The 288,358-nt window shown below is 41.0% G+C and overlaps 4 protein-coding genes and 1 long non-coding RNA gene across 15 annotated transcripts in view; 2 read left to right on the top strand and 3 right to left on the bottom strand.

The window, feature by feature from the left end:
- The first annotated feature begins 46,216 nt into the window (after positions 1-46,216).
- AHNAK2 (AHNAK nucleoprotein 2) lies at positions 46,217-118,059 on the top strand. The gene is made up of 8 exons (XM_070751293.1): positions 46,217-46,488; positions 86,719-86,786; positions 88,390-88,485; positions 90,383-90,445; positions 93,231-93,372; positions 94,977-95,158; positions 97,510-111,346; positions 112,774-118,059. The coding sequence occupies exons 4-8, from the start codon at positions 90,431-90,433 to the stop codon at positions 116,394-116,396; spliced, it is 17,799 nt and encodes a 5,932-aa protein (XP_070607394.1). The 5' UTR covers positions 46,217-46,488; positions 86,719-86,786; positions 88,390-88,485; positions 90,383-90,430; the 3' UTR covers positions 116,397-118,059.
- Positions 118,060-122,216: 4,157 nt separating this feature from the next.
- LOC139160802 (tigger transposable element-derived protein 1-like) lies at positions 122,217-127,168 on the bottom strand. The gene is made up of 3 exons (XM_070739153.1): positions 126,876-127,168; positions 125,569-126,689; positions 122,217-122,300 (listed from the first exon to the last, which is right to left on the bottom strand). The coding sequence occupies exons 1-3, from the start codon at positions 127,078-127,080 to the stop codon at positions 122,217-122,219; spliced, it is 1,410 nt and encodes a 469-aa protein (XP_070595254.1). The 5' UTR covers positions 127,081-127,168.
- A 1,204-nt stretch (positions 127,169-128,372) lies between these two features.
- CEP170B (centrosomal protein 170B) lies at positions 128,373-229,270 on the bottom strand. 10 transcript variants are annotated; one of them, XM_070751428.1, is made up of 20 exons: positions 228,901-229,249; positions 220,564-220,704; positions 213,407-213,496; positions 205,591-205,669; positions 198,294-198,352; positions 194,121-194,259; positions 181,696-181,812; positions 177,139-177,615; positions 171,998-172,761; positions 167,028-167,213; positions 162,655-162,787; positions 159,672-161,441; positions 154,285-154,426; positions 151,830-151,989; positions 149,263-149,301; positions 147,133-147,276; positions 146,862-146,950; positions 143,632-143,725; positions 135,858-135,909; positions 128,373-134,134 (listed from the first exon to the last, which is right to left on the bottom strand). In XM_070751428.1, exons 2-20 carry the CDS (start codon positions 220,681-220,683, stop codon positions 133,899-133,901), a joined length of 4,890 nt encoding a protein of 1,629 aa, XP_070607529.1. In that variant the 5' UTR covers positions 220,684-220,704; positions 228,901-229,249; the 3' UTR covers positions 128,373-133,898. The 10 variants fall into 10 exon arrangements, with proteins under 10 accessions (XP_070607529.1, XP_070607492.1, XP_070607475.1 ...); XM_070751391.1 differs by having other exon boundaries at positions 154,285-154,531; positions 220,564-220,700; positions 228,888-229,248; XM_070751374.1 differs by having other exon boundaries at positions 154,285-154,531; positions 228,901-229,248.
- An 18,392-nt stretch (positions 229,271-247,662) lies between these two features.
- On the top strand, positions 247,663-269,969 carry LOC139167040 (uncharacterized). Its single transcript, XR_011559073.1, has 4 exons — positions 247,663-247,806; positions 247,930-248,124; positions 252,152-252,299; positions 269,850-269,969. It is a non-coding gene; the product is annotated as an uncharacterized lncRNA (long non-coding RNA).
- A 15,508-nt stretch (positions 269,970-285,477) lies between these two features.
- The window catches only part of ZBTB42 (zinc finger and BTB domain containing 42), an 8,352-nt gene continuing 5,471 nt past the window's right edge, over positions 285,478-288,358 (bottom strand). For both annotated transcript variants that reach the window (XM_070751269.1, XM_070751279.1), the window contains exon 2: positions 285,478-288,358. This exon is cut by the window's right edge. The gene's annotated coding sequence lies outside the window, so the exon portion shown is untranslated.

The following is a 288,358-nucleotide window of genomic DNA, read 5'->3' as shown; positions in this document are numbered from 1 at the left end:
GTATGGAGAGGGTAAGTGACCTCTCCATACTTTTCCAGGGAAACGATAACTTCTCCAACTATTTCTTTAAGGTGGGACTCTGGCTTAGAAAGGGGCAGGAACATTGCTATGGAAAAAGCCCAGTGGACAGAATTTCTCTTTTATGCCTTTCTCTGGAAATCAGTTCAAGTAGAAGATGTCAAGGGGTTGCAATCTGCTGCAGAAAAACAGCCTGCACCAATTTATTAACTAAATTAACTAACTTATTGATAACCCTCAATCTGTCAAAGACCTTGGAGTATTCATATCCAATGACCTAAGTCCTAGAGCCCACTGCAACAACATTGCCTAATCCTTCGCAGCTTCTTCTCTGGTACTGTAATTTTGAACTGCTAACAAGAGCTCACAAAATATTTGTCAGACCAATCCTAGAATACAGCTCGCCTGTATGGAACCCACATTGCATATTTGACATCAACACAATTGAGAGAGTCCAGAAATATTTCACAAGAAGAGTCCTTCATTCCTCTTCTCACAACAAAATACCTTACTCCACCAGACTTGAAATTCTTGGTTTAGACAATTTACAACTCCGTTGTCTCCGTTCCGACTTAATTATAGTTCATAAAATCATATACCAAAATGTCCTACCTGTTAACCACTACTTCGCCTTCAACCGCAACAACACACGAGCACGAAATCGATTTAAACTAAATGTCAACCGCTCCAAACTTGACTGCAAAAAATACGACTTCAGCAACAGAATAATCAACGCCTGGAATGCACTACATGATTCTGTGGTTTCTACTCCTAACTCCAAAACCTTTAACCTTAGACTATCTACAATTGATCTCTCCTCCTTTCTAAGAGGTCTGTAAGGGGCGTGCATAAGCGCACCTCTGTGCCTACCGTCCCTGTCCTATTGTCTACTTTTTATCATTACTTATCTAATGTTTTATATGTACAAATTATCACCTTATAATTATTTGACAAATAAATTAAATAAATGAATGAATGAATGAATGAATGAATGAATTAATGAATTAATGAATTAATGAATTAATGAATTAATGAATTAATGAATTAATGAAGGATCATTACATTTCACCAATGAGAATCTCTCTCCTCCATTGGAGGAACAAAAATAGGCAATAAATCAAAATTCCTATTCATCAAGTCAAATAAAAAGCACTGCTCCAAGCTGCACCATTTTATTGCAGATGTTCTTACAGCACCTACAGCTGTTTCTTGTAGCTATATATTAAAACAAGCTAATGAAAACATGTACAGAAAAAGTCAGGTTTCCGTGCCAGGTTTAATATTAGATGACATAATCTTTGGGCTGTCTGCCCACGAGGAATTTCTTTTCCATCCACCTGGTATCTGCATTTGAGAAATATAAAAACATTCCATATGTGCAATATAGGTAGGACTGAGGAAAGAAATGACTAATCAAGAGGAAATTCATTTCTCTTTATGTTTTTTTTTTTAATCTCTTTTTCCCACCCCTTCCCTAAGGCAGCCTCTCGGTGCAAAGCAAGTCTGAGCAGTCTAGAGAATATTTCCCTGTGATGCCAGAATCCCCCTCCAGAGAATGGCAGTTGGAGGAGAGGAATGCCTTAAAAATGATTAAAGGTCTGTGCATTCTGGCAATATTAACATCCATCATTGCCTGAGCCAGATTTAGATTATGATCTCCTGGGGGCAATTGCAGTACTTTTCTGGTGCAGCACGTAGGAGTACAACTTTGGCATGAAATGGATTCATAATTCATTGGATGCAGGCATGCTAGTGGCTATTAACGGTTTCCAGCACTGAAACACACATTTGCAGTGATATGCCATCCCAGTCCTTCTGAAGTGGTGCTTAGATGACCAAAGATAAAGGAGAAACCTCCTTGGATCAAAGCAGTGTTCTCCAAGGGCAGGTTTTATCCATTCTCCCTCTGCCGGGTTTTAAATCAAAATGTTCCCCTGACACCACCGAAGGCTTCTTTTTAATAGACTTGTTTTACCACAGAAAAGAAAGTTAGCAATGCATAGAACAGTGTTTCCCAACCATGGCAACTTGAAGATATTTGGACTTCAACTCCCAGAATTCCCCAGCCAGTGAATGCTGGCTCGGGAATTCTGGGAGTTGAAGTCCAAATATCTTCAAGTTGCCAAGTTTGGGAAACACTGGCATAGAAAACCAGACAAACCCCACCTCTGCAATAGAGAATGTTGGAATGGGCCAAAACAGCCTTGCAGTTTTTCAGGAAATGTTTCCTCCTGTCAAAGATACTTTTATTTATTTTCTAGCTTGTTTTCTGAATGCTTGAGGAATCTTAGATTTCTCTTGGTGGTATTTTTGTATTAAGTAACGATGACCTGATTTTATTATAGTGTCTGGAGGCACGGTTATGTTAATAGTGTTGGTTCGTTTGTTATCTCTGCAACTGTCTTATTATTTTGATGTGTTGTTTTTATCTTGTTTTTTATTTATTGTTTTCCAGAGTAATATATTTGAGATGGGCTGTCATACAGACTAAAGAAGTCTTAGGGCTAAAATGGCAAAACCTTCCTGTTACACATCTTTCCATTACACTTGAAGCCTTCCAAATTGTTCACACTTCAAAATGTTAAAAAAAGTTCAATGGAAGGAATTCTTTACTTAAGAACTAATGAAAATGTAAGAAATCATGATTAAAGTCTAAACATTCACACATTGCCTCTCTCCTATCATATCCACCCAACTCACTGCTGCGATGGGGAAGCAGTGTATGATATGGATCCCATCAATCAGAGATGTACAATATATCTAGCGGGACCAGAAAAATGGCCTTTTTGGTGGTAGCTCCTTCTCTGTGGAACATCACTCTCCCTGAAGTACAGTTGGCCCAAACTGTGTTGCCTTTCTAAAAACATGATTTTGTCAGTGGGCCTGGGGAATATGAATGGAGATGGAGCTGATAGTTGATTTCATTGCATTGTTGCTGCTGACAGGAAAAAGGGGAATTGGGGGGATTAAGAGTTTTTAGATGATGGATTTTTAAATATTATAAATGGCTTGAGTCATCTATGTGTGAATTTATTGGCTTTATAAATTTGATTAATAAATATAAATAAATAAACATTGCTTACCCGCTGAGAAACAAATAAATGCAGGGAAAATATGAAAATTCTCCCCCAAAAATTCCAGTTCAGAAGATATTTCAAAAATAAGCTCTCTTTCATCATATTAAGTGAGAACTAGTAACAAGGAAATCAAAAAGAGGATCTTTCAGCTTGGCACTAGAAAGAATGAAGCTTTTTTTCCTTGTACCCTGGCATAAATAATTGTTTTTATATTAGTGCCATTGAGGTCATTTTGAAAAATATCACTTAAAATGATTGTAGCTAAATAACAGAGAAAAGGAAATACTAACCAATTAGTTTGCTTGGACCTGAAACTGAAGGGAGCTTGAATGTTTATGGAACAGCAAAGTCTACCAAGAACAGGTTTTATAGATATTAAATAGGAAAATACAGTAGTCACAATCTCAATCTGGGAAATAGCCACAATCTGTTTAGGTGGGATAGAAAAGCCTTAAGGATGGGATTCAGCTGGTTCAGAGAGGTTTGAGCAAACTGGATGTTAATTTTACATCTGGTTCACTGAACCAGTAGTTTCAAGGACTGGCTGATCCTGCCCATCCCTCCCCTCCCAGGAGTCTCCGTGCAGCCTGTTTTGTATGCCAGGTAAATGCAGGGACTGTGCAAAGGCTCTGGGAGGGCAAAAAATGAGCCTAATGGAAGTACCAGAAATCTGGAAATGGGCCTGTTTCTGCAGCCCGATGAGGCCATTTTTGCCATCCTGGAAGCTCAAGGAAAGCCTCCTTAACCTGGGGAGAGCAAAAATGCCCCCACATACTCTGTGGTACAGGTGGCCAAGTTGGCCAGGCCCCATGGCTACACCCACCTACCCAACCAGTAACTGTGCAGATGACCAGTTGCTAAAAAAAATTGAATCCCACCATATGGCAGATAAAAATGACATTTTTAATATGATAAATGGGTTTGATGGTGAAATACAAATTTATTTTATACTAGTGGTTTTGACCACTTCTATTAGATTGCAGTCCCCACAATATTGGATACTTCTGCCTGTATCAGTGTATTAAAAGACTGCATGTTATGGGGAGACCGTGTAATAATTCCCCATTCCCTTCAGAAAAGAGCTTTGAAGTTACTGCACAATGGCCACCCTGGCATGGTAAAAATGAAAAGCCTGGCCAGAAGTCACTTATGGTGGCCAGGTTTAGATAAAGATATCGAGTTTTGGGTAGCCTCTTGCTCCCCGTGCCAGCTGACAAGACCAGATCTGCCTAGAACCAAGCCATCTGAGTGGCCAACACCGAGAGGACCATGGTCGTGCATCCACATTGACTTTGGGGGTCCGATAAGAGGCCAATCTTTCCTAATAGTCGTGGATGTATACTCCAAATGGCTGGAAGTCACCCTAATGACTTCCACAACAACCAGCGCAACAATAAAGATTTTGAGATGATTATTCGCCACACATGGCATCGTGGACACCCTGGTGTCAGACAATGGCCCACAACTGACAGCCCGCCAAATGGAGCTATTCCTTGCAAACCTAGGCATCAAATATACACTCATTGCACCGCATTTTCCGCAAGAGAATGGTCAAGTGGAACGAATGGTGAGAGTCATGAAAGAAGCCTTAAATAAATCGGCACCAGGAGACTGGCAGGAACAAATAGATGAATTCCTCATAATGCAACATATAACACTGTCAACCTCAACCCATAAAAGCCCAGCAGAACTTCTTATGGGGAGAAATCTAGGCAGATTTCAGGCAACTAGACAGACTTCATCCCAGCTACCAAAACGAAAGAGACGAACCAATCACTGAACCAGATAGAAGTTTCAAAATCGGAGGTCCAGTTTTCGTAAAAGATTATGATTCGGACATCAAATGGGGAGAAGAAATAGTAAAAGAAAAACCCGGGCTTAAAACTTATACCATTTTACTAAATGATGGTAGAATATGGCACCGACACATAGATCAGTTAAGAAAGCGTATAAATACAAAACATACTAACATCGACACTTTACCCTTTTCAGAAAATCAAGCAGAATACTCACCAGTGCCTGTTTAAGATTCCAGTGATGGCTACCTTCGTCCCCTGGAGGCCGACGAGGGTATGGCTGCATCAACGCAAGCAGGCCAGTGGAATTCTGACCAGAGCGGAGCCACACAAGAGCCAGCCGTCCAGGGAGATAGCTCTCCCGAAAATGAACTGCGCAGGTCACAGCAAACCACCAAACCTCCAATCAGATTGCAAGACTACGTCACTTGGATAAATAGCTAGATACCCTATCATTGAATTATAAGGGGAGGGGTATTATGTCTGACTGAGAGAAAGTAAGAAAGTCGCTGATTGGCTCAGATGTGACTAGCCTGAAACTAAACGGCTGTCTAAAGTGTTCCCGCGTTTAAAAAGAGTATAAATAGGGCAACAGACTAGACGTTGCCATTGTTGGGATTTCAGAGTCATCGAGAGGTTATTGATTGATACACTCCTTACTATGAATAAATCGTTCGACAACTAAAGCTGTTTCCAGTGCACTGATTTTACAAGAACCATAGCATCTTCTAACCAATTTTGGGAGACTGCAGGCAAACGTCTACAACTGGAGCATGCTTATTTCCCAAATGGCTGCCATTGTGAATATAGTCAGTCAGCAAACACAAACAAACCAGAATACAAATTGATGAGGAAATTCACACACACAGTATTTTAACTTTACATGTTTTTTTCTTCCTACTGGTAACTGCACATTTCCAAAGCAAACATTGGATTGGAGTGCATCATGGGATTTGCCAGCAGGAATATGTACTTTCAATCAGTAGATCACCTATCCTTGGGCAATGAGATTGCAACTAAAGAGCATCTGAAGCAACCTCTTCATTATTTTGTTACCTCCCAACAATCTGGTACATAGCTCAATATTATTATTCCAACTTAAAAAGGGAGTTTGAATGCTATCATTGTCCTTCTTGTTTGTGTGGCATTTGGAAGTTTGCCTCCTGCACACAAAATCCCTGTGGTGGGTCATGTCCCAGCATCACATGATATGTAAGCCGAGTTGAATTTTTGGAAAGAGTAATAGCTGGCAGACTTCTCCCAGGAGATTGGGTACAATTCAGTCGGTAGGGAGACAGTCAAGCAATGCCCCTCCCCAAACTTCAGAATTAAAATATTTCCTCTCTTTCATTGCTGCAATGTTCATTGTTGCTGTTTACAAAAAAAAAAAATCACTGGATCATCTGTGGTGCTGAGAGAGCACTGGCTAAGATTGTTTAAGCCTCCCTGTCTTATCTTTTAAATCCTTTTACATTCCCTGTAAACCAGGGAGATTTGTGCCAAGTGATTTTTATTGGGAACGAGAATGTTTGCAGTTTAAATATATATATAAAATGTTACTTTGAGTGTCACTGTATATCCAATGGCCCCCTTTTTGCAAATTAGATTTTCTATTTAGATTTCCTATTCCTATATTTCCTATACAGTATATTATATATCTGTTCATAAATGCATGATACATAATGATAATAATCAATTATGTATAGTCCAGTATTTTATTTTTACATGCTTGTCAGCAAAGTAGAAATATTTTCCCAAAGATCAGCAAAAAATTTCCTCTATCTTTTTCCAGCTCTTCCTCAATTTCTACTTTGGGAAAAGCTCTTTGACTATTTGAGATCAAATAACATTTTCCCCACTCATGCTTTAATGCAGCCCTTTGTTATATTATCTTCTGCATGTAGATCTTAGTCCTTATTATATGGGATGAATTTGAACCTGTGACTCCTTAGGAAGTAGACAAGGCTGTGGGAGCGATGACTTCCTCTATATTGTTTGTTGGACCTGTGCCCCTCCTGGCTGGTTTAACCAAGACAAGACTGAGTGGCTGTGGGTACTGTCTCCTAAAGACTGTATTAACTGTCCATCCTTGGCTCTGGGGGGGAGAAACTGTCCCCCTCAGAATGGGTCCACAATTTGGGTGTCCTTCTAGATCCACAGCTAAGATTAGACCAACATCTAACAGGTGTGGCTAGGGGGACCTTTGCATTGGTTCATCCAGTGCACTAATTGTGGCTCTACTTGGATCAGGAGGCTCTCGTCATAGTCACTCATGCCCTTATCACCTCACAGCTGGATTATTGCAACACACTCTACATGGGGCTACCCCTGAAGAGTGTTCGGAAACTACAATTGGTCCAGAATGCAGCCACGCGAGTGTTGTGGGTGCACCTAAGTACACTCGCATTACACCAATCCTCCACGAGCTGCACTGGTTCCCTATCTTTAACTCTTTCTCAACCCTAAGAAGGGGGCACCAGCAAACCAATTAAAAATATATCTTGTCAAGAAATATGTGTGGACCTATCCTGACAATTGCTAGGATTCAACAGTGACTTGAAGGCACAAAAATGTGGCATGTATTGAGACCAATATTTTGAAAAGCCACTGTTAACCACTTCTGGTAAATCAAATCTTGCTGTTAAAAGTAAAAGTTGTTTTGGTCAGTTGGCAATATTTATTACACATGCCAGAAGAAACAGTGATAGACAATAGAGCTGAATTCACTCCCACAGTGACATTTCTGTATTAACACATTCAGGATGCCAGCGGGCGGCATACAAATCTAATAAATAATAGTAATAATAATATTCTAGTTCCTGGTGGCTGTCCTGTGACATCCTAATTAATTTCTGCATTCAGTGCCCTAACTTTGAAATTACAGATGTGACACAACCACAATAAATACATTAGATAGTTTGCTTTTCTGGTTGCTCTGTCATTGTGCTGCCACAAAGAGGGAAGAATAAATAACAATGAATAGAATAGAATTTTATTGGCCAAGTGTGATTGGACACACAAGGAATTTGTCTTGGTGCACATGCTCTCAGTGTACATAAAAGAAAACTACTTTTGCCTCTTTTCAGGCAACAAGGCATTATTTGGGAATCTACACATCTTTCAGGGAACTGCCAGCCAATCAGCATTTGCATGCCGCCAGGAACTGGAAGCTTGGTCCTGTTCACCCAAACACCCTTTTCCCCAATTAAAAAAAAGAAAAGAAAATTTATTTTTAAATTCCTAAGTATTAATAATAGGTGTCCTAATATTGGTGCAGCAACTATATATGCCAGCATCCCAAGAGCGAAGAGAGTGAGCCAAGAATGCCTTCAAGTACAAGATGGTGATGTATTGGTTTTGAAGTGGCATTCCTGGCCTTAAAATGACTTTTTCCTATTGTGGAATCCAACAGTATTCACACTGAAAAGATTAAAATTCCAAGTCTCTGTTAATATAACCAAAAGGGCTTCTTTCTTATAAGTCTGCATTTCATTTGCAAAATCTGTACATTTTTCTTGCACTTGAATCACTCCATGTAATTCTTGATTGTGTTTTCCAGCTAGTATGGGTAGAATATTAGAATAAAAATATTAGAATGGATTTAGCCTAGGTCAGGACGCAGCTATAGTTCTCTCAAAATATGTATCCAGCTTCTTCTATTGAAGCTCTTCCGGTGAAGGAATACTCATCCCTTCCCTACCCCCAGAGGGAGGGGGAGACAGACAGATTTTGTTCCCCTCCCTTAGTTTTTTATTGTTTAGATGTTGAGCCAAATTTTTCTCTGGCGTTTCCACTGATTGGATTAAATTCTGCCTTTCTGCACATTAAATGGGGTTGGGGAGAAGTTTCTTTCTTTCCAAAAGAAGACCTTTTAGATATTCTAAAGCCACCATCGTCCACTCCGCAAACTTGGGGTGTTTGCCGACCTCTTTGTTTTTATTTTGAGGACTATAGATCTAAAAATCTATTTTTCCTCCGAAAGAACTTGTGCAGTCTGTTTCATCTGCTTTTCATTTCAAATAGCATTCTTCTAAAACCTACAGGAATCCAAATAGCCGAGAAACACTTTAAACGCTAACAAATATATACTGCTCAAAAAAATAAAGGGAACACTCAAATACCGCATCCTAGATCTGAATGAATGAAATATTCTCATTGAATATTTCATTTGCACAACTATTCCATTTGCACAACAGCATGTGAAATTGATTGCCAATCAGTGTTGCTTCCTAAGTGGACAGTTTGATTTTACAGAAGTTTGATTTACTTGAAGTTATATTCTGTTTTTTTAAGTGTTCCCTTTCTTTTTTTTCAGAAGTGTATTATCACATGAGCGCACGAGATTAACGAATCAACACTCCTGAAAATATAAACAATGATTATATTTCTCTCTCCCTCTCTCTCTCTCTTTCTGTTCTTCTCCCGCTCCCCCTTCCTCTTCCCCCTCCCTGCCTTGAAGATTGGGGATCATCCGAATAAACCCTTGAAGATGGGAGATCATCCGAATAAACTGATAGGTAGGAACAGAAATTGTCCACCCAACCGGCCACTTTAACCAGCGAGCGCCAGCCAATCGAATGAAGGCACCAGCTGGGAATCTTCCATCAGTTTGGTTGGTCCCTGCAAGGAGGGGTTGCATCCGCCGCACCCACTCCCTTTCTCTGCAATGACCTAGAGCAGCAGCCCTGCAAGGCTATGAACAAACAAGTAAGCAATGCAGAGCCGACCTGAACCACTTGGGGCTCGTCCAAAGGAAGCGTCTTTTTTTCCCCTTCCTTTTTCTGCCGACTGGCGACTGTGTCAGCAGTTGACTCCGACCAAGCTGCACTTTTAGTGCGTTCCCGCAAAAACACACACACACTCGACGCTTCTGCCTTCTGCCCTGGGAGTGATTCTTCAAGGCGGCCTTTCTCAAAGGAACCAGAGAAACTGCCTCTTCTCTCTTTTTTTCTTTTCTTTCTCTCTTGTTATTGCTGTGCCAACCTAATCCACCAAGATGTGTGACTGCTTTCATCTCGTACTTCCTAACTGGCAAGGATCTCCAGCCAGTGGTGGGCTTACTTTTTCTAATACTTTCTTCTGCGCTACTGTTACTGCTGCTGCTGCTGCTATTGCCTGTGCTGTGTTAAATTGTGTTTTGTTAGCTGCAAAATCGGCCTTTGTGAAACCATCCCTGCAGCTTTTAGGGTGTGGCTAATCCCAGATACTGCATGAATCAGATAAGGAGTCCAGAGGATCCTGTAATGTTCAGTTGGGCGGGCTAAACTTTCCCTTCACCACTCTTCCTTGCATTGTGGACCCCTGTTTCAGAGTTCTGGCACATGTATAATAACTAAGTTAATGGCAGTTTTTTTGTGCATCAGAATATCTGCTTTTTCCTCAGACTGCATGCTTTCAATTTCACTGGCTTTTAAAATATTTATATATATAGCAATAAGTCTGTTGGTGCACCATGCATGGCATGATTTAAAAATAAAGTAAAATGTCTTTTTTTTTAACTGCAAATGAAAAATGTGTATGATTTATAGTGTTTCTAGTAGGTGGTGTCAAAAGTCTTAAGCAACAGCAGATAAAGTTAGCATTCTGGTATATGTGAGAGTACTAGTATAATCATTATGTTGGACAGCAATAAGGGTACACTTCCATAAATTTTACAAGTTTGGAAAATAATGTCACTTTGTTCTCAGAATCCTCTTGGGAAAAGAGGGAAAGGAGATGAGGTTTCTGGATTTCAACTCTACAAAAGTCCTGCGCCTTAATATTAAAGATGTTAGAAAAGGGGGGGGGGGGAGAGCAGGTGTCAGTGATTGGAAAAATCATATTTTGTGCATCCCCAGGGTTTCTCTTAATTTCTTTATGTGTTTTTGAAAAAGCTGGAATGGCTTGAATAATGGAAGTATATTAACTGGTAGAGTTGAAAATATAAACATCCACAGAATCTGCCCAATTATATGATATCATTATACAGTATATTAAATCCATTCTGTTGTAAATAGCTACATGTATCCCATGTATCATTTTACTACATTACCAGTAAAACATCCCACCTTAACTTTGTGGGTCTGCTGACTACAGATGATGGAGGCTATAATCCTCTCCATCTTGTGGGTTCTCATTAGAAGATCCCGCTATATAAATTTATCTTTCAGTTTGCCAAACTTATGAGCAATAATGCTGGAAGAGGTGTCCCCTATTATAAAGTAAAGGACATACCATTTTCACATGATAATCACAATCCAAACTGTGTGGGAAAAGATAATAAATGGCAACAGTATCTGACTAACTTATTCCAAAGGCAACTTTAAAAAGAGAAAGAAATATAGCGGCTTAACAAGTTGGTAGCCTGATATATGTTTGATATATTGCAAATGTAAAGGGGAAGGAGGGAGGGAGGAGGGGGGAAGAGAGAGAGATTTTCAATATTAAGCTGAACATCTGATCCTTTAGAATGATTTCTGTTTCGTCCAAGACCAAAGTTTACATAAAACATTTTCTGTAATTTGTATCCTTTCACCTAACTGATTTTTAAGCGATTTTTAAGAATACTGTAATACATTCTAAAAGGCCACAGTTTAAATCTTGAAAGGGAGCCTATTGAATGCATGATTTTTGAATGTCTGGTTGTTAGCTTTTTTAAAAAGTATTTTATAATCCTGTTTCTAATGCCTGGAATTTATAAGACTAACTTTATCAGTTCTTGTTTTGCAAAGAACTGCTACAAAGAAATAACTGTTTGAGCAGTCCTGTTGATTGTTACTACTTTTATGGGCTCTTTATGGAAAGAATGGTGTTTTTCCACTGGGAGGAGCAAAATATTAGCTGAACTCTCTCCAAGTCTCAAGATAATATTTTGATTAATTATCATGATCTTAATATCCAGGTTTTGCAACAAACATAACGACCAAAGGGTAATCTTAACTTGGAGAGGGGGAGTATTTGGCTCCAAATATCTTCCACCTACCCACCCCCAATAATCCATCTAAAATAAAAAATACTTTCCTCTATTTCACAGTAATGCAATAGCTGTGATGAAAGTCTCAATGCGGAACATAAAATCATGACTGCATTTACTGTGTCCTCTTGTTTTATGGCGGAATTGAGTACAGCCATTCGGATCTGACTATTGATGTATTAACCCATCTCCAGTTAATAACTTGATCCCAACAGGGAATTTATGCTCCTTATTTATGAAGCTCTGGTTGTTAGTTAACCACAAGATTATTCTAGGGAATCATTGTTTTTGAACTTGAAAAGACTAAGATTGCAGCCACAAAACTCAATTAAACTCAATTGTACTCAAAACCAAATATGTCCCAAAAATATAAGATTTGGAATCTCTGCTTTGGTATTTATTTTCTTAGTTTACATAAAATACATTTTTTATCTGAGAATGCACTATACCTGGTCTTTAAAATATACGAGATAATAAATAAATATTCTGTTCAGCATTGTATCTCAATGTTTCTGTCCCACTAAGCATTTGAACAGAACTTTGAACGAATCAAAAATGTTGACAATAACTGGTGAAATATCTCATTCACACATACCTTAGTAAACACCCCACTGCTCTCTAATAGCATTCATACATGATCCAGACAGACAGATATTAAAAGGTCATCAAACTAATATCCAGGTCCTTGCATTTTAATTACAATATACTGTAGATCAAGCTTTTGAACATCAGAGGCAGAATTTCCATCTTGCCTGAAATGTATCATGGTTTAAGGTGGGGCCAGCTTGCACTGGGAACCATCAAGAGATGACAGGCATGTTTGAATCAGCCAACCACTTTTGGAAAATCCATAGTGTGAGAGGAGAGAAAAGGCATATGGTTTTATTTGCAAATCTTTATTGCGAAAGTTTTTCCAGTAACAACAAATAGCTCAATAAGATTAGACAACTGTATTTTAGAAGAATTTTTCTTTGCTTCCTGATAAGTCAATACATTGTTCTGCAAGAGAATTTAACTACAGTATATTAACTTCCTTTGAGATATTCTTCTAGCACCATAGTTTTGACTTTCGGAGCCTTGAAATTACTCTGTCTCACTATTTGGTATAATAGTCTCGAAGACAGAAGGAAAAAGGGGAACATGATCGAAACATTTAAATATGTCAAAGGGTTAAATAAGGTTTAGGAGGGAAGTGTTTTTAATAGGAAAGTGAACACAAGAACAAGGGGACACAATCTGAAGTTAGTTGGGAGAAAGATCAAAAGCAACATGAGAAAATATTATTTTACTGGAAGAGTAGTAGATGCTTGGAACAAACTTCCAGTAGACGTGGTAGATAAATCCACAGTAACTGAATTTAAACATGCCTGGGATAAACATCCACCCTAAGATAAAATACAAAAAATAGTACTGTATAAGGGCAGACTAGATGGATCGTGAGGTCTTTTTCTGCCGTCAGTCTTCTATGTTTCTATTGTGGTTCTTTGTGCTGCAGTAGATGTGGTGCATGGCAAATAGTCTGCTTACCTCAATATTACAGAAAATTGTAACAAGTTGTTGTTGCTCACTTACTGGGTAAAAACATTTTATATATATATATAACTGAGTAAAATAACAAGAATCAGTTTTGTTGCTGAACAATGCAGGGAAACAATGACTGTGACTTTGCAGTGACTGTAAAACTGCAAGAAAAAAATTGTTTTCCTTTCAGAACCCATTTCATATAAAGGCCATACTTAACTATTCATTGTGTCAACGTTTTACATAAAAATGGATATTGCCAAACTCAATCTTTTAAAAAGATTTTAAGGAATTGTGAGATAGCAGCTTCATTTTTAAAAAATCTATAATTATAGGCATAGCCCTTACTCAAGAGAAAGCTCAGTGACATTTGTAAGGACCATTAAAAAGCCAATGCTTAGTAGCAAAAACTGAGTAAGCAGCAAATCACATACACTTTCTGAAATTATAACATTGATGTACTGATGCTGTTACCTAGTTTGGGTAATGAAACATCTGCAAGAAAGCAATCAAACTCAGGGAGCACCACAGATCAGTGATTTCAACCCAGAGCTACAAATATTCTTCTCTATCAGAAATAATTACAGAAATGAGGATGAAGAAGAAAACATAGAAATTCTTTTTTTAAAAAAAATACAAAAGAAATATACATTAATTCTCATCAACCCTCCAAACTGTAGAGGCAAGTGTTCCAGAGAGCTGGCACCACTACTGAAAACATACATTTGTGTAATACCCACAATAGAAGCTTTTTTTAATTGTGATTTTTATTTATTTATTTTGCCAAGTGTATGTATGAGTGATGGTAAACCTTTTTTGGTTTGCATGCCAAAAAGAGGAGTGCAGGGGGGGTCACGTGCATGCGTGCCCACACCTATAATTCCATATGGGATCTCCCAGTATGCACACATGACCCCACCTCCTGCTCCTGGGAAGTGATGACATGTCCGTTTTTCGCTCTCCCCACGCTTCAGAGCCTTTCTAGGAGCCTGGGAAGGATGAAAATGGCCTTCCCCACCCTCACGGAAGCCCTCTGGAGGCAGAAAATGGCCTATTTGCCAACTTTCAGGTGAACTGGAAAGCCTGTTTTTTTGCTTTCCCCAGGCTTCAGAGCCTTTCTAGAGGCTTGGGAAGGGTGAAAATGCCCTTCCCCACCCCTTCCTGGAGGTCCTCTGGCGACCAGAAATGGCTCATTTCAAGTTGGAAAATAGGAAATTTCTGGCCTATGGATGGTCTCCAGAGGGGGTTGGAAGGCTATTTTTGCCCTCCCCAGGCTCCTAGAAAGGCCCTAGAGATTGGGAGAGCAAAAAACAGCCCTTCCCCACCGCTCTCCAAAGGCTGAAAACAGGCTGTTTCCTGACTCCCAGTGGGCCCGGAAGGCCCAAAAATCTGCTGGCCGGTGCATACAGGCGGGCCAGACCTGAGCTTGCATGCCCAGTGATATGGCTCTGTGTGCCACTTGTAGCACGTGTGTCATTGGTTCAGCATCACAGGTTACAGAAAAATTATAAACATGATTGTGAATACATAAAATGTCTAAACTTGGTAATGAGTACATGAGATGATTACGAATACATGGGGACATTAGGACAAGGACAGTAGGTACGGTGGTGCGCTTATGCATGCCCCTTACAATTATTATTATTATTATTATTATTATTATTATTATTAATAATAATAATAATAATAATAATTTATTAGTTTTGTATGTCGCCCCTCTCCGAAGACTCAGGGCGGCTCACAACAAAAGTGAACAATGTAAACAAATCCAATACTTAAAAACTGTCTAAAAACCCTTATCATTAAAATAACCACACAACTCTGGGTGATCATCCAAATCATCCAAATGTATAGCAGGAGAGCAGAATTCCTAGCTAGCCTATTTTCCGTATTGTTTACAGGCTTATATGCCATTAATAAAGCCTTCAACTGGTAAATGAAGGTGCATGCAAATTGTTTCAAGCCCAGTGCAGCCCAGTCACCTATTACGACTGGCCTGCAAATATCTGGATGACCACAAGATAGAGCACAGCATATGACTATTCTGCATATTACATTACAGCACATGAATAAGAATTGTTAGCAGTGCTGGGAATATGGTGAAGATGCAGAAAAATTCAGCAGGGGGGGGGGGAATAAAACATTGGAGGAGAATATATGGTATTCCAGAAAAGAGGAGGAGGAAGAAGGATTGTCTGCTGCAAAGTCAAAAGCAACACAATGGAAGCAGGATAGGGAAACAGGTTACAGAATCCATGCTAAACTCACACTGACCAGGTGAACCATCAGATGGTAGCAGAAGGTACAGGAAACGTTATGCTCCTATCTAATCAAAGTGGCTCAGGGAAACTTTTGCAGCCTTGATCTGGTAGCCCTGGTGCTGATGTTGCCTGCCATATCACTCCACCCATGAGAGTCCAGAGCTATGATACTGTTATTTCTCTCCCCAACAGGCTTAAGAACAAATTGCAGATATCAATTTCAACCATATGCACTTACTCTATAACTTTAAACTATTGTTGAGATGGAAGAAGGAGCATTTTGAGAGGCTGGTTTTAGGATTCAGAGATATCTAGTGGCAGCTAAGCTATCTTTGACCAGAAAAGGATATACTGTATATGATGAGCCATAGTGCAGCGGTTAGAAAGCAGTATTGCAGAATAATTAACTGCCAGGAATTTGATTCTCATCAGCTCAAGGTTGATTCAGCCTTCCATCCTCCCAAGGTCAGTAAAATGAGGACCCAGATTGCTGGGGGCAATATGCTGACTCGATAAACCAATTAAAGACTGCTTTTGTTTTGTCCCCCTCCCCCTATTCCCTCCTTCCTTTTTACTATATTTATAAATAAAGTATATTTTATTAAAAAAATAAAAAATAAAATAAAAAAAATAAATAAATAAAAAGACTGCTTTTAAAACACTATGATGCATCATCTAAGTCTTTGTGATGTTGCTTTTGCTCTTGTAGCAGAGGTGATAAAAAGTATTCCTGACCTCAGATGTAAATTGAGCCTCAAGAATGGCCACTTTCTGAAATCCATCTGAAATTAATTCAGGAGAATAATATGGAATTATGAAAAGTCACTTCCCCAGAAGCTTATCTTTGCTTAGAGAAGGTCATCCATTAGAGCAATGTTTCTCAACCAGTGTGCCGTGGCACACTGGTGTGCCATGAGACATGGTCAAGTGTGCCATGGGGAAATTAAACATGGGTCCCCAAACTACGACCCGCGTGCCGGATACGGCCCAGGGAGGCCATTTATCTGGCCTGCTGCCAGCCGTCCCCATCCAAACATAAACATTCCCCTCACAATCCCTCCAGCTATCAGCGACAGGAAGAGTAGAGGCACAGGGAACGCTCACTGACCAATCACTTTCTAGGATTCATCCAGACCATTTGCGATGAACCAATAGCAGGCCACCTCACATCCACACCCAGGAAGGTCCCCACTCAGGCTGCCGCACACTTGTCACTGTGTGGCCGTGGTGAGTAGTTGAAGCTGCTACTCCTCCCCATGGTCCCGATTTCTAATCCTAGTCATGACCAGAGGTAAATGTTGCCACCACTAGATGAAGTCTCAGCCTCAGCTGGTTATGTCTATCCAAATATAGATATTTGACCTTTTTCTTTTTATAAGAGGCCCCCCACAGAGGGTGATATACAATGCATCACAATGTGTTAGAGTGTCATTTTGTGTCATTTTGGTTGGTGGTGTGCCTCAGGATTTTGTAAATGTAAAAAATGTGCCACGGCTCAAAAAAGGTTGAAAATCACTGCATTAGAGCATATAAGACCGTTTCACTTCCCAAAGCAGGCTTGAATCTAGATTGCAATGAATCAAAATAATCAAGAATAGCTATTTCATTAATTAATTAGTTCGACTGCTGTGCCACCCAATGCAGCTTACAACAATATAAAATACAAAAACAATTTAAAAGAAGTCAAATATATAATCTAACTGTAAAACCCAGATTAAAACCCATAATAACTAAGCAATCAGCATACATATGTACCATTCATACAATTTGGCCATGATAGTTGTTAATTCAGGGCCCGCCATCTCCAGTACCTTATTCAGATATGTTAATGATTCCATTGTATTTGTCATAAACCGCTTGTCTTCAAAGTCTACTGTTGACCTCACCTCATTCCTAAGAGGTCTGTAAGGGGCATTCATAAGCGCACCAACATGCCTACCATCCCTGTCCTAATGTTCCCATGTACCCATAACCATCTCATGTACACATGTTTATACTTTTACTTTGATCTTATATATGCTTGACAAAAATGAATAAATAAAAAATAAAAATAAATTAAATAAATGCTTGTCTTCAAAGTTAAGTTTTCAGGAGTGGGTAAGCCTATGGCTGGCAGGAGCTCTCTACCATGCAAATATATATTCAAGACTTCTTGGCTCCATCCAGGTATCACTTCTCAGTTCGTTCAAACAAACCTCATTGTAAGAGTCAAGAAAACACATTGTACAGGTGAAACTCAAAAAATTAGACTATTGTGCAAAAGTTCATTTATTTCAGGAATGCAACTTAAAAGGTGCTATGTAATATACGAGAGAGACTCATTACATGCAAGGCAAGATACTTCAAGTTGTGATTTGTCATAATTATGATGATTATGGGGTACAGCTCATGAAAACACCAAATCCACCAGAAAATTAGATTACTATAGGCAATCAATAAAACAAGGATTGTACATCAGACCTCTGAGAAGTATAAGCATGCATATGTCCTCGATACTTGATTTGAGTCCCTTTTGCAGCAATTACTGCCTCAATGTGGTGTGGTATGGAAGCTATCAGCCTGTGCCACTGCTGAGGTGTTATGGAAGACCAGGATGTTTCAATAGCGGCCTTCAGCTCTTCTGTATTGTCTCTCATCTTTCTCTTGGCAATGCCCCATAGATTCTCCATGGGGTCAGGTCAGGCAAATTTGCTGGCCAATCAAGCACAATAATCCCGTGGTCATTGAACCAGGTTTTGGTGCTTTGGGCAGTGTGGGCAGACACGCTGGGAAATGAAGTCCACATCCCTATGAAGCTCATCTGTGGAAGGAAGCATGAAGTGCTCCAAAATCTCCTGGTAGACGGTTGTATTGACCCTTGACTTAATGAAGCACAGTGGACCAACACCAGCAGGTGACATGGCTCCCCAAAACAACACAGACTCTGAAAACTTTTGCATCTCATTTGGAAACCAAGGACCCAGAGCATAGTTCCCTCTAAGCTGAGCAGTGAGCAATCGCTCACTTAAAAATCATCACCAACTCAGAGTTTTCCAAACCTGCCCAGAAGCCGAGAGGGAAAGAGTGAGAGGGAAGGAGAGAGAGAGGAAGAGAGGAAGAGAGAGAAACAGATGGAAAAAAGAGAGGAAGGAAAAGAGAAAGAAAAAGAATGGGAGTAAGGAAGAGAGAAAGAAAATCAAAATCTAGTTTGAAACTAGCTCAACCATTTAAGTGGCATTTTGATATTGATAGAGTTGCCCTATTATGAGCTCACTGTTATAGACACACAGTACAGTACAGTATTTTATTTTGAAATTCTCTGAGGCAAAACGGTGAGTTTTTTGTTTGTTTGTTTGTTATTTCTGTGCCGCCCAGTCCCGAAGGGACTGCCGCTCAGAAACTATACTTTTCCGCCCACCCCCCCAAAAAAAATTAGAGGGAATGTATGGAGGAAGAGTGGAGAGTCAATGCAGCCAACTATCAGCAGATTTTGGAGCACTTCATGCTTCCTTCCGCAGATAAGCTTTATGGGGCTGCTGACTTCATTTTCCAGCAGCGCCTGTCACCTGCCCATGCTGCCAAAAGCACCATTGAACCTAGTTCAATGACTGTGGGACTACTGTGCTTGATTGGCCAGCAAACTCTCCTGATCTGAACCCCATAGAGAAGAAGCTGAGAGACATAAGACCGAACAATGCAGACGAGCTGAAGGTCGCTATTGAAGCATCCTGGTCTTCCATAATACCTCAGCAGTGCCACAGGCTGATATCTTCCACATCAGACCACAGTAATTGCTGCAGAAGGGACCCAAATCAAGTATCGAGTACGTATGAAGGCTTATACTTTTCAGAGGTCTGAGTACATATGCATGCTTATACTTTTCAGAGGTTTCATTTGGACATTGGCCAGATATGCTTAAACCAGGGTGAAAACACTCCAAAGTGTTGATAGACATACAGTTTTCCTACTAGAAACTCTTTTTTAGTTCAAAACAGCAACTGAGGATACTGGAGAAATAGTTGCTCTCTCTTGTGGAAACTAGTTTTATGAGTTTCTTCCTAAGGAAATCAATCTTGTTTACCCATGTACTGTATTTTCTTTTAGATGGTATGCTAGCTTATTTCCCACAGCTTTCTCTATGTTTTTATGTTTTCTCTATTATTTCCTTATGCTAAGAAAATGCTGGTGAATATATACATGTTTAAAATGTTGAAAAGTGAGATAGAAAATCTGGAAGAGTTAGATATGTAGTTATTTACAGTTCAGTTCTGTGTCCAAGTTAGAACCATTTCAACAAACCCCTTAGCTCTGCTTGAAACAGTTCAGAAGGCAGGTTTATTTATTTATATCTTTGTGGAATAAACAAAAATATTTCCCATTGCTTGCAATAAAATGGGGAGGGATGGCTCGTTTTAAGTAGCCAGGCTTAAAAGAAACAAAGTGTCATCTGTATGTTAAATTTAAAGGAATATGGTAAAAGAAAATTGGCACAAACAATAAAATCTTCTGCTACAGCACAACTGTTCAAGGAAAATAAGGAAGTGGTTGTAGCTGAAATGGAATGCAGTGAGCCTGAAATGTTCTTTTAAGAGCTTCATGGCTGAACTTGGGAAAAAAAACCCTCTTATCTTGCCCAATGCTGCATTTTCCTCAAGTAAAAAGAGAAACAAACTAAGCACTCATTAACATTTCACCTAGTCAAATTTATTTATTTAATTCAAATATTTTGCTCTACTTTTTATTGCAAGGCATTCAAACAAATCCAAATTATTAACAGTTGACACAGAGAAACTTATGTGAAACAATTCAAAAATAATACCGTATTTCCCCAAAAATAAGATCCTGTCTTATATTTTTTTTGAAGCCTGAAATAAGCACTTGGCCTTGTTGTCATGCATTCAAAAGCCTGATTGGACTTATTATCAGGAGATATCTTATTTTGAGGGAAACAGGGTAGCTATTTTGAAGTAAGATATAGGTATAATTTTTTTCCTTTAGAATTAGTTCAAGAGATCTAGTTTTTAGCAAGCAATGGAAAAAACAAAACTTTTCCATAATAATTCATCTACCCAGAAAGATGTCACTTCTCATTATCAATAAGAGCTGATGATAAAACTACCAAGATCAAGGTTTTGCCTGCCAATCCTACAGAGGACAAAAGGTTTTAACTGTAAGCTCTAGCTGATTTTGTTAAAAAAATAATGATGGAGCTTAAATCTAAAGAATCTTACTGAAAACACTCCAAGACAGAAAAAAGAGCATGGAATTTTCAAACCAATGAGATGCAGAAGCAGTAATGGCTTATTTTGCCACTGAATTCTGGCATGCAATTCATCAACATTTTATTCAACTTTCAACATAGCTGCAGCTCTCAAAACACTAAATATATACCTCCCCTACAAGCAAAACGATGGCATGTCCACATTTACAGAAGATATTAACAAAATTCAACAAAGAAGAATTTGTTCAGGAATTTTGGTGTGCCCTAACCAAACAAACAGCAGTTGTGATTATTATAATGATGATGCAACGAAGGTGGTGGTGTCATTCCACTAAATAACTGGAAGATAAAAAGCTTCTGAAAAGTCAAGGTGACGTTTTCATTCTAGGAAATTAAATTTCTTGAGAAAATATATTGTTGGAAGAAATGTCCACCTGGGTTCAGTTCCAAGTGGGAAGAAAGATGCTGGAAACATGGAGAATGCTTGAAAAGATGGTTTAATGGTGGACAGGACCACATGGCTTGAGGTTCGATCTCTGGTAGGATGTCTTCATCCTGCTCACCCATCTCCCAGGCCTTGCTGCAACCAAGGCAAGGAGAGTCTGTTTTCCTGACACCTCGAATGGTGTTTTATTTGTTTTGTCAAGTACCTATTGGTAGTATACAAAGATATAACAATGTTTATAGACATGATACTAGTAAGAGAGAAACATTAGGATGGGGACGGAAGGTACGTTGGAGCACTTATGTACCAGCGTGGGTACACATATAACATTTATCTTGTTATCTCTTTTATTCCTTAGTTGAAAGTGTATTTAGCCATTAAGAAAACATTTCTCAACACTGTCCCTTCTTTAACCTTGCTGTTGTGTTCCCATTGGCTATACACTTGTACTCTTTCAGGTGTAACGAAATGTAACAATCAGTGTGTAGCAAAAAGAAAACAAAATGAAAAAAACCCACACTCATAGTAAGAACCTCTCAAATGAGGAAAAATCAATTAATCACAAGTTTGAGATCGGCATGACAAATAATCTACAGATCTCAAATTTCATTTCAGGTCATATTGACCTGAGCAGAACAGCAAGGTTAAACAAGTCCATCTTTCTTAGGCTTCCTCATTTCATTGATATTTCTTTAGATGTGTGAGTGCCACAGTGCACCCCATTGCACAGCAATTGCCTAACTGGGTCACCAACATTGAAGAGCTACCAAACATTTTATTACCACACTGTGGGCATGGCTTATGCAGGACACACTGCATTTTCTTTCAACATTTTTCAGTGCAAATTGGGTGCCAAGGGGTGGAGTTCCCTTTTTGCTACCCTACTGCATTTCCAACCCACCCTTCCAATCCGGGCAGCAGCCCACCCCTGGTCACCACTCCATTGCCCAGGCCATGTCTTTTACACATTGTCCTGCCATTGTCCTGCCATAGGGGGAGGGGAGTGTATTAGAAATTTAAAAGTAGCAAGCCAAACCTTCCCCTTCCCATCTATTTGATATCTGCATGCCTGGTAAGGGAAAGGAAGCACTTAATTTCCTTTCCCTTACAGCAACTCATTTTGTAGGAATCCACCTGCAATATTAATCTAGGTTTTGGGGTGTGGGAGGGGCTCAAAATCTGGCCTTGCATTGGATCCCCTCATTTCTAGAACCAGACCTTCCCAGTCAGTTAAAAAAATAATCTATTTGGAGCTGCTTTTTCTCCTCAAAGCAAGCCTGTAAAAAGTAAGATGACTATGAACTGACTATGAAGAATCAATGGATCCACTAAAATCCATCTGTATAGTGTGGATAGGATAGGATAGGATAGGATAGGATAGAATTTTTATTGGCCAAGTGTGATTGGACACACAAGGAATTTTCCGCGGAGAGGGGCGGCATACAAATCTAAATAATAAATAATAAATAAATACATACATAAAGAAAATATACATTCATCAAGAATCATAAGTTAAAACACTTAAGAATAGTCTGGGTACAAATAAGCAACCAAATCACATTAGGAATATAAAACTGCCTGCAACCTTAAATATCTGCCCCATGCTGGGACTGGAAAAAATAATCCATAGAGGTCATTTTGGTAATTTAAATAAGAAATAATGGTGACTGGATCAGGAAAAAAAATCTGAAGTCATCTAAATTTGTTTATTAAAATAAAAATAAGCAGTTATTAGCAGAAGGATGTGAAGAGCATTGCTGGTAGACTTTGAATGAAGATTAAGCAAGTGGATAGGTAGGAAACTGAATCTGATAGAGGTAAGGGTCATTTTCTTTATACTGTTGTTGTTGTTTTAAATCTCACGTTTGATCAAAAAATGAATTCAAGCAGTGGAAATCAGACTCATTTGAGCCACATCTACAGCAAACAATTTATCCTCAACTTGATCCATTCAATTAACGAATCAAGGAAGCTTGACTACATCACACCCTTGCTTTTTACTCCCAAATTTCTCAGTGCATGATTTAGGAATCTGCAAGATGTATTATTTCACTATGCACTTATCTTAATCCTAGAATCCATAGTCATCCCAGGAAACTGGAAGAAGCAGCAGTTTTATAGAGCAACCATTCATTTACTAATTTACTCGTTGGCATGTATTTCTCAAAAGGAGATTTGAGAAATTTATATTAGAAGAGAAAGATAAGACTCTCAATCTAATAAAAACAACTGAACAGAATCATTTGGCTTGGAGACCGAATCAGTACTGATTCTTAAATTCTGAGAAGCAACTTTAAAAAAGAAGAGTTGTCATTGTCAAATTCTATTCATCCATTTTCCCCCCTGTATCAGGATTAGTTTTAATGGGGAAAAAGAAGGTTCTGAAATTATTTCAAGAAGAAGAGAATTTTGGAGAAATATTTGGAAGATTCCTGTTCTTTTGTCAATGGACAATGGACAATGCTATTGTTCATTATATGGTACCCGTTATTGATTTCTTGGAAAAGATGTACATCTCTACAGCAATTCCTATCTCTCTGGCTTCCAAAGGAAAAACATCAGAAGGCTTTCCCCCTTTAGCAGTGTTACTATCACCACTAAGTAAATCAAAGAAAACTTCCTTCCAATTTCTCTGCCCACAAATCTGACATTTAAAAAATCAGGGACCCATTTTTTAAAAAAGGATTGTTCAACTTCCACCCAAAGAGTTGCAGTCTAGCCAATCAGTACTTTCTGTTACTATTTCAAGCCTGCTGCTGGTCTTAGGTTTTAAAAAATATGATGCTTTTTGAATGAGAATATGTGAAGAACATGGAACATATTAAATATTTTAATACTTGGCACATCATATTATTAAGACATATATAAAGGAGTTAAGATAACTCAGCAGTATACTATGGTGAAATAGAGTTTCTGCCCAGATGTTCATTATCAAAAGTCTTCAATGGAAAGAGTGAATCATAGACATGATCTAAAGAACTCAGAGTGAGCAATGAAATATATATCTCCAAAAAAAAAAAAAAGGTTAAGGAGCAGTAATGAAAAAAATACTATGAACACAAGAGAGAAAAGGACCGTTGAACTTACCTGAACGGTCTTCTCGCTGTACTGTGAGGAGAGTCCAATGTGGGTTGTTCTTCAGCCTCATTGGCAGGGACTGAGTTAAAAATTAACATATTTATTATGTCCCGCCCACCTCTGCCTCCCCAGGTTCAGTCAATAAAAACGAAGGAATAGTGGAAAAACCCAACTTTATTAACTAAGAAGATAACTGTCAACGGACTGAACCCCTGGGCCAAGAAGCCGGGAGGGTTTGGACTCTCCTCACAGTGCAGCGAGAAGACCGTTCAGGTAAGTTCAACGGTCCTTCTCCCCTGCACTGCTCGGAGAGTCCAATGTGGGATACAGTGATCCCCCGAGTTTCGCGATCTCGATCTTTGCGAAACGCTATATCGCGATTTTTCCACCCGATGACGTCACTCCCTTCCTTTCTCATCTTTCTTTCTCTCTTTCTCTATCTTGCTTCTTCCTCTCTCACACTCTCTTCCTCCCTCTCTCATCTCTTTCTTTCCTTCTCTCTCTTTCTCTATCTCTCCCCCTCTTGCTCTCGAGCGGCAAGCGAGCAGCTGGGCGGGCGGGTGAACGGGCAAGCGGAGCGGCCGGGCGGCTGGGCGAACGGGCAAGCGGAGCGGGCGGGTGGGCGAACGGGCAAGCGGAGCGGCCGGGCGGGCGGGTGAACGGGCAAGCGGCAAGCGATCTTGGGGTTTCCCCTTTGCCTGGGCGGCGGGAAGACCCAGGGAAGGTTCCTTCGGCCGCCCAACAGCTGATCTGCTCTGCAGCGCGGCAGCAGCGAGGAGCCGAAGATGGGGTTTCCCCATTGCCTGGGGAATCTTCGGCTCCTCGCTGCTGCCGCGCTGCGGAGCAGATCAGCTGTTGGGCGGCCGAAGGAACCTTCCCTGGGTCTTCCCCGCCGCCCACACGCAAACTCCACCATCTGCGCATGTGCGGCCATGAAAAAAAGGGCGCGCATGCGCAGATGGTGTTTTTACTTCCGCACCGCTATATCGCGAAAAATCGAGTTTCACGAGGGGTCTTGGAACGGAACCCTCGCGAAACCCGAGGGATCACTGTATACCCAAGCAACCAAACTAGGGCGGGATAGGCTGGACCAGGGTGCCTGAACACAAACCCGTTGCAGCACTCTTCGACCGAAGGCTGCTTCCGATGAAGCGAAAGTGTCTTTACGGTAATGTCTGATGAAAGTCGTGGGGGCCGCCCAGCTTGCGGCCCGACAGATGTCCTCAATCGACGCCTGTGTGGTCCAGGCTGCTGTGGTGGCTGCACTTCTGGTAGAGTGAGCCGTGATTGTCCTTGGTAAAGGTGTACCTCGTATCCTGTATGCTTCCATGATGCAGGACCGGATCCATCGACTGATAGTTTTAGAGGACACCTTGTTGCCCATGGATCCTGGGAAGAAGGAAACAAATAATGCTTCTGATTTCCTGAAAGAGTTGGTCCATCGAATGTAAATCTTTAGCGCTCTACGGACGTCTACTTTGTGCCAGCGTAAAACTGATGGGTGTGAGCCATGGGTACAAAAGTCCGGTAGTATTATGTCCTGGGACCTATGAAATCTCGTGTTGATCTTTGGCAGGAAACTGGGATCTAACCGAAGAGTAACCCGATCCGGGTGGAACACGCAAAGGTCCGGCTGAACTGACAGCGCTGCAAGCTCCGACACCCTGCGAGCAGATGTGATGGCCACTAAGAACGCCACTTTGATTGATAAAAGGCGAAGCGCGATCTCTCTCAGTGGTTCAAATGGTGGTCCTGTAAGGGCCTGTAAGACCAAAGTCAAGTCCCAGGATGGGAAATGATGGATAACCGGAGGAGAGAGGTTCAAGGCCCCCCGGAGAAAGTCTTTAACCCATGGATGATGGGAGATCGGGCGAAGGGGGTCTGGTCTTAAGACTGTGGCTATAGCTGCCACCTGCCTGCAAAGGGTGTTTGGGGTCAGCCCTTCATCTAGCCCCTTCTGTAGGAAGTCCAATAGATGCAAAACGGAGGATGAGCGAGGTGGGATCTCTCGAGCTCTGCAGAATCTACAAAACGCTGCCCATGTCGCCTGATAAATGCGAGTTGTTGATGGGCGTCGAGCCGATTGGATGGTATGAATGACCCTTTCCGATAGAGATTCCCCTCTCAAGCGGTCCCCCTCAATTTCCACACAGCCAGTCTCCACCACTGGGGGTCTGGGTGCACTAACGACCCCTGCGTGAGGGAGAGTCTGTGGTATGGGATCCTCCACGGAGGGGAGGTTGAGAGGTCCATCAAGTCCGCGAACCATGGTCGCCTGGGCCAAAATGGAACGACAAGGATCACCTCCGTCCACTCTGAGAGTATCTTGGAGACTACCCTGGGTAGAAGGCAAGTCGGAGGGAAGGCATAGAGCAGTCCCCTTGGCCATGGGGAGAGGAGCGCATTGATACGGTCGGCTCCCGGGCACGGGAACCGGGAATAGAACCGGGGCACTTGGTTGTTGAGGTGCGTGGCAAACAAGTCCACTACCGGTTCCCCGTAACGATGTATAATGTCCTGAAAAACCTCTGGGTTCAATGACCATTCCCCCGGGTCGATTGTTGTGCGGCTCAACCAATCCGCCTGGGTGTTGTCCGATCCTGAGATGTGTTCTGCTTGGATCGAGACCAGGTGCGTTTCCGCCCAAGACATCAGGGAATGAGCTTCCTCCATCAAACGGCCCGACCTCATACCTCCCTGATGATTTATATGGGCCCTTGTCGCCACGTTGTCCGTCATGACAAGGACGTGCTGTCCCTCTATCCTGTCTGCAAAGGAGTGGAGTGCCTTGAAGACTGCCCTTAGCTCCAGCAGATTGATATTGGGGTCCCTCAGGTCGTCTGCTGTCCAGAGACCCTGGGCCACTTGGGATCCGCAATGTGCTCCCCAGCCGGAGAGGCTCGCGTCTGTGGTAATCGTCACCTCCCGATGGTGCAGGAAGGGAGAGCCTCTGGTTAGCGCTGGAGACGTCCACCAGGGCAGAGAGCGACGGACCGGCAAAGTGAGATGCACCAGGTGTTTGGAGTGGCTCATGCGTGCTCTTTGGAAGGGGAGGAGGAGCCATTGAAGTGGGCAGGCGTGCAGCCGAGCCCATGAGACGATGCTGATGCAGGAAATGAAGACTCCCAGCAGCTGGGATAGAAGGGCCAAGGGGGCCCTGGTGCAGTGCTGAATGGAAGCTATCAGCGTCCTCACCCTCTGCTGCCTCTCTGATGACAGGTAAACGATCCCGGCTGCAGAGTCTATCAGAGTACCAAGATGTAATAGCCGCCTGGTTGGTCGCAGGTGGCTTTTGACATAGTTGATCGTGAAGCCGCAGGCCTCTAGAGATTGTATTGTCCGCTGAAGGTCTAGCCTGGCCTGTTGAGGACTGCTGGACAAGATGATAACGTCATCCAGGTAGGCCATGAGACGTATGGATCTGGTTCTCAGGTCGGCTGTCAACACATCCAAGAGCTTGGTGAAAGCTCTGGGGGCCGATGAAAGGCCGAAAGGCATGGCCCTGTACTGAAAATGCTGGTCTTGTATACAAAAGCAGAGAAATCGTCGATGATGCGGATGCACCGGTACATGCAGATACGCCTCTTTGAGGTCGATGGAAGTCATCCAGTCCTGACACCTGATAGATGCCAGGATTGACTGCAGAGAATGCATCTTGAATCATTGGTAGCGAACGTAGATGTTCAGCTGCTTGAGGTTTAGAATCATTCGACAACCGCCGGATGCTTTGGGAACCACAAACACGATGGAGTAGAATCCCAGTCCCCGTTGCTGGATTGGCACCGGTTCTATTGCCCCGATGTCCAAAAGTTGTTGTACTTCCCGGGCAATCAGGGACCGTTTTTGCGGCTGAGATAGCGTCGGGCATTGCAAAAACCTGTCTGGAGGGGTCTGTAAAAAGTTGATTCGCAGTCCGTTCGTCACGGTATCCAGCGCCCAAGTGTCGGTGGAAATAGCCTCCCAGGATTCTGAGAAGGACTGCAGGCGTCCACCTATGGGCACTTCGATGGGTGAGTCATTTCTGTTTACGATACCCTCCTCTGTTCCCGCCCCGAAAAGGTCTGCGGGACTGCTGAAACTGTCGGTTTCTGTCTCCGAAACCGGTTCTGTTCGACCTGAAGGATGGCTGTGTGTAGGAGCTCTGTCCATAGGTCCTGGTGCTCGGAGCTGCGGGCGCGTCCGCGTCCGACCGAAAGGACTGCCTTCTGTAATATGGCGCCGCCCGCCTCTCTTGCCTCCTTGCCGACCTCGGGAGCACCTTCTTCTTGTCCTTGTCCTCAATTAGGACTGGATCCAATGATTCTCCGAAGAGTTTAGCCCCCTGATAGGGTGCGGTTGCTAGGCACCATTTCGATTTGGCGTCTGCTTGCCATGAGCGGAGCCATATGAGGCGTCGAGTGGGAAGGTTGGTAGCCATGTCCTGGGATGAAAACCTTGAAGCAGCCAAGGTGGCGTTGGCGGAAAACTCCGTGGAAGCGATCAGTATATTAATGTCCTGGCGGAGGCGAGCGTCCTCCGGGCCAAGCCTGGGGAGGATATCGCGAAGCCAAAGGATTGAGGCCCGGTTGAAGAAGGATGCCGCCATTGCTGCCCTCAAGGACCAGGCACAGAGTTGATGCATTTTTCGAATCAGGTTCTCAGCCTTCCTATCGTCAGGCCGCAAGCCATCCGCCAAGTCCGATGGAACCAGGGCATTGGATATTAATGAGGTAACTGGGGTATCCACCGACGGAAACTGGAGTAAATCCTCTATCTCTGGATCAAAGGAGTAAAACTTCTTGTCTAGTGCCGAGGGACCCAGAGCTGCTGCTGGTTGCTGCCAGGGCCTCTTTATATTTTCTGCAAATATAGGCACTGCAGGGATATTTTCTGATTCCCTTTGAGGCTCGTTAATGAGTCTAGCAGTGGGTAGGATACCCACATCCTGGCCAGCTATCTTTTGAGCACTTGTCAAAGTCAGTGTGGTCCTGGCCTTGTTCAGAAGAACCCTGTAAAGGGATGCTTTGAATAAGCCTGTCATTATTGGTTGCTCAGGTAAGGTGGCTTCATCCTCTGACAGCTCATTCTCTGGATCTGAGAGGGCTTCTCTCATCTCTTGCTCCTCCTGAAGGGAGTCATGAAGAGAAGGGGCAGATGTGGGAGCTGCCCAAAGATCCTGCCTGCTGGGGCGAGGTGGTAGTGGGGATTGGTGCTGCTGGGCGCCAATTGCTATGCCCTGAGCATATGCTGAGGCTATCATGTCCTGTAATGATGGTGACATGGTCTGCCAGTTATCTGCGGGCCCCCTGAGTCCTGCTGCCGTGGGGGTAAAAGTGGCTGCTGCAGGTTGAGGCTGGGAAGCAGGTCTGATCCAGTCTGCTCTCTGAAGCCCTTCAGTCGGTGGGGGGGGGCTTAATGGGCGATCTGGTGAGAGGTCCCCAACACCTGCGAAAGTAGGCCCCTCAAAGGTGGCTGCTGGGAAAGGTGGGCCCAGCGGACTGTGAGTAGGTGGCACAATTGTGGCCAAGGGGCTGGGCCCCTGCTTTGGCTTGGCTTTTTCTAGCTGGGCCTCCAGAGCCCTTATTTTCCTGTCAGCCTCCTTTAGAGCAGTTGAGGATTGAGAGCTTTTCCCCTTTGATTTGGAGCTGGGCCCCTTGTCCTTACTTTTTGCTTTGGAAGAGGAGGCGGCAGGGGCGCTGGGGCTGGTTTGTTGACACCGAACTCACAAGGTTGCTGCTCAAAAAGGCAAGTAAAATGGTGGACTAGGGAAACAACTGGTGTCCCCTAAATAACGCGTCATTAGTTCCTCACTCGTGATTGGCTGACTGCCGAGCAGAGCCCATGGTGGCTTCGTTGTCCTGGCAATGCCCTGAAACAACATGGCGGCCCCGAGATAGGCTGAAATGAGCCTAGTCATTCTCCTTTCTTTGCCTGGGCAAGATGGCGGCCGTGACGTCAGGCGGGAAAACCCCTGCCCTTCAAACGGCCGGAGGGGAACCCAGTGGCTATGACCCTGTGCCAAAATGGCAGGCACAACCTCGGGCGGCTTGGCGATCTCCTACTGCCGCCCCCCCCCTTATATTTCTCCGATCGCTGCTTTCCTCGAGCGATTCGGAGCTCCGTGGGGCGCCAGGCATAAGCGCCGCCGAACAGCTGATCTTTCTTTCTTCCATTGCCGATGCAATCAGCAGGAACGCTGTAAAAGCCGCTGAGATCGCCCACAGCTATTCTCCCTTCTGGGGAGATTCTGTAAGTCGAAAGCTCCACTAATCGGTAAGAACCAATACTCGGAGGCTCGTTGCGCTGGATGGATGGGGTTTTTTTGGGGGGGGGTCTGATCGCGGGCGTCAGGGACCCCAATCCAGCGATCCCTGTCTGCAAGGCAATACAGTACTCCGGAGAGCAGTGGCCTCTCAGGGATTGACGAGACAGAGAGCAATACCCCGGAGGGCAGTGGCTCTCGAAGATCCAGGTCTTCCTCCTATAAAGAAAAGGAGAGAAAAATTTGTTAGTAAGCAATGTTATAAATCTCACTTTCTGGAGAAGAAAACTCATAGTCCCTACACTATGACTGAGTTTTTAAGACTGAACCTGGGGAGGCAGAGGTGGGCAGGACATAATAAATATGTTAATTTTTAACTCAGTCCCTGCCAATGAGGCTGAAGAACAACCCACATTGGACTCTCCGAGCAGTGCAGGGGAGAATATTAGATAGAGAAAAAAATAAAATGTCCCAGTCATTCTCTAGACCAGGGGTCTCCAAACTTGGGAACTTTAAGACTTGTAGACTTCAACTCCCAGAATAGCTGGCTGGAGAATTCTAGAAATTGAAGTCCACAAGTCTTAAAGTTCCCAAGTTTGGAGACCTCTGCTCTAGACCATGGATCTCAATAATGGGCAACAAATTAATAGTTAATTAAATTATTTTAAGTGTAGTATATTTACTGCCAGACATAATGCAGGGATGCTTTTTGCCCCATTTATTTATCTTGATTTGGGTGATTATAAGGTGTAATTGGGACCAGGTGACTCAGTGGCTAAGACACTGAGCTTGTCGATCAGAAAGTCGGCAGTTCACCGGTTCAAATCCCTAGCGCCGCATAACAGGGTGAGATCCCATTACTTGTCCCAGCTTCTGCCAACCTGGCAGTTCGAAAGCATGTAAAAAATGCAAGTATAAAAATAGGGACTACTTTTGTGGGAAGGTAACAGTGCTCCATGCACCTTCGGCATTCAGTCATGACCATGGAGAAAATATTCACTAATACTTGTAGAGTAAAATAAGGATTAACAGAGAGCCCGTTTGCTGCAGTGGTTAAGACACCCGATAAAAACTGGGAGATCATAAGTTTGAGTTCCATCTTACCCATAAAGCCAACTGAATCACTGAGAAGGACTCTCTTTATCTCTCTCTCAGTCCTGGGAAGAGTTAGGTAATGGCAAACCACTTCTGAAATCTTTCTAAGAAAACTTCTGGGACTTGTCTATGCAGTCACTAGGAGTTAAAACTTCCTTGAAGAAGAAAAAGGGAGTGGAGGGGGGGTGTCCAAGAATTCTGCTGGAAGTAAATTAGATCCATGAGAGAGTAAATTCTAGCCAGAAGGAAATCCAGTCATTGTTTATGCTTCTGCCCTCTTTCCTCTCCACCCCTGATAACAGGAATAAACAAGGGTTTTACTTATTTCCTAAAATATGCAAGGTGGTACAAAGATAAAAACCCAATTAGAACAGTGCTTGGTCTTTTTGACATTCTATAAGCTTCTTTTACAGTGCTTTCGGGACCTCATGTTGTCATTTGTTGACTGATAGATTTAAAACATTTCTATAGCTTCTGATTGATGGCTCCCTATCAGTGATATGGATTCATTTATTATCCCAAAAGGTACTAAGAAAGAATATTCTAGTCCAGTGTTTCTCAACCTTTAACACTTTAAAATACGTGTGGAGTTCCACTCCCAGAATTCCGTAGATAGCCATGATCGCCAAGGAATTCTTGATGTTGAAGTCCACACATCTTAAAACTGCTGAGGTGTGTTGTTTCAGTACAAATTCACAATTCGCATGCAGTTTCTATTTCTCCATGTTCTCAAGCAAATATTGGTCCCCCAAAAATGAATCCCAAATTTAGCTCAATTAAAGATACATAGATATGTTTCATTTCATAAATACTCTGCTTAATACATGGTGTCATGAAATATGTTCCATTCTCCTCCAAGGAAATTATAATAAATTTGAACATCAGCCAAGTATGAGAGCTTAGACAAAATCTTGGTTAAAGTCACATAATTAGGAAAATTGGAGATTGCCATCTTACTAAATAAATAAAATGAGTCTAAGGAGAAGGGCGGCATAAAATCGAATAAATAAATAAATTGATTTGTCTAGCTATCTTTGCACCAATCTTTTAGCAGAAATTTTCCATAGCCTCATAATCTTCCTCTGTTGAATGGATTAGAATCAATGATCAAAAAGATTTCTCATTTTTATCTGATTTTTAGCTAGAGACTAGAGAGATTGTTTATACACAATATATAAGCACCGTGCGGTAGCCTCCTCTCCTAATTACGAAACCTGATTACACCACTATTACTACTGTCTCATGCTGTGGCAAAAATTTGAATAATTCTTGTGAATGTATGCATGTCTGTGCAAATAAACCTATTATTTGTTTTTTTCAAGAGTCAGTGACTTGCTGTCCGCATATCCATGAATTAGCCTTGTGACTCTTATGGCCTTTGTAATTAGATATCTTGCACATATGTAATGCTTCAACATTGTTCTTCAGCACAAATATTTTAAAGACTTTATTTGATCTTTAAAACACTGTCAGTTCTTCTTTGAAAGCTTCTGTCTTCTGTTCAAATGTTCACTTTTTTTTTCTTCCTTTTCTTCCATTCAAATGCTTATTTTTTATTCAAATACTAATTTGAATGTTTATTTGAATGCCTCCTGCTTCATATAAATATTCTAGAATCCGAGTCGGTCACTGGATCCAAACGTTTATTCACCCAAGCCAGTAGCGGGTTCTAAATCCCATCACTACTGGTCCGCATGCATACTCACATGCATGCATGACACTTCTGCACAGAAGCATCCTGGATGGATGGGTGGAGCCCCACCTGCTGCTACCTGTTCGCCGAACTGGATTGAACTGGGAGCAACCCACCGCTGATCCAAGCTTTCAGGCTCCTGCTAGAACCATCCACCAGAGAACTTCTCTGATCAGCTCCAGCATGAGCCCAAAAGCTTGGAAGAATAAACCCTGGTGAGCCCTGTTGACCAACTCAGATTGGATCCTACAACATGATCCTGGGGTAAGCATTATTTAGCTTCATTCATGATAAATACAGCATAACTTTCGAATATGGCTACTTATAGGAGAAATAATCAACCAAACTCAGAACACATATCTTAAAGTCAACATAGAAGTCAACACAGTTGTGAAAGGTATAGCTCCAAGTATCCCAACCCTATAGATTTAAATTTTAAATAAGGTTAAGATTTTGTGTAGATTTTAAATAAATAAATAAATGTTTTATTGTCATTGTATGTATATACACAGTATATACAATGAAATTCACGACATCCAAAGACTAGTCCCAACACACATAACAATCCCAAAAAACATGGCCCACCCACCACAAATTCCCCACCCTGAACTACCCAAACATCTATACAACAGACCAAGTAATACTGTCCTAAAGAGGGTGACTCTTTAGTTCATTGTTAAGTGCAAGTATAGCTCTGTGATAAAAACTATTCAGAAAACGTGCGGTCCGAGTTTTAATTGTTCTGTGTCTTCTGCCAGAAGGCAGCAGTCCAAAAAGATTGTAAGTAGGATGGGAAGAGTTTCTGAGAATGTTGTGCACCTTCTTGGAACAGCAAGATATGAAGATATCATCCAGGGCTTTTCAACAGGTTGCTGAAATATTTTGTTCTATCACAATTGTCCTGTCTGAATAATTTCACTTTAAATAAGGGAAGTGTCATTTGATGATTATGATAATAAGAACTATGAGTTTGCTTTTCCTGGCCGCCTGTTCTTAACAATAGAAGGGTAAGAACATTACCTGTTCTGCTAAGTAGGGGATTTATTAAAATATGTAGATAGGATGGGCATAAAGAGAGAATTTGCACTGTATACTGTAGATGTTTTCTATATTATGGAAGCATAAGGAAACTACAATGTATATATTAACTTCTATTTAGTCATAACAAAAAGGCTAAAAGCTACTTTCCAGTAGCTAAAATGTACTACAGTATTTCTTTGTCCTATTCCTTTGCTTCTCTGCACCAACCTGCAGTTATGTAAGATATCTAAAAATACTCATTTGTCTAGACACAAACCAAGCTTTTTTTTGTTGTATAAGGAGAGGTAATCCTGAATCAAGATTTTAATTATCAGCCTGAATACAAAGTAGATTCAGCTCCAGCACTGACTTTGTGTTGTATACTATTTTGATATACCAATGCATGCATTTTTTTTCCTTTGATAGAATATCCTTATGAGTAATGAAATTAATAAACCATGGGAGAGTTGTCATGGGACAATGTCTCATTTTAAAGATGGGTGTAGCAGCATATGTTTGTTTAGTTTCAGTTTTAGAGACAGGGTGATGAAGCAAAGGGTGAACACAGAATTTAATGACATGGCTAATCTCCAACTTCAGTTTACGTAACAAAGATAGTATCAACCAAATAAGACACCGACTGAGCCAGCTGCTAGAAAACAAATATGGAAACAATGATCACTGGGTTGCCCATTCAGTTGACACTCAAGACTTGCAACTTCAGGAAAGCTGTATTCTATATACCTACATATTCATATTCTAGATCCGTGATGGTGAACCTATGACACACGTGCCACAGGTGGCACATGGAGCCATATCTGAGGGGACATGGGGCATTGCCCTATGTCAGCTCCAGCACACATATGTGCCCTGGCCAGCTGATTTTTGGCCTTCCAGAACGCGGGGGGAGGTTGTTTTTGCCTTCCACAGGTTTCAGGAAGTCTCTGGAGCGTGTGGATGGCAAAAAGTGGACTCAACGGTTGGGCCGTTGGGTCTGTTTTTCACCATTCACAGGCTCCAGAAGCTGGAAACAGCAAAGGACTGGCCTGCAGTGCCTATGATATCAAAAATGAAGCAAGGGTTCCACGTGAGGTGGCGGGATGCACACAGTCTCCCATTCCTTGTTTTGGTCAGCACAATACTGCAGTCATCCATCCTGTCTGCTGTTCATCCTATCTTCCCCGGGAAAACACGACACATTGCACTAGGCATCCCTTCTCAACAAGAGTACATTTAGAAAAATCAAGAGAGATAAACCAAATGCTGCAGCAGTTAATAATCTGTGGTATGAAATAATATTTATTTTGTGGTATGAAATAATATCTTTCCTGTGATTATGTCCCACCATAGCCATGAAGACAACTTGGTGACTTTATGCCAGTCACTCTCTTCCAGTGTAGGGAGAAAACAATGGCAAACTGCTTCCAAAAAAATGTGGCACAGACTTTGGTTTAGTTCTTTGTTCAGTTTAGCTCACAAGTGATAAATAGATCACTTTGGTCCATTTTTTTCTGATTTGACAACCAGCAGAGACAAACGTTTTTGGGGGGGGGGGGGGGGTGTTTGTCCAAGAACTAGCAAGGGATCTGAACGCCACTGAATGAGATTTAAAGTGGGATTAATACTTCAAGGTAATTAATATTAATTATAATTAATATATTATCTTTTAAATAGCTATTTAGCAGATTTTCCCTTTTGCTGTATTAAATTACAATTTGATACAGTCAAGGTTTTTGGAGCTTTATTGTACTCTGGAAACACAGAAACTCAAATTATGCACTTCTGAGCAAACCCAAAGACTGTGCCATTTCCATATTTTGTACTGTGGATAATTCACTGCCACTGGTACATAAATCAGAAACTCCCTTAATTTCTTTCGCTCCAACACATTGACCTTGTCTTCCTCTGCTAGAGAATACATGATGCAGCTTTGCATTGGAATACACAACAGCCAATGGTAATTCTACAAACACCAAATCTATCTTTCCAAAATGCATGGGTGAATTTGCAGGTGGCCACTCCGTCTTCCACCCATTAATTGATTTCAGTAAGTAAATAAGATGTGTGCAATGAAGGTGTTGTAGGGCACTACCATTTCAGAGTGTGAGCTAATTATTGCCTGCCCTAATTCTTCTTCGTATTTAAGATAACTCTTTCAGCATATGAAAAACTAATATTGAAGTCATATAGATTAGCATAACTGACATTACTCATGTACTGAGGCTGGTTCTAATGAAACCAAACAGTGAACAATTCAGAAAAGGTCACAGATCCTAAATTTTATGTTAAAATGTTATTTTCACATTCTCCACTTAAATTGGGGGTGGGGAGGGTAAACTGAATGAGTAATTCCACTAAATTACTCAAGGATTTTCCACAGTGGTGACAATGCAGGGGTCAGCTACTGCCCGGATGGGGGGAACACAGTGGGGTAGCGAAAATGGAGCTCCACCCCAAAGCACCCAATTTGCACTGAAAGATGTTGAAAGAAAATGCAGGGCATCCTGCATAAGCCAAGCCCATAGTGTGCCTTAAAAATTTTGGTAGCCCTTCACTGTGACAATGGCACAATTACTGAAAGAGTCCCAATAGGGGATACTTTCCCTAGTATCTTAGGATTCACCAGGGAAGTGGCAGATGACTGAAATCATGACTTTATAAATTACAATGAAAGAGAGAACATATGCAGAAATTCTAGGCTACTGCATAATGAAGAGCAAGAACACCGTTTTTCTTTAAGAAATTTTCCAAAATGTTCTTATTCTTTGAAACAAGATTCCAAAGCAAATTTTATTCCCTTAAACTCAGTGATAAGTGATCAGAGATCTTTTGAGCTTAGCAGGCATTGACCGAACAAAGCAGATTTTATTATCCACGATTAATTCAATTTACATCCCACCTTTCCTCAGATTTCAAGATGGTGTACAGTAGTCCCTCACTATACCGCGCTTCACCTACTGTGGCTTCACTTCATCGCGGGTTTTCAAGAAATATTAATGAGAAAAATCATTCGCGGATCTTCGCTGGTTCGCGGGTTTCTGAGGAAGTCGATCGGCAGATTTAAACAGCCCACCGAACTCGATCGGCAGGTTTTTTAAAAAAAATATATCTAAAATTGTAAATACTGTATTTAAATACTATATCTAAAATAAATACTGTGTGGGAAGGGTTTATAAACACTTAAAACAATGAAAACTTACCAAACAATTACAATATAAATACTTAAATAAGTACTATCAGTCGATAAATTCCCCATCGCGGATTTCACCTATCACGGCCGGGTCTGGAACGTAACACCAGCGATAGGTGAGGGACTACTGTACATTAATACAGGTAGGCCTCAACCTATGAACAATGTAGCAACTATTTTAAGTTACAACAGACACGCACACCCCTTCAAAGTTACTTCTAACCTGGTTACTTCAATGGATGCACACATCCCAATAATCACATGACCAGTGAAAGATTACCAAAAATTTTACTACCACATTGTGGGCGCGGCTTATACAGGACAGCATAAGAACAGCAGGAAAGAATTAAGTGAAACCAGTATCTGTTCATTTCTTCAAATATGCTATTAAAAAAGAAGAATGGAACTGGCTGGTTTACTCTCACTTACACAATTCTACATGGAATCTCTCAATGGAATCTACCACATCTTCCAAAGCCCCAAAGTTCAATTTGGATGACCTTGTTTTTTTTAAAGCCATCTATTATGTCTGTAGGCACTTCCTATAAAACATTTTTGAAGTGTACACAGTACAGTACTTGGGGGGGGGGCACTCAGTGAAGGGCTACAAAACATTTTACTACCACACTGTGGCCGTGGCTTATGTAGGATGCCCTGCATTTTCTTTCAACATCTTTCAGTGCAAATTGGGTGCTCTGGGGTGGAGCTCCATTTTCACTACCCCAATGTGTCCCCCCCCCCCCCAGGAAGGCAGTAGCCCACCCCTGCACATGACCACACTTCAGACTGGCTCACCTTTGACTCACTTCAGGGTTCCACAGTCACATGGTTGCAATTTATGATGTTTTTCCAGTTTGGCCAGAAAAAAAAGGACCATATGGATTCAATGATAATGGCCATAGTGTTTGCTGCCATGTTCACTTAACAACTATGGGACTTTATTATTATTATTTTCATTATTTATTAGATTTGTATGCCGCCCCTCTCCGTAGACTCGGGGCGGCTCACAACAATAACAATAACAATGTAAGAACAAATCTAATCATTTAAAAAACGCTAAAAACCCCATTATTAAAAGCAAATATACACACAAACATACCATGTATAAACTGTATAGGTCCGGGGGGAGATGTGTCAGTTCTCCCATGCCTGACGGCAGAGATGGGTCTTAAGAACTTTACGAAAGGCAAAGAGGGTGGGGGCAGTTCTAATCTCCGGGGGGAGCTGGTTCCAGAGGGTCGGGGGCCGCCACAGAGAAGGCTCTTCTCCTGACTTGCTTAATGACTGCTGCAAAAAAGTCATAAAATTGGATTTGGCCATGTGGATGTCTTGACTTTACAACCATCATGACTTAGGATGGAAATTCCAGACTCCATTACAGTTGTAAGTCAAAGACAACTTCTATCCTCTCTTCCCAGTTTTCTCAACAATTGACTATGAATGTCCCAAAGGTGCTTTTTCAAGAGGCAATTTTACTTTCTGGTTTTTCTTTGAAGATGTTTCACTTCTTATCCAAGAAGCTGCTGCTGCTTCCTTTAAGACAACCATGACCTGAATGCTATGGATAATCTCCATAGGAATTCACTATGAGGTAGTTGGAGACAGACATGAGGATTTCCCTGAGAATATCAACTCCTATTTCAAATGCTATTTCATATTAGCATTTTTTTAAAAGTCTGAAATAAGATTTCTATTTTTATAAGCAGAACAATCGACAGGCTTCCCCAGCCCTGGCTGAGGCCCACCCTACAGCAAGACTCCTCTTGCCAACCCCTGACAGTACAATGTATTTGCCTAAATATCTCTGTACAAAAATCATTTTACACAAAAATAAGTCAAGGAAACTTCTCTTGTCCTTGGACTGAACTCATGGAAGAAGAATAAATGAAGTGGCAAGGAAAAGATGGACCTTGCCCAAGAGGCACTACAAAGGTCCTCTTGTCAGGAGGCCCTAAAATGCTGCAGTGAGCACAGTTGTGTTTAAAATTTTAGGAATATTAGAAGCTAGAGAGCCCAAGGGAAAACCCATATCTTTTGCATGCACAATTGATGCTTTACAATACTTTAGTACCAGAACAAATTACCTGCTCACATATGAATGTCAATTTGGGTTTCAAAATTATAGATTCAGTATGGTAAATTAGTAATCTAAACAAGGGAGTATTTTCCCTAATAACAAAGAAATGCATTTCACAAAAGAATAAGCACCATTTACTATTGCCATTTGTAATCTATCGTTCTATTGCAATGTTTCTCCAATTTGGCAATTTGCTAGCTGGGAGTTCTGGGATTTCACATCCTTAAAGTTGCCAAGTTTGAGAAGCACTGTGGTAAGAATTGGCAAGTGATAGCTAATGCTATGTTTCCACTTTGCATGGGCTCGTATTTTCTGTTTCCCATTGCATTTAGGGTGGGATAAAGGTTTCAGGACTGTAGTTGTTTCAAAATGATGTTCCTGAACCTGATTTGCTTCTGGCATTTTATCAAAGATACTAATCTGCCATTAGCCCTCCCCTTTCCTAAAGGGGAAATCACTAGAGGAAAGTTTGAAATAAACTTGAACAAACCAGTTCCTGCAAATGCTCAGCAACATTTCTCACTTATTTGTAAGCTTGGATGCATTGCCAACCCATTCTGACCTAAAGTCAGAATAATATTTAAAGCAAATGCAATAGCCTGATTCTGGGTCCCAGTGTCAACATGAGACAGATCTCAAATCCTTAAACTGTTGAGTTTAAAAGAATGCAAGAGGTCAAGAACTAAGCCATCAAACTGCTCTTAATTCATTAAAACTGTCAATCATTGGTTACTTATCCTGAGGGCTATATATGCTGATTCCAAGTCCTGAATAATTTTTTTTGAACTTGCAATTGGCAGGGAGCAAAAGAGGAGAGACCCATTGCCCTCATGTCTGGCTTGTTGATATTCATCATAAGTGGGGCTGACTTGAAAGTGGTTAGAATGCAGTATTGCAGGCTGAGAGTTGATTCCCCATAGTTTGGCAATTCAATTCTCACTAGTTCAAAGTTGATTCAGCCTTACATCCTTCCCAGGTCAATAAAGTGCTTAGAGAGGGCTGTAAAGCAGTGTTTCCCAACCTTTTTTGAGCCGCAGCACATTATTCATATTTTCAAAATCCTGGGGAACACTGAACGAGGGAGGGGGGGCGTCTAAAGAAAAGTTTGGACAAAAAAAAATCTCTTCCTCCATTTCGCTCTATTTCTTCCTCCCTCTTTCTCTCCCTTCCTTCCCTTCTTTCTCTCCATCCCTCTTTCTTTCTTTCTTCCTCTCTTTTTTGCTCTCTTTCTCTCTCCCTCCTTCCCTCCCTCTATGTCTTTCTCTCTCCCTTTCTCTCTCTGCCTCTATTGCTATCTCTCTTTCATTCTCTCTCTTTCTCTCTCTTTCTCTGTCTCTCTTGCTATCTCTTTCTCTCTCTCTCTCTCTGTCTCTCTTTCTCTGTCTCTCTTTCTCTCTTGCTATCTGTCTTTCTCTCTCTGTCTCTCTTGCTATGTCTCTCTTTTTCTCTCTCTCTCTGCCTCCCTTGCTATGTCTCTCTTTCTCTCTCTTGCTATGTCTCTCTCTCTCTCTGCCTCTCTTGCTATGTCTCTCTCTCTCTGCCTCTTGCTGTCTCTTTCTCTCTCGCTTTCTCTGTCTCTCTTGCTATGTCTCTCTCTCTCTGCCTCTTGCTGTCTCTTTCTCTCTCGCTTTCTCTGTCTCTCTTGCTATGTCTCTCTTTCTCTGTCTTTCTCTCTGTCTCTCTTGCTGTCTCTCTTTCTTTCTCTCTCTCTCTCTGCCTCTCTTGCTATGTCTCTCTCTTTCTCTCTCTCTCTTGCTGTTTCTCTTTCTCTCTCTCTCTCTCTCTTGCTATGTCTCTCTTTCTCTGTCTTTCTCTCTGTGTCTCTCTTGCTGTCTCTCTTTCTTTCTCTCTCTCTCTGCCTCTCTTGCTATGTCTCTCTCTCTCTTTCTCTGTCTGTCTTGCTGTTTCTCTTTTTCTCTTTTTCTCTCTCTGTCTCTCTTTCTCTCTCTCTGTCTCTCTTGCTATGTCTCTCTTTCTCTCTTTCTCTGTCTCTCTTTCTCTCTCTCTCTTTCTCTCTCTCTCTTGCTATGTCTCTTTCTCTCTCTCTCTGTCTCTCTTGCTATCTCTTTCTCTCTCTCTCTTGCTATGTCTCTTTCTCTCTCTCTTTTGCTATCTCTCTTTCTTTCTTTCTCTCTCTCTTGCTATCTCTTTCTTTCTTTCTTTCTCTCTCTCTTTCTCTCTCTCTCTATCTCTTTATTTCTCTCTCTGTCTCTCTCTCTGTCTCTCTTGCTATGTCCCTCTCTCTGTCTCTCTTGCTATCTCTCTTTCTTTCTTTCTCTCTCTTTCTACCACGCCGACAACAGCGGCATCAGGCAGTAGCCAAGGGTGGCGGCAGAGCAGCTGACTGCAAGCGGGAGTCCTGACGGCGGCAGCTGGACGTGCTTCTGGATGCCCTATATGCTGGCGCTGCGCTGGGCATGGGGCTGGCACCTCCGGCCCAGCCAGCGAGCCAGTGCCAGCCCCGCAGCGCCAGCATGTAGGTCTCCAGCAGCACGTCCAACCGCCACCGATTGTGCCTCCACCCTGGAGCTCCCTCTCGCCGCCGCCATCTCCCCGCGACTGCCTGGGGCTGCTGCAGCCGGCCCCCTCCCGCTCCCACTGCCGGGCCCCAAAGGATGCTTGCCGCTGATGTCAGGGAAGCTCCAGCTGGGCAGGACGCTGCCGGTGCCGGTGCCTCTGACCTGGAGCTCCCACTCACAGCTGTCCCCCGGCTACTGCCCGATGCCGCTGTTTTCGGCACTCTCCTGCTGGGCCCCAAAGAAGGAAGGCAGGAAAAAGGAGGCGCGAAGAATGAAGCTCTCCTTTTCCCCACCTTCCTTGTTTGGGGCCCAGCAGGAGAGCGCCGAAAACAGCGGCATCGGGCAGTAGCCGTGGGACAGCTGCGAGTGGGAGCTCCAGGTCGGAGGCACCGGCAGCGCCCCGCCCAGCAAGTTTCCCTAGGAACTTCGCAGCACATCTGACCTTGTCTCGCGGCACACTAGTGTGCCGCAGCACACCGGTTGGGAAACGCTGCTGTAAAGCACTGTGAAGTGGTATGTTTAAGTCTAAGTGCTGTTGCTATTCATAAAAGATGTCAGTGCAGTCGAAGCATCCCTCCTTGTACATTATATATGGATATTGAGAGGGAGGTGAGGAAGCAATTGACATCAGGTGCATCATTTGCACAAAGAATTCATCACATTGTTGAAATGATTTACAGATGGCTAGGGCACCAATTTGGTACCCCTTTTATGTTTATGAGAGTTAGCAGGGCCATCTATGCATATTTTGAAGACAAAGAAGAGTCTGGTATACAAACAAATTAGTAAATTTGCATGAACTTGTTTTTTAAAGCCACCTAGGCCATCAATTAGGGTTGCATCAGATGGAGTTGAATTCCGTTGTTGTTCTACTTACCTGGAAAATGGGTGGATTTATCAAGTCAAGATGGTCAAATCAAACCTCCAAATTCAAAGGCAATGCATCGTTGCTTGTATATTGATTGTTTCCTAGTATGATTTGATTGCTTATTTGTATTCTACGACTATCTTTAAGTGCTGTACCTTGTGATTCTTGATTAATGTGTCTTTTCTTTTTAATGGACGCTGGCAGCATGTGCACCAAAGACAAATTCCTTGTGTGCCCAATCACATTTGGCCAATAAAGAATTCTATTCTATTCTTCTATTCTATCTCTGAATTTTGTAGCTGGCAAACAAAAACATTATAGTTTCCGAACCTTAATTCCAAGTGAACTTATGGCCTCTAACTGATAGTAAAGCCAGATTTTTGTTATATTTTGCTAAAAGTGTCTGTTTTTTGGAGGCTTTTAACCCTTGTAGAAGCTGAATCAGTCTACGTTATCATATGAAGTGGTGGAAGGTACTAGATGTTGATGATATAAATTATTAAAGAAAACACTTGAGCTGCAATTTTTGGTGAACTTTTTACTGTTCCTAAAAACCTATGCTAGTTCAAAGTTACTGTATTTTTCAGAGTATAAGCTACACCAGAGTATAAGGCACACCTAGATTTTAGAGGTAGAAAACATGTAAAAAAGTATTCTGAACCAAATGGTGTAGTAATATATTATTTAATAAAATACCAGTGTAGCAGAATACTTTTTACAAACATGTATACTTTTTACAACCATGTACAATTTTTACAAACTTCAAACCTGAAGCTTTAAGACTAGTGGACTTCAACTCCCAGAATTCCTCCTCCAGTCATGTGATATGGGGTAATTAGAAGACAAAAATACCCGTTTCCATTTTTCTCTCATTTTTTTTCGCAAAAATGGGATGGGCAAAGGGTCTGGGAAGCCTGTGAGGAGCTTCTGAGTGCTGGGGGATGGCAAAAATGCCCCCATTTTTGCAAAAAATGGGCCATATTTTGGCCAGAAGGTTTTTTTTTCCACAAAAATGGGATGGGCAAACGGTTGGGAAGCCTACAGAGAACTCTGGGGTGCTAATGGATGGAAAAATGCCCCCATTTTTGTGGAAAATGGGCCATTTTCCCACCTGTGGAAAAACGGGGACCCAGATTGTTTGGGGCAATATGCTGATTTTGTAACTGCTGAGAGCAGTGTTTCCTAACCTTTTTTGAGCCGCGGCACATTATTCACATTTACAAAATCCTGAGGAACATTGGCGGGGAGGCTAAAAAAAGTTTGGACAAAAAAAATCTCTCCCTCCCTTTCACTCTATTTCTCTCTCTCTCTCTCTTTTGCTTTCTCTCTCTTTCTCTCTGCCCCCTCTCTCTCCCTCTCTCACTATCTCTTTCTCTCTCTTGCTATCTCTCTCTTTCTTTTCCTCTCTCTTTCTCGTACATCACGTCGCAGCAGCAGCATTGGGCAGTAGCCATGGGGTGACGGCAGGGTGGTCAGCTGTGAGGCAGAGCTCCGGAACGGAGGCACCGACAGCAGCGGCTGGACGTGTTGCTAGATGCCGTACATGCTGGCGTTGCGTTGCGCTGGGCATGGGCATGGGGCTGGAGCCTCCGTCCCGGCCCAGCCAGCAGGCAAGTGCCAGCCACGCAATGCCAGCATGTACGGTGTACAGCAACATGTCCAGCCGCTGCCATCGGTGCCTCTGTCCTGGAGTTCTGGCTCGCAGCAGACCACCCTGCCGCCGCCCAGCGGCTACTGCCCGGTGCCACTGCTGCCACCACCCTCCCACTGCCGCCGCCCTCCCACCAGGCCCCAAAGCTCACCTGCTGCCGCCGCCAGGGAAGCTCCAGCCGGGCGGGGCCCTGCAGCTGCTGGAAAACCTGGAAGGCACAAAGAAGGAAGCTTAGCTTCTGGTCTCACAACGTTTTGCTCTTCACACTCTCAGCAAAAAGTTGCGAGACCAGAAGTTGAGCTTCCTTCTTCACGGGACACCTGACCATGTCTCACGGCACACTAGTGTGCCGCAGCACACTGGTTGGGAAACACTGGCTTAGAGAGTCTGTAAAAGCACTATGAAGCAGGATCTAAGTCTAAATGCTATTGCCCATGAGAGGAATTTAAATTAGGGGCAACAAACTTGTCCAATGACTCGCATAGCTGGAGGGAGGGGGGCTGAGTTGAGATGGAGCTATCAAACCAGCTGTCAAGCCTTGTTCAAGAAATGCATTGCAGTTAATTCATAGGACATGGGTCACTTAAAGAGCAGGCTTACTAAAGACCCATTCCCTGCTGAGCATCCACACTCAATGCATTTTTAGGAGTAATGTGATTGGGACATGCATTCTCCTAGTGAAATTGGACCAAAGCCGGTAAAGGCTAGCCAGAGAGAGGCCGCCCCAGTAATGTACAAGGAGACAGCGAGCCTGTATTCCTGCAGTCAACCACTCCCCGTTTCTAAGAAGTCTATAAGGGGCGTGCATAAGCATACCACTGTCCCTACCATTCCTGTGCTATTGTCCACTTTCATAGTTACTTTTTACTTACTGTATGTTTATTCAAACTACTTATGTTTATTCAAACTACACTACTATCCTATACATGTTTGATAAATATAAATGAAATAATAGAATAGAATACAATAGAATAGAACAGAACAGAATTTTAGTGGCAGTGATTGGACACACAAGGAATTTGTCTTGGTTCATATGCTCTCAGTGTACATAAAAGAAAATATAGATTTGTCAAGAATCATGTGGTACAACACTTAATGATTGTAGATAGCTAGGTAGACCAGACAGAGAGAGAGAGAGAGAGAGAGAAATTTCAGAATGGCTGCTGCTGAAGTGACTTTTTAAAACAAATAAACCGCTTTATCTTTGGAAGGCTCCGGATTTTGTAAAAGTGTAAGCAGAAAGCTACTTAGAGTAGCTACTTGTAATAAGTGTCTGTGTGGATTTGCTGTATGCAAGTGTGTGTGTGTGTGTGTGTGTGTGTGTGTGTGTGTGTGAAAGAGAGAGAGAGAGAGATGTATTCATGACTCATTGGCCCTAGGCAAGCCTTGAAATGAAGAAAAAAAGACATTTGTTTTGTCCTCGCCTTCGCAGCCACGGGGATCCCTGCTTCTTTCTCTCTCTCTCTCCCTCCCGCTCTCTCCACCCCTGCATCCACATTGGTGCTTGCAAATGTAGGCTTTAAAGACAAGAGTCCGTCTCTGACAGCCATCGCCCCAGCCTCCTTTCCTCCATGGCTGAGGAGGGTGACTCACTCTCGGCACAAGACTTGTAAGTGGCTCCAAGTTTGAAGGAAGCAGTCCAGCTGCGGTCTTCCTGCAGCGGGGCTTGCAGTTTCCGTGGACTGCGAGAACTGCCACCGAGCGGACGAGAACTGCGCGGTTTGGACGGGAGAAGAAATTTTTTCCCCTCGCTCATCATCAGCACAACTAGGCGGTTAGCAACAAGGTTCGTTGGTTTCAACTCCTGACCGGCAGTTTTTGTTAAGGTCCGCTTTGGAGGGTGGGGGAAAGGAGGGGCTGCCTGTGGGATTAGCGCACCTCGATGTCTTGCAACTTCAGAGCAACTTTTCAGAACTTTGTTTCTACATTGAAGTCACTGAAGGGATCTCTCTCTCTCTCCACCTCTCTCTCCACCTCTCCCCCCCTTGCAAGCCAAGATGAGCATTTTAAATCTGTATTCTGTGCAGAACGCAGTACTAAAGAACATGGCACGTCCGATGGTAATGGGCTCCTCCGGAGTTTCCAACAGAGAACGGGAGGCACACCCACTCTTTAAGTTTTGTAGTGCTGGAGAAGGGAAAGAGCTAGAAAGATCGTAGCGGGATAATGCGCGTCCACACACCCTTACTAGCTGAGAAAACGAGATTCTTTGGGGGGGGGGGGGTTTCAAAAAAGGTTTAAAAGATCGAACGCTATTGAACGCTGAGTTTTACAGGGAGTTGCAGCCCGAAAACGGTGCAGTAAATTAGCGCCTGTCAAAATATATTTCTCTTGAATTTAGGAATTAAGAACTTGCTGCTTAGACTTCTTATTGAGCCTGATCCAGTTCGGGGAGGTGTGTGTGTGTGTGGCCAGGATGGGTACCACTATCCCTCCAAAATTTCTTTGCAGTTGAGTTTGCAGAAGAAAAACGAAACAATGTTCAGTCTAGAAATTGGCCTCTAGATTGTGTTGTGTGTAAATGAAGCTCATTCATCAAGTGTGGTCGTTTCTAGACCATCCCCTATTACTGAGCACAAAAGTCAGCTCTCGATCTCCAAAACTAGTGTGCTACTATATGGAAGCACATTGTGCACAGAACACTTAAAAAAAAATGAAGGACAAACTTGACTTTCAATTTGAATATCCTGCAAGCTGTGTCCTAAATCCCAACTGTAGCAGGGGTCCACATCACTGCACCCATTTCTTTCATAAAAATGAATAGCTAGTGTCTAGGTGTGTCTAGTTTAATGGAAAGAAGGATCAGGGGAGTCATGAGAGCAGTGTTGCAATATCTCAGGGATTGCCACAATGAAGAGGGAGTCAAGCTCTTCTCCAAAGCACCTGAGGGTAGAACAAGAAGCAATGGGTGGAAACTAAATAAGGAGAGAAGTAACTTGGAACTAAGTTACTGGCAGTTAGAACAATTAACCAGTGGAACAGCTTGCCTCCATAATTTGTGAATACTCCAACACTGGAAGTTTTTAAGAAGATTTGTCTGAAATAGTGTAGGGTTTCCTGCCTAAGCAGGGGGTTGGACTAGAAGACTTCCAAGGTCCCTTCCAACTGTTGTTGTTGTTGTTGTTGTTGTTGTTGTTGTTGTTGTTGTTTATAAAAAAAGTGGGACAGCTTGCTGAAGGCAGAGAACTTCTGAAATAGAGTAGCTGTGGAAGGTGTGGCTGCAATATACGGTAGTCATTTTGCCTTGGGAAGTTGTTTCTCAACTTTGAAAACGTTAAGATATTGATGGCTGCGAAATTCTGGGAATGGAAGTCCACACACCAGGACATTGCCAAGATTGAGAAACACTGATTTATGCAAACCCACAGGAGGGGGGGGAATCTTTTCCTAAGCCAGATCAATCCTCCCTCTAGCTCCGGTGTGTCCTATCTACAATTTTCTCTGAGATGTGTTAGATGACATGTGTTAGATCACAACTTGCATATTCCCTAACCATCGTGGCTTGGTTTATGCTCATCTGCAGTAGTTGTCCAGACACTCAAGCTGTGATCTGCTTGTATTTCTGGAATCCTGTATCTCCTGGACAAGCAAAGCAGAGTATGCAGAGACAGTTTGCATACTCACCTCCACAAAGAGAGTACTGCACCTGCATTAACCAAGTGACTTACATAACCTCCAGCTCATTCACACAGCAATCAGAACACTGATTTATTTTGTGGGGTTGTGAGCAGTGACACCCCAAATATTTCTAATGCAAGAATTGCCTGATTTATGTTCTTTATGCCTGCCATCTTAATTAATCATGGCCACCTTTCATTTTGATCTTTCCTAGTCCCATCTCTGCCGACAGTCACTCCCAGTTTTAAAAACAACTGTGTGCAATATTAAACATGTGATACCAATTTATGCAATAAATATTGGCCTGCTGGAAATGATCCAGAGCTAGGCATTTGCAAAGCCTGCTTTATTCAGATGTTAGCTCAGAAATGCCACTCAACTGAATGGGGTTCACTTTTTGGTCCATAGAATTATAACGGCTGAAATTCCACAATGCCTACTCAGAAATAGATCTGATGTGGGGCTTACTCACATATAATTGTGGGATGGACTATATAGCCTTAAACAGTAGGCTCATTCATGTCACTGGACAAACATGTAATGCAATGGCATCAGTGTTTATACAGAAGCAAGACCTGTGACTTTAATGGGGTTTATAACTAAGTAATTGAACGAGATTGCAGCCTTACACAACAAATCTCAGGCTTTATTGTGATTGCAGATGAAGATCTAGTAGAAGAAACATTGGTGGAATTTTTCAATAAAATACCGGACATTCACCGGGCACTGATGGTTCTGGTAATTCTGCTGTTAGTTGAATCCCAAATCTCAGCATTTCAAACTAGATCAAGCAATGAAGAACGTATGAACTTCCTGATTTGGTCTACATTCTGTCATCCCTGATTGTTGGCCATGGTGGCTAGAGCTGCTGGACTAGGAGACCACAAACACATGGAAGACCAAAAAAATTCCATCTTCTTCCCTAGCTCCTTATTATGATCTTATTATGGTAAAGGATCATAATTGGAACTGAATGAAAGCTGGTGGGGTCCCTCCTTTCATAGGCACCACTGCAATCAAAGTCCTCATTCAATCTCCTCCTTCCCATTTGAACAGCGCATCAAGTTTTGAAATAATTATTTAGTTAGACTTAGCATGTCTCAGCCTCTGTTTGCCATATCTACCTTTACTGGAGCTTGATTCCTGACTACATTTGTGCAGTTTATTTCTATTCACCATTTCTTTAGGTGCCCCTAAGGGTGGGCTGCTGCCTGGACTGGGTGAAACGCAGTGGGGTAGCAAAAATGGAGCTCCACCCCAGAGCACCCAATTTGCACTGAAAGAAAATGCAGGGCGTCCTGCATAAGCCACATCCACAGTGTGGTAGTAAAACGTTTTGTAGCCCTTCACTGGGTGCCACCCCCCCACCCCCAAGTACTGTACAGTACTGTGTACACTTCAAAAATGTTTTATAGGAAGTGCCTACAGACATAATAGATGGCTTTAAAAAAAACCAAGGTCATCCAAATTGAACTTTGGGGCTTTGGAGGATGTGGTAGATTCCATTGATGGTTTCCATGTAGAATTGTGTAAGTGAGAGTAAACCAGCCAGTTCCATTCTTCTTTTTTAATAGCATATTTGAAGAAATTAACAGATACTGGTTTTACTTAATTCTTTCCTCGTGTTCTTATGATCTTTAAAGAAAAGCAAAAAGGTGTCGACTGTAAATTTTTACTCTAATTGTATACTATGCAATTAAATGAATTGATATAACTAGAAATATTAGAGCAGGTTGCTGTACAAAATTTACTGGATTAGTTTTAACACTAAATGTGAATGTTTCATTAAGTATCACTATGTACAAAATATATGTATAGGGCTGCTCTCCTATCATTTACTTAGGAGTAAGACCTGTTATCAATAATATTGATATCCATGTCGCAAAGGTGCTTTTTCTGAAGGCAACTGGACGTTCTTGTTTTATCTTTGAAGACATTTCACCTCTTATCCAAGAAGCTTCTTCAGCTCTGGCAGGATAGTGGGGGAAATTATATCTATTTGTACTTAGCCTATTTATATATTAAAGGCGTTTGAGTACCGGACAGTAAATATGTTTAGGAGACTATAGCAGATCTTTATTCTAGTCTAAAACTAATCAAGATAAGGAAATATTTCATCAGTTGTAATTTAACCTATCATTTTCAGTTAACCCAGCCCACATAATTTATGTCCACTGTGTCTTACAAGTTCAGATCATTTGAGTAAACTATTCTTAAATCAACCATAGATAAATATATTGGGAGAACATGTTACTATCTGATTATTAGAATATTATTCATACCTAACTCTTCTCCCTTCTCTTCTACCTTCTCAAGGCTATAGAACTGGACATTCTGTGGCATTCTTCAGCTAGTTCATTTTGCAGAAATTTGACTTGACTTCTGCATGTTCTCAATTTGCATTTAGTAAAGTATTTTATAGTAATAATCAAACTGTTTGGTTATATAAATATTGTAGTTCTATTTCCTGTCTCATGTGACTTGTAACTATTTTGAGAAAGTTGGCAAGAACTCTCAATATATTTTTTTATTATAATACATATTAATGTGGATGGATACATCTGGTGAAAGCTCGAATTGACAGAGAACATTATGTTACAACTGTAATCTGTGATTGGGAACATCAACTGCTTCTCTGTTTTGCCCTATCGCAAGCAAAATATCAATGGAAAACCAGCCAACCAGAACTTAGCATCTATAAAAAGTAATTATCCCAATTTAATTATATGGAGAAGATATAAGTTCAGAGGCTGTGTAGAGACCTAGTTTTAAAGTACATTTAGTGCCTGTCAGGAGTACTCTAAAAAGAAATGTGTATTTTTTTTTCTTGGATTCACTTTCTACAACCAAGAAATTTGCCCTTCTATGCTGTACTGCTGTACAACCTTAATAGTTTCTATTAATTTAAAATATCAAGTACATGATTGTTTTTATCAGGGTGAGTTTTTTTCATAGGCTACTAGAATGCTCTCTGTTTTCTAAGTCACTACTTCTAGCAGAATTCAAGATCCTAGTAAAACATAGCATGGGTTCTTTTCAGCTGATCAACCAACTGGTTGAATCCTGCTGGTCCAGCTCTGCGTTTGCAGCCTGTCCATAAAGCAACCTTTTCCTTTCATTCTCCCTCATTGAACTTCTTAAACCAATGAGACAGACAGCAGACAGCCAACTGAGATAATCGTTCGACCTTTAGACGTCAAGGCACCTGATAAAGGAAAGAATAAGAAATAGCTATGGTAGTTTAATTGTGCCAGGGATATAGAGGATGTTCCTTTTAAAACAAGTCATAACAAATGGGTGTGTCAGATTGGATTCTTGGCCAAGTTTTCTCAGATCACAAGAGGCCCTTCACAATTCTTCAACCCTTCAGCTTGTAGGATCAGCAGGATTTTTCACATTTGTGGTTCACTCCATACAATAGGATTATTATTATCTGTGGGTAGTAACACTCGCCAAAGGTCTTCAAACTTGGCAACTTTAAGACTTGTGGACTTCAACTCCCAGAATTCTCCAGCCAGCTAAGCAGGGTGAGGAATTCTGGGAGTTGAAGTCCACAAGTCTTTAAATGGCCAAGTTTGGGGACCTGTGCTCCAAACCATCACATGTCAACAAAGAACATTCTCTTTGCTGGCCTCTAGTGGTCATCTGGACTTTTGGAGCAGAGATTTGGTAGCCAGGCCTTTGGAGCACTGACCTTAGAAAGGTCCCGCAGGTTCCATTTCATCAAGTGCTTTGACAAACTCATTTTAAAAAAAGGCTTAGATAAGTGTAATTAACTAATGGTGGCCAAATCCCATTTTAAAATTTGTTTTATTTTGATGATGTTGAAGCAGTTGTAGGGCAGAAATCATTGCTGGTGGAGATTTAATCTTATTGCTTGCAGATCCACCAATTAAAAAAGCTTTGTGTCTAAAACAGGACTAGAATTCACAGTCTCCTGGTTTCTAGCCTTGTGCCTTATCCACCCCACCAAACTGCCTCTCTTGCCAGTAACCCCACTGCTATTTCAAATGCTCTCCTTTGCAGCAATTCAGCATAGGGTCTGCAAATGAAATACCCCATTAGGAACTCCTTGATCTAATTAAAAATTGCTACTGAAGGGGTGCCAGACAAGTTTTATTATTCATTTGTTTGAAATATATGTACAGTATGTCACCTATTCATATGACTCCAAGGAGCTTACAATGTGTTTCCATTAAAACAACTTTAAGAATCTATCCAGAGTTACAACTACTGTACATTGGTTTGGTTAAATCTTCCTCCTCAAATGCTTTAGGAAAAATGACAGATTCTACTCTCTGTCTATCTGTCTGTCTGTCAGTCAGTCTATCCATCTATCCATCTATCCATCTATCTCTTCATCTCTCCATCTCTCCATCTCTCCATCCATCCCTCCATCTCTCCATCCATCCATCCATCCATCCATCTCTCCATCTCTCCATCTCTCCATCTATCTCTCCATCTCTCCATCTCTCCATCTCTCCATCTCTCCATCTCTCCATCTCTCCATCTCTCCATCTCTCCATCTCTCCATCTCTCCATCTATCCATCTATCCATCTATCCATCTATCCATCTATCCATCTATCCATCTATCTATCTATCTTACCTGTTGTGGTTGGATCTGGGCCAGCTCCTGCCCCAAGGAATGTGGGGGTGGATGTGGGTGAATCCTCCCAGTGTCAAAGGCCTGTTTTACTGCCGACTGCTTTGGACAGTGAAGCATCATCAGAAGCAGGGAGTGACTGTGAAATGGGACCCTCACGGGGGGGGGGGGGGGTCATGGCAGACAGCCCATTAGGAAGCAATTCATCATCATCCTTATCTTCGCTGGACTCTGATGAAGAAGCATTTACTTATGTACGCAGGCGAAGGGCCATAAAAAGAAAAGAGCAGCTACATAGGTATTACAAGAGATAAGAGAGTTCACCTGTGGTTGGCTGTGGTTCAACTAATTGGGGCTGCTGTTAAATGGGCAGCGTGTCAGCCTCTCAGTGTGGAAGATTATCTGTTAGTGATAGTGGATGTGCTTTTACTCTCTGGATTCTCCAAAGACTCTGTGCTTTGATATCAGGACTTAAACCATAGTCAAACATGTTAGTTGGAAAACATTTGAAGGAGAGTGGCTGTAACGACTTCACAGCTACTTTTTAATTGCTTTGAGTTTGTTTGTTTGTTTGTTTTTGTTCACTGCATTCAAGTCTGTTTGCTTTGAAGGTGAGCCCTTTGACTACCCAAAGGGTGTTTTGCTTCTATTTTTCTTTGGATAAAGACAGTATTCTTGACTTTTCACATGTGTGTGTCTGCTTTTTCTACCTTTGCATTTAATTAGGGGCTCGTGCCGAGAGCCCGGCAGAACATTACCTATATTTTTATTTATTTATTTTATGATCTCAGGGCGGCTCACAACACATAAGCAATACAGTAGACATTTTAGCTTCCTAAAGGATTCAAGGGACTGAGTTAGGCTCATAGATCAAGCTACTCTGTTTTGTTTACCACAAGGGACTGCCCTTGAAGGCTAACCAGAAACTTCAGTGGTAATCTAACGGCAGTAATGGGGTGGGGGGTAGGTTTGTTCATGGAACACCTTTGTGTAGGAGCTGCTCTGACTTCCAGTTTCTTTCTGGGTGCAATTCAAAGTGTTGGTCATCACCTTTAAAGCCGTAGATGGCACAGGGCCAGAACCTTTTCCTAAGAACATCTATCCATCCTACCAGTTCATATATAGAGCCGGGGTGGCGCAGCAGGTAGAGTGCTGTACTGCAGACCACTGAAGCTGACTGTAGATCTGCAGGTCAGCGGTTCAAATCTCATCACTAGCTCAAGGTTGACTCAGCCTTCCATCCTTCCGAGGTGGGTAAAATGAGGACCCAAATTGTGGGGGCAATATGCTGGCTCTGTTCAAAAGTGCTATTGCTAACATGTTGTAAGCCGCCCTGAGTCTAAGGACAAGGGTGGAATAAAAATTGAATAAAATAAATAAATATATATATATATTGCAATTTCATTGGAGTTAGGAAGCATGCCTTTTCTGTGGCAGCCCCTGCTCTGTGAAACACTTTCCACAAAGTCTGGCACTTCTCTACCTTCCCAACGTTCCTTAAAATTTTGGAGATCTGGCCTTTCCCCCCAAGTCACTAGGTGACTGCATATCAGAAGTATGACTTGGCACCAGGTTTGTGTTTTTAATGCATTGGTTTTACAATGTTAATAGAGCTCCTATGTTGTTTTAACTTTTGAATGGGTGCTGCCCAGAGTTTAGTTATAAGATTGGCATCTCTATAGGTATTTTAAACAAATAAATAAATATACCCAAATGAAGAAGCTGCTACTTACAGTCCCTTTCTCCAGGTGGTTTCTCTCCCCCCCCCCTTTTCCTTTGACATTGATAGACACTCATCAAATTCTTTCCCTGCTGTGCCTGTTAGACAGGCCTCTGAAGAAGATTGTAACAATCCACCTTCACCCTTCTTGCAAGCTATAATTTATTTTGGCATTAATTTTGGGGTGATGTAGTTGAGTAACTGATAACGCTGGCTTCTTTGATATCCAGAGCAGGGTGGGTTGCTAAATGTTTTTGGTATGGCACTTTCATAAAGAAAATTCAGTTCTCTGGTTGGAGGGCTAATTTAAAGTGCTCCCATCAAAGTGTGGTAAAGATTATCTCAGTCGTTCCTTAAAAGTAGTTCATCAAAGATGACAACATTCCAGTGTTCACAGAACAACATTTCTTGTGTAAAAATGAATTCAATTGGAAAGAAGATTGACAAATATTTCCTCTGGAACTGTTCTTCTAATTTTTATGACAGTGGAAAATAGTTTAAAATATATTATTCATCTTGTTAGTTCAGTTTTTTTTCCAAACAATGAGATCAACATTTTATTTCTATGCATCCAAATTTGGGATTCGAAGAATTGCAATAAAAGATTAAAATATATGCAGACAGGTGGGTTAGATTAGCTTGGAAAGCAGACCTGTATCATGAGACAGCAATTATTTAGTGACTGCCTCATACAGCAATGATATGGGTTACCCAAATTACAATTGTGATTTTAAAAAAGCAACCTCATGACCAATCCTCACATTTGCAGGTCTGGAAAATAAAGTAGAGCTAAAGTATAATCAGAAGCATCCTCACTGTTTCACTTAGCGGCCATTGTATTTTAACAACTGAGTTGTTGGTCTCAATAGCTTCCGCTAAATGAAGACAATGTGAATTAGTCCCTAGGACAGTGTTTCTCAAATAGTGGGGCATGGAGCGATGCTAGGGGGGTACGTGACTCTGGGGAATGTGCTTTTTTTGCCGCAGGGAGTAGGGATTTTTTGCACCGAGCAATAGCACACAGTACAGAGCAGGAGATACAAAGTGCATATAACAAACCCTTAAGAGACACCATGAAAAAATATTTAACAGGGATGAAAAGAAAGGAGGAGAGAGATGGAGATAATGAGACAAATGTAAGTCTCCCAACAGCTAAAATGAGGAAATGTGATGAAGCGTATGTAGCGCCTGGCTTCACTGTAACTACGGTGGGAGATGAGGTATGTTTACTGTGTCTAAAAATGCTGGCAGTGGACAGCATGAAGCCAAATAAGTTAAGGTGACACTTAATACATTGCATCCCAATCACGCTGATAAGCCGCTTGAGTCTTTTCAGCGAAAACATGCTGAATATTGCAAACAATCGTCCCGGTGGAGAGTTGGGGGTGCCCAAAATGTTTACTTCTTTCCTGAAAGGGGCGTAACAGGAAATAATTGAGAAACACTCCCCTAGGATGAATAAGGATCTTAGTTAGTTAGTTAGTTAGTTAGTTAGTTAGTTAGTTAGTTAGTTAGTTAGTTAGTTAGTCCAATTCACAATGAGGGTTTTAGTGGGTATATATCTATATACACATAGTAAAATACATGATGAAGGTTATAGAGGAGATACTCATAGTAAAATATATCTAAGAAATGATAGAAAAGAAGATATAGTAATAGAACATATCAATGAAAGAATAGAAGAAGAGATATAGGAATAGAAGAAAGGAATAGGAGATATAGGAGAGCAATAGGACAGGGGACGGAAGGCACTCTAGTGCATTTGTACTCGCCCCTTACTGACCTCTTAGGAATCTGGATAGGTCAGCCATAGATAATCTAAGGGTAAAGTGTTGGAGGTTTGGGGATGACACTGTGGAGTCCGGTAATGAGTTCCATGCTTTGACAACTCGGTTGCTGAAGTCATATTTTTTACAGTCAAGTTTGGAGCGGTTAATATTAAGTTTAAATCTGTTGTGAGCTCTTGTGTTGTTATAGTTGAAGCTGAAGTAGTCGCTGACAGGCAGGACATTGCAGCATATGATCTTGTGGGCAATACTTAGATCTTGTTTAAGGCGTCTTAGTTCTAAACTTTCTAGGCCCAGGATTGAAAGTCTAATCTCGTAGGGTATTCTATTTTGAGTGGAGGAGTGAAGGGCTCTTCTGGTGAAGTATCTTTGGACATTTTCAAGGGTGTTAATGTCTGAGATGCGAGCTATTAAATTGACAATTTATTGTTCTTTAACTTCTGAGGCTGTGTGTGACCTGGTACATCAAGAGGAGCACTCTTGTTTTTAAAATAAATGTTTCACAGAGAACACCAACACGTTCCCAAGTCTAACCTGGTATTACGATTGATGGACTGAGACTTTCATTCCCCAAATTCCGAGCATTATGACCGCAAACAAAAGGAGCGGTAGCTGCTGGGGTAACATTGCAAGGTAGCAAATACCAGGTTCAATACCATCACCACCCCAATCTGCAAATATTAAACTCTGCTGGATTTGTAGATATGGTTGAGTTCCTACATCTCCATTTAATTTTGGTGTGTTCATTCATATATTAACAATGCAGCCATTGTTCATATAAAGTCAACAAGTAAAAGACTCACATCCATATGACTTTCTGAAATGTCATTTGGCCTCTTCATTTGATTTGCCTGGAAGAAGCAACAGCTTCACCAAGATGAACTATTTCAGCTCCCGGGGAATAGTAAATTGGGGACCCAACAGATTAATGGCTGCAAATGTTTTATACTGTGTTCAGGGAGGGCTGTGTTGTCCACCATTGTGTCTCTTATGCATTGCACACTATTAAATTAGTTGCTACTAACACTTGTTGGTCATATTAGTCAATATTTTCCTAGTTGGAGAAGCTTTGAATTGAAAATCTGGTCTTGCCTGAAAACCACACTGGACTTTTAAATGATATGCCCCAAACTAATGGTTGACCACAAAGATTATTAGATTAAATTTCATTTCATTTCATTTGACATTTTAAATTTAGTTAATACAATCCCTCTTCAGACACAGATTTAATCATTTCTTCCTTTTAATTAAAAATCAAAGAGATCCAGGCTTGTGGAGAAGAAATAAATTTAGAAGCTTCTGAAACATAATTATAAGTAGCAGAATCCTGCTCCAATTTTGGGGTCTTGAGGGTTGCCTTGGGGAACAAAGGCAGTCTTCAACCTATGATAGATTGCTTGATGTTCATTTGGATTTATAACAGACCACCACAGGGCTACTTGCGACCCAGATTTGAAGTTCTAATCCCCTCCCCCTGCAGTCATGTGATCACATTTTGGTTGCGTGCCACAGTTCACATTTACAGCCATTTGCAACATTCTGTGGTCACATGCCTGCAATTCACAATGTTTTTGCGCCAGAGGCAGGCATTTATTTCTGGTTTTTGGCAAAAAAATTGCATTGAAGTCGATGGATAACACTGCAGCATTGGCTTAACAACCACGACCAAGAAACTCATAAAATTGGACACATTCACATGGTGACCGGATTTACAACAGGGTTCAATTACAGTCATATGTCGAGGGTTACCAGTTCAAAGCCCAGTTGATCAGTTCTCTCTATTTCAGACAGAAGACTGGATGGGTCTCAGTGGTCCAGCATTTTAATTTTTTAAGAAAGCCAATGAGGCTCTGTGCTTGACTGTGTTTTATTTTATCTTTATTTATTTGTTTTGTCACATATGTATTGGTGATATACAAAGGTATAATATTTATATACAGTACTGTACATGATATTAATAAAAGAGAAACATTAGGACAGGGGACAGAAGGCACTCTGATGCACTTATGCATGCCCCTTACTGACCTCTTAGGAATCGGGAGAGGTCAACAGTGGATATTCTTTTAAAGATCCTGGCAAGTTATGTTGCCCTAGGCTGCCAGAACTGGGCTGCAATTGCAGCCCACTGGGAAAAGGCACTAGAGAGTTCACTTATCCAGTATTGGAGTCTTCTGTATCTCTGCTGCCATCTAGTGGCTGTTTCTTATTAATGGCCACAGTCTGCCCACTGCAGTTGTCCAAGCTTCTGCCAGCTGCTTCAGGCATCTACCATCCTCCTGTGGGCAACTTCCTAGAAATTTCCATGGCTGTGGGCTATTCATGCAGCAGACTCTGACTTGCTTTGCTTTTTTAAGGCCATGCTGGAGCCTTTCTGTTTGAGAAAGGCTCCAGCATGGAGGCAAATATCACCCTGGCTTTGACTGGATGTCACTGGCAACAAGAGGCACCTACCTGTGAACCGTGGAAGGTGTCCCTATGGTCAAAAAAATCAAAACGGCAGCCACAATAGTGCTTCCTGTTTTTTTATGTGGCCAACATCTTAATTTTATTTACCACATACTGTAGACTCTTTTGAATAAGTTGCACCAAAAGATAAATATTTAACTCTCCACTCCTCAAATTTCAAGCACCAGCTAAGTTTCCAACAAATGCTGAAAATTACAGTGGACTGGATTGCCATAGAAATTGTAGTGGATCCATATTTAATGTGTATACCAGTAATATACCGGCTTGCTTTAAATAATGGGGGTTTTAGTGTTTTTTAAATTATTAGATTTGTTCTTACATTGTCTTTATTATTGTTGTGAGCTGCCCCGAGTCTATGGAGAGGGGCGGCATACAAATCTAATAAATAATAATAATAATAATAATAATAATAATAATAATAATAATAATCAACCCCAGTGGCTAAGCAGGTGTGAGCAATCTATGATTTTCATGCTGAATGTGTTGCCCTCTTGTATCCAGCTTAAACAACCCCAAACATCCCAAATACACATTGTCAGATTTCAGAAGTAAAATATTGGTGGTTTTTAAATTTTATTTTCAAAATTAACAGTGGGCATGAGAAGAAGAGTCTACTAGGAGACACCTCCAAATCCCAACTTTCAAGTCTTTTCCAAAAGCTCCCAAATGGTTTCAAACTCTATAATCTCTCTTTTGAGATTCTTTTTTCCCTCCAGGGCTTTAGGGATGGGATTTAGAACAGGAAACATCTGAGAGTCATCTCCTTTTTTAAAATCTCCTACCCCTCAAATGGTTTGATATCATTGTTTGTTGGATGTTGGACCAGGATTTGGAATTTTTGTTGGGAATGGGAGCACCTGAATTTCTCAGAGGATCCCTGCTCCAATCCTATCCTAAAGCCAATAACCAAACCTCTAAAACTAAATTGGAAAAAAGAGAGATTATTTTATCTAATCCAGCCATCACTGAATAATTTTCTATAAAGGTAAAGATATGTGGTCCCTGATCTCTAAATGTTTCCAATGCAATATGGAACTCTCTTATTCTAAAGTGCAGCAAACAAATCTAATAAATTCAATTCAATAAAATTGTTTCAGAAACACATGTGCACAATGTAGCACCAGGGATAGAAAGCCTTTTCAATAAATAATATTTTAAACTGCAATCCTGCAATGACTTCAGTTCTTGCAGAAGTCCTAGCATCATAGGGCTGGAAGAGTTCTTTGAGTGTTAACCCCCTGCCTAGTGCAGGAATCCTCATACAATCTCAGGTAAATGGCCCATCAAATCTGTTCTTGGAAATCTTCAGTGATGAAATACCTGCACCTGTAGGGAGACTGTGCCATTGCTTAATAGCTCTCTCACTCTCACACAGTTCTCCAAGAATTGGGAAAAGGTGATGCAATCCTGTAAAGCACAACAGTTGCAACACACAGCTTCACCCTCAGCTACTGGTTGTTCAGACTTCTGCAGAAGTATCTGTCATCTGCAATACAGACTGTGACTTGCACATTCCCAAAGCACTAGTAGCTTGAAACATCCTTAAGTCTCTTTATAATCTTGTACAGTGGTGCCTCTACTTCCGAACTTAATTCGTTCCGTGACCAGGTTCTTAAGTAGAAAAGTTTGTAGGAAGAAGCAATTTTTTCCATAGGAATCAATGTAAAAGCAAATAATGCGTGCGGTTGGGGAAACCACAGGGTGGGTGGAGGCCCTGTTTCCTCCCAGGAGATTCCTAGAGAGGCCCGTGAAGGCTTCTCCCTGCTTTTTCAGGCCCTGTTTCCTCCCAGGAGATTCCTAGAGAGGCCCGTGGAGGCTTCTCCCTGTCTTTTCCGGTTACAGTTTCAGAGGCTCAGGTTTGTAAGTGGAAAATAGTTCCTGAGAAGAACCAAAAAAATCTTGAACTCCCGGTTCTTATCTAGAAAAGTTTGTAAGTAGAGGCGTCTGTAGGTAGAGGTACCACTGGAGGTAGAGATACCATGGCTGGAGAACATGGAATAGAGGATTGTCTCCATAGATTATGGGCTTTTCTACAGGTTCAACAGTTTGATTCAGTGCCTTCTACCAGCAAAAGTCCAAAACAGGTTTAAATTGCTGTAATTTCTATTTAATTGTCCATATTTCCTGTTCCCAACAGCCCTGTATTTCCTGTTCCTAATATCAGCCTAGCACAGAAAGTCCTAAGGTACAAAAAATAAGTACAGTGAATGTTAGTACAGAATTTTGGGAAAAACATGGTCTGAAATTATGACGGGAAAAAGGTGGTTCATTTTTCAGTTAACAGAATTGTTTTCACTATGGTAAGAGATCTCATTCCAATCATTAAAGTACAGCATTTATGAGAATAAATTCTGGAGCTTTGAATGGAAACCTCAGCTTTTCATATTTTACTTCAGAGCAAATAATTGTGCCATCTCTCTGCACAATGCACTCTGCACTATACAATAGCACCAGCACAGTACGAGGCTTAATGTCATATCAACAGTTTTATCCTTCTACCTTGGTGTTGCTGACATAAGTTGGCAGCTACATTTCCAGGGATGTGTTTGCCAGTGGAGGAATACAAACGATTTACTTTCATCAATCAGGTGGTTAAATTTAACATGTCACTGGAAGTTGAGTGGTTTGAGTGATTACAGAAAATATAATTTGAAGCCAAGATTTGCTATAGTTTAGGAACTATTTTCCATAGAAGTTATTCTAGATCAGTGGGGATGAACCTTTTTTTCCTTTCCCATATGCTCAGCCTCCCTGCACATGCATGCACGATCCCCCTATGCTGCCTTACCCCTACATATGACCCTTCCTCTCCCTTTTCCATGTTTCCCGATTTCCAGAGTCTTTCTTTCTTGGAGGATGAAACTGCCTCACTCACTGCTCTGGAGGTCCTCCAGAGGCCAGAAACAGCCCTTTTCCTGAATTCTGTTGGGCCCGGTAGACCCATTTTTTGCCCTCCCCATCATTCCAGAGGCTTTCTTGGAGCCTTAGGAGGCCGAAAACGCCCTCCCAGAACTCTATGTGAGCCCAAAATCAGCTGGCCCATACATACATGTGCGCTGGAGCTGAGCTAGGGGAACGGCTCACGTGCCAGCAGATATGGCTCACCATACCACTTGTGGCACATGTGCCATAGGTTCGCCATCACAGTTCTAGATACATGCATATTGGCCAATGGGTCTTATTAGGCTGTGTGAATTCCACTAAGGTCTCAATGATATTTTAAAGAGGTCTTTAAATTGGAGAATTTAAGAAGCGATGCTAGGATTTTCAGCCTGAAATAGTCTATACTGCTTTATATCTCTATAATAGTTGGTTCTACCATAAAAATGTAAAATTGCCAATTTTGTTTCTCACTATCCTAATCTCAAACTAATATTTCTGTCCCTCTAAATGAGGCCAAATATTGGAGAAACTAAATAGCTAAATAAACTCAATTAAAAAAGAGATGTGGGAACAAGGACTTGCAGCTATTAAAAATCAAGAAAGCAATACCAATGTTTTAAAAAGTGACTGATAACAAATCTGAGTAATAAACTCAAGCAGTTCTGGTGAAGGATTAAAGTAAACACGTACAAGCCTGGCATGTATTTCCATCTACAATTTATTTGCATAGACCCGAGTACTGTATAAGCTTTCCGGAGGATTTTTTTTTCTTTATTCCCATTTGGACTATTCCTAGAGATTGATTATCTTTTAGTGCATTTTTTTTGTTTCACTTAAAGCACTAGAATAGATGTTTTCAACTTTCTTCATCATAATGCGTCATTATCTTATAGTCTTTGTGTAAAAATGTTTGTTGGAATGAATGAAATATCCTAACAGTATCATAGTCTGTTCTTGAAGAATTTCATTTCACTTTTCTGGGGTCATGTGATTGCCACTTGCAACCTCCCCAGTTAGTTTCCAACACGCAAAGTCAATGAGGGATTGTCAAACACTTGACAACCCCAGCCTAAAATATCATAAAACCAAGCCCCACTCACTTAATGATTGCATCACTTAGCCACATAAATTTCAATCCCATTGTAGTCATATATTGAGTACTAACTGTACTGTGCAGGTAAAGAGGAAGTTACAATGTGTGTTGCAGTTCTGCAGTTATAGAGGTTATTTGGTGGTAGAGAAATTGTAGTAACTGGAGACAGTCCATATTCCATCAAATATGAGAAAAGCCATTAGGAAAAGCTGTCAACTATAGACTCAGCAAATAAGCCTACGAAGATCAGTTTGTTGCCAATCCATCTTCAATTCAAATACATCATATTATATAAATGTATTTATTTTTTGTAAGTTGTCATGGAAGCGCTTTGCTCTGATAGGCACTACAGAAATACTTTAAGTAGATCGTTTAATTAATTTTGCTGAATTAAAGTTAATTTAATTGCTTGTCCGTGACTCGTTTTCCAAAAGGAAGAGCCTCCTTCAAGAATGGACTTGAATGCCATTGAATGTTTTCTTGAGCATTTATTGCCCACTTACAATTGCAAGTGCTCCTTTCAAGCCAGTTTTCTCTCCTTGATTCCATCCCTGGCTCATCACCTTTATACATTTTGGAGCCAGATTAGACATAATGGATCACTGTTTTCTTACAGGCCATCAAGTGCTTCAAGAAGCATCTTCTTTTATGAGTACAAGCAAGGCTTTTGCCCAGACTGAGTACAGTCATTGGTGGCCATTCAAGAAACACTTTTTTTCACAACATGACTCGGTCCATACAATCAAAGGCCATCATCATATCCATGCCCATAACTCTGTATTTCTCACTTGGCAACAAGGCTAGCTGGGGAATTTTAAGAATTGAAGTCTACCCGCTTTAAAGTTGCCAAGATTGAGAAACACTACCATAATCAATGAATAGAATAGGCTGAGGTCCAGGCATTCTAAGAAAGCAGAGGTAGTGAAACATTAGTTATTGTCAAGTGAAAATCCCATAGCTGTAGAGTAGACCGGACATTTGAAGGACCATCTTGGAAGATAAGAATAATAACATTTCCCTATAATGGTTTTTTAAAAATGACTATCTCGCTTCACTAGAAAGGATATTTTATCTTTATTTCAATCATCTTCATAGTTCTGCAAAAATAATTTCGGATGGGAGGGAAGAACATCCTGGGAGTTATAATGTGGAGCAAAGACTATTATTAGGAACCAGGAAGTTTCTGTGTGTATTAAGTGTAAGAGCACTATGCAATTTACAGTGTCCATATTTAAAGTGTCCACATGAAAACCAAACTCAAAATACATTGACTGTTGAGAATGGAATAGTTAATGCTTTGTGTTCTGCTACCTTGGTGCCTTTTACCTTTGTAATAATCCTTCTGCTGAGGCTGTTTATACAGTATCTGCTTATCTTCCTCTGTATTTAGCACATGCTCTTAATTGCAACTTTATAAGAAATACTTATCCCTCTTTCTATGGGTAAAAAAGTGCTGAGCTGTACAAGGTGCTAATATTAGATAGAATAGAATAGATTAGAATAGAATTTTATTGGCCAAGTGTGATTGGACACACAAGGAATTTGTCCTGGTGCATATGCTCTCAACGTACATAAAATAAAATATACATTTGTCAAGAATCATGTGGTACAACACTTAATGATTATCATAGGGGTCAAATAAGCAATGAAGAAGCAATGAAGATTCAGTTTTATGTGATGGAATGATTCACAATATAAACATAGATCTTAAATTGAGTGCACATCCAGCTTTAAAACACCTTGGGCAGACTACATGGTATCATTTGGTTGATTCATCAGAAAAAAAGAAAAAATGCAAAAAAGAAACCAGAAATAAATGAACTTCATTTGCAAGTGTGGAAATAATTGCTATAATTTAAATTAGGATACTACAGCTAAGAACTGGCTTGTTATATCTCTGGCAAGCATCTACTCTAGGCAAAAGGCTAGGCATACTTATCATATAAAGGAGAATATTTGGAGGGTTGAAATGAGGAGATTTGTCACAAATATAACTGAGAAACCCACAAATATCAAAAGAAACATTTTCATGTTTTGAGATAATCATAAAAGGCCCTTCTCTTTTTCCTTATTACACGAGTCTGCGGAGAGGGGCGGCATACAAATCCAATTAATAATAATAATATTAATAATAATAATAATAATAATAATAATAATAATAATAATAATAATAATAATAATAATAATGAATGACATATGAGAGTCCCCTGGCTATATAGTCCCATGGGATTGGGTGGCATATAAATTAATTGAATTGAATTAGACTTGCAACTTAGTTGTATTCTACTATCTGGCAAAGTAGATCCATAGTATCCACTTGAACCCATCTCTGGAGTCACATATAAAATTAAGTGAAATCACTATAATTTTGTCAGTTTTAACAGAAAAATACAGAAAACGGAAAAAGATTTTATGCGACCCAACCTTTAATATTGCATAGACACTTTAAAATTACTTTTTACAAATAGAATGCATAATTTTAATGGTGATTGATATAGTATTAACTTTCTGAAGACATTTAGATATTGTACTGTTACGTTTTAAATCTTTGCTAATGGTATTAAGTGCATTCCATCCTTACAATCTTTTGAAGGTGAAGCATCAGCAAATAGACAAGATACATTAAGACATTTCTCCATAATTTGAACTTTAGTTGGAGCTAATTTCCATATTCACCAATAACTCAATTTCCACTCATAACTGGTTGAGATGGTGTTTGATTTTATAGATTAAAAATGTATAAAAATTTATTCCTCTCCAAATTCATCTGGAAAGGTTAGCTTCAATTTGTACTGCTATGTAGTTGATAGGAAGTGAAAAGTGGCAATCACATGACCCCAGAAAAGTGATGGAAACTATGGAAGTGATCAGTGTTTTTCAACTTGGCCATTTGAAGATGTGTGAACTCCCAGAATTTCCCAACCAGCATAAAAAACACTGATCTAGATACCAGCCCCTTCAAGTAGTTTATTTCTATTCTACTGAAATTCTCATGTCTGTAACTTTAACAGTGAGGTCTGTTCATAGTTTTGAACCAAAAATTCAACAATTTGAATCTTCGGAAGTGCTAGTTTACAGAATCCAATAAGAGTTCCATGGGATTGAAATTTGGCAACTGTGTGGTAGTTTCAGTGCTGCCATGCTACTGCCCAGAGGTTCAGTAGACCAATGCCAAACCAAGCCCTCCAGAGGCCATGCAGATGGGTCCCTTGATTGGATGCATGGAACATCAGCCACAGTCAAACCAGAAGGAAATTAGAAGTTGCTTTTTTGTTCTGACAAAAACCTAGAATATCAACTGCTTTCTACAGATTCTGTGTTATAGTTTAGTTTTCATTTTTATTTTCCAAAACAAATATTAAAAAGGGAAACCCATATATTGACAGCTTAGAGTCCCTATGAAGTTGGGCGGCATAGAAATTGAAGAAATAAAGAATAATAATAATACTTTCCTTCTTTCTTTTCTCTGTCTCTGTCTCTCTTTCTCATCTTTAAATATTTCTCATTCTCTTGGTTTAAGATTTCAGTAGATTTTGTGCCTAAGTAGGCGTTTCCTTTTTCATCTCCTTGTATTGTTTCCTTAATTTCCATTTTTCAGACCTCAGAGACACAAAGTTGGTCATAAGCATGCCTTTCAACTGATGGATTTGTGGCTGATTCTATAGCAACAAACAAAAGCATGAGTCAGAAACTGGCAGGGAGCTTTAAACACATTTTTTTCCCCTGACATTGCCCAGAGTTTGCTTAATTTCTAAGAGGTGCTATTGCTACATAACAGTCAGTTAAGGGGGGGGGGGGTTACACTTTTAAATTATGGATCTGTTTCAAACAATAGTGCTGACCCTGGTAATATAGTTGCATCCACAGAAGCTTAGACAGCCATCCATTTATTAGTCCTAAAATACGTTGCAAAATGCTATGCTGCTTTTGCTTATAGATGAAGCCCTTATTGGAATGGGGCAGTGCCCTGGACTCAATTTCTAAAACAGGTCTAAAGAACATACGATCTGTATAAAGAACATCCAGAATACTTTTGGACAATCAGATCTGTTGCCCTGCCACGCCCTAAATACCCCTCTTGGAGTTGATTCCAACCTTTGGAATAATCTGAATCTGAGGCACTTTTTTTATCCTACAGTTATTAAAAACACGAGGCGAGAATCTAGATCAGGGGTGTCAAACTTGCAGCCCATGGGCCAAATGCGTCATGCACTGATCATTTATTTATTTTATTTATTTATTCATTTGTCCAATATACAAATACATAGGAAGAAAAATAGACATGTGATAATATAAAAGAGGGTGACAGTGAACTTAGAGGAGAGGATATATGAAAGGAAGAGAATATATAAGATAGGTGAAGGAAAGGAAAGATAATTGGACAGGGGATGAAAGGCACACCAGTGCACTTATGTACGCCCCTTACTGGCCTCTTAGGAACCTGGAGAGGTCAATCGTGGAGAGTCTAAGGGAGAAGTGTTGGGGGTTAGGGGTTGACACAATTGAGTCCGGTAATGAGTTCCACGCTTCGATAATTCGATTGTTGAAATCATATTTTTTACAGTGCGAGTTTGACGCCCCTGGTCTAGACCCTGTGAATTATTGTGTTAATACAATTCAGGATTTTGCACACAAACCTGGTTGCAAGTTTCTGGATTTGAGAGAACAGGGAAATAGGACTAGGCAATAGGCATGTACAGTACTACATTTGCAAACAAAATGTAAAAAAAAGACTTCAGGCTGATAAGAAACATTTTGATCAATCTTTGAGTATGCATGTCAGGGAATACAAGTGCCCTGGATTCAATCTCTACAAGGTCTCCGCTTGTTTAAAAAAAGAAGATTTAGTAGGTCACATTCTGGATGTAGCTGCTCCAGTTTTCTCTGCAGTAAAAACCTTATTACTGAAACTCTCTGTGCAAGGAAAGTTATATAGTTATTTGTCATTTAGGAAATTTGTTTAGGTCCTTTCATTAATATCACTGACTGCTTTTATCGCTGGCATTTGTGATATGAATTCTTGTTTGTTCTTGATTTCTGACTTTTTGTCAAGAAGAGTCTTCTTTCTATGTATACAGTTTAGGTATTTATTTGAATTTTTTTGCCAACTGGAGAATATTATTATGATATACTGTAGATGGGATTTATTGAGATAGACTTTTCAAATAATAATTTTAAAAATAAATATATCAATAATTTTAAAAATCTATAGTAACACCAACAACACTTGCACTCCCTTCTAATCAAAATGTCCTGGTAGATCATGTTGTATAAAAAACCAACCATTATTCCATCCCTATCTTTGAAGGTCAGAGGACTCTAAGGGGGTGTCAAACTTGTGGCATCACATCATCACATGATGTATCACTTTACCCTTTGCTAAACGGGGGGTGGGCATGGCCAACATGTGACGCATCTAGCCCGCAGGTTGCAAGTTTGACACCCATGGCTTGGTTGGTCTAAGTTGCAATTACTGAAACTAACCCTTGCTTACAGCTCCCACTCAGTAGCTCTCTCAGTGTTTCCATTCTTATGGTGCCATTCATTGCTGGTCCTATGCCCTTCTTCTTACCAAGTGCAACTCATTTACTTGATGGAGTTCCAGATGAATGTTTAATGATAGCTTTACTTGGTAGGAAGCTCTGAGTCAGTGCTGCCAGGTGATCACATTTTTTCCACCTCCACCCAACATAAACAAGTAACTTATCTGATCCATAGGACTAGATCAATGGCAACAGCAAGGACAAATTTCCCATGGCGTTAGGAACTGAAGCTTCTATTCTGGCGCCTTGTAACGTATTTTTACAATCCAACCAATCAGGCGTTTACAATGGGGGTGTCCCTCTGATCTTCCTGCCAATCAGTGTAAAGCTCTGTTGGGAGAACTGGTGATAGACTTATGATTGGGGGTCACCACAGCATGAGGAACTGTATTAAGGGGTCACGGCATTAGAAAGGTTGAGAACCACTGCAATAGAGCATGTCCAGAAATATTTTACTGTAAGTCTTCCACTCCTCTGCTCACAACAGAAAATCTTACGCCACCAGATTTGAAATTCTGGGCTGAGAAAATTTACAGCTATGATCGCTTTCGGCATGACCTAAGCGTAGCTAATAAAATTATCTGCCACAACATCCTACCTGTCAACGACTACTTCAGCTTCAACCACAACAATACACCAGCACACAACAGATACAAACTGAAAGTGAACCGCTCCAAACTTGACTGCAGAAAATATAACATCAGCAACAAAGTGGTTAATGCCTGGAACTCACAACCTGCCTCTAGTTTCCTCCCCAAATCCACAGAACTTTATTATTAGACTGTCTATTGTTGACCTCAAACCATTCCTAAAAGTCAGTAAGACGCATGCGTAAGTGCACCAGTTTGCCTACCATCCCTGTCCAAGTGTTCCCTTTTATTTGTACCCATCCTATGTATATAAATAATGTTATACTTATGTATATTACCAAATCTGTACTTTGGCCTATCCCAAACGTGCTGCAAAAATCTGGAGAACTACTGAATTGCTGCTGTTGCTTTTGCAACTCAGATATAGTCACACTACTAACTGTAGCACTATGGAAATATTCCACCTAGTAGTGACCAAAGCTCCTGGATTTTTTTTTTCTTAAATCAAAGCAAGTACTTTTGTGAACACCTCATACCAGCCTATGTTCGTTGGCAAGTGGCCTGTTTTAATTCTGTCAGGTGAGAAATTGTCTGGGCAGAGCCAAGTCAGAGATTTATTAGTTTTCACAACTTTGTTTTCTAGCTGGCATTAGTACTAAATTATTGCCTAAGTTAGAGCAAGTTCTTTGCTTAAAGAAGCCCCTGGCAAAGTGCCATCTGGTTTCTTTCCTCCTCTCCTTTCTCCCATCTTCACAGATGCGCAATTACTTGGAAGCAACCCTGCTAGTATGTAAGTAGAACAGCCACTACAGGAAATTAATGCTGATGGCTGGGGAATGGGCAAAACTATGTGCTGTATCCTGAGCCTGTTCATATTACATGTTCAGGTGCAACAAGGGATATTGCCCCATAACTGTTCCATAGCTACACTGAGCAGCTGATGTGCATAAAATAAAAGGAGGTATCCTGCTGTTCACCTTAATCACCAAAATATTTTGAAATATCCAAAGAAAGAAGCAGACAGTTAGGAAACCAACACAGTACTTTAAATTCCTTACAATGTCTTGTAGATGCCTTGTGGTCCCAGAGGAAAAATTAACTAGTGACGGCAAGCTGAACTACCTACCGTAGCACAAAAAGTCCAATAGAAGTGCCAGAATACTGTCAATTATTAACTCTCTCCAGAACAACCTCGCGCAGCTTCTGAGTTACCTTGTATGTATGGCAGCCAACCAGATGTTCTTGAGTATCTTCCCCCACACATTTTTGTAGTTTTAAACAAGAACTGGTTTGGGCTACACAATTCTGACAGACTGATTTTCAGATCACAGGCAGAGCAAACCTGCTATAGAAGGTCTCCACGTTTAATTAAACTTGTCTGAGGCACTTGATCTTTAGCAAGGCCATGCTTTCTCCACCTGCTTCTGACAATAGACACATGCACTGTCACCACTGCTCTGCCTTTAAGAGCAACTTTTAGGTGCAGACAATTCATAGTCTAAGACTTTTCTGACATGGAGCTTCAGTCTTCATGGCAAAAAAAAAGACCTATGACAAGGTCTGCTTTTCTTGCCAAACTCTTTGCAAGCCCTATCCTCTTTCCTTGGTGCATCCTAATGGGAGAAGCTGTTGGGGATGGCTTGGAACACTTCTGCCTGATTAAGGCTCTGCTTTTGGTTGATTAATTAGTTATTACTGTTTAACCTTCCCATTTCCCTCCTGGCTTTGCAAGCCAGACTGAAGCTGCCATGTAGAATTTGGAAAGGAATTCATAAGCCAGTTGCCCAACCATTTTTTTTCATTTTCATTATGAACCATTTTCATAAGCCAGTTGCCCAACCACTATAAGCATGAGCTATAGTGGGTGTATTGAGGCACACCCATATTATTCCAACTCTTCACAAGCTGCATTGGCTACCAGTCGGGACTCCGGATGCAATTCAAGGTGTTGCTTATCACCTTTAGAGTGCTACATGGCTAAGGATCAGACTATTTACAGGACCGCCTTTTGCCTCATACCTCTTCTGCAATACAATGCTGGCTGGCGGGGCCATGGGGAAGGGCCTTCTCTGTGGCAGCCCCGACCCTTTGAAATCAACTGCCTCTGGAGATCTGGATTATTTATTTTATTTATTCAACTTCTGTGCCGCCCAATCCCGAAGGACTCAGGGCAGCTTACAATAATAATATAAAAAGAAATAAAATAGATACAAAACAATAAAAAGAAGTTGAATATAATCAAAAACTATAAAGCCCCATACTAAAAGAAACCCATTAATTATAAAACATTATCCCCACCCTACCAGTCTTCCAGAAAGACGTTAAGACCTGGTTTTTCTGGCAGGCCTGGGATTATGAATGATTGAGAGTATGCATGGTTTTTAAGGGTCGTCAATATATTTTACACTGGTCTTGCTATTTTACTTTTATTACAGTTGTGAGCTGCTCAGGGCCCTATTGAAATTGGGCAGCATATACCGTAAATGTCACAGATAAATAAATAAATAAAATTTTAGATTACCGGTACATTTATTTCTACCTGCACCAGCCAGCTTGATATGAATATCAGAGTTAATATGGGGATTAATATTTTAGGTAATAAAAAGTGCTAGAAAATATAACGTAGGGAATCACTATTCATTTCTGTTGGTGCTTGAATTTATTTTCAGAAATTGAAAATGTGAAATTGGACAGGACAATGGTTTGGAGCAAAGCAGTCATTCTATTTTTCTCATTGATGAACTGTTTTAAATGATCTTAGATCAGTGTTTTTCAAACTTGGCAACATGCTGGCTCAGGAATTCTGGGAGTAGAAATTCACATACGTATTGTAAAATTGCCAATTTTGAAAAGCACCGATCTTAGATTCCTTAAACTGAAAAGAAAATAACACCTGCTTTAGAAGAAATATCCAGGTCCAGGTCCTAGCCGGGAGAAAGGCACTGGAGATAAAATGGAGGCTGGAGGCTGATTGGAAATTTATTTGTTTGTTTGTTTTGTCCAATACACAATGAGGGTTTTAGTGGGTATAGGTAGTTCCCTTTAGTGATGAAGCAGAACCACCAACCACATGTGATTTTGGGCAGCTGACAAAATGGAGTTTAGAGTGCGTGGGTTTTTATACCTTCTGGATTTCTATGGAGATCATGTAGAGGTTATATAGGGGTCACAGCTGGCTCTACAGGCAAAAGAGGAATTGCAAATCCTAAGTATTTGCCAAAGCTAATTTTGTCAACCTTTGGTTTGTTGCTTACCTGAGCTTCTGTCTTGTCCCAGTCTTTCTTAATGGATTACCAAATCTGCATTTCTAAAAGATGGCCACCAAAATTTCTGCTTGGGGCAGGGAAACTCAGGCTGGTTTCTGCCTCCCTTAAGATTTGTTTAGTTCTCCTTTAGGGGAAATGTTTTATCCTGCCTTTTTAATATTTTCCAAAATATTTCATTCTTCTAGGAAGGGTGGGCTTCCCACTGATGCATATAGAGAAAAGTTCTGACCACTTCATTAACTGAAAGAAATATAGCAAATGGCTGTTCTCACTTGCAACAGCTGGAATTCTTACCTTACAATCAGCTAGAAAGGCAATGGTCATATCAATCAGAGGGTTAGAAGTGTGAACTAGGCTATATTTTCCTTCCCTTATTTTTTCTTCATTTCCTAATCAGCAATGTTGCCAGTTTTCTGAAGTTATTACCTAACTTTAGTTTATTTGAATGGATATGTGTGTGGCTATCTTTAGTTTTACATTTTCCCGTGGTGATGTAATGGGAAATATGCAGATAATCTTTGTCCAACTGTTCACTAAAAGATTAAATCTGGTTTTGTTCTACTTGATAATGAGCACACGGGATAATGAGATAATTAACCTGAATTGTACCAGATTTTACCATCTGATAAGCATCTGGGGTTTTTTTTTGAAAAATTAATAAAAGCAAAATAATGCTTAATCATAAATTACCAAAACCAAATGCTATTTTGTCAGAGATATACTGATTTTACTATTTGGGTTTCCAGACTATATTTGTTCTAACAGGATGCACCCTATTTTAAGTTTTAAAAGGCCAGCGTCTTATATTATGAAAATAGCAAGAAACTTTCAGGCAGCTATTTCGATTAATTTTCATGCTCAAAAATATGCAACTATCCCATTTTATTACCGTATAGTTATTTGCAAGGCTGGAAGCTGGATTAAGATTTATCAATGATTGGTGTAACCCTTTACATCGCAGACTTGAGCTCCTTCTGCCAGTCTGCTGGGCTCTGAGAAACATTCCTGCCCTCAGCATTTGCCAGCCTTCTGGGCCTTCCAGCTGTATTGCCAGGCAGAACTGTTCATCTTTTTGTTTCTTGACTATTTTTGGACCTTCACTTTGCTTTCCTTCTGTTCCTTTTTCTGCTCTCCCTTCTCCACATGCCGTTCCTGCTGAAGACCAAATTACTTTTTAAGCTAGCTTGATTCATTTTTTAGAGTGTGGCCACTAAAATACAATATGGAATATGGGCTACTAGATGTCTTTCTTTCCAAGGCTGATGGGCATAGTTGCAATTTTGAGGGGATTTTATGTGCACACTCACAAAATTCACTGGGCAGTGAATCTATTTATCTATCTATCTATCTATCTATCTATCTATCTATCTATCTATCTATCTATCTATCTATCTAATGATTTATTTATTTATTAGATTTGTATGCCACCCCTCTCCATAGACTCAGGGCGGCTCACAGCAATAATAAACAATATATAACAAATCTAATAATTTAAGAGAAACACTAAAAAACCCATTATTAAAAGCAAACATACACACAAACATACCATACATAAACTGTATAGGCCCAGGGGAGATGTTTCAATTCCCCCATGCCTGACAGCAGAGGTGGGTTTTAAGGAGTTTATGAAAGGCAAGGAGGGTGGGGGCAGTTCTAATCTCTGGGGGGAGCTGGTTCCAGAGGGTCGGGGCCGCCACAGAGAAGGCTCTTTCCCTGGGTCCCGCCAAATGGCATTGTTTAGTTGATGGGACCTGGAGAAGGCCAACTCTGTGGGACCTAATCGGTCGCTGGCATTCGTGCAGCAGAAAGCGGTCCCACATTACTATCACATTGTGGGCATGGCTTATGCAGGACGCCCTGCATTGTCTTTCAACATCTTTCAATGTAAATTGGGTGCTCTTGGGTGGAGCTCCATTTTCCCTACTCCACTGCGTTCCCCCCCCGTCTGGGCAGCAGCCCACTCCTGCCAATCCCCAAGCACTGATTTACCAGAACCTCAAATCATTAAAAATTCCTTTCACTAACTTTTTATTCAGAAAGACAATGAAACATGCAGTTCTGAATAGGCACACATTCCTTTGCATTATCTGTGCGAATTGATTATTTATTTATTTATTTAATTTATTTATTCAATTTTTATGCCGCCCTTCTCCTTAGACTCAGGGCGGATTACAACATGTTAGCAATAGCACTTTTTAACAAAGCCAGCATATTGCCCCCACAATCTGGGTCCTCACTTTACCCACCTCGAAAGGATGGACGGCTGAGTCAACCTTGAGCCGGTGATGAGATTTGAACCGCTGACCTTCAGATCTACAGTCAGCTTCAGTGGCCTGCAGTACAGCACTCTACCTGCTGCGCCACCCCGGCTCTTTGTAACAGTGTTTAATCTTCTTTTCAATAACTTAATTTAAATTTAATTTAAATTTAATTCAAATCAAATTCAAATTTAACCTTTTCAAGCAGTAGGTTCTAAAAAAGAGCTACTGCTATAAAATTGTAGGATTATAAAACAAAAATGTATGTTTTCTTCCAGATGGACATGAATTTGGAAAGCTTCTTTTTCTGCAAACTAAGCACATTTGCACAATAATAAATACATATTCAATAATATATGCACAATATATACATTTATTTTAAGCAAAGCTTGGTTTTTGTTGCTATACATGTCAGATTTTTGAAAATGAATTGTTATTGTTGCTATTAATAGAAAGTCTACACCGTGGCCTGTTTAGAAACATTACTCTAACAATAAAATCATCAACTTCATACTGCCTCTTTAGCTGTCAATCTTTTAGGATTAGACTTAAAAACCTATTTCTTGAATCCTGCCAAGGTTTTTTTCAGTTTAGCTAGCAACATTTAGCAGGCAAATGTTTTGATAAAAAACACTTTTTAGGTTTAGGAAGAATAATTAGAAGTGGGTGTGAAATTAAAATTTCTGGATTGGGGTCAACTGTCTTTGGAGAAGAGTTTAACAGGAAAATAATATGACAGGCTAGATTAAGGAAAAGCTTCAAAAGAATGCTGAGGGAGAAAAAATCAGAATAGCTCAAGAAAAGAATCAGAAGTTCCTTTTGGGGAAAGATAATGGATGTGCAATCATTCCATCTTCGGCAAGACTGTACCGTCGGATGGAGTTTTTATCAACTTTATTAAATAGTCAGTGGCAGGAAAAGTATAGCATGGGCAAAAGAGTCCCATTTCAATACCTATTTCAGAAATGTGTATCCAAAGGTGGGCAGCACATAAATTAACAACCGGTTTCCCCAGCACTGAAAATGTGTGTGTGCATCTTCCGTGCATGTGTTTCACTCATCTGAGCACCTTGCGCGCAGCTTCAAAAACATGGCTAAATTAGGATAGCAAAGCACCAAGGCGGGTGGGCAAGGCCACTCACGGGTCACAACTCGGAGAGAGGCAGCATATAAATCCAATTAATAAATAAATAAACTACTGGTTCTCTGTATATCTGCACAAAAAAAAAATTCAGCAAACACCTAAATTTATTTATTTATTAGATTTGTATGCCGTCCCTCTCCGAAGACTCGGGGCGGCTCACAACACAATAAAACAGTTCATTACAAATCTAATAATTTACAATTTAAAATATTTTTAAAACCCCATTATTAAGCAGACATACATACATACAAACATACCATACATAAATTGTATAGGCCCAGGGGAGATATCTCAATTCCCCCATGCATGACGACAAAGGTGGGTTTTGAGGAGTTTACGAAAGGCAAGGAGGGTAGGGGCAGTTCTAATCTCTGGGGGGAGCTGGTTCCAGAGAGTCGGGGCCACCACAGAGAAGGCTCTTCCCCTGGGGCCCGCCAACCGACATTGTTTAGTTGACGGGACCCGGAGAAGGCCCACTCTGTGGGACCTAATCGGTCGCTGGGATTCGTGCAGCAGAAGGCGGTCTCGGAGATATTCTGGTCTGATGCCATGAAGGGCTTTATAGGTCATAACCAACACTTTGAATTGTGACCAGAAATTGATCGGCAACCAATGCAGACTGCGGAGTGTTGGTGTAACATGGGCATATCTTGGGAAGCCCATGACTGCTCTTGCAGCTGCATTCTGCACGATCTGAAGTTTCCAAACACTTTTCAAATGTAGAGAGCGTTACAGTAGTCGAACCTCAAGGTGATGAGGGCATGAGTGACTGTGAGCAGTGATTCCCGGTCCAAATAGGGCCGCAACTGGTGCACCAGGTGAACCTGGGCAAACGCCCCCCTCATGGAGTAACACAAATGTGTCTAGTGCAAAGTTTTCTGGGCGTCTAATGTGTCTACAGTATTTGATTTAAGCAGGTTAACGCGTCTCCCTTGTATGACAAAGCTTGTCAATATTCAGATGCTTCATGTGTTCAAGATATGCAAACATTTTAAATCGTGTATGAACAGGGAACTAAAGGGAAAAGATAGAAACTGAAATTTCATTAATGCAGTTGTCAAGTATTCGACTAGTATATGTACACTGTCTTATAAGCAACAAATAATATTTGAAAAAAGATACTATGTTTTATAGTATGTTTTTGGTTCTATCATAAGTGGGAATGTTTAAAGTCATTCCATGCTTAAGAGTGTATCACATAATGTCATATCCTCCTTTGTAATACAGGTAATCCTTAATTTACAACAGTTGTTTATTGACTGTTCAAAGTTACGACGATTACTGAAAAAAGTGATTTATTACTATTTTTCATACTTGTGACTATTGCAGCATTCCTAGGGTCACATGATCGGAAATCAGATGCTTGGCAACTGGCTCATATTTATGACATTTGCAGTGTCCCAGGATCATTTGATCACCTTTTGTGATTTCTGATTTCTGACAACAAACTTAATGGGAAAGCCAGATTCACTTAATAATGGTGTTGCTAATTTAACAATTACAGTGATTCACCTAACAAATGAGGCAAGAAAAGTTGTAAACAGGGCAAAACTCACTTAACAAACTTCTCATTTAGCAACCTAATTGTGGTTGTAAGTCAAGGGCTAACTGCAGAGGTGGGCTGCTAGGATGGAACAGTGACGTGTGCTCACCCCCATGGCTCTGAGTATAGCAGACTCCAGTGCAATTCTGCTACTGCAGCTGTGCAGGGGGCAGAATCGTGCGTGGAGCAGCAGGTGCACCCGTGTTTCAGTGCGTTTTTTTGCTTCCGCATGCATGTGAAAGCAAAAGAAAGTGCCAAAACACGAGGGCACATGCGGCTCCACACATGATGCTTCTACCTGCACAGCTACAGTAGCAGAATTGCACTGGAGTCCGCTACCACTCAGAGCTATGGGGGCGAGCACACATCACCCTTCCACCTTAGCAGCCCACCTCTGACTACCTGTATAAAGAATCGTAAAGTCCCCAAAACGTACTTGAGTCACCAGAATGCTGAAGAGAGACAAATTCAAGAAGAAACTTGGGAAATGACAGCTTTTATTTGTATAAAGAGCAAGCTGAGTTGATTTATTCCACGACATATAGACAACAACCATGCAAGGAAAAAGCTGAAAAGAGTGTAACTCCAGCATCTTATACCCACATGTAGCCAATCAGAGATAAAGGTTTGTTACCCAATATGGACATTTTTTTTTTTAATTAATAGAGTTGAAAGGGACCGTTAGGTCATCGAGTCCAACCCCCTGCCTAAGCAGGAAACCCTACAGCACCCCAGCCAAATGGAAGTCCAATCTCCTCTTGAAGGTGTCCAGAGTTGGGGAGTTCACCACCTCCCCTGGCAGGCAGTTCCATTGGTTGATCGCTCTGACCGTCAGGAAGTTCTTCCTTGTTTCCAGGTTGAATCTCTCCTTGGTCAGCTTCCAACCATTGTTCCTCGTCTGGCCCTCTGGTGCCCTGGGGAATAAAGAGACCCCCTCCTCACCATGGCAACCCCTCAAGTATCTGTAAACTGCTATCATGTCCCCTCTAGACCTTCTTTTTTCTAGGCTGTCCATGCCCAGTTCTCTCAATCTCTCTTCGTAAGTCTTGGTTTCGAGTCCCCTAATCATTTTGGTTGCTCTTCTTTGCACCTTCTCCAGTGTTTCGATGTCTTTTTTGTAGTGAGGTGACCAAAATTGGATGCAGTACTCCAGGTGGGGTCTGACCAGGGCATAGTAGAGTGGTATTAGTACTTCCCTGGTCTTGGAGCGTATTCCTCTGTTGATGCAGCTTAGGATTGAGTTGGCTTTTTTGGCTGCTGCTGCACATTGCTGACGCATGTTTAGTTGATTGTCCACCAAGACTCCAAGATCTCTTTCGCAGTCACTACTGCTGAGTGGGGTAATCTCCCAGGCTGTATGTATGTCTAGGGTTCTTTTTGCCGAGGTAGAGGACTCTGCATTTGTCGGTGTTGAACCTCATTTTGTTGGTATGGGCCCACTGTGATAGTCTGTCTAGGTCTTCTTGTACTCTGAGCCTGTCCTCAAGGGTGTTGGCTACCCCCGCCAGCTTGGTGTCATCTGCAAATTTTATTAGTTCCCCTTTTATTCCCTCGTCCAGGTCGTTGATGAAGATGTTAAAGAGTACAAGTCCCAGGACAGAGCCCTGTGGTACTCCACTGTCTACTTTTTTCCATGTGGATTTGGTGCCGTTGAGGACAACTCGTTGGGTGCGGTTGGTCAGCCAACTGTTTATCCATCTACATGTGTAGTAATCTACTCCATATTTTTCTAGTTTGTGGATTAGGAGATTGTGGTCAACTTTATCGAAAGCCTTACTGAAGTCCAAGTATATGAGGTCCACTGAGTTGCGTTGGTCAACTGACTTGGTTATGGTGTTGAAAAATGTCTTGCCCATGCCCCCCCTTATCCATGGAGAATTCTTTGTCCATACTCTGTCCATGCTTCTGTTATCTTACAGCACATCTCATAGCCTTGTGTGTTCGTGCTCCCTGCTCTGCTTCTATTATCTATGCCGCAGGATGTTCCTGAGTAACTATTTTGTTCTTTCTTATTTACTCACCAAGGTTGTGCTTAGCTTTGAATCGAATAACAGAAGCGAGAAAGCATATAGCAAAGGTTACAATTCTTACTAATTGTTACAGAATTAATTCTTAATAAATAATTCCTAACAGTAACAAAATAGCACAAGCAGTTCTTAACAGAATCAAATAGCAAAGATTAGATTGATTCCTGTCACTATGGACAAATGGACAAATGTCCATTAAAGGCTTGTAGCCTTGGGTGTTCGTGCAAACGAACAATGGACAATTGTCCATTAAAGGCTTCTTTGCTTTTGCTTTTAGCTCTGACCAATACAGGTAGTTCTCGACTTATGACTACAATTGAACCAAAGTTTATTTTGCTAAGTGTGACATTGAGTTTTTCCCTATTTTATGACTATTTTGCCTCAATTGTTAAGTGAATCACTGCAGTTGTTAATCGACCACTGTTCAAAACTGCGGCTTTTTTCCACCTAATAAAAATGTGGAAAGTTGCTTTGTGGATAGCAACTTCTACTTTTTAAAATCAAATTAACAAAAAAAATTTTTTTAACATATATATGAATTGCAGCTTGAATTGCATAACAGATAAAAATTACAAAAGTAATTACATAGATTAGCAAAGGAATAATATGACTGCATCTGAATATTCACCACCGAAATGGAGAGGGGGAATGAAAAAGCTATCATGAGTGGTTTTTGTCTGATTTTGTCTCACGGTTGTTAAGTGAATCTGGTTTCCCCATTGACTTTGCTTATCAGAAGATTGCAAAAGGGGATCACGTTATTCTGGGACACTGCAACCATCATAATTGTGAGGCAACTATCAAGCATCCAAATGACTATGGGAATGCTGCAATGGTCATAAGTGTGGAAAATGGTCATAAGTCACTTTTCTTTGTAACTTTGAACGGTCACTAAGAGAACTGTTGTAAATTGAGGACTACCTGTACTCTATAGAATATCCCAAGAAGAATGTACGGTAGTTTTGGAAAGTAAATCTTTGTGGGTATTGCTTTTGGTAACAGGAATTAAGAGATCATAAAATTGTACTTTGTTTTTTATTTTTATTTATTTATTTTGTCCAATGCACAATAATACACAATGAAGGTTATAGAGGATATACTCGAGTAAAATATATTAGAGAAAGAATAGAAGTGAAAATATAGGAATAGAATATATCAATAAGAGAATAGTAGTAGTAACAGAAGAATAGAAGATTAGTAGATACGATACAGTATATGAGATATAGGAGAGACAATAGGACAGGGAACGGGAAGCACGCTAGTGCACTTATGCACACCCCTTACTGACCTCTTAGGAATCTGTAGATGTCAACTGTAGACAGTCTAAGGGTAAAATGTTGGGGGTTAGAGGAATATACTACGGAGTCCGGTAATGAGTTCCACGCTTCAACAACTCGATTACTAAAGTCGTATTTTTTACAGTCCAATTTGGAGCAGTTAATATTAAGCTTGTATCTGTCGTGTGCTCTTGTGTTGTTGTGGTTGAAGCTGAAGTAGTCATTGACAGGCAGGATGTTGCACATATGATCTTGTGGGCAATACTTAGATCATGTTTAAGGCGTCGTAGTTGTAAGCTTTCTAGACCTAGTCTAGTTTTGTAGGGTATTCTGTTTCGGGTGGAGGAGTGAAGGGCTGTTCTGGTGAAGTATCTTTGGACATATTCAAGGATGTTAATGTTCGAGATGCGGTATGAGTTCCAAGCAGATGAGCTGCATTCTAGGATGGGTCTGGCGAAAGTGTTGTATGCTCTGGTAAGTAGTGTGAGATTGCCAGAGCAGAAGCTACGTAGTATTAGATTAACAACTCTTGAAGCCTTCTTGGCAATGTTGTTGCAGTGGGCTTTGGTGCTTATGTCTTTTGTTATTAGTACTCCGAGGTCTTTAACCGAATGGAGGTTATCTGTGATAATTTGTTTATTCAGTTTGTATTTGTAGTTCTGATTCTTTTTGCCGATCTACTATTTTACTACAGCATTAAGTAATCATTCCATTTGTAATTGGATCTGAAAAGTAAAAGTTCTGCTGAGAAAATGCAAGAAGTATTAAAGTAAACTGATGCTGATGACATCAAGTAAATAAAAAGTTTTAGTAATTTATACTACAAAAACAGCACATTTGGTAGATAGATTACCCAAAATTGCTCAAACCAAATGGTACAATTAGGGTTAATAAAGCAACTACATAAATCCATACGTCTATACATGGTATAGGGGAGGTTCTTTTGTCCTTGCATGCCAAAAGCGGGCATGCGCAGGACAGTGCAGCCCCTCTGCGCATGCACGTGCAACCTCCCCCTTCCCACATCCTGTCTTAGGCCTAGCAGGCCTCCCTGAAGCCTCCTGGGACAAAAAGAGGCATGGGGGGTGTTGCTGTAATCCCACACCACCACATGCCTACACTGTTACAAGTGTTATGTCGGCCTTGTATGCAGCTGTAGCATTCATTTCTGTTGTTCAGTGATGCATTTCCTGCCTCTCTAGGATTTACCTCTATCTGCTCCCGTGAAACATTTCCTGTTCCTGTTGGATATATTTATATACTTGATGACTCTGTAGAGTTTTAACTGCATTTTGATTAAACAACAATGCTGCAGAGACCCCAATTCAGCTGGCTGGTGGGAGACTCGTGGGAGCATGCACAGTGGAGCTAGCTGGGCGACGGCTGGTGTTCTAGCAGAAAGGCTTCTGTGTGCCACCTGTTCGCCATCATGGGTATAGGTCTCCTGCTTGAGCAGGGGGTTGAACTAGAAGAGCTCCCTAGGTCCCTTCCAACTTTGTTAGTCTGTTATTCATTGCTACTCTATTCTACAACGTAATATATCCAAATGAAAGGTAACATTAAAGATTGCACATGTAGGCTTTTCTAAGACATTTTTTTAAAAAATTAGCATATTTGTATTAATAAGAATATATGTCCATCCTGATTCTGAAAGGTGCTATACTAAGTTTGGAATTTGGCTTCTTCATGCCAACTTAGTGATGTTTTTATTGTTTTTTACTTATATTGTACAGTGGAACCCCGACATAAGAGCTGCTCTACTTACGAGCAACTCGAGATAAGAGCTGGGAGGGGAGAGATATTTTTGTTCTACTTACAAGCCCAAATTCGAGATACGAGCGCCAAGGAGCTGTCTCCTGAAGCCGAACGCTAACTTCCGCGTTCGGCTTCAGGAGACAGCTGCGAAGCGGCGCGTGTGTTTTAAAAGGTTGCAGCCAGCCTGGGGGGCTCGGGGGGTGCTTGCAGCCGGCCTGGGAGGCTTGCCAGCACCCCCCCCCCGAGCCCCCCAGGCCGGCTGCAACCTTTTAAAACACGCGTGCGGCTTCGCAGCTGTCTCCTGAAGCTGAACGCGGAAGTTAGCTCTTTTTCTTTCTCTCTTTTACCTTCCCTTCCTCTATTTCTTCTTTTCTTTCTCCTTCCCACCTTCTTCCCTCCCTCCCTCCCTTCACTCATTCCTCACTTACTCTCCCCTTTCATAAGTTTCCTTGCTTCCTTCCTCTGTTCCTGTCCCTTCCCTCTTTCCTTCCTTCCTTCCTTCCCACCCTCCGTCCATTCATTCACCCATTCCTCTCTTGATCGCTTAAAGCCGGTCCCTGGTGCAAAAAGGGTTGGGGACCTCTGTCCTACAGGATTGGGTGGCAGAGAAGTTGAACATATGTAAATTTAAAAGTTTAAGAAAGTTTACAAGTTAAGTGAAAGAAACTTCATTATTCATTTATATGTACATGTACATTTCTTCATTAAAAACTTGTCTTTCTGCATAATTTAGACTAACTTTGTGAGTTTTTTGAGGGCTGGAACCAATTAAAATTATTTACATTAATTCCTATGGGGAAAAGTCGTTCGAGATAAGAGCTGCTCGACTTAAGAGCCCAGGTCCGGAACGAATTAAACTCGTATCTCGAGGTACCACTGTATTTATAACTGTTGTTAGCCGCTCAGAGTCCATTTGGAGTGAGCGGCATATAAATGCGATAGATAGATAGATAGATAGATAGATAGATAGATAGATAGATAGATAGATAGATAGATAGATAGATAGATAGATAGATAGATAGATAGATAGATGAAGGGAGGGAGGGAGGGACTGAGTGAGAGGCAGGTATGTAGTCAGTTATGTATCGTTATGAGGATTGCAGTTTTTATCTGTGCCCCCATGCTTTCAGTGGGTGTACAATTGAGCCAAATGAAATAATTACTCGTTTTAAGGGAAAGACATGATTTTCCTTACTCTTATTTGGACTGCCTAGTCCTTAGGATTCTGAGGATTGTACTCCATTAGAGAAGAAGATATATCATTTCCTTGATCCTGGATGTTAGATATCTAGGTTCAGAAGTGAAGATTTTGACATTATTTTCACATCTTGTCACTACATCTGATTGTAAGAGCTGTTTACAAAGTTTGTAATAGATCTAGCAGTCAAGAAAATTTCAGGCAGCCAATGAATAATAGCAAACTTTATCTATAATTAAATAACCATGTTGATTACCTAAAACTTGAGTGAACAACTCCATTCCCCTGATAACTACAATATAATGCAACAGTACTTGTTCGTACTATAATTAGTCCAATTTCAATCTATATTTCATAATCTTAAAGAACTATAAAGAGAAAAGTTGTTATGATTTGATTAAGTTAACATTAGCTTCAACATGAATTAACTTGTAGGGGTTGGGATCCTCTGCGGTAGGTTGTGGAGAAATAAAAATCTGGGTCAGGACCAGTATAGTTGTAGATACAAGTGTCTGACAAATACTAAAATGGATTCCTACAACCTACAGCAAACAAGATCTGCAAATCTGTAAGATACTAAATATGATCCCGGCTGTTGAAATTCCCCTCAAAATGAGTAATTAAGCATTTATACATTTACTAACAGCTGGTTTTTGAATAACAAACTTTTGAAAATCAGAAGCAAAACAAATCCATTTTGAGTATTTTACTACTTAAATTAAGATTTGGACAAAAATTTCTAGGCTATTTTTTGTTATGCAAAGATTAGCAGTGTTTTCATTCTTTCATAAATCTTTCACAACTGGTATTTTGTTTCAGCTTCTTTTTTACAAGTATGATGGAATTAGTCATTGCAACTGTTCCCAGTGGTCACTGGCCTGCTTTCAAAAACAAAGGAATAATTTTGCAAGAAAAGTGTAGGAGTAAAGACAGATCAGAACATTTTAGATCATAAGACTACAAAGCATAGTTTCAAAGAGGGAAACTGGAGCTTTTTTTAAAGCTGAAACAAAGCCGATTGGTTCATTTTTATGGGGTACACATAAGCAACTCATGGGCTGTATATGTAGCCCCCACCAACATCTCTTTTGAAACCACTACATTAGCCCTCAGTAGATCAGGGCAATAATAAGTAAAGCTTGCTTTAGAAAGGTATGGCTTAAGGCATCCTTAAAAAAAACAGACATGTTTACCTTTTGACTGAGATAAATCAGTGTTATTTCCTCCTTTGGTTTAAGAAGAAGAGGTTTAAGAAGCCAAATGGTATCCTAAGTGTTAGACATTCAATTTTATCTCATTTTTATGATTGTTCATCTCTCAGAGATTTAAAACAAACCTCCACAATCTACAGAAAACATGCAGAGCACAGCTTCTTGAATTCTTTCCACCTGCCTCATCAATTATGGACATAGGAGGTGTTTGCATTTTATTTGGTATAATGTTATCCCTTCTGCCTGTATGTGTGTGTGTATAGATAGATTCATTTCTGCTCTTTCCTTGCATTGTGTCTATGGGTGCTTCTTTGTATATATGTGGTGAAGAAAACCTCTCCACCAGCAATCAGGACCCAGAGGAAAATAGATTTAACTCGAAGATTAACATGAGACTAACAATCAAGTAAACAATATTTCAACCAAAGAACTGACAAACAAGCTAACAGCAAAAAGCTCAAAGAATCTCTAAGACCACGCCCACCAATACTGACAGCACAAACCATTGAATATAAACTGAGAGCAAAGCTCACTCCTTATTAGCACTGATGATGTTACCTAGGTTGGGTAATAAAATGCCTGCAAGAAAACAAGCTCAGGGAGCACTAAGGACCCCTCATTTCAACCCTCAGCCACAAAAACTCTCCTTTGTTGGCAGGCCTAGACAACCTAGTCCAGTGATGGCAAATCTTTTTTCCCTCGGGTGCCAAAAGAGCATGCTTGCATGCTACCACACATGCATGAGTACCCACATCCATAATTCAATTCCTGAGGAAGGCGACAACAGTTTCACCTGAAGGCTGGAAACGGCCTGTTTCCCAACTTCTGGTGGGCCCAGTAGGCTCGTGTTTTGCCCTCCCCAGGCCCCAATGGCTTCCCTGGAGCCAGGAGAGGGTAAAAACGCCCTCCCCCATCCCCTTGGAGGCTCTCTGGAAGCCAAAAACGCCCTCACAGAGCCTGTGGGTGGGCCAAAAATCAGCTGGCCCGCACACACATGCATGTTGGAGCTGAGCTAGGGCAATGGCTCTCGTGCCAGCAGATATGGCTCTGCGCGCCACCTGTGGCACCCATGCCATAGGTTCGCAATCACTGACTTAGTCTCTTGATTTCTAATCTGGCATCTAAACCAAACTGGCTGTCTATTAATAAAGATGGAGCTTTGGTAACTTGCATGTTCCTCGTTGCTTCCTCTGAGTAGTGGAACTAGAATAAATTGTCCTAAATATAAAAATACAGCATAGTCTCGGTTATCCGTCCTTCGGATATCTAACACTCTGGATTATCTGACATCGTGGCTGCTTGGGGGCATGGCTGTAGGCATTTCTGCGCCCCCACCAGACACGCCGCCAAACATGACAACCACGACAGGAAGCAAGCTAGATGGGGGGAAGCGAGCGAGCGAGAGAAAACCTAGGAGGGAAGTGATCCAGAGAGAGAGAGTGAGAGAGACGGGGACAGAATCAGTACAGCAGAATCTGGATTACAGTATTTGACTATCAGCCCGCCCGTTTATGTCAGATAACTGAGACTTTACTGTATATACAAAAATATAATATTTAGTTGCTACACTTACATCCTGTCACAATCAAATATAGAGTCTCAGGTTACGGAATACAGAGTCTCAGGTTTTTAAATTATATGTACTAGACTTAACTATGATTGTTTCTTATGCAAAATAGAAAACATCAGGATAATTTTTTTTAAAATAAACTTGGCCAAATATTAAGTTTTTGGAAATAATCCTTACACATATCCTACTGAAAATGCAAGTCATCATTTATTGCCCAAGTTTTGAATAAGGAATTCAGTAATATGTATAGTCTAATCAAGCCAACCAAGAGAGATCTGTAAGATGAGTCTTTTCTATTTTGCTGCTTCATAATGCTTATTTATGTTTCATGAGTTATTGATTGAAGACATCTTTTAAATGAAAAATCATTAATGCACATCCATTAAATATCCATCGGAGGGCAGATGTCCTAACAGTTACTGCAAGATTAGCAATAATAATGCTTTTAAAAATATAATTCCAGCATCAGGTAGACAGCTGAGACCCGAAGATACAGAGGCAGATGGTGAGGCCGATGCAGAGGATGATTCTGTAAGTAACTCAGATTGCTCTATTAGTTTTAATTGGGAATTGCAAAGCTTCATTTCTTTTACAATAGAACCTCACAGCAAAAAATCAAGCTTCATCTAATCAAATAACAAGCCAAATTAAACAATTCTTCTTCCTGGATTTAATAAAAATCTACTGTTGAAAGCCTCTGCTCAACCTGGCCCAAAGTTATTTGCTTGAAACAAATGTTTAGTGCTGTTAAGTATTAAGTATACAGTTAAACATATTCAATTATACCATTATTATAACAGCTTTAATGGGTTTATTTATTAATTTATTAATTTATTAATTTATTAATTTATTAATTTATTAATTTATTAATTTATTAATTTATTATTTATTGATTGATTGATTGATTGATTGATTGATTGATTGGATTTGTATGCCACCCCTCTCCGTAGACTCGGGGCGGCTAACCACAGTAATAAAAAACAGTATGTAAATCCAATACTAAAACAGGTAAAAAACGTTATTGTAAAACTAAACATACATACAAACAAACAAACGTACCATGCATAAATTGTAAAGGCCTAGGGGGAAAGAATATCTCAGTTCCCACATGCCTGACGGCAGATTTACATTTTATTTTAACACAGTAATATTAATTGAAAGAAAGAGCCGGGGTGGCACAGCAGGTAGAGTGTTGTACTGCAGGCCACTGAAGCTGACTGTAGATCTGAAGGTCAAATCTCATCACTGGCTCAAGGTTGACTCAGCCTTCCATCCTTCCGAGGTGGGTAAAATGAGGACCCGGATTGTGGCAGCAATAGGCTGGCTCTGTTAAAAAGTGCTATTGCTAACATTTTGTAAGTCACCCTGAGTCTAAGGAGAAGGGCGGCATAAAAATCGAATAAATAAAAATAAAATAAAATAAATAAATAAATAAATTGAAACAATTCAAAAATCATTTCCAAGCTTTCATTAACGTGAGCCTGAACAACTTTAGTCACAAGATAAACTAAACTGGAGCCTTCTAAAACAAAAATACATGGCACACGTTAGTAGAGTATCTAAAGGAGATACAGGATACATTTAATGATCGCTTGTTCAGAAAGTGTCTGAACTTACAATGGTGCTGGACAGATAGTACTTATGTCCAGTTCTCATACATGTTGGTTGCAGTATGCAATCAGCTCCTAGCTCACAATTAAATTGACACAACATCCTAACATCATATGATCACTGTTTACAACCATTTGGCTAACTTCTTATAAGCAGGTTAATGGGAAAGCTGGCTGGAGGTCATAAATGAAAGCCATGCGATATTCTTGCTTAATGACCCACTTTATGACAATGGGAAGTACCAGAATTTCAGTAATTAAATGACATTATAGTTTATAGCTTAATACATCACTTAGCAATAGAAATTCTAGTTCCAATTATCATTTTTGTGAGGACTACTTGTATTATATCCGTTTGGCTAATTTAATAAGAATTTGGCATTATTCAGTATCCTGCTGGATCAAATTTTTAAAAAGTATAATCCACTCTTGTTTTTCTCACAATATTTTTTAAGCCCATGCAATTAATAGGAAACAATTTCAGGAAATAAGGGTAAGCTAATGGTATTTCTCCGTTTCTATAGATCACTGAAGTGACAACTGAAAGTATAAGACCAAGGCCACAAGGATCTTCTCCAGTGTATGAATATTGCATAGAAGATGAATATTTTAACAAAAAGGTAAGACTCAAAATGGAAGAGTTCATAGTGTTGGAAGAAATGTCCATATGAGTTCAGTTTCAAGTGGGGAGAAAAACACTGGAAACATGGAGACTATTTGGAAAGAGGGTTTAATAGTGGACAGGACCACATGCTTTGAGGTCCTGGGCAAAATGAGCACATGGGTGAAAGATTTATATACCCTCTTGGGCCCCACATTGGAGCTTCCTGTTCCTGTGTAAGAAATGTACTATGATTGTTTGTCAGACTCCCATTGGGCCATGTAGGGGTAACTCTTGAGTCCGACACTTGGTTGAATCTTGCTGAGTGATGTTATCTCCCCAGGTGCCATGTGATTGAATTATGTTGCTAGATGAGTAGAGGGCTAATCCTATCATGTCCTGAGGGCCATGTCTTAATTCCATCACCTTGAAGCTGAAGGGGATGACAGGCAGTGTAGGTAGCTGCTTTGTCTTTAAAACGTGTTTCTCCTTTATAACATTTCCTAAAATATTTCATTATTTTAGAAGAGGGGCATACGTTTCAGTTACAGCAACAAGCTATAAACCTTTGGAGTCATTGTCAGAGTTATTATGCCTTCCTTAGTCCCTTAAAGTTGGAGACAAAATTAATATTTATTGGCTCAAGGGGCACCCATTTTTTCCTGCCCTCTATACTCTTGTCGTCAGTATAAGTCAGGATTGATGCCAGAAAAGGAGGCTATGACAGATTCATGTAAACTGCAGAACTTTTGCCCCACATGTTGATTACAAGGCAGTTAAATGGGGGTGGGGTGGGGAGACAGTTAACTATGTCAAGTCCTAGAAACTATGCCTGTTCATATGTTACTTGTTTTTGTGCGGTAGATGCGGGTTGGGTTCTAACTTACTTTGCCGCCAGTTCGCTTCCTCCAGTGCCATGTGGATGTGCCTCATAGGATGCCAGGCATGCATGCACAGTGCCAATTTAGATTTAGATTAGATTAGATTTATTGGATTTATATGCCGCCCCTCTCCGCAGACTCGCGGCAGTTCACAACAATGGCAAAAACAGTACATACTGACAAATCCAATACCCACCAATCCAATTACAATTTTAGGTTAAGAAATTCATAAAAACAACCCCAATATATATAAAAAACAAGCACACAATCAATCAAACACCAAAACTACATGGGCAAGGGGGAGATGTTTCAATTCCCCCATGCCTGACAGCAGAGGTGGGTTTTAAGGAGTTTACGAAAGGCAAGGAGGGTGGGGGCAATCCTAATCTCAGGGGGGAGCTGGTTCCAGAGGGTCGAAGCCCCCACAGAGAAAGCTCTTCCCCTGGGTCCCCCCACACAAAAAATCCAAAAACAAGATTGCGACACCTGTGTAGTGCCAGAAACTTGGTTTCTGCACATGGGCAGAAGAAAAAAGAACCAGGGGAGAGGGGCTATAAATAAATAAATAAATAATTTTAAAAAAATTATTAAAAAGAGCCTGAACCGGTTCCGTGACATCATCATGGTATCACCAACAGTTTGCTACAGGTTTGGGCAAATTTGAAACAGGAGGAACCCACCTCTGGATGGAGGGTCTTCTGCCAAACTACCTCAGCCTGCTCAAGTTGGGCATCCATATTGGCAAATGATGATCGTGGAAAAGCTATTCTAGTATCTGAGGTAGTGCAGGGTATACTTCACAGTTTACTCCACCATTCTCCTTGGAGTCAGTTCTGCCATTTATGGCATATCATTCTCACCACTCCCTCTTGCTAGGCTATCCAGTGCTCTGCTGCCATTTTGTCCAAACACAATCAGTGGAACTATGCTGCCATCTAAGATATGTGGATTTCTGAGGCAACTTCCTTTGGTCCATACCTCCATCACAGTTCATGTCATACAACTAAGCATTAAATGCTGCATGTTTCTTTCCAGCTTCAGCAAGATATAGAGAACAGGCAAAGAAGAGACTCCACCTTCAAAATGAGTGATTCACAGGTGAGATTAAGTACCTGTTAAGCTTCAAGTGTGATTTTCAATGGTTTTCAATGTAGGAAAGCACTATGCCAGAATTCTTGAAAATCCTGGGTCTCATTAGATGACAATTGATTTTTAAACCTGCACTCGATAGCTACAGATGTTAAACAGATGTTAAACAACTGAACTTCTGAAATTGAAATATCAATACACTATTACATAGATAGATAGATAAGTAGATAGATAGATAGATAGATAGATAGATAGATAGATAGATAGATGGATGGATGGATGGATGGATGGATGGATGGATGGATGGATGGATGGATAGAGATAGATAGATGATAGCTAGATAGATAGATAGATAGATAGATAGATAGATAGATAGATAGATAGATAGATAGATAGATAGATAGATAGATACAAATAGATATTATAAAGGTAGATATTATTTTATTTATTTATTTATCTATCTATCTATCTATCTATTTATTTATTTATTTGTATGCCGCCTCTCTCCGAAGACTCGGGGCGGCTCACAGCAGCAGAACAATACAAATCCAATAGTTAAAAACAATTTAAAACCCTTAATATAAAAAAGAATAATACGTCTCATACAAACCATACGTAAAGCGGGAACGGCCCAGGGGAATCATAATATAATATAGATGTAGTTACAGTTAGAGATAGAGAGGATATAGATAGAAATAGAGATAGAGATATTTCTGTGCCAACTCAAAAAGCTCAAATTGCCCAAGGAGCTGCTGATACAGTTCTACATAGGCATTATTAAGTCTGTAATCTGCACCTCTATAACTGTCTGGTTCTGCAACCCAACAAGACAGACACAGACTTCAGAGGATAATTAGAACTGCAGGAAAAACAATTACTATACAATAAAGAATTCTATTCTATTCTATTATATTATATTCTATATAATAAAAATAACCCCCATAGCTTTAACCTTAAACTGTCTACCATGGACCTCACTTCATTCCTAAGAGGTCTGTAAGGGGGCATGCATAGGGCACCAGCATGCCTACCATCCCTGTCCTACTGTCCCCATTTATTTGTATTTATTTATTGTATTCATCTCCATGTTTATACTTATTCCTGTTATCTTGTACATGTTTGATGAATTAAATAAACTAAAATAAAAAATCATACTAATATTGTCACATAATTTTAAAATAAGCAATTTGTATGAATTCTGCACCCACTATCATATTCTGCATTTTATTAATGCTTCTGCACAGAGCCCTGAACACATTCAGCACTGATAGCATTACTGCAGCTGGAATTGGTCCTTTACATCAAATAAGTGATTGGAGCTATCTAAATTGGCAAGCAACTGCATTCCTGTTCCAAGATGGGAAATCATTCCTGATAAATTCCAATAATCCTGCTGGAAATTATGCATACTGTAGATTCCTTTTACTAATTCACTGCACTATTATTATTATATAGGTAGTCCTCGACTTACAACCATCCATTTAGCGATTATTCAAAGTAACAATGGCATTGAAAAAAGTGATTTATGACAATTTTTCATACTTAAGGCCATTGCAGCGTCTCCAGGGTCATGCCATCAAAATCTGGGTACTTAGCAACATGACTCATATTTATGATAGTTGCAGTGTGCCATGATCATGCCGTGATCACCTTTTTTGACCTTTTGACAAGCAATTCACTTTACAACCATGTTACTAACTTAACAATTACAGTGATTTCCTTAACAACAGTGGCAAGAAAGGTCGTAAAATGGTTCAAAACTCACTTACCAACTGCCTCACTTAACAACAGAAATTTTGGGCTCAATTGTGGTTATAAGTTGAGGACTACCTGTAGTTGTCGTATATCGAGAATCATTTCTGTTTCTGTTCTGTTTTAAAGGAGATAAATATAGAACGTAATTTCCCCCCAAATCTGTCTAGAGGCTAAGTGGTAGCATAAAAGCTCTTTAATTTAAGTTGGTAAACTAGCTAGCTCTTGAACAATTAAACAAGTCCTTTTAAATCCCTTTAAACCCTTTTGGGCTCTCCAATCATATTTTATATCTTAGAACATGTGACTTAAGTCCAGTAGGCTGCTTGTAGTTGACACTGATCTATTTGAAATAATGCAGTGCTGGGAATCAAAACTGAGGGGTAATGCAAATACCTAAAAGCTTATTACGGTACATGGAAGAAAAGGCGAATCAATACAGTTCTTTTCAAGAAATATATTTTATAATTTTATGAGTTGCTGGTGATTTATTGTCATAAGACCCAGAGGAATGAAGATCACGCGGGGTTGTTGTTTTTCAGGAACATGTGGCTTTTGAAAAATAATCATATGTATGATATTAAGTGTAGACATTTTAAATGGAAGATTTTATCCAGCTGGATAATTTATCATTGCTGACTGTTTAATTCTCATTTAAGATTATTTGTCTTCCATTCCATAAATACCAGAGAGATTTTTATATCTTCTAAAAAACTATCTGCCTGTCATGGATCATTAAGAAATATTAATATTTTCTTGTCAAATCCTACATTACAAGCTTGTGATGTAGGCTTATCCACATTCCTCATCCAGCAAGTCGATAATAAATCTAACCTGGTTATCTGTTTTATAATTTTGCTTGTCTTTTGGTGCTAGGAGATGTTTCTAATTCTTTAGTAAATTTAATATGTACTATTTCTGGCAATTTAGTACAATCAACGTTAGGATTATGTTAATGGTAGTGTGAGTGACATCATGATATAAATGAAGAATGAACTAATTTTGACATGAGATTTAATAGCATACCTTTTGGGATAACTAGGAATCTATGGAAGTGACATTACAAACCGAAGTGGAATCTGGCGCAAGTGGATTTAGTGTCGCTGGTGGGGGAGCCGAAGGCATATTTGTGAAGCAAGTGCTCAAGGAGTCTCCAGCATCAAACCTATTTAGTCTAAAAGAAGGTACAGTATTGTTCTTGTATTATATTTACATTTTCTCTTAAAACCATTAACTAAGAAAATCATCATATCCTTAAAGCATACATTAAAAAAGTAATAACCATACAGTATTTTTTTTTTAAGTATGCATACCTATTGAATGATGAAAATGCTGCGGGGCAGGGATAAAGTAGTACAGATAGTCCTCCACTTACAACTGGATCAGTTGTAATGGCCTCCCAAAAAGGTACTTATGGCTTGGATTTGAAAGTCTGATGGTTGCTCCCATCATGTGATTGCATTTTGAGCGCTCAGCAATTGGTCTGTATTTATGGCCATTTGCAACATCTTGCAGACACACGGATGCACTTCTTTGCCAACTGCAGTGTGCCCATTATGACTGCCATGTTCACTTAACAGACCACAACAGAAAAGACTGTAAAATTGAACATGGTCACATGATAGAATAGAATAACAGAGTTGGAAGGGACGTTGGAGGTCTTCTAGTCCAACCCCCTGCTTAGGCAGGAAACCCTACACCACTTCAGACAAATGTTTATCTAATCTCTTCTTTAAAAGTTCCAATGTTGGAGAATTTACAACTTCTGGATGCAAATTGTTCCACTGATTAATTGTTCTAACTGTCCGTAAATGTCTCCTTAGTTCTAAGTTGCTTCTCCCCTTGATTAGTTTTCACTCATTGCTTCTTATTCTACCCTCAAATGATTTGGAGAATAGTTTTAGGAGGACAATATTTTGCCCAGCCTGGAAATTACTTCCAAAGCAGAGAGGTTTTTTTCTTCTCCCCAGTGATCACCTTATTCCTCACTACTGGACTACTGGGCTGGGATTCGGGTGTGGGAGTTTTGCTCCATGGAGCAACTCCCAGCACACAACGGCTGAGAGATGCTCGCAATGGGTGCAAATTGGGGGTGGCGGGGGATGGGACAGGGTGGACCACGAAATGTGCATCTTACTGGAGACCATCAACTCTGGATCTTGTGGCTTTTTGGGGATTTTCTTTTTTAAAGAAAATGCCTCCCCAGATGAGCTTGAAAACGTCTGAGGTTGCTTAGGGAAGGAGCAATCGGGCAAGCGTTTCACCCCCTCCATGCTGAAAACTCAGCTTCTGCGCATGCACAGAAGCAAAACCAAGGAAAAACAGCAAAGAAAAGCCTAAAACAAGCTGGCAGCACAGGAAACTCAGCTTCTGTACATGTGCAAAAGAAAAAAACACCAAAAAAAATCCATTTTTTTTTTATTTCAAAGGAAAAAAAGATGGTTGCGCTCATGGATCGGCACCAACTGTTCTGGTTTGGTGACATCATTATGATGTCACCAGCAGGTCGCTATCTGTTCGGGTGAATCAGGCCGAAACAGGAGGAACCGACCCCTGATAACACTAGACATATCCAGTTCCAGCAACTGTTCTTTATAGGTTTTATCCTGATGACCTGCTTAATGACCAGTGTAACTTATAATCAGAATTCCAGGCTCAGTTACGATTGTAAGTTGAGGACAACCTGTATTTACTCTAAAAAGTGAATAAAAAGTATACACTTTGCGAATTCAGATAAGGAATTGAGGAATTTATCTGATAGTCTGAAAGCCTTGTTTCTGTTTTCCAGGTGATCAGCTTTTGAGTGCCACAATCTTTTTTGATAATATCAAATATGAAGATGCACTTAAAATACTACAGTATTCTGAACCATACAAAATACAGTTCAATCTTAAAAGAAAACTTGTTGGGAAAGATGAGCTAGAAGCAATACATTCTGCAACACAGTCCAAAAAGGAAAAATTAAGTCAGGTAATATATTGTCCTTGAATTATACAATAGATTAAGCTGTATATCATGACAATCTATCCATTAATGAAATAACACTGATACAGTTACAACATATAAAATCAATTGTCCATGAGTATTTTTTTAATTGACCTATCCATAATTCCTAATAAGAAAAACTCTGGTTTCATCTGAATGTTAATTTTTAAGATTCTTTGCATCACTATGAATTTTAATCTATTTTTTTCAATGTTTCACAAGTCCACCAGATATAGTAAAATGTGCCTACATGTTTTTCACATTTCCAAATTAGTTAGATAGTTTTCCTGGTAACATATACTTACAATACATTTTATTAAACTTTTCCTTTAAGTTATAGGATGTGAATTTCAATCCTTTTAACCACATTGTTTCCAATTAGGCAATATGTATGTTCAGTCAAATTTCTTAGCCCACTTTATTATGCGCACTTTAATTTAATTTGTTTATTTATTAGACTTGCATGCCGCCCCCCCTCACAACATATCAATAAAAATATATATAATAACATATCTGATCCCATTAACATATATAACTAATCTTTAAAAAATTCTAAAAAGGCTAAAACATTAAAAATCATTCTTCCAGATTTTCAGACCTACCACACATTCATTGGCCAGAGGCTAGGGTCTAGTGACCCCAAGCCTGGTGCATAAATAGGCTTTCAGATTCTTGCGGAATGCAAGGAGGGTGGGGGCAATACGAATCTCCGGGGAGAGCTGATTCCAGAGGGCCCGGGCCCCTACAGAGAAGGCTCTTCCCCTAGGCCTTGCCAAGCAACATTGCCTAGTTGACAAAACCTGGAGAAGGCCGACTCTGTGGGACCTAACTGGACACTGTAATGCATGCGGCAGAATGCGGTCCCGTAAGTAATCTGATCCAATGCCATGTAGGGCTTTATAGGTCATAACCAACACTTTGAATTGTGGCGGAAACCAATTGACAGCCAATGCAGCCCGTGGAGTGCTGAAGAAACATGGGCATACCTTGAGAGGCCCATGATTGCTCGTATGGCTGCATTCTGCACAATTTGTAGTTTCCAAATGCTCTTCAGAGGTAGCCCCATGTAGAGAGCATTGCAGTAGTTGAACCTTGAGGTGATAAAGGCATGAGTGACTGTGAGCAGAGACTTCCTGTCCGGATAGGTAACTGGTGCACTAGGTGAACCTGGGCAAATGCCCTCCTACCCACAGCCGAAAGATGATGGTCCAATGTCAGCTGTGGATCGAGGAGGTCGCCCAAATTGTGCACCCTCTCTGAGGGGTAATGGAAGGACAGATGGAGGTGTCCTTGGGAGACAGAACCCACAGCCATTCTGTCTTGTCAGAGTTGAGCTTGAACCTGTTAGCACCCATCCAGACCCTAACAGTCTTCAGATCTTAAGTTGGTTGATGATTGATTGATTTTTCAAATTTCTAAATTGTCCATCTCCCTCAGAAAGAAACTCTGATTGGCAGGACCTGGATGAGAGTGCCCAACAAGAACATCTAATTTTGTATCTTTTTGAATAGACACTATCACCTATGGATGTTACAGAAACATGCCCTTAGTCATTAGTCGGGGGATTTCTCTGGAATAGCATGTTTTCCCCAAGAAAGACCCTATATTTTTTTGAACCCTGAAACAGGCGCCTGGCCTTATTGCCAGGCACTTATTGCCATATATCTGATTGGGCTTATTATCGGGTGATGTCTTATTTTGGGGGAAATAGGGTAGTATTTTACAATGAGCCGGGGTGGCGCAGCAGGTAGAGTGCTGTACTGCAGGCCACTGAAGCTGACTTATAGATCTGAAGGTCAGCGGTTCAAATCTCATCACCGGCTTAAGGTTGACTCAGCCTTCCATCCTTCCAAGGTGGGTAAAATGAGGACCCGGATTGTGGGGGCAATAGCCTTGCTCTATTAAAAAAAGTGCTATTGCTAACATGTTGTAAGCCGCCCTGAGTCTAAGGAGAAGGGCGGCATAAAAATCGAATAAATAAATAAATAAATAAATACATACATACATACATACATACATACATACATACATACATACATACATACATACATACATACATACATTTGGATGGGCTTTTCCAGTACTACCAACCATGTCTTTCAGAAAGACAGTAGTTGGTAGTATTTTACCAAGCCTCAGATGAAAGATCTCTCTGGAAAAGCAAATTTTTAAATTGTTTGCACAAATGGTATTTATTTTAATTCAAATTGCATATTTGGAAAGTTGATTACGGCATACTAGAATCCTTGAAATTAAAAAAATAAAATGATATAAATAATATTCCATATACATTTTTTCCTAAACAAACATATTCATTTTAGAATTTTTCTCCCCAGGTAATGGATACAATGGAAATATCTGAGAAGACAATTTCAGAGGAAGATAAAACAAACTTAATTGTAAAACAAAGAGTGGGAAGACCAAAAAGAACCAAAAAGGACAGGCTCTCGTGGCCAAAATTCCAGTCCATTAAGGGAAAGAAGATTTTGGGGCACAGAAGATCACGAAGTACATCAGATGCATATGAACATGGAATTCCAGATGTGTCTCCTACAAGCACAGATACAGAATCACAATTCCAGCCAGAAGAAATTCATGGAAAAACTAAAAAACAAAGCCAAAAGAAACTAAAGTTCCCAACTATAGGATTTAAGATGCACAAAAGTAAACAAGCACCGTATGAAATAAATCCATTCAAAGAGTATGAGAATGATACTGCTGTGGAACTCTCAGAGACAATGACAAAAGAGTATACTTCATTAGATATATACAGAAAAACAAAAGATCCAAAAAGAGATGAATCAGATGCAGTATTTCCACTTCTGCAACATACAAGAAAATACCCTGATGTTGAACTAACCATTACAAAATCCAAAGAGAAGAAAATAAAATCCAACATAGAATTTAAAAAACAAGAACCTACAGTTGCTACAACACAGATGAAAACAGAGGTAATTCAAACAAAAGACATTACAGACTCTCAGGTCAAAGTTTCACAAACTATACCAAAAATGAGAGGGGGGAAGCAAAAAGATTCAAAAGTACAAGTTGAAAGCCAATATCAGAAACAGGAAAAAGGTAAAGAAACAAAAATTGCTACCAAGTATACATTGCCACAAACTGAAGCTCCCAAAGTTGAGGTGGATGTAAAGATACCTAAAATGGATTTCCCTCTTCCCAAAGCTGAACATAAGGCTACCAAACCTGAGCTTAAGATGGAAGAAATCATTGCTGATATAAACATCTCAGGATTTGACATAAAGTCAAGAGCAGGCGAGGAAAATTTGGAATTGAAAATAAAAGACCAAGAAACAAGTATTACATTAGATGAGATTCCTGCTGATGGCTCAGCCATTACACTGGAAGATGATGAAACTAGGGTCAAAATGTTAAAACTAAATATGCCCAGGTTTGGGATATCATCCCCCCCAAAAAAAGATATTCCAAAAAGAGAACTTTCTATATCGTGTATAGGAGCAGACTTACCCAAAACTGGACTGCAAACGGAACTCAAAACTACAAAGATAGGAGCGGACATTAAGATGAAAGATGAAGAGATAGTGGAGCCAACTTTAGATGTGGAAAAAGGTGATCAGGGCAAAATCAAAAAGCCTGAAGTGAAGATGCCTAGAGTCAAAGTTGCCAAACTCAAGGCGCCAGAAATAGGGATCTCCTTGCCAAAGTTTGAGGCTGATGTCACCCTTCCCAAAGGAAAAGCTGAAGTGTCTGATGGTGCAACGGATGTAAAATTACCAGTGGCCGAAGGAAGCATCGAAGGAGAAGGACTGAAGATACACATGCCAAAGTTCAAGGTGCCCAGCATGGGATTCTCCAAACCAGACATCAAGGGACCAAAAATCGATGTGGATGTCACTACACCTAAAGTAGATGTTTCTCTTCCCAAAGCAGAGCTCCAGGTTAAGAAGCCAGAGGTGAAGGGAGGAGATATTATCATATCAGCACCAGAGGTAAATATTCCAAAAGGCTCAGCTAGCCTAGACATCAAAGCTCCTGAAGTAGATGTAGAGGCTCCATCTGGAAGGATTTCTGTGCAGGGTCCCGATCTTGAACTGGGAAGCAGAGATAGGAAGTTCCAAATGCCCAAGTTCCATATGCCCAAGTTTGGAATGTCACTACCCAAAGGGAAAGGTATCCCAGAGGCAGAAATCACCATGCCTTCTGTGGAAGCAGAGCTGCCAAAGACAGACTTGAAAGCGGAAGTAACACTGCCTTCTGCTCAGCTTGAAACAGATCTTAAGCTTCCAAAAGTGGAGCTTGATGCCCCAAGGTTGGATGTGGAGATTGGAGATACTGGCAAAATCAAAATGCCCGAAGTAAAGATGCCTAGCATCAAAGGCGCCAAGCTCAAAGGGCCAGAAGTAGGGATCTCCTTACCAAAGGTTGAGACTGACGTCACCCTTCCCAAAGGAGAAGCTAAAGTATCTGATGGTGCAGCTGCCGTAAAATTGCCAGAGGCCGAAGGTGCCATTGACGGGGGAGGACTGAAGATACACATGCCAAAGTTCAAGATGCCCAGCATGGGATTCTCCAAACCAGACATCAAGGGCCCCAAAATCGATGTGGATGTAACTATGCCTAAAGTGGATGTTTCTCTCCCCAAAGCTGATGTCCACGCGGAGAAGCTGGAGGTGAAGGGTGGAGATATTAACATATCAACACCAGATTTAAAGATTCCAAGAGGCTCAGCCAGCCTGGAACTCAAATCTCCTGAAGTAGATGTAGAGGCTCTTTCTGGAAAGGTTTCTGTTCAGGGCCCTGTGCAGGATCTTGAGCTGGAAAGTGGGGATAGGAAGTTCCAAATACCCAAGTTGCAGATGCCCAAATTTGGAATTTCACTGCCTAAAGGGAAAGGTATTGCAGAGGGAGAAATCAGTGTGCCTTCTGTGGAAGCAGATCTGCCAAAGACAGAATTGAAAGCAGAAGTAACACTGCCTTCTGCTGAGCTTGAAACCGATCTTAAGCTTCCACAAGTGGAGTTTGATGCCCCTAGTTTGGATGTGGAGATTGGAAAGGGCAAGATCAAAATGCCCGAAGTGAAGATGCCTAGCATCAAAGGCCCCAAGCTCAAAGGGCCAGAAGTAGGGATCGCCTTGCCAAAGTTTGAGACTGATGTCACCCTTCCCAAAGGAAAAGCTGAAGTGTCTGATGGTGCAGCAGCCATAAAATTGCCAGAAGCTGAAGGCACCATTGACGGGGGTGGACTGAAGATACACATGCCAAAGTTCAAGATGCCCAGCATGGGATTCTCCAAACCAGACATCAAGGGCCCCAAAATCGGTGTGGATGTCACTATGCCTAAAGTAGATGTTTCTCTTCCCAAAGCAGAGCTCCATGTTGAAAAGCCGGAGGTGAAGGGAGGAGATATTACAATTGCAGCACCAGACATTAAAATTCCAACAGGTTCAACGAGCCTGGAACTCAAAGCTCCGGGAGCAGACATAGAGGCTCCCTCTGGAAAGGTTTCTGTGCAGGGCCCCGATATTGAGCTTGGAAGCAGGGATAGGAAGTTCCATATGCCCAAGTTCCATATGCCCAAATTTGGAATGTCACTACCCAAAGGGAAAGGTATCCCAGAGGCAGAAATCACAGTGCCTTCTGCGGAAGCAGAGCTGCCAAAGACAGACTTGAAAGCGGAAGTAGCCCTGCCTTCTGCTGAGCTTGAAATGGATTTTAAGCTTCCACAAGTGGAGTTTGATGCCCCTAGTTTGGATGTTGAGATTGGAAAAGGCAAGATCAAAATACCCGAAGTGAAGATGCCTAGTATCAAGGGACCCAAGCTCAAGGGGGCAGAAGTAGGGATCTCCTTACCAAAGGTTGAGGCTGACGTCACCCTTCCCAAAGGAAAAGCTAAAGTATCTGATGGTGCAGCTGCCGTAAAATTGCCAGAGGCCGAAGGTGCCATTGACGGGGGAGGGCTGAAGATACACATGCCAAAGTTCAAGATGCCCAGCATGGGATTCTCCAAACCAGACATCAAGGGCCCCAAAATCGATGTGGATGTCACTACGCCTAAAGTGGATGTTACTCTCCCAAAAGCTGATCTCCATGCGGAGAAGGTGGAGGTGAAGGGAGGAGATATTACCATATCAACACCAGATTTAAAGATTCCAAGAGGCTTAGCCAGCATGGAACTCAAATCTCCCGAAGTAGATGTAGAGGCTCCTTCTGGAAAGGTTTCTGTGCAGGGACCCGATCTAGAACTGGAAAGTGGGGATAGGAAGTTCCAAATGCCCAAGTTGCAGATGCCCAAATTTGGAATTTCACTATCTAAAGGGAAAGGTATTTCAGAGGGAGAAATTAGCATGCCTTCTGTAGAAGCAGACCTGCCAAAGACAGAATTGAAAGCAGAAGTAGCCCTGCCTTCCGCTGAGCTTGAAACCGATCTTAAGCTTCCACAAGTGGAGTTTGATGCCCCTAGTTTGGATGTGGAGATTGGAAAGGGCAAGATCAAAATGCCCGAAGTGAAGATGCCTAGCATCAAAGGCCCCAAGCTCAAAGGGCCAGAAGTAGGGATCTCCTTGCCAAAGTTTGAGACTGACGTTACCCTTCCCAAAGGAAAAGCTGAAGTTTCGGATGGTGCAGCAGCCATAAAATTGCCAGAAGCTGAAGGCACCATTGACGGGGGTGGACTGAAGATACACATGCCAAAGTTCAAGATGCCCAGCATGGGATTCTCCAAACCAGACATGAAGGGGCCCAAAATCGATGGGGATGTTACTATGGATAAAGTGGATGTTTCTCTTCCCAAAGTTAAGCTTCATGTTGAAAAGCCGGAGGTGAAGGGAGGAGATATTACCATTTCAGCACCAGACGTAAAAATTCCAACAGGTCCCATCAGCCTGGAACTCAAAGCTCCTGAAGTAGACATAGAGGCTCCCTCTGGAAAGGTTTCTGTCCAGGACCCCGATCTTGAGCTTGGGAGCAAGGATAGGAAGTTCCATATGCCCAAGTTCCATATGCCCAAATTTGGAATGTCACTACCCAAAGGGAAAGGTATCCCAGAGGCAGAAATCACAGTGCCTTCTGTGGAAGCAGAGCTGCCAAAGACAGACTTGAAAGCGGAAGTAACACTGCCTTCTGCTGAGATTGAAATGGATCTTAAGCTTCCACAAGTGGAGTTTGATGCCCCTAGTTTGGATGTGGAGATTGGAGATAAGGGCAAGATTAAAATGCCTGAAGTGAAGATGCCTAGCGTCAAGATCCCCAAGCTTAAAGGACCAGCAGTAGGAATCTTCTTGCCAAAAGTTGAGACTGACGTCACCCTTCCCAAAGGAAAAGCTGATCTATCTGATGGTGCAGTGGATGTAAAATTGCCAGAGGCCGAAGGTACCATTGACGGGGGAGGACTGAAGATACACATGCCAAAGTTTAAGATGCCCAGCATGGGATTCTCCAAACCAGACATCAAGGGCCCCAAATTAGATGTGGATGTCACTATGCCTAAAGTAGATGTTTCTCTTACCAAAGCTGAGCTCCATGTTGAGAAGCCAGAGGTGGAGGGAGGAGATATTACCATATCAGCACCAGACGTAAAGATTCCAACAGGTTCAGCCAGCCTGGAACTCAAATCTCCCAAAGTAGATGTAGAGGCTCTTTATGGAAAGGTTTCTGTGCAGGGCCCTGATCTTGAGCTAGAAAGTGGGGATAGGAAGTTCCAAATACCCAAGTTGCAGATGCCCAAATTTGGAATTTCACTGCCTAAAGGGAAAGGTATTTCAGAGGGAGAAATCACATTGCCTTCGGTGGAAGCAGACCTTCCAATAACAGAATTGAAAGCGGATGTAGCACTGCCTTCTGCTGAACTTGAAACCGATCTTAAGCTTCCACAAGTGGAATTTGATGCCCCTAGTTTGGATGTGGAGATTGGAAAGGGCAAGATCAAAATGCCCGAAGTGAAGATGCCTAGCATCAAAGGCCCCAAGCTCAAAGGGCCAGAAGTAGGGATCTCCTTGCCAAAGTTTGAGACTGATGTCACCCTTCCCAAAGGAAAAGCTGAACTGTCTGATAGTGCAGCAGCCATAAAATTGCCAGAAGCTGAAGGCACCATTGACGGGGGTGGACTGAAGATACACATGCCAAAGTTTAAGGTGCCCAGCATGGGATTCTCCAAACCAGACATCAAGGGCCCCAAAATCGGTGTGGATGTCACTACACCTAAAGTAGATGTTTCTCTTCCGAAAGCTGAGCTCCATGTTGAAAAGCTGGAGGTGAAGGGTGGAGATATTACCATTGCAGCACCAGACATAAAAATTCCAACAGGTTCAACGAGCCTGGAACTCAAAGCTCCTGATGTAGACATAGAGGCTCCCTCTGGAAAGGTTTCTGCGCAGGGCCCTGATATTGAGCTTGGAAGCAGGGATAGGAAGTTCCATATGCCCAAGTTCCATATGCCAAAATTTGGAATGTCACTACCTAAAGGGAAAGGTGTCCCAGAGGCAGAAATCACAGTGCCTTCTGCGGAAGCAGAGCTGCCAAAGACAGAATTGAAAGCGGAAGTAACACTGCCATCTCCTGAGTTTGAAACTGATCTTAAGCTTCCACAAGTTGAGGTTGATGCCCCTAGTTTGGATGTGGAGATTGGAGATAAGGGCAAGATTAAAATGCCTGAAGTGAAGATGCCTAGCGTTAAGATTTCCAAGCTTAAAGGACCAGAAGTAGGAATATCCTTCCCAAAAGTTGAGACTGACGTCACCCTTCCCAAAGGAAAAGCTGATTTATCTGATGGTGCAGTGGATGTAAAATTGCCAGAGGCCGAAGGTACCATGGACGGGGGAGGACTGAATATACACATGCCAAAGTTCAAGATGCCCAGCATGGGATTCTCCAAAGCAGACATCAAAGGCCCCAAATTAGATGTGGATGTCACTATGCCTAAAGTAGATGTTTCTCTTACCAAAGCTGAGCTCCATGTTGAGAAGCCGGAGGTGGAGGGAGGAGATATTACCATATCAGCACCAGACGTAAAGATTCCAACAGGTTCAGCCAGCCTGGAACTCAAATCTCCCAAAGTAGATGTAGAGGCTCTTTCTGGAAAGGTTTCTGTGCACGGCCCTGATCTTGAGCTGGAAAGTGGGGATAGGAAGTTCCAAATGCCCAAGTTGCAGATGCCCAAATTTGGAATTTCACTGCCTAAAGGGAAAAGTATTTCAGAGGCAGAAATCACCATGCCTTCTGTGGAAGCAGACCTGCCAAAGACAGAATTGAAAGCGGATGTAGCACTGCCTTCTGCTGAGCTTGAAACCGATCTTAAACTTCCAAAAGTGGAGCTTCATGCCCCTAGTTTGGATGTGGAGATTGGAGATACTGGCAAAATCAAAATGCCCAAAGTGGAGATGCCTTGTGTCAAGGTCCCCAAAATAAAAGGGCCTGAAATAGGGATCTCCTTGCCAACTGTTGAGACTGACGTCATCCTTCCCAAAGGAAAAGCTGATCTGTCTGATGGTGCAGCAGCCATAAAATTGCCAGAGGCTGAGGGCACCATTGACGGTGGAGGACTGAAGATACACATGCCAAAGTTCAAGATGCCCAGCATGGGATTCTCCAAACCAGACATCAAGGGCCCCAAAATCGATGTGGATGTCACCACGCCTAAAGTAGATGTTTCTCTTCCCAAAGCTGAGCTGCATGTTGAGACGCCGGAGGTGAAGGGAGGAGATATTACCATTGTAGCACCAGACATTAAGATTCCAACAGGTCCCACCAGCCTGGAACTCAAAGCTCCTGAAGTAGACATAGAGGCTCCCTCTGGAAAGTTTTCTGTGCAGGGCCCTGATCTTGAGCTTGGAAGCAGGGATAGGAAGTTCCATATGCCCAAGTTCCATATGCCCAAATTTGGAATGTCACTACCCAAAGGGAAAGATATGCCAGAGGCAGAAATCACCATGCCTTCAGTGGAAGCAGAGCTGCCAAAGACAGAATTGAAAGCGGAAGTAACACTGCCTTCTGCTGAGATTGAAACTGAGCTTAAGCTTCCACAAGTTGAGGTTGATGCCTCTAGTTTGGATGTGGAGATTGGAGATAAGGGCAAGTTCAAAATGCCTGAAGTGAAGATGCCTAGCTTCAAGATCCCCAAGCTCAAAGGACCAGAAGTAGGAATCTCCTTGCCAAACGTTGAGAGTGACGTCACCCTTCCCAAAGGAAAAGCTGAGGTGTCTGATGGGGCAGTGGATGTAAAATTGCCAGACGCCGAAGGTACCATTGACGGGAGAGGACTGAAGATACACATGCCAAAGTTCAAGATGCCCAGCATGGGATTCTCCAAACCAGACATCAAGGGACCCAAATTCAATGTTGATGTCACTATGCCTAAAGTAGATGTTTCTCTTCCGAAAGGTGAGCTGCAGGTTGAGAAGCCGGAGGTGAAGGGAGGAGATATTACCATATCAGCACCAGACGTAAAGATTCCAACAGGTTCAGCAAGCCTGGAACTCAAATCTCCCAAAGTAGATGCAGAGGCTCTTTCTGGAAAGGTTTCTGTGCAGGGCCCTGATCTTGAGCTGGAAAGTGGGGATAGGAAGTTCCAAATACCCAAGTTGCAGATGCCCAAATTTGGAATTTCACTGCCTAAAGGGAAAGGTATTGCAGAGGGAGAAATCAGTGTGCCTTCTGTGGAAGCAGACCTTCCAATAACAGAATTGAAAGCGGATGTAGCACTGCCTTCTGCTGAAATTGAAACCGATCTTAAGCTTCCACAAGTGGAGCTTGATGCCCCTAGTTTGGATGTGGAGATTGGAGATAAGGGCAAGATTAAAATGCCTGAAGTGAAGATGCCTAGCGTTAAGATTTCCAAGCTTAAAGGACCAGAAGTAGGAATATCCTTGCCAAAAGTTGAGACTGACGTCACCCTTCCCAAAGGAAAAGCTGAAGTGTCTGATGGTGCAGCAGCCATAAAATTGCCAGAAGCTGAAGGTACCATTGATGGTGGAGGACTGAAGATACACATGCCAAAGTTCAAGGTGCCCAGCATGGGATTCTCCAAACCAGACATCAAGGGCCCCAAAATCGGTGTGGATGTCACTACACCTAAAGTAGATGTTTCTCTTCCCAAAGCTGAGCTCCATTTTGAGAAGCCGGAGGTGAAGGGAGGAGATATTACCATATCAGCACCAGACGTAAAGATTCCAACAGGTCCCGCCAGCCTGGAACTCAAAGCTCCTGAAGTAGACATAGAGGCTCCCTCTGGAAAGGTTTCTGTCCAGGGCCCCGATCTTGAGCTTGGGAGCAAGGATAGGAAGTTCCATATGCCCAAGTTCCATATGCCCAAATTTGGAATGTCACTACCCAAAGGGAAAGGTATCCCAGAGGCAGAAATCACAGTGCCTTCTGTGGAAGCAGAGCTGCCAAAGACAGAATTGAAAGTGGAAGTAACACTGCCTTCTGCTGAGCTTGAAACTGATCTAAAGCTTCCACAAGTTGAGGTTGATGCCCCTAGTTTGGATGTGGAGATTGGAGATAAGGGCAAGATTAAAATGCCCGAAGTGAAGATGCCTAGCGTCAAGATCCCCAAGCTCAAAGGACCAGAAGTAGGGATATCCTTGCCAAAGTTTGAGACTGATGTCACCCTTCCCAAAGGAAAAGCTGAAGTGTCTGATGGTGCAGCAGCCATAAAGTTGCCAGAAGCTGAAGGCACCATTGATGGTGGTGGACTGAAGATACACATGCCAAAGTTCAAAATGCCCAGCATGGGATTCTCCAAAGCAGACATCAAGGGGACCAAAATCGATATGGATGTCACTACGCCTAAAGTAGATGTTTCTCTTCCCAAAGGTGAGCTCCATGTTGAGAAGCCGGAGGTGAAGGGAGGAGATATTACCATATCAGCACCAGACGTAAAGATTCCAACAGGTTCAGCCAGCCTGGAACTCAAACCTACCGAAGTACATGTAGAGGCTCCGTCTGGGACCGTTTTTGTGCAAGGCCCTGATCTTGAGCTGGAAAGTGGGGATAGGAAGTTCCAAATACCCAAGTTGCAGATGCCCAAATTTGGAATTTCACTGCCTAAAGGGAAAGGTATTTCAGAGGGAGAAATTAGCATGCCTTCTGTGGAAGCAGACCTGCCAAAGACAGAATTGAAAGCGGATGTAGCACTGCCTTCTGCTGAACTTGAAACTGATCTTAAGCTTCCACAAGTGGAACTTGATGCCCCTAGCTTGGATATGGAGATTGGAAAAGGAAAAATCAAAATACCCGAAGTGAAGATGCCTAGCATCAAAGGTCCCAAGCTCAAAGGGCCAGAAGTAGGGATCTCCTTGCCAAAGTTTGAGACTGATGTCACCCTTCCCAAAGGAAAAGCTGAAGTGTCTGATGGTGCAGCAGCCATAAAATTGCCAGAAGCTGAAGGCACCATTCATGGTGGAGGACTGAAGATACACATGCCAAAGTTCAAGGTGCCCAGCATGGGATTCTCCAAACCAGACATGAAGGGGCCCAAAATCGGTGTGGATGTCACTACACCTGAAGTAGTTGTTTCTCTTCCCAAACCTGAGCTCCATGTTGAGAAGCCGGAGGTGAAGGGAGGAGATATTACCTTTGCAGCACTAGATGTAAAAATTCCAACAGGTCCCACCAACCTGGAAATCAAAGCTCCTGAAGTAGACATAGAGGCTCCCTCTGGAAAGGTTTCTGTCCAGGGCCCCGATCTTGAGCTTGGGAGCAGGGATAGGAAGTTCCATATGCCCAAGTTCCATATGCCCAAATTTGGAATGTCACTACCCAAAGGGAAAGGTATCCCAGAGGCAGAAATCACCATGCCTTCTGTGGAAGCAGAGCTGCCAAAGACAGAATTGAAAGCGGAAGTAACACTGCCTTCTGCTGAGCTTGAAACTGATCTTAAGCTTCCACAAGTTGAGGTTGATGCCCCTAGTTTGGATGTGGAGATTGGAGATAAGGGCAAGATTAAAATGCCTGAAGTGAAGATGCCTAGCGTTAAGATTTCCAAGCTTAAAGGACCAGAAGTAGGAATATCCTTCCCAAAAGTTGAGACTGACGTCACCCTTCCCAAAGGAAAAGCTGATCTATCTGATGGTGCAGTGGATGTAAAATTGCCAGAGGCCGAAGGTACCATGGACGGGGGAGGACTGAAGATACACATGCCAAAGTTCAAGATGCCCAGCATGGGATTCTCCAAACCAGACATCAAAGGCCCCCAAATCGATGTGGATGTCACCACGCCTAAAGTAGATGTTTCTCTTCCCAAAGCTGAGCTCCATGTTGAAAAGCCGGAGGTGAAGGGAGGAGATATTACCATTTCAGCACCAGACGTAAAAATTCCAACAGGTCCCATCAGCCTGGAACTCAAAGCTCCTGAAGTAGACATAGAGGCTCCCTCTGGAAAGGTTTCTGTCCAGGGCCCCGATCTTGAGCTTGGGAGCAGGGATAGGAAGTTCCATATGCCCAAGTTCCATATGCCCAAATTTGGAATGTCACTACCCAAAGGGAAAGGTATCCCAGAGGCAGAAATCACCATGCCTTCTGTGGAAGCAGAGCTGCCAAAGACAGACTTGAAAGCGGAAGTAACACTGCCTTCTGCTGAGCTTGAAACCGATCTTAAACTTCCAAAAGTGGAGCTTCATGCCCCTAGTTTGGATGTGGAGATTGGAGATACTGGCAAAATCAAAATGCCCAAAGTGGAGATGCCTAGTGTCAAGGTCCCCAAGATAAAAGGGCCTGAAATAGGGATCTCCTTGCCAACTGTTGAGACTGACGTCATCCTTCCCAAAGGAAAAGCTGATCTGTCTGATGGTGCAGCAGCCATAAAATTGCCAGAGGCTGAGGGCACCATTGACGGTGGAGGACTGAAGATACACATGCCAAAGTTCAAGATGCCCAGCATGGGATTCTCCAAACCAGACATCAAGGGCCCCAAAATCGATGTGGATGTCACCACGCCTAAAGTAGATGTTTCTCTTCCCAAAGCTGAGCTCCATGTTGAAAAGCCGGAAGTGAAGGGAGGAGATATTACCATTGCAGCACCAGACATAAAAATTCCAACGGGTTCAGCCAGTCTGGAACTCAAAGCTCCTGAAGTAGACATAGAGGCTCCCTCTGGAAATGTTTCTGTGCAGGGCCCCGATCTTGAACTGGGAAGCAGAGATAAGAAGTTCCATATGCCCAAGTTCCATATGCCCAAATTTGGAATGTCACTACCCAAAGGGAAAGGTATCCCAGAGGCAGAAATCACCATGCCTTCTGTGGAAGCAGAGCTGCCAAAGACAGAATTGAAAGCGGAAGTAACACTGCCTTCTGCTCAGCTTGAAACCGATCTTAAGCTTCCACAAGTGGAGCTTGATGCCCCTAGTTTGGATGTGGAGATTGGTAAGGGCAAGGTCAAAATGCCCGAAGTGAAGATGCCTAGCGTCAAGATCCCCAAGCTCAAAGGGCCAGAAGTAGGGATCTCCTTGCCCAAGGTTGAGACAGACGTTACCCTTCCCAAAGGAAAAGCTGAAGTGTCTGATGGTACAGCTGCCGTTAAATTGCCAGAGGCTGAGGGCACCATTGACGGGGGAGGACTGAAGATACACATGCCAAAGTTCAAGATGCCCAGCATGGGATTCTCCAAACCAGACATCAAAGGCCCCCAAATCGATGTGGATGTCACCACGCCTAAAGTAGATGTTTCTCTTCCCAAAGCTGAGCTCCATGTTGAAAAGCCGGAAGTGAAGGGAGGAGATATTACCATTGCAGCACCAGACATAAAAATTCCAACGGGTTCAGCCAGTCTGGAACTCAAAGCTCCTGAAGTAGACCTAGAGGCTCCCTCTGGAAATGTTTCTGTGCAGGGCCCCGATCTTGAACTGGGAAGCAGAGATAAGAAGTTCCATATGCCCAAGTTCCATATGCCCAAATTTGGAATGTCACTACCCAAAGGGAAAGGTATCCCAGAGGCAGAAATCACCATGCCTTCTGTGGAAGCAGAGCTGCCAAAGACAGAATTGAAAGCGGAAGTAACACTGCCTTCTGCTCAGCTTGAAACCGATCTTAAGCTTCCACAAGTGGAGCTTGATGCCCCTAGTTTGGATGTGGAGATTGGTAAGGGCAAGGTCAAAATGCCCGAAGTGAAGATGCCTAGCGTCAAGATCCCCAAGCTCAAAGGGCCAGAAGTAGGGATCTCCTTGCCCAAGGTTGAGACAGACGTTACCCTTCCCAAAGGAAAAGCTGAAGTGTCTGATGGAGCAGCCTCCATAAAATTGCCAGAGGCCGAAGGTGCCATTGACGGGGGAGGATTGAAGATACACATGCCAAAGTTCAAAATGCCCAGCATTGGATTCTCCAAACCAGACATCAAGGGCCCCCAAATCGAGGTGGATGTCTCTACACCTAAAGTGGATGTTTCCCTTCCCAAAGCTGAGCTCCACGTTGAGAAGCCGGAGGTGAAGGGAGGAGATATTTCCATATCAGCACCAGACGTAAAGATTCCAACAGGCTCAGCCAGCCTGGAACTCAAAGCTCCCGAAGCAGATATAGAGGCTTCTTCTGGAAAGGTTTCTGTGCAGGGCCCCGATCTTGAGCTGAAAAGCGGGGATAAGAAGTTCCAAATGCCCAAGTTCCATATGCCCAAATTTGGAATTTCACTGTCTAAAGGAAAAGATATCCCAGAGGCAGAAATCAGCCTACCTTCTATGGAAGCAGAGCTGCCAAAGACAGAATTGAAAGCGGAAGTATCACTTCCTTCTGCTGAGCTTGAAAGCCATCTTAAGCTTCCACAAGTGGAGCTTGATGCCTCTAGTTTAGACATGGAGATTGGAGATAAGGGCAAAGTTCAGAAGTTAGGCATCTCACTTCCAACGGTTGAGTCAGACGTCTCCCTTCCCAAAGGCAAAGCTGAACTGCCTGATTCTGAGGCTCCCAGCAAAGTGGCAGAAGCCGAAAGTAGTCGTGAGAAAGGCAGGATGAAAATACACATGCCAAAGTTCAAGATGCCCAGTATGGGATTCTCCAAATCTGATCTCAAGGGCCCCAAAATAGATTCTGACGGCAGTATATCTGATGTACACACGTCTCTTCCAAAGGTTGAGCTCAGCTCTACAATACCCCAGCTTAAGACAGATGAATTTGAGGGCGACATCAGAATAGCAGCCCCTAAAGTGAAGATTCCATGGGTCCCAGTCACTGTGGAGCTGCAAACTCCAGACGTAGAAGTACAAGCATCTTCAGGTAAGATTATTGTGCAGGGGAGAGTTTTTGATCTTGGCGGTGGGTAGTGAGCTCAAAGGTTCAAATGCACTTGTTGGTAATTTTCTTTACCCAGGGAAAAAATTGTTGCACAGAGATGAGTCTTCCTACCTTTCATAGAAGCAGACCACCCCAAAGCATATGATCTGAAATCCTAGTTGATGAACCTAAAGTTGAAAAACTGCCATAAGTGGAAATTGAAGGGGCCAACTTGGATATGGAGATGGGGTGGGGGATGGGTGTGAAAACAAAATGTCTGGAATCAAGATTGTTGGCGTCAAAGTGCCCACGCTGAAATTTCCAGAAGATCTCTGTCATAATTTGAGGCAAATATCTTCCCTCCCAAAGGAAAATTGATTCCTCTCTCCCTGCCTCCAAAAATCAAAGCCAATATTAGTGGTGGAGGCTGAAAGAAAATTGAGGGAAGTGAGATGAAAATTCCCATATCCAGTTCAAGATATGCAGCTTGGAATTATCCAAACCAGAAAGGGGACCAAGTCAACCTGGGCATCAACCAGATCTTAGATGAAGATATTAGAATGAATGGGTGGCATTATTTTTCCGGCATCTGGTGTAGAAATTCCAGGTGACCATGGAACTGAAAACCCCTAATTTGAAAGTATAGTCTCCATTTGACAATGTGTTTTTTTGGTGGGGGGCAAATTTAAGATGGAAAGTGATGGGTGGGGGTTTTAAGTTCAAAATGCCAAAGTTGGAAATTTCTTTTCTAATGACTATGGAAATTCTCGGTCATCCAAGTCATGTTGTCCCAAGCACCTTTGGGAGGTTTCTCTTCTAATGGAAATATGGAAATAATGGAAAAAGTCTTGCCTTTAACAGAAACAGAAGTGTTCAAAGCAGCTGTTATTAATCTCATAGTATATATTAATCTTCATGTTGGATTCTAACACTGAAAATAGTTCTAGATTATTAGAGAAATCTTAAGGAATATAGTAAATTTTAGAGCCTACATATATTATTTTATTTTTTGCAACATTTCCTTTGCTACAAAACTGACATTCTCTCTGAAGGAAACATTAAGACCAGAATTGCAAGTTGTTCCTATCATGCAAAATCTCCTGTACATGGGAAGAAACTTAATGGTCAGAATTAACTTATTGTGGTTTGTAAAGGTCTGATATGGGAGTTCCTATATTGACATGGAATCTCACTATTATGTTGGTAGGATAAATACCAGTTTCTTTTAAGTTTTTATGTACCTAACTTGGTTTCTCAAAGATTTAAACAGCTCCTTTTAAATCTGACAAAACTGAAAACTTGCATACGAACAATATTATTCTGGCTCAGTTGGGCTGGATTTTTCGTTAAAATTTAAAACTAAAGTTGTATATAAGAAAATTAAAAGATAAAATTTCAAATGACTAACTCTAGGATCTCATTTTCTAAAGGAAAAGTTCCAGATATCACTGTTGGCCTATCCAAGGACGTTGATGTTCCCCAGCTGAAAGCAACAACGGATATTATTGATATTGCAGTTGAAGCTTCAACACTTGAAATGGAGTCTGGTGTACTTGGTGAAAAAAAGGATATTTTGGAGCAGAAATTAAAAATGCCCCAAATTGTTAGAGCTGACATGAAGACTGCAGCAGTAGGCATACCATCTGTTGATATTTCTGTCACACAATCAGAGGTAAGCACTCAGGATTTACCTGGTGCAGCTAAGGAGCCAGAAGCTAAGGGACAGATAACTAAGAGAGGAAGTTTAGATGGAGAAGAAAAAGGACATTTCAAAATGCCAAAATTCAAATTGCCCTCATTGAGCTGGTCTCCTAAAAAGGAAGCAAGCCTTAAAACAAATATAAAAGAAACTCTGGAAGAATCTCATGTTGACATAGTATCAGATGATGCAGGCACAGAACCAAAAGTGATTCTTTCAGAAGATCAAGGAGTTCATACTGATGGAAATGTAGACATAGCCACCAAAAAAGGTCAAGTCAAAAGACCTCATTTAAGTATGCCCAAAATCTCACTGTCTAAGACAAAGCTACCAAAAACAGAGGTAGATATAGAAGTGGAAGGTGATGGAGCTTTGGTGCAAATACCTGACATAGAAAACAGTTTTACTACAAGAAAAGTAGAGGAAACGGAGATAAGTGTAAAAATGCTGAAAGGTGAAATCGAAGAAATCAAAACACTCCAGACAGATACAGATATCAGCTTACCCAAAACTGATATTAAGGTGCCCATGATGAAAAGTTCATTTGAACAGAAATGTTTAGAAACAGAGTTCAAAGATGACATTTCTATGGACAGTGCAAGTATGAAATCTGATGGTACAGAGGGAGAGTTTAGCATGCCGAAACTAAAAATACTAAAGTTTGGCATTTCAGATCTGTCAGGAAGTGAAATTTCAGATCTGCCAGGCAGCGGAATCACTTTGTCAATCCCTGCATCTGATGCCTCTCAGTTTCAAATGACGACAGAATCTGATGAACTTGGTGGAAAAGCTCAGTCCTTACAAGTTAAAAGTGATGAAGGAATTTCTGAAGAAATTCAGACTGAGGAATCTCAGAGTTGGTTTAAAATGCCCAAATTCAAAATGCCTTCATTTGGCCGAACTTCAAAGGCAAAAAAAAGTGATGCTGGAACTGAAGATATCACTGGAGAAGCTCGTGTTACTGAATTACAAGTGGAAGTAAAATCTCCTGAAGTTGTAACCGTCTCAAGGGAACTTGACAGTGGGAAAAAAATCTCAGAACAAAAAGTCACGCTTCCTCAGGATGGTAGAGTAGAGAAAGAACAGCAGTCTACCACTGACCAATTAGTGGGTGAAGGCAGTTTTTTTAAATCCTCAGAAAAAATTGGCAGGAAACCTAGTGACCTGGAGTCTAAAACTTATGCTGATATAGTTAAAGATGGTGCAGAACGACAAAGTTCTCAAACTCAGTTCACTGGCACGATCCCAAAGATGGATATTGATAGCAACATCCCTAAAAGTGAGATGACTATTCAGCAACCCCAAGTCATACCAGACACTATGGCAGTGGCTGAGATGCCATCTACTGAAATTACTACGGAAAAGAAAATTGATGCTGCTATTACAGACCCAGAACCTTTGCAGAGCCTTGATACACTACCTGAAGAGATGGGGACCGAAAAGAAGTCACCTAAAAAGGATTTTCAAGGAAAAGAAAGTGTATTCAAAATGCCAACATTCAGTGTGCCTTTGTTTGGATGGTCTACCACAAAGAGCAGTGCCTTGGTTCCCGGTATTGAATCTGACCTAGAAGAGCCTGCTGTTACTCTTTCCAAAGTTAAAATGGATGTTTCAATCACTGATGAAGACTTCGAAATCATTGATTTCCCAGTTGAGGGCTTTGAAAAAGATTTGCCTAAAGAAGGTGAAGGGAAAGCAGAAGAGAAAGTGAAAACAAGTACAACAAAAGCATCTAAATTCAAGATACAAAAATTTGCCAACTTACGCAGTAAATCTCAGGGTGCAGAAATTCAGCCTGATTCACCAAAAGTACAGACTGAGGTGTCATTGGTTAGACCTGAGGGAGAAACATCAGGAATCCAAGGTCAGGATAAAAAACCTGGAGATGCAGAAGAAAGTTTCCAAATGCCCAAATTCAAAATGCTCAAGTTCACACATAGAATTTCTGAAGGAGAAAAACTGACATCAGAAGAGACGATGGATATAAAGGATACTGCTGATGATGATATTTCTCAATTGCAGTTCAAGACTATGTTCCCTGAAGAGAAAGGAGATGATATTCAGAAATCAAAAGTCAGAATTACAACATTGTCTGAACCTGCCATTCAGAGACCACAAGTTGGAAGTAAATTCCAATCTACAGACTTTTCTTTTGTGGATACAACGGTGTATGTGCATAAACAAGCGCCAAAGGAATTCAGCGCTGAATTTCTTAAAGAGAAAATAGAGACTATGGACGGTAACATTCAAAAGTCAATTGCTAAAATTACAACACTGAAGGAGGCAGACATTCAAAGAGCACCACGTGAAATTAAACTTCAGCCTGATGATCCATTTCGTTCAAGTGCAGTAGTGCAGGTTAAAGGATCAATCACTGAAACCAAAGAAATAAAGATGGAAAGTAAATCTACCTTTGGCAGTGGTGATGTTGCTGAAATACAGGAAACTTTCTCCACTCAGATAGTAAAAGAATCTGAGATTCCTCCATCAGAAGTTAAAACTGCTGCCTTTGGATTTTCGCCTCTCAAAGTGAAAATCCAGGAATCACACGTGAGTTTAGATGTACCAGTCAAGTTATCTTCTACAAAATGTGTGGGTGAAATATTTGAGGATACGGATCATCAACTTTCAGGTTCAGAAGAAGTAGCACAAAAGGCTGGTTTGAGTGAAGTGAAAGCATCTGATAAAGATAAGGATATAACTTATGAATATATTGAAAGAACATCTTCTGCTACAACAATGACAACATTTAAATCCTTTACAGTTGACGTACAGTCTTCTAGTGAATTTGAAGAGAGTCACTCTGAGACAATAGAGATATCTAAATCTGTTATAGAAACTGCAGAGGAAACGGCATTTACAAGTAGCACAGACAAGGTCACAGATGAAAAAGATAGTAAGAGATCTGGTAGATTTAAACTTTGGTTTCCAAGTGTTGGGTTTTCTCCCACTACGGATGACACAACATCAGATTCCAAACCTGAAGCTCAACCAAATGTTCACCCTGATGATTCATCGAAATTAGACAGCGATACTGCCAAAGAAACTGAAAAAACAGGATGGTTTAAATTTCCTAAGTTAGGTTTTTCATCTCCAGCAAAAAAGAGCAAGGAAGTGGGCAAAGAAAAGGAAACGGAATCTGATGAAGGAAAGGGTGAAGAAAGCCCAACAGACAAAAACGAAACTTTCTTTGATGCTCAGGAAACCTTATCACTCAAAGAGAAAGAAGAAAATGAAACCTCAGGTGATATACCATCAGAGCCCATTGTTTCATCTTCAGCAAGAACTGAATTGATCCTCTTAGAGAAAGGGAAAGCCGAACCCAAACACACTCCTGAAGACTCATCAAAATAAAATGGTTTCTTCCTCCATATAAATAAAAATACAGTATCATCTTGAAAAGTATTTTTTAAAAAATCAGAAAACAATATTGCCTTCATTTCAGCAAAATAAATAGAATGCTACTTTAAAATGATCTTTAAAATACTTTATATTGCAATAGTGTTTATAAGTTCAAGGAATCGTCTTTCGTGTCTTCACAGAAACAAATATTAAATGCTGTATGTACATGTGTAAGAAAATCTAGACAGATAATGGATCCTACCATTGATTAAAGATATACATAGTTCCAATAAAACCAATCAAGATACTGTCTGCTAATTTCTGTAAATATATTCTTTTGCTAGTTCTATTTTACAAAAACCAAAGCAAAGCAAGAGATTAAATATACTGTCCTGAAAAATTACAGAGATTTTGCGTGGGATTATTTGCAATAAGAAATTAGTGCTGAAATAAAAATATATTTCTCCATTTTTAGATTTTATTTTTTTAACTACATTTATGCTGCTGTCTTATTAAAAACATCATTTTCGACTACTCAGAGGTTATTGTAAAGTAGATAAATGGAAGTAAGAATGTAAATCTTATAAAAGTTACTCTTTTGAGACTTTTTTCACCCAATATAATTAATTGAATCAGTCAAAAAAATAACAGCTGGATTTGCACATCCTAAATTTGATTAGTTTTAAACTTAATTTTGTTTCTAATTGGCATGTGATGTGAATCCAATCTATTTCTACAAGCCAAGAAAATGGGTTAATTCAGTCGCATGCTTGGTAAATAAAGCATAAGGTAAAATATCTTATCCACAGTTCAGGTGAATTATTGGGAGCTTCAGCAATTGTGTATCTATTATATAAGTTATTGCCTGTGGTGACTTAGTGCCATATTTTCCATTATATTGTGCAGACAACGCTTCCAATTGATAGATATATCCTAAGCATTTACCAGAACAGCCTATCTAATTCAATTGCTTTTGAATTGTCTTTCAAATCAAGAATCTTAATGCTGATATATTAAGATCTTTGTTGGTGCTCCATCTCATGATCAACTGTGTGCCTAGAAGTCAACATCCACTCCTTTGTTGCCACAACTTGGGAGTTTTCCAATATGCTATGCTAAGCAAGAATTTAACGCTTTCCTGCTTCTCTGGATTCTTATCAGATACAATAAAAATAACATTCTTCATAACGATAATGCATTTTACAAGTTTACAACATGTTATTACTGCCAAAGTAATAAAGTGAATTTCCCTTATTTTAACACTTTTAATCACCAAAAGACAAGATTCATAAGATCAATCTACCTTAATAAAAAGAATATTTGAATCAATCAAGATGGAGGTGCTAAATAAAGGGGTCTGAGGGGGTTTAATGTCAAGTACTTCAGTGTGACATGATTATAAATTGGAATTCAAATAACCTGAGAAGACAGGAATTGTGTGTGGTGTCATCTTTGAGCTGCAAAGTATAAATAGAAGAGGACAAGTACACATGGTTTTAAAGGTTTCTTAGAGATGTATTGTTGTTATTGGATTCTGAATTATATGATTTTTTTTAAAAAATATATAGCTAATAAAGTACTATATACCTATTTAAAAATTATACTAATTTATGACAAGAATGTGGAATATATTCTGGTTATGCTGCAAATATGGAAATAAAAACAGTATTGTTTGCATTGTGATAATCACTCTGGTTACAAAGTAATACTGTACTATCCTAGCCACATGAATCTGTGGCTTATCTGACAATGGTGGAAGTCTCAAATAAACGTAAACATGAGTCATAGGGTCAGGAGTCCTAGTGTATTTGTAAAGAGAAGCAACATACCCTACAGCAGTGTTTTTCAACCAGTGTGCCACGGCACACTAGTGTGCCGTGAGACATGGTCAGGTGTGCCGTGGGGAAATTAAACATGGGTCCCCAAACTACGGCCCATGGAGGCCATTTATCCAGCCCACCGCCAGCCATCCCCATTCGAACATAAACATTCCCATCACAATCCCTCCAGCTATCAGCTACAGGAAGAGTGGAGGCACAGGGAACACTCACTGACCAATCACCTTCTAGGATTCATCCCGATCACTAGCAATGAACCAATAACAGGCCGCCTATCATCCACACCCAGGAAGGTCTCTGTTCGGGCTGCTGCGCACTTGTCATTAGGTGGCCATGGTAGTTGAAGCTGCTACTCCTCCCCGCTTTCCTGATTTCTAAGCTAAAGTTTGCTGAACTTCCTTTGGACAGTTTTTCATTATCCGTCACCAACAAAAATTGCTCCAGTTTTCAACCACATATCTATGTGAGCTGAGCTTCTCAAGCTTGACTGCGATAAAAACTAAAAAGAGAGAGAGACTGAGAACTGTTGAGGAAGAGTTTTGTGTGTGTGTGTTTCTACCATTCCTGCCCTTTTGTGTTCATTGAAACAGGCCCAGGTTTCACACTAAGTGAGTATAAATACATTTAGAAACTATATTATTAACTATATGTATAATATGTACTGTGTTAGGGTGTCATTTTGGTTAGTGGTGTGCCCCAGGATTTTGTAAATGTAAAAAATGTGCCGCGGCTCAAAAAAGGTTGAAAATCACTGCCCTAGAGCAGTGATGGCAAACCTTTTTTCCCTCGGGTGCCAAAAAAGTGTGTGTGTGCACTATCACGCATGAGTGCCCCCATCCATAATTCAATGCCTAGGGAGGGCCAAAACAACTTCCCCTGCCCCCTGGAGGCCTTCTGGAGGCTGGAAATGGCCTGTTTCCCATCTTCTGGTGGGCCCAGTAAATCACGTTTTGTTCTCCTCAGGCCTCCAAAGGCTTGCCTGGAGCCGGGGAGAGTAAAAATGCCCTCTCCTATCCAGAGGCTCTCCGGAAGCCAAAAATGTCCTCACCCAAAAATCAGCTGGCCTTCACGCATATGCACATTGGAGTTGAGCTAGGGCAATGGCTCTTGTGCCAGCAGATAAGGCTCTGCGTGTCACTTGTGGCACCTGTGCCATAGGTTCATCATCACTGCTCTGGAGAGATTTCATATGGAAACCACACTTTTTAAATTCCACAGTATCATCTCCACTGAGGGTATGAAAGCCCCCTGTGTTTTCAGAGGACTCTGAGAAGAGTCTACATTGGTAAGAGTTGCCTATTCAGATTTTCTTTCCAAGTTTTCCCCATTCCCATTTGAATCAGATGGGATCGACATTTTCTACTTTAGAATTGTATAACTTCATTGCTGGAAGTGGAACAATAAGCAGGTTAAATTTCAGCGATTTTTTTTTTTTTTAAATCACAAGGTTGAATAAAAAAAGGCCTGCAGCAGAGTGAATGGGATTGAATACACAATCTGCTCGTTTAATGCCTGCAATTCATTCCAGCAAAATAGTCACAAAGCAAACTACAAGACTAAGAGAGGGTGGATGTGGGTGAGAGAGAGAGAGAGAGATAGCAAAGATTTCTGATTGTTTCTGTCTCACTCAGATAAAGGTTTCTCATGCAGCAATGCCAGCCTTACTCTCAATCATGCGTTGTTGTCAAGGGCAGAAATGTGAACAAAAGTGTGGACATTTGTCAGAAAACCTTCTTCACTATCGTTTACTACCATAAATAATTGTACAGTGGTACCACTACCTAAGAACGCCTCTACTTAAGAACTTTTCTAGATAAGAAAAACCTGAGCCTCCGAAACTGTAACCGGAAAAGGCAGAGAGAAGCCTCCATGGGGCCTCTCTAGGAATCTCCTGGGAAGAAACAGGGCCTCCACCCTCCCTGTGGTTTCCCCAATCGCACACATTATTTGCTTTTACATTGATTCCTATGGGAAAAATTGCTTCTTCTTGCAAACCTTTCTACTTAAGAACCTGGTTACAGAACGAATTAAGTTCGTAAGTAGAAGTACCACTGTATTTGCAAATAGCTTTTAACTGGGGCCATTGCTAAATGAGGCCTGGCTACAGAGGTGAACCTGTACAACTTCTTAACTGTATCTGAAGCAAGCATCTATATCTGACAATTGGAAGATGCTATAATCTGGCAGAATTCTGATTTTAAAAACCAACAAGCAAAATATGCAAAGTGTTCATATACAAAACAGTTTCACATTTCAACCATTCTTGACCAGGCTTGAATTATGGAATATTCAGTGAGAATGAAATATTTAACTAGAAGAAATAATTACAAATGAATGGGTATGAATGTGGACTGAAAACAAAACTGACTAGTTTAAAGAATATTGAGATAATTTAGTCCTATAGAAGGAATAGATCAAATTATAGAACAACTAAGTGAAGGGAGAGTGAAGGGACCAAAATAAAGGGAAGTCCAAGAAAGTGGTGGTTGAGTGTGTTTGATAATATCCTCAAAAAGGTGAACAGTTTAAAGAAGTGAAGGGAAAACATGCAGTTTATTGGAAGTAAAGGTAGAAGGATACAGAGATATGCAATGAATGGAGTTAATATAAGCTAATTTTAGCTATGTTGCCTTTGTTGCTTATCTTCTACTTAGTTATGTTTGTTAGCTATTTTTATTTCTTTTTTTGTGCTATGCAAAGCATGTTCATACCAAAATGGAGTACTACGATGAGTTAATATACTCTGGTCAGAAGCTATATTTCATTAATTAAAGAAACATTCTTACATTAGCACAGAAGAATTTCTAATTCTAATCTTTTTAGTCAATCGAGACTTTAAATTCTTCTATAGTAATCCTGCCTTGGTGCTTTACTTAGTAGTTTTTCATTTAAAAAGCACTCAGGTGACTGAAGCAAGACATAACATTTCTCAAATGTTGCCATCTTGTGGTATTTGGCAAATAACACAGGGCTTAAACCTATTTAAATTTGCAATTATAAGATTTGTAAAGAATTCTTTAAGTTTAAAATTCTTATTTCATGTACATATTTGAAATCTGGATGTGATATAAACAAACATAAAATTCAGCTTTTGTGGGGTATGTTCCTTTGCAATTAAGTCACAGACTAAAAATACACTATAGAAAAGCATTTTACTGAGTGGTGGGTATCATGAACAAATATCCTAATCCATCTACCAATTCATACATGTTCCTTTAAACAAACTTCCAGTCAACCCTTGTACGAAATGTTAAATGCAGGTGCAAAAAGCAACTTGAAAGCATAATAAAACTTCTATGATGAAACTTACTTCCATGAAATAAAGCACTTTCTATCTGGTGTCAATTTAAATTCAACACACAGCAAAATTATGAGTACATTTTCATTAAAAATAATTTCATTTTACGATTTAAATTCCATCTTTCCAAGCACAGTCCTTCTGCCCAATATTTATGCAGTACTTTTATGCAATTACTCCAGTATTATTAGATTTTTCTTAGAAGAATCTATTGACTGTTTTCCAATAAGTCCCATGCCTGCACTGATGGCGAAGTATTCTTCAGACCAGACTTTGAAGTGCTTAGAAACCATATAAAATAAAAGAGTACAATATTGTACTATGCATTTACATAGCCCCCAAAGGGGCAAAATCCATAGTTTCATTATTTTAAAAATTGTCTTATTTATTACAGTCCTTCCACAACTAGGGGAGACATGATAGCATTGTTCCAATATCTCTGGGTTGTCACAAAGAAGGAGTCAAGCTATTCTCCAAAGTACCCAAGGGTAGGACTAGAAGCAATAATCAAGGAGAGAAGCAACTCAGAACTAAGGAGAAATTTCCTGACAGAACAATTAATCGGCGGAAGAAAATATTAGAAGAGTACCAGACAGAATAAATTCAGGGCAATTCTCTTTCACCCCAAAGTACAGAATATAAGCAACCTCTGAGGAAGTGTTCAAAAAGGTGAAGATGGCAATCACAACCATGTGATCAAAAACCTTTATAAAGGATAATGGAATAATTGTATTTAAGTTTTAGGCGGCCATATTTTAGTTGAGTACTGGGGAAAATGTCCTAACAGAAAAAACAATTTAATGATTTAAGAATGACTAAAACTCTGGTCCCAATGACCAACGCAAAATGGATCCTGCAATTTCAGATTAAAAGTTTACTCTTTTATGACCCACCCTAAAACCAAGTAGATGACCATATCTACTCCTTCTTGGCAGTTAAAAAAACAGAGAGAATTGGGCATGGTTAGAATTTGCACAGGAGACTACCAAGCTATCCCAGGGCTATGGATTGGGAAGTTGAGAAAACATTTTAGAAGGAGGTTGTGATCATGGCCATGGCAAAGCACTTCCTTTTTGCTGCCAAAATATGTACATCATAGATAATATAAAAAATGGTTACAAGATCAAAGGTGCAACCATTTGGACAAAATGAAGAAAGTAAAGCCTCAACCAGAGAACACATTTAATTACTATCACATATTTCAAGATACTCTCAGAGGGATCCTAACATTACCAACAAAAAGTATTTTCCTTTGGATTCCTCCACTCCTGCATAGGGGAAGAAACCATGAATGGGATAGATTAAACTTCCCCAAACCTATTCAAATTGCATCACCATTTATTTATTTTTCTCTTATTCTTGCAATAAAATTAAAATAAGATACTAATAAAAACAAGAAGTGTGGTGCTAGAAATTATAGTCTCCCTGCACCCTTTGCATCTTAGCAACCTATACAATTGCCAGTATGTAAGAAACTCAAACATCCCATTTCATGAGCTGTTGGACATCAACATTTTAAGTTTAAGGACTACAAAAAAAGAATTGACTGAATAGCATTGCTAGTGTTCAAGGAGCAGGATAGGACAAATTACCCTTTGTATGTCATCCAGAGTCATTAATGTGAAATAGATGGCTCTTTAAATCATTTAAAATAAATAGATTTCTGGGACTAGAGCAGAAAGTCTACAATCTCAAACGACCTGTTCAGTCTAGACAGATTGCATATTGATCTGAACTAATTCAATTGTGTTATATGACTGAACCTTATCCTTTTCATATCTTTATTTATTTATTTATTTATTTATTTATTAGATTTGTATGCCGCCCCTCTCCGTAGACTCGGGGCGGCTAACAACAGTAATAAACAGCATGTAACAAATCTAATGTTTTAAAATAATTAAAAAACCCTTATTAAAACCAAACATACACACAAACATACCATGCATAAATTGTATAGGCCTAGGGGAAAAAGGGTAGTTCAGTTCCCCCAAACCTGATGACAGAGGGGGCAATTCTGATCTCCGGGGGGAGCTGGTTCCAGAGGGTCTGGGCCGCCACAGAGGATATATATAGTGATTAAAATGAGTCATTAGTCCGTTCCAGATCAAAATCAAGACCAAGCCATTTTTATGTGTGCCGGGGCACTGCTGAAATGATTTTATTGACACACTCACAAAATGTCTGTCACAGAGGTGGCCTGCCTATTTTCAGTGATTGGCATGGCAAGTTTGGTCAATTGTAAAACACTCATTTATCCAAAAAAAAACCCGAGTAGCTGAAGTTCTTCCCAGTCACTTCTTCTTACCATGCCTTTATATTTTATTTTTTTTATTTTTTTATTTATTTATTGATTGATTGATTTATTGATTGATTGATTGGATTTATATGCCACCCCTCTCCGAAGACTCGGGGCAGCTTACAGCATATACAACAATATAATATAGTAGCCTAAATCCAATTAATTTAAAACTAAATATACTAATCTAAAATCCCCAATTTTATTAATCATTTTATCAATTTTACACTATTTTAAATTTTGGTAAACACACTGCAGAGTCTTCTAAACAAAAACTTGGGCTGCAGGCAAGTTTTTGTAACAATAACTGAGACCCATTTTAAAACATTGTTTGAGGCTAGCACTTTGCTTTCAAATACTAACTGCTTTCTTCTGCTATATCTTGATTTACCAACAGAGAGCCTTTCAAAAATACAAGTTTCTTTCTTAACATGTCCAAAACAAGATACATTCATAAATGTAGATATTGGGGGTAATGAGGCCTGCTGTTTCCTAATCCAGGCCACCTCAAGAGAAAACTCACCTTCATCAAGATTCTTAATACAGTGATCCCTCGATTTTCGCGGGGGTTACGTTCCAAGACCTCCCGCGAAAATCGATTATCTGCGATATAGTGGTGCGGAAGTAAAAACACCATCTGTGCATGCGCGGCCTTTTTCCATGGCCGCGCATGCGCAGATGGTGGAGCCGGGGAGCGACAAAAGTGCGGAGGCTGTCAATGGTTCTTTTTAATGTCAGCCACCCCCCCCCCAGCGCCTCCGGCCTCCTCGCCGCTACCCCCCGCCCGCCCGATTCGCCCCTCTCACCGGCTTTCTTGGGGCACGAGTCCTCCTGAAGCAGCGCTGGCGGCAACGGCTTCTCGGCTTTTAGAATGCCCGCCTCCTTCCTTCCCTCCTTCCCTCCTTCCTTCCCTCCCTCCTTCCCTCCTTCCCTCCCTCCTTCCTTCCCTCCTTCCCTCCCTCCTTCCTTCCCTCCTTCCCTCCCTCCTTCCCTCCTTCCTTCCTTCCCTCCTTCCTTCCTTCCTTCCCTCCCTCCTTCCTTCCCTCCTTCCCTCCCTCCTTCCCTTCCTTCCTTCCCTCCTTCCCTTCCTCCTTCCCTCCTTCCTTCCCTCTCTCCTTCCCTCCTTCCTTCCCTCCCTCCTTCCTTCCTTCCCTCCTTCCTTTCTTAAAAAGCACTTAAACAATGACAGAATAAAAAACCCCAGCCCTCACCTGGGTTTGAATTTCATTCACTCAGTCATCCATTCATTCATTCTTCTGTATGCCACTCAGTCCCAACACTTTTAACCCACAAATTACCATTTCCCATCCCCTTAATTACCATTTCCCCTTCCCATTACCTCTACCTGTACCTGTACTGTACACATTGAATAAGACACTTAGTCATCCTTATTATAAATGATAACAATATTTATTTACATATTTACATTTTTTGGGGGGGGGGTTAGCATAACTAGGATAAATCGGGATCTTCTTCTATCACCATTTCTACAATGGACACTGCAGGTGATGGTGTGACAGACCTCTTGGTTTTCGTGACAAACATAGTTATGGGCAGTTGTTGGCGCAGTTTCTTTTTCTGGGCTAACATGGCTCTGTATGGTGCAAAGGTGTTGTCAAGGGAGGCCTTAAACTGTATAGAGTGAGTCATGTTTGGATCCCAAAGTTCCACCATGCGTTGTACATTTGCAGCAGCTCTGTTCAGTTCTGCAATCCGCTCAAGCGTTAGGCCAACATCTTCTTCTTCCTCAGCTTGGTCAGCTTCCACTTCCTCCTCCTCTTCTTCACTCGCTGACCTGGTCAGCTCCTCCAGATCTTTGTCTGTCAGTGGTAGGCCATGCTCATCAAGCAAACCATTGACTTCCTCTGGTGTCATGTCAACGAAGCCTTCTCCACCCAGTGCCTGTGCCAGCTTCACAGAGTTCTGGACTGCAGCATCTTGAATTTCTTCGGGAGCAAATCCCTCGTAATCACGCACCACTTCTGGCCACAATTTCTTCCAGCAGGCATTCATTGTCTGTGACTTCATATCCATTAAGGCATTCTGAATGTTCTTCAGACAAGATGCAATCGTGTACTGACACCAGTAGGCCTTCAATGTGAAGTTTTCATCAGCATCCATTGCTTCCACGATGCTTCCAAGAGAATTGCGCGTGTACAGTGCCTTAAATGCGTGGATAACACCTTGATCCATCGGCTGGATAAGCGATGTGGTGTTTGGTGGCAAGAATTCGACTTGCACCCCAGCATGTTCATGTGCCAGGTCATCATGGCCTCCAGCATTGTCCATTAGGAGAAGCACTTTGAAATTGAGTCCTTTGGCAGCCAAATAAACCTGCACCTGTGGGATAAAGCACTGATGAAACCAGTCCCGCGTGAGGGGTTTTGTAATCCATGCTTTAGGATTATGCATCCAGTACACTGGCAATGCATTCTTATTTCTGTTCTTGAGTGCTCTTGGATTTCGTGACTTATAAATTAGCCCTGGCTTCATCAAAAAGCCTGCTGCATTCCCACACATGATCAAAGTCACCCGATCTTTCATGGCCTTAAAGCCAGGGGCTTTGGCTTCATCTTGCATCAAGAAAGTCCGTGAAGGCATCCTCTTCCAGAACAGGCCTGTTTCGTCCATGTTGAACACCTGTTCTGGAAGGTAGCCCCCTTCTGCAATTAGGTCTTTAAACGTGCCCTGGACGTAGTTTTCGGCTGCACCTGTATCTGCTGAGGCAGCTTCTCCATGCAATGACACACTCTTCAGGCCATAGCGCCGTTGAAATTTCTCAAACCACCCTTTGCTTGCTGTGAATGTGGCTGGGGCTGAAGAAGCAGAAGATGTTGATGGCTGGGGGTCTTCAGAGTCACCAGCACCTTCATCTACAGAGAATGACAGGAAAGGGAGAGAGAAGTGACTTGAATGAAAGCATACAGTACTGTAACTCCTTCCCTCCCTCCTTCCCTCCTTCCTTCCCTCCCTCCCTCCTTCCTTCCCTCCCTTCCTTCCCTCCTTCCTTTCTTAAAAAGCACTTAAATAATGACAGAATAAAAAAAACCAGCCCTCACCTGGGTTTCCCTCATCTGCATCGCCTCCTTCTGTGTTTCCAAGACGGTTGTACAGTTGCTGTGCCTTTGTCCTTATGGTGTTTGTATCCAAAGCAATGCTCTTTTTGCGGCAGTCTTGTACCCACACGGACAAAGCAGCTTCCATCTTCATAAGGCGTTTGTTTCTAGGCGTCACCATTCTTTTTGCAGCCTTGTTGAATGTCATCAGAGAAGTTTGCCTTATCTTCTTTTCGTCTTTGCGAATGTATCGCACAGTCGATTCGTTGATCCCATAATGCCGACCAACATCTGCATAAGAGCGTCCCTCTTTCAGCATGTCCAAAAGTTCAATTTTCTCCTTAATTGTCAGCATCTTCCTGCTCTTTTTAGCGTCGCCACCTCCGCTCCACGTGCAACGTTTAGGAGCCATCTTCCAACAAGTCTTAACAAGTTCCAAAAGCTCCAAACCACGCAGGGCAAACAACACTGATTGGCCGAGATTTCTGTCCATCAGCAGTCAGGCAAAATGTTTGCTTTTTTTTTGTGATGGCAAAGCTGATTGGCCGAGATTTCGGCCAATCAGCAATGGCAGACGTTAGTTTGGTGATGACGGATGACGTCATCGGGCGGGAAAAACCATGGTGTAGAAAAAAAACCACGGACTATTTTTAAATTATTATTTTTTGAAAAACCGCGGTATAGCGTTTAGCGAAAATCGAGGCCACGAAAATCGAGGGATCACTGTAGTCTTCATTGGCCCATTATCCTACAATAATTTTAAAAATGGCTACCATTTTGGAATTAGCCCCACCTCAGGCCTCTACATGGCCTATAGATCAAATCAGATCTCTTGGCAACTATCGGAAAGCTGATTTCACAAACATAAAACTACTGTATTTCCCACCCACATGGACCCTTGATTGGTTTTCCCCCTTTTACAATGAGGAAGTAATTGTTATTAGATAAAAATGAAAGCTGGAGATTAAGGCCATTCTGATACCTACCAGGCTTCTTCAGCAGAAAAGTTACATGCCTGCAGTCAAGCATATTTGTTTGTTTGTTTTCATTCAATATGCAATGTTGTGCCTCTATATATCATATAAAGCTTTCATGGGGATTTTGTCCCTCTTCTTTGTGGAGAAGCAGAGCAATCTTGCAGTTCCTTCTAGCATGTTTCTATTTTTCCTCCTCTACCATAAGGATGATGCTGTTTTGGCTCCTAAAATGTTTACTCCAGGCTCACTTGCAACAGGTGAGTGAATGGTGGAAGACAGAACAGCAGCAATTCTCTAATCCTCCTCTTATTTGCTATGCATTTATTTCTTCCTTCCTTCCCTTGGTCCTCAGCATTTTATACCCGGAAATACGCCTGAAACCTTTAAAAGAAAATCTGTTCCTATAAGATTCAAACAGGTGTATATTTTTTTACCTTTCCCAACCTGAAGCCTCCAAAGATATTAGCTCAGACCTCTAACTTTGTATGGTAAACCTGCTATGAGAATGATTTAGTATAGCAAATTTGTGATATTATATAAAATAACCATTTATTTTGGTTTGAAAGACATCCACATTATTCAGAAACAAAACGGTACAGATAAACTGCCTGTCAAGCAAAATAAATTAATGTTTTTTAAAAAATTCTAAGACAAAGAGGAAAAAAGCATCCCATTGAAGGTCTGCAGGAATCAGATGGATCTTATAATTATACACAGTGTTTCAAAGAGGACATCAAAACGAAGTAAAAGATGAGCCAAAAATGAAAGTCACTAGTTTTGAGTTACACAAAGCTAAATTTCAGTAACTCTCATTCAGCTCAGTTTGCTTCAGTGTGGCATGCAGATCTAATGATGGCTGTGATAAAATGTTTTTAACAGTGGAAAACAGTTTCAGCAGTTGTTTAGGCACCACTGAGCAATAGACTCAAAAGAAAGTGAACAAGTTGTTTTCTGGACTTTGACAATGTCAAGATCATGGATTCATTTGGGGAGGAAGGGAGGGAGGAAGGAAAGGAAGGAAAGGAAGGAAAGGAAGGAGGGAAGGAAGGAAGGAAGGAAGGAATCCATTTACAAAAGTGGAAAATCAGTAGCAACTTGCACTCTCACTTCTTTCAAAAGTAGGTATTTGTAAACATTCAGAGCAAACATTTCCTTTGATTCATGTAAGGATGACTTGGAGAAATACACATTAGATTTTTAAAATGTACCATATATTTAAGACACTAATTGTATAGATTAAACTGAAGTGTGCATTTAAGATCTAAAATATCATGTAGAGATTTATCATTTCCAATTGGTTCCACAGTTTGTATTTGTTTGCTTTCATGTGGTGTAGGAAAAACACTTACCCGATTCATTTCTCTCAGGTGAAATAAGAATAAGAATAAGTTATTCCTTCTGCTAATGTACAGTTGGTCATTCTTGGAAACTTGCCTCTGAAATTTTTCCGTATTTGAATTGGACCCAGCCATAGAGGTAGTCCTCACTTAACAACTGCCCTGTTTAACAATTATTTAGCAGCACTGAAAACATAACTTTACAGACAGGGTCTGAATTTATGATAGTGCTGCATCCCAGAGTCATTTGATTTCCATTTACATGATTCATAGCTAACTTCCAATAACCAGAGTCAATGAAAAAGCTGGCATGAAATCATAAGTTGTAATCATGTGATGTCTTGCTTTATTGTGTCATAGCAACTGTGGTAAAGCAAGGACTATTGGCAAAAGAGCAGAATCATATGTACACACCTCTGCTTGAAATCTATACAAAAATTCTGAGACGGGCAAAAATTGCCCCCATTAACTGCTTTCATTCAGTGTTTCTACAACTGTATTTATTTAATCCATTTATGTTACTGCACGCTCTCAGACTATAGGGTAGTTTTATTTCCACCAGTATGAAGATGGCAGCATTCGTTTCAAACAGATAATTATCTCAATGAGCCATATTCATTCAATATTGATCAGTCATCTTAAGGGGGATAAGCTGCCCCCTCCACCTACCCCACACCCTTTTAAACTACTTTGAAGAAATCAAACATTTGTCACTAAACACTGAATGGTCTGGGCTTTATAATCCTTTGAAACTGGCTAGGCAAAATATAAAAGTTTTAATTACATTTTTAAAATTGTGTATCAGCAAGTAGGTCCCATTTATTTGACTTTCTGCTAATCGTAAAATCAAATAAATGGGACCTACTGGGATTAAAATGTTTAACAAATTGTATGCATATTGCACTAGATGGATCCAATATGAGAATATCAAAGCCACATGGCTTCTTCATTGATTCAAGTGTATCAGAAGTAAGAGGCAATTTATTTGTAATGTATTAAATAATAACCTTAATTTGTTTCAATTTTTGATTTTATGTGTAGGGTAAGCCCAAGTCTTTTTTACTACTTGTGAGCAAACCAGACTTCTATGTCCATGCCTTCTGGAAGTTCATACATAAATGTAGCACTGGATGAGGATAAATGCCTCACCCTAAACTTGAAAATTTATGAAACGAATGCTCAGCTGCGAATGTCCTTCCACATGTATTAAGATTGCATTTTCTAGAATTCCCCAGATAAATATTGCCTGGGAACTTGGAGAATTCTAAATTTTATGAATTTGCAATTCATTCTGTTGGGGAAAGTTGACTGACAAGATGGCAATAAATACAAAACTGCTTTTCTGGGGGGGGGGGGGTTCCTATGCTTACACAAACTCAGACTCTCTGCAACAGTATATTTGGAAGGTAATCTAAGGTAGACCTGGTGCTGGCAAATATGGATTTAGTGTGACTTCAATAATGAAGATGAAGAATTTTGATGCATTTACAAGGTTTGGGTTCTTAAAGACAGTGGAAAAATTTGCTGAGTGGCAAGAATCGACATGTGACATCTCTATGACTTAGACACGTTTACAAGAGACCATTAGGTACAATTAAATGGAAGCTGTATAAATGAATCTGTAAGTGGACCCGTTTCTAATGGGAAAAGTACAGGCAACTTTTATTTGGTGCCTCAACATCAATAGCAGCATTTACATTATTTCAACTCGTGCACAATCAAGTAAAATCCAATTGGATAGCAAAGATTTCCTCTGAGCAACTAAACTGAATTTTTTTCATTCATTTTCTAAACCAATTTTACTTCTATTAGAATTTAACATTTTAAATATGTTCTCTATTAGCAGGGGTCCCTAACTTCTGGGCTGCAACCCACTACCGGTCTGTGACCTATTCAGAAGCGAACCACATGAGAAATGGGCCAGTGCCCATGTGTACACACTCAACTTGTGTGAGCAGTGGGGTAGCGCATATGCACCCATGCATGCAGCTCAACTTGCTCAAGCTGTGTATGCATGTCGTAGGTGTGCCAGCCCACTGCTCATTCAAATTGAGCTGTGGGCTGGCCTGCCACTTGCACAATCCAGTTCCCTCCCCCTTCCCGCCAGGCCACCAAAATTGGGGACGGTTGCTCTGTAAATATATCCACACTATCCATCATTTTCAGACCTGAATAAAATTAGTGCCAATACAGTACTTCTATACTGCATTCATTTCTCAGCTGTATCAATTTCTTAATTGAATTCACTTCTCAACTGTATTTAATCTGGTGGTCTTCAACAATTATTTAAAAATTGTCAACTGATATCAATAAGTATTTAAAATAGTTAACAGTTTTAATCCCATCCCATTTAAACCATTGCTGATTTGACAAATGGAGAATTCATTTTAATTAGAAAAATGGGCATTTAAAAATGTTTGCAGTTATTCTTGATATTATTTATAATGTTTAGAATGGGCAAACATAAGACAATTATAATACTGTACTACTCACTTGACACATCATCAGCCAAAGACGTTTAAGCATCAAGGTTCAAGAAAGGATGACACCAATATTAGAAATTGTTTTGTGGTTGATCAAGTATTAATTCATGCTTTTTGTTCTTAGATGCTCAAATTCCCAGCACAGGAATATTGGATAACACTGAAAACTGGAGCAAATTAGTTTACCTTACATTAAACTTAAACTGTATTGTGTAATTTCTAAGATATATCCCAGAATCTACATTCATTTTGAGCAATTTTAAGGCAACAGCTACAATATCACCATTATTTGTGGCAACTTTTTGATAGTCCCCATCTTATAATTTGGAGTGGAACAGGATATGTGATTCTGTATGGCCAGCTCCAGAGGTCAGTGAACCCTGCTCTTTGATGGAACCAAACGTTCAGCATAATGTCTACTGCAGTGTTTCTCAACTTTGGCAATTTGAAGATGTGTGAACTCCAGCTCAGAGAATTCTCCAATCAGCATATCTTCAAGCTTCAAACACATCTTCAAACAGTCAAGGTTGAGAAACACTGGTCTACTGATACAACAAGCTACTTTTCCTATGTTGCGTGAGATACCCATTAACAATGAACCGAGCAAGAGGGGGTCATTTCATGGAGGCTTGTTAAGCATGCCTTGTTGAAGGTCCATCCCAACCCTGAAATTAGAAGGATATGGAGAAAGTCTATTTTTACTGCTCAAAACTGTTTTCCTAGAGGTACAAAAAAGCCTATACCTTTATTAGTGCATGAATGTCAGCGAGATTCAGACCAAGTATACGCATGCTGAGTTGTGGTTAGCTTAGATCCATACTACACAACAAGCCAGGATGAGCAACTTTTTCTGCCTAGCAGCCAAACTATATTTTTCTTCTCTGCCCAAGTCCCAAAAGGAAGATGATATCTGCCATCACTAAAGTAGCCTGAGCCATGATTTGGAAATACATTGTGTTACTGTGCAATTTATAGGCAAAATTGGTACCTTAAGCTTTGCAGAGCCCACCCCCCTCCCCCCCAATCTACACACACACACAACCAGGGAATATTGGCTTAAAGTTTCAAGCTGTGCATGGTCCAGAATGGCTCATCCACATAAACAAAATGAGATCCACACAACTGGGTTAAGCACAAGTATCTACTCTTGGGCTTAAGCCTAAGCATCACGCCAAACCCAAATCAAACAAGCCACATGGTGGCTTAGCAAGTTGTGATCATATTACTACAGTAGTTTATAGATGAATCTTGTGTTAGTTCAGATATTCTGGCTTAATTAACAGGCCATGATTAAAAATACAATGTGTAAACCTTGCCACCAACGTGCTGGGGAGATATGGTGATTACTTGCCCAGTTATGGAACATTTATTCTTATGCCCCTCTTTAAATAGCATATTTTAAAAAATCAGAGCACATAACCCTTTGTTACATGGAGACTAACATGATACAGTAAGAATTTGGCAACATGGATATATAAAATCTTGATTTGGTCATTGAATTTTCTCCTACAGAACTACTTATTTGGACTTTTTCAAATGAATCACATAGAGAAAACAATGCAACCATATTCACAGCTCTCGTCTCCACTCTTTTAACCCATGGAACAGTGAAAGCTGTATGACTGGAAGCAAAATTATTCAATATCATCTTTGCTTCCTCCTCGAAGACATTTTTAGGGCAACTGTTCCTGAATTTGTAAAAGTAAGTTATGCTCCCTCACTTTACCTGACAGTATGAAAAATAAATCCTGACCAACCCATTTGAATATTCCGTATTTAAAATTAATTTTACAGCACCAGCTATCCACTGTCTCAAAAAGTATATTTTCAAAATGGATTCTATATACAACTCAACCGATTGTTATGAACAGGCTATATCTGAGAACATATCAGAGCTTCAGCAATAGAGAATGAAGAATATGCAAGGTCTGCTTTGTTATGGCACAATAGAAGAATGGCACACCGAATTGCTTTCTGTTTAAAAAAAAATTCTCCTTTGGGTGTGTTGTTCCACACCATTAGCCTTTCTTCCCCCAAAAAGGGCTTCACCCAAACTTCAACTGCCCACATAGCAGAGATTGTATCTTTCCCCCCATTTGTGCAATGTGCTAACAATCTAAACAACTGTTCAACGTGGACTTGCCCACAACCACTCACACATGACTCATATGCAATACTAAACGCCACAGTAAATGACATACTACAAGATAAGCAATAGAAAATATTCTGTCAGATCACATATTTCTCCGCATCTGGAACAAATGTTTTATCCTGTAGGCCAGTAGGCCCAAAGTTTGATTTCTGAGTGTAATTTATTTTCTTGACAGGCGACAAAGACTCCAACACAGATCCAGAAGTGTTGTTGGCAGTCCTGACTTTAGCTGCTTCAGGCTGTAGCACAGAACAGGTCTTGTTATTGGTGAGCAAATCCAAGTTCCCACTTGGGTCAACGATAGCGTTTATAACTGCCAGAAAGGGAAAAAGAAGTATGATGAGCCCTCTTACTAAATTCCAGCCTACTTTTTCACTTGGTATTTGATACCTGAGTAACAATTGAGCACATGGACAGTGAATGCCTTTCATTTCAAAAGCATGATTTATGACTCATTTATGCCACCAGGCCTGGGGCCATTAGATTCATTGCCCCCTGGCCAATTAATGTGTTGTGAGAATGTTGAGTGTATGGGATGATTGGGTTTTTTAATGCTTTTTTTGAGTTGAATCCAATTATTAATTAATTGGATTCAAGATATTGTATATTGTTTATTATATGTTGTGAGCCGCTCCGAGTCCTCGGAGAGGAGCAGCATAGGAATCCAATAAATAAGTAAAATAAATAAATAAATGATCTCCAGGCAGATAAAATAGTGCTATGAAAGTTCATTTTGTTAAGCTGCTTTGCAAAGGCTGAATTATATTGCTTTGATTTATGTATGTATGTATGTATGTATGTATGTATGTATGTATGTATTTATTTATTTATTTATTTATTTATTTATTTATTTTGTCCAATACACAATGAGGGTTTTAGTGGGTATATATATACACATAGTGAAATACATGATGAAGGTTCTAGAGGAGATACTCATAGTAAAATATATCTAAGAAAGAATAGAAAAGAAGATATAGTAATAGACATATCAATGAAAGAATAGAAAAAGAGATATAGGAATAGAAGAAAGGTATAGGAGATATAGGAGAGCAAAAGGACAGGGGACGGAAGGCACTCTAGTCTATTGCACTTGTACTCCCCCCTTACTGACCTCTTAGGAATCAGGATAGATTGATAGATTTATATTGCTACCCCTCTCATATAAGTGACTCGGGTGGCTTACAATAAAATACATAAAATATACAATATAAAAATAAAATACATAGTTAGCATCATCTAACTAATTAATGTATCCACATACCGTAGCTAGGAGATAGGCATATGCCTTGCGCCCCAGGCTTGGGTACAAAACCAAATCTCAAAGGCCTTATGAATAATCCTTAAGTGAGAGTACTTGGGGCATTGATTGGTTGATTGATTGATTGACTGACTGATTGATTGATTTGATTTGTATACCGCCCTTCTCTGAAGACTCAGGGCGGCATACCTCTCCTGCTAGACAGGTAAAGACAATTGGGAACAGATGGTTCAGTCCTAAGCCATGAAGGGTTTTTAAAGGTGAATTGAATTAAAATACCCTGAATTGTAGCTGAAAGCATACTGGCAGCCAGTGCAACTGATGAAGCAGTGATGGCAGATGCACCAAGCAACTGGTTGCATTCTACACTAGTGGAAATACTAATGCCCCTTGAATGCAGATATAGGTTCATCCTCGCTTGAATGGAAGGGATATAAATTCTTCCATTCCCCATTATCCTGTCAGAGCCGAAGAAGCTTCTTGGATCAGAAGCAAAACGTTTTCAAAAGAAAAACAAGAAAGTCCAGTTGCCTCTGGAAAAAGCACCTTTGGGACAGGCATGATGTGGATGAGACAGAATCTCTACAGACCCTCACTTGAAGTTGCTCAGCAGACATTTTGTTCTATCTGAAGACCAAAGTCAACCTTGTTTTACATTCCGACACATGGCAAGTTGCAACATCTCCAGCTTTCTGTTTTTCAAAACTTAATCATATTCTATTTAAGGTTAATCATGTACATCAAAAAAAAAAGAACTATGAAGACAAATATTACAAACCTTCAAGTTGTTTTTGGACTCGGCGAAGCTCCTTCAAAATAGAGCTGATTTCCTAAATTTAAAAATTAAACATTGATGAACTTTAGCAAAATAAGCCTGTTTGTTGTCTACATCTTAAAAAATTAAATTAAACCAATTAATATCTAGTTTCATACTTAAATAGTTTTTGTTTTAAACAGCAAATTTAATTTATTTTAATTTAATTGACTTATATGTTGCCCAATCCCATGGGAGTCAGAGTGGCATCAACATATTTTCAAACATATTTCCATATATTTTCTCTGTGGAGAGGGGCAGCATACAAATCTAAATAATAATAATAATAATAATAACAACAACAACAACAACAACAACAACATATACCAACATAACATATCTGCTGCACGAATCCCAGCGACCAGTTAGGTCCCACAGAGTGGATCTTCTCCGGGTCCCGTCAACTAAACAATGTCACTTGGCAGGACCCAGGGGAAGAGCCTTCTCTGTGGCGGCCCCGACCCTCTGGAACCAACTCCCCCCAAAGATTAGAATTGCCCCCACCCTCCTTGCCTTTCGTAAGCTACTTAAAACCCACCTCTGCCATCAGGCATGGGGGAATTGAGATCCTCTTTCCCCTAAGCCTTTACAATTCTATGCATGGTATGTATGTATGTTTGGTTTTTATATTAATGGGTTTTTAATCGTTTTTAACATCAGATTACTATTGTACATTGTTTTTATTGTTGCTGTTAGCCGCCCCGAGTCTCCGGAGAGGGGCGGCATACAAATCAAATCAAATCAAATCAAATCAAATCAAATAAATAAATAAATAAATAAATAAATAAATAAATAAATATTTTATTTAAATTTACTTTTAAAGATTTACAAATGGATTTCAATATTAAAATTCTTTTTAGTTTTCACTATATTATTTTAAAATTCAAGTGCTGAGTTCCATAGTGCGAATCTTACCAATAGAAGAACCGTTGAACTTACCTGAACGGTCTTCTCGCTGCACTGCAAGGAGAGTCCAACATGGGTTAATCTACAGCCTATTGGAAGGGACTGAATTAAAAATTAGCATAAATAACCGGTCCAACCCCCATGCTGCCCTCTCTGGGTCAGTCTTATAATAAAACGAAGTCATAGTGTCAGTAAACCAAGGAACTTTATTCAACTGATTCAACAGAATCCAAACTTAACTATGAACGACCCTGTGACCCTGGGCCAACTAGCCGGGTGGGTTTGGACTCTCCTTGCAGTGCAGCGAGAAGACCGTTCAGGTAAGTGCAACGGTTCTTCTCCACTTGCACTGCTTCGGAGAGTCCAACATGGGATATACCCAAGCTTTAACCAATTAGGGAGGGAGAAGGCTGGACCAGGGGCGCAGAATCGGTGCAAACCCTCTGCAATACTCTGCGTCCAAAGGCCGCTTCAGCCGAAGCGAAACTGTCCAAACGGTAATGCTTGATAAACGTGTTGGGGGCAGCCCAGGTTGCTGCCCGGCAAATATCCTCAATAGGGGCCTGTGTCGCCCAGGCCGCTGATGTGGCCGCACTTCTTGTAGAGTGGGCCGTGATACCACTAGGTATTGGTGTGGATCCTGATTTATAGGCAGTGACGATGCAGCAGCGTATCCAACAGCTAATAGTCTTAGATGATACTTTATTCCCCATGGATGCCGGGAAATATGAGACGAACAGGGCCTCTGTTTTCCTGAAGGTGCTTGTCCGTCTTATGTATATTTTGAGGGCACGACGAACGTCTATCTTGTGCCACCGTAGTTCCAGTGGGTGTGACCCCTGGGCGCAAAAGTCCGGAATGATAATATCTTGTGATCTGTGGAAGACAGTATTCATTTTTGGTAAAAAGGAAGGGTCAGGTCTTAAGACTAACTTGTTTGTATGGAACATGCATAAGTCCGGTCTGATTGACAAGGCTGCGAGTTCGGAAACTCTCCTAGCTGATGTGATTGCTGTTAAGAATATCGTTTTCAACTATAGGAGTCGGAGTGGAATGTCCCGTAAAGGCTCAAAGGGGGGTCCTGTCAGCGCCTGTAGGACCAGTGGTAAGTCCCATGTAGGGAATCTATGTACGGTAGGGGGTCTGATGTTCGATGCCCCTTTAATAAAGTCCCGAATCCATGGGTGCTGTGAAATTGGGCGAGAAAAGTTCATGTTCAGAATTGTGGCTATAGCTGACGCTTGTCTGCGGAGTGTGTTGGGTGACAATCCTTTGTCCAACCCAGCCTGTAAGAATTCGAGGATCTGGATTACGGATGGGGATTGCGGGTCCTGATTTTGATTTCTGCAAAATGTACAGTATGCCCTCCATGTGGCCTGATAAATACGGGTCGTGGAGGGCCTGCGAGCTGCCTGCATGGTGTTTATCACTCTGTCCGGTAGCTGCTCTTTTCTCAATCTCTCCCCCTCAAGTGCCACATGGCAAGACTCCACCACTGAGGGTCTGGGTGATAAATTGACCCCTGTGTCAGTACCACTTTGTGGTGTGGGATTCGCCAGGGGGAGGACATCGAGAGGCTGATCAAATCCGCGAACCAAGGACGCCTGGGCCAAAACGGGGCTACCAAGAGGATCTCTGCTTGCTCTTGTAACAGCTTGCTGACCACTCTTGGGATCAGGCAGGTTGGGGGAAAGGCATATAGCAGCCCTTCCGGCCACGGGCATGACAGTGCATTGGTTTGTTCTGCTCCCGGTGATGGGAACCGTGAAAAGAACCTGGGCAATTGATTGTTGTGATGAGTGGCAAACAGGTCCACTTCTGGTGTCCCGTATCTGTGTATGATCTCTAGGAACAGGTCCCTGCCCAGGCTCCACTCTGCCAGGTTTATGGTGGTCCGGCTGAGCCAATCTGCTTGAAGGTTTGAAATGCCGGATATGTGCTCCGCTCGTAGTGATACTAGATGTCGTTCTGCCCATTTGAACAGAGACTGGGATTCCCGCATCAGGCGGCCCGATCTTGTGCCCCCCTGATGGATGATGTGTGCTCTCGTTGCCACATTGTCTGTGAGGATCAGTACGTTCTGACCTCTTACCTGCGCTGTGAAATGTCTGAGAGTGAGGTGAACAGCTCTGAGCTCCAGGTAATTGATGTTTGGGCATGTGAGCTCCTCTGGGTTCCAAAGTCCCTGAGCCACTCCCATATCGGAGTGTGCTCTCCAGCCCGAGAGACTTGCGTCCGTTGTTATAGTTATCTCTTGTTGTGGTAGGAACGGTGATCCTTGTGAAAGGGCTGATGACGTCCACCAAGGGAGTGATCGCCACACCTCTTGTGAAATTGTTACTGTTGTGGAAGAGTGACTCATTGGGTTCCTCTGAAAGGGAATGAGGAACCATTGTAGAGGCCTGGCATGGAGCCTGGCCCAAGGTAGAATGTCTATACAAGATATGAGTACTCCCAACAGTTGAGAAAGGAATGCTAAGGTCGGTGAATGGTTGCGTTGTAACTGTGTGATCAAGGCTCTGACCTTGGTCTGGCGTTCTGCTGAGAGGAAAACTGTGCCGGTAGTGGTGTCTATGTTGGTACCCAGGTGAGGTAGGTACCTTGTTGGTGTAAGATGGCTCTTTTGATAATTGATGGAGAAACCGAGATGTTCCAATGTCCTCATGGTTTCCGTCAGGTCGTGACAAGCCCGTCCGGGACTGTTGGAGAGTATGATGATATCGTCCAAATACGCCATAAGGTGTAATGGATGTGACCTGAGATGTGCTGTGAGTATGTCCAGCAACTTCGTGAATGTCCTGGGTGCTGATGACAGACCGAAGGGCATGGCCTTGTACTGGAAATGTTGGTTTTCAAGGTAAAAGCGAAGATATTTCCTGTAATCCTGATGTACTGGGATATGTAGGTATGCCTCTTTGAGGTCTATTGACGTCAGCCAATCCCCTTGTCTTATTGCTGCTAATATTGTCTTTAATGAATGCATTTTGAAACGCCGGTATCTGATATATATGTTTAGTTGTTTCAAATTTAGTATGAGGCGGCAGCCCCCGGAGGCCTTGGGCACTATGAACACGATGGAGTAGTAGCCCTGTCCCTCTTGATGGACAGGGACCTTCTTGATGGCACGGATTTGGAATAGGTGGTCGATCTCTTGGTACAGGAGGTTGGGTTTGAGGTTGTTGAGAATTACTGGACATGGCAGGAATCTGCTGGGAGGTTTTTGGATGAAATCCAGGGTGAGACCGTGGGCTATTGTATTTAGAGCCCAAGAGTCTGTAGATATAGCTTCCCAGGAGGCGGTGAAGTGTTGTAGCCGTCCTCCTATAGGAAAGGTCTCGATGGAGTCATTTGTTTCTTCGATAGCCTCCCCTGTTGGAGCCTCTGTAGGTTTTCCTTGTTTGTTGGAATTGTCTATTCCGATCTCCGAAACCACCCCTGTCCGCTCTGTATGAGGGTTGAGAGTATGACCCCTGGGTGTACGACCTTCCAACCTGGGGTATATCGGAGGAGGCCTCTGCCCGAAAGGGTGGGCGTCTGAAGTACGGGGTGGCCCGTCTCTCCTGCCTTCTATAGGTTCTGGGTAAGACTTTCTTTTTGTCTTTATCCTCTATGAGGACCTTGTCAAGCGATTCGCCGAACAATTTTGTTCCATCAAATGGGGCTGAGCCCAGACGCCATTGGGGATTTGGCGTCCGCCTGCCATGTTCTGAGCCATAGTAGGCAGCGAGCTGACTGATTTGCTGCTAGGGCCCGTGAAGAAAAACGGGAAGCCGATAGAGTGGCGTCCGCAGAGATTTCCGCAGAGATGGTCTTGCCTCAAGCGACCATCCTCCGGTCCTAGCCTCGTGAGCATGTCCTGGAGCCATAGGACCGAAGCTCGGTTAAAAAATGATGCTGCTGAGGCTGCTTTAAGGGCCCATGCGGTCATCTGATGGGCTTTTTTGTTTATGCCCTCAGCTCTGCGGTCTTCAGGTTTTAGACCGTCCGCCACCTCTGATGGAACGAGCACATTGGAGACAAGAGCTGCTACAGGAGCATCGACAGATGGAAATTCCAGTAAATTTTCTAATTCTGGTTCAAAGGCGTAGAATTTTCGCTCAGAGGCTGTGGGGCCTAGAGCGCCTGCTGGGTATTGCCAAGGTCTTTTAACGTTATCCAAGAAGAGCTTGGGAGCCGGTATGCAGTCTGCATCTCTCTGGGTTTCAGTAATTACCCTTGAGGATGGATGAGTGGCCTCTGCTGAGTCAGTGGGCTTGTCAGGTGTGCCCAAGGCGATGGCTAGTTTAGCCTTGTTCAGAAGCACTCGAAAAATGGAGGGCCTAAAGAGGCCAGTATATGTTGGCGGTTCTGGAGGTGCTCCCTCATCCTCTGACAGACCATCATCTGGTTCAGAGCCATGCTCCCTAAAGCCCTGATCCTCCTGAAAGGATTCATGTGTAGGAGACAGGGGGGCTGGGGCTGCCCATATATTTCTCTGAAGAGAGGGAGGAGGGCGAGGAGAAGCAGGAGGGGCACTGGAAATCTGTTGTTGGGCACCAGCCACTATGCCATGGGAGTAGGCGGAGGCAATCATGTCCTGCAGGGCAGGTGGTAGGCGTTGCCAAGTGTCTGGGGAAGATCTGAGGCCAGCCGCTGTAGGGGTGAATGTGGCTGTTGGCATTGGTTGGGATGCCATGTGCCATGGAGAAGAGGAAGAAGAAGGCCTGGTGCATTCTGGCCTAGCTGGCTCTGGCACCTGGGCTGGTCCTCCAAACCTATCCAGTGACCAGTCCCTGTCAGTAGCTGACCCAATTCCCTCTGGGAGTCTCAGGGGGTAGTACCTGTTGTTGCTGGTACATTCTGACTTGGCACTGGTGGCAGGGCCGCTTGTCTTTGTGCCTCCAATTGCTCCTCTAGAGCTTTGATGCGCCTCTCAGCATCCCTCATTGCAGAGGAGGATTGGGAGCCTTTGGATTTGGCCTTGGTAGAGTGAGTCTTCTCCTTGGCCTTTATCATCGGGGCTTCTGTCGTCCCCTGTTGAGCTGGGTCAGCCATGCCAGCGTTTTTAGCTCTCCGAGGTATAAACCGGCAATTATTGTTGCGTTCGTGCAAATTATGCCTCGAAAATGGCCGCCGCTATTAAGCTCTGTCTCTTCCTGTGTCAGAGGTGACATCCGCCCTCCTTGGAGTGACTCGGCTGTCCGTCATGGTTTCAAAATGGTGGGCGGGACTGGCTCCCAAAATGGCGGCCCCCTGTGACCAGCGCCCTGATAGTAATGGCCGCGCCCATTGCTTTTGCCGTTACCAACGGCGCGCAATCTCCAGGGCTGCCCGGCCCGGCGCTTCTTTTTGGCAGGAGATTCGACTCTGGCCGTCTTCTCCTGTCTGTTCGGCTCTCGGCGGTCGCTCCGAACGGAGGTATGGCCGCGCAGGCCGGGGACCTCGTTCACTGGGCGACACCCGGTCCTTGGAGCTGTACCCTCGCAGGGAAAAGGCTCCGACCTGGGGGGAGAGAAGTGGGCATTACTCCACAGAGCAGGGGCCCAAACCATCGAAGTAGGTCACTCCTGAAAGACAAAAACAGAAAGAAAACTGTTAGTAGCATATAATAAAATGTACAAATAAGAAATAAATCAACAAAATTACATCTAATTATACAGTAAGACTACAAGAGTCATAGAAGGAAAACTCATGAGTCCCTCCACTATGACTGAGTTTTTTAGACTGACCCAGAGAGGGCAGCATGGGGGTTGGACCGGTTATTTATGCTAATTTTTAACTCAGTCCCTTCCAATAGGCTGTAGATTAACCCATGTTGGACTCTCCGAAGCAGTGCAAGTGGAGAATATATGTTTATTTACATGCTTACACAAAAGTAAAAATATGCAAAAGAAATAAATTAAAATCCAAATCCTGTGTTAATCCCACATTTTGATTTTTGACTTTCAGATTCATTCCAAGACTTTCAGTACTTTATATATACAGTGGAACCTCGACATACGAGCAGCTCTACTTACGAGCTACTCGAGATAAGAGCTGTGAGGGGAGCGACATTTTTGTTCGCCTCCCGAGCTCACATTCGGGATACGAGCGCCAAGGAGCTGTCTCCTGAAGCCGAACGCTAACTTCCGCGTTCGGCTTCAGGATACAGCTCCTTGGCGCTCGTATCCCGCGTGTTTTAAAAGGTTGCAGCCGGCCTGGGGGGCTCGCTGGGGTGCTGGCAAGCCCCCCAGGCCAGCTGCAACCTTTTAAAACACGCGTGCCGCTTCGCAGCTGTCTCCTGAAGCCGAACGCGGAAGTTAGCGTTTGGCTTCAGGAGACAGCTGCGAAGTGGCGCGCGTGTTTTAAAACGTCGCAGCCGGCCTGGGGGGCTCGGGGGGAAGCCCCCGAGCCCCCCAGGCCGGCTGCGACGTTTTAAAACACGCGCGCCACTTCGCAGCTGTCTCCTGAAGCCGAACGCGGAAGTTAGCGTTTGGCTTCAGGAGACAGCTGCGAAGTGGCGCGCGTGTTTTAAAACGTCGCAGCCGGCCTGGGGGGCTCAGGGGGAAGCCCCCGAGCCCCCCAGGCCGGCTGCGATGTTTTAAAACACCCGCGCCGCTTCGCAGCTGTCTCCTGAAGCCAAACGCTAACTTCCACGTTCGGCAGCAGCGGGTTTTTTTGTTGTTGCACGGATTAATTGACTTTACATTGTTTCCTATGGGAAACAATGTTTTGTCATACGAGCGTTCCGACTTACGAGCCTCCTTCCGGAACCAATTAGTCTCGTAAGTCGGGGTTCTACTGTAAATCCAACAAGTTCATCAATGCATATTTTTAATAGCAAAACACATAATTTAAGAAAATGATTCCCCACCTTGTTTGATGTCTTTAAAATTGGCACTTCATTTTCAGAATTAATTTTGGCTTCCATTTCTTCCCATGTCCTCTCAGTATTCTGGAACAGAATTCTGATACAAGTACATTAATGTTGTTACTTCAAAAGTATAAAACAAACCTTCATAAATAAGTGCTTTTAATTTATTGTAACTATAAAATAATACATCATCATATTCAGATGTGGACTACCGATAAATACAGTGATCCCTCGATTTTCGCGATCTCGATCTTCGCGAAACACTATACAGTGAACCCTCGATCATCGCGAGGGTTCCGTTCCAGGACCCCACGCGATGATCGATTTTTAGCGAAGTAGCGGTGCGGAAGTAAAAACACCATCTGCGCGTGCGCAGATGGTGTTTTTGCTTCCACTGCCGCCCGCCCAAAAGCGCGCGCTTTCCCCAGCAACGCGCGCGCTTTCCCCAGCAACGCGTGCGCGGTGGAGACTCCCTAGATCCGCTCCCCAGCTGGGGAGCGGATCTAGGGAGTCCCCACCGCGCGCGCGTTGCTGGGGAAAGCGCGCGCGTTTGGGGACTCCCTAGATCCGCTCCCCAGCTGGGGAGCGGATCTAGGGAGTCCCCACCGCGCGCGCGTTGCTGGGGAAAGCGCGCGCGTTTGGGGACTCCCTAGATCCGCTCCCCAGCTGGGGAGCGGATCTAGGGAGTCCCCACCGCGCGCGCGTTGCTGGGGAAAGCGCGCGCGTTGCTGGGGAAAGCGCGCGCGTTTGGGGACTCCCTAGATCCGCTCCCCAGCTGGGGAGCGGATCTAGGGAGTCCCCACCGCGCGCGCGTTGCTGGGGAAAGCGCGCGCGTTTGGGGACTCCCTAGATCCGCTCCCCAGCTGGGGAGCGGATCTAGGGAGTCCCCACCGCGCGCGCGTTGCTGGGGAAAGCGCGCGCGTTTGGGGACTCCCTAGATCCGCTCCCCAGCTGGGGAGCGGATCTAGGGAGTCCCCACCGCGCGCGCGTTGCTGGGGAAAGCGCGCGCGTTGCTGGGGAAAGCGCGCGCGTTTGGGGACTCCCTAGATCCGCTCCCCAGCTGGGGAGCGGATCTAGGGAGTCCCCACCGCGCGCGCGTTGCTGGGGAAAGCGCGCGCGTTTGGGGACTCCCTAGATCCGCTCCCCAGCTGGGGAGCGGATCTAGGGAGTCCCCAAACGCGCGCGCGTTGCTGGGGAAAGCGCGCGCGTTTGGGGACTCCCTAGATCCGCTCCCCAGCTGGGGAGCGGATCTAGGGAGTCCCCACCGCGCGCGCGTTGCTGGGGAAAGCGCGCGCGTTGCTGGGGAAAGCGCGCGCGTTTGGGGACTCCCTAGATCCGCTCCCCAGCTGGGGAGCGGATCTAGGGAGTCCCCACCGCGCGCGCGTTGCTGGGGAAAGCGCGCGCGTTTGGGGACTCCCTAGATCCGCTCCCCAGCTGGGGAGCGGATCTAGGGAGTCCCCACCGCGCGCGCGTTGCTGGGGAAAGCGCGCGCGTTTGGGGACTCCCTAGATCCGCTCCCCAGCTGGGGAGCGGATCTAGGGAGTCCCCACCGCGCGCGCGTTGCTGGGGAAAGCGCGCGCGTTGCTGGGGAAAGCGCGCGCGTTTGGGGACTCCCTAGATCCGCTCCCCAGCTGGGGAGCGGATCTAGGGAGTCCCCACCGCGCGCGCGTTGCTGGGGAAAGCGCGCGCGTTTGGGGACTCCCTAGATCCGCTCCCCAGCTGGGGAGCGGATCTAGGGAGTCCCCAAACGCGCGCGCGTTGCTGGGGAAAGCGCGCGCGTTTGGGGACTCCCTATATCCGCTCCCCAGCTGGGGAGCGGATCTAGGGAGTCCCCAAACGCGCGCGCTTTCCCCAGCTGGGGAGCGGAGCTGGGATGTCCCCAAGCGCGTGCCGCCCGCCCGCCCACGCCGTTGCTCGCGCCGCCGCTGGGGTCTTACGGGGGCAAGAGGGGGAAGACCCAGGGAAGCCTCTGCCCGGCGGGGAAACTCCACCATCTATGCATGCGTGGAAGGGCACGCATGCGCAGATGGTGGAGTTTACTTCCTGGTTGAAAACTCGCGAAATAGCCCTTTCGCGATACTTGAACACGCGAAACTCGAGGGTTCACTGTATCGCGATTTTTCAAAAAATATTAATTAAAAATATTTTCCCACCCGATGACGTCACTCTCTTCCTTTCTCATCTTTCTTTCTCTCTCTCTTTCTCTATCTTGCTTCTTCCTCTCTCACACTCTCTTCCTCCCTCTCTCATCTCTTTCTTTCCTTCTCTCTCTTTCTCTATCTCTCCCCCTCTTGCTCTCGAGCGGCACGTGGGCGGCGGGGAAGACTCAGGGAAGGTTCCTTTGGCCGCCCAGCAGCTGATCTGCTCGGCAGCGCCGCAGCAGCGAGGAGCCGAAGATCCGGGTTTCCCCTTTGCGTGGGCGGCGGGGAAACCCGGATCTTTGGCTCCTCGCTGCTGCGGCGCTGCCGAGCAGATCAGCTGCTGGGCGGCCGAAGGAACCTTCCCTGGGTCTTCCCAGGTGCGGAAGTAAAAACACCATCTGCGCATGCGCGGCCATGGAAAAAAAGGGTGCGCATGCGCAGATGGTGTTTTTACTTCCGCACCACTATATCGCGAAAAATCGATTATCGCGAGGGGTCTTGGAACGGAACCCTCGCGATAATCGAGGGATCGCTGTATTTCCTTAAAATAGCCACCACAACTAATACCTTCCCTGTTTTTTCTGGTAAGTCTCCCATCCAAGTTTGTCCCTGCTTAGCTTTTCTAAAGTTGCCCAGGTTTGGCTTGATATGGATATACACTTACAGAATTTTAAATCGCACTTATAAAAATCAAATGTTTTGTAGTAGTATCTCTGTACCCTATGTTTCACTACACCTGAATGCTACAAATTATCTATACCAAATTATGCTGATAAACTGGCCATTTGAAAGCATATTTGGTCAGTTAATTGATTTAAAAAGTAAGTTAATTATTAATATTTAAATCATATTGGATAAATTCCAGGCATAATTATTTGAAATAAGTTCCAAAAGTTCAAGGAGCCATGTTCAAGATTATGATATAAAACGTAATACTCTAATGAAGATACAAATGCCCATTTTAATTCTCTCCTAAATTGAGAGCCAGTATTAATTAGTGTCACTTTTAACTCTGGTATGAAATGCTCGTCTCCAGGATCCATAAGTGGTTACACAAGAGAGCCATGTAGATTGGCATCATACACTCACTTCATTTTCTCTGCCAAATTTTCTGTATTTTCCCGAATGGTATGAGATAACTGGGACACAGGGTTTAGCATCAAATTGTCAAAGATCACCTGGAATACAATTACCAAAACAAATTTCAAAGACAGCATTCTTAAAGTGAGTATTTTTGATAACCTTCACCCAGTTATTCATGGAACTGATGGTCTCATTTGGAAGTAGTTTCATACATCTCTATCTTAGACATGGGAGGGATGTAATTTCCTATACTTCCATGAAATGGAAATACACTTGCCTCTTCCCTGTTTCTTATCCGTGTTCTTTTTGTGATATCCTCCTCCCGGCTGTCATTCATATTTTGGTCAAAATCACGGAATCCCAATGAACCAGGAGGCACCTTTTGGAAGTTTAGACTTGCTTCTGGTATATGCTGTACCAGCTTAAGAATAAAAAATAAATGCTGAATTGAATTATCTAGTTGGCAATATAAGAAAGAAGTAACAAGCAACTACGGCGTGATCTTCTAATACCAGTTTTCTTCATCTAGGTGGGAGCAACACATTACGTGCAGAGAAGCTATTGAAAATGACACACGGTGTTGAGTTTATCTCTTTCATTTCTATAAAGCATTGCACAATTTACCCGGTGACTCAACATTAAGTAGTTTGTTTGAAATACTCCCTTGGGTAACATTTGTTGGGGGTCGAGGGAAAGGGAGGGTTTTGCCTTCTCTTTCTGCTCAAGATCCCCATGGACAATTGGTGGGCCACTGTGTGACACAGAATGCTGGACTCGATGGGCTTTGGCCTGATTCAGCAGGATTCTTCTTATGTTCTTATAGAAACATAGAAACATAGAAGACTGACAGCAGAAAAAGACCTCATGGTCCATCTAGTCTGCCCTTATACTATTTCCTGTATTTTATCTTACAATGGATATATGTTTATCCCAGGCATGTTTAAATTCAGTTACTGTGGATTTACCAACCACGTCTGCTGGAAGTTTGTTCCAAGGATCTACTACTCTTTCAGTGAAATAATGTTTACTTACTGTAGCTCTATGTCACTGCCTGCAAATGGTGGCAAAATTCACAATAGAAATGATACCACATCTTTAGTAAATATTGTACTATCCAACATAGGAGTGTCATTTTCACTAGCTTTCAATACAATAGATTTTGCTAGTACTATCCAATCATTCCAAAATATTAGAATCTCTTTTCAAATCACTCACTAGCATCAGATGACATGTTACATTAATAATTAATCAACTGTAGAAGACAGTCGACATTCAATGGACTTAAGTCATTTTATCAATTAAAACTTTCCTTTAGAGAGGGGTTTCAGCTTTGTTTAGTTTGCTGTTTAGGAAATATGAATGTGAAATGCACTTAAGATTTCATGTACATAATCCTAACAAGACACCATTTTCTACTCATGGAGCTTTTTAAAAACACATATTTGCAATTTTACTAAAGCCCCTACAATATATCCATTCCTAGTGGCTCTTCCTCGAACTTCAGTATCCTGGAAACCCATGAGAAATAAACGAGGAATACGAACAGGGGCAAGATTCACAATTGCAAGAATAATGCATGCAGTTGCAATTGTAGATGATAGGTCGCTCAGACAAGGCTTCTCTGAATGCATAAACATTTGAAGGGCAAAAGGTAGCAGCACACATGCCCTCCCTTCTGCGCATTCAACAAACACAACAAGTGTGTGACATCTAAACTTGCCCATACCGTGACATGGTTTTATCCAATGTATGTGGATCATGTGGAGGTAATGATAGGGAGAAGGAGAGAGAAATGATCATTCCCAACCGAGTACAGGTAGTCCTCGCTTAGTGACCTTGCAAACTTGCAATGAACACCTGGGTCCAACGTTGCGGCATCCAGGCCACACACACCTTTCTGGTCATGCAATCATGGTTAGGCGTTTAGCAATTGGGCAGCACTTATAGCTACCTGCAGCATCCTCGTTACTTCTAGTTTCCAGCAAAAACAATGGGTGAACAATGGGTTTATTTAGCGGCCGTTGTTCACTTAGCAACCATGGTGTTTGATTCATGACCATCTACTTAATGAGCACTACAAATGTCTAGAAATCAGGGCAACCTGCTTCACAACTGGCAGGACTCAGAACTCTAATTCTGGACTCAACTGCGGTCACAAGTCAAGGACTATCTGCAATTCCTTAGGCATCCATTTTTTAAGTTTAGTGTTCATTTGAACATAACTAGGTGAGAAAAAATAAAGAGATTCAGCTCTAAATCTTGGTGAAGGATTTTTTTAAGATTTAAAGGAGGATAAGAGAATGTAAGGAAGCTGAAAAGAATGAAATAAATGAAATAAAGAAAAAATAATATTTAGAGAACACTAAAAAGTTTTAAAGCATAACATTAAATGGGATGGAAAATGCACCTGATATGGAATTGCTGCCTGCAAAGCTGAATGAGCAATCTGTATTGAAAGAAAGGAAGAGGGGGGGGAGGGATAACAGAGCAGTCCATAAGATTAGAAGAATTAAATACGAAGTAGAGGATAGCACAATCAAAAAGGCCAAATCAAATAAATAAATCCAGATGATACCAGCCTGCCCTCCTGTGGCACATCTTGGGAAGCGCATGAGCGGAGCTGGTAAACTGGTAGCAAATTACTATTTTGCAATAGTATTGAGGCTAATGTAACAATGCCATACATTAATAGTAGTAGTAATAATAATAATACAAAGTGCAGCCTGGGTTTCAAGCATTCTTGTTTTTCCACACCTAGATCAGAGGTGGGTTGTTAAGGCGGAACGGTGACGTGTGCTCGCCCCGTGGCTCTGAGTGTTGTGGAGTCCAGCGCAATTCTTCTACTGCACCTGGGCAGGTAGCAAAATCGCGCGTGGACACGCAGCCCACCTTAGCAGCCCACCTCTGACCTAAATGTGTGGACAGTGCAGTACTGGGACTGAATTACAAGGTTGGAAGGGACCTTGGAAAGTCCTTCTTCATAGAAACATAGAAGACTGACAGCAGAAAAAGACCTTATGGTCTATCTAGTCTGCCCTTATACTATTTTTTGTATTTTATCTTAGGATGGATCTATGTTTATCCCAGGCATGTTTAAATTCAGTTACTGTGGATTTACCAACCACATCTGCTGGAAGTTTGTTCCAAGGATCTACTACTCTTTCAGTAAAATAATATTTTCTCACATTGCTTTTGATCTTTCCCCCAACTAACTTCAGATTGTGTCCCCTTGTTCTTGTGTTCACTTTCCTATTAAAAACACTTCGTATACAGGTTGAGTTCATTAAGTCTTTCCTGATACGTTTTATGCTTAAGACCTTCCACCATTCTTGTAGCCCGTCTTTGGACCCGTTCAATTTTGTCAATATCTTTTTGTAGGTGAGGTCTCCAGAACTGAACATTTAGGATTTCTATAATAAGGTACTTTGCACTTTGTGGCAAAAAAGGTTTCACCCTAAAACCCCTCAACTTGGAAGAGTTTTTTTAAAGCAATGATTGGATAAACCCAATTGTATTCTTCAATCCATAAGGCTGGAGTTGGGAGACCAGGGACAAAATTCTCCAGAATAGAAAGCAGAATCTGGCAATCCATTCCATTTAAATGCCTAAATGTTAATCTGGTCTCAACTGGGCTCATTTCTATAATTACAAGGGATAGTTTTAGATATTGATGGTGAACACAAATGTTAATTTAAATGCATACAATCGATCTTCTAGGTTTATTTTGATTTTGGGTTTGGATAAAGCCAATTAAATAATAGGCAATGGTTTAAATACATTTAAAAAAAAACAAGCTGAGACATTCAGTACACAGAAGGTCTCCCATCCTATGAGGAAAATTTAGAGGCACAATTCTACAAAATATTTGTAATCTCCTAGTCCAATTATCAATGGAGTATTAACTTTTCCAGAGTTTGTTTTAATGCTGTCCCTTCACCAGTGCTGGAAGTCACATTCTTTAAAAAATCCAATATTACAATGTTCATATAGATCAGGTATGACTGAATCCATGAGTCATATTTTTCTTGGCTGCACTTTTTATACAAGTTTAATACAATTGGGTTTATTTATTATTTATTTATTTATTGGATTTGTATGCCGCCCCTCTCCGCAGACTCGGGGCGGCTAACAACAATAGTAAAAGACAATATGTAACAATCCAATTTAATAAAACAACTAAAAGCCCTAATTATAAAAAACCAGACATACACACAAACATACCATGCATAACTTGTAATAGCCTAGGGGAAGAAATATCTTAACTCCCCCATGGCTGGCGACAAAGGTGGGTCTTGAGTAGTTTGCAAAAGACAAGGAGGGTGGGGGCTGTTCTAATCTCCAGGGGGAGTTGATTCCAGAGGGCCGGGGCCGCCACAGAGAAGGCTCTTCCCCTGGGCCTCGCCAAATGACATTGTTTGGTCGACGGGACCCGGAGAAGGCCAACTCTGTGGGACCTTATCGGCCGCTGGGATTCGTGCGGTAGAAGACTGTTCCGGATGTATTCTGGCCCAATGCCATGTAGGGCTTTAAAGGTCATTACCAACACTTTGAATTGTGACCGGAAACCAATCGGCAGCCAGTGTAGGCCGTGGAGTGTTGCAGAAATGTGGGCGAATCTAGGAAGCCCCACGATGGCTCTCCCGGCCACATTCTGCACGATCTGAAGTTTACGAATCATTGCTTTAAAAAAACTCTTCCAAGTTGAGGGGTTTTAGGGTGAAACTTTTTTGCCACAAAGTGCAAAGTACCTTATGACTGACAGAAATCCTAAAACCAACTATTTTATAGTCAGATTCTGCTACTTAGCAACATGGGTATGTCGCAAGAATTTTACCATTTCAGTACAGAATAACCATATATAGAGGTAAGCTTGCTTGTATATGAAAATAATTGGGTGCTTTATTATGAATCAGGCTGGACTTCTGGTCAATGAAGTTGCACCCACGTATTCACAACTATAAGCAGCTCTCATACCTCTTCTCTTGCCGAGATGGTTGAAGCAGGGGTGTTAGGCACAGAACTGTGAGCGGTACTTGGGCCTGTTCCAGATGAGCTCTGGGAATCGCCATCTCCAGCAACATCGTGAATCTCTCGAGCAAGGATTGCTACATCTTTTACCAAGGTCTGGCTTAATCTAGAAGAATGGTATGAACACTTTAAGCAGGGCTAATAAATTTTAATACAATGTATGATTCATAACGAGAAGGAGCTTTCTGTCTCCTTCTACATATATAATAAATAGGAGTTAAAGAGTTCAGAGAGAAGGATTCCTGACATGGGAACATATAAAATCTACTCTAGATACTAATTATATTCCATTAGAAAAACACACAGCCTCTAATTTTGCTATTTAAAAATTATAAAAATGATTGTTTCTCATGCAATGTTTTCTGCTTGATATTGAAGAATTGTATTTGAGCGATGTGATAGCCTAGTGGTGAAGATGTCCATCTCTCATTCAGAAGGTTGAGAGTTCAATCCTAAGTAGCAGCAGATGTTTCTCTCCTTGGGCTCAAAATGATAATATCTGCTGCAAACGCCGTGTAAGGCATCTGGACAGTAAAAGCCAGCTGGTTCAGTGCCTCAACTCTACCTCGAATTAAGGGATTACAGGGTCGTAAAAAGAGAGTTTTACTGAAGACGTGTATTTATGTCCTGAAGAAAATACTATAAAGGATAGGCAACAAGTGCCTTCCAGATGTTCATTCTCATCAATGTCAGCCAGAATGGCAGTGGGAAAGGCCCAAAATCTATGTTACAATGTGATCCAATGAGACAAATTGGGGTTGAATATGTAACCATGGCATAGGACATCAAAAATTACAAGGTATTTAGAAAACAGTTATATGTGGAACCTAAATTTGATCTAACTTAGTATTGTTGCTTTCAGGGTTTCAGATTTCAGGCACCAGTCTATCCTATAGTCCAGCAGAGACATGGGACTAACAGACCAAGGGACCCTGAGTTCACCATTGAGCTAGTAGGAGGCCATTTTCCCAATCAACTGCTGAAGTAAAAGCAATGGCTTTGAGGTTTTCCAACTATTCCCAGTAGTCGTATTACCTACCCTGCTGCCTCAATTGCTTGGGATAAACAAATCATTAAATATGTCAAGGCAGTAAAATGTATCTGAAGATAAAAATGTAATTGTGACAAATGCTGTGGGTCGTTATTTGAAATGTTCTGGTTTATGTTTTTAAACTTCTACAAAGTTAGGTTTGCCAGAATTGTAACCTGTCTTTTAATCATATATTCATTGTCACATAACCATTTCAACTTACTATTTTAAACTGCTAATTAGATACAGTACATTTGCATTTTTCTAAACTGAAACATATTGAAGGAGGTAAAAACTTAACAACTTTTGAGGCTGGCAAGAGCAATGGCTGCAGATAAAAAGTGGCAGGACTAAAGATTGGCTATTATAGAGTCTTTTTTACAGTTTTGGAAGTCCCACACCTGAAAACCAAAGTATCCACACTGCTGATCTTCAACCAATCCAATCTGTGGAAGCCCGAAGAGTTGCCCAAAACACGGTGCATTTATAACTTGGGTCGTAAATGCACAGGGGGCTGAAGCAGCAGCTGAGTGGAAAAGCACAATTTCTTTTTCCTGTTATTTTTTTATAGGCAGTATGTTGTGGATGATAGGAAACATGAGGCACCACTAAAACAAGTGCTAAAAAGTGCTGTAAAATCACTGTACAACATAGTCATTGCATTAGTTCATTTAATGCCAAACTACCATTTCCATAAAAATAAGACCTATCCTGAAAATAAGCCCTATGTTTTATGCATGCACCAAATATAAGCCCTGCTCCCAAAATAAGCCTTACTGCATAGCCGTCCGGCCACCCATTCCATCTAGTTGCTCATGGTGCCATGTCAACAAGGCAAGACAAGATGGTGGCGGCCACGTGCAGCAAGAGCTTACATGGCCACTGTCCCACTTCTGCTGGCTCATGGCTGCAACAGAGCAGTAGGCCGAGTGGCATGTTGGTGCCATGGTCAAGAGGCAAGGCAGGTGTCGGGGCATGTATGGCCTGGCTGAGGGGGCCCTGAGGCCATACATAGCCGCCCCGAGTCTTCGGAGAGGGGCGGTATACAAATCTAATAAATTATTATTATTAAATTATTATGATCACTCTGCCTTGCAGTGACAGCACCCGTGCATCACGTGGCCTTCTGCCCCACTGCAAGCAAGTAGTAGAAGTGGGCTTCCCATACCTGGGGGGGAAAATGAGACACCACCCCCACCCCCGAAAATAAACCCTAGTGCTTACTTTTGGGGCCCAAAAGAAAACAAGACCTGGTCTTATTTGGGAGGAAACAAAGGTAGCTTCTCTTTGGATTCAGTGTAATATTTTCTCACCTGTACCCACTTCACCTGTTTGATCCGTTGCTCAAAGTATTGCCAAACTGTGTCTCACCTGGCTATTTCTGCTATCTCTGCAGTCTGCACAATGAAACTGTAGGGATCCTGTTCACCATAATCTTCGTCTTCCATCTCTCGGCTGTTGCTATGCTTCTGTTTATTCAACCCGGAGCCGCGGGTCCTGGGAGTCTGGGTGGCTGTTGAGGTATGGGAGCGTTTGTGTTTAGGGGAACTGTGATTTGAGCCATACTCCTCCTCGGAAGTGGAAGTATAATCTGAGCCCTGATGCCGCCTCCTCGAAGCTTATATAAAATGAATTGGTTTTCAGACGGTGGTAAGGAAGAAAAAATTGAAGAAAAGTAAAGACAAGACTTCAAAAAAAGCCATAACACAAATGCAATCAGCCCAAGAAAAGAAGGGGTAAGGAAATTTTGGTGCATACCATGAGATGGAAGAGACTTTTAATAGGCAAAAATCAAATAGCTTGCACTTTAACTGGAATGGATGTAGATGACCCAATTACCACATACTTATCACACATCTGTCATACGCTTTATTTCTAATCATCTGGTGGCCACTTTGCTAATGTTTTTCTCATTGCTTGATAAAACATGCTCCCCAGTGAAGAGATATTATTCCATTTGGAAGCTAAGCTGATTACATGCTCAACTGAATCCCTTTCCCCACCCCCTCAATCAGGTAGGACAGTGTTTCCCAACCGTGGCAACTTGAAGACATTTGGACTTCAACACCCAGAATTCCCCAGCCAGCGAATGCTGGCTGGGGAATTCTGGGAGTTGAAGTCCAGATATCTCCAAGTTGCCAAGGTTGGGAAACACTGAGGTAGGATAAGGCCGCAATGACACAAGCATTGAAAAAATAAAACAATGCTCCAAACTGTACAAATCTTCAAATTTCATAGCGATTTCTAGTACAATTCCCATGTACCTCAAAAGATTTTAGATAAGAACACCAAACATCTTCCTCAAGTCTTGAAAAATATGGGGAAAAATACAAAATCCTCAGAAATTTAATGATTTTCTGAGATATCAGCTATCTTTTAGAGCATGTTTTTAATTTTGTGGTTCCATCAAATCTAATGTTGACAATTCCTATTGTTCAGGAACCTTTAGCTGATTTCCTTTCTGCAATTTTATCTAATGTGTAAAGATTATGTGTAGAGTTAGATGGGCACATGATGTTAGGGATGAGCTGTTTCACACTGACCCATGCTCTACATTTGTTAGTTGCCCATATAGCCAACACTAGAATAAAGCTACAGGCAGGCAACCAAGGAGAAACAATTTATCATATAGGATTAAGAATCAATTTATATCAACCTCTAAAGCAGTAGGAATTATTCATCAGATCAAGTACAAATGCGTGTTGAAATGTGTGGTAAAATGGTCATCCCCATCTGTCTGTTGTCATAAGTTACATTAATCACTATCAATGAACGAAAAATATTTTGCAAGACACATATAACTGTAAACTTTTGACACGGTAGGATTTTTCTACACGTGGCATGGGTTTTTCATCTCAATGTGCACAAAAGGCCAAAGAGAGACAATTAGGCGAGTTAATCTTCCATGTATTCACCTTAGGAATCATTAATGTCAGATGGCTCCATTTCCAAGTACAAGTAAGTAGCTCCAAGGCCAGCAGGAAAAGCAGAAATGGTTGGCTTGTTTACACAGTCAGGAATACTACAGGTTCCAATAAAGGAGAATATTTGTAGCTCAGGGTTGAAATGAGGGGTCCTTAGTGCTGAGATTGTTTGTTTTCTTGCAGATGTTTCATTACCCAATCTAGATAACACCTTCATTGCTACTAAGGAGCAAACCCCAGTCCTTACACTAGACCCCTCCTATTACCAGGTTTCTTAAATTGGTATTTAATTCAGCATTGCTATTTTTTATTCAGTGATTTCAAACTTTCCAAAGCTGCTTATAAGAGGTTTGGAGATAACCATTTTAATAAAACAATGGTTTGATCCTCTCATCAGAATGTTTACAGCTAAATTATTTATTATAGAAACTGCAAAAAAAGAAAAAATATATAAAGCAAAAATTCAAAACTTTGGACCTAAAAAATAAAAATACCTAAGTCTTTATAGTAGTTGTGACAGCATGACAGTAAAGAAAAATGAGAAGAAAGCCAGTAAGCAAAAGCCTTTATTTTAAATAAGATTTATATTATTTTTCCTTTGGCTATGGAATGGCCCATTTGATTCTGAATTGCCTTGTTTACATTTATTAAATTTACATGCCACTCATGTCACTAACAAGTGACTTGTGGCTTGCAACAACATATCATACGCTGAAGCCCAGAAAACTACCCAATAGCTAGCAAATCTAGCTTGTTTTAGACACTATCTACATTAACTTACTGCAATTTGCTAGAAAGGAATTTTAAGTGTTCATCTTCTGAGATGCCAGAAATGAAAATCAAGCCTTTCAAAAGAGCTTTTATTCCTGAATTATAGGCTTTACACTGATCTCCAATATCTGTTAAACAAAAAGCTCAAGCAGACACAAGCTGGTACTACATTTATTTATTTGCTTGCTTGCTTGTTTGTTTGTTTGTTTGTTTGTTCAGCTTGTATGCCGCCCAACTTCCGGAGGACTCTGGGCGGCTCACAACAAAGTTATTGAATATCAAAACCATCAATTAAAAACAATTAAGAACAATTAAGGCTGGGTCTTATAAGGATATAATGGTGAGATCAACGGCCCCAGGCTTGCCGGAAGAGCCAGTACTGCACTGCTTTGCGGGAGGCCAATAGGGTAGGGGTAGTCCAGTTCTCAGGGGGGACAATGAATTCCAGAGGGTCAGAGATAAACATGCCTATTTATTTCCAAGAAGAAAAGCAACCTGCAGAGGACTTCAACTTTCCAAGTCTTTTTGTTTGATTTTAATTTGTACCATCCAGCAATTAAAACTTGTTAACAAACAATGGGCAATTAATTACTTCAGCATTACTGAATGTGTAAACAAGCAGTGAGTGAAAAAGAAAACCTTGCAAGAAGGGTAACTTGGCAGTCTCACATGTTATATATAAGAGATTAAATCTGTGTGTATGGCCTTCACATTGTACGTAATGATGAAGAGTTGCTGCCGAATTAGATGTCCCTGGTTGCATTTACTGGTTGTATTTACTGATATTATTTTCTTTTGTAACAGCTCTCTTGAACCATGTACACATAGTCCTTGATGTATGACCACAATAGAGGTCCAAATTTCTGTTGCTAAGCAAGACAGTTGTTAAGTCACTTTTGTCCCATTTTAAGACATAGTTGCTAAGTAAATTACTGCAATTGTTAAGTTAGTAACACGGTTTTAAGTGAATACGGTTTCCCCTTTGCTTGCTTTGCCGCAAAAGTAATCACATGATACCAGGATGGGTGAGTTCCAACTTACCTTGCTGCTGATTCGCTCCCTCCCTACCACGCTGCAGGGGCATGTACAGTAATGAAAAATCCAGGGGGGAAAACCCTCAAAGCCAAAAAAAAGATGGTGACTGCATGCACAGTGCAGGAGCTCAGCTTCTGTGCAAGCTCAGAAGGAATTTTTTTTAAAAAAAATCAATTTTTTAAAAAATGATAGCAGTGCCCATGGACCAGCACCAACCAATCATGCTTGGTGACATCATTGTGATGTCACTAGTGGGTCACTACCTGTTCAGGCGAACCGGTTTGAACCAGGAGGAACCAACCCCTGAACCAGGACACTGCAATTGTCATAAAACATGATAATTGCCAAGCATCCAAATCCTGATCACTTGACCATGGGAATGCTGCAATGTGTGAAAAATGGTCACAGGTCACATTTTCAGCCCTGTTGCATCTTCAGTCACTAAACAAATGGTTATAAATCGAGGACTATCTGTAACTTCCAGAACTGTTGGGATTGCACTCCAATCTGTTTTTGGAAAGTAATGATTCAGAACTGCTATGTGAGGTTCTTTTATCTAAATTAATACTGAGTTTAAAGTTATCTATGTTTATTTGTGTCTCACCCACTCCAAAATGAATTCACGAGAGACAAAACCATGTTATGTAGGCTATTAGTCAAGGCTGAATTCTGAAACACTTGTAGAATTGCCCTTCTACAAACTAGAGTCAATGCAGATGAAGTAGAGAGTCCAGAACCTACAGGACGTTAGTTAGGATAGAAATATTAGTCAGGTGGCGATTGGTGTGGATTCCCAATCTTAACGTCTACACTGAAAATTGTTAGCCATTGCTGCAAAACACTAGGAGACAAAAAACCAATTCATTTGAAAGAAAGAGCGGGCAAAATTAAGACTGAGGTGAAAACTGAAATAAGCAACTTTGCCCCAGAATACATAATCTATAACTTTGGATCCTTACTTCCCATTATGCACACTATTATTTGTCTATTCATATGTGGTATCATTCAAAGGCTTTAATTCATTTGAATAGGACTTGCTTTAAATATTCACAAGAGATAAACTGAAATTGCTTATAAATAAATGGTTCTGCATATTCCAAACTCATTCCCTGGGGATACACCAAGTTATGATCATTTCTTACACTCTTGGCTTCTCCCAGTGCTAAATAAAAAAAACATAGGAGTTGGTTAGTAAAATAATGCAGTTTGGCAAAAAGTTTCTTTATATTCAAGATAGGGAATTTGGTGCCTTCAAAATTTTTGGATGTCAACCCAAAATGATGTCCCAGACATCATTGATACTGGCCAAAATTGTGGGAGACACAATCCAAAATATCTGGAGAGCACAGTGTCCTATACCTCATACTATTGATATGACATGTGCATATCTGATGAAAATGGAATACAATGACAAATTGTCTTTTCTGTGAATATAATCCTCTACAGGGAAGGACCATGTCAATTATAGTTGCCTTTCCATTTGAAGCTATACAGTTGTTGTTTTATGATTTTTTAAATTTATATGCTGCCTGTCTCACTACTAAGTGACTTATGTCACACCTATTTTGCTAATATAATCTAGAATTCTAATTTAGAAGACACTGGGGGGAGATTTATGATTCCCCATAAATTGCTTGATGTAAGAAATATGCAATTTTGCCACTTTCGGGATCTATAGAAAATTCAAAAAGAGGATATTTAGGAAATACAACCATTTTTCTAGCCACAAGTAGAAGCATTTTATCAGTGCCTTATCTAAGGAGCTATACAGAAGTACATGATGGAAATGATAAGAGGCTGGACATGCAGGATGGATATACAGTGACTTTGAACAGGATTGTTGCATTATAATAGCCTTTGAGGCTATAAATAAGGGATTCTGTTTTGATTATTCAAAATGAAAAAAAAATATGAAGGAGGATTATATTATGGAGTTAGTGTCTCCATTATCTTTTGCACAACTTAGGCGATTTGTGTTGGGAAATCATAATTATAAAGGACAAAAAGTGCAAAGACCCAATTACTCACTGGAGGTAGAGGCATATTTCACACTGCTGGAACGTGTCCTGCTGAAAGATTGCTTGGAAGCAGCTGCTACTGATGCCGTTTTCTTAACGGCATTTTTAGCTTCTGAAACGAGCGGTTTTCGAGTAGAATAGTACGACTCTGCACTGCGCCCAGAAAAGGTTGGCTTTGCTGGGGCACTTTCAGAGTCACTTGGCACTGTGAAAGATCCTGCCCGTTTCCTTGGCATGGCAAGAATGTCAAGCCTTGAGAGCTTCTTGGCCTCTACCGGTTGCTTGGAAGATGCTGTGGTTCCCTCGGGATGTGCTGCTGTTTTCTCCGTGTCGGCACTCTCGTTGTCTGATGTATCTCCCAGCCGGGCTCGGCGAAGTTTGGAGGCTCTCGTGGGCCTTGGAGTCGATAGACTATTTGACCTGGTAAGGACTTGTTGAATCTTTTGCACCGTTGTGGTTACCTTGCTGTGATCTTCTTTGGTTGACTGTGAGAAAAGCTTCTTCTTAGAAAGAGGCCTTGAGGGGGGTTGTTCCTGGTCAGAAGAGGCTATTTCACTTGGAGGCAAATATGGGAGGCTGCTACTTCTCTCATCATCTGTATAATCCTGAGAGGCGCTGGTTCCCACGCTGTGTTTCACTTGAAAACGTCTCGCGTTTTCACCTTTGCTCCCAGTCTCAGGTGGAATCGCTTTCCGTTTTTCTGAAAGCCTGTCACGTGCACTAGCTTGAATATTTTGCTCTTGGCCAGATGGCACGGACGATGGCCGTTCTTTCTGTACGGGTGTCACTGATTTTTGCTTTGGAGGGTGACTTGGCAGATTTTTACCACTTACCAAGCTGACCGTGCTGGCTGTGTCCACATCGGACTCTCCAGATAAAGAGTCTTCTAAGTGTCCAGGAGGATTTTCTGGTGCATCGAGCTGGTGAGTTTGACAAAGAATTTTGGCTTCCAAGGCTGCCAGAGCAGTTTCAGTGTCTTTGAGAAGGAGGTGGGTCTCAGGATTATAGTCCATACGATTTGCTCGTGTGACCTCAAGATCTTTAAGTAGAGGATGACTTGAGATATGTGGTAGCCTGTTCTGAGGAACATTGCTGCTTGACTTCTCTTTGGTAAAACTCTCTTGTCTAACAAAAGGTGAAATTTCTTTTGTGGCTAAAGCTTGTTCTGGTAGTCCCTGATGTAATGACATAACCATTTTTCCATTTGAGTAAAGACATGTATTGTTCATTCCTTTGGCAGCTGCCTTTCCATACTTGAAAGGAGGTTCTTCTTTGTCTATTTCAAGAGGAGGAGGAGGTATGCTTGAAGTAAGCTTTGAAGGAACCCCAATCTCTTCTGCCTCATCACCCATATAAAAAGATGTTGACAGTGGATCACTTAATGCTCTCAAGCCTGAAAGTCTTGGCATAGGACATTGAGAGCTTCTAGACTTTGCGTTTTCAGACCTTATTCGATTCTTTTCAGACATTTTAGTGCCATCCTGGCTTTTCCTACATTTTTCCAAGTTGATACCATCATCAGATTTGCTGGCATCACTAAGGCTATCTGGATCCAAATCTTCCTGAGTTAACAATCGATTGTCAGAATCCACATATATTTCTTCCCTAGAATCATTACTAAAGTTCATTTGGGAAACTTCAGGAAAGGTCTCATGACAAATTAAAATAGTTGGTGTTGGACTTTCCAATTTTTCACCTGGAGGGAGCTGAGGAAGAAGTCGTCTGGTCCGTGATGCCACTGAAATATCAGATTCTCCCATTCTGGGACTGGAATCCTTTTCTGAGAAAGATAGGAAGACAGTCATTAAACTCAAAAATTAGGATCTTTTGTATGCAAAGGTAGACAGCTTTGCATCATATTTGTCTTTCTTGTGTCCTTAGCTTTGTCCTTTTATCCCATTCATCACTCTCTATAGAGAAAAAAATACTACTTAAATATGCCTTTTCTTTCCATGGAGATTCTTATCAAGATTTTAGAACTGATTTTCTAAAATTCTAAAATCTTCAGGAAAGCTCCATAAATAAATTACATAGAAAGTACAAAGTACCATATTTTTTGAACTAAAAGACACACCAGTATATAAGATGCACCAAGATTTCAAAGAGGTAAATAGGAGCAGTCCCAAATCCTTTGCAAAAATGGGCCCATTTTTCGCACAAACTGGCATTTTTGCCGTCCCCCAGCCACCAGGAGGACTCAGCAGGCCTCCCCAACCCTCTGCACTCTCAGTTTTTGTGCACAGATGGTTTGGGAATCTTGCAGAGTGCTTCTGGGGGCTGGCAAAAACACATTTGTTTTTACAAAAATGGCTCATTTTTGTGAAAAACAGGTTGCGCAGAGGTTTTGGGAAGCCTGTAGAGTGCTCCTGGGGGCTTGGGAAAGGCAAAAGCACTGCTTTTGTAAAAAAATGACTATTTTCCCCTGTTTTTTCACAAAAAATGGGTGTGCCTTTGCCTTCCTTCAGCCGTTAGGAGCACTCTGCAGGCGTCCCAAACCCTCTACATCTAATACCATTGATTATGGACCTCTACGCACCCAATTTTTCAAAAAAATGGGCCCATTATGGGGATGGGGGGGGCCTTTGGGAGGCAAAACATGGCTGTTTTCGGTGTATAAGACGCACCAACAGTTCCATTCTCATTCTCGGGGGGGGGGGGTTAAGTGCATCTTATACTCTGAAAAATACAGTGGTTTACTTTGATCATGTCACTTCAATACTGAAAGATATGCATTACTATCCAATTTGGAATTCCAAAGCAGAAGCTACTCACATTTGGACATGGGAGAAGTTCTTCAAGTATCGCAAAGTTTGATATTGTCACCTATATAAAGGAATTCTTACCAGCAAAAATAACCAGTTTAGAAACACTGGAATCTAAGTTTGGAATATAAACCAAAATTTAAAACAGTGCAAAATGGGAACAGAATCAAGGTGATTTTATACAATTAAAATCTTTTGAAATGGGAGAATGGCATCAGTTGCTTTACCTACCTGTGCTAACCTGACAGAGAGAACCCTGTTCAGCATCCCCAGCTCCAGGAGCGGAACCAGAGCCTGGGTAACTATCTGCAAGGCTTGCCCACCTTGAGACCCATTTTTGGCTGCTTTGGGCTGAAGATGACATCTACAAAAGGCAAAAGATGTGACACGGTTAAGACAAGATTAACCAAACGTTAGTGTGGCATTTTAAAATCCCATCACAGCTAGATATGCAAAAGTAACTGCTTTGCCAAAGCACAGAGTTGGATTCAGATCTGAAGTTTTGAAGGAAAATGAAGGATCAATGGAAGCTTCAATGGAAAAGTTATTTTTCATTTTCAATCCCTTTACAGTTCCCAATTCTGTCCTTTCAGGTTTTTCTAGGTAGTCCAAAATTGCTCCACATTTCTTCATCTAGGGCAATGCATATAAGTAAGAATTAAATTGATTACTAAAAGCAATCAAAGTCTAAGACCAAATAGGAACTTGTATTACATGATATTTACAAAAGAATAAGAACTTTTTACAGTCAACATGAAATCTACAGTATTGTCTATTCATATCATATTCATTAAAACATTGAAACCATATATTTCAAACCTAGGCATGAAAACTCCAAATCAATACATTTATATTAACATATTATATCATAGTAATAAATTCTATATAACAAAAAAAAATCAGCCATAGATCAAAACCTTAGTTTTAAAATAATAGAAGACTAAAGTAATGTAAGGGGTTAGTTAATTAAGGTGGGGAGGGGTCTTCAAATTTCTCCTGTATCTATAATATTACAACTGGTTTGATTATAAAGTACAGGCATTTGTATTGATTTACATTGATGTGAAATTTCTGGGTATGCAGATGTCAAAGAATGCAGTTAAAAACATTAGTCTCTGTATATAAACTCTAAAGTAAGGCCTACTGAGTTACTCCAAAGTAAATGGATATGGACCTGAAGTCTTAAATATTTTAAGGCTATTTGAGCATTTCAAAAAAGTAGGAGCATAACCCACACATTATACCTACAGTTATTCACTTTCTCTAATAAATTGCACACTGCAGGTTATATTTCCAAATACCTTTTCTTACAATTTATAACTGCATTTAACAGTTATAAGAGTTATTTATGTATTTAAATTAGTTTTTTAAAAGAACAATGTGCAACGTATTGCAAAAAAGTAAAACCTCACTGCCCAAGGAGCTGCTGACACAGTTCTACAGAGGAATCATTGAGTCTGTCATCTGCACCTCTATAACTGTCTGGTTTGGTGCTGCAACCCAACAGGACCGACACAGACTTCAGAGGATAATCAGAACTGCAGAAAAAACAATTGCTGCCAACCTGCCTTCCATTGAGGACCTGTATACTGCACGAGTCAAAAAGAGGGCGGGGAAAATGTTTACTGACCCCTCACATCCTGGACACAAATTGTTTCAACTCCTACCCTCAAAACGTTGCTACAGAGCACTGCACACCAAGACAACTAGACACAAGAACAGTTTTTTTCCGAACGCCATCACTCTACTAAACAAATAATTCCCTCAACACTGTCAGACTTTCTACTAAATCTGCACTTCTATTCTACTAGTTTTTCTCATCATTCCTTTCACCCATTTCCTCCCATGTTGACTGTATCAGTGTTTCCCAACCTTTTTTGAGCCGCGGCACATTATTCATATTTTCAAAATCCTGGGGAACACTGAAAGGGGGGGGCGGGCTAAAGAAAAGTTTGGACAAAAAACCCCTCTCTCTTCCTCCCTTTCGCTCTATTTCTCCCTCTTTCTCTCTTTTCCTTCCTTCCCTTCTTTCTCTCTCTCCATCCCTCTTTCTTTCTTTCTTCCTCTCTTTTTTGCTCTCTTTCTCTCTCCCTCCTTCCCTTCCTCTATGTCTTTCTCTCTCCCTTGCTCGCTCTCTCTGTCTCTCTTGCTATCTCTTTCTTACTTTTTTCTCTCTCTCTTGCTCTCTCTCTCTTTCACTGTCTTGCTATATGTCTCTTTCTTTCTCTTTGCCTCTCTTGCTATCTCTCTTTCTTTCTCTCTCTTTCTCTCTCTCTGTCTCTCTTGCTATGTCTCTCTTTCTTTCTCTTTCTCTCTCTCTCTGTGTGTCTCTCTTGCTAAGTCTCTCTTTTTCTCTTGCTATGTCTCTTTCTTTTTCTCTCTCTCTGCCTCTCTTGCTATGTCTCTCTTTCTCTCTCTCTTTCTCTATCTCTCTTTCTCTGCCTCTCTTGCTGTCTCTCTTTCTTGCTCTGTCTCTCTTTCTCTGCCTCTCTTGCTATGTTTCTCTTTCTCTCTCTCTCTGCCTCTCTTATATGTCTCTCTTTCTTTCTCTCTCTCTCTCAGCTGACTGCAAGCGGGAGCCCTGACGGCGGCAGCTGGACGTGGTGCTGGACACCGTATATGCCAGGCACGCAGCGCCAGCATGTACGACGTCCAGCAGCACATCCAACCGCCACCGTCAGGGCTCCCGTTTGCAGTCAGCTGAGAGAGAGAGAGAGAGATCCCTCTCGCCGCCGCCATCTCCCCACGACTGCCTGCGGCCGCTGCGGCCACCCCCCCCTCCCATCGGACACTTGCCATCGACGCCAGAGAAGCTCCAGCTGGGCGGGGCGCTGACGGTACTTCCGTCCTGGGGCTCCCGCTCGCAGCTGTCCCCCGCCTCCTGCTCGATGCCGCGGTTTTCGGCGCTCTCCTGCTGGGCCCCAAAGAAGGAAGGCGGGAAAAAGGTGCGAAGAATGGAGCTCTCCTTCTTCCTTCCTGCCTTCCTTCTTTGGGGCCCAGCAGGAGAGCGCCGAAAACCGCGGCATCGAGCAGGAGGCGGGGAACAGCTGCGAGCGGGAGCCCCAGGACGGAAGTACCGGCAGCGCCCCACCCAGCTGAAGCTTGGCGGCACACCTGGCCATGTCTCGCGGCACACTAGTGTGCCGCGGCACACCGGTTGGGAAACGCTGGACTGTATGACTGTAACTTGTTGCTTATATCCTAAGATTTTTATTAATATTGCTTCTTCATTGCTTATTTGACCCCTATGACAATCATTAAGTGTTGTACCACATGATTCTTGACAAATGTATATTTTATTTTATGTACGCTGAGAGCATATGCACCAAGACAAATTCCTTGTGTGTCCAATCACACTTGGCCAATAAAAATTCTATTCTATTCTATTCTAAACACATTCCAATCTGCACATTAATCTAGGCCAGTGATGGCGAACCTTTTTTTCCTTGGGTGCCGAAAGAGTGTGCGCGTGCCCTATCCACATGTGTGAGTGCCCACACCCACAATTCTATACCTGGGGGAGGACGAAAACTGCTTTCCCTGCCTCCCTGGAGGGCCCTTTGGAGGGCAAAAATGGCCTGTTTCCCAACTTCTAGTGGGCCCAATAGGGTTGTGTTTCACCCTCCCCAGGCTCCAAAGGCTTCCCTGGAGCTGGGGAGGGTAAAAATGCCCTCTGCATCCCCCTGGAAGCCAAAAATGCCCTACGAGAACTTCTGTGTGAGCCAAAAATCAGCTGGCTGGCACACACATGCGCGTTGGAGCTGAGCTAGGCAACGACTCACATGCCAGCAGATATGGCTTCGAGTGCCACCTGTGGCACCCGTGCCACAGGTTCACCATCACTGATCTAGGTACTCACTTATATATTTGTTTCTTTTTTGTAACTGAACTTTTCAAGCATTTCTAACTACAAATCAATTTTGTGACCTTTTGAGGTAAAAATTTATTTTATTTATTTTATTTATTTATTGGATTTGTATGCTGCCCCTCTCCGGAGACTCGGGGCGGCTAACAACAGTAATAAAACAATGTACAATAATAATCCAATAAATACTAAAAATGATTAAAAAACCCATTAATATTTAAAAAAATCCAAACATACATACAGACATACCACACATGAAATTGTAAAGGCCCAGGGGGAAAGAGCATCTCAATTCCCACATGCCTGGCGGCAGAGGTGGGTTTTAAGGAGCTTACGAAAGGCAAGGAGGGTGGGGGCAATTCTAATCTCTGGGGGGAGTTGGTTCCAGAGGGCCGGGGCTGCCACAAAGAAGGCTCTTCCCCTGGGGCCCGCCAAGCAGCATTGTTTAGTTGCCGGGACCTAGAGAAGACCCACTCTGTGGGACCTAACCGGTCGCTGGGATTTGTGCAGCAGAAGGCGGTCCCTGAGATAATCTGGTCCGGTGCCATGAAGGGCTTTATAGGTCATAATACATTACCATATAATATCAATAAAACATCCTACTGTGATACATAAATCCAAACTTTTGATTACCATAAATTACATCAAATGGAAACATTCTTTAAAAATTGCATTAACATTAATTGCAGTCCTATTCACCAACAAGAAGTTAGATGCTTTTTATACCTATCTACTGTACCTGCGTATCTGCATGATGACCACTTGCCACTTTGGACGCAATGACCTGCATCATCGTCACCTTTGGAGTTGAGCCATTTTCTCCAAGCAAATGATTGTGCCCTAATTCTTCTTTTTCACCTTTTATAACTGGCCTGAAGGTTGAAGAAATTCTGGAAAATTCAGGAGACTCCAAAACGCCAAAAACCTGATAACGAGAAAGACAAAGAAAGCTTAAGCAAATCCCCCTTTAACATCTTCATACTGATTCGTCATCAATTCTGGATTTTGGGGGCAATATTTATTTATTTATTTATTTATTTATTTATTCATTCATTCATTCATTCATTCATTCATTTATTGGATTTGTATGCCGTCCCTCTCCGGAGACTCGGGGCAGCTAACAGCGACAATAAAACAGTGTACAATAGTAATTTGGTATTAGAAATGATTAAAAATCCATTAATATAAAAACCAAACATACATACATACATACCATGCATAGAATTGTAAAGGCCTAGGGGAAAAGAGGACCTCAATTCCCCCATGCCTGGCGGCAAAGGTGGGTTTTAAGTTATTTACGAAAGGCAAGGAGGGTGGGGGCAGTTCTAATCTCTGGGGGGAGTTGGTTCCAGAGGGCTGGGGCCGCCACAGAGAAGGCTCTTCCCCTGGGTCCCGCCAGGCAACATTGCTTAGTTGACGGGACCCGGAGAAGATCCACTCTGTGGGACCTAACTGGTCGCTGGGATTCGTGCAGCAGAAGGCGGTCCCTGAGGTAATCTGGTCCAGTGCCATGAAGGGCTTTATAACCAACACTTTGAATTGTGACCGGAAACTGATCGGCAACCAATGCAAACTGCGGAGTGTTGGTGTAACATGGGCATATTTGGGAAAGCCCATGATTGCTCTCGCAGCTGGCTCTATTAAAAAGTGCTATTGCTAACATGTTGTAAGCCGCCCTGAGTCTAAGGAGAAGGGTGGTATTAAAAAATCGAATAAATAAATAAATATGAGATGAATCAGGGAAATGGGACACCACAGAAAAACTGGGAAAGGCAAACTTTGCCTTCCTGATATTTTGAGTTTTTAAGTCCACCATTGTCAATCAGACTGAGGTGTTTGAGAATATGAAAGCAGCACTGTAATTTAACTTAATGGGGATCATTAGGATGCCTAATCTTTTCACATCTCTTTTTACCATGTTTTATCTATTTTTGCATAAGAAAGCATTAGTTTAGAATAAATAGGGAAATGCATTCCAAATTGATACAGCATTATCAATTAGTATGCATGTCTACCCAGCCGGTAATTATCAACCAGAATACAGCTGTCCAACTAGGTGTTCACAATCCCCCTATTCACCAAAGACAAATTCCTTGTGTGTCCAATCACACTTGGCCAATAAAGAATTCTGTTCTGTTCTGTTCCATTCCATTCCATTCTAGCAGTTCGTGCAAGGGCAGGTGTATTAAACCCCCTGCCCCAAAAAAGGCAAAACTGTTGTAATAGTTCACAGAGTTCCTTACATAAGAACATAAGAAGAGCCATGCTGAATCAGGCCAAAGCCCATCGAGTCCAGCATTCTGTGTCACACAGTGGCCCACCAATTGTACATGGGGAACTTGAGCAGAAAGAGAAGGCAAAACCCTCCCTTTCCCTTGACTCCCAACAAATGGTACTCAAGGGAATCCTGCCTGCCTCAACCAACATAGAGGCGGCACATGGACATCCATGGTATGTTTGTGTGTATGTTTGGTTTTATAATAGGGGTTTTTAGTTGTTTTTTATTATTGGATTGTACATGTTGTGTTTATTATTGTTGTTAGCTGCCCCGAGTCTGCGGAGAGGGGCGGCATACAAATCCAATAAATTATTATTATTATTATTATTATTATTATTATTATTATTATTATTATTATTATTATTATCCGTTTCAATAACCACCAATACACTTGGCATCCATGAATCTGTCTAATCCTGCCTTGAAGCTATTAAGGCTGACAGCTGTCACAAACTCTTCTGGAAGTGAATTCCATAAACCTATAACCCTCTGGGTGAAGAAATATTTCCCTTTATTTGTCCTCGCTTTCTTACCTGTTGAATCCTCTGTAAATAGTTGTAACCAGGGAAATTATGTAAATAAGAGGTCGCGCCTGATTGGTTGAGGCGCTGACAGCTCGGTTTAGGCAGGAACCAAAACTGTATAAAAGGAGCGCTTTCTCCCTGAAACAGCTGAGACGCGTTCCAGCTGATTGTCACTTCCGAAAGAGCTGAATAAAGAGAACCGTCTTGTTTACTCGCTGTCTCGAGTCAATTCTTTAAGGAGTGCCCCTTCGTCCTAGTACTGTGTGATTTTCTCTATCCACCTTTTCTATCCCATGCATGATTTTATACACTTCGATCAAGTCACCCCTTAAACGCCATCTTTCAAGGCTGAAGAGACCAAGGCGTTGCAATCTGGTTTCATAAGGGAGGTGCTCCATTTCCTTGATCATACTTGTTGCCCTTTTTTGCACCTTTTCCAGTTCCATTATATTCCTTGAACAAGCCATCAGAATCTACACACATATACATAGCAGAGAATGTGTGTAATTCAAAGATAGCATGTTGTATTCTTAGCTATATTTCATAGCTGCAAATGCCATTCCTAAACCAGATAACGTTATCATGCGGGAATGATGAGGGGAAATGAAGTCTCTTGCTTGGTAATGGTTTGTACATCAAGAAAATTAGACACTTCCCTGAGTGGGAGAGCAGCTGTTGTTATTACAACCTCCTGCCCTTATTTGATGCAGTTCAAGGCGGCATAGTTGATCCCACAACAACTTTTGGACTTGGAATAGGCTAAAAGTGTCACTGGCTGAAAGCCACTCAGCAGGTTTTCATGCCAAAGAGAGGCCTAATATAATCTCCCAGTTCCTACACAGTTTTAATTTGCTATAAGTACCATACTACTGGCAAAGCTGTTAATTGCATGGAAATGAAACAGGATCTAAGCCTATTTGTCTACTGATTGCAGTTTGATTGAGTACCCTGTTTCTAAGCACACATTCACGTTTTTTTAAACCTGGCTTGTTCTAAAATTTGCACTATTTCCTAACTAAAGTGAGATACAGTTCATCTGTACCCACTACACTGCATATTGGACAAAACATTAGAAAGTGTCCAGCGATAGTTTACTAGAAGAGCTCTCCACTCCTCTACTCGCAACAGAATACCTTAGGCAACCAGACTTGAAATCCTGGGCTTAGGAAGTTTAGAAATACGTCGCCTTCAGCACAGCCTAAGCATAGCTCATAAAATTATCTGCTACAACATTCTACCTGTCAATGACTACTTCAACTTCAACCACAACAATACATAGGCACATAATAGATACAAACTCAAAGTGAACCGCCCCAAACTTGACTGTAGAAAATACGATTTTAGCAAGAGAGTGATTAATGTCAGGAATTCACTACCTGACTCTCTAGTTTCATCACCAAACCCCCAAAACTTTAACCTTAAAATGTCCACTATTGACCTCACCCAATTCCTAAGAGGTCAATAAGTGGTGTGCATAAGCATACTAGTGTGCCTACCGTCCCTGTCCAATTGTTCCCTCTTATCAGTATCCATGTTAGGTATATAAACAATGTTATATCTATGTATATTAAAATGTGTACTTGACAAAATAAATAAGTACAGTGATACCTTGTCTTACAAACTTAATTGGTTCCGGGATGAGGTTCTTAAGGTGAAAAGTTTGTAAGATGAAACAATGTTTCCCATAGGAATCAATGGAAAAGCTATTAATGCGTGCAAGCCCAAAATTCACCCCTTTTGCCAGCCAAAGCGCCCGTTTTTGCGCTGCCTGGATTCCCCTGAGGTTCCCCTCCATAGGAAACCCCACCTCTGGACTTCTGTGTTTTTCCCAGCAGGGAACTCCCAGTATCACAAAAACAAGTGCTTCGCTGGCAATGGAAGTCTGGAGGTGGGGTTTCCCATGGAGAGGAGCCTCAGGGGAATCCCAGCAGCACAAAAACGGGTGCTTCGCTGGCAATGGAAGTCCGGAGGTGGGGCATCCCAGCAGCGGTGGTGGGTTTGTAAGGTGAAAATAGTTTGTAAGAAGAGGCAAAAAAATCTTAAACCCCGGGTTTGTATCTCGAAAAGTTTGTATGACGAGGCGTTTGTAAGATGAGGTATCACTGTAAATATATAAAGGATTAGTGACATAGAATTGTATCTTTTGACTACCATCAGAAAGCACCAGCAGGTAGCAGTCATGATGCTTGAACAGCCACATTTGACTGCAAGGTTGCAACCTGCATAATGCCTAGTTAAGAAAAATAGAAATCCAGCTCTTTTGAATATTGCATGTAAAGCAACACAGTCTACATGAAATGCTTTTTTAAAATTTTATTTAAAAGATACAATCAATCAATCTTATTTATTTATTTACTTACTTACTTGTTAAATGTATTTGCCACCCATTTCCCTGATAAAGCAAGCTTATCACCTCCCCTGCTGTACATGAGAATTAAGACGTAATTACCGCAACTTTTTGTTCCAGTGCCGACATGACATTTTTGGGCAGGATTATCAGATCAGGATCCAGCCACAGGGTTTATAGGAACCCAACTCCTTGCCTCCTACCTACACTAATCTTTTGGCCCTTCTCCATAAATGCCTTACTTAAGGGTGGCTTTTGCAATAGTTTTAATTGCACCTGGTTAATCCAGGTTTTCATCAAAGGGTTTGGTTGCTATCAAAGCAAACATGAGAAAAATAAAACTAGTTTAGAATTTGCCATATTTAATGCAGTGCAAGAGCAAGTAAACCCATAAGAAATGCAAGAGGAAAGGATATTAATCCTATTAATTTAGTTGGTCAGTAGCACTTTAGTGGCTGTATCAAGCCTCACTATTCTTACCCTAAAGTTTTGATTACCAAACTCCAAATGACAAAAATGCACTGGTTCCTTTTGTTTCTAAGAAAGAAATATGAGCTTACCTGATCAATCATTTTTCGAGCTTCTTCTACTTCCTTATCCTGTGATTCAGTTTCAATAGTGTAAGTGCCTGTTTCACTCAAACTGTCTTCCTCTTCCTGTTTCCTAGCTTTGGCCACTTTAGGGTCAGCAATTGGTGGTGGAATTGTTTCTGGTGCTGTTGGGACAGTTACTGCCCGTGGGTTTAGTAGTGTTTGCACAGGAGGGGGCTTTTCAATGTTGGGCTGAGTTGCTTGAACGCTTTCCCTTAAACATTCAGCAGCAAACTCTTGAGCTAATTTTGACTTCCTTCCAACGCTCCCATGACTTTTGACAGGTGTCCGTGATGTGGAGGTTGAGGAAGGGCTGGTCCGCTCATCTGCCTTCTCCCTCCTAAAGGAGCCAGCTCTTGGAGTGGTGAACGCATTGCTTGGCCCTTTGGTTCCTGTTGCAGGCGGAAGTTGGGTGGGCATAGAACTTACTGGTTTCTCAGCAGGCACTGTAATTTTGCGTTTTTCAACTTTCGTCTTCAGGGTAGGATCAACCTCATTTTGGGTAGATTGTCCACTGTGTGTGAAAGACTGCGATCTTTTCTTTCTGGGCATGTCATCAAAGAACTCAATGACAAAGGCCTGCTGGTTGTGGAGCATTTCCTGGGGATCACGTCGAATTTGGCGCTGGAGTTTGGCTTGCTCTGCCATATGCTCATTGCTAACTGTCTCTTTCTCTGGCTTGGGTGCCACTTGGTCCTCTGAATCACTTTGGGTTCCATCTTCATGTCTGTTGCCTAAAGAATTGGAACACAGATCAGATTGTTCTAGGACAAGGCATGCTTCCTTTTTCTGTCAATACATCAATACGGAAAAAAGCAACTAAAATGATAAAGGGACTGGAAACCAACACATACGAAGAGAGGTTGCTGGAATTGGGCATGGATAGTCTAGAGAAAAGGAGGTCAGTGGGGACATGACAGCAATATACAGATATTTGATAGGTTGCCACAGAGAGGAGGAGGTCACACTATTTTCCAGGGCAATAGAAGGCCAGACCAGGAGCAATGGATGGAAGCTGACCAAGGAGAGATTCAACCTTCTGTCCCCTGTCCTATTGCTCTCCTATATCTCCTATACCTTTCTTCTATTCCGATATCTCTTCTTCTATTCTTTCATTGATATGTTCTATTACTATACCTTCTTTTCTATTATTTCTTAGATATATTTTACTATGAGTATCTCCTCTATAACTTTCATCATGTATTTTACTATGTGTATATAGATATATACCCACTAAAACTTTCATTGTGTATTGGACAAAATAAATAAACAAACAAACAAACAAACCTGGAAATAAGGAAGAACTTTCTGACAGTGAGAGCGATCAACCAGTGGAACGGTCTGCCAGTGGAGGTTGTGAATGCCCCATCATTTGACACATTTAAATGGAAATTGGACTGCCATCTGGCTAGGGTGGTGTAGGGTTTCCTGCTTGAGCAGAGGGTTGGACTTGATGACCTGCAAGGTCCCTTTCAACTCTAATAATAAATAAATAAATAACGTCTCCTTGCCTCTTCCTTTAGATAGCATATTGTGGCCTACTACCAGCCCGTGTAGTTGATAGAGGATCCTGCTCAAGAGGAGATCAACATAGTAATGCACCAGCAGCCTGTGCAGCGAGCACCCAAGTTGGATAGTGGGGAGGATGGCAAGGACTCGGTGCCAGAGGCAGAGGTTCAGCCAGAGCTTTCGGAATGTTCAGCACCTCAGAGCAGCGACGAGGAAGAGGAGGCTTCTCCTCTTCTTGAGAGCCCACAGAGTGCCAAGAGACAAGAACAGTTTCTCCAAAGGAGGTCTCCTCGGGATTAAGACTGGGTGCAATCTGGCCACTCCCTGAGTCTACTTAAAGATATAAGAGGCAGCTGACAAGCTGTAGAGAACAATGCTTGTAAAAACTGTGTGATCATAGTTTGCTCTGTATCTGAAAGACTTCTGCTTTGTTTGCTCTGCTGCGTTGGGTTATCAAGAACTACCTCTAGGCATTTTGCCAAACTCTCTGAAGCTGTGTAAGATATCAAGACCTAATTGCTCTCCTTGGCTTTAAAACTCTTTGACCTGATACCTGCTATTAATGAAGATTAATTAGTAGCTGGTTGCATGCCAAAAAAGACTGGTTGTAGATTGATGTGTTCATATTCACTGCTAAGACCTTTATTAGTAGTGGTGTTTGAATTAAATAGGTGCGTACAAACTGGGTGTTGTTACATTCTTGGCAGGGGCAGAACATAGCATTAGACAACCCAAGACTTACTGGGTCCTCATTTCAGAGAAATTTCCTTACCTGAACAGATAAAAAGAATTATCATGGGCAGACAAAGAAATCAGTCAAAGTGAGAGCTACTTTCAACTGTCTTTAGGTTTCCCCACTGACTCTCCTTGTGAAAAGCACATGGGGATGTTAGAAATGATGACATGACCACAGGTGACTGTGGTGGCATGACAGTACTTTATCAAAGTTCAGTCCAATGGGATTTGAGATATATTATTTAAGGAAATCCATCTGAGGTACATTGATTCAAAAATTATTGCCCTGTGATACACCTTTCACCCAATTGAAAATTACAGACAGACAAAAGTAAGGAAGAACTTCCTGATGGTCAGAGCGATCAACCAGTGGAACAACCTGCCTGCGGAGGTTGTGAACTCCCCAACTCTGGACACTTTCAAGAGGAGATTGGACTGCCATTTGGCTGGGGTGCTTTAGGATTCCTGCTCAGGCAGGGGGTTGGACTTGATGACCTGCATGGTCCCTTTCAACTCTAACAATAAATAAATAAATAAATAAATAAATAAATGAATGAATGAATGAATGAATGAATGAATGAATGAATAAAACAGGAGAGTTTAGTAATGTATATATTTGTCTATTAAGGGTTACCAATTTACATTTACACAGCACTAGGAGTTTTAAGTCATAGGTTTTTATTTTAAAAAATTAGGTCTTTTTTATGTAACTATTTGAAATTGTGACCTGAAAAGCCACTTCCTTGCAACAAATATATTACTTTAAAGAGATAAGTCAACGGGTATACAGTGAACCCTCGATCATCGCGAGGGTTCCGTTCCAGGACCCCACGCGATGATCGATTTTTAGCGAAGTAGCGGTGCGGAAGTAAAAACACCATCTGCGCTTGCGCAGATGGTGTTTTTGCTTCTACTGCCGCCCGCCCTTCGCCTGCCCACCCCGTTGCTCGCGCAACGGCTTCCCTGGGTGCCCGCTCGCTTGGGAACATCCCAGCTTCGCTCCCAGCTGGGGAGCGGATTTAGGGAGTCCCCACCGCGCGCGCGTTGCTGGGGAAAGCGCGCGCGCTTGGGAACATCCCAGCTTCGCTCCCAGCTGGGGAGCGGATCTAGGGAGTCCCCACCGCGCGCGCGTTGCTGGGGAAAGCGCGCGCGCTTGGGAACATCCCAGCTTCGCTCCCCAGCCGCGCGCGCTTTCCCCAGCAACGCGCGCGCGGTGGGGACTCCCTAGATCCGCTCCCCAGCTGGGAGCGAAGCTGGGATGTTCCCAAGCGCGCGCGCTTTCCCCAGCAACGCGCGCGCGTTGGGGACTCCCTAGATCCGCTTCCCAGCTGGGGAGCGGAGCTAGGCTGCCCCAAGCTCGCGCGCGCCGCCCGCCCGCCCACGCTGTTGCCGGCTCCGCTTCCCAGCTGGGAAGCGGAGCTAGGGTGCCCCAAGCTCTCGCTCCAGCCCACCGCCGCTGGGGTCTTACGGGGCAAGAGGGGGAAGACCCAGGGAAGCCTCTGCCCGGCGGGGAAACTCCACCATCTACGCATGCGTGGAAGGGCACGCATGCGCAGATGGTGGAGTTTACTTCCGGGTTGCAAACTAGCGAAATAGCCCTTTCGCGATCCTTGAGGACGCGAAACTCGAGGGTTCACTGTATTAAACCCAAGAAACACTGTTGACCTTTTTTACTAGAAATTTTCTATAATGCAGAAATGCATAAAATGTGTAATTTCCTACACTTTCCCACTCAGATTATTTGTTAGGAGTCAAATGCCATGATTGTTTCTTCAAATCATGTTCCAAAACATGCTTGGAGACTTCATTTACAATGAAACAAATCCTGCAGAACTTTTCATGCTGGCTCAACCCCTCTCAAAAGGGAAACTATATCTGAATCTATTTTGTAACAGTCAGGATTGTGCTACATTGTGCTACAATCTACAATGTGCTCCTCAATATCTTTAATTCCAAAATTTCTCTGGCTCCAAATTTTATTGTTTTGTTTTTTTACATATAACAAACAAAGCATAGAGCAGTGATGGCAAACCTATGGCATGGGTGCCACAGGTGGCACGCGGAGCCATATCTGATGGCACGCGAGCCATTGCCCTAATTCAGCTCCAATGTGCATGTGTGTGCCAGACAGCTGATCTTTGCCTCACACAGAGGCTCTGGGAGGGTGTTTTTGGCTTCCAAAAAGCCTTCAGGGGATGGGGAAGGGTGTTTTTACCCTCCCCCAGCTCCTAGGGAAACCTTTGGAGACTGGGGACGGAGAAACACGAGCCTCCTGGGCCCACCAGAATTTGGGAGACTGGCCATTTTTGGCCACCAGAGGGCCTTTGGGGGTAGGGAAGCTGCTTTCGCCCTCCCCAGGCATTGAATTATGGATGTGGGCACTCATGCATGCGTGATAGCATGCGCACACGCTCAGTAATGGGCAGCCAAATTTTTACTGCCACGCTGTGGGTGTGGCTTATTTTGTGGGTGTGGCTTGATGGTCATGTGACTGGGTAGGAGTGGCTTGCCGGCCACGTGACCAGGTGGGACTTACAACCTCACTAGTGTCTCTCTCTGGGCTGACAATTTGCTTCGCGTTTCCCGCCCCCTGCCTCAGGCTGGGTAGCTAGGCGAATGGGTACCAATCAGCTGTTGAGAAAAGAGGGGGGAGGAAATGGGCCCTCTTCAACTCCTGCCAGTGCTGGTCTCCCTGCTGCTTTCCGAGGAAGAGGAAGAGGATGGGAAGGGGGGATAGTCAGCTGGAGCTGGGCACACAGCTTCATTTCCACCGGTGGAACTGTGTTCCACCCCGTCCTGCCTGCTGCCCACCCCTGCGCACGCTCTTTCGGCACCCGAGGGGAAAAAAGGTTCTCCATAGGTTTTACCTTTCAGAGTCTTCACATGAACAGGAAGGTCACTTTTTGTACTATAGACATCATCTCCAGGAGACTGCCTTCTCATGAGACTTGGATCGTTATGCACCAGCCAGTCAGCCACTTTATTCTCTGCGGAAATGATTTCCACATGGCCAGTGTCCTTGCTGAGGTTCCGTCTCTGCCTGAGGGAAAATTTAGTGACGTGGTCTTTTATCTTCATTTTACCTGGAGTGCAATCATCAAACTCAATGGTAAAAGAAGCGTGGCTCTGCACAACAGGTGACACCGCCACATCTACATCTTTGGTGGGGATCTCATGGACTTGCACCTCTGGAGTTTTTACTGGCTGATGGAATTCTTTTGTTGGGATTTCGAAGTAGCTGGGTTCCCTCCGGAATGCGTAGACGGACTCGCCTTGAGGGTCTCTGTAGCCAGTGATGTTACCGTTGATTTCTTCTTCGTGTTGGACTAAGTCTTTTGTTCTGTCTATATAATGAGGAAAACAGTTAAGTTTAACACTCTTAAAATGTCAGCAATTCCACAATTTAATATTTTATATACAGTGATACCTCATCTTACAAACGCCTCATCATACAAACTTTTCGAGATACAAACCCGGGGTTTAAGATTTTTTTGCCTCTTCTTACAAACTATTTTCACCTTACAAACCCACCGCCGCCGCTGGGATGTCCCACTTCCGGACTTCCATTGCCAGCAAAGCACCCGTTTTTGCGCTGCTGTGATTCCCCTGAGGCTCCCCTCCATGGGAAACCCCACCTTCGGACTTTCGTTGCCAGCGAAGCACTCGTTTTTGCGATGCTGGGATTCCCCTGCTGGGATTCCCCTGCAGCATCGCAAAAACACAGAAGTCCGGAGGTGGGGCTTCCCATGGAGGGGAACCTCAGGGGAATCCCAGCAGCGCAAAAATGGGCGCTTCGGCTGGCAAAAGGGTTGAATTTTGGGCTTGCACGCATTAATCGCTTTTCCATTGATTCCTATGGAAAACATTGTTTCGTCTTACAAACTTTTCACCTTAAGAACCTTGTCCCGGAGCCAATTAAGTTTGTAAGACAAGGTATCACTGTATTTATATATTTTATTGGATTTGTATTCCACCCCCTCCGAGGATTCTGGGCGGCTTACAACATGTAAAAACAATACAATTCTAAAATCCAGTAATAAGTAAAACAACCAATCTAAACCCCCAATTTAATTTAAAAACAGTCATTAGTAACAAGAAACACGAAAATAACTTCATAACATAACAAGCAATGCAAGTCAAACAACAAACCAATCCAAAGCAAATATTAAAATGAATTATGTCACGTCAAATTCCAAGCAGCAGATCTGGAAAACTACTTTAAAAAAAGAATTCCTTTGGGGCTCTTCTGAAAGTCTGTAAAGAAAGATCTCTGCATATACAGCTGATCTTGAGTTTCAGAAGCATGATAGGGACACAAGGCTTGTTCCTGATATTCTACTCTTTCTCACAGATTGACAGACAAGAGGGGGACCTCAGTGGATGAAAAGATGCATTGATATGGATTAAGGCAACCTATTTTGGTCCCTAAACACTTAAAGGTTGTGGAGATTCTTGGTTTATGTTTATGAAAATTCTCCGTCATTCCAGTCAAGATTACCCAAAGACGCTTTTCTAAGAGGCAATTGGATTTTCTTTGTTGTTCCTTGAAGATGTTTCACTTCTCATTCAAGAAGCTTTTCCAGTTCAGTTCTTCAGAACTGAAGAAGCTTCTTGGATGAGAAGCAAAATGTCTTCAAAGAAAAACAAAGAAAGTCCAGTTGCCTCCTGAAAAAGCACCTTTGGGATAAACAGCAACACTTTGAATTGGGATGGGAAATACACCGGCAAGAACTTTAGCTGATGAGTTATGTATACTAGGGGTCTCCAACCTTGGCAACTTTAAGACTTGTGGACTTCAACTCCCAGAGTTCCTCAGCCAGCAAAACTGGCTGAGGAACTCTGGGAGTTGAAGTCCACAAGTCTTAAAGTTGCCAAGGTTGGAGAACTTTGATGTATACCATGTGATCCGACTGCTCAGTATCTGTTACTACCAGGACAGCCATTTTCTTCTACCTTGGGAAGTTTTCAAGCACTCTTTAGAAGGCAAAATGTACCATAATTCATCTAGCCAGTTAGAACTACTAATATTTATCTTGTAGCAGTGGCTGCCTTTGTGCCTACTCTTGCTCCTTTCACATACTGTCTTTTCTTTGGAATACTCTTCCTTTCCATGCCTTTCTTCTCCCACACCACCTGCCTTTTTTGCTTTAAAGTCAAGGGTTTGGGGCGTGGATGGGTGTTTGTATTTTGCAGCATGCAAAAAGGCAGTGTTTTGCTGTTTCGTGGGAGTTGTGTATAACATTTATTGAGCATTAAGAGCAGCAGTGTGAGGAGACCCATCACTTATACAAGCAGAGGTCAGGGCACTCCATGAAACCGAAGTCTTGTGTTGTGTTGAAGGGATGGGCTTCTCTGCAATCCTGTAGATTCTATTGCAAAACTCCAGAATCTCCAATCCTAATCCTAATCTCCAGGAGATAGGCTTTGGTTGCCACGATGTAAAAAGGATATTGAGACTCTAGAAAGAGTGCAGAGAAGAGCAACAATGATGATTAGGAGACTGGAGGCTAAAATATATGAAGACCAGTTGCAGGAACTAGATAAGTCTAGCTTAATGAAAAGAAGGACTAGGGCAATGATGGCGAGCCTATGCCACAGGTGGCACACTGGGCCATATCTGCTGACACACAAGCTATTGCCCTAGCTCATCTCCAATCTGCATGTGCATGCCAACCAGTTGATTTTCAGCTCACACGGAGGCTCTGGGAGGGCTTACAGAGGGCCTCCAGAGGAATACAGGCTCCAGGAAAGCCTCTAGAACCTGGGGAGAGCGAAAAACAGGCCTCCAGGGCCCACCAGAAGTTGGGAAATGGGCCAATTCTGGCCTCCGGGAAGAGGGGGAGTCCATTTTCACCCTCTGCAGGCATTGGATTATGGGTGTGAGTACTCGCGCACATGCGATAGTGCGCACCGAGCACTTTCAGCACCCATGGGAAAAAAAGGTTTGCCATCACTGGACTACATGATAGCAGCATTCCAATATCTCAGGAATTGCCACAAAGAAGAGGGAATCATACTATTATCCAAAACCCCTGAGGGTAGAACAAGAAGCAATGGGTGGAAACTAATCAAGGAGAGAAGCAACTTAGAACTAATGAGAAATTTCCTGCCAGTTAGAACAATTAATCAATGGAACAATTTGCCTCCAGAAGTTATGAATGTTCCAATATTGGAAGTTTTTAAGAAGACGCTGGATAACCATTTGTCTGAAGTAGTGTAGGGTTTCCTGTCTAAGCAGGGGACTCCAAGGTCTTTTGTAACTCTGTTATTGTTATTATTTTATAGAAAGCAGTATCTTAAAAAATAAGGGCAAGATAGAGATACAGTGGTCCCCCGATTATTGCGAGGGTTCCGTTCCAGGACCCCTCGCAATGATCGGTTTTTCGCGAAGTAGCGGTGCGGAAGTAAAAACACCATCTGCGCATGCGCAGATGGTGTTTTTACTTCCGCCGCAGCAGCGAGGAGCCAAAGATTGGGGTTTCCCCGCTGCCCACGCAAACTCCTCGCTGCTGCCGCGCCCGCCGCTTGTCTTGTCCGCCCGCCGCTTGTCCGCCGCCTGCCTGCCCGCGCGTCCGCCGCTTGCCCGCCCTTCGCCCGCCCACGCCGTTCGCTCGCGCCGCTTCCCAGCTGAGTCCTGAAGCCAGAAGGCAAAGGCGAACTTCCGCGTTTGGCTTCGGGACTCAGCTGGGAAGCGGCGCTGGGGTCTCCCCACCGCCCACGCAAACTCCTCGCTGCCGCTCACCCGCCCTTCGCCCGCCCACGCCGTTCGCTCGCGCCGCTTCCCAGCTGAGTCCTGAAGCCAAACGCGGAAGTTTGCTTCAGGACTCAGCTGGGAAGCGGCGCGAGCAAACGGCGAAGGGCGGGCGAGCGGCAGCGAGGAGTTTGCGTGGGCGGTGGGGAAACCCCAGCGCCGCTTCCCAGCTGAGTCCCGAAGCCAAACGCAGAAGTTCGCCTTTGCCTTCTGGCTTCAGGACTCAGTTGGGAAGCTGCGTGAGCGAACGGCATGGGCGGGCGAAGGGCGGGCGAGCGGCGGGCGCGCGGGCAGGCAGGCGGCGGACAAGCGGCGGGCGGACAAGACAAGCGGCGGGCCCGGCAGCAGCGAGGAGTTTGCGTGGGTGGTGGGGAAACTCCTTGCTGATGCCCGCCGCTCGCCCTCCCGCCAGCAAGAGGGGGAAGACCCAGGGAAGCCGCCCAGCAGCTGATCTGCCCAGCGCCATCTACGCATGCGTGGCCATAGAAAAAAGGGCGCGCATGCGCAGATGGTATTTTTACTTCCGGGTTGAAAAATCGCCATATAGCCGTTCGCAATGATCGGGATCGCGATACCCGGGGGATCACTGTACTAAGAATGGACGGGATGGATCCTAAAGCTTATTTACAAAAGACATGACTTTGCTGCTAAATGGGAGCTAAGCTATACTGACCTGAATATTGTTCTTCTCGCCTTCTTTCACCTGTTGAATCCAGTTTATTGTTAGCATCATCCTCTCCCCACCATGATGGACGGCCATAGAGTGGTGTGCGATAAGTAGTTGTCCCCTCTAGGTACAAAAAATGTAAATAAGAAACAAACAGGGAAGTATGCATTTTTTTAAGTAAACTTTATTAAACAATTAAAATAAACAAAATTAACCAACATGTTTGTAACATTAGTTGAGGTTTTTAGGCTTACATTTCAGCAGTTTACTATTCTTTCTTCTTTATATATTTTATATCAATTACTTAATATATTGGTATATACTTAATATACTATATTAGTTACATAGTTGGCTTATCACTTAAGCCTAGACTCAATTTATGCATGGTAAAATGGAAAAAGAAAGAAAGGAGAAAAAGAAAAGGAAGGGGAAAAAAGAAAAAAGGGAGGAAGAGCAAAGAAAGAAAGAGGGAAGAAAGGGAAAAGAGTGCTGTTGGTCAACTATTTCAGTTGACCTACACATTAGAGCGAACTGTTCCTAAGCACATTTATGCAATTAGTAAGTTCTTTATTTGCAAATAGAGTATGCATTTTAACAAAGAACAAAATATCAACCATTCACTTGTTATCCAACTGAAAATAAATACTTCTGCATTGATATATTTTTTAAATAACTTCAAACTTTGGTTTCAAATCATAATTATTCAGACTACTGTATCTAGACAAAATTAGCCACAATTATATCCAGTGCAGATATACAGTTCTCAACTTACAATAGTTTACTGACTGTTCAAAGCTACAGTGGCACTGGAAAAAGAGACTTGTGATCATTTTTCACACTTACAACCAATGCAGCATCCTCAATGGCCATGTGATCAAAATTCAGATGATTGGAAATTGGTTCATATTTATGATAGTCCCAGGGTCATGTGATCAACTTTTGCAACCTTCTGACCAACAAAGGCAATGGGGAAGTAAATTGCATCTACTTCTGTAAAGCCTTCAACTCAGTGGTTCATGACAAACTACTTCTAAAACTCAAATCCTACGGCATCTTAGGATCCCTCCATAGTTGTATAACTGTGTTCCTATCAAACAGACCACAAGTTGTCAGTTGATGATTATTTGCTTGGAAGGGTTCATATGTATGGAGAACAAGGATAAAGTAATTGGGATGGCATAGATCATTCCAAAGACCTAGAGTTGTAATGGAGAACACACAAGCCCGTTTTCCTTCTGTTACCTGGATGCTTTAACCACAGTCAAGAGGGTGGTCTTTCTGTAAGAAATCCACAATGTGTTTTCAGAATTGAAATGTATTTGCCAACTCTTTACGTTCCTTCCATGACATAGACAGAGGTCTGTCTGTGTCTGTCGGTCTGTCGGTCTATCTATCTATTCTATACACATACACACATATCCATTCTCTGAATATTGAATCATTCAATTTTCACTCCAGCTTAAAAAAAGAGTAACTAACCTGCTCTGTCATTTTAACTGCTGTATATTAGAACTGGTTTCTTTGAATATACAGTAGCTCATTAGTTATTCCCCTCTCTCCACCACAGTTTTTATGCCAATCTATCCAGATGGCACTAATCCCTCAAGCACATTTCTTGCCTCATCAATTCGAGCAGACAGCTTAAAGAGTGCAGGATAGGGGGAAAAAATATAAAGACAGGATCAAGGTCAATCGGGCACTTGACTACTGAACTACAAGTAATCCTCACTTAACGTCCATTCATTTGGTTCAAATTGACAATTGCACTGATTGATTCTTGACACAGTATTGAGTGGCAGGGGAAGCTGGTGGCATTGTCAAATGGGTAGAGATGGTAGGATTTAGGCGGATGCTGAAATGGAGGCAATCCCACTTTCTTGCAACAATGGGTTGGATCTGGGGTAGAAATAAGTCCTGGTCTAATGACTGCATGGGGTCTTGCTGGAATTGCTATTACTAAACCAAATTGTCATCTGATATTTCACTTAATAACCACATTGCTCAGCGATGGAGGTTTGTCCCAATTAGGTTGTAAAGCAAGGACTACAAACATTTATCTCAGTGTGATAAAGTGATAGCAACCAGTAAGCATGCAATCTCTTTAAAGATTGACCCTTGCAGCTGTTGCCTATTAAAAACATTGGGGTGGTAGGATCAGCATGCAATTAAACAAATTAAAATCAACAAAAATGGAACAATAAGCATAGGTTCTTAGAGCAAGGTATTTAATCCACATTTCTCAGTCTGAAGTGCCAGCAATGTGCTAAATAAGTTATTAAATAGTGTGTATGCCATCCGAGCGGGGGGGAGGAGTTAGAGGGAGAGAGAAAATACACACAAATGTGTGTATATACACACCCAAAGAATTACTGAGTTGACTACTGTGGAAGACAAAAGTGAACCTTGGCTATCCTTATGTTTTTACACTAAATAACCACAAATGTCATTATTCAAGGTCAATCTTTATATAACCAAAGCACTGCTGACAATCAAATGAGGTTATCGGAAAGAGTGATAGAACCAAAATGATGTTATTCTTGAAAATGACGTGTCATGTCCTCAAATCAAACAAATAGTTCCATTTTTAAAATGTAACTGACGCTGAAGAGCAAAAGAATGCAAAGGTGTGAACTTTTTCCAAAAGAAAATAATGTTAGAAAACCTAGGATAAAGGCAGAAAGTCCTCAACTGAAACAGATGATCAGGGAGGCGGATTATTTTCTGATTCAGTGGTAGATTTTGCTTACAGAGAATTTAAAGGAAGAGAAGAAGATGGAGTCTTATGCTGAGACTGAATGATATTCTGAAAGAAAGCCTGCTTTGTCTCTCAGAGGTGGCGACAATAATTATCCAAAACTATTTTGTGCATGGCTATAGCCTAGAGCAGTGGTTCTCAACCTGGGGGTCGGGACCCTTTTTGTGGTCAAATGACTGTTTCACATGGGTCACCTAAGACCATGGGAAAAGACAAATTTCCCATGGTGTTAGGAACTAAAACTTCTATTCTGGTGCCTTGGAACATATTTTTACAATCTGACCAATCAGGCACTTGCAGCTTAAAGCTCTTTTGGGAGATTTGGCGCTAGACTTATGGTTGGGGGTCACCACAACATGAGGAACTGTATTTAGGGGTTGTGGCATGAGAAAGATTGAGAATCACTGGCCTAGAGGGAGGTAGATTCCCCTGGTACATTTCTAACTGTCTAACTATAATTGTCTCCGTTCGCAGGGCTGTGGTTTCAGTACACATTAATGAAAAAATATATGATGTCCCTTATGTTGAGTCACTGCATCAAATCCAGTACTATTTATTTGAGTTACTAGCAGCTCTTTAAGGCAGACACATTTCTTATCCCAGCTATCTGAGGTTACCATGAACTGAGTATTCAGTAGCAGGCTTCCTCTATTTTAGAAGGGCAATGTAAATCATGTCATAAAAAGTGAAACATGAAATAAATGTCCTTCCATTTTTTCAAGAAGCATATAGAATGCTGAGCATTTTAGCCAAACATGTTTTTTTTTAAAGGCATCAGAAGAAAGACACAACAATCTGTACAGCTGCTGGCAAAAAAGGAAGCCAACTTGCAGATATTTTTATTCTGCCTCTATTAAATCAACATTTCAGTCACTATGTTTCATGAAATGGCTTGACTCCAGATGTAGTCAATAAATTTCAACTAAAATACCTTGGATGTCAGAATGCGCAGAGTGTGATTACTATTTTGAGACAATCCAGGAGCAAAATACAGTACATAGAAGTTTGTCTTACAAACAGTGGTTTATATACAAGATTTCTCTCTCTCTCTCTCTCTCTCTCTCTCTCTCTCTCTCTATATATATATATATATATATATATATATATATATATATATATATATATATATACACACACATACATACATACATACATACATACATGTGGTAGGCACATACTGAGAAAACAACAATCTTCAACTCTATATCTAGAACTACAATGCTGATAGAACATGAGGAGGAGAGTGATACATGAGGAGAGACAGAGAGAGGGGGCTTTTCATGGCATCCCTTATATCAGGGGTCCCCAAACTTGGCAGCTTCTGATTTCTGACAGTCTCAAAATGGGTGAACAGTGCAGTCAGGCGGTAGGGAAAGCAAGTAGGATGCTTGGCTGCATAGCTAGAGGTATAACAAGCAGGAAGAGGGAGATTATGATCCCGCTATATAGAATGCTGGTGAGACCACATTTGGAATACTGTGTTCAGTTCTGGAGACCTCACCTACAAAAAGATATTGACAAAATTGAACGGGTCCAAAGACGGGCTGCAAGAATGGTGGAAGGTCTTAAGCATAAAACGTATCAGGAAAGATTTAATGAACTCAATCTGTATAGTCTGGAGGACAGAAGGAAAAGGGGGGACACATGATTGAAACATTTAAATATGTTAAAGGGTTAAATAAGGTCCAGGAGGGAAGTGTTTTTAATAGGAAAGTGAACACAAGAACAAGGGGACACAATCTGACGTTAGTTGGGGGAAAGATCAGAAGCAACGTGAGAAAATATTATTTTACTGAAAGAGTAGTAGATCCTTGGAACAAACTTCCAGCAGACGTGGTAGATAAATCCACAGTAACTGAATTTAAACATGCCTGGGATAAACATATATCCATCCTAAGATAAAATACAGAAAATAGTATAAGGGCAGACTAGATGGACCATGAGGTCTTTTTCTGCCTTCTATGTTTCTATGTAACTTTAAGACTTGTGGACTTCAATTCCCAGAATTCTCCAGCCAGCTATGAGAATTCTGGGGGTTGAAGTCCATTAGTCTTAAAGTTGCCAAGTTTGAAGACCTCTGCTTTACATAGACAGCTTCTTAAAGCAGCAATAACCCTGCTGACTCATCCTCATTGCATCAGCATTTCAGTTTACAGCCTTACATCAGCTGGTCTGCTATTAAATCATCATTACTATGACACTGGAGATATACAGTATATCAATTATAAATTGCTTCCTTTAAGAAGATTCTAAAAAACAGAGAGTTGCCTAGATTTACATCATCTGGTGACTCTGCACTTGGTTTTGCTGATGAAGTATGAAATCCGCAGTAAATGTGATAATGGCAGGGATCAAAAGAAAGAAGAAAGGGCAAAAACAATCTAGTAAACAATTGAAATTAAAGGAAGGAGAGTGGGAGGCATGTTAATTTAGGAAGGTTTAAGGACAGCAGCGCTCAACCATATCTACTAAAAAGTCAGTGACAAGGAACTGGAAGATTAGAAAGAGCACTCTGCCAACTCTCTCCAGAGAATGCAGTTGTGCTAAAAATACTATTCAATCAAATTTAAGTTTTTGGAGAGAGGCGGCACACAAATCTAATCTGATAAATAAAAGAAGAGCTATAATATTTTTTTTAAACCTCACAGATGCAGCTTTCAATTGATATCTCGTCCATATTTGTTTACTCCAACACAGTATATCAGTCTTGATATTACTGAATTAACAATCCAAATGCACGTTTTCAGTTTAATCCACCTAACGTAAGAGGAAAACTTTTATGTACAGCCATAGAGGGCCAGCATCTGGAGGTCCATTATAAGTTGAAACAAAACTTGTTTTTTTAAAAAAAATCTTTATTTGTATTTAACATAGCAGAGTAATTAATCCTACCATGCTTTATCAGTGCCAACACCTAGTTCCTTTTTTTCTGCATGCATAGTTTTGTATTAGAGAAATTTTGAATGCTCATCTTTTTTAATCCAGTATTCATATCATAAAACTAAAATCCTTTAAAACCTTTAGTTAGAAAACAGCCCATCATACACAAAAAGCATCCTTGCAATCTTAAGCAACTGCCGAAGAAAACATGTAAAATTAACTATATGGCAGAAATCAGACTTGCATTACAATTTCTTCCACCAAGCTGTTTCTTCCTTCAGGCTGAGAATATGAGCTTTAACCACCTTCTACTGCAGTGGTTCCTAAACTGAGGGTAATTCAGGCATATTCTGGGGGTAATGGAGCAATTTGTAATTGCTTGTTTGTGAGTTGGGGATCCACTGGGATTGCCACTGTCAAAACACTGGTGAAAAACAACTGTCTGGGTGATATTTGGGGGGGGTGGGGGTAGTAATTATATTATTTGAGACTGGATCAAACAGTTTTAAAATCACTGTTCTAATAAACAACGCAGCATGTTACCTGCTATAATTACTAGGTCCATCACAGATAGAGCATATACATATGGGGGAATTGTTTAATCAAAGCATAAAAATAGTAAGGATGCATATCTATGAATAATCGTGAATACACACATCAGTTTAAATGCAGAGAAGCAAAAATTCAAAAAAGAGGACAGATATCTGATTTTACATATTTTGACAGCAGCCAGAATGTTATAGATCAATATTGGAAGAAAGATACAATCCCAACCACCTTAAATTTTATAAATAAAGTACATGAGCATACAGAATTGACCAAGATGACCTATGAACTCTAAGACAAAGACAAAACAGACTTTTATAATGCATGGGAACAATGGCATAATTGGCTAAAACAATATAAATACATTAAAAAGTAAAAGAAATGAACAAATAATTTAAAATTCTATACAATTTACTCCCAAAAGAAAAATCATTATATTTCAGATAAGAGGAATAGTAAACCCCTCTGTAGATAACTATCTGACAGTTGCAAAATGTAAATATAGCAAAAACATGTAGTATTTAATTTGGAAATTTGCAAACTAGCAGTCAACAGTATAGTTGACAAATTTGTTGTTTATGTCTATGTGAAATGTTTTGTCAGTCTTTGCTTGTCCTGCTTCTTTTTTTCTTACAATATGTTGCTATTTTTTCTTTGTTGTTTTTAATGTATTTAATTAATAAAAACTATTTTTTTTAAAATGCAGAGGACAAAATATACTGTATGAGGTATTCATATATCTTCTATCAGTATCCAGACAAAGAGGACATATTTCCATGAGTTTTTTTCAGCATCTATGGTTTGCATGGCACCAGCAGTTTTTCTGGGTTTTCCTTTAAGTAACTTTATTGTCTCCAGTCATCAAATATGTTTTTAGAGCTTAAAAATTCTGGGACCACCAGTGAGAATCACCCTTTTAAACATCTCCATGTTTTTGTCTTCAAGAGCATGAGAGTTCACTTTTTTGGAAATTAAGACAAAGATTATGCTTTTCTTTCCCTTAAGAAATACTGCCCCAATTGACAAGAACAGAATTATCTCAAACACAATTAAAAGCCAGCTTTTTTTTTACATTGCCTTCCCATCCCCTCAATTTTAAAGACATTAATTTAGTTCCAAAGCACTTAATCCAAATTAAATATTTACTTACATGTTTTATTTAAATGAATCATGCCATAATAATAGCTCCTGGCACAAATTTGCTAGTCAAAATTTAACCAAAGTTTCAGAATAGTAAAGACTATGAATGAGTAGATCTCCTTCCCATTTTGGGACACTCGTAATTGCATTTCTCTCATGCCTCAGCGGCACATTCCTATGTGGCTGCAGCCCTCCAGGGTAGTTTTATCTATGCATTAGATACCAGGAAGGAGACTGGGTGCCTGTCTACTTCAGAAAGTGTGAGGATGCAGGGGGCTGGCTTGAAAACCATGCTCTCTGGCCTCTATTAGTAGTTATTGTTTTTCCTCCTTTGCAAGAAAGGGCTGGCAGTTTATCCTTTTTAGAAGGGTGAATTACTCCCCCCACAAATACTGGGCAATCCAGGCCCAGATCCGGAACGAAAGCAAGAATATCCAGAAGTCTGCAACAACAGCCGAATAAGTATTTTTATCTTAGTGAGCTGGTCTAGGCAAACGGCCAAGTTGTTGTTTTTAACTTTCTTTAAGTAAAGCCTTTTAACCTTATTTGTGGTTGAGTCTTTTCCTCCTTTGGGGCTATGCCCTGAGAGCCAGGAAGAAGCAAAGGAGATAGCTGAAGCTAGTTTGCTCTGGGGCAGAATGCCGTATTGTCAGCGTTCTAATAGTATCTGAGAAATAAAACAAGTCCCAGTCCATTTCTCTCAATCAGAGCTTGATTTATTAACAGAGCCATGTTAGCTACGCCATTGTCATTCCGATTCTGAGTACTTCCCAGAATCCCACCTAGGTTAAGGTTCATCTTACATCCCGCACACCCACAAGTTCATCACGAGAGCCAGTCTGTGTGCAGGAGCATATCAACTTCCTCATCTCTTCAGTTGAGGCAGAGCAAACAGTGGCCTTGGCTTGGAGAAAGGAATCTTTGGAATATTTCCCCTCTAAATACTCACTACCCCTCCCATCCCCCCTTGTGTTGTGTCAGGCTGAACTCTCTAAACTCCACATGAAGACTCAGGCCTGACACGTATATACTCGAGTATTAAGTCGAGTTTTTCAGCACAAAAAATGTGCTGAAAAATACGACCTTGGCTTATACTCGAGTCACTGACAGCACTCGGGCGCTACAATGGCCTGAGCGCCAGCAGGGACACTTCAGTTATACGCGACTCCTCAGGAAGTGCATACAGGTGAAGAGATACCACTGCGAAGCAGTGAGCGAGCACTCCCTGCTCCACAGTGGACTCCGGACAGCCGCAGACCTGCGGCTATCCAGAGTATCCTGCACAGGCAACGTGATGACAACACACGCTCTGTGCCAGCAAGAAGACAGAGCGGCAGGGAAGCGGAACAGCGGGGAATTGAGGATTGCAATTTTTTTGCCTATACCTCACTTTGGGGAACAATTACCTGCCTATAAATGCCTATACCTGCATATTGGGACAATTATTTTCTTTTAAACTGACAGAGCTACTGTAGTTTACAGGTTTTCTTTGAAATTAATATTCTAAAACATTTAATCTACTGATGACTCAATTAATGTAATTTTATTGGTTTCCATTTTTATAAGTTACCAGTAGCCACTGCATTTTCCATCCTAGGCTCGAGTCAATAAGTTTTCCCAGTTTTTGTGGCAAAAGTAGGTGCCGCGGCTTATAATCGGGTTGGCTTATACTCGAGTATATACGGTAATTTCCTTTTTACATTTTTCTTTTTTGCTTTGGGGCTGTTTGCATGAGATCATACTTCTACACAGCATAACAGTCTTGATATCCATTCATTATTGTTCATTTTCTAAATTTTGGGTTTCTGCATTGCTACTTGTGTAGTAATATATACTTAAATAGGCCACTTTTCAGCCACTGATCTATTCTTGGAAACAGTTAACTAAAAATTAAACTGCAAAACTGCTCTGCTTAACATCTTGTTTTAAAAATGCTATGTGAAGTTTGAAAATTTGAATATATTGCCAGTTACAATAGATCGTGGGGAGGGGGGAGATGTTGGATATTTTGTTTTGTTGTTTGAATTTTTAAAAGTATTGTGCTTTTATTGCTTCGTGCATTTTTAGCTGACAAACTAAATATTAAAATTTTATGAGATGGTTTATAATTGATAGTTCCAATGATAGACTGATGGTAAGACAATGAGGAAAATTAAAATAAAGTTGTTTTTATTGTTTCCCCAAAGTCGCAAGAGGTGATTCAATTTGATTGTAGTTTCCTATGGAAATATGCTCATCAGAAATTTTGCATTCTTTGCCCCATGAATCAACTAAACTAGTGTTTCTCAACCTTGTCAACTCCCAGAATGGTGAACTGAACGTTGTAAACTCCCAGAATTCCCCACCACAATTGGCTGAGGAATTCTGGTAGTTGAGATTCACCCATCTTAAAGTTGTCAAGTTTGAGAAACTATAATCTGAACAGTTCATACATGACTTACAAGAGAAAGTTTATCCAGCCTACAGATATTTTGGAACACTTTTCATTTGCCTACTAAAAAAAAAATCATAATAAGTATGTACAGTTTTCAAGCAGGAGGAAAAAAAACAGGAAGAAAAAAAATGGGAAAGAAAAAAATAGGGAACTTGCTTTAAACCCTAAAGATATAAAGTCTACGGAGAGGGGCGGCATACAAATCTAATTAATAATAATAATAATAATAATAATAATAATAATAATAATAATAATAATAGCAACAACAACAACAACAACACGAATCCCAGCGACCGATTAGGTCCCACAGAGTGGGCCTTCTCTGGGTCCCGTCAACTAAACAATGTCGGTTGGCGGGCCCCAGGGGAAGAGCCTTCTCTGTGGCGGCCCCGACTCTCTGGAACCAACTCCCCCCAGAGATTAGGCCTGTCCCTACTCTACCTGCCTTCCGTAAACTCCTTAAAACCCACCTTTGCCGTCAGGCATGGGGGAACTGAAACACCTCCCCCGGGCATGTTCAATTTATACATGGTATGTTTGTGTGTGTGTTTGTTAGTAAATGGGGTTCCTTTTAAATCTTTTTAAATATTTTAAATCTATTTGGATTTGTTATGATTCGCCGTATCTTGTTGTGAGCCGCCCCGAGTCTGCGGAGAGGGGCGGCATACAAATCTAAATAATAAATAAAATAAATAAATAAATAAATAATAATAATATGCTTCAAAACTATTAGATAAGATGGGTGGCACACAAATCTACTAAATTCATAATAAATTAATTAATAAACCAGTTTATAGGAGGGACTCTCTCATTTTAAATAAATCTCCAAAATCCTTCTGATTTAGATAGCTTTCAAGTTCAATAATAGTTAACATTTAAGTTTATCAACTTTACGTTTATAACCTTCTAATGTTCAACCGGGGTAATTTGAATGTGATTTTCAATTCAGTAAAGATGGGACTATCAGTCAAAGTATGTTGTGGTGAAAATATACAATGCAAACGACTGCAATATTAGGGGATCATTTATATTATCTAGGCAGCATGATGGCTCAGGGTTAAGATGCCGGGCATGTCAGCTGAAAAAAACAGCCTGGGTTTGAGATCAGAGTGTCGGTCGACTGGGTGAGCTCCCATCTTCGCCTAGTTTCTATCCACCTAGCAGTTCTAAAGCATAAAAATGTAAATAGATTAATAGATAGCAATTTAGTGGGGAGGAAAGCACCATTCTGTGATGTCATGCTGGCCACGTGACCACGGTAACTTCTTCATTGAGCACTGGCTCAATGGCTTGAAACAGAGATCTCCCTATAGTCAGTTATGACTAGTGGAGTAAAATCTGCAGGGATCTTTTTCCTTCTCCTTATATTATCTAGTACCTTGCTCAAGGAATGAAGTGAGAGTTTTGTTTCTAAATGTTTTTAAAATGATAAACGTAGCATCTCAATTCTCTTTTGATTAAATTATTGATCCCACTGTGGGAATCGATTTCTTATCAATATTTTATTTATTTTATTTATTTATTTATTTATTTTGTCCAATATAAATTGAAAGTTAAAGAGAATAAAAACGTGAAGTAGTAAATATCGGGGAAGGGATAGAAGAAGAGATATGAGAATAGAATACATCAATGAAGAGTAGAGGAAGGATATATGGATGGGAGAAAAGATATATAAAATATAGGACAGACAATTGTACAGGGGACAGAAGGCACACTAGTGCACATGCTCGCCCCTTACTGACCTCTAAGGAATCTGGAGAAGTCAATAGTGGAAAGTCTAAGGGAAAAATGTTGGGGGTTGGGGGTTGACACCACGGTGTCTAGTAATGAGTTCCACATGAATGTAGCATATACACTGGGAGCACACATAGTAAGGTTTTTTCCTAACAATCTATTAAAATGTATCATTTTAGCCTTTGGATCTCAGTTTCTCACTAGAAAATAATGAACAAGCTTCAATATTCTTCAATCACTAATTTCAACTTCAATAGTAAGAAACAAAGGAGGTAGAGGTCCTTACTTACACAAGCAGATGAGTTCTGTTGTTTAAATTATGTATTTCTCAATGGGTAGGCCATTTTATCATTGGCCCCTGACAGTTACACATGGTAATTTTTTCTGTGTTTTAATCCTTGTCAGCTGCCCAATCACTTATGTGAGATGGATGTCTATATAAATAAATGAAATCATCTTCATTGTCTAGCCTCGTGATGGCGAACCTATGGCAAGCATGTCAGAGATAGGACACAGCATGCAAGCTGTTGCCCAGCCAACTGGTCTTCGGGTCTCTGCCACGCATGCGTGAGAAGGCAGGCTACATGCAGGGGATCACACACGTATGCACGGGGTGGAGGGGTACACATACATTACATTTTGGGGGTTCAGGTGCATGTGCGTACATCTGGGCACTTGGTCTGGAAAAGGTTAGCCATCATTGGTCCAGCCACTATAGCAGTGTTTCTCAACCTTGGCAACTTGAAGAGATCTGGACTTCAACTCCCAGAATTCCCCAGCCAGCAGACGCTGGCTGGGGAATTCTGGGAGTTGAAGTCCAGATGCCAAGGTTGGGAAACACTGCACTATAGGATGTTTCCAACCTAAATAAATATAAATCAGAATTCTAGAGAAGAAAGTCCTTTCCCATATCTTAATTAACTGGTTTTTCTAAACAGGTACCTGTAGTTGCTTTCTTCTCTCCTTTCTCCAGCTTGGTTTGGGAGAATTCAATATTTCCATCATGTTCCATTGGCTGTTCTGCTCTTTTCAGTGCTGTGCCTTTAAAGCTCATCTGAAGTTGGCTGGTATATTTCTCATGCTGAAAAAGAAAGGTAAGAAACTTGGTGTGCAGACTCCAAAATAAGCAGGGACTCACCAAGAAAGGTTATTTGGTAAGGTAGAAGATGAAAACGAATTTATAACCAGGAAAATAACCTGAGAAATATTGTTTCACCTATTTTTCTAGCGTTTTGGTCTTAATCCTAATCTCTGTATCGCACAATTAGTGTTTTAGAAAAGTAAATTAGGAGGCTTCTGCAATTATCTTTTTGGTGGCTGAACAGTAATTTCTCAAATGCTAAAAAAGCAGAAGGAACAAGAAACACCAGTGGCTCCTGTTCTTCCAGACATGTCTAATTTTAAGCAAAATACAGTAATACCTCGTCTTACGAACCTAATTGGTTCCAGAAGGAGGTTCGTAAGGCGAAAAGTTCGTAACACGAAACAATGTTTCCCATTGGAAACAATGTAAAAGCGATTAATGCGTGCAAGGGGGCAAAAAAAATTCCCAAAATGGTGCTCCGCTGGGTGCCGCCGCCCGGCTGTCACCTTTTAAAACAGCCGGGGGGCTTCTCGGCGTTCTCCCGAACCAGAACCGAGAAGCGCCGCCGCCCGCCTGTCACCTTCTTAAACAGCAGGGGGGCTTCTCGGCCGAAACGTGGCCTCCAGGAAGGACGTCTTTGTGATGTCAAGGCTCCGCCCATGGAATTCCCTATTGGGATTCCCCACCTTCTTTCCAGCCTCCAGATCGGCCAAAAACGCCGCCGCCGATCACAAAAACAGCGCTCCGCCGAGCGCCGCCGCCCGGCTGTAACCTTTTGAAACAGCCAAGTGCTTCTCGGTGGCCTCCCAAACCCGAACCCAAAAAGTTCAGGTTTGGGTTCGGGTTCAGGAAAATGCCGAGAAGCCCCCCAGCTGTTTTAAAAGGTAACAGCCGGGCGGTGGCACCCGGCGGAGCGCCATTTTGCGATCTGCGGTGGGTTTGTAAGGCGAAAAAAGTTTGTAAGAAGAGGCAAAAATTTTCTGAACCCCGGGTTCGTATCTCGAAGTGTTCGTATCATGAGGGGTTCGTATCACGAAGTACCACTGTACTTCCATCCTCTCCCCAGCACACCTGATTCAGGAAGATGAAGAGCTTTTTTTTTTTAGGACCAAGAGTGGGTTCCTCCCATTTTGGACCAGATTACTTGGAACTGTTAGTGACCCGCTGGTGACATGACAATGGTGTCATGGATGTGGTTCAGTTGATGCCACTCTGTGGGCGCCGCCATCTTTTTTTTTTTTTATGGTGCATTTTTTAACTTTTTTGAAAGTTTTTCCTGTTCTATTGCTTGTAAAAGCGCCCTCCTGGCCTTTTAAACTGGGTTTAAACTGACCTTTATTCCTTCCCCCAAGCACAGCTGATCAGCTCCTCAGCTGTGTTTCAGGCCTATTCCAGCAACTGAGCATGTGCAGAAGCCAAACTGCGTGAGGGAACGCATGCACGCGAATGGAGCATGCACACACAGGCAAATGTCATGATGCGAATTGGTGGTGAGGATAAATGGAACACACCTCTGTTTAGAACTACCTTTTCATTGCCTTCAGCAGAAAAATCAGGTGTATGGATTAAAACTGACAATTCCTTTAAGCATTACTCAATGCATTTTTTTAAATGTTTATTTATTTGCATTCCACATTTATTATTTACAAATAGGCAGCAAGGCAGTAAACCCACCTTCCTCCTCCTATTTTCCCCACCACAACATTCCTGTGAGATGTGTTGGGCTAAGTCATCCAACTGGCTTTCATGAAGTTGAGCTTGGACTTGAACTCATGGTCTGCTCCTTTCTAACCTGGTGCCTAAAGCAAAACTAGACCAAATTGGCCCTAATAAGAACAAGCTATAAATATACAAAGATGAAACTAAATTATAAGTATTTTTGCTGCCAAACATGGAACAGGAGGCAAAACCTTTAGGCAACTACTTTCTTGCACGTAACATTAAATCTCAGTGTAAATTATATGCAAATCTACCCTAGGCAAATCCTGGCATACAGGAAAAACTTGACTCTGTTGCAGTGGATATACAAACAAACAAGAGGTAAGGTACACAGATGAGTTCATTTCAGTATTCTGGCAGCTGAATTCATTTATTATATTTTCAGAGACAAAATCAACCGGTAAAATTTTAGGAGTCTTTGGTTGTTTGGGTGAAAGTGTAGGCAAATTTAGAGAAAGGTAAAGAGCATTTACCGAAGATATAATCCGCTGCTGAAAGTAAGTCACTATGTCCATTTTAAGTGGCTGCTTTTTGCAAAAATACTGCCCTCAATTAGCTTTTCACTGAAATTTGTATAAGGTTATCAATCAGCACTGCTATAAAGCCCATGATTCATGTTTTCTGACCAGCAATGGCATGACTTCAATGAAAGATGGCATCTTTCCTGCAAAGTTTATTTTCTCAGAGTTGGATAATCAAAACACAGCTTATAGTTCTACTTCATGCAAGCCAAGATTTTTCAATGTGTTTAGTTGATTTGTTTTAATAAATCAAGTCTCTAGAACTCATGGCTTCCAGTAAAAACCTGAAAATGTGAAGGAATCCTGTCCTAAGGGGTAGGCGGAAGCATAAAATTATAAATCTGGTCTTGGCAATGCACAGAATTGCCTTGCGGTGGATTAGCTATGATCTAAGATTATTTCAGCATATTGTGTTGGTAATTTCTCATGGGAAAGCTTTGTGAAAATATATGGTAGAGATAGTACAAATCTGCTTCTCAGGTTTAGCAGATCTTTCACACCAAAGAAGCTTAAGCAAGAAAACATCTAAATTGATTGTGCTTGGTCCCATGCGGGGTTTTCTGAAAATTTCATTCCAATTATTATACATATAAACTCAAATATCAGTGATTTTCAAATCATTTGCTTTTGTAATTTACCTGAATATAATGCAATTTGGGAAAGATTTCTTGAACTATAAACTGCATTGCAAGGTTTGGAAAAGTACAGTAGCTAAGGCATCTAATAAATTACATGCATTTAGAAAGTCAGAATTGGGCATTTGAATAAACAAACATAATAAGTAGAAAGCAATTTAGCAAATTGACTACTTGGCTACCTAGACCAGTATTACAGGTTTTCTAAAAGTGACAGCCACTTTCTAGTATGTTCTCTAGTTTGATCCTTATTTTAACAAAAGTTCTTTAAGACTGAGTTAACATTTTTATACAGTGATACCTCGTCTTACAAACGCCTCGTCATACAAACTTTTCGAGATACAAACCCGGGGTTTAAGATTTTTTTGCCTCTTCTTACAAACTATTTTCACCTTACAAACCCGCCGCCACCACTGGGATGCCCCACCTCCGGACTTCCGTTGCCAGCGAAGCACCTGTTTTTGTCCGGAGGTGGGGTTTCCCAGGGAGGGGAGCATCAGTGAAATCGCAGCATCGCAAAAACACAGAGGTCCGGAGGTGGGGTTTCAAGGACTTCAGTGTTTTTGTGATGCTGTGATTTCACTGATGCTCCCTTCGCTGGGAAACCCCACCTCAAAGACTTCCGTTGCCAATGAAGTGCTCGTTTTTGCAATGCTGGGATTCCCCTGCAGCATCGCAAAAACACAGAAGTCCAGAGGTGGGGTTTCCCATGGAGGGGAGCCTCAGGGGAATCCCAGCAGCGCAAAAACGGGCGCTTCGGCTGGCAAAAGGGGTGAATTTTGGCCTTGCACGCATTAATCGTTTTTCCATTGATTCCCATGGGAAACATTGTTTCGTCTTACAAATTTTTCACCTTAAGTACCTCGTCCCGGAACCAATTAAGTTTGTAAGATGAGGTATCACTGTATATAAAATCTATACTGAGCTTTCACTCTATTTAGGACTACAGTCCTAAGAATTCTGGTCCTTCCTTCCTCTCTTACTTCCCCTCTTTTTTTAAGAACTTATGTAAAAGTTGGCAAAAATAAAATAAGTGTAGTAGCACTAATGCTGGTCAGTTAAATTCTCAGCAGAATTCACCACTAAGACATATACCTTAAGTATTTTATTTTTCTTTACTTTGCCACTTAAAAAAGAACATAAATACTGTACTTACTTTTAGCACTTCTTCTGGAAGCTTGTGCTGGATGTGTTCTAGGACATACATGTTTGCATGTAGAAAAAGTATTAAGGAAAAATGCAGCTTCAGCAGAACTCAGACATATGTTAACAGTAACTTTCAAGCAATCTATCATTCAAACAAACAAACAAAACCGATTTTGGATGCATTATTTTAAACAGAGGTAGGCAACATTTCACCACAAGCTTTCCAAACATTTTAGGACTACAATGTTGGGAGAAGGCTAGGGTATAAAGGTAAACTCAAAAGAACTGGAAAAACTATGCATCAGTGCCACCACACTTATTTTATTTTTGCCACCTTTTGCATAGGTTATTTAAAAAAAAGAGGGAAAGCAAGAGAGGAAGGAAGGACCAGAATAAAGCAGTTATTAAAGAGTTAACATATGGTGCATGCAGTAATGCTGATTCATTGATCAGCATCAGGAGTGAAATGCTCCCAGTTCTCTTGTGCCTGTCAGTTGTCAGAGAGCTGGTCACAAAGGTAGTGAGAGGCTCTGGCCATCCACCAGATGCCGCCATTTGGGTTCTTTTATCTTCTGCGCATGCACAAAGCATTCTGTGCATGTGCAGAGGGTAAAAGAACCCAAATGTTGACATCCAAGCAGGTGGGCAGAGCCTCGCATTGCCTTCGCAACTGGCTCTCCGGCGACCGACGGGCACAAGCGAACTGGGAGCATTTCACCTTTGATCAGCATTTGAGAAGGTAAAACAGATACCTGGGCATCATAAAAGAGAATTTAGCTCTCTGGCATTATTGCAAATCTTGTAAGACACATCTACTAATAAATCCAATAAATCTAATCTAATCTAATCTAATCTAATCTATTTAAAGGTCATTTTTGTTGTGCAATAAAGTGTTCCTTATAAGCACTTTCCTTTGCTTAGAATGAAAATATTAATTCTAATAATAATAGAGGAACAATCATGACTTTTCTAAACATTCACTGAATTTAAAATCTTCCCGATAGGGAAGCCCAAGCTATCAGATATTCCAACAGGAAAGAATGAGTGAATCATCACCAAATGAGATTGATGATACGGATACAGTATCACGCCTTTCCTTGTTTTCCCTACTTTTTCTTACAACTATTCATCATACTACATTACATATTAAGTGACCAAAGGAACTCAGGAATCCCTCAATGACTGTATCAGTTTGGGTATATATTTGCAATATGGTTCATTAATGGACTCTTATGGAGAATTGTTCATTATCAAGGGGTCATTTTTTACAATAGCAAAAAGGGACAACTTACACATCCCAGAAAGGTTGCAAACATACTAGCGTATGTCCCACTGACACAGAGGACAGTAACACGCCTATCAAATTCCAACAATGACTGATAGTAAGGTGGGCACATCAACAGGAGAACTCCAGCTGCAATATGCAGTCCCTGACCAACATCATCACCATCACATGGCAATTCCCAAACTTTTATGTATTGTGCCATAAATACTTGTCTAAATTAAAATTAACCCCCCCCCCCTGCCTTCATCACTCCACTCAAAGAATAATCATTTCTTTAGGCTGCTGTAAAGCAACACTTTCTTGGGAAAAGAGATGCCAATTAAAACTAAATTAAAACTGCCCTGAGTCAATCAGATATTGAGATGGGCAATTTTTAAATTTGATTAATAAACACAACCGCTTTTAGAAACTTTGCCTTGGCTTAGTTCACAGATGGAATGATTCCTGCTAAACAATGGAAATATTTCTCAGATTTGCCATGCCTATCACGGACATTTATCATTCCTTTCACAGGTTAAATCAGGTGCAGCTTTATTCTTTCCTTCATTGCTCACGATTTCCCAGCAGAAAAGAAATATTAATGCACCGAGGTGCCTGCCTGCTCTAACAAGCAGGGAGAGTGTTGGATGCTGCCCAAAATAGTGGCTTAATTCTTCAAAAGTGTCATGTTTTCTCTGCTGCACAGCTGGTGAGCAAATGCTGCTGCTAAGTTCGGTGTCTGCACTGCACAGAGAGCATCTCCTTATTCAATCTCTGCTCGATGACAGCTCCTGGCAAGAACTCTGTCCTGTGCTCTGCAGCGTTCAAGAACCAAAGTACAGTAGTACCTCTACTTAAGAACTTAGTTCCATGATCAGGTTCTTAAGTAGAAATGTTATTAAGTAGAAGCAATTTTCCCCATAGGAATCAATGTAAAAGCAAATAATGCATGCAAACCTGTTAGGAAAGAAATAAAAGCTCAGAATTTGGGTGGGAGTAGAAGGAGGAGAAGAAAGAAAAGGAGAATCGCTGCCGAAGGAAGAAGGTGAAGTGAGGGGAATCAAAAAAATCCAAAAGTTTAAGGCTTTAAAAAAAAAAGAGGGACTCTGAGGCGGCAAGAAGGAGCACGCGCCTCCAACACACCCGGCGTGAGGCTGCCTCCCATACACTGCCTCCCATACACTGGCTGCTGCTGCTACCTGCCCATGCTGAAGGGCTCCCCTCTCTTCTCGCTCACTCGCTTTGTAGCTAGCACCTTTCCTTCGCTGTGGTGACCCCTTGGCTGCCCAAAGCGAAGGGGGAGTTTCTTTTCTCTGGGCGCTGGCAGAGGTTTATTCCCTGTCCAAGCGCCTAGAAAGGAAAATGCTTTATTCGCTCTGGACTGACAAAGCCTCCTTAAGCATCACCAAAAGGCTTCTCTGGCAGCCCAGATGGCCAGGATTAAAGGGGGAATGGCAGGGAATTGGCCAGGCCTTCGTGCCGCTCTCAAATTTCCTGGGAATTTTTTCCCAGCTCGGATTCTTAAGCAGAAAATAATTCTTGAGAAGAGGCAAAAAAATCTTGAACACCTGGTTCTTATCTAGAAAACTTCTTAAGTAGAGGCATTCTTAAGTAGAGGTACCACTGTATTTCTTTCTAGGAGGGTGGATCTTCCCTATAAAAACCAGTCTTTGGTTATAAGGTTCTATCTCCATAGAGGCACTGCAGCATTTGAAGGAAAGGAGGCAGAGTTCGACAATTATTGGGCGTTTTCTGGAAGATCTCACAGAAACATCATAGATTGTGATTGTTGATGGAGATTATCATTTATCCAGGTCATAGTTGTCCCAAAAGTGCTTTTTTTTCAAGAGATAACTGAACTTTCTGGTTTTTCTTTGAAGCCATGTCACTTCTCATCCAAGAAGCTTCTTCACCTCCAACTTCCCCACCATCCAGTCAGAGCTGGAGAAGCTTCTTGGAAGAGAAGAGAAACGTCTTCAAAGAAAAACCAGAAAGCCCAGTTGCCTCTGGGAAAAAGTACCTTTGGGACATACACTGTGATGTCTCTCTGTGCCATATATGTGTAGGCATGTGTGTACATGCATAATAGTTCTCTTTTGAGATCTGAATGCAACGAAATTTCATTTTAATGTAGGCTGATTAGTGTACATTTAATGACAAATATTTAATTCTGTTCTGTTCTGATCTTCTATTCAAAACCTTGTAGCAATGCATTTGGAGACCTGGAAATCTCCTTCAAGCAACTAACAAAATCAGTTAGCTTACTTAACTGAAACTGTTATTCAAATAAAGCTGCTCCTTATGTATTCTTGAAGCTTGACTATTTAACTTACCTCTATAATTTTTGTAACTGAAGTAACTACCATAATTATGTTCAAGCAAAGGAATGCCACTATTGCATCTCTAATCTCCATCTATCTTAACATGATCATCCTCTTCCAGCAAACTTTGATCAGAATGTACATGGAGTGGTGGGAAAGGAAAGGATCATTCCACTTTATGTATGGTTTGCATGAGATGTATGATTATTGTTATGTTAAAGGTTTTAAACTGTTTTTTTAAATATTGGATTTGTACTGTTTTTTTCTTGTTGTGAGCCGCTCCGAGTCCTCGGAGAGGGGCGGCATACAAATCAAATCAAATCAATCAATCAATAAAAATAATAATGATAATAATAATCGTTGCTCAGCCAGCAGCATCACGCAAATGAAACTGCTAATCAAGATGCTCTGGGAATGTGTTGAAATTCAAAAATTTTGGAAGGAAGTACAGAATGAAATAAATAATATGCTAAACATTAATTGGATATTTACAAAAGAATTAACAATACTAGTTAAATATGGGGAATTACGAGAATTTAAAGAAATCGAAACAGCAGCTTTGGAAAGCGCTCAAGCAGTAGTGGTGGTATTAGGGTGGAAAGATAGCAATAAATGGACAATCCAGAATTGGTACTGGTACATGGTGGACCACATTCACTTCGAAATTATGGAAATAAGATTAAATAACTTTGATGAAAATAAATTGGAGAAGCTGATGGCATGATGGAATAAGGTGAAAAATTATATCTTAAGTAGAATTTATGACAACAATGTGAAAAATAAATTCCAATCACTTTTTGTATGTAAAGAAATGTAAACCGGAGCTAAGGAAGAAATTGAAACTCATTGTAAATAATATAACCCCCTAAATGGTGGTGGGTTTTTATTGGTGTTGGGCACGTTTTCTTTTAAGTATTTTTTGTTTGTTGTTAATTTAGTAAATAAACCAATAAAAAAATATTAAAAAAGAAAGAAACTGCTAATCAAGGGACAACAGATTGCCACAACTTGCTCATCCCCCAACAAAAATAGCAAACAGCCACAAGCAATACCTCATTTGGATCCATTTCCAATCTTGAAACCCTAGTATGAATTGCACACTACCCAAGCTTTTTATTCCTAACTACAAACATTCAACATGTGGGACATCCCCACAGGAAAAAAAAGTAATTGTAATGAAAAAAGACAAAAGTAAGATTTGCACTGGCTCATGTCACAGTTCCAGAACACAGTTGGCTTGCATTTTCTCAAAAGGGCGGGGAACAGGAGGAAATTAAGAGTGCCAGAAAAATCAAGACAAGATTGTTCATGTTACTTTAAAGAAAACAGTAACAAAACAAGGACAAGCCATATTTTGGCACAGTTGCAGAAATCTGCTTGATGGCTACATTGGACAGATGTGCGTATGGGGATTTTGTTGACTCAGGGACTGTAAAAATTGAGTAATCTATAAAGAGTCAAGAGAGAAGGGGGGTTTCTCTTTTTTGTTTCTTTATGCTGATAATTCAGTAGAAAAGGCAGGAATAAATTGAGCTGAATTGTGGAAGCATATCACTTTGTTTTCAGTGATGCTATTTCAGCAAAACTCTCCAGTTTTCTCTCCTCCCTTCTTTCTCTAACACACACACACAAATGTCAGACAATACTATGTCTGATGCCAAGAGCTATCAAAATGTAAACCATGCCTTAATCTAGCTTTGGGGGGGAAATGGATCCTTGACAGGAAAAGAATATAGGACAGCCATGCCTGGCCTTGCACACTAAAACACAATACTAAAAACTCAACAAAGCAAGAGGAGAAAAACTCAAAATTGAAAAATGGTATAGATCACAAGCATATTTCTGGAAGTTGTTGATTATTTATTTATTATTTATTTATTCGACTTCTATGCCGCCCAATCCCGAAGGTGGAGAAGAGGAATTTAAGCCCTGACTTGATTTTTGCATCCAGATTGCTCATTGAGAGAAGACTGATGGGCAAGCTGTGATGAGAATGAAACTGCAAGTGTCAAGCTATTTAACCTGGGAACAAGCTGTTCTGTAACTGAATAAGACACATTCTGCACACCCCAAATCTCTTCTCAATACCAACATAAAAAGAGATGGATTAATCTCCTATGGTCTGAGGCATCTTAAACTTGGAAGCAAAGAAATATATAAAGAGGGATAGAGGACAAATTTTATTTCAGAAAGTGGCGTGGGAAAGAGAAAATAATAAATATGCATAACGAAGAGTAATCACATAAAAATGTTTTCAAATATTCTTAAAATGCCAGTGGTGGAGTAAACTGGCCCAGTTATTGTTCTCCAGACCAACTTGCATCTTAAGAGTAGCAGCATTTGGCAATATTATTATTATTATTATTATTATTATTATTATTATTATTATTATTAAGTGGATTTGTATGCCGCCCCTCTCCGGAGACTCGGGGTGGCATACTCCACTTACAAACTAATGTGATCTCCCAATAACAGGTGGGAAAATGTATGTATTGCATTTTGAAGACACATTTTAGAAATAAACCGAAAAGTAGAAGGATAAAGTTTCCAACCTCATAAAGCTTGCACTCACAAACACACTGCATTCTTTATCCACATCAGACTATTTGTTCATCGGAACTAGCATTGACTATACTGATTTAATACCAAAGATACAGTTTGCAAATCTTTCCAAAAAGAATCAAGTGTGAGCACATCTTCATTTCATAACCAATGGCAAGTAAAATGTTATAGATTGCAATTCTTATTTAGAAGATATAAACATAGAAAAACATAATATTGTTACTGCCAAGAGAAGATCCATCAAAATCTTTCAACAGGAAAATTCTTACACTGGAGCTAATAAGAAGCAGCTGTTTCATCAAGATCAAAACTGAATCCATTTTCAGTTTTGCCAAAAAAAAAAAAGCCCAGAGCAAAGATAAGTTCCTCAAACTCCTTTGTTGAATGCTCAATGAAACAAGTATTAATAAGCTGCTTCTTTTTTGTTAAGAGTTCCATTTACATAATACAGGTGGATCTCATTAAAAACCACTTGTTCAGTGACCATTCAAATAAGTGGTACTTATGAATGGTCCTTGAAATTTCAGCCACTAAAGCATCCCTGCAACCACACTCATGATTTGCAAACTTCTCTGCTGGCTTCCCACAACAAAGTTAATAGGAAGTTAACAGGAAGTCTGAAGCCACAGTCATTTGAGGTCCTTGCTTAATAACCTTTGCAATCCTTGTTTGACTACAGCAATCAGTACATGACATCACACTTTACAATTGCATCACTTAGTGACATAAATGCTGATCCAATTACCATAGTTGTGAGGAATACCTATATGTTAACATCAAACAAATCATAGGTAACTTTGCATGAAGTATAAACGCTGCCATTGAATGAGACCATTCAAATCTGCCATAGGGAAATCCAGGGTCCCATCCTCTCAACAATTTTTATGTTGAGAAATAACCCAAGATAACCTACAGTTCATGGCTGAGTGGGACATAAGCCTGGATCTCCCCAGTTCTAATTTGATACCGGTCTAACTCTCAGAATGACAGCAACAAAAGAGCATAGATTTTCTTGAGCTCGTGCTGGTGATCTTCCAAGAAAATTGTAATTCATATAATCCAATTTATTAAAAAATAAGACAGTATTTTTCTTAAAATAATAAATCCTGAACCTTGACGATATGTGCACTTGTGCTTCTATGACACAGCCAAAAGGATATCATAGCCGAAACGAATCACATCATTCAGTTTTAGCGTGATGTACTTCTGATCAGGGATTCGTATGTCATTCACAAAGGTCTGTGGAAATTAAAACACAAAAAAATATCATTCAAGTGACATGTGAGGAAGAGGGCGTCAGTGTGAAGAAGTTTAGAGGAAACTGTCTTTAGGTTTACAAAATCTCTGTCTATCCTCTGCAGATCAACTGGTACTTCCTTCCTTCCCACATACAATACCCCATCATTTGGTGCTTGGTTGAACAGCCCCTTTCTTCTGTTACTGAAAACAGCTTCTGCAAAATACACTGATCAACTGCATTTTTAAAAAAACCAAACAAAAACAGGCAATTGCTTTTTGTTAACCATACAAACCAGTTTGACAGAGCAACTGAAGTAATACCACAATATTATTTTTACAAACCATAAAAAATCCCTTATTGCATTTTCTGGGCTAAACAGCAAGCCTTCTAAAACTTCAAAGGAACCAACTTCACAAACTTAACCTATATTTTTAAAAGCATTTAAAGGTCATAAAAGGTCTTTATAACAGATACAAATTTATAACAGGCTGGTTAGAAATATCCAGATAATGAAGACAGCAAAGAGAGTCCCAGAAAGGAACAGCTACTTGTCTTAATCCATTTGGACCAAGCATCTCTTCCTTAACCATTACTGAAATACTGAAAGTTCTTAAATTTATTCCAAAACAATTGCAAGAAGTAGATACTGCATGTCATGGTATATCTCAAAGCCAGAGAGACTTAAGTAAGATAAATGTGTTTGTCTGTCTGTCTGTCTGTCTGTCTGTCTGTCTGTCTGTCTGTCTGTCTGTCTGTCTGTCTGTTTTGTCATGTACGTATTGGTGATATACAAAGATATAATATTTATATACATAATACTAGTAAAAGAGAAACATTAGGACAGGGGATGGAAGGCACTCTGGTGCACTTATGCATGCCCCTTATTGACCTCTTAGGAATCGGTCAACAGTGGATAGTCTAAGGATAAAGTTTTGGGGGTTAAATGATGATACTACAGAGTCTGGTAGTGAGTTCCATGCATCAACAACTCGGTTACTAAAATCATATTTCCTGCAGTCAAGTTTAGAGCAGTTTACTTTAAGTTTGTATCTGTTGTGTGCTCGTGTGTTGTTGTGGTTGAAGCTGAAATAGTCGTTGATAGGAAGAACTGTCTTCATGCAGAATTGCATTTGACCAAAGATTTCTCCCATGAAGTAAGGTAACATGTTACTCCAGGCGACATGCGGTGTTTTTTTAATTGACTCCCTCTGTGTCCACAATTGCTAAAAACTGATGACACGGTTTCTTTCCACTTTTAGAGAGGAAACATATTAAAAACAAGTAATAAACATATTAAAAACAAGTAATAAACATTACTTTTTTAAAAAGTTTAATTTTATTCAGAAAATAAAAAGCTGCTCAGCTTTGGTTTGTGAGATGAGTGGCACAAAAACCTTATTTTTCGGACTATAATACACACCTATGTATAAAATGCACCAAGATTTCAAAGAGTTAATAAAGGGGGGGAAAGGTTTTGTCCTCCCGGCCCCAGTAGCACTCTGCAAACCTCCAAAGCCTTCTGTGCACCCCGTTTTTCACCCATTTTTTGCAAAAATGGGGTGGGCAGAGGGTTTGGGAGGCCTGCAGAAAGCTCCTGGGGCCTGGGGGACTACAAAAATGCTCTCATTTTTGCAAAAAAGGGCCCATTTTTCTCCCATTTTTTCACAAAAAGGGGATGTTTTTGCCTTCCCTCACCCCCAGGAGCACACTACAGACCTCCCCAACCCTCTGCCCATCCCATTTTTGTGAAAAACGGGCCCATCTTTTGCAAAAATGGGAATTTGAATTTATTTGACCTAATCCCATAGGACTCAGGAAGAGGGACAGGGCTTCAGGAGGCCAAAAATGGCTATATTCAGTGTATAAAATGCACTGATATTTATGCCTCTTTGAGGGGGGTGAGGTGTGTCTTATACTCAGAAAAATACAGTAGTTATAAATAAACGTGGACGTGGTGAAGGTGCTGAGGTGTCTCCCAGGGGCCACTGCCAGCAGGGACATGAGGAGGATTACAAACATTGTCAAGGCTGTGAGTAAAGGTAATAACATTGATGTGGTGGTGCATCTTGGCACAAATGATTTGTCCCAGAGAAATGTCAATGTAGTAAAAAGAGATTTTCAATGTCTAAGTGTGGAGCTGGGTAAAATAGCAGATTCAGTGACTTTCTCAGAGGTGTTACCGGTTTGTGGCCAAGAGGATAAAACAACGTGTATCATAGAGTTTAATGTGTGGTTAAAGCAGTGGTGTAAAGCTGAAGGTTTTGGCTATGTAAGTCATGATGTCAGTAGGTGGTCTAATAGGGAGTTGTTTAAGAGGGATGGTTTGCATCCATCATACAGAGGTACCCAGGTACTCGGTGAGGAATTCAGAACTTTTTTGGACAGGCATTTAAACTAGGTAAAGGGGACAGAGATGTAACTGATGTGGGTGATTTCTGTCCCCGACCAATGAGGATAAAGCAGTTTTTGGAAGCTTATGAAAAGGGAGCTGCAAATAAAATAGATGTAGTTGTTGATGATAAGGGGCAAACTAATAATGAAAATAATGTTCTTCGTGTAATGTGTACGAATGCTCGAAGCTTGAGCAACAAGCTCTGTGAATTAATGGCCATAATATCTAGAGATAATTTGGACCTGGTTGCCATAACTGAGACATGGTTTAAGGATTCTAATGAATGGGAAATATCCATACCAGGATATACACTGTATAGGAAGGATAGAATAGAGAGAAGGGGAGGTGGAGTAGCCATTTATGTTAAAGAAACTCTAAAAACAACACTTATTCAAAATACATGTCAAGATCTAGAGACCCTCTGGATTTGCATGCAAAATAAAGACGGTTCTGTCATTAGAATTGGGGTGATCTATAGGCCTCCAGGGCAATCTGAGGAATATGACAACAAGATGGTGGATGAAATTACCCAAATGGCAGTAAAGGGAGATATTGTGGTTATGGGTGATTTCAACATGCCTGATGTTGACTGGAATATCCCCAGTGCCCTTACATGCAAAAGTAAGAATATAGTAGAGGCCTTTACAGGAGCAGCTCTGGCACAGCTGGTTAAGACACCAACTAGAGGGGAGAATATTCTAGATTTAGTTTTTACAAATGGGAATTGGGTTTCAGATGTCAAGGTGGGAGAAAATTTAGGTTGCAGTGACCATCTATGTTTGTGGTTTGATGTAAAAACTCATTGTGAGCAATCCTATAATGCAACCAAAGTATTGGATTTCAGAAAAACAAATTTTAATGCAATGGGGGAATATTTAGATAATGAATTAAAGGGGAGGGATAAAATGGCAGGAGCGAGCACCCAGTGGACTGTATTTAAAAAGGCCATCTTAAAAGCCACTGGACTGTATGTAAGACAAATAACTAAAGGTAAAAGGAAGAAGAAACCGCTATGGTTTAGCAATGATGTAAGGACTATAGTCAATGAAAAAAAGGCTGCCTATAGGAGGTATAAAGAGTCTGGAAGTATAGCTGATAGGGAGGTGTATAAAATGAGACAGAAGGAGGCGAAACAGATAATATATGCTGCTAAAGCCTCAAAAGAGGAAGAAATTGCCAAATCTCTAAAGAAGGGAGATAAAACCTTCTTCAGATATATTAGTGATAAGAAGAAGAAAAACTGCGGCATCACGAAGCTTAGTACCGGGAAAAATACATGCATTAATGGGAATAAGGAGATCGCTGACCATTTCAATAGCTACTTCTGTTCAGTTTTCTCAAAAGACACCTTACAAAATAATACTATAGAGGGATATAGCATTGCTTCCAACTGTACGGATTCAGCTCCAGTGATCTTAGAAGCCGATGTCTTAGAAGAACTTGAACGATTAAAGATAAATAAGGCAATGGGTCCAGATGGCATCCACCCCAGAGTTCTTAAAGAACTCAGATCTGTCATTGCTACCCCCCTGACTGATTTGTTTAACCAATCCTTGTTAACAGGAGATGTTCCTGAGGATTGGAGAATGGCAAGTGTTGTGCCTATCCACAAGAAGGGCAGTAGAGAAGAAGCTGGTAACTACAGGCCAGTTAGCTTGACATCAGTTGTCGTTAAAATGATGGAGACTCTACTGAAAAAGAGGATAAATCAGCACCTAAAAAACAATAACTTATTGGACCCAAATCAGCATGGCTTTACTGAAGGCAAATCATGTCAGACTAATCTCATTGATTTCTTTGACTATGTCACAAAGGTGTTGGATGAAGGTGGTGCCGTGGATATTGCCTACCTGGACTTCAGCAAAGCCTTTGATACGGTTCCACATAAAGAGCTGATAGATAAATTAGTGAAGATTGGACTTAATCCCTGGATAGTTCAATGGATTTGCAGCTGGCTGAAGCATAGACACCAGAGGGTTGTTGTGAATGGCGAGTATTCTGAGCAGAGTCAGGTTACAAGCGGTGTGCCACAAGGGTCTGTTCTGGGTCCTATTCTTTTTAATATGTTTGTGAGTGACATAGGGGAAGGTCTGGTAGGGAAGGTTTGCCTATTTGCCGATGACTCTAAAGTGTGCAATAGGGTTGATATTCCTGGAGGCGTCGGCAATATGGTAAATGATTTAGCTTTACTAGATAAATGGTCAAAGCAATGGAAACAGTTTAATGTTTCCAAATGTAAAATAATGCACTTGGGGAAAAGGAATCCTCAATCTGACTATTGTATTGGCAGTTCTGTGTTAGCAAATACTTCAAAAGAAAAGGATTTAGGCGTAGTGATTTCTGACAGTCTCAAAATGGGTGAACAGTGCAGTCAGGCAGTAGGGAAAGCAAGTAGGATGCTTGGCTGCATAGCTAGAGGTATAACAAGCAGGAAGAGGGAGATTATGATCCCGCTATATAGAATGCTGGTGAGACCACATTTGGAATACTGTGTTCAGTTCTGGAGACCTCACCTACAAAAAGATATTGACAAAATTGAACGGGTCCAAAGACGGACTACAAGAATGGTGGAAGGTCTTAAGTATAAAACGTATCAGGAAAGACTTAATGAACTCAATCTGTATAGTCTGGAGGACAGAAGGAAAAGGGGGGACATGATCGAAACATTTAAATATGTTAAAGGGTTAAATAAGGTCCAGGAGGGAAGTGTTTTTAATAGGAAAGTGAACACAAGAACAAGGGGACACAATCTGAGGTTAGTTGGGGGAAAGATCAAAAGCAACATGAGAAAATATTATTTTACTGAAAGAGTAGTAGATCCTTGGAACAAACTTCCAGCAGACGTGGTAGATAAATCCACAGTAACTGAATTTAAACATGCCTGGGATAAACATATATCCATCCTAAGATAAAATACAGAAAATAGTATAAGGGCAGACTAGATGGACCATGGGGTCTTTTTCTGCCGTCAGACTTCTATGTTTCTATGTTTCTAAACAAGTCCTACCTGCAAGGATTTTTTTTTAAAAAAAATCTGTTAAAAGTCTTACCTTGAGTGCAACACATCTATGACCACTCTGTATCACTTCCCATCTACTGTACCCCTCATCATACCCCCATTTTAACTAAACTTTATTACTGTCAAAGTCAAGCATATAGTCCTGAGTTCTAAAATACTGCCCATCTCAGTTTTAACAGTTGAAACAGTTCAACAGCTTAAAACCTTGAGCCTACTGAGATTCAATCTGCCAAACTGCTGGCAGCTGGTGATCAGCAGAAGTAGCTTGCAGTACTGCACTCTAAGCAATGCACTACTGAAGCTCTTACTGACCTTAAAAAAGGTTAATGTAATCTAAGAAATCTTCTCCAAAGTGAAGGGGAGGAAAGGGGAGAAACCCCCCCTGAAAAGCTTAATGCAACCGTGTTTTCAACTCTGAGGCTCTTGCTCACTAAAGTTTTTCACACTGAACTTTGAAGCTCTTAATAGTCCTCCCCCATTATGGTATTATTCTTGACTGCTAGCTGCCTCATGCAAAAAGGGCATAATTCCAACGATAATCCTCTTGTACCTATCCACTAATGAACATGCAATAAAGGAGGCAGATAAATGATTGTTGAAATATCTAAATAATGATTTTATGTTACTAGTTTTATATAAAAATGAAGCTGTAAAAGTTAGTCTTTTTTAAAAAATCAAGTTTTAGTGTTGCTCTTATTGCCACTCTGAAGTTTATCCTAAACAGCAAAAAGCGCAAACAAGGACAAAGTTAATATTTAAACACATTTCATATGAGCCATTTATCTCATACCCTACTCTGAATTCAATACCTGTATTTCAAGTACACAAATTCACAAAATATCTCTTCCCTAACTCCAGATTCAGTACTCCAGACTGAACAGCCACATTCTTTAACAAGGAGTAATAAATTCATGTGAGCAATTCTGTGTCAGCTTCCTATTAATAGCAGTATCTCGTAGTGCTTGTGTTATCAGAACAATGTGTAGTTTTTCCTAAAACAGCACATTTCTCCTGGTAGATACCCACATTTAGTCAAACCTCAAATTTTCTAGTTTTTAATTTTTAGGTAAAATCACTCTTACTCATCATTGGAAATCATCCAATACATCAGTGATATTATTTATCTGCTATAACAAGCATTCCCAAGCTGTTACCTTCCAACTATGCTATAATTAAACTCTCCAAATTCTTGAATGGCTTGGTTTGTACGTAATGCTAAGCCATAATCAATGGACCTAATAATCATGCTAAGTTACAAACAAGCTAGGTGTACAAATGTGAGTTTGACTCAAAAAAGGAGATAAATGTCAAACTATTACAGGAAAATTCATCTGAGTCTTGAGAAACTAGAAAGTGTTAAAAAGAAATGCAAACAATTTTGATTTGATTGTGTAAGCTGGTATATTAAAGGAGAGAGGGCTTTCAGTTTCTGTAAAAATAGTCAAACTGCATTAAAGTGCATTTTAACATAATAATTCCTGTTTGCTGATCATGCCTACCTTGAAGGGTTAACACTGGGCAATGGCTTAACATTCTTAGGAACAAGCTATAACATCTCACATTGGTTTAAAAAACAATTGCAGCTCAGCCAGTTGGCAAAGGATAAAGATTGCCGAAAAAGAAACCTAAATTAGTCACAATAAGCTTTCCTATAAGTACAAATTTATATTAATCTACTGAAAGTACAGAAGATTGAGTTATTTGGATAGCACTGAATAACAATGTTTATTAAATACTTATTGCTTTCACACAACATAAAAATTCAAGCCAGTCATACTATATCTCAGAATAGTCTATGAACAGCTAATCTGAACTTGTGGCAAAACTAAGCATCAGCTCAATAAAGAAGCAGCTACATAAATCCTGAGATTTCACAAGATTTATCAAAATATTTAAAATATTTTCTTTTAGAGCCTATCCTATTAACTACAACTCCAGATGCTACTATTCTTCTTTTCATCTTTCCTGGCACCTATCTTTTCCCACTTATGACTATAACTATGTTGCTTGTATCTTTACAATTTGTATTGTTTTGTTTCCTAGTATGATTTGAATTGCTTATTAGTAACTATGACTATCATTAAGGGTTGTATCTTAAAATTCTTGATGAATGTATTTTATTTTTCTTTATGTACACTGAGAGCATATGCACCAAAGACAAATTCCTTGTGTGTCCAATAACACTAGGCCAATAAAGAATTCTATTCTATTCTGTTCCACTCCACTCCACTTCTGTAAACTGGAATTGAAAAGCCCACCCACAAAATTGAAGCCTGGATATGGTACATACATATATACCCTTTGGCACTCAGGTTTATCACTTACCCCATTTAAGCTTCCAAGATCCTTCACCCAATGCTCATCTTTTTCCTTGTCATAATTGATGACGGCATGCTGCTTATCCACACTGCGAGACTGGGAAGACCAACATTAAATTAGGAATTTATAAATCATAGATTGTTTCAATAGCTCCAATGATATCTCAAGAGAGATATTAACACAAAGGGAAATATATCTGTTTAACAGTACCTAACAGATTAGGACAATATTACTCAGTAGTACCCCCTCCATAAAAGTAAAATATCTTATAATACTTAATCTTGAGATTTACTTAATCAGATCTTACCCTTGGTGACCATATTTTCTTGGCTTGCCTACTAGCTATCTACTACCATGTAAAATGATGCTAATTGTCTGAATCATTTCACAAATCTGGAATGGAAAGAGAATTCCAAAGGCCATCACCCCCACCTTCCCCTTGTCCACAGAAAGCATTCAGTAATGTGAGTCTCCCTGCCACTAACACACCACCTACTAAGCAATACCATTCAGCACAAACATACCTCAGTTGAATCTGCATATGGTTAAATTAAAATGGATATTTATGTTGTGGCACTCAACATGACCCAGTCTACTTTTAAAGCCACACAGTAATGTGTTTCTATTTTCTTTGTGATTGGTGCTTAACGTAAATAGTGTTAGGATTTAGTAAGATATGAGAACATCACTAGTGATGTTCTCTATAAGGTAGACCAATACAACATTAAAAAGCAGAGTCCATCTTTTTGAGAAAAATTCAGGCTTCAGAATACATGCTTATATATACTGTATTTTCCTCTTTTCTAAATTGTGTATGCCTGCATTTATTGCTTCTAAATTTCAAAAAGTAAGCATTTATACCAGCTATTTCTTTACAACCAGTTCAAAATTCCAAATATTATGGAGAGAAAGAGAAAGAGAGTCCAAGTTCTAGAAATATGTGATACATTCCCTCTACAAGTAGAAGTAGTACTGCACTGCGCAACAATAAAAAAAGCAAAAGAACAGTAAAGGAATGAAAGAAATTTTGTTAATGACAAGTTTGATCTTGTTTTCCCAAGAAAACACGCAGGGAATTTTAAAAGTTTTATTCTTTTGTTCACTGTGTGGACTTATGTAATCTTCAATAATTCCCAGTGGCTTACAACAAGCTAAAACATCCACAGAAAATTATAAAGGAACATTAAATAACTTTCCCAGTAAAAATGCAACAGCATAATCACATACTGAAGCAAAAAGAGAAAACACTCCAATTAAAGAGAGAAAGATAGATTGTTTCCTAAACTAGGTTATTTTAAAGAACACAGCAAACAGCAATCCTGCATGACTTTTGCAGATTAATTCTGAATGGAGAAAACAGTCCTTCAGGAACCTAGCACCCTCCTATGGCTAAAATCAGAACACTGCACCACTAATATGTAGCAATCCCACCCTCAGATACCAAAGGCCACAGTCCCAGCTATCCTGTTTTTCAGCAAAGTGAAATTACCTTAGTCTAACAGGATTTATCCTGTTACCTCCGAAAGAAAAACGTTACAGGCCAATCCAGTTGCTTTTACGGATAGAAGCTGAAAAACTGGTTTCAAATTTGTCAATGGAGCATTTTTGTACCATTAGTTCTGCTCCCTGCATTAGGAAAAGGGAGTTTATACTATACCATTCAAGCAAGAGAAATCAGCATCTTAGAAGTTGCTGAGGTGCAAATTACTCAAGGAGGAAGTCCAGGAAAATAGCCAATGTCACTTCTCTTCAGGTATTTTCAGATTTCCTATTCAGCTACATTCCATCCTTCCTAACTTCGGTTCCTAATCTTTCACCAGAATGTCAGATGGGAAGAATTTTACTAAGAGGACAGCAATAAGGCTTTCAATTACTCTAACTTTTTGTTGCTTCATCACTAAAAGAGGATGAAAAGTAATGCTTTGTCAGCTGATTTAGCAGAAAAACAAAAGGCCGCAGAGGTTATTTTAATGTCTAAAAGGAGTGTGTTCCATAGTGAAGTACATACATATTTAAAATACAGTGGTACTTCTACTTAAGAACTTAATTCGTTCCATGACCAGGTTCTTAAGTAGAAAGGTTTGCAAGTAGAAGCAATTTTTCCCATGGGAATCAATGTAAAAGCAAATAATGGGTGCAAACCCATTAGGAAAGAAATAAAAGCTCGGAATTTGGGTAGGACAAGGAGGAAGAAGAAGAGGAAGTCCTCAGAGAGGGGCAGCATACAAATCTAATAAATTATTATTATTATTATTATTATTATTATTATTATTATTATTATGACTGTCACTGCCGAAGGAAGAAGGTGAGGGGAAGGGAATCAAAAATATCCAAAACTTTAAGGCTTAAAAAAAAAAGAGGGACTCTGAGGAGGCAATGAGGAGCACGCGCCTCCCATACACCCGGCGCGAGGCTGCCTCCCATACACTGCGCCAGAGAGAGAACCCCAGGGGGAATGGCAGGAAACTGGCCGGGCCTTCGTGCTGCTCTCAAATTTCCTGGGAAATTTTTCTGGGCTCGGGTTCTTAAGTAGAAAATGGTTCTTACGAAGAAGCAAAAAAATCTTGAACACCCAGTTCTTATCTAGAAAAGTTCTTAAGTAGAGGTACCAAAGTACCAGTAACTTGAAAATGAACACCATTCTCCTGAATAAATCAATCACTTTCTAATTAGATTTATTCAGGAAAATGGTGTTCTTCTTAAAAGAAATTGATTACCTCATCAGTATTACTGTGGGACGTGGAGCATTTTTCTGAATTAGAGGCAAAGATTACTCTTCTCAAAACAAGGCATTCACATATTAACATGGATGCAAAAAAGAAAAAAAGAAATGGAAGACTGGAGTGAGTCTCAGCACTTCTAAGAATCTGTGCAAAACCCCAAAACCATGCAGCTTCTATTCTAAGCTTTCCCTTCAAGAGACTAAATAAAACATGCCATGATTTATTGGCAAATTGTTCACATATAAAGCTTTCCTTTTCCTTTTTTCTGCCACAAAGGATATGTCCCATACCTAGATCTGATAACTACAAAATCAACCTTTTTCCTGAACTTCTTCCCTGTGTTTTGACAATTTTCTATATTTTGGATTTAACCATTCGCTGTTTGATAAATCACTGTCTCACAAGGAACTACTTTCCATAGTAACTTCAGCCCCCTGGGACTGTTCTGAATCACTATCTCTTTCGCCCTCGTCTCCTCTGTCATCTATTAACCTCTGTAACCCAGTATAAACTAAGGTCTCTATTTCTTTGTCTTCAGAATCTCACATTTCCTGAGGCTGACAAAGATCACTCACAACACTTACCGGCTTGCAAGTGCTTTCATGGTTACTCTCTGTGAAGAAGAATGTTTTCCAAGCCCTAAGTCAGGGGTCCCCAAACTTTTTACACAGGGGGCCAGTTTACTGTCCCTCAGACTGTTGGAGGGCCAGACTATTAAAAAAAAACTATGAACAAATCCCTATGCACACTGCACAAATCTTATTTAAAGTAAAAAAACAAAATGGGAACAAATACAATATTTAAAATAAAGAAGTAATTAAATAATTAAGTAATAAAGTAATTTATACTTCTTTATTAACAAGTAAATTTAAACTTAAATCAACAAACTCCCTCCATTTCTCCTTCCTTCCCTCCCTCCCTCCTTCCTCTCCATTTCTCTGTTCCCTCTCTCTTTTCTTCCTTCTCTCTCATTTGTTTCATTTTCCTCTCCCTCGTTTTCTCTCCATCATTTTCTCATTTTTCTCTTTTCTCTCTCTCTCACTCTTTCCATCTATCCCCCTTTCTCTCTTCCTCTCTATCTCTCCCTCTTTCTCTCTCTCTTTCTTTCTCTCACTCATTCTCTTTCTCTCTCCCTCTTTGTATCTCTCACTCTTTCTCTCTCCCTCTCTCTCTACCTCGCTCCTATCCTCCCCGCCCCTTGCCTCTGTACCGCCTCCTCGCTCAGCAGCAGACCGCGGTGAGTTGACATGAGATTTGGGAGCTTATTATATCTATTGATAAAATCTCGTGGGCTGCCGTGGGCCAGATAAATTGCCTCAGTTGGCCACATCCGGCCCCCGGGCCATGATTTGGGGACTGCTGCCCTAAGTCTTTGCAGGGCTTTTACCATTGCTCCACTTGCTCCAACTGTTTCTTTCCAGGTGGTAATGATGTTCCCAGCTCTTACTAGCTTGCAAGCTCTTTCATTGTTACTCTCTCTGAATAAAGTTTTTTTAAAGTAGTAACCAGGGAATAAAATAATGTGCTGAAGCTGACCAGACTAAGGACGCTAGCCAAATGAAAACCTGGTAAGCAGATTATTTTCCCAATTTTCCTCCCCTAAAACTAAGGTGCGTCTTATATTCCGGTGCATCTTATACTGTGAAAAATACAGTAATTGTTCATTCTACCTCTTAAAGTATTTGAGTATGTCCCATCACATATTTCTGCTAGTTTAACTAACAGAGGCCTACACTTTGCTACCCCGTGCACAAGAATTCAGATCAAAATTCCATGTCATTCAGTGGAACAAATATTTAAAACAGCAGCCAAGTATCCATTTGTGGAGTTGTTCTATTTCCTTCATAAACCTTTTCCTTCAGTGTTGGCTATTTAATGCAAGTTGGAATGCCTGAAGCACAGATCAAGCATGTGTCAACTCCACAAGTCCAGGAGCATTTCCAAATCTAAACACAGAATTCAGAGCAGACGTAGAAGTGAATTCCTGGCCAAAAAACTCCCAAAGCAACTGAGGTTTGTCCACAACTAGTTCAAACATAAAGCCATAACGAAGTTCCCATTTTTCAGTATATAATTATTTCATCCTTCTTAATCATAATGAGCAAGTTGAATATTTTCAAATTGTGAAATAGGGTCAGAAAGCTTATAGAAAGATTAGGAATAAATCACATTTAAAAGAACTTATTGTTCTATAAGTAAATATATACTGGCAAATAATTATTCGGTTCAGCTTACAATCTTTGTTTAAACCAACCTTTCCTAATCTTGGCAACTTTAGACGTATCGACTTCCAATTTCCAGAATTCCCAGTTGATACAAGTTAGCAGGATTGGGAAACACTAGTTTAAACCAAGTCAATTATTGCCCCATATTCTCAACAGTTCTTAAGAAGAAAGTGATGCCAAGTCTTAACATTTGGCCCAAGGACAAACCCTAGCAAGCTTCTAACACGCATATTCCCCTATTCATTAGGCACAGCCTTAAAGACAACTTGAGAAGCATTATGTTTGTTATTGCAACTAGGGAAACCAAAATTATTAGACAAAATGCAGTAAACCTTTTAAGATGAATTAAAATAAACTAATTTGAAGCTATCTGTTGTAATTTATATCTCACCTGTCCTCCTATAGAAATATGGTTAAGGTTGTTTCAATTGTTTTGGTTTACCATGGCAATAAACTATGGCTTGTTTTAAGCACTGTTCGTTGAAAAGCTAAAATGCTGGAATCACTATTACACTATCCAATAAACCATTTTTACAAGCAAGATATAATTCTTATTATTCAAAAAGTGAACTACTCATGCGGAAGAAGCCTAAAAGGCCATTAACTAGGTTTAAACAAGGTTCCAATTGCTCCCATTAAAAATGAAATTGTCCCGCTGTGGGGCATGGGCCCCACATTGGGAACCACTGGGTCAGACAATCGCTGGAACTGGGGAATTCTGGGAATGGAACCCCACAGCTTAAGGTCATAAAGTGGATTATCATATAACTGACTCAACATTACAACTTTTCCAGAGATCATTAAGTAAATCAGCAAAGTCAATAATTGAATTCAGTTATGGGGCATTTTTTCTGAAAACTGGAAGCAAATGCCGGTTTTCAGCAAAACCATAAATTGAAATCATGGGATACTGCAAACAGCCATAAATGCATAAACCATGAATTTTGGAACTAGATTATAAGTACCTTTTTGTGGGAAAGAGTGTTTCAAAACCGAATGATTGCTAAGCAACCAGTCATAAACTGAAGCCTGCCTGTATAGCAAAGGTGCCTATGGCTGGATCTAACCCTAACCCTAAGTCTAACCATTCCTGCTTCAAAACTGAATATGAATAATGGTGTGTTAAATAGGGTGAATGGAAGAGTCAGACAGAAGTGGCTCCAAAACAAGAGTTCTTTCTAAGGTAACTATTTACAACCAAGCAAAGGTTCTGTTTGACAGCCAGCCCTTTTATAGGGAGCTGGCAGACAGTCTAGCCCAGTGATGGCGAACCTATAGCACAGGTGCCACAGGTGGCACACAGAATCATATCTACTGGCACCCGAGCTATTGCATGCATGTTTGTGCTGGCCAGCTGATTTTTTTTGGCCTGCACAGAGGCTCTGGGAAGGCATTTTTAGCTTCCAAAGAGCCTCTGGGGGCATGGGGGGGGCGCTTTTACCCTCCCCTGGCTCCAGGGAAGCCTTTGGATCCTAGGGAGAGCGAAACACGAGTTTACTGGGCCCACCAGAAGTTGGGAAACAGGCTGTTTCCAGACTCCAGAAGTCTTCCAGGGGGCGGGGAAATATGTTTTTGCCCTCCACAGGCATTGAATTACGATAGCATGCACGCACACTCTTTCGGCACCCAAATTTAAAAAAAGGTTCACCATCACTGGTCTAGCCAATCAGCAGTCAGTATTTTTCCTCCAGAATGGAGGACCTGACTGAAACATATGTGCTTCAGTTTGAGAATACAGTGTTCCCTCGATTTTCATAGGTTCAAACTTCGCGAAAAGTCTATACCACGGTTTTTCAAAAATATTAATTAAAAAATACTTCGCAGTTTTTTCCCCTATACCACGGTTTTTCCTGCCTGATGACGTCATATGTCACTGCCAAACATTCGTCCGCCTTTAATAAATATATTTTTAAATAAACTTTAATAAATAAATATGGTGAGTAATAATCTAAGTGGTTGCTAAGGGAATGGGAAATCACAATTTAGGGGTTTAAAGTGTTAAGGGAAGGCTTGTGATACTGTTCATAGCCAAAAATAGTGTATTTATTTCCGCATCTCTACTTTGTGGAAATTCGACTTTCGCGGGCGGTCTCGTAACGCATCCCCCGCGAAAAGTGAGGGAACACTGTATAACGGTAAGTATTGTGGTTAGTTGAAATCCTGCTTTCATCATGAGAAGTAAAACTCTGCCCCGTTATGTAGAGAATGCACTTACATGGAGCATGAGTTCACAGTCTTCCCTGCCAACAAATATCATCTCTCGAGGTAGCCGATGGCGAATACCTGTCCCACTCACCAGGAACCATGATGTCGTGCTCATTTTGCTGTTTGGCATTTTAACTTTTCACCATCCTATCTGAGCAAAAGAGAAAATCTGGTTAGGTTTGTAATAATAATCTTTCTAGAAGTCCAATTAAAAATCCATCATGTTTATATTACAGAAGATAGACACTACGTGTGTCTATGTCCCATTACAATCACAATCAATGGTTGATATACGAGTGAAAGCTCACCAGAAGCCAAGCCTGGAAAAAAATGACCAATTGAGAAATTAATTTCTCAAACACATTACAGAGAGACAAGACAGTTTGTCTGTTGATTATTCTGATGTCTTAATAGAATATGTTTTTCAGTCCAATACAAAACAGTCAAGTATATCAGCAGAACAATGAATGAGGTTTTAAGAGAGAAGGAAAAGTTGTGCATCTCATACAAGATTCAGAGACAGAGCATAAAGAAGATATATACTATGCATTTAATTTTGAGGGGGGTTGGGCGCTGATGTTATACTTTAGGTAATGAAATATCTGCAAAAAAAGAATCATGCTCAGAGAGCACTAAAGACAACTCATTTCAACCCTGAGCTACAAATATTTTCCTTCAATGGTTCATTTATATTTTGTTAGCCATTTAAATTATCTGGCATTTACACAAACTGAAGGTTACACAACATGCTAAAGTACAAAACATATCTAGTATGCTGTGCAAATGTAACTGACATGGTTTAGCAAAGTGTATAAATTCAGCTTTGTAGTCAAGAGTGGTCCTTCAAAAACAATTGTGACTACTTAATCCCCATTTAAACTGATAATCCCGATTTATTCCTCTTTTAAAAGGCTATGGTTATAATTCAGGGTTTGCTTTTAACTCATTACTCTTGGAGGAGGAAAAATGTCTGTGTTTATTTATTTGATCAATCCTAATCAATTCATTAAATTTACATTTACTTCAGGAGTTCAAGGTGTTGGTTATCACCTATAAAGCCCTACAGAGGGCTTTACCAGAGTCTTCAGAGAGGGACGGCATAGAAATCCAATTTTTTAAAAATTATTTTTATTTTTATTTTTATTTTTATTTTTATTTTTATTATTATAGAAACATAGAAACATAGAAGACTGACGGCAGAAAAAGACCTCATGGTCCATCTAGTCTGCCCTTATACTATTTCCTGTATTTTATCTTACAATGGATATATGTTTATCCCAGGCATGTTTAAATTCGGTTACTGTGGATTTACCAACCACGTCTGCTGGAAGTTTGTTCCAAGGATCTACTACTCTTTCAGTAAAATAATATTTTCTCATGTTGCCTTTGATCTTTCCCCCAACTTCAGATTGTGTCCCCTTGTTCTTGTGTTCACTTTCCTATTAAAAACACTTCCCTCCTGAACCCTATTTAACCCTTTAACATATTTAAATGTTTCGATCATGTCCCCCCTTTTCCTTCTGTCTTCCAGACTATACAGATTGAGTTCATTAAGTCTTTCCTGATACGTTTTATACTTAAGACCTTCCACCATTCTTGTAGCCCATCTTTGGACCCGTTCAATTTTGTCAATATCTTTTTGTAGGTGAGGTCTCCAGAACTGAACACAGTACTCCAAATGTGGTCTCACCAGTGCTCTATATAAGGGGATCACAATCTCCCTCTTCCTGTTATACCTCTAGCTATGCAGCCAAGCATCCTACTTGCCTTTCCTACCGCCCGACCACACTGCTCACCCATTTTGAGACTGTCAGAAATCACTACCCCTAAATCCTTCTCTTCTGAAGTTTTTGCTAACACAGAACTGCCAATGCAATACTCAGATTGAGGATTCCTTTTCCCCAAGTGCATTATTTTACATTTGGAAACATTAAACTGCAGTTTCCATTGCTTTGACCATTTATCTAGTAACGCTAAATCATTTACCATATTACAGATCCCTCCAGGAATATCAACCCTATTGCACACTTTAGAGTCATCGGCAAATAGGCAAACCTTCCCTACCAAACCTTCCCCTATGTCACTCACAAACATATTAAAAAGAATAGGATTATTATTATTATTGTTATTATTATTATTATTATTATTATTATTATTATTATTATTATTATTATTGTGTCAATACAACACAGCAAACGAGATCCCTATGCCGGATTTCGTATTTCATCACCAGTCGGGTGCTTCCCAAGCACCTAGGACTGCGTGACGTAGCGGTGAATTATGTTTGCCGATCCCAGTAAAGCGGCCTTTTGCAATTGACAGATGGAGATTTTGTCAATTCCGATGGCTTTCAAATGTCCGCTGAGATCCTTTGGCACTGCGCCCAGCGTGCCAAATACCACTGGAACCACTTTCACTGGCTTATGCCAGAGTCATAATCATCATTATCATCATCATCATTATTATTATTATTTACGGGACCGTCTTCTGCCTAACACTTCTCAGAGGACGATTAGAGCCCACAGGATTGGCCTTCTCGGGGTCCGGTCGGCCAAACAGTGCCGACTGGTGGGACCGCAGGGGAGGGCCTACTCTGTGGCAGCACCCGCTCTCTGGGACCAACTATCCCCAGAGATCCGCACCACCCTCACCTTCCTGGCCTTCCGGAAAGCCTTAAAAACATGGCTCTGCCAGCAGGCCTGGGGCCGCTGAACTATAGCACTCTGCTCCAATCTAGATGAATGCTTTTTGTATTGAGGTCTTAAATTGTTATATATCATTTTAATGTTGTACACCGCCCAGAGTCCATCAGGAATTGGATGGCCTATAAATTCAATAAAATTAAACTTAAGGCAATGTACATAGCACACTTGCATCCAAATATTCTCTCAACAACTGTCCTATAACATAGGTTGATCGAAGAGCAGAAATTAGCCAATAGTCATTCAAAGTGTTTGAACAATTGAGATTAGACCTGCAATTAAATGTCACTAGATATAATTAATATTTAAACCACTCTCAAATATATACCACTCTCAAAATTTTATAATAGCCAGGCTTGTTATATCTGAATCCATCTACTGACCTGTAGTACAGTAGTGGAAAACTCACAACCTGCCAATCAAATGTAATAATAAAATGTATGAATACTTCAAGCTTTATTGAATTTATGCTGCTAAATTTAAGAAAGACACTCCCAAGAAAAACAATCCTAATTTTTACTCTGTTTCCAAAATAATAAAGAAGCATTAAAGTATTAGTCTTTCTTTAAAAATGTGTAATAATTAATTTGTTTGGCAGGACTAACGAGACCCAGGTTCAAATATAACCTCAGGCAGAAAAGTTCACACAGTGATTTTTTACTCTATCACACCAACCTGTGTCTCAAGATTGGATAGGTAAAAATCATGAGAATTAGTAATATATGCATCAAAACTGAGTTCCTGGAAGAAAGACAAAATATAAATACTGTATAAGGAATAACATCACACCAAATCTCCAAAGCCCAAACTTCACGATCATTTGTGTGATATCAGTTATTGCCATGTTCCAAAGCAGGCACACAAAAGACCAGACTTTCTGTTAAGCCTTGGCTTAATTTACTGATCTGCTGATCTACCGATCTGCTCTGACCAGATGATGGAGAAAGGCTACATAATTTACTCTGGGGCAAGTCATTCAAGGAAAAAGATTGAAAACAGGTTTTTTTAAAAAAGAACATTATAACTTGTAATTTCAAAAAATTAATTTCAGGGAATAATACACAAAATATAAATTAGTACAATTTACAGAAATAAAGGACAATAACCATAAAACATAGAAAACAGAACCATATTCAACCAGAAATAAATTTCTGCATATTGGTCTCCTTTGAAAGGAAAAGGTGACAACATTTTTATATTCTCTTTCTATAAATAATAGGCATTAAATTAACATATCCAGGAAGTAGCAGTGGCAGAAAATTAGCATATCAAATAGGAATACTGGCAGCAATAGCAGATCTTCTGTATGAACAATTTTACTTATAAATTCACTTCCAACACACCTTAAATAATTTAAAAACAACTTGTCTCCTAACTATCATGCAGCATTGAATTTGCTTAATAATACTTGTGTGTAGGCTAGGAATACTCACAATTAGGTGTATCTATTTTAAAAAGCATTTTATGCATTTTCAAATATTCTCATTATTTATTGAATGTATAGATGTTCAAAGACTATATAATGTTCGATCTTATTTCTCCTTATAACAATAGTATGAAGCCTAAAGCTAATGTGGTGGAGGATGGCCAAAGAAGACAACTTCCATAGAAGTAATGTTAAATATATTTATTTCATTGGCGTCAAACAATCTGGTAAGCAGATAGCCCAAATTTGGTAATGTGTTTAATAATCATATTTGAATAACACAGCATTTCCAAAATTAGATTGAAACTGAAAATAATGTCAACATCCAAATTAAGCACAATTCTTTTTTAAAATCTAAGCTTAGGAACCCAAGAAGAGCCAAATTTAAACCAGATTCACTTTGTTTAGTATCTTATTCCCAGGGATTGCATAGCAGCTCTGTCAAGCTTTCTCAAGTCATAAGGACAATAACACCTCTCCACATATTTCTTAGCAACTAATAATAGAGGCTTTTATGCTTTTCCCTCCATTACATTCACATTGATACTTTCTTTAAATCTTGGGACAGTTCCCAAAGATTCCTCTATTCTGCTGGACAAATGACCTTGCATTACAGGAAAGGAATATGAATGACTCTGGATGAGCTTTTCAAAATCATGTCTTTATCCTACCTCATCTCAAGTGACCTTTTTCTAAATGAAAAGAAAATACTGTATGTTGTAACGCTTCCATTCAATTCCAGGACCATTTTGTCTATCATTTTGACTGTGTTTTTAATCACCTTTGCCAACAATTATTTTTTTTCAAAATAACTGTGATCATTCCATAAGTTGATTTAAAAAACATTGGTGGCTAGAACACTAAAAAACAATTTATAGTGTTTCCATGGAAATAATTTGTTCTCTGTGCCACAAACTTAATGCAGCAAATTACTAAAAGCAAACCTATTAACCTATAACTCCAGTTCCTATGAAAAGATACATTTGAAGGAGTTGAATACAGAACACAATACATACAATTTTAGAATGTAAACATAGTATGAAGAGAGAGAAATCCTGGAAACATTGTAATCCTAAAAACATTTAAGCAGGTGTACAGTAAGTCTCACTAAAACTGAAGAGCCTTGCTCCCTATTAAATATATTTAGAATTGTATTCTATAAGATTCAGCTCTAGAACAAGTCAGATTCAAACCAGTTGCAAATTCATAAGGAGAAAGACTAGAATTATAACTCCCATAACTCACATCCCATAACACAAGCATTCTATGTTGCCAATTTCACAACAGCTTCTCATAGGAAAAATGTGCAAAACTCATAACATGGGTGTACTCTACCACACAAAACAGATGAGTATCAACTCATGTGGCTGCCATTAATGTATAAAATAATATTAACAAGGTACTATTCCAGAATTCCATATAGAAATTAAACAAATTGAACTTAATACCCTCCAATTGTGCAAATCAGACCGGTCATCTTCCCAAGCTGACACATATCCAATGGACATTGGTACTTACACAACACAGGCTGGAGTTATTAGAAGCGTCATTCAACACATCTGAAAAGCATCAAGGTAGAAAAGTCCGTTCACTCTCCCTTAGTCCTGCCACTATCTAACATATAAACATGACCTATTCCTGAAAGAATTATGAAAATACTGGATGTGTTACTGTAAATGCTCACAAGATGCTTCCTCAAAATCCAACTTGAAATAAAAGGAGGTCTGAATTTTACTCTTTTTAATACAGCATCTCTTTTTCTCAATCTGTTTGCTCTTCTAATACATGCAAAACTAACTGCAAAGACATGTTTGCATCTGTTACTAGAAGGGAATAAACACGCTAAGCAGGCTCTTATTGGCCCCACAATGCACACACAAGTCAGGGCAGTAATCAAAGATTGCAATGCTTATTTTATCTCCTCCCTGCCCCCCTTCAGTGGCTGTATCTTTAATCATCTCGCTAAATCTCAGAGGTGGCAAATTCAGCAGCCACGAGTGCTTATTATGGACATTTTCTGAAAAGGAGGGGAAGAGTTAAAGGGAAAAAACAGACAGGCAGGCCTCAATAATCCATCTGATGGAGGGGGAGAAGAGTTTAATAAGGAGAATAAGGCAAAATGCAAGAGAGCACAGCTGTGGAACGGAGTAAATGAAACAAATTGTTGGAAAAGCTTAATAACAGAAGGACAGGAAGGCGCTTCGATCAAAAGAAGAACAACAAGCCCAAGGGTGTTTGCCTGGTTGACAGCCACCAAACGCCAATTCAGCGAGCTAGGCCAGGATTCATCCCAGATCTTTCACCATTATGAAGCCACTGCCAGCAGCTATCCACACCTTAGAGAAAAAGGGTGGAGGAAAAAGCCATTCAAGCCAAGGTGTGACCACAAAACTGCCAGCCAGGTTAAACTGCCTTTCTTTCACAAAATCTCTGGCAGATTAGTGGTAGGGGGAAAGGGAAATAGGAAACAAGAAGAGAAAGAAGAAGCACCTTTCATCCTTCACAGTTCCAAAACCTAGGTTGGAGCACCGCAGTCTCTTTGTTTAGAAAGAAGACTTGAGAGGCAGCAGCAAGGGGCAGAGGGGGGGGGGGGTTATTAGTTCAATCAAAATTATGCTGGGTGGCCGCAGAGCAGGTGGCAGGAGAGCTACCGAGGAAGGAAAGCAAAGAGGGAATCCAAAATTCCACTAATCCGTTCCATTCACTCTGTTGAATGGAAAGTATGTTGGTGGATTGGAAGGACTGTTTTTAAATTAAATTGGGGTTTTATTTATTTATTTTATTTATTATATTTGTCAAACAAGTATAGAATAATAGTTTGCATTAACCTAACAAAGTATAAATAAGTGATAAAAAGGATAATAGGACAGTAGGACAGGGACGGTAGGCACAATAGTGCACTTATGCATGCTCCATACAGACCTCTTAGGAAAGGGGAGAAGTCAATGGATGTTTTAGATTGTTTTAGTTCTTATTGGATTTTAGAATTGTATTGTTTTTACATGTTGTAAGCCACCCCAGTCCTCGGAGAGGGGCGGGATATAAATCATATATAATTTTTTTTGTGTATATGTGTATCACATGTTTTTGCTGAATTTTTAAAATTAAGGGAGACTAGGATAGCGCTATTTTGGCCTTGTTCTGGCCTCATCAGCTAGCCATACCCTTATTGGGATTTGATCTGGCAGCTTCTGCCTTGTAAGGCAGAGAATTAACCTCTAGGCCACCAGATCTTGGCATATTCAGGTTTCTTCCCTTGTAGGATTCAGAAATTTCGATGAGGTCCCACTCGTCATCTTGGCTGGTGCTTCTGTCCTTGTTCTAGGGCCTCGTCAAAACAGAAATCTCTGAATCCTACACGGGAAGAAACCTGAATATGGCAAGACCTTCATATGTGTGTCAGTGTGTGTGTATGAAATAAAATAAAATAAATTCCATATTAGAAACCTGGCAAGGGACCTGTGTTTTGTTTCTTTCGTACACACCTGCTTTCATCGAAAACAATGCCCTGCCTGTAGTCCCTGAAACACTAATTCCCCCTCCCCCTCCCTGCAACTTGCACACCTCTTCTTCCTTGTTCTTTCCACACACAGACACGCCCAGTGACACCCACAGCTCCGCATCCCAGCTGGAGAAGTGGCCCTATTACCTCCGGGTTTACCTGGCCAGGTCTCAAAACGGGCTGCACCCGCAGTCTCCTCTCTTGCCTTCCCCGCTTTCCCTGCTCCCAGCCAGAGCCTCTCTTACGGGCATCACGAGGCTCTTTGTTATATTCACATCTGCTTCCTCTGCCCCCCCCCCCGCGCCACTAAACCCCCAAATCCGGCGGCGATAGTTGTTTCCCCCCCTCCCACCCCCCACGCCGTCTGCCTCTCCCACATCACCAGCTCCACCCGCTCCCCGCGGTCCGATCCTGCAGCAAGGCTACGGCGCCTTCCCCTTCGCCTTCCCTTCCCCTCTCTATCCGCAATCCCGGGCCTGTCTGCTCATCCCCGCAGGGAGGCCCTCCGCCTGGGTCGCCCTCCGCGAAGCGCCCAGGTGGCCGCTTGAGCGGGCGGGCAAAAAAAAAACCACACAAAACCCCCGAAGGGCAGGATCAGCTGTTTCCTGCCGGAGGAGAAGGACCCGGCCTGGACTTCCTTCGGGCAGGGAGACCGGAGGGCTGCTTTCTCCTTCCCCGGTAAACTCAGCCTACTCCCCGGTTACCTGTCCGCCTTACCCTGCCCGCACCAAGGGCTCCGACGTCCTGATTTCAGCGCTGCGCCAGGTGAGGGCGGCCCAGCCCAGCGTGGCGACGGCAGCTCCGAGTCTCTCTTCCCCGCTTCAGCCTCCTCGACTAGGCGCTGCCATTATGCCGCCGTTGCCCGCATTTGCTTTTCGGGTCCCCTTCCCTTCCTCCTCCTCCTCCTCCTCCTGGGCGCCCGGGATCGTCCTCGCTGCTCAGGCACCGACAAGCAAGCAGCGCCGCCTCCCAGCTTTGACTTGCACAGCAGGTTTCCAGACGCCGAGGGCCGGGCTCTCTCGCCTCCTCTCTCTCTCCTCCCCCGTCCCCTCCCTCGCCTCTCAGCGCCTTATGCTCAGCCTCAATTCTCCCTTCCGGGCAGCTCCCGGCAGGAAACCGGCAGGTTAGGTCAGGTGACGGCGGGAGCGACGCCTCGTCCCGCCAAGACCTGGGCGCGCTGAGGCGAATGCGGGACTGATTCGCTTTCTCGCTTTTTTGGCCCGAGCTTGCTCGCTTGCGACTAAGAGACCGACGGGTTGGAAGAGAGAGATTCCGCGAGGGGCGGCGGCGGCCACACGCGGGGAAAGAAAGGCTGGGTGGGGGCGTTAGTAGGCGGCAAATAATTGAAGGGGGCGCAATTGGAGGAGGTGGGAAGCAACGCGCTTCAGAGGAATCCCAGCAAGACTATAATTAAAGGCTTTGGACCGGCGGTTCCCAACCTTTTTTGCGCCATGCCCCAATTAAGCATCTGTAAAATCCTGAGGCCTCCCCCCCCCCATGACATATATTCTGAGAATTTATTTATGCCGCCAGGCTTGGGGTCCTTAGACCCCAGCCTCTGGCCATTGAATGTGTAGTATGCTCATGGTTTGCACTTGAATAAATGGTTTTTAATGTTTTATAATGTTTTAAATTAACTTTATTATTTATTTATTTATTTATTTATTTTTTATTTACTTGATTGATTGATCAAATAAAGGAAATGGAGCATCTCCCTTATGAAACCAGGTTGCAATACCTTGGTCTCTTCATCTTTGAAAGACGATGTTTAAGGGGTGACTTGATTGAAGTGTATAAAATCATGCATGGGATAGAAAAGGTGGATAGAGAAAAATTCTCTATCACACAATACTAGAACGAGGGGGCACTCCCTAAAGCTCATAGGTAAGAAAGCAAGGACAAATAAAGGGAAATATTTCTTCACCCAGAGGGTGGTTGGTTTATGGAATTCACTTCCAGAAGAGGTCATGATAGCTGTTAGCCTTGATAGCTTCAAGGCAGGATTAGACAGATTCATGAATGCCAAGTGTATCAGTAGTTATTGAAATGGATGTCCATGTGCCGCCTCTATGTTGGTTGAGGCAGGCAGGATTCCCTTGAGTACCACTTGTTGGGGGTCAGGGGAAAGGGAGGGTTTTGCCTTCTCTTTCTGCTCAAGGTCCCCATGTACAATTGGTGGGCCACTGTGTGACACAGAATGGGCTTTGGCCTGATTCAGCATGTCTCTTCTTATGTTCTTATGATTAATTGATTGATTGATTGATTTCTATGCCATCCTTCTCCTGAAATTCAGGGCTGCTTACAACTGTATAATCTTGAAAGCTTAGAACTGTGGCGCCTAAAACAAGATTTAAGTATTGCCCACAAAATCATTCGCTGTAATGTCCTTCCAGTCAACGACTACTTCAGCTTCAACCGCAACAACACAAGAGCATGCAACAGCTTCAAACTCAATGTTAATCGCTCCAAACTTGACTGTAAAAAATATGACTTTAACAATCGAGTCGTTGAAGCGTGGAACTCATTACCTGACTCAATAGTGTCAACCCCCAACATTTCTCCCTCAGACTCTCCTCGATTGACCTCTCCAGGTTCCTAAGAGGCCAGTAAGGGGCGTACATAAGTGCACTGATGTGCCTTTCGTCCCCTGTCCAATTGTCTTTCCTTTCCATTTTATCATATATATTATTTCCTTCCCACCTACTTCTCTTCCTCTTCACTTCCTATCTTTTATATATCACTTAATGTCTATTCCCTTTCATATGAATTGTATATTGGACAAAGAATAAATAAATAAATAAATAAAAAAACAAATCTAAATAAAATTACATTCTAAAATCCCCATAGTTAAAATTAGACAAACAGATTCATGCATCCTACATTCATTCATTGGGCGGGGCAAGATATCAAAATTTCAATGGCCCCAAGCCTGCCAGCAGAGATGGGTTTTTAGAGCTTTACAGAAGGCAGGGAGAGTGGGGGCTAGAGTGGATCTAGTTGTATTATTGTATATTGTTTTATTATTGATATGTTGTGAGCTGCCCCAAGTCCACGGAGAGGGGCGGCATACAAATCCAATAAATAAATAAATAAATAAAATTCTTATTATTCAAAAAGTGAACTACTCAGGTGGAGGAAACCTAAAAGGCCATTATCTAGGTTTAAACAAGGTTCCAGTTGCCCCCATTAATTGCCCCCCTGTGGGGTGTGGGCCCTATCTTGGGAACCAGGGCCCTTTGCCAGAATTATTTATTTATTTTATTTTATTTATTAGATTTCTAAGATTTCTCCTGAAACTCAGGGCAGCTCACAACAAAACAATTACAAAATGTGTAAGAAATTTAACATTTAAAAATTCTAAAAAGCATCAGTTATAAAGAAATATAAAAATCTAACTCATTCCTATTCTAAAACCCCAGTGTTTTTAAAAGCCAATCATGAATCATGCACATTTATCCCAACATACATTATAATTCAGTCATTGCTGTCTTTGGTGCTGGATGGAGTTGCAATACCCCTAGACAGACCTGGTGTGCCACGTGGGACTCCTTTTGGATTTAAAACTCCTGAAGAGTAGCAATAGCATTAGCGTTTAGATTTAATACACCACTTCATAGTGCTTTTACAGCCCTCTCTAAGTGGTTTATAGAATCAGCATATTGCCCCCAATAATCTGGGTCCTCATTTTACCCACCTCGGAAGGATGGAAGGCTGAGTCAACCTTGAGCCGGTGGTGAGATTTGAACCGCTGAACTACAGCTAGCGGTTACATAAAGTAGCCTGCAGTCCCATTTACTGAAGGGTAGAAGTTATCTGTTATAGTTGGCTTATCAAATTGCAGAGTATTTTTTGTTGTAACAAAAAATTTTGTTCTATCAAGGATAAAGCCATTGATGTTCACTGGCAGTCAGCATACATACAATATAACTTTGCAAATTCTTCAGCTGGATGCTGCCCCCTCTCTTGCAGTCCTCTCAGATAGTCTGACACATTTTGCAACATTGAGGATGCCTCTTAGTGAATCTTGCATAGCAATAACGATTAGCAATAGCATTTAGACTTATATGAGTCTAAATGCTTTTGGTTTACCGTTTATTAGTTTATTGTATACCGCTTCGTAGTGCTTTTATAGCCCTCTCTAAGCAATATACAGAATCAGCATATTGCCCCCAACAATCTGGGTCCTCGTTTTACCCACCTTGGAAGGATGGAAGGCTGAGTCAACCTTGAGCCGGTGGTGAGATTTGAACTGCTGAACTACAGCTAGCAGTTAGCTGAAGTAGCCTGCAGTGCTGCACTCTAACCACTGCGCTACCCCGGCTCTTGGTTGTAGATCTTTTGCATATTTTCATCTTGTGCACCCATGGTGTATGGGGTATTTAGGGAAGGGTAGCACCTCTGGTGTAGGGGTGGCGCAGCAGGTAGAGTGCTGTACTGCAGGCCACTGAAGCTGGCTCTAGATCTGAAGGTCAGTGGTTCAAATCTCATCACCGGCTCAAGGTTGACTCAGCCTTCCATCCTTCCGAGGTGCGTAAAATGAGGACCTGGATTGTGGGGGTAATATGCTGGCTCTGTTAAAAACGTGCTATTGCTAACATGTTGTAAGCCGCCCTGAGTCTAAGGAGAAGGGTGGCATAAAAATCGAATAAATAAATAAAATAAATGTCATGTCCTTTTACGAGAGCTCATTTTAGGGCAGCTTTTGAGGGCAACTCTTTCATCTTTGGTCCCCATCTGTCACTCAGCTCTCACCTGTGTCTCCCTGTAGCTATAGCATGCGCAGGCAACAGCTCTGACAGGCTGGCCAAACCAGGTTGAGAGTAGCCGTTGGGTCATTGACCTTCAGTGAGATAGAGACTTGCCTATCCCGAGCATTCCCACACATGTCTACCCAACATGTGGCAGAACATTTCGTGCCCTTATAGGCCTTACCAGTTACGTGCATACATCGTGAACAGCCCACAACCTGTTAGATGTCAAGGTGCCCTTTGAACACAATGGATGAACATCTTGTTGTGTACCAGTTGTGTTCCTCAGCTCACGTCCTGGTCACCTCCCAATTGGATTACTCCAGTGTTTCTCAAATAGTGGGAGGGGGGGCATGGTCCATGGCCACCATCATCTTTTGGGGGGGGGGGATTTTTTTGGTGAAGAGCACGGGCCGTCCATGGAGGCAACTCAGCCTGGTTGGTGAATTCGAGTCAGACAATCTGCCTCCCAGGAAGCTCGCACTCTGCTCCAAACAGACGTGTATACAGGGAGTTACATTTTGCAGGCCCAAAGAGATGGTGCTCCCCTGCAAGGGCACCCACATTATGGAAGTAAGGTTGAGTTCATACTTACTTACTTTCCAAAACTCCTTTATCATGCTTCGTCATCAGGCATGAGGGTCTGAGGATACTATTGAGATCCTGAGGCTGTTCCTGTGCCACAGTTCCCTAAGCATTGGAGCTTTGTGGTAGTGGTTCTATATAACTGCATATGTGTGCGCAGATCCATTTGCTTCATTTTTACATGTTCTTTTATATCTTTACACCATGAAGAATCACTTCTTGTGAGAGGGATGGCTATAAAAACTTGATAAATGATTGCGCTGAAATGGATATGATGACAAGACGGTTAAAAGATCAAGAAGATACAAAATTTTATGAAATATGGAACAAAGTTTATATATGGATTAATAAGAAGAAACAGTAAAAAGTTAACAAATAGGTAAATAAATGAGTGAATTGTACTGGTAGAGATAAGATTTAAGTGTTATATCAGAATTAGATGGAAGATGATTTTAGAATTATATTAGAATTAGTTTATATTTGAAGAATTATTAGAAGTTAAATAAGTTAAACACATTTTTTTTCTCTTTACATTTAAAATAATGAATTGAATTCAAATATGTATTCTTTTTTTTGTACTTAAATCTGTACTTTTGAAATAAGCGGGGAAATTACAACCCCATTTTTATGTTAAATGTATGTTTGTCTGTCTGTCTATTTTATGAAAATCAATAAAATTTATGAAAAAAAAATTGGAAAAAAAACTTGATAAATGGAAGGGGAGGGAGGGAGGGAGGAATCATGCTCTAGGTATCCCTATATAACTCAAGGTGGCCAATAACCAGCTTGAGGACACCCCATTTACTTCCAGAAAAATTGTTATTATATGAAATGATACATTCGATTAAGGTAGTGTTTCTCAACCTTGAGAAATTTAATGTGGACTTCAATTCCCATTATTTCCCAGTATGGCTTAAAGTTAGTCCATACATCTTAAGGATCACAATTTTGAAAAACATTGGGTTAAAGTATTGTCATCCTACTGGTTTAAATCACCTCGATTCAAAACTATTTTAAATTAGTCCAGTTTGGCCCCAGATCTTGAATGTTATTTTATTTTTAGTATTTGCTTTCTGACAGCTGATATTTAATGACAATGATTGTTTTAGTTGAAGGTTATTCAAAGTGAATAAATTGGCTGGAGGAAGTCAAACAACATGAATAAAAAACTAATCAATATGAAGGTGCATTTGGTCAATATAAATTATTATTGAAGATGAAGATTACCCTTCGCTAAGTATCATACTGAAGATTTGAAAATATTTTTGAACTTTTAGTGTACGTTTCAAGATGTGATTTTTCCGGGGAAAATTGAATGAGAAAAAAATTCTGTAAAAATGTTTTGAATGATGACTTTAAAAAAAAAAGTTATACTCTGAATATAAACATAGAAGATTGACAGCAGAAAAAGACCTCATGGTCCATCTAGTCTGCCCTTATACTATTTCCTGTATTTTATCTTACGATGGATATATGTTTATCCCAGGCATGTTTAAATTCAGTTACAGTGGATTTACCAACCACGTCTGCTGGAAGTTTGTTCCAAGCATCTACTCTTTCAGTAAAATAATATTTTCTCATGTTGCTTTTGAGTATTTGAATAAGTATTTGAATTCTATTTTTAATGCTAAAAAATTAAATCTGGTATACTTTATGAGGTTAGGACATTACATTAAAGGAACTTCAAACTTTGTTGGAGAGAAAATACTGGTATTGGAATGTTGTAAACAGGATTGGGGAACATAGAATAGTAGTATACATTTAGCTTATCAGTGTTAGCAGTGTACATTTAGCTTATCGGTATTTTAGAACAGTCACTTGAAAAACAAACATCAAAAAACTTTGAAACTACAAAGCTTGCCTAAAATAGAACATGGGAAACTTTTCAACACCACTGACAACACACTCACCCTCCAAAAAGACCTTGACTTCGTTTCAGATTGGTCCAACACCTGGCAACTTCAAATATCAACCAACAAATGCTCTACCCTCCACATCGGCAAAAAGAATCCAAACCACATATATGAACTGAATAAACAAATCCTCACTACCAACCAACACTCAGTAAAAGACCTTGGAATACTAATATCCAATGACCTAAGTGCTAAAGCCCACTGCAACAATATCGCCAAAAAAGCCTCCAGAGTTGTTAACCTGATCCTACGCAGCTTTTGCTCCGGCAATCTCACACTACTCACAAGAGCCTACAAAACCTATGCCAGACCCATTCTCAAATACAGCTCATCTGCCTAGAACCCATACCACATCTCAGACATCAACACTCTCGAAAACGTCCAAAGATACTTCACCAGAAGAGCCCTTCACTCCTCCACTCGAAACAGAATACCCTATGAAAATAGACTAACCATCCTGGGCCTTGAAAGCCTAGAACTACGGCGCCTAAAACACGATTTGAGCATCGCCCACAAGATCATACGCTGCAACATCCTCCCGGTCAACGACTACTTCAGCTTCAACAGCAACAACACAAGAGCACACAACAGATTCAAACTTAATCGCTCCAAACTTGACTGTAAAAAATATGACTTTAACAATCGAGTTGTCAAAGCATGGAACTCATTACCGGACTCAATAGTGTCAACCCCCAATCCCCTACACTTCTCCATTAAACTCTCCACGATTGACCTCTCCAGATTCCTCAGAGGCCAGTAAGGGGCGTACATAAGTGCACTGATGTGCCTATCGTCCCTGTCCAATTCTCTCTCCTTACCCCTTTTATCTTATATATTCTCTCCTCTATATATATTCTCTTCCTATCCTCTTCTCTTCTTTTTTACTTCCTATCTTTATATATATTACTTAATGTCTATTCTCATATGTATTGTATATTGGACAAAGAATAAATAAATAAATAAATAAATAAAATAAAAATAAATTTCTGGCCCACATCCTTAGTACATTTCTTTTCAGAGTGTAGCTATAGCAGCGAATGCATTTAAACTACAGCTTTATGATGCTTTCAGGGAAGCCAGTGTTGTCAGACATAATCAGGAAAATCTCATCAAAGTGGATTAGTTAAATTTGGACAGGAAAGATAATAAGTCATTGGTCCTCAAGTGGCACAGAAGACTCAACTGAGAAAGATGAGACCCTATCAGAAGAGGGCAGCAGGAAGCAGGACCTTGGATAGCTCCAGATTGTGTCAACAGGAGTGCTTGTGTTACACAGGACCACAAGATGAGGGTGTTGTTGTCTCAGTAGCACTCTAAAGCCATTTGTTTGCCTTCAGTTCCACATTCTTGTGAGGATTCTGCAAAATTATTTAAAAATATCTTACTTGATTTTTACTTTTTGACTTTTGTGATTGTGGGAAATAAGGCATGAAGCTCCCTGTAGGACACAATAACAACAAAGGTGCATCCTTTGATGTGTCTATTTTTCTTTTGGATGTTCTTCATTTTGATTAAATGAAGATATAAATGGAGGTATCCTTGAAGATAAAATGGAATGTTGACTATAAATATAAATATAAAGGATTAATGTAAATATATATATGAAAATATAAACTATTAATTGATTTAAAATAATAGAATGAATTTTGAATCTTGAAGTGAACGATGTGACCTATATGACTATTATGCTATTACACTAAGAATCTTGCTCTTCTTTTAATTGTGATAGATATTGCTTAGTAGAGGATTAATTTGTGATGTAACACCTATGGAAATAGAAATTATCTCTTTATGCAGAAATTGTCTGGATAGAAAACTTTAAATTTATTATATATAAAGTCTGAGTTAAGTAATTGATTTGGGATAAATATATGAAATTTTTGCAGATTAACTAGAAATATTGAAATGTATAATGATTATTAATACAAGAGGGCATGTTTAATTATACAAAAGTACTGCAGAGGCATTTAGTTCCAATATAAGAGTAAATAAACATTGAGAAAAGATATTAAAAAATGAGAGGGATCAATAAGCATAGAAATAGGTAAGAATAAAAAACATCAAATCTTGAGGAAAGTGAAGATGATAGTTATTAAAAGTTTGGATTAAAATTTGGGATTAATTGGATGGAGAATCCAGATGACAAAATTAGTTTTTTTACTGGTGGAAGTTTGGAAGTTTTATTTTCTTGGAGTCATGAGTAAATATTAAAAATTAATGTTGTATTGTTTTAAAAGTTGAATGTACAGCATCAGTCTGCTATGTTTATTATTTTAATTTATTAAGTTGGAAGACACTCTGGAAAGATATTAGAAGGTTGAAGAGGAAGTAGAAAGGAGAGAGAGGAGAGAGAGATTGAGGAACGAAAGGAAAGTTTCCTGCCTAATCAGGGGGTTGGATTAGAAGACTTCCAAGGTCCCTTTCCACTCTTGTTGTTATTATAAAATTTGGTTGGAAAGACTGATTTGCTAAAGCTTCAGACAGATGCAACAGATGATGAAGATGTATCTGTCAGGATCGGGGCCTACCTGATATAATGTTCCAAATTGCAGAGAGAAGAATTGTAATCATTGTAATGACTTTAACAATGTAAAACTGCTTAGTCATGGTGAATATGCAGATTGTAATGTAATCTGATTGGCTGACAAAAGTATTTATACACAATGCACCTTTGCATAGATGTGGCTTGACTTGAAGGTATTGTGGCTTAATGGTTTAGAGTGGCTTGTGAATTAGTGTGGCTTATTGTAGCTGAAGACTTATAGCTGAATATTGTAACTGAGAATAGTAGATAGATAATTATGAGTATTTTGTATAGTAACCTCTAGAGAGAAATAGCTAGTGTCGGTTTGCTAAGAAAGAAGTAAATATTTTCCTAAGAAACTCTGCAGTACTTATCTTCAATTATCCTCAAGACAACAGTTCCTGATATCCTGATCTGAGGCAGGTTGGCTAGCTGCTTTGGCTATCTGGGTGGGCTAGCTTCTGCAAAACGTTACTCCAACAATATCATCAGGTTTTGTTGCAGATTGTGTCTTCTATTGCAATTATTTCTAGGGATAAAGATCATTACAAATAACATCCAAAGGTCATGTTAGTATAAGAGAGAGACTGTATAATAATCATTATTTATTGTTTAACAGACACAGCTATTAGTCATAGATAAAAAAATTCTTTAAAATAGAAGAAATGGACACTTCACATTTTAATTTTGCTTTGATAGAACAGATCTTTTGGTGATTTGGTTTTGTTTGGGATATTAGATAATTAAATGATTGGCAACATTAAGAGCAAAGAAGAAGCAGAAGGGAATTTATTTTTTTTTAAAAGCGGTGTACACTGTGTTGTATCGTTTGGGCTTAATATTTTTGCATAGGGGATCTATACATCTACAGGATATTAAATATTTATCTTTTTTTCTAAATGGCAAAGAAAAATAGTTTGATTTTTTGTTGTTGTTGACAGTAATTTGACCTTCTTAGATATGCTCCCTGTGGAAAAAATCTTTAACTTTTCAGTCCATCTGTTAAAATCAATTTCTGGGCCTGCCTAGCAGGCTAAGCATAAGTGCCTATATACTTAGGAAAGATGTACAATACTAAAAAAAAAGGTTCAGGCCTATTTTAAACATCATTTTAAAAACCTAAGCAGATCCTGCTTGTCCTCCAATTGAATTAAAATGGATGTTGGGGAGAGGCAGCTTAACCCATACTCCTTTAGTGAAAATTTCCATAACTTCACCTCTAAACCCTGTTATAAACTAAGAGAATATATAAAATATTGACTTCATTTGTGGACTCCTCCCATAGGACCACCAAGTAAAAGGATTTAGTCTGTGAAGAAGTACTTCACTGTAAATGTAAAGTAAATGAATGAAAATTCAAGCACATTTTCCACATGTGAAAAGCAGTTTATGAGGAAATGGAAAATATAGGAAAATGAAAGGAACAATTATATATAGACATACAATTTCAAACCAAATTGGTATAGCCAGCCTGGATAATTCATAATTTGCTCCCTACCTGAGTCCTTGCTTCTTTTTCCTTCCCCCACCACTATCTTTGGTTTTATGGAATTTAGACTATAACTAAAAACAGCAACATATTTCTATTAAAGTCTGCGGAGAGGGGCGGCATACAAATCTAATAAATAATAATAATAATAATAATAATAATAATAATAATAATGTGTATGTAGCTTGCTCAAAGCAAGTTAATAGTCATGTATGTGGGTAAACACTCTTAGAAATGGAAAATAACTTTCGGGATTTCAGGAGTTTATTTATTATTTATTATTTATTTATTATTTGGATTTGTATGCCGCCCCTCTCCGAAGACTCGGGGCGGCTCACAACAAGTGAAAAACAATCCAATACAATCCAATTAATTAAAATATTATAAGTTTAAGAAAATCCCCTATACTAACATACACACATACAGGCATACCATATATAACTTCAACGTGCCCAGGGGGAGATGTTTAGTTTCCCCATGCCTGACGGTAAAGGTGGGTTTTGAGGAGTTTACAGAAGGCAGGAAGAGTAGGGGCAGTTCTGATCTCCGGGGGGAGTTGCTTTTTTAAAAAAAAATTATTACATTTTTATTACAACAAACAAACAAAAAAATCTTAAAGAAAAAGTGCCCAACACCATTAAACCCCACCACCATTTAGGGGTTTAAATTATTTACAATAAATTTCAATTTCTTCCTTGGCTCCGGTTTACATTTCTTTACATACAAAAAGTGATTGGAATTTATTTTTCACATTGTCGTCATGTATTCTACTTAAGATATAATCTTTCACCTTATTCCATCGTGCCATCAGCTTCTCTAATTTATTTTCATCAAAGTTATTTCATCTTATTTCCATAATTTCGAAGTGGATGTGGTCCACCATGTACCAGTACCAATTCTGGATTGTCCATTTATTGCTGTCCTTCCACCCTAATACCACTACTGCTTGAGCGCTTTCCAAAGCTGCTGTTTTGATTTCTTTTAATTCTTGTAATTCCCCATGTTTAACTAGTATTGCTAATTCTTTTGTGATTATCCAATTAATGTTTAGCATATTGTTAATTTCATTCTGTACTTCCTTCCAAAATTTTTGAACTTCAACACATTCCCAGAGCATATGCATAAAAACTCCTTTTATTTGGCAACCATGCCAGCAATTTCCTTTTCCTTTCCTCTGGAAGTGTGCTAGTTTTACTGGTGTAAGGTACCATTAATGTAAAATTTTCCTTCTCATCTCTCTAATTCTTGTGTTCTTTATCTTATATATATTTTCTACTACTTCTTCCATCTCGTTTTCATTGATCTGTAATTCATTTTGCCAGTATCTTGTTAGGCCTTTAATCACTTCCTCTTCCACTTGTAGTAACATGCTATAAATCTTACTAGCCTGTCCTTTTGAATCATTAATCTTTTCTTTCAATATTTTCTCTAGACAGTTTTCTTCTCTCAAAAATGCTTCTTTAATCTCAGTTTTATTCAAATATTTGCATATTGCATTAATCTGCAACCATTTTTGTTGGCCCAACCACCATTCGAGGTGAGTTCTATTAACTCTTCCATCTGTCTCATATAATTGTTCTATTCTCATTATGCCTTTATCATTTAATTCCTTTATAACTCTACCTAGATTAACGTCATTATTTATATTCAAAACATGCAACGTTGATAATTTTGAATTCCTATTTGCTAATTTCCCTTGCCATTTTGACCAAATATCTAGAGCTGCTTTCAAAGGATCGGTTAATCTATTAATTTCTATTTTACTCCATTTTTTAAATAAAATCTCTTTATTAAAAAAAGATGATTCTCTGCTTGAAATTGAGATTTTGGGAGGAAGGGTTATTTTATGTTTCATGCAGAAAGTTGAAAAATCCACTCCTGATGGTCTAAAATGTCTTCTTTGACTAAGATCAACAAAAATAGGAAATTGCTCCTGTTGCACTATTCTCCTGGGCTTTATAGACAAATATTTGGAGTGGTGTAAAGTATATTCCAAGGAATGGCCCATAAGACTTTCAAAATAGGAAGTAATATAAAGTCATGAATATACACTCTTGGCAAAGCAGAATATATCTTTATATTACTATAGAAATACACAAGAGGGTGCTCTCCACTCATTATTAAGAGCATAGCTGTGTCTAAACTGTTTTAATTTACATATACTTTTATGAAATCTGATGCCTTTACATTAAGTGCAGCGCATAAGACAAATTAAAGATTCCAGTTATCATATTCTTACAAGTTAAATACTTTTAATTTGATATTTGTCAAAATAAAAAAAATAGCTGCTTTTTAGAATTTGCTTTTCTAGAAGTTTCGTAGGCTCTGGTTACATGAGGAGGCTTCTGAGATAGTTTGGTGACTTCATAGGAGTAAAGTTCATATTGCATTTCCTGCAAGGAACGTGTTAAAAACATGTCCACCTACCTTGTAGGAAGAAAGTAGTGTCTGTATTTTGGTAGGAAATATAGCCTTAGCCTTAGGCTTCATGTCACACTTCAGAAAATGGTTGCTGTGAGGAGAAAATGTAGGTACAGGTAATCAGAGGTTGACTGCTAAGGTGGAATGGTGACATGTGTTTGCCTCCATGGTTCTGAATGCTAGCGGAATCCAGCACCATTCTGCTACTGCACCTGGGCAGGTAGCGAAATTGTGCACGAACACGCAGGTGCATCATGGGCACACCTGTGTGTCTGTGCATGATTTCACTACCTGCCCAAGTGCAGATTATCCAGCGAACCGATTAGGTCCCACAGAGTTGGCCTTCTCCGGGTCCCGTCGTCTAAGCAATGTCGTCTGGCGGGTCCCAGGGGAAGAGCCTTCTCTGTGGCGGCCCCGACTCTCTGGAACCAGCTCCCCCCAGAGATTAGAACTGCCCCCACCCTCCTTGCCTTCCATAAACTCCTCAAAACTCACCTCTGCCATCAGGCATGGGGGAATTGAGACATTCCCTTCCTCTCCCCCGGGCCTATACAGTTTATGTATGGTATGTCTGTGTGTATGTCTGGTTTAATAATGGAGGTTTTTAATGTTTTTTAAATTTATTAGATTTGTTGTGAATTGTTCTATTGTATGTTGTGAGCCGCCCCGAATCTACGGAGAGGGGCGGCATACAAATATAATAAAATAAATAAATAAATTATGAGAATTGCCCTGAATTCCGCTAGCACTCAGAGCCACGGGGGTGAACACACGTCACCATTCCACCTTAGCAGCCCACCTCCGCAGGCAATCCTCATCTGGTGACCACCACTGGGGCCAACCATTCAGTTGTTGAAAGAGAAGAGGTCGCTAAGTGAAACCGTGATTGTCCTTAATGGTTTTATTTCAGCTCCCCTTCATTTTACAGACCTGCAAAAGTGATCATTGCAAGGATTGGTCACAAAGTTCCTTTTTCATCTCTAGGTGGCATACACTTACGGTATATAACAGTGCTGGCAAACCAATGGCATGCGTTCCACAGGTGGCACACGGAATCCTCTCTGTAGGCATGCGGGCCATTGACCAGCTTAGCTCCACTGCACATGTGTGCTTGCCTGCCGCTGGCCAGCTGGTTTTCCGATCAGACATACCCATGCTTTCTCCTCACTTGCTGTGGCCCATGTCTGTGGAGATTCCACCCCAGCACTATTTGGGCACACAAGGCTTTCCTCCCCTCCCAGATCCGTTTGGGGAAGGAAAGTTTTCCCCATCACATCTCCATTTGGGGAAAAGAGGCTTTACTTCCCTGCCAGCTGTTTGGGAGGTGGGAGGCTTTCTCCCCCTCCCACTGCTGTTTTGGGATTTGAGGCCGAAATGGGGGAGGGTCGCAGGCACAGGGGCGTCACACACACATGTGCAGGGGGTGGGACGTGCAGGAGGGGCATTGATTTATGGGCATGGGCACTTGTGCACATGCAATAGTGCCCACACGCACACTTTTGGCACCCAAAGGAAATAAGGTTCACCATCACTGGTATATCATATAGAAACATAGAAACAGAGAAGACTGACGGCAGAAAAAGACCTGATGGTCCATCTAGTCTGCCCTTATACTATTTTCTGTATTTTATCTTAGGATGGATATATGTTTATCCCAGGCATGTTGAAATTCAATTACTGTGGATTTATCTACCACGTCTGCTGGAAGTTTGTTCCAAGGATCTACTACTCTTTCAGTAAAATAATATTTTCTCATGTTGCTTTTGATCTTTCCCCCAACTAACTTCAGATTGTGTCCCCTTGCTCTTGTGTTCACTTTCCTATTAAAAACACTTCCCTCCTGGACCTTATTTAACCCTTTAACATATTTAAATGTTTCAATCATGCCCCCCCCTTTTCCTTCTGTCCTCCAGACTATACAGATTGAGTTCATTAAGTCTTTCCTGATACGTTTTATGCTTAAGACCTTCCACCATTCTTGTAGCCCTTCTTTGGACCCATTCAATTTTGTCAATATCTTTTTGTAGGTGAGGTCCCCAGAACTGAACACAGTATTCCAAATGTGGTCTTACCAGCACTCTATATAACGGGATCATAATCTCCCTCTTCCTGCTTGTTATACCTCTAGCTATGCGGCCAAGCATCCTACTTGCTTTCCCTACCGCCTAACTGCACTGTTCACCCATTTTGAGACTGTCTGAAATCACTACCCCTAAATCCTTGTCTTCTGAAGTTTTGCTAACACAGAACTGCCAATACAATACTCAGATTGAGGATTCCTTTTCCCCAAGTGCATTATTTTACATTTGGAAACATTAAACTGCAGTTTCCATTGCTTTGACCATTTACCATATTACAGACGCCTCCAGGAATATCAACCCTATCGCACACTTTAGAGTCATCGGCAAATAGGCAAACCTTCCCTACCAAACCTTTCCCTATGTCACTCACAAACATATTAAAAAGAATAGGACCCAGAACAGACCCTTCTGGCACACCGCTTGTAACCTGTCCCTGCTCAGATTACTCGCCATTAACAATAACTCTCTGATGTCTAGGTAGTTCTCACTGAGCAACTGCCTCATTTAGTGACCATTTACAAATGGTCCTCAGTGAGGACTATTTATACTGTGTAGCTGTATGCTACCTAGAACTGGCTTAGTGATTAGAGGAGGTTACTGATGCTTAGATAAATCAATAAAGACAGCAAGTTCTTTATTCTAGGTTGGCTCCTGATATTGCATCTCCTAGGTACAACATCGTTCAATGTTTCTCTCAACTTAACAAACCTTGCAGTTACAGTAGGTACCAATGGGCTTTTGAAATTTTTAAATTTGTGAATGAATTCTCCATATGTTTTCAATGGAATGAGGAATTCTCCGACCATTTCTACACTCTTACAATGGGCAGGAGCTCATGATGGCATGTTGTAACCTGCCTGAGCTTGATGCAGATTAAACCAATCACCATGCAAAGAGAGAGGCACCTGTTGTCTCCATGGATGCCCGAGCATCTTAATCCTGCTGTGACTTGTTTTGTAATTAGAGTCCTTTGTATATATTGTTGCACAACTTAGGATCCTGATCCTGCCCTGCCAATGGCCCAAAAAGAGGTTTTTTAAAGAGACAAGAAACCTGCAATGCCAGAGGCTATACAATGGATAAGTTTTCATATCCTGCCAAGCCACATTTTTGTAAAACTACAATTTGGAATGTTGTACTATCTAGATATGAATAAGGAAAGATCTATAAGCACAATAGAACTTGCTCCACCACAAGCAAAACAGAACTAGCTCCAAGGAGCAGCTATCTTATCAGCATCATAAGTCATATAACAAGCTGGTTTTCAGGCTCAAGATAAGGGTGGGAATTACATTGCAGAACAAGATTTCTGATACATTTTATTATGGACATACAGGAGTTCCTATTGTAAACTATTACCTATAATCTCTTTGGAAAGTTATTGGAAGTTGCATAGCTAACTGCTTGGAGCATTCTGCTCTAATTTTATGATGTATATCACACTGATGTAAATAGAGGATCAATTCAATTCAAAATGCTGATACTAACGTTTTAAATACGTAAATGGCCAAGACTCCAGAGTCTTGATAAAAATAACTCCTTCTATATGAACCAAGATTAGTGAAAACATCTTCCATTTTGAAATTGACATTTGAAAATGGTCATGCCATTTTCTTAGCCATTGTACCAAGGAACTGCCATTCTCTAATTATGAAGAACATATAAAGAATGGTTGCAAGAACTGGGCATGGCTAGTTTAATGAAAAGAAGGCTCAGAGGAGACATGATAACAGTATTCCAATATCTCAGGGGTTGCCACAATGAAGGAGTCAACCTATTCTTCAAAGCACCTGAAGGTAGAACAAGAAGCAATGGGTGGAAGCTGAACAAGGAGAGAAGCAACTTAGAACTAAGGAGAAATTTCCTAACAGTTAGAACAATTAATTAGTGGAACAGCTTTTCTCCAAAAGTTATGAATGCAATGAAGGGCTACCAAAATTTTTACTACCACACTGTGGCCGTGGCTTATGCAGGATGCCCTGCATTTTCTTTCAACATCTTTCAGTGCAAATTGTGTGCTCTTGGATGGAGCTCCATTTTCACTACCCCACTGTCTTCCCCACCGTCCAGGCAGTAGCCCACCCCTGTGTTAATGCTGCAACACTGGAAATGTTTTAAGAAGTTGTTGGATAACCATCTGTCTGAAGTAGTGTAGGGTTTCCTGCCTAACCAGGGGGTTGGACTGGAAGACCTCCAAGGTCCCTGCCAACTTTGTTGTTATTATTATTTTTATTAATTCAGAGTCTATGTCATTGCAGTTTAGTGATTAAGGCCTATAGATGAGGCCTGGTAGATGCAGGTTCAAATCTCCACTTGCTTCTTAATCACACTGAATCAATTTGATCCACTAATTTCTCTTCAACCTGTGGCAAAGATTATTTGCCAGGATATCATGGTATGGATGTTATTTGTTTTATTAATAGATTGTCTCAATCAGTAGAATCTTAGGTGGTTTACGGAATGCAACAGTGAATGAATGAATGAAAGTGAAAATGCACACTATTTATTTATTTATTTATTTATTTATTATTTAGATTTGTATGCCGCCCCTCTCCGCGGACTCGGGGCGGCTCACAGCAAAATATAACTATCGTAACAAATCCAAATAAATTTAAAATATTTTTAAAAGTTTTAAAAAAGAACCCCATTTACTAACAAGCACACACACAAACATACCATGCATAAATTGTACATGCCCGGGGGAGGTGTTTCAGTTCCCCCATGCCTGACGGCAAAGGTGGGTTTTAAGGAGTTTACGGAAGGCAGGGAGAGTAGGGGCAGTTCTAATCTCTGGGGGGAGTTGGTTCCAGAGAGTCGGGGCTGCCATAGAGACGGCTCTTCCCCTGGGGCCCGCCAACCAACATTGTTTAGTTGACGGGACCCGGAGAAGGCCCACTCTGTGGGACCTAATCGGGCGCTGGGATTCGTGCGGCAGAACTATGATGAAATATTTGGGCCAACAGTAAAGAGTTAAAGCATCAGACTTGCACTAGCATTGGCAGTAGCACATGGCCATAAAATTTGGCATTTTGAAATAACCACTGCATTCCTCAATACTGAGTTAGAGGAAGAAATTTACATGGTTCAATCACCAGGGTATGAAAGTAAAAAGCCTAACACAGTGTACAGATTGAACAAGGCCATTTAATGTCTGAAGCCATCAGCCAAGAATTGAAATATATGTTTAGATAATGCATTGAATGGCCTTGGGTTCAATCTGTACACTGCAAGTTGCAAGGCTGAATGTTGCATAGACACTGGAAAGTTGCAAGGTAGAGATGACCAACTATTAGCATTTCTGGATTATCTTTGTTTCATTGAAAAGGGATACTCAAGTATTTGAAGGGAACTCTGAATGTGGGTCTTCAAATACAAGTATCTGAAGACTATTGATTGATGTCTCTTCCAGTCATGGAGGGAGGAGTGTTAGAATACTCATAAAGGGAGAGTCAGTTGGAATAGGTTCAGCCAATGAATAGGCATAGCAAATAAATCAGCCAATGGAAGTTAAACACTTCTGAGTCTGTGCAGAGAAATGAAACTGAAGCTTAAGGCTGGGTGTGGCTCACTCTCTGTACTCTTCCACTCTGAACTCCGCTGAAATGAAACTGTTCCCTGCTACCTGTAACTTATTTATTTATTTATCAGATTTGTATGCCGCCTGAAATGATCCGAATAAACTGCTTTGAGTTAAAACGCTTTATTCTTCCACAGAGAAACAACAGCCGCGACTTACTTTCACTGCCGAATGAATCTGACAGGAGACGCGTAAGCCCGGTAGCACAGGAAAACTTTCGCCCGGCAACAAGCAACGCCTGACAGCTCCTTCAGTTTGGCGCCAAAGCCCAGCGGCCAATCAGAGGTAAGTAAACAGTCCTGTCTGAATATAATGACTTTAGCTTAACAACAACTTCTTAACTAATTTTCCTAGTAACAGAAACTTCTGGATTTAACATCCCTCCCCCTTCTGGTTGGTTTATTACAGATGTTTACTCTGATAGATATGTAATAAATTCGTCCAAACGTGCTGGTCTTCTGGGTGCCCGCTCAGACCTTCGTGGTTCATGGAGGACCTGGGTATCCACCGACGAAGATGGCTCTTCCGGATGTGACTGTCCCGCACCCCCATGGCTGGAGCCTTGCTGAGCTGCAGCTGCGCTGGCTTGACTAGTGAATCCAGGTAAGTCCCAGTCTATTTGTTCCTGGTTCCTAGTAGGTCTTGAGTAATTTCCTGTGGGGTGTGAAGGAGGAGAGGCCCCATTACTTATGGCAGCCATATTGTCCCTTATACTGGCAGATGCCAATCTCCCTCTGATGTGATCTATGTGCCTCTTCCAGAGGCGGCCATCACTTAGGGCAATTGTATATGTTTTTGGACCTGTTTGTTCTGTGACTAGTCCACTCTCCCACAATGTGCCCTTGTCAAAGTTTTTAACATACACATTTTGACCTATACATACCGAGCGTTCCGGAGTTGTGACATTTACAGTTTTTAACTGGACATAGGCTGGGTGCAGCCTATCCAAAGGTGACCTCAACTTCCTCCCCATCAGTAATTCAGCAGGGCTTCTATTTGTAGTCATACTTGGTGTGATATGTTGCATGAGAAGGAAAGTGTCCAGTCTACCTTGAATTTCCCCTGGGGATGACCTTTTGATGGCCTCCTTGGCCACTCGGACATACCTTTCCGCCATCCCATTAGCCCACGCTGCGTGGACTGAGACTAAGGCATGTTTCACCCCCAACTGGGCGAGGAACATTTCAAACTCCTTGGAAGTAAATTGGGGGCCGTTGTCCGAAACTAAAACATCTGGACACCCATGTGTCGCAAACAATTTACGTAATACAGTTGTCACTGAGGAAGTTGTAGTGGACCCTAGTAACAATATCTCCAGCCATTTGGAGTATGCATCCACCACTATTAAGAACATGTTATTGTTCACTGGCCCCGCTAGGTCGATATGTATTCTTGACCAAGGGCCCCTAGGGGTGTCCCACTGTGCAGGGGTGGTTTTGGGGGGATTTGGTCTTGTCTCTTGACAGGGCTTACATGTGGCAACCCAGTCCTCTATAGCCCTGTCCAGCCCTGGCCACCATAAATACCCCCTAGCCAAGGCCTTCATCCTCACCACCCCGGGGTGCCCTTGATGCAGCATCTGCATCACTTGAGGCCTTAGGGAATGGGGGATAACTACCCTATCACCCCACAACACACATTCATGCATAACCGACAGTTCTAACCGTTTTGTTTTAAACTCACCCACTATTGGGTCATCTCCATTTGCTGGCCATCCTTTTAAAATATAGTGTAGGACTTTTCCCAATACAGGGTCGAGTTTTGTTTCCTTGGCTACCTCTTCAGCTGTCACGAGGGATGGTGTGCCTATGTCTATTAAGAGGACATCTCCTGCAGGGGCTGGGTCTACCACCTGTTGACCCAATGGGCAGCGGCTCAAGCCATCGGCATGATTAATTTGAGAGCCACCTTTATGCACTAGAACATAGTCATAGCCAGCTAAAAATATAGCCCACCTTGACATGTGGGGGGACATGAATGGGGGGGTAGGTTTCCCAGTGGCTAATAATCCCAGCAAGGGTTTGTGGTCAGTAATCAATTGGAAAGGGCGCCCCAACAAATAATTATGGAATTTTTTAACTCCTGCAACCAATGCTAAAGCCTCTCTATCAATTTGGGCATAATTTCGTTCAGCCTGGGATAATGTCCTGGAGAAGTAAGCTATAGGTGCCTCTTGACCAGTGGGTAATAAATGGGCTAGGACAGCTCCCACGCCGTAAGGAGAAGCATCGCATGTGAGCCTAAGGGGTAATGTGGGACTATATTGCACGACCACACTTTGAGAAGTTAGGAGTTGTTTGACAGCAGTGAAAGATGCCTGTTCAGTATCTCCCCATTGCCATTGCGCCCCCTTGTGGAGAAGTCTATGAAGCGGCTCAGCTGCAGAGGCTTTATGCTTCAGGAAAACCAAGTAAAAATTCAATAACCCCAAAAAGGCTTGCAGCTCTGCTTTACAAGTGGGGGCAGGTGCGTCTCTAATGGCCCTAATCTTGTCATCAGTGGGGTGAATTCCTGCTGCATCTATTTTGAATCCAAGGAAATCTACAGATGGAGTTCCCCATACACACTTGTCAGGCTTAAGCCTCAGCCCTTTTGCTTGTAACCTGGTCAACACCTGTCGGATTCTAGAATGTAATTGGTCCCTTGTGTCCCCACAAATTAAAATATCATCGAAGTAAGGGACGACCCCCTTAAGCCCCCATAGTAAGCGTTCCATTAGTCTCTGGAAGATACCTGGGGCTACGCTAATGCCAAATTGCAGGCGTGTGCATTTGAAGGCGCCTCTGTGGGTAACTATTGTCTGGGCTAAAGAAGTGGCTTCATCTACGGGGAGCTGTTGGTATGCCTGGGCAAGGTCCAGCCTTGCAAAGACCTTCCCAGACCCTAAAGTGTGCAGCAAGAGCTGCACAACTGGAATTGGATAAGAGTTGTGCTGTAATGCCTTATTCAAAGTGGATTTGTAATCAGCACACACACGCAGAGATCCATCTGGTTTAAGGGGGATTACAATAGGTGTCTCCCATGGAGCGTGCTCAATAGGAACTAAAATGCCTTGAGATTGGAGTTTGTCCAATTGGGCATCTAATTTGTCAAGCAAGGGCAGAGGTACCCTTCGAGGTTTCAATCTCAAGGGGGGAATGGCTGGGTCTAAGGAGAAGGAGATTGGGGGTCCCTTATATGTTCCCAAACCTGGTTTAAAGACATCTGGAAACTCTTTCACAAAATCAGGTGTGTTGGTTGCAAAAATTTTGTGAACACCAGTGATGGCTAATCCTAGGGGAGCCATCCAATTCAAACCCAACAAAGAATGATTTGCCCCGTCCACGATTAATAGAGGCAACCTATGTTGCACATTTTTAAAAGTGATAGGGACGCTAGCAGTACCCAACACATTAATTGGGTGTCCCTGAAAGTCTTTGATAACAATATCCGATGGCAGCAAAGAGTCTCGAGACAAGTCAGGTAAATAAAGTCTTAGTTTGTGCCACGGCATCAGAGTATATTTGGAGCCCGTATCTAGCTCCATGTGGCAGGGATGTTGATTTAACAAAAGAGGGACAACAATTTTATTAAGGGGAGAAGGAGTAGTTGCAGAAGCAGGGCTTGCAAGGTTACCTCGGTTGTACCACGGTCTCCGATTTCCCCGTCCCTGTTGTCGGAATGGCCGGTAGGAACGCTGGGTAGGGAAAGGTGGCAGCAGGTCTTGGTTTCCTGAGTTGTCATCAGGCAGAGAGGCACGGCATACAGCAGCAATGTGGCCCCGTTTGTCACAGCGGCGGCAGAAGGCGTCCTTGAAGGGACATCTGGAGCGTGGATGTTGACCTCGGCAGCCAGCACAAGCAGGGAAGTTTTGGCGGAGTTGCCGGTTAGGGGGTCCTCGAATCAGGCAGCAGTCGTCGTCCTGGGCATCAAAATCAGAGGTGTAGTAGTCTAAAGAAGAGTTGACTTGAGCGCGAGGATGTGCAGTGAGTTTGCATACATTTGACAGCTTGTCATTTGATTTCAATTCAGCGGCAGCAGACTCTGCCACTTCAGCCGTCTGAGCAGCTTTGATCACGTCTTGCAGAGTAGATTCTTCAGTCGCTAACAGCTTATTCCGTATGGAGACATTCTTCATGCCGAAGATAATGGCATCTGTCAATCTAGCCTCAGGGTTTTCAAATTGACATTTTGCCAATATCGTCCTGAGGCGAGTAGCGAACTGATTAATTGTCTCCCCTTCGGCTTGGGCCGTGCGGGAAAACTGGTGTCGGTAAACCCTAGCGGGCTTAGTGGGTTTGAAATGAGTGGCTAACTTCTCTTTCAGAATTTGCCAAGCGACGGAATTGGCAGGCTCCGGGTCTGTCAGGGTGCCCGCCAGCTCAAAAATTTGAGTGCCGCAATAGTTAAGGAATAAAGCTCTTTTGCGGTTGTCAGCGGCATCTTGCATGCCGGCTGCTTCAAGAAAAATTTCAAATTTCGCCATATAGGCAGTCCAGGTTGACCGTTCAGGGTCAAAAAGCTCCGGCGGCTGAATGATTGACGGGGTAGACATAATGATTTAATGAGAAAATCTGTCCTCAAGACCCTCGTCGCCAATGAAATGATCCGAATAAACTGCTTTGAGTTAAAACGCTTTATTCTTCCACAGAGAAACAACAGCCGCGACTTACTTTCACTGCCGAATGAATCTGACAGGAGACGCGTAAGCCCGGTAGCACAGGAAAACTTTCGCCCGGCAACAAGCAACGCCTGACAGCTCCTTCAGTTTGGCGCCAAAGCCCAGCGGCCAATCAGAGGTAAGTAAACAGTCCTGTCTGAATATAATGACTTTAGCTTAACAACAACTTCTTAACTAATTTTCCTAGTAACAGAAACTTCTGGATTTAACATCGCCCCTCTCCATAGACTCGGGGCGGCTCACAACAGCAATAGAACAATTCATAACAAATCTAATAATTTAAAAACATTTTAAAAACCCCATCATTAATCAGACATACATACAAACAAACATACCATGCATAAATTGTATAGGCCTGGGGGAGATATCTCAATTCCCCATGCCTGGCGGCAAAAGTGGGTTTTAAGGAGTTTACGGAAGGCAAGGAGGGTGGGGGCAATTCTAATCTCTGGGGGGAGCTGGTTCCAGAGAGTCAGGGCCACCACAGAGAAGGCTCTTCCCCTGGGACCTGCCGAACGACATTGTTTAGTCGACGGGACCCGGAGAAGGCCAACTCTGTGGGACCTAATCAGTCACTGGGATTCGTGGGGCAGAAGGCGGTCCCGGAGATATTCTGGTCTGATGCCATGAAGGGCTTTATAGGTCATAACCAACACTTTGAATTGTGACCGGAAACTGATCGGCAACCAATGCAGACTGCGGAGTGTTGGTGTAACATGGGCATACTTAGGGAAGCCCATGATTGCTCTCGCAGCTGCATTCTGCACGATCTGAAGTTTCCGAACACTTTTCAGAGGTAGCCCCATGTAGAGAGCTTTACAGTAGTCGAACCTCGAGGTGATGAGGGCATGAGTGACTGTGAGCAGTGACTCCCGGTCCAAATAGGGCCGCAACTGGTGCACCAGGAAAACCTGGGCAAACACCCCCCTCGCTACAGCTAAAAGATGTTTCACTAATGTGAGCTGTGGATTGAGGAGGACGCCCAAGTTGCGGACCCTCTCTGAGGGGGTCAGTGATTCCCCCCCCCCAGGGTAATTGGCGGACAGATGGAAATGTCCTTGTGAGGCAAAACCCACAGCCACTCCGTCTTATCAGGGTTGAGTTTGAGTCTGTTGACACCCATCCAAACCCCAACAGCCTCCAGGCACCGTCACATCACTTCCACTGCTTTGCTGACTGGACATGGCATCACTTCCACTGCTTTGCTGACTGGACATGGGGTGGAGATGTACACCTGGGTATCATCAGCGTACTGATGATACCTCACCCCATGCTATATAGATAGATAGATAGATAGATAGATAGACAGACAGACAGACAGACAGACAGACAGACAGACAGACAGACAGTCATTTCCAGACAGAATGCCAAGGACAGGTCTGGAGAACCACCACTACCAACCGAGAAGTAGGTCTCAATAGGTTTATTTCCTTGTTTGACTTTTGTTAGCTTCCCATTATTACCAGCAGACTAAGCTGGTACCCTGTAATTTATTTGGAGGGCATCAAATTGGAGGAGTATAATTAATATGCATATTCATATGTATATTTCTGTGATTTTAATAAAACACAGCTTATGCTTGTGTGTGGTTAAGTGACTTATTTTGTCCTGACACTTTAAATTAACAATTAAAAACACAATTCATGTGTATGGATATGTGTACTTGCTGCAGCGGCTGCTCCTGTTGCCAATTATAGGAAAGAACTAGCTAGAATTTAGACCACGGCTTCTGAAAGTGATTTTTCACTGCAGAGATTCATGAGCTGGTAAACTGCTGGTTGTAATATTGTAAAAGGGTCCACATGGAGTTGCTTTTGTAAGTGATTCAGAAATTTCAATGTTTAAAAATTGGACAATTGATTTCTAACAGTGTTTATTAGATCAAAACACATTGCACCAAACTTGCATGAATTATTTTGGCTGTCAGCCCAGCTTAAGGTGCTGTTGTTCATTTTTAGAAACTATAAATCAATAAATGCCTCAAGTAATTTCTTGGCCCTACCTTCTTTCTGAAAAAAGATTATTCAGACGAATCCCCTTTCAAGTAGCATTAGCTACAGGTCTAAAAGCATGCGTATGAAAGGAAAGAATCTATTCTTTAGTGTTCCACTAAAGCTAAAGTACAGTAAATCTAACACTAATTTTTTTTTAAATAAACTTTATTGATTTTCTTAAAATTGACAAACATACAAACACACATTTAACATAAAATTGGGGTTGCAGATACCCCGCTTGTTCAAGAAGTTAAATTGCATTACAGAAAAAAGAATACATTATTAATATGTTAAGTCAACCTATTACTTTAAGTGAAAAGAAGAAACACTAAATTTTTTAGGGCGACAAGTCAAGATCTGCCTCAACATTTTAAATTCACTTTCTTCATTCTATTCTTCCCTATAATTGCATGTTTTTGCTATTTTCAACCTCATTGTTACTGATGCTTGCTATGTTAACTTGTAAATAATATTCTTTATTTACATACTTTCCACTCTGGAATCCACAATAATGAAGGTTGAAAAAAAAAATTTAGAATGAATAAATAGTAAATATAAACTGATGATATTTGATTAAAATGGGTGAGGCACACTCTCATAAATAAAATATTTTAAAGCTGTTTTTGCACACTACGTTAAAACATGGTCTACTAAATAAATGTGACTCCAGTATAAATCATGCTAAATGATACACCATAGTTTACAAATGGCAGAAGCTAAGTTCACGAAGCATATTAAACCGTAACAATCCACTTGTTACCTTAGTATGTTGTACTTTTATGTAATACATAAAAGATGGAGGATCATCTGATTCTAGATTCTTGTGACTTTAAGCCGTGCTTGAGGGCAGAAATAATAATAATAATAATAATAATAATAATTATTATTATTATTATTATTATTATTATTATAATAATAATTATAATTATAATAATTATAATAATTATAATAATTATAATAATTATAATTATAATTATAATTATAATTATAATTATAATTATAATTATAATTATAATTATAATTATAATTATAATTATAATTATAATTATAATTATAATTATAATTATAATTATAATTATAATTATATAATTATATTATTATTATTATTATTATTATTATTATTATTATTATTATTAATTAGATTTGTATGCCGCCCCTCTCCAAAGACTCAGGGCGGCTCACAACAGTAATAAAAAGCAGTATAGCAATAGAACAAGTCTAATAATAAAAAGATATATAAAACCCCAACAATTAAAAACCATACAGCACATACATACCAAACATAAAATATAAAAGCCTGGGGGAGATGTCTTAATTCCCCCATGCCTGGTGATATAGGTGTGGCTTACGAAAGACAAGGAGGGTGGGGGCCGTTCTAATCTCCGGTGCGAGTTGATTCCAGAGGGCTGGGGCCACCACAGAGAAGGCTCTTCCCCTGGGGCCCGCCAAATGACATTGTTTGGTCGACGGGACCCAGAGAAGGCCAACTCTTTGGGACCTTATCGGCCGCTGGGATTTGTGCGGTAGAAGGCGGTTCCGTTGAACTATCAACATTTGAGGAATAAGTGATGTGCGTATAGAGGATTTAGTATTCCTTATTTTTTCTTTTTCTTTTTTTGGCTTTGTGAATGCGCTATTTGATGTTCTGACATAGTATTGATGACTTTCAAATGTGTGGTAGTCTTCAATTTTCTTTGAATGAAACAGCACCAGAGACCTTTGCATTTTAAAAATTTCTTTGAAGGAGTACAAGCAAATTGGTTTTTACAGCAGGCAGCAAAGTTGCTGATAAAGCAATAGATTTCCAGATCAGCAATATGAATCCTCTGTTGTCGTCTTATCAAGAAGTCCCTACAGCATAATAGACGTTGCTTAAGACCAGAACGACAGGACTAGAATTACTGTATCTACCCTTAAAATTCCAGACTATCACAAACGGCACCAGCAAGACATAGAAAACGGCAACTTTTTTTCTGCATTGTAGTGCTCATTTGGAATTGTGCAGTCCAGATATGATAGCATTAGGCAATACTTCAGAATGCTGTAACTAAGTGCCTTGGTCTAATAATGTTAATGTGGAGCAGAAAAATGTAAACATTTAAAATTTAATTTTAAAAAAATTTAAACATTTATATTTCAAGTCCCTTAATCTGGAGTCTGGTGCTTTTCCTCCTTTTTCTTATTTTCCTTGACCATTGGAAGTCCCTGCATTGATTAAAAGACTGATTAAGTCACATTGATCAGACTTTGGGGCATGAAATCCAGTATTGCTGCTAAGGTATTGATAATCCATGCAATATGGCTGGCACTTTGTCATCTAGGTCATATTAAATTGCTGAGATTCAAAATGAAGATCATATCTTTGCCACAGTGTTCCATTCTACCACTAATCCCAAATAAACACACTGATTACTACTTTAAAAGGTGTCCGAATTGCAGAACTGCCTTCTTTTCCACCACACCTTATCTATTGATTGATCATAAAAAACACTTCTTATACACAAGCCTTCACTGAGGAGATAATTATCCTTGGAATACGAGTCTTCAATCTTCAAATAGCAATATTTCTGAGACAGCCAAGGGGCACAAAATGGGCATACATATGGGTGGAATTTACATTTTTATTATGATACCTCAATTTCAAGGATTACCCTTGAGTTTTCATTTGTTACCACAGAACAGCAAAAATTAGTTATTTCATTCTTTAGCAGCCATGATCAGAAGTGTCTCCATAGGTCATAAAGATTATAAAGCATAGTTTGGACATGCATAGTTAGGATATAAAGCACAGTATGGGACCGCCTTCTACCACACAAATCCCAGTGACCGGTTAGGTCCCACAGAGGTGACCTTCTCCGGGTCCTGTCGACAAAACAATGTCGTCTGGCGGGACCCAGGGGAAGAGACTTCTCTGTGGTGGTCCTGACCCTCTGGAAACAACTGCCCCCGGAGATTAGGACTGCCCCCACCCTCCTTGCCTTTCGTAAACTTCTCAAAACCCACCTCTGTCATCAGGCATGGGGAAATTGATTCCCCTGGGATGTTTCCACTTTATGTATGGTCTGTATGAGAAGTATGATTGTTTTTATATTAAGGGTTTAAAATTGTTTTAAGTATTGGATTTGTACTGTTTCTTGTTGTGAGCCGCTCCGAGTCCTCGGAGAGGGGCAGCATACAAATCTAATAAATAATAATAATAATAATAATAATAATAATAATAATGATGATGCAACAAAACACTGCTGTGTCGAACAGTCCTACTACTTGCAACTCCTTTCTGTTTGGTCTCCTATAACAGTGATGGCGAACCTATGGCACACGTGCCACAGGTGGCACACGAAGCCATATCTGCCGACATGCAAGCCATTGCCCTAACGTAGCTCCAGTGCACATATGTTGCGCCAGCCAAGTGGTTTTTGGCTTGCATGGAGGCTCTGTGAGGGCGTTTTCGGCTTCCCAAGTGTCTCTAGAGGGCGCAGGGGAAGCCATTTTCGCCCTCCCCAGGCTCTAAGAAAACCTCTGAAAATCTACCAGGCCCAACCAAAGTTGGGAAATGGGGGAGGGGGGAATAATGTGTGCATGCACGGAAGGCGGGGCAGCACGTAGGGAATCACACACACATTGAATTATGGGTGTGGGTAATCGTACGTGCGCAATAGTGTGCACTCGCATACTTTTGGCACCTGAGGAAAAAAGGTTTGCCATCACTGTCCTATAATATATAGCTAACATCCAGTTAGATTAGTTTTAAGGAAACACCTTAGAACCTTCCAGATTTTTGTTTTCTTAATTCTATCTATTTTTTTCAACACCCAGGGTTTTCCCTGCTTTGTTTTTTGCATGAATGTAGCTGTTTTTGTCACACAATTGACACCGCTTGCTTTAGAACAGCGTTTCCCAACCGGTGTGCCGTGGCACACTAGTGTGCCGCGAGACACAGCCAGGTGTGCCACGGAGCTCCTAGGGAAGCTCCAGCTGGGCGGAGCGCTGCCGGTGCCGGGGCGGGCTTTCCCGAAATGGACAGAGAATGCCCTCTCTCGCAGCCCCCTGGCTGGGAGCGCTTTCGCTGTGAGAGAGGGCTTTCTCCATCCGTTTCTGGAATGCCCGCCCCCCCCCCCCTCTCTCGTGCGCGCCGCTCCCCTTTTCTCTCAGCCCTCCCTGGCTTCGCTTCTCAATCCCTCCCTCCTTCCGTCTTTCCTTCCCCTCAGCCGTTCTGTCTGGGGGTCTCCCGCTCTTCCCTTCCCCGCCTCCCAGGCTTTGCCTTCACCACCCCCACCCCCTTTTTGGTTGGCAAGGAGTCCTTTGCCGCATCTTGCAGTTAGCACTCGGATCGAGGCCGCTTTCCCTGGCTGTGCTCTTTCTTTCTCTCTCTCTCTATCCCATGAGCCGGGGGAAGGAAAAAACAAACAAACAAAAACTTCTTGCAACAGGCCCGCGCGTGCGCTCGTGCCCGCGCTCGTCCCTTCAGCAGCGAGGGAGGGAAGTCAGAGGGCGAGGGAGCGAGCGAGCGCTCTTGTCCTCGGTGCCCTCTGCAGCCTGCCTTCCTTCTTCTTTGCCGCCGCTGAGGGACGGAGAGAAGGATAGAAAGGAAAGAGGGAGGGAGAGATAGAAAGGAAAGAGGGAGGGAGGAAAGAGGGAGGGAGAGATAGAAAGAAAATAGATAGAAAGGAAAGAGGGAGGGAGGGAGGGAGAGATAGAAAGGAAAGAGGGAGGGAGGGAAGAGGGAGGGAGAAATATAGTGAAATGGAGGAAGAGATATTTTTTTTGTCCAAACTTTTCTTTAGCCCCCCCCCCCCCCGCACCCACCCACCCGTCCCTCCGTTCAGTGTTCCCCAGGATTTTGAAAATATGAATAATGTGCCACGGCTCAAAAAAGGTTGGGAAACACTGCTTTAGAATACAGGAGGGAGAGGCGATTCTGGCCATTGATAAAATATGCACCACTTTAGAGTTTTTCTACATGTTTTGGGGAATATACATCATTCTTAGAACTAAGAGGATCGCCCAGAAAGTAATGCATCAAAAAAAATTTCTCAGCCTACAGTAATCATACGAATGAAAAACTTTAGATATACATTATTTGAATTGTCAGAAATGCATGTGTAAATTGTTTCTTCAGATAGATAGCACAGCTGCAGCAGTGTGGCATCTGTAAGTGATGTATGTTACAAGAAGCATTGAATTTCTCACTGCAAAGAAAGAAACTGTTGGGAACATTCACAAACATTTGCATAGTTTATGGAGAATTTGCAGTCAACAGAAGTATGGTTAGTCGCTGGGCATAGAGGGTGATTCGCACAGTGCAGAAATGGCTTCGTGACCAGAACAAGGAATGGTACCGACAGGGCATACATGCCCTTGTGTCTCGCTGGACGAAGGCCATAGAACGGGATGGAGATTGGTGTGGTTTGCTCTGGCCCAGCTCCTGCCCCAAGGACTGTGGATGTGGAGGAGACATCCACATGCCGCAGACCTGTTTTGCTCCCGGTGGAATCTGCTGATGAAGGCTCCTCTGATCAAAAATACATGAGTGACAGGGAGGAGGAGAGTGTGGCAGACAGCTCAGAAGGAGATCAAGCTAAGTATCTCAGAACTGATAAGGGACTTGTACCAATTACCAGTTTGTTTGGAGATGAGTGCTCTTTGCTATACAAAAAGAGGGCTTAATTTATTTGAATTTTCGTTATAAAGAACATTGTTTTGAATTTTCAAACGTGTGTGTGTCTGAAATTTGTATCTGTGAATTTTCGAGAGGATTCTACCAGAGAGCTCGACAGAACAGAGATTAGGTGGAAAAATAAGGAATGTAGAATAAGCATCATTCTTTCTTGTGTGTAAGTTTCATTGTGTTCAATAAATAATTGTTGAAGAAAAAAAATATGGTGCATTACTTTCTGGGCGAACCTCATATCTTAGTTGGTCAAGTAAAGAGAGAAGCTGCCTTCTTTATTATGGCAGATATCTCACTCTTGTTCTAGCCACAACCATTCTGGCAAATGAAGGCTTCTGTAAAGATAGCTTAGAAACATATCTAAGTTTTGTATTTTTCTTGATGGGCACTGTGGATGCTACTAATTATATCACAGTAAATCTGAACCTGCGCATTCTTCTCAGCTGATAATTTTACTTGGAATGTCCAACTATCTTCCTGAAAGCTCATATGTGTCTTTCAGATTATCAAGTCCCATGGCATCTTAGGGATGATAAGGTTAATGCCTCTTCTGATATAATGGGACAGATTTGTTTTAAAACAAAGCAAACTGTTTAAGCTTAGCCTTCACTCTCAGCTTTTCCAGACCTTGGACAAATTACTTCTTTATTGTCTCAGCGAATCCCTGAGTCACTTCCTGTCAATATTTACTAGTTTCCTTTCAGTGCATTACAGAATCTCCTCATTCACATCAACGGCTGGCAGCCAAAGATTCTACCCAGTTCATTATGCTCCATGATTTGAGTCATGAGCGTGATCTGGCATTCAGTAGCCAGAGTGCATCAGCAACTCTACTTAAAATAAAATTGCATCCATTTCTAGCACCGTTCAGATAAAAGAGTACAGTAGTCCCTCGCTATACCGCGCTTCACCTACTTCACTTCACTTCATCGCGGGTTTCTGAGGAAGCTGATCGGCAGATTTAAACAGCCCGCCGAACTCGATCGGCAGGTTTTTTAAAAAAAAATATATATCTAAAATTGTAAATACTGTATTTAAATACTGTATCTAAAATAAATACTGTGTGGGAAGGGTTTATAAACACTTAAAACAATGAAAACTTACCAAACAATTACAATATAAATACTTAAATAAGTACTATCAGTCGATAAATTCCCCATCGCGGATTTCACCTATCGCGGCCAGGTCTGGAACGTAACACCAGCGATAGGTGAGGGACTACTGTATCATGCTTTTCCTTATGCTGATTTCAAACCCAACCAATCCGCTTTCCTCCCTGAAATCTGTATAGTAATATGAGAAAAGCTCTACTGGACCAAAGACTCACATAGTGTAGCATCCTCCCTCCCAGCCAAACAGATGCTCCTGAGAAACCCATCCAGTGAATGTTATGGACACAAAATCTGCTTTGAAAATGACAGTTCCCTAGAATCATTAATCAGTCATATAGGATGCTATGGCTTTTAATTCTTTAAACCCTTTCTTTTAAAAAAGCCATATGCTAATTTTACACCTTATCATCTCGATGTTCGACTACTGCAACGCTCTGTACATGGGGCTACCTTTGAAAAGTGTTCGGAAACTTCAGATCGTGATGAATGCAGCCGCGAGAGCCATCGTAGGGCTTCATAGATTTGCCCACGTTTCTACAACACTCTGTGGCCTGCACTGGCTGCCAATCGGTTTCTGGTCACAATTCAAAGTGTTGGTAATGACCTTTAAAGCCCTCAATGGCATTGGACCAGAATACCTCCGGGACTGCCTTCTACCGCATGAATCCAAGCGGCCGATAAAGTCCCACAGAGTTGGCCTTCTCCGGGTCCCGTCGACCAAACAATGTCATTTGGCGGGCCCCAGGGGAAGAGCCTTCTCTGTGGCGGCCCCGGCCCTCTGGAATCAACTCCCCCTGGAGATTAGAACGGCCCCCACCCTCCTTGTCTTTCGCAAGTTACTCAAGACCCACCTATATTGCCAGACATGGGAGAATTAAGACATCTCCCCCAGGCTTTCTTATATTTTATGTTTGGTATGTATGTGTTGTATGGTTTTTAAATTGTTGGGATTTTTTAATGTAATTTTATTATTAGATTTGTTCCATTGTTATACTATTTTTATTATTGTTGTGCGTACCAGCTTAATTATTATTATTATTATTATTATTATTATTATTATTATTAATGATTTTCTTAAACTGATTATGCATTTTGTGGGACAGAGAAATTCTTTGTACACAGTCCAAATTCACGACCAACATTCCTATCGCCATTCTGTATGTATCTCATCTATAGTCATTGTCTTCTTTCCACCTTGAAACATTCTCAGATCTTTGGGATCAAACCAGAACCTAGTCTCATTCAATAAAGTCAAGCTTGTTGATTTGCCTTTCAAGTGTGCATGTAGGCAGCAGGGGCCTACTAGCCGGAACGCTAAATTGCACTCGCTGCCACGGATCCTAAGTGCTTGCAGGGCCAGCACGATTTGGCTTCTGCACTTGTGGAGGTAGCTAAATCAGGCACAGAGCCGCAGGTGCGCCCGTGTTTCAGTATGTGTGGAAGCAAAAATAACTTGCCGAAGCATGGGAGCACCTGCAGCTCCGTGCGCGATTTTGCTACCTCTGCAGGTGCAAAAGCAAAATTGCTCTGGCCGCGCAAGCAGTTACGAGCCGCGGCAGTGAGCGCAATTTAGTGTTCCGGTTAGTAATAATTAATAATAATAATAATTTATTAGATTTGTATGCCGCCCCTCTCCGTGGACTCGGAGTAGCCCACCACTGCATGTAGGTTACTGTATTTTAAAACAAGGATGGAAGTGGCAGCACTTGCTCTTGTAAAGACTTTATTCATTCATTCATTCATTCATTCATTCATTCATTCATTCATTCAATTTTTATGCCGCCCTTCTCCTTAGACTCAGGGTGCCTTACAACATGTTAACAATAGCACTTTTTAACAGAACCAGCATATTGCCTCCACAATCCGGGTCCTCATTTTACCCATCTTGGAAGGATGGAAGGCTGAGTTAACCTTGAGCCGGTGATGAGATTTGAACCGTTGACCTACAGATCTACAGTCAGCTTCAGTGGCCTGCAGTACAGCACTCTACCTGCTGCACCACCCCAGCTTTTATGCAGCATTACTGCATAGACTTTATATCTAAAAAATTCCAGACTAAATGTTCACCACCTTTAAATCGAAAGGTGCTTTTTTAAAGAGGCAACTAGGCTTTCTTTGTTTTTCCCTGAAGATGTTTCACTTCTCATCCAAGAAGCTTCTTCAGTTCTGAAACCTCTCGGGAGAGAAGCAAAATGTCTTCAAGGAAAAACAAAGACAGTCCAGTTGCCTCTTGAAAAAAAGCATCTTTGAGACAACCATGACCTGTATGACCGAGAATCTCAGTAGAAACCTTTAAATCAGGTCAGGAAAGACTCACCTACAAGGAGATATTGACGGGGTTGAACGGGTCCAAGGACGGGCTGCAGGAATGGTGGAAGGTCTTGAGCGTGGAACGTATCGGGAGGGACTTGATGGACTCAGTCTGTGTAGTCTGGGGGACAGAGGGAGGGGGGGGGACATGATCGAAACATTTTAAAGGGTTAAATGGGGTCCAGGAGGGAAGTGTTTTTGGTGGGAGGGCGAACACAAGAACAGGGGGACGCGGTCTGGGGTTGGTTGGGGGAGGGATCAGGGGCAACATGAGAAAGTATTGTTTTACTGAAGGAGTAGTGGATCCTTGGAACGGGCTTCCAGCGGACATGGTTGGTGGATCCACAGTGGCTGAGTTGGAACCTGCCTGGGATGGACATGTGTCCATCCTAGGATGGAATACAGAGAGTAGTGTGGGGGCAGACTAGATGGACCATGAGGTCTTTTTCTGCCGTCGGACTTCTATGTTTCTATGTTTCTATTGTAAGTCTTTATAAGACTCCATGTTTTAAAGTACTAAACCGAAGCGACAAATTATCAGCAACGTACTTTGAGATTTTATTCCAATGCAATAAACCAGCTTTTCTTTCTGTTTCTGACTTGATACTTAAACTAAATTTGTCTCCCTTCAGAGGACTAGGAAAGAACAGAGAGAAAGAACGCTCAGTATTCAGAGGGATGTCAATATCCTATCTCCACTTGTGAGCTAACCTTGCTTCAAAGAATGGGAATCAATTATTCATTAAGTGAAAATGCAGACTTTTATTATACCAGATGTTTCTCAGGATGTTTGATGCTGCCCATTAACTCACCCTTTGGATTTAATTGCTTTAACTGATAGTTATAACTCAAGGTTAAATGACTTCATACCTTTTCTTATGTCAACCTGAGTGAAGGATGAAGATCTAAGGTATAAGGATGGAGGTATAAGGATGAAGATCAAAGTGCTGAAGGTCTGGGGTTGAATATTGGTCAATGTCTTTCTCTTAAAAAGGAACAATTGGAGCACAATTAATGGCATGGTTGTATTCACACAATGCAATATAGCCTAATGCCAGATTAAGAGAATACAAGTGCTCTGTTCTCATAAGAGTCAAGACTATTTTTAAGTTCAGTGGTATAGCATCTGCCATTTATCTGTAGAAAGTTCCATATTTAATTTAATTGCAAGCATATAGAGAAAGGTCTGGAAAAAATTATATCACTAATTGTAGAAAAAAGATGCACAATATTTTTGGAATCAGTGCAACAATTGGCCTCTGAATCATATGCTGGTGGGTGGGAGGGAACACATTCCCCAAAGTTGACTGAATTCGTTTAATTTATTAATGCAGTTAATATTATATTCCGTACAACTTAATCATTTCTTTAGGGCAGTGTTTCCCAACCTTGGCAACTTGAAGATATCTGGACTTCAACTCCCAGAATTCCCCAGCCAGCGTTCGCTGGCTGGGGAATTCTGGGAGTTGAAGTCCAAATATCTTCAAGTTGCCAAGGTTGGGAAATACTGCCTTAGGGAATCCTGGGAAATCCTAGTGTCCATGTAATGGTGAAATCTTACTGGTATGCTCCAGTCCGGGCGTACAAGTAGCGGCAGCCCTTGGTGGTTTGAAGAACCAGCAGCAGCACGAGGCTCCACCTACCTGCCCGGACATTACCATTTTCTTGTTTTTAATTCTCTGTGCATGCACAGAAGATGAAAAAGCAGTGCAATAGTGGCAGAAGCTTCCAAACTTGTAGGGAAGGTAAGTAGATTTCATTTGCAAATCAATCCTGGCAAAAGAAAGCTTTCGTTTCATCATGGCCCTATTGTAGAAAGCCTTACAAAGTGTATTAGAAACATAGAAGACTGACGGCAGAAAAAGACCTCATGGTCCATCTAGTCTGCCCTTATAATATTTCCTGTATTTTATCTTACAATGGATATATGTTTATCCCAGGCATGTTTAAATTCAGTTACTGTGGATTTACCAACCACGTCTGCTGGAAGTTTGTTCCAAGGATCTACTACTCTTTCAGTTAAATAATATTTTCTCACGTTGCTTTTGATCTTTCCCAACTAACTTCAGATTGTGTTCCCTTGTCCTTGTGTTCACTTTCCTATTAAAAACACTTCCCTCCTGAACCTTATTTAACCCTTTAACATATTTAAATGTTTTGATCATGTCCCCCCTTTTCCTTCTGTCCTCCAGACTATACAGATGGAGTTCATGAAGTCTTTCCTGATACGTTTTATGCTTAAGACCTCCCACCATTCTTGTAGCCTCTTTAGACCCGTTCAATTTTGTCAATATCTTTTTGTAGGTGAGGTCTCCAGAACTGAACACAGTATTCCAAATGTGGTCTCACCATCGCTCTATATAGCGCGATCACAATCTCCCTCTTCCTGCTTGTTATACCTCTAGCTATGCAGCCAAGCAACCTACTTGCTTTTCCTACTGCCCGACCACACTGCTCACCCATTTTGAGACTGTCAGAAATCCCTACCCCTAAATCCTTCTCTTCTGAAGTTTTTGCTAACACAGAACTGCCAATGCAATATTATCTGATTTTCATTTCCAGATGATTATACATTCAATGATGTTTTATTTTTATAGTATGTAATTTGTTTTCAAGAACTCAGTGGGTAGAAAGTAAAAGGACTTGCACTCTAAAGTTGCATGCAAATAGTGCCCCCAAAATTGTTGTTCAATTACATTTTCTTAAAAGACAGAATAAAATTATTATTTATATGGGGACATTCACATTAATAAAGGAAAGGCTTCCTTTGCATAGAGCCTATGTGTTGTAGCTTATCGGTACTTTTCTGCTACCCAATACTCATGCACCCTTCAGCGATTAACACATAACTTGCTGCAAAATTACAGTCAAAATTGTTTCTGTTGTTACCTCAACACCATGTAGGCTTAGCCCACTTTGACTAAGACTAATGCAGCTTGAAACCACAAAAATAAGAAGTCTTAGTAAGAATAGCTTTAAGTGCTAGATGTCAAATAGCATGTAATGGCAGTTATGGGGGGGGGGGGGAAGGAGAAAGGGGGGGGGGAGAATTACCATACAAAGAAAACAAATACCTCATCACCTCGAGGCTCGACTACTGTAATGCTCTGTACATGGGGCTACCTTTGAAAAGTGTTCGGAAACTTCAGATCGTGCAGAATGCAGCTGCAAGAGCAATCATGGGCTTCCCTAAATATGCCCATGTCACACCAACACTCCGCAGTCTGCATTGGTTGCCAATCAGTTTCCGGTCACAATTCAAAGTGTTGGTTATGACCTATAAAGCCCTTCATGGCACCGGACCAGATTATCTCAGGGACCGTCTTCTGCCGCACGAATCCCAGCGACCAGTTAGGTCCCACAAAATGGGCCTTCTCCGGGTCCTGTCAACTAAACAATGTTGTTTGGCGGGACCCAGGGGAAGAGCCTTCTCTGTGGCAGCCCGGCCCTCTGGAACCAACTCCCCCAAGAGATTAGAATAGCCCCCACCCTTCTTGCCTTTCGTAAGCTCGTTAAAACCCACCTCTGCCGTCAGACATGGGGGAACTGAGATACTCTTTCCCCCTAGGCTTCTACAATTTATGTATGGTATGTTTGTATGTATGATTGGTTTTTAAAATAAGGGTTTTTAGCTGTTTTTAGTATTGGATTGTCGCATGTTGTTTTTACCACTGTTAGCCGCCCCGAGTCTACGGAGAGGGGCGGCATACAAATCCAATCAATCAATCAATCAATCAATCAATAGCAATATGTTATTCCCAGTTGTTGCTTTGTTTAAGGATAAACAAATCTTCAAGAAGCCCCTTTGGTTTCCACCTGGACAACAGAAAAAGAATTCAGTCTATGTATAAGGAAGTGAAATTTATGCTTTCTGAAGGAATCTGGTTTTGAAAAATCACTGGATTTTATGCAACTTGCCCTTGTGTTGCGTCATGCATAAGTTCTTGGTCAAGTAAATGCACCAATGATGTGCAATATATGGTCTTCAGGTTAGTCCTGAACTTTACGAATACTGCATATATACTGTTATGACAAACCAAACTGAGAAATGGTTCTATGGTGAGGCAAAAGAAGAATTTTAATTAGAATCTAAATCCAGGGTCTGCGTTACAAATTTTTGTCCGAATCATGGCTTCTTGTGTCAAGTGAAAAGGGGCGTGTGTGTATTAAATGTTACTTCACTTCGCTTTCTGGATCACCCAGGTATATTAGAAATGTGTATATGAGCATATCTCCTACAGGTACTGGGGTAGAGGAGGCCACTGAGGAAAGGTTTAGTCCAGGGGTGTCAAACTCAGTCACATCGTCATGTGACACATTGGGACTCCCCCCCCTTTGATAAACCAGGAGTAGGCATGGTCAACACATGACACATCCAACCCACGGGCCTTGAGTGTGACACCCGTAGTTTAGCCTCTCCTACCTGTTCTGGTTTCTGGTAGAAATTTAGCAATTACAAATTACTCTTATTAAATGCATTATATCATGAATAAAGAAACTCCATTTATTTCTCTGCTCTTCTGGAATTCAAACACATTTCATACACGCACTTAGCTGTTGGTCCGTTATCTCCCTTGACCGCATTTCTCACATTCCTTCTCCTTCTCCATTTAACAAGATTTATTTTCCTAAATGCATGATCTCTAAAAACAGCAGCCCTGACTGTTAATCCACAGAATACTTTTGCTTACTTGAGAGCGGCAAGAAAAAACATCCATTTTTCTCATCGGCAACCTTGAAACTCCACCCTTCTTCCCCACTGACCCCTGCTGACGTGCCAAATACTTCACTACAGTATTTAACCCATTCCTCTCCTTAATATCTTCTTCCAGACCTCTGTTCTCTATGTTTTTGGGCCCTTCTGAATTTAGGGTTAACCCAGCGAGCGTCTGATTCTTCCTCGCTAGATCATGAACTCATAGCCCCATCCTGTGGCTGGCCTCCCACCTGTTCTATTACCTGTAACCCCGGGCCCCCCACTAATTCATAAACACTATCTGAATCAGAGTCCTCAATATCGTCATCATCCTCCAACTGACCAGGAGTATGTACAACACTACCCAACATGAAATGGCTGTGATCCTAATTAGGATAACCTGGATCTTTTCTTCTTTAACAAAAATGGTTGAGAGTCAGTAATACCAAGATTGTTGGTAATATTCTGCTAGGTATATTTACTGGCACACGAACAACTGCACTAGCTCAACTCCAATGTGCATGTGTGTGCCAGCTGGCTGATTTTTGGCTTGCACAGAGGTTCTGAGAGGGTGTTTTTGGCTTCCAGAGCGCCTCTGGAGGGATGGGGAAGACGTTTTTACCCTCCTCCAGCTCCAGGGAAGCCTTTGGAGCCTGGGGAGGATGAAACATGAGGCTACTGAGCCCACCAGAAGTTGGGAAACAAGCCGTTTCTGGCCTCCAGAGAGCCTCCAGGATGTGGGGGAAGCTGTTTTTGTCTTCCCCAGGCATTGAATTATGGATATGGGCACTTGGGCATGCGCAATAGTGCGTGCGCACACTCTTTCAGCACTAGACAAAAAAAGGTTCGACATCACTGTGCTAGGTCATCTGACACAAACCTATGATTAAGTTTCTTAACACTACAGATACCTGGGTGTGTTGCATCAATGCTCCTCCAACTCATGAATTCTAGCAGACAAAATCCATGGTGAGGAATGATGTAAATTGAAATTCTTCAAAAAAAATTATTCTCTCTGAAGCCAGATGGTAGTAGCAGCTGCCTGGCCTGGCTTGGCCTGAGCTGGGAAATGAATCAGGGTTGGGCCTGTTTAGTACTTGGACAGGAGGCCACCAGTTAATTTCAGGGCAGTTGGCTTGTCTGGAAGGACAAACCAGATAAAAAAATTCTGGAAGGACGCAATGGTAAACGTCCTCCATATTCTTGCCAAAATCTTTGCAAGTTTCTCACTGGGAGCAGAGCTCAACACTGGGCCATATTTCCTTTTTAAAAGAGCTACTGCAGTTTTTTCACTCATTGCTGCTGCTGCTTGGATCATTTCCATAGTAGAAAATTATAGCAGAATCCAATCCTTAGAGTAGCAAGAGAAAGAATTGTTGGCATAAGAATGCATTGTTCTTTGCTCTGAGTTTTGTGGCTGTTTGTTAATAGAGAAAAACAAAATAAAGGTGTGTAAATGAAGGGCTGCAGAGTAAAACTGGGTTTGCCAGACTGTTCCACTGATGCCATAAAAAATAATAAAGTCTCTTGATTGCTCCCTCTTTAAAGCATCACGATTCGTGGAGCAACCAAGAGCAGGCAATTAATTGCAAGAGAGAGGAAGTCTGCATGATTCTTGATTCGCTTTTATTATCAAATAAATCAGGCATTCCAAATGTATCATACATCTAAACAAGTCCACACCACTATTGGCTTGTAGATCCATCCAGCAGAATCCTAGATGACAAAGAAGATAAGCGATTTTTGTGTTTCTCATGATTGTGCTTCATGTTGTAATGTATTTTTGTGTACGTAACAGAATGATTAACTTTATTAGATTCATACCTTGACTTTCCTCTTGGAGCTTAAGTTGACTTAATGGCGACTTTCTTCTCTTGATCCCCAGAACAGCAATTTTGTGAAGAAGGTTGACTGGTTTCTGTGACCGAAGGTGAATTTGAATTGAATGAGAAATTGTTATACAGTATTGTAATTCAGTCTGTAGATTATTTTATTTTACTCCCTGATGCACTTTGTCCTTTCCCAATTCACCTTTGGAGTATCACTGGACAAATATTATTATTCACCATTATAAATCCAGAGTCTATTGGAGTTGAATGGCTATAATAAATGTGAATAAATAAATTAATCATAGCTGCTGAACGAGCATGTGGATTTTCTGTTTTATCTTATTTCTTTTTAAACAGCTCACAAAAGGAGGGAGGCTAACTATGATCTTCACTCTTCTCCTTGGTTTAAATTGAATCGTGCGCACAGCTGGTAACTTTGCTAACTTCTTGATTAATGAAGTATTTAATTATTTATTCCAAGGGCTGGAATTAAGGGCACTTACACAGACACTATTTTCACTTCTTTCCTATTGGCAGCAGAGTCATTCTACCATACTCTCGTTTCAAGGACCACCAATATTCTTTCCAGTTGGCCAAAGAGGGCTGAAGGAGCAGCAGCCACTCCATTCACTATCCGTATTCCTCTTTGGTGTTCTGGTTAGCTCTGGCCCAGCTCCTACCCCAAGGACTGTGGATGTGGGGGAGACATCCACATGCTGCAGGCCTGTTTTGCCCCCGGTGGAATCTGCTGATGAAGGCTCCTCTGACCAAGAAGACATGAGTGACAGGGAGGAGGAGAGTGTGGCAGACAGCTCAGAAGGAGATCAATTATCTAGCTCCTCCTTGGATTCAGAACAAGAGTTAATGATACAGCCACGCATGTGGAGAGCGAAGCATAGGCAGCAACAACTGAGAGATTATTATCAAAGAAAATGAGGCCACCTGTGGTTGGTTGGGGCTGTGGTGATTAGTGAGGCTGCTATAAATAGCAGCCTGTGGGTTTGGCCATTGTGGAGGATTATCTGATCTTTGTGTTTCGTGACTGCTTTACTGACTTTGACTTTTTGTGTGCTGATTTTTCCCCGCTTGGAAACTAAACCAGAGCAAAGTGTGTTTCACTTTGTGAAAGAAGAAGGACTGTGAATTGCCTCACAGCTGCAAGCTAAGTATCACAGAACTGATAAGGGGCTTGTACAAATTACCAGTTTGTTTGGAGACGAGTGCTCTTTGCTATACCAAAAAAGGGCTTAGGTTAAGAGATTTTTCATTATAAAGAACATTGTTTTGAATTTTCAAACGTGTGTGTGTCTGAAATTTGTACCTGTGAATTTTTTTGGAGGATTCTGCCAGAGAGCCCAACAGAACATTTACCAGGGTTGCTTTTTGCAGCAAGAAAAACTGAGGGAACGGCCACTCTGAGGAAGAGTGACAAACTCATCCTTTTAAGTACCTGGGAAAGAATGGGTAGAATTCCTGCTACTCCTGGAATTCCCCCACTCTCCTGGCCTTCCAGAAGGCCCTAAAAACACGCCTCTGTCAGCAGGCCAGGGAAGACCATTGAGCATCGACATCTTGCTCCAGTCTGACTGTCATATGATTGTGAGATGAATTTTTTTATTATGGGGTTTCACATTTTGTATTCCATTTTATTGTTGTTAGCCACCCTGAGTCCAAAAGGAGAAGGGCAGCATATAAATTTAATAAGATAGATAGATAGATAGATAGATGGATGGATGGATGGATGGATGGATGGATGGATGGATGGATGGATGGATGGATGGATGGATAGAAACATAGAAGTCTGACGGCAGAAAAAGACTTCATGGTCCATCTAGTCTGCCCTTATACTATTTTCTGTATTTTATCTTAGGATGGATCTATGTTTATCCCAGGCATGTTTAAATTCAGTTACTGTGGATTTATCTACCATGTCTGCTGGAAGTTTGTTCCAAGGATCTACTACTCTTTCAGTAAAATAATATTTTCTCATGTTGCTTTTGATCTTTCCCCCAACTAACTTCAGATTGTGTCCCCTTGCTCTTGTGTTCATTTTCCTATTAAAAACACTTTCCCCCTGGACCTTATTTAACCCTTCAACATATTTAAATGTTTCGATCATGTCCCCCCTTTTCCTTCTGTCCTCCAGACTATACAGATTGAGTTCATTAAGTCTTTCCTGATACGTTTTATGCTTAAGACCTTCCACCATTCTTATGGCCCGTCTTTGGACCCGTTCAATTTTGTCAATATCTTTTTGTAGGTGAGGTCTCCAGAACTGAACACAGTATTCCAAATGTGGTCTCCCCAGCACTCTATATACCGGGATCATAATCTCCCTCTTCCTGCTTGTTATACCTCTAGCTATGCAGCCAAGCATCCCTACCGCCTGACTGCACTTTTCACCCATTTTGAGACTGTCAGAAATCACTACCCCTAAATCCTTTTCTTCTGAAGTTTTTGCTAACACAGAACTGCCAATACAGTTGGATGGATGGATGGATGGATGGATGGATGGATGGATGGATGGATGGACGGATGGACAGACAGATAAATAGAAAACCACCTGCCCTGAAATTCTGCTGAAAACATGTTCAGTAGGCTTGTCATCTGAATAGAAGCTGAGGCGTCAATTAATTAGTTCTTAGATTCCCTATTATGCCCATTGTGGGGACATAGGTATGATTGGGGCAATGCCAATCTGAGATCTGAAAGTTTATGAAAGGGTAGTCTCACCATAATGCATAGCACATATTTTTCCATTGCAGTTCTGATAGAATAAGTTTGCTAACCTTTTGAAGTGTAAGTCTGCAATTGTAAGACTAGGTGACCAGGAAGACAATAGCAGCACAATCTAAATGAGTAAATGCACTACAGGATGTTTGTCATCCTTGCATTGCTGGGAAGCTGCTTGCTTCATAAAGATTGAAGAGAATTGCAGTCTCTGTGGCCCAATTCACAGTGTAATGATTGTACATAAATGTTTCATGCCATTGCTACCAAATAAAACCAAATGGATAGATCTGGATAATAATAATAGCAATAGCAATAACAACAACAACAATAATAATAATAACAATAATAATAATTTATTAGATTTGTATGCCGCCCCTCTCCGTAGACTCGGAGTGGCTCACAAATGTATATGTTTGTTTGGCTGTTTGGTTGTTTGTTTATTGATTTGATTTTATTTGAATTGATTTGATTTGTATGCCGCCCCTCTCCGTGAACTTGGGGCGGCTAACAACAGTGGCAGAAACAGAATGTAAAAATCCAATACTAAAAACAGCTAAAAACCCTTGTTATAAAACCAATCATACATACAAACATACCATGCATAAATTGTAGAAGCCTAGGGGTAAAGATTATCTTAATTCCCCCATGCCTGACGGCAGAGGTGGGTTTTGAGGAGCTTTCGAAAGGCAAGGAGGGTGGGGGCTATTCTAATCTCTGGGGGGAGTTGGTTCCAGAGGGCTGGGGCCGCCACAGAGAAGGCTCTTCCCCTGGGCCCCGCCAACCGACATTGTTTAGTTGACGGGACCCGGAGAAGGCCCACTCTGTTCCTATCAGTGAAGGGTTACCAAAATTTTTACTACCGCACTGTGGGCATAGCTTATGCAGGATGACTGCAGATTCTCCATTAACTGTACACAAATGTTTGTGAATGTTCCCAACAGTTTCTTTCTCCGCAGTGAGAAATTCAATGACAACATGCGGCTTGTAATGTACATCACTTACAAATGACATTTCAAAACACTGCTGCAGCTACGCTATTTGTCTGAAGAAACACAAAATTTACACACGCACTTCTGACAATTCAAAAAATGTATATCTAAAGTTTTGCATTCCTACCATGACTGTAGGCTGAGAAAAAAAATCTGGAGCATTACTTTCTGGACGACCCTTGTACAGTAGTACCTCTACTTAAGAACTTAATTCGTTCAGTGACCAGGTTCTTAAGTAGAAAAGTTTGTAAGAAGAAGCGATTTTTCCCATAGGAATCAATGTAAAAGTAAATAATGTGTGCGATTGGGGAAACCACAGGGAGGGTGAAGACCCTGTTCCCTCCCAGGAGATTCCTAGAGAGGCTCCACGGAGGCTCCTCCCTGCCTTTTCTGGCCCTGTTTCCTCCCACAGAGGCTTCTCCCTACCTTTTCCAGCCCAGTTTCCTCCCAGGAGATCCCTAGAGAGGCCCCACAGAGGCTTCTCCCTACCTTGTCCAGCCCAGTTTCCTCCCAGGAGATTCCTAGAGAGGCCCCACGGAGGCTTCTCCCTGCCTTTTCCGGTTACAGTTTTGAAGGCGCAGGTTTCTAAATGGTTCTTGAGAAGAGGCAAAAAAAATCTTGAACACTTGGTTCTTATCTAGAAAAGTTTGTAAGAAGAGGCATTCTTAGGTAGAGATACCACTGTGTATGCAATGTTAGTGGGAGATTCCATAAATAGGTTTAATGAGCATTAAACCTAGCTTAAGGATGTAGTAAAAAAAAGTTACAATTAGATGCTAAGAGGGCTGCTTTGCTGTTTCTTGAGAATTCTATAGGTACACTAGGAGGCATCCATTAAGATCAACTTTATAGGTGCAAATTGCCTATACAGGAGATAAATCCAAATATTCTTTTTTAATTTGATTATTCTTAAATTCTTTATTAATATTAATATTAGTAATAGTTTTTTGGTTCATTTTTCTTTCTTTTTTAACTATTAAACTTTCTTTTTTTCTTAGCTTATAAGCTTTTTAATTTTATTTAGAAAGTGGTGGTAAGGGTTTCTAGAATACATGAGTAGGGGGAGTAAATATAATGGCTTAATTGGGCTGGTAAGAAGAAGATGAAATTATTGTAATAAGGTTAAAAGAAATCAATGTGGAAGTTAATTAGATGAAAATTTGGATGACAAAATTAGAGGTCAAGGTTTGGGGGGTATGATTGATACCGAAAATAATTAAATTTAGAAGTATTAATCTTTTGGGGGGACAGTTATCTATGATTTACTAACTAAATACTGTTTTTATTATAACCTGACTATTTTGAAATGTATGGAAAAAAGTAGGAAAAATTTAAAAAAAATTACACACACCCCAAATCCAAATATTACATTAAACTACAACATGCCTGGTTCAGCTTTATTATGGATTTGCAACATTTACATTTCATTTCATAAACTGAAATAACTTGTGAACTCAGCTTTACATTATGTTTACTTGGCACACTGAAGTGCAAACTAGGCATATTTAACCTCAAGTGTTGTGTGAACACAGCACGTATAGTTGTCATGACTTAATGCCATATGGACTCAGATACATGGGCTGAATTAATGAATCCTGGTCCCGTTAATTATGGGCAAGCCCATCACAGTTACTGTAGCTTACTCACTTACCAAACCATATCTAAAATAATGGCTGAGCATAATTTGTCAATCCAGCTTTTATTGGCCCAATCATATAAGAGATACATAGGAAGCAGGGGTGGGCTACTGCCTGGACAGGGATGGGTGGGTGGGAGAGATGCAGTGGGGTAGCGAAAATGGAGCTCCACCCCCGAGCACACAATTTGCACTGAAAGATGTTGAAAGAAAATGCATAAGCCACGCCCACAGTGTGGTAGTAAAAATGTTGGTAGTCCTTCACTGGTAACAGTCTAAGCTCTATACCCAGGCCTCGTGCTCTGGGGAGTCCAGAGCATGATACCATGGTCTTTCGAGACTGAAGGATACCAATGTATGCAAACAGTTTTATGTTGGTAAGAGATCTTCATGGTAGGAACTATGCATTTAAAACACTGCAACTACGTGCTGTTCTTAGAAAATTTCCAGGCATTATTCAAAATTGTCAGTTTTCTAGCAGATGTTACAAAAATAAAACTTGTCCTTTGATTTACTACACATCTGTGGTTTACATATTCCAGTTCTTCCTGATATTACAGCTCAGTTAAAAGTTGGTGAGCCATGTAATGTTCTGATGTCACTGCATTTAATAACTGACCTTTGATTAAATAGGATTACCTATGTAGATAATGTAGAAACCTGGAGAAAACGGTCAACTTTTTCTATAAACAATAAAATTGGAAAATATCCAGATTTCTATTTTTAACTAAATTAATCATAACAACAAAACCTTTTTAGCCAAAACTTTTCGTCATATTACAGATGCTTAAACCAATGAGTTAGTGCTGTGTTCATATTTAGCTTTTACCTTATTTAATGCCAAGCACACAGGCTAACCTATAAAACCCTTTTTGGAATATCAGATTTCTGGGTACAAATCTAACCATTTGACTCTTTGTTTTTGAGCTCATTCTTTCCATCACAGGGTCCAAAGGAATGCAATCTGTCCAGATGCCAGCACTTCTTAGAAACAGGAATAGGGCAGCTTAAAGAGCTTATTCATTAAAAGAGAGAGTTAGGAAGAAGTAGGAAAACACAGGGGATCCTTAAGGCTGTCTGGGTAGTCAGCAGGATCACATGGGTAGTGAAACTAGAAAAATACCTTATACAATATCAAGTTGTTTTGTCTATCAAACATACCATTGGCTGCTATGATTTGCAATGGATCTTTAAGATACCCAGTCAATTTTAATTCTAATATTAGGGACATAATTTCATGTGCAAAAAGTGAACAAAAACCAGAATATAAGTCAACCAATTTCACAGACAGACTGAATTACCCTCTCCTTTACTTTATATCCTATTCTTCTAAAACCTTTGCTAGCTTGATAGCTCCAGATGAGTTAGGATTGTAGTGCTGGCTAAGGATTTTGGGAGCTAATGTGTTAACTCATCTGGAGGATGTTAAGTTGAAAAAGAATGACCTGCACTAATTCTCATAGCCCCAATTTAAGATGATTGAGCCTGCACTTAGCCCCTCCTAACGGACATATGTAGGTAAATGCAGAATAGCAGGTATTATGCTTTAATATATGAACTAGGCCAAAATTAAATACTGGTAGATAATGCAATCTTGTACTGTAGAAGTATAGGATCCATTACATTACTGTAAGAATTTAGGACTGTAACTTGAATTTCAGCAAGAGATGCACAGTAAACAATATACTACAGTCTTATTAATAAGGTTAATCCCAGAGAAAGCTCATCTGAAAAAAAAACCCATTCCCTAAAAACTCAGTTTAAATGTTTTATATGTGATTGAAGTGCATTTCAGAAATTTACTTTTCATTTCTATTTAAAAAGGAAGCTCCCTCCGTGATTTCATCTCAGTCTTTTTCCTCTCTTTTCTCCCCCAGTGGGAGAATTCTGAACTCTGCTTTCTAATCTAAGATATTAAAGCTTGTGAATTGTTGCTCAGCATTCCCACAAATGCAGTTGAATTTATATCAATTTAGCTTACTGAGCGTTTTCCAAATAGGTCAGAAGCATTCAGCTTTTTCATCCCTCCCTTTTAAACGATGCTCCAGCTACATAATTACTGAACTCCCGAAACATCTTGGCTTTGGGCTATGATTTAAGAAGTACCAAACCAGAAATTTATCTCCAGTGAATACATTGCTGTAGAGTAGTATTAAATAAGAAAAATAGGAACACAATATTTTGAAAACACACACTGAAAGGAGCTCGGAACAATGTTGGTTAACCCCCTTACCCACCTCCTCAACATCCTCAAAACAATCTTGAAAGATAAATAGAAAGGAAATAACAAATGGTCCAAATTACACAGTAACCTTTTATTTATTTATTTTGTCTAGCTGGAGCTCTGCATACAGTTCTTCCTGTCTTCCTAAATCCCATTGTTCTTTCAAACACTTCAATTTTCTTTTGTCATTTTCTGAAAAAAATGCCTGGAACTCAAGCTAAAACAAGGATTAAAAAGCAATGTGACAACTGCGATAGGAAAATAAGTATAGTAGGGAAATTGTGGACATTAGGAAAAGAAAAATGTGTCAGACTTGAAAGAGATGGAGGACATTGAAAAACCTTATTGTGAGTATGAATGAAAGCAGAAATCTACAGTTTAGTGATAGTTGCACATAATCCACCAATGATTGGTTAAAGAAAAATGAGCCATTTGCTTTGAGAAAATTGTGGAGGCTGGGCAACAAAAACAGAAGAGGTTTGGTAATGTAAGAATGAATGACAATGAAGATTAGTTGGTGAATATCTGCTTAGAAGAGGGCCTTTTTTCAAAGTTACGGTGATTAATAAATCTATTCATATGTGCCTGTAACAAAAGAACAAATATAAATCTGAAAAAAATAATTGTTTATGATTAAAATACTATAGAATTAGTGAATATATTAAGACAGTGAGAGATCTAAATACAGGATAATTTTTGTACTATGAAGAATGATGGCGATTAACAAAGATGGGGAAAAATTCAGAGCAATTTTGAAGGAAACAAAAACAAATAGTTTTGGAACTGAATGACAAAGGTTATATAAGGCACCTTCTGAAAAGGGAAACTGATTAAAAACAAAAGTGTTAAATGAGTTGGAATGGAAATGGAGAAAAAAGAGATGTATACAGATAGTGTTATGTTCATGAATATAGTAAAACAAACATTATAAGTGCCCAAGGGGAATTAATCATGGACCTCATAAATGCTGTGAGAATTATTAAAAAAATATGTAAAGCTTTAGTTAGGTGATCTTAGGTGAAGGAATGTTACAACATAAATGTGTTTTGCTTGCAAGGATTCCCAGCCTTGGTCTTCTAAGCAAAGCGTTGAATGCAAAAAAGACAAAGGGAGATTACATTTTTAAATGTGCCTGGATAGCTGTTTAGCATAATTTTGATTGAAAGGGGAGAGTGAACGAATTTTGAAAAGTGCAGTGTACCTTTATGCCAAATAAGGAATGCACTGACCAGATTTTTCCTGTTTAGCAGTAATGTATGAATTGAGAAATACAGTTCACTGCACTGCGCTGATTTCCAGAATCTGTGGGATAAAATGAACAGCCTTGAATTATTGAAGTGATCAAATATAGAACTTGATTATTGAATTTGCAACAGATGTATGATGAAACTAAAGCATGTCAGAGAATAAATGGAATGCTTAACAACCAACACTAAGCAGGAAATAAGACAAGGATAACTGACATTCCTTTGGTTGTTTTGGGGATAAACATAAAATGACCATACTAGCACTAGAAGTGTATTTCTTGACAATGTAAATGTGGGGTGTACCTCTATATGCAGATATCTTGTTGCTAAGCAGTTGAATGATTTGCAAGAAATTTTAAAAAGATTATATGATTCAGTAAAGTGTGAAAATGAATGCACCCAAAGCAAAGCTAATTATGTTGGAGAGGAAAATTTGAAAAGCAATAGTACTTAGACCTACATACTGCTTCACAGTGCTTTACATACCTCTCTAAGCAGTTTACAGAGTCAGCAGATTGCTCCCAACAATCTGTCATTTTACCGACCTCAGAAGGAAGGAAGAATAAGAGTCAACTTTGAGTGAGAAACCAACTGCTGGCAGTTGGCACAATTAGTCTGCAATACTGCATTCTAACCACTGCATCACCACAACTCAATAAACAGCATTATTGCAAGTTAATGTAGAAGACAGAAAACTATAGAAAGTTGATGAATGTGTGAATATTGATAAAGTGTTTCCCAAAGATAACAGATGCAGAAATGTTACAACATGCAAATTCTAGTAGAAAATTATCTGCTAGGAGGAATGTAGGTCAAAATAAGTACAAATGGGTTGCCTTTAAGAGCCCCTTTGCCCCTTCCCTCTTGTGGAAATTAAGTGATCTCAGGAAAAACATAAAAGTTGCGTTTCAATGAGACGTTTATGTGATAAAACTAGAAGAAGTCATAAGAACATAAGAGGAGCCATGCTGAATCAGGCCAAAGCCCATCTCGAGTCCAGCATTCTGTGTCACACAGTGGCCCACCAATTGTACATGGGGATCTTGAGCAGAAAGAGAAGGCAAAACCCTCCCTTTCCCTTGACCCCCAACAAATGGTACCCAAGGGAATCCTGCCTGCCTCAACCACCTTGGACACCTGTTTCAATAACCTGGTCTGGTTCAATAAGTCTGGTCAGGAAGGTGTGGCACAAAAGAATGCATCCAGTAGAAAAGGAATAAGTGGATGTGCAGTTTTGGGCAGATGGAGCAGGGGTCCCCAATCCCCAGGCCACAGACTGCTACCATTCCATGGTCTGTTGGGAACCGGGCTGCATAGCTGGAAATGAGTGGTGAGATGAGCGAGCGAAATTGAAATCCTCCATCCCATCCATCCAAGAAAAATTGTCTTCCATCAAAACATTTTCCTGGTGCCAAAAAAATTGGGGGCTGTTGAGATAGTGGACCAAACTGAAAAAAAAACCCCAATGCACAAAGGAAAAAGGATTGAGTTCAGATAAAAACTAAGACTAAGAAAGTGATGGATGGAATAAATGAAATCCTGAAAAAGGCAGAGGTGAGAATTTAAAGAACCTAAGGCAACATGGAAAACAATTAGAAACATAGCTAAGAATAGTTTTTAGAGACAGGAAGGCAAGAGAGAAATTGAATGAAGTTAAAGTCAAGTAGATTTACTTCTTCTTTTCCCTCTTTCAGTTCTTTAGTTCAGTTTTTTAGTTGTTCCTTTCCCGCACTTTGTGCAATACACTTATCGTAAAATGGCAGGTCTTTAGTAAGTGGGTTCATGCTATGCCACATCTAAACAAACCACATTTTTTATGTTGTGTGACCTCGGGTATTCAATGGACATGAATCATTATCCAAGTACATACTCAGCAAACATATGTCAGACTGTGGGCTGCCCAGCCCGCTTCTCTCATTGGTATCTCAGGAATTTTGATGGGATCAGTTGGTGCAAGACGGGACCCTTTGTAAATCATAGAAAAGCTTACATTTCCAATTGAGTTGGAGGACCTGGGTGAGAAGAGGGTAGGCTGCGTCTTCTCCTACTCTCACCATATCCCTGACTCAGCATCTTTGCTGGGATGGGAACGCTGGGAGATGTGGAGCTATTGCTGCAAGAGGAGATGAGTGTTGTGACCACATGTGCATTCTGTCTGTGTTTTTTGGAGGAAGGATTTATGTCTCCCTAACCATTGTAAGTCTGGGTTGTAATAAGTCTTGATATGCAAAGATACAGTTAAATTGAACTAAGCAACCCACAGTTACAGATTATAGCTAAGGCAAAATACCTTTGTTATAATTTGGGTTTTTATCCGAATGCAGAGAACATGCTAAAGCAAACCAGAATAACATTTAGTGTAATACAGAACTTAAGAGAGTTATTGTTAATGGCGAGTATTCTGAGCAGAGACAGGTTACAAGCGGTGTGCCACAAGGATCTGTTCTGGGTCCTATTCTTTTTAATGTTTGTGAGTGACATAGGGGAAGGTTTGGTAGGGAAAGTTTGCCTATTTGCCGATGACTCCAAAGTGTGCAATAGGGTTGATATTCCTGGAGGGGTCTGTAATATGGTAAATGATTTAGCTTTACTAGATAAATGGTCAAAGCAATGGAAACTGCAGTTTAATGTTTCCAAATGTAAAATAATGCACTTGGGGGAAAGGAATCCTCAATCTGAGTATTGCATTGGCAGTTCTGGGTTAGCAAAAACTTCAGAAGAGAAGGATTTAGGGGTAGTGATTTCTGACAGTCTCAAAATGGGTGAGCAGTGTGGTTGGGCTGTAGGAAAAGCAAGTACGATGCTTGGCTGCATAGCTAGAGGTATAACAAGCAGGAAGAGGGAGATTGTGATCCCCTTATATAGAGTGCTGGTGAGACCAGCAGTAACAATTAATCAGTGGAACAGCTTGCCTCCCGAAGTTGTGAATGTGTCAACACTGGAAGTTTTTAAGATGTTGCACAACCATTTATCTGAAGTGGCGTAGGGTTTCCTGCCTAAGCAGGAGGCTGGACTAGAAGACCTTCAAGGTCCCTTCCAACTCTGCTGTTATTCGGTTACTGTGGATTTACCAGCAGACGTGGTTGGTAAATCCACAGTAACCGAATTTAAACATGCCTGGGATAAACATATATCCATTGTAAGATAAAATACAGGAAATAGTATAAGGGCAGACTAGATGGACCATGAGGTCTTTTTCTGCCGTCAGTCTTCTATGTTTCTATGAACTGAACATATTCATTGTGTTAAATAAAAATAAAATAAACCATGGCATGCATCTTACTCTGAATTGAATATACGGCGCTATGGCTTGATGCAACATATGAAACTTGTCACGTTGAAACACCTGCAGGAGTGGTAGGAATGCTGAAACAAAGTAAAGGAACCCAAATATTGTGCAAACAAGTTCCTTGGCTCCTGTGACCTTGCTGCATTTTGGCAGGCCAGTGAGACTCAGCTGAATCATCATCTGACAGCCTTAACAACCATTTGCAAAGAACAGAAAGTCAATAGGAAAAAGACTTGGAGGAAAGGAACTCACTCTAGTTTATGTCATGAACTGAAGTTGCTTGATGAACTGGAGGAAGCTACTGGAGGAGGCACCCAGCAGAGGGCAACAGCAGGAGGCTTAGCGTGAATGCAAGCAGGTGGCTTAAATGCTAGCTTTCCGCCAATGACCCCTTAGCCTTTGGAAATGCTGTCAGTTCTGGCCAGCGTAAATTGTTTTTGGCTAGGAATCTGCTGCTGCATCAGATTTTCCTCCCACTATAACTTGTGCCAGCCTTTTCTTACAGAGATACTGCAGAAGCTGTCACTTTGAAGCACATAAATGGCCAAGAATATTAATGGACCTCTTTGTTATTTTGTTCAAACAAGGTTGGCAAGTCTTAATTTTCTAGGGTAAATCATTCTGAAAGGACACAAGTGCCAGATGTGTGTACAGAAGTGTGCAGCTGTGCAGAAAAAGTGGCATAAAACCAAAGATTTGGGGGATAGGGTAAACTTACAATAAAGAAATTAGCTTCCATAGGTAAGTAAAGAAAAACCAATTAACGAGAGATAAAGGAACTTGCCAGTAGTAGGAGGACATCTTTGTCTGGCTGCAGTGTGGAGAATTCTCAGGATTTGAGGGGCAGTGCCACACTGTCCTGTCCTTCTGATCTGTAAAAGCAATTTTTATGGTTCCGGAACTTAACCAATTTAGGCAACTTTAGCTCTGCACTTACATACCTCTGCATAGATTGCTTTTGATAAAATGCCACTGCAGAAAAAAAAAAAGTCACATTGAATGTGTACAAGATTGTTTCATTCCCTTAACAAGACGTGTGGACTCCCATTTCCACTCAGCATATGGACTGGGGAATTCTGAAATCAACACATTTTAAAGTTGCAAAATGAAACCCAGACATTTTTAAAGTTAGTGAACACAAGAACAAGGGGACACAATCTGAAGTTAGTTGGGGGAAAGATCAAAGGCAACATGAGAAAATATTATTTTACTGAAAGAGTAGTAGATCCTTGGAACAAACTTCCAGCAGACGTGGTTGGTAAATCCACAGTAACTGAATTTAAACATGCCTGGGATAAACATATATCCATCCTAAGATAAAATACAGAAAATAGTATAAGGTCAGACTAGATGGACCATGAGGTCTTTTTCTGCCGTCAGTCTTCTATGTTTCTATGTTTCTAAAGTTAAAGTTGAGAAATGCTGTTTTGCTTATGTTGGTTATGACCTATAAAGCCCTACATGGCATCGGACCAGAATACCTCCGGGACCGCCTTCTGCCGCACGAATCCCAGTGGCCGATTAGAATAGAATAGAATTTTATTGGCCAAGTGTGATTGGACACACAAGGAATTTGTCTTGGTGCATATGCTCTCAGTGTACATAAAATAAAATATACATTTGTCAAGAATCATGTGGTACGACACTTAATGATTGTCATAGGGGTGAAATAAGCAACGAAGAAGCAATATTAATAAAAATCTTAGGATATTAGGTCCCAGAGTTGGCCTCCGTGTCCCGTCGACTAAACAATGTCATCTGGCGGGACCCAGGGGAAGAGCCCTCTCTGTGGTGGCCTCTGGAATCAACTCCCCCCCCGAGATTAGAACTGCCCCCACCCACCTCGCCTTTCATAAGTTGTTGAAAACTCACCTTTGTAGCCAGGCATGGGGAAATTGACGTATTCCCCAACTGTCTTGGTTTGTGTATGGTTTGATTGGATTGTGTGATCATTTTACTATAAGGGTTTTTTAATTGTTTTTTTAAAAATATTGGATTTATAGACTGTTTATTATTGTTGTGAGCCGCCCCGAGTCTTTGGAGAGGGGCGGCATACAAATCTAATAAATTATTATTATTTAAAGAGTACTTTCCCCCTCTCAGCCCTGATTTATGACAAGGAATTCCACCTTATTTCAGCGAGATATCATCCAATTGCCCCTGTTGACCGGACAGATACTCACCATTTCAATCAATCAACTGCAACTCTGCCAGGCACTTTCTGATGGTTTCCTTAATGCCATGCATCTACCCGTCTACCTCGCCCTTTACTTCAGTAACGCTTCTTGAACAAGCTAACTGGAAATTGTGGTGGTGGTAGTGGTGGTGATGGTGGACAATGTGACTACAGTCCTTGGAGATGGAGATGCTCATTTCATTTAGTTCTCTTGTGGTTTCTTTCTATGGAGACCTACCCAGCCTTGTTAATTCAGGAATGCTTGGGAGGACTGGATTACAAGTCACATGGAAAAGAGAACACCGTGTTTTTCTCCTAAGGCAAATCCTGTAGCACAGAGGACAATTAGCAGCGAATAAAGTTTAACCCTCCCATCTTTGTGTATATCCATTTTTCTCTCCTCCTGCAAACCACTTTTAATCATTTTCCGGGGCATCTTTCTTAAGACTTTTTATCAGTTATTCAAGAGCCAAAGAATCTGTGATGGATGTAGTCTCAATTACATATAACAGGGGGACTTCTTTCATCCATTTCAGTGAAATTGTAATAGGGATGGACACAGTTGGGCAATTTATAAAGCAAGGATCGTTCTTCAAAAGTGTTTGCATCAATTCTGGCAATTGTGGCCATAGTCTATTATTGATTGAACAGCATTCATGCAAGTTCTCGTGTACATTTGCAGAGAATTTTCCCACAAGCATTCTATCAATATTCATGAAGCAGGAAATTTTAGATACATGGTATTCTTATATAAGAAGTCATAGCAATCTTCAAAATTGTTGATATCTGCGCACTGAATAAAAGCCACTTCGTATATTTCTTAGCATATTTCAAGAAAGGGTTCATAAGCATGTACATCATATATAGGTAAACAAGCAACATCTGTGACTGACTGCAGAGTTATCAAGCCTGTAGAGTATATTTCAGGACAAATTCATATTTCTTTCTGTGTAAATGTGTTAGTCTTACCTTTCCTGTCTACCTGAGGCTAAGAGTTTGTTGATATCTACTTTTCAAACCCTCAGTGGCTTTAAATCAGCCCAATTTAGAAAACAGCTTCAATCTCCAGCTCCTACTTAGTTATAGCTAGTGTATCCACAGGTAACAAAAATTACCCTTAATGACCATGAGATGTAGGACTTTTTAGTGGCCACCCCACACTTTATTAATTGATTTTCTTTTGTAAGCTTAACGTACATTTAGCCTTTTCTGAATAACCTTGAATATTTATTTCTTTATTTGCACATGTTCTTTAGTTTGGATGACTCAAAACTGTTTTCTCTGCTTGCTTCTTGTATTGAATTTTCTGTATCATTTCTCCGAGAACATCACTTTTTGAAGGTTTCATTCTGAACAATATAAATATTTTGAAATAAATAAAAGACTTCACTTATAACTCTAGTGTGTTTTATTCAGTAAAGACAGATCTAATCACGATTGTCACAGTGTTTTCCTTTTTTAAAAAAGCACATACCAACACACAATTTTTTTTTTAAAAAGGAACAAAACCACACAGAAACTAGACATTAAAGTTTGTCAAAGTCATTTTTATGCGATTGTCGAACCTAGCCTAAAATACAGCATAAAACAACAATGAGAGGGTGAGGGCAATAATTCACTATAAAACAGTGAAAGAACTTTTTTTTAATAAAATATAGTTCAATCCAATAGCTTTTCTACATACTATACACTATAAAAACTCTCCCACAAAAATTAGTGTCTTTAAATATACATATTTGAATCTGAACTGCACCAAGATTAAAAGCAATTTAAAATAGCAGATTTTTTTTCAAACATTAACTTCACAGTATTGGTTTGAAGTAGAAGACAAATTCAGTGTTTTAAGTAAAGCCGTACTATGATAAACTTCGGACTCCAATGAATAAAATCAGAACGGAGCCCCCAAATTTCCAGTTATGCTCTCTGCAAACCAGAGCAGCTGCTGAACATTAAGGAACAAACCTAAGTATACAGTGCTTAGTAATTTTCTGTGGAGTAAAGAAACATTAAAAAACCGAACAAAACATGCTCAGAACTATTGCAACAATTTTTTAAAAAATCCAAAGAATGAAAAAGATATTTAAATAAAAGTGCAATCTTTTTTTTTTAAGAAGTGATTAACACAGAAATTTTGGGAAATAATAATAAAAAGACAACACTTCAACACATCCCTTAGCTGGATGCCTCTGCCACCTTTTTTTAACTGCAGCAGAAAACATCTCCAAAAAATTAAACTTAGCTAAAAAAGAAAAACCTTAAATCCAACCCACTAGTATCCTATGGCACTTAATTTTAAATCCTTCAACAAGTACCAAGATAAGAGGCAAATGGGTTCAGGGACCCAGGTACTTAAATCCTTCTTTGTAGTGCCCCTTTTATTGCACCTGGGATAAAGCATATCTTCATCTTTCTTCCCTGTAGTCAAGAAAGGAGAGCTCTTTGCAAACAATCGAGCTCCATATTGAGATTGGCATTCTTTTGCCATTCCACCCAGCATAGGATCAGCGTATAAAGAGCACTACATTCTGTGTACTGGTTCACATGTTCACACATTCACTTTGTAAAACATGTACAGAAATAAAATTAAAATCACCAATGTCACGCTTGTTATTCTGAAAAAGCTCCACAGCAAGCATTCCTTAATTTAAAAAAATCTAATAAATACTATATCAAGTATCATCAGGAGGAAAATATATATAGATATATAACTTAAATTTTAAAAAGAAAAGAAATAACTTAACTTGAAGGTTTTGTTCAGTGCTATTCCAATCTGGGCCAAAGGGTGGGGTAAAGAAAGGACACAGTACTGTTGTCACGTGTCTTAGGAATATGGTGCTCTACCATGCGCCTTGTTAGTAAGAATGTCACCAATTACCTACAACCAAAGGTTCCATAAATGTCAATTTTCACACACTATGGCCACTATCATTTAAAATAGGAGTTAAAAAAGCTTGCACCATAAGTTTTTGTTTGAATAAAAAGGAGTCACTTAGCATAACATCTCCCTCTCCAAGACAGCAACGGTATATTGTTAATGTAGCAGTTATGCTTTTTCATAGCACTATTTCCTAAATATTTTGGATACAATTCAAAGGGAAATGCTTAAAATCAGGAAGGAAAACAATTAAAAACTGAGACACTGCTTTACATTAACTCTGGAGATAAAGAGATGTTATTGTTTACATGCCTTTTCAGCAGTGGGATAAACTGTAGTGAAAAAAAAAGATCCCAAACACCACTCACAATCACAATTTTGGCTGACCATGTAACAATCTCCTGCGGCAGCGTATGCAACCTCCCTTTTGGGGAATTCTAATAATTAAAGGGAAGTGCTGGGCAATATTTTCTGCGACATTAGTATTACTTGCCTTTTCAAAAAATATATATATATATTTCAGTGCATCCAAAATGACAGTAAATTTGTTTTGGCAATCCTTTTCTAGTCCCATTCATTGAACATCAACTTCTCAGAAATCAAACCAGTTAGTCTTTTTTTTATATAAATATTTAACATATGCAAAAATATATATTGTGGATATCTGAAGGCATGGTTAATAATAACATGACAGGCAACAGAATACTAGAATTAGGTAGAAATAAGTTGAACATCCCAAATTTGTTCCAAAGGTACCACATCATTTCAATCTGCTTTAAGCTCTGCAATATACCACACAACCGAAAGCCATGCAGTAATACTTTGCTTATAAGGAATTCATTATGGATACCAATATCAAGCCTTCCCCATTTATGAATCAGCAGCATTTTACAAGATTTGATCTATCAAAATGAACTGATCTGTCAATCAGAACACAAAGTATTCAAGGGCAGAGGCAGCTATGGGGAGACCTCAGAGGTAAGCTGTGGATTTCTTTGCTGCTTCCTGGTCCTTTGAAGTCCTATGGAATAACTCACACTAATTTAGTCTTAACAATGTTCAGTGCCACATTTTTTTGTTTCTGGAGATCAACAGATTCCCCCATAATTTGAAATGCAGAAGAGATCTTTTCAAAAACCTATCTTTTTGAAGATTAAAAAAAGAGCCACATGCATATTACCAAAAAAAAATTTCCCTCATAAGGAAATTATGCATTAATGCGAGTGCCATCTGCACCTCCAATGTGCTTATCTGATTCTCTCATAACTTTTCAAGACCCTCATTCATTTGAATCCATTTTTCTTCTTCAAACCCAAGCCTATGTCCATCAGCTGTTCTAGCCAATGTGCTTTAAGGATCAGGCAAAGGCTGATTCTTCAGTTTCCAGGAAATCACA

The sequence above is a fragment of the Erythrolamprus reginae genome, chromosome 1, assembly GCF_031021105.1.
Source record: "Erythrolamprus reginae isolate rEryReg1 chromosome 1, rEryReg1.hap1, whole genome shotgun sequence".
NCBI lineage: Eukaryota > Metazoa > Chordata > Lepidosauria > Squamata > Dipsadidae > Erythrolamprus > Erythrolamprus reginae.
This window is presented reverse-complemented; position numbering and strand designations above follow the sequence as displayed.

Bases quoted from the DNA above. Each gene is read 5' to 3' on its own strand.
- LOC139160802 (XM_070739153.1), bottom strand. From the start codon at position 127,080: ATGACATTCAACAAGGCTGCAAAAAGAATGGTGACGCCTAGAAACAAA. The intron at 126,690-126,875 runs GTGAGGGCTGGT...CATTCTCTGTAG, and splicing joins TGCAGATGAGGGAAACCCAG to ATGAAGGTGCTGGTGACTCT. The intron at 122,301-125,568 runs GCTGAGGAAGAA...TTTTTCTGTTAG, and splicing joins AGGAAGTGGAAGCTGACCAA to GACATTTTCCCCAGTACTCA.
- AHNAK2 (XM_070751293.1), top strand. The intron at 93,373-94,976 runs GTACAGTATTGT...TCTGTTTTCCAG, and splicing joins CCTATTTAGTCTAAAAGAAG to GTGATCAGCTTTTGAGTGCC. The intron at 111,347-112,773 runs GTAAGATTATTG...CATTTTCTAAAG, and splicing joins AGAAGTACAAGCATCTTCAG to GAAAAGTTCCAGATATCACT.
- CEP170B (XM_070751391.1), bottom strand. From the start codon at position 220,683: ATGCCAAACAGCAAAATGAGCACGACATCATGGTTCCTGGTGAGTGGG. The intron at 172,762-177,138 runs GTAAAACCTATG...CCAATTCTTTAG, and splicing joins TCATGTGAAGACTCTGAAAG to GCAACAGACATGAAGATGGA. The intron at 167,214-171,997 runs GTAAGCTCATAT...TCTCGTTATCAG, and splicing joins CTCGAAAAATGATTGATCAG to GTTTTTGGCGTTTTGGAGTC.